The sequence below is a fragment of the Phycodurus eques genome, chromosome 16 (assembly GCF_024500275.1).
Source record: "Phycodurus eques isolate BA_2022a chromosome 16, UOR_Pequ_1.1, whole genome shotgun sequence".
NCBI lineage: Eukaryota > Metazoa > Chordata > Actinopteri > Syngnathiformes > Syngnathidae > Phycodurus > Phycodurus eques.
In genome coordinates this window covers 22,965,384-23,251,560 of record NC_084540.1, presented here as the reverse complement: position 1 = coordinate 23,251,560, position 286,177 = coordinate 22,965,384, and the positions used below count along the sequence as shown (strand labels likewise).

Genomic DNA, 286,177 nt, shown 5'->3' with positions numbered 1-286,177 from the left:
GGCTCTTACGCGGTCAATAATCAACTACGAATATTTCTCCGTCATTCAACGAGACGTCGATCGCATTCGAACTACGATATCTGCCTGCGGGCTTTTTCTGTTTCGACCATTCTCAATTTTCTTTGCATTTCCACAATGCCGGGCGGAAGAACGTTATCGCATTAGATCGTGTTGGTGTACCTAATGAAGTGCCCTCCTTCCTGTATTCTGCGTTGAACGAGTAAAAATACTTTGTGTTTTAGTTGCCTGTGATATTTCCTGGAAAGCCTAAAAGGATGTCCCATTTCCATGCGCTGATAATATTGCGATTTCGTGCACCGATTTAGTCAACGAGATCATTTCAAGCCGTCGCGAAGATGCGCATTAGATTGATTGCGCCCGGCCTGTACGTGTCAGGATTGCGCGCATGAATACGCACGCTCCGCAAAACGTGCCCGGAGTGTGTCATCCCCCGCTGACTCGCAGAGTCCACTTGCATCGTGTGCGGAACGACTTCGAGCAGAGGTGGCAAAAGTACTTCAGTAAAAGTACAGATACTTGTGGGGGCAAAAGAAGGAAAGACGGGTAAATGTCGAAGTACTGAGTCAACGTTGAAGTCAAGGTACAGAGGTCGAGAGTGCAATGTACTGAAGTTCAAAAGTAAAAAGGATTTTTTGGACTGTGAAAAAAAAACAAACTTCTGCAAACAAAATAGTGGACCTCTTAATAACTTGCAAAGTGCTTGTACTGAGAAGAAGAAGAAGAAGAAGAAGAAGAAGAAAAAATCATTCAATCTTTGATCACACAAGCTGTTCCCGTAGCTTTGCTCATGTCAAATTGTTTTTTTTTCAACGACAGAATCCCATCCGCCACTCATCGTTTTTGAAACCGACATAGCAAACAATTGCTTCAAGTGAGCTCACGGATGGAGAAAATCTTGATTCTCCAAATCCGGTTCCCGTTCGTCCGTGTTGCCGCTGTCCGTTTTTTTCAGCCTCTCAACTCTGAACTCTCAACCAATGAAGATCTGAACCGCGGTTGACTTTGACCGTTGACTTTTCTCCAGTGACATATTTTTTACGTCAGGTCATTATCCGCCTAGCATGAAAAAAAGTAAAGAGCCTACTTCGATAACGTAAGGAGTAGAAAGTACAGGTACAGCGGCTGAAATAAGTATTTACCACGTCCCCGGTTTTCTCACTAAATATATTTCCAAAGGTGGTATTGACGTGAACATTTCACCAGATGTTGGGGACAACCCGAGTCGTCCATACATACAAAGAAAGTAGAACAGATAAGCTCAGCAATGAAGCTGCGTGCAATAATGTGAAATGACACGGGGGGGAAAGTATTGAACACGCCAACTGGTATTTATTGAATACTTTGTACAAAAGCCTTTGTTTGCGACGACAGCTTCAAGACGCCTCCTGTGTGGAGAAACTCGTCGCACGCATCGCTCGGGTGTGATTTTGGCCCCTTCCTCCACGCGAGCCGTCTTCAAATCTCGAAGGTTCCGTGGGCTTCTTTTATGGACCTTGAGTTTCGGTTCTTTCCATAGATTTTCGATTGGATTCAAGTCAGGTGATTGGCTTGGCCATTCTCGCAGCGTTATTGTTTTTCTTTGAAACCGATCGAGAGTTTCCTTGGCAGTATGTTTTGGATCATTATCCTGCTGAAATGTGCACCCTCGTTTCATTTTCATCCTCCTGGTAGATGCCAGCAGATTTTTGTCAAGAATGTCTCGGGACATTTGCCCATTCATCCTTCCTTCAATAATGTGACGTTGACCAGTACCATTTGCTGAAAAGCAGCCCCACACCATCACGTTCCCACCTCCCAACTCCGCTGTCGGTACGGTGTTTTTAGGGTGATGCGCAGCGCCATTTCTCCTCCGAACGTGGTGCGCATTATGGCATCCAAACAGTTCCATTTTGCTCTCGTCCGACCAGACTATAGTCTCCGAGTATTTAACCGGCTTGTCCAAATGTTGTTCAGCAAACTTTAAACGAGCATTGACATGTTTTTTGGTGTGTTTTTTTTTCAGCAGTGGGGTCTCGCGTGTTGAGTGCGCACACAGGCCGTGGCGGCCGAGGAAATGACTTACTGTTTTGCAACAGTACTGGCTAAGTCCAGGTCTTTTTGAATCTCTCCACTTCTGGTCCTTGGCTATTGGACAACTCTTCTGATTATTTTTTGCACTCCTCTGTCAGAAATCTTGCGCGGAGCACCCGATCGAGGCAAATTTACGGTGGTATGATCGGCTTTCCACTTACGTATGTGAATGTGCGTTGGCTTGATTCAGGCGACTTGATTGTTTTACGCCATCGTTTTATTGCATTGAAACTCCTCATTTGAGTAACAGGGCTGAAAAGTAACCGTTTTTAGCGGAGATTCAGCCACATGGCACTTGACGCTAAGCACACAATCCAGTGATTCAACCCAAAAATGTATTTAAAAAAATGATCCAATAAAATCCCCCAAATCATTTACCAGGTAACGGGACTGAGCCAAGATTTGAAACCCCCCCCCCCCAGTCGTAGTTGAAATACCATCAAAAATATAGAAAACAATGGACTGACTTTTGGCCTGCACGGGGTCTGAATGATGCAACTTCCTATGGCGTGTTTGACTCGTGGAATATTTGACATATTTTCAGAGCTTGTAACAAGATTAAGCGAAAACCCAGGGACATCATGAATTGAAACTAGGGCTGGGGAAAACAAATCTAATAACTCGGCTAAGTTGACTCCAAAAATAGGTCGACGCAGGATTTCTGCCTCGACCACAAAAAATAAAACAAACAAAGAAATAAAATAAATAAATAACCCAGAAGCTGTGAGGCAGCCGTGCTAACCACTAGCTCGCCGTCCTGCCCAAGTTTTCCAACACACACGCATATATATATATATATATATATAATATATTATATTGATAACAAGCAGTTGAAAAAAACAATAACCTTATTTTCTTAAATATCCACTCCGTCTGACTGCCCATCGCAACGCTAACGCGGCTACTGTCACGTTTCGTGATTGGATGAGAGAATGTGCGTCGGCGGAACTTTTGGCCTACGCACAAAACGCTCTGTGGAGGTTCGGTCGAGCGGACAACTGCTTTTGGCCCACGGTGACCATTCGTTGTCCCGATTGAAAAAGATGCTACAATATCATAAATATCATGCGTCGTGGGCACGGCGTTTTGCCACACAAATGGAATAACTGTCAGACATTTTGTGCCACGTCAGTTGCTAATCTACTGCTGCTGATTTGTGATTGGATGAGCGAGTGTGTACGCGCGACGACCTTCTGCCGCGCAAGTTTGGTTGAGTGCAAATTAGGCTGCGAGAACAACTTTTGGGATGTTTGTTGCCGTGGTGACGGCCGACAGACTCCATTAAGACAATAAATATCATACAAAGTGTAGGCAGCATATTGCCATGACTAACTAAAAAACTGGGGACTTTGTTGTTGTCGTGACATTGCGCGTGTCTAATACTTTGCAGCCTCCAAAGCGACTCGGCAAAGGATGTTGATGATTTACTGGTTTCTTGAAAGAAAAGCAAGAGCTCGACTGCGGCCGAGAGTCAGTGTCACGTGCGAATAACGGATCCCGATGAAAACGACTCCTCGCGGGCGTAAACCGGATGAACGGGGAAAACTAACCGTGGCAGAAGTGTGGTGAAAAGCTGGCACTTTTTGGCGGGGCCTGCTCATGCATCCGTATATATGCACGCGGGTAAGCGCGTGGGACGTTTGCGTCCTCGCACATACGGTTGACGTACCGCCCACAGGTTTTGCGCGGCTGCGGGGGGGAGTTTGTCCGATGAATGCAGACAACACCTGCGGCTTTTATGATCACTGACGTTCGGGCAGATGGGCCAAACTTTACATCCAGCAGGCGCGTAATGGTGCGGCAGCCTCCAAAACGTCTGGAGTCCGGAAGCGCTGTACTCTCTGAGAAGAGTTCACACAAAATACGCTTTTCACAAAGAGCACCTTTTTCCAAACGTACCATTCCGTTGTTGAGCAGAAGAAATCGCAAATCCAACTTTGAGTTTCTGTCGAATGTGCCAACGGAGACCCGTTTCGTGCCCGTTCATGAAAAGGCTTCCGTCGGAAACTTTAGCACTCGCTGTGATAGAACGCGTTTTAGATTCGGAATGAAGGCTCAAAAAGGGCTGTTAAAGCCACACTAATAAGTGCAAGTTAGCGGAACAAAGTCGTCATGTTATCAATTGGACAAGCATGGATCGTAAATGCTTTTGCTCTGAATTGTATGACATTTGCCCCCCTGGAATATTACAGCTTTATTCTCAGTAAATTATAACCAATGTTCAACGACGCAAATCTTTATTCTCGTCAAATGTGGACTTTCTTCTCGTATTGTGACCGCAGTCTAGTAAAATGAAGAGCTTTTCTTCTCATTTTCTGATCAAACCGGTCAAACCTTTTATGTGCAGAACTAGGACTGAATGTTAAGACCTTTCCTGAGAATAATGGTTTATTCCACTTACAGATATCACAGCAAAGTATATTTTTATGCTGGTAAATTCAGGAATTAGGTTTTGTGAAACTAAAGGAGACTTTTCTCCACAAAAACAATGATACTAGATGGATGTCTTCTGTGAGAAAAGCAATGCCATGACTTTCCCCCTGATATTAGGACTTTATTCTACTAAAATGACAACTTTTTCCTCATAATGTTTCAACTTTCAACTATCAGTTGGTGGCGCTAATGTGCCATTAAGCTGGTCTGCCAACTGCCCAAAGTCCCCGCAGAAGAGCGAGGAAGGACAATCCCTTATTTTTTGTGCCCCCATTTGTTTTACACGGTACAATACCGTGGAGTGCAATTTGTCTTATGAAAAAAAAAATGCATTGAAATGAATTTTGGGGTTTTTTTGGGGGGAGGCTGGAACGGATTATTTGTATTCCCATTCGCTCCAATGGGGCGAAAACGATTTAAGACATGAGATTTCTGAGATACGAGCGTGGCCGCAGAAGCAATTCAACTCATATCTCAAGACCCCACACTGTAGCGCTCGACTTGAATATCTGCTCGACTTTGAATTTCAAGTTATCCACCCGTTCGTCGGTAACGGTTGACAGTCGTGTAATGACGAACGTGTCCCTTTTTGCGCTTCCCGGTTACGAGCCGACGTGGCTCGTGCTGAAGATGACCTTGGCAGCCCAAAATGTTCGGTCGATGTCACTTTGGCCGCTCCTCGAGTTGTTGGCGTCGATGCGTCTTCCTCTTTATTTCCTATCAATCTGTCATACTTCTCTACTGTTTATACAAATCCAAAAAAAACGGACTTTCTGTGACATACTTCTTAAAATGTATCTCTGAATGATGTTTTAATACTGTTTTGGAAATGAAATCAGGAAACAATCTTGTGTTTTGTCGTTGTGATAATATCTTTGCAAAGCGAGGTTAGAGTTGCTCGGGTCTCTGCGACGCATACGGAAAAGAAGGCAAAATGGGAGGGTGGTGAGGAAAGAAGAAAGAAAGACGCATTCACACAGTTATCTTGTCCTGGAGAGAAAAGGGAGGTTGAAGACCGCATGACGGAAGGGAAGTGCGCTCATCAGTGAAAATGAGAAATACTTTTCGAACACGACTCGCCATTGTTGTCGCGCGCTGTACGTCATTGCCGCCCTAGTGGCCGCGTGTTGCATCAAGCCAAGTACATTTGAAAAAGGCCACACAAGAGCAAAGGACAATCGAAGTCATCAAACGCACACGACGACGGCGTTGACCTTCCGTGCCACGGTCAGGTGACCGAGGTCGTCCTCCTCGGGGTCAGCTCCCTTCTCAACGACAATAAAGGTTTGCCGCTCGAATGGCATCACTAGCTCCTCTGCGCGTTGGACGTCGACGCTCCTCTTCCCCGCTCGCCGCCCGCCGTACACGCTCGCACCTGCGCGCGCTTCACAGTCACGCCGGGCGACGCCCGCGCAGTCCCGTCTCACTCACACATCGACGCACACGCCCACACACGCTGAGCTTGCCGTCACAAGCGCGTGGGACAATACCCGCGACACTGGAATGATATAAGAAAATGATATTTTGTCATTTGGCCACGATCACACTGACAAGAACAATTCCCCAAGTCTCCTGTTGGAAAGTCAAAAGACGGCGAATGGAGGAGACGTCACGACGGGGTGCAAAACGTGCGTTCAGCTGGCGTGTGCGTCATTCTGAGCGCTCGCTCGCGCCGCCTTCGTCCTCCGGCTCGGTTATTGTCCATCACTTTGACGAAGCGACGGACAAAAAAACAAACCTACGTGGCGAATAGATTTGTCGGTGGCGGCGAACGGTTGCATTCCGGTTGACGAACGTTACCGTCCACAGCAGTCAATGAGTTGATGGTGAACCACATGCTGCTTCACCATTGACAAAGACGTGACCACCTGCTCGCAGGTAGCAGCGGCCTGCTGTGCCAAATGTCCCCGAGCATCAGCGCTCCCCGCGATGGAAATGTGCATGTGAAATGTTTGCCTTTTCCAAAAAGGATTTTGCGCCGTTCGCTTCTTCCTGGACCAGCTGCGAGCGTGGTGCTGATATCACATTCTTTTTGTCCTCTCAGCCTCACACATCCTCATCACGTATTCTTTATTATTGCTTCCCCCCCTGAGGGGACGCATGAGCGAGAGAGACGGGGGAGAGCTGCGTACCGCACGCTGACCCGCAATCCCCTTTCCGTTTTGAAATATCATTTGATCCAGAAGTCGCTTCAAGCCGTTCGAACCCGATGTTTATTTTGATTGACATCAGCGCACGAGATTGCTGCTTCCTCACGCGATCCCTTTTCGGACCTCGTCAAACGACGTTCTTGTTTCCCATACGTCCCTCCGAGGACTCTCCGCCCTCCGAAATGAAACACACTCACGACGCTGTTGCGTTACAATTCTAGCTGTGTGTGAAATGAGGAAAGATCCACTCCGAGCGATTATTATTTTGTTTCTGCTCTCACGTGCTTGACTGGATCGCAACTTGCCCGTGGAAAAGCCTCAACACATTCATTAAATTACTGTATGGTTGTTCCTAAAAATGCCTTGCTGTGTTGCTCTGATCATCTATTATTATTTAAATGATTTGATCGTTGAATTTTTCATTTCATGCATTTTTCTAGGCACGGGAGAATGTTTTTCTGAATGTTCTGAGCTCTTGTTTCCACAACGGTGTCACCAAAGCTGCCCTGAGGAACATCGAAAGCTGCAATGTATGTGAACGTACGGTAGCTCAATTTCACTTCGCTGTTTCGCTTCGGCTCGCAAGTTGAGACCGAGACCTCTATTTCCGTAGACGCCGCATCTGCCGTGTGTCCCGTCGGAATGGAGACCGGACCCGAGAGCAGGCGGAGGCTGAGAGGTTGTGATGAACAGTTTCTTGAAAGGGGGAAATGTAGACGGTCGTTGAGGTGAGCTGGCGGGTCGCGGAGGCAGGGAACGCGTGGCAGGCGCGGACGAGGAAGGTGCTGGAAAGAGAGAGAGGCCAAGATGGCGCAAAGCGCCACCCAGGCTCCAACGGCGGTACTGCAGGGTGGCTCGTGACACCGTGGGGCACAAATGAAATTCTGATTTTGCGCGCGTTTGACAATTTGACACCGAGCCGGGCGTTCGGCGCTATGGCGGCGTGTTGCTGAAGACGCGCCGGCCAAGTGACAATTGGGTGGTTGAAAGTCGATCTAAACTTACGCCTGCTCAGACCACGTTTAAATACTGACCGACACGAGGCGGATGTGGTGAAACAGAAAAACAGGGGAAAAGTTGGAAAGGATTTTAATATTCCATTTAAGATAACCTGTGACAGGTCAATATAAAGCCACGATGCAGAGCAATTCACGTCACAGTCGAGAGGGTCAGGCTTTGAAGATAGAGGAGTGACACAATGTTCCGTAATCCACATCTAGCTGCTCGGGAAATGCTCTGATTTCACTGTTGTCTTTATTAGAGAATCACAGAGAGCAGAAATGGGGAAAAACTCACAACTTGTTATTGTGTAAAGCACATTGTGCTACATTTGAATGAAAACCGCTATAAAAATAATCTCGATTTATTTATTGATTGATTGTTGACCTACTTGAATACTGAGCTTTGTGGACATATTTAAGTTGCCTGCGGTTATCACCGGCTCATTTGGTATTTAACAAGGTTACCCGCTGACGTTGTCTGTGGCCACACCGGCCAAGAACAGCGACAATGATCGCTGTGATTACACATCGTCCTCTTTCGCACGCAGATGTCTCCGTCGAGACCGTCCTTTAAAGGTAATGAGATCAGCCGCTTTGATTGGCGGCGAATGAAGTCAGCTGTAAGCACTCCCACAGCAACGTAGCCCCCCCCCCCGGTCTACAAAATTACCAACACTGGTCTAACCCCCCCCTGGCGCACAGTAGCGCTGCGCCGCACCAGATTTACCCCGGTCACGAAAATACGGCCCTTAATCAACAAAACGGGCCGGCTGGTTGCAGCCAAGTAAAGTTTGCCTCAATTGGATCAAGACATGATTCATCAACGGTCAATTTCAGCTTCTCAAGGATTCAGTCACACATTATTCTGCCTGGTCGACGCTCTGGTGACCCTGCGGTAGACAAAGCGGATTTAGCACAGGCTGAATTCACTTTTGTCCAATTTGATTTTCATTGCATATTTATTATAGAGTGGTCATATAGCTACATAATTCAAGTGAATAAATACACTTAACAGAGGTCGGCATATGGTAATTCTTCCATTGGCCTACCGATCGGCAGTCAAGATTAAGACTTGAGAACATATAATATATCACATGTGACAGGAGCAGGAAAAATAATCTGTTCGATTATGTTCGTCTACATTGCCGCTTCTGCTACATAGCTCACGTTCACGCTCAGCTATAAAGTCAAATAAGATTCACATGAATTCAGTTTTTAAGCTAGTTTTTTTCACAGATAACAATGCAGCCGAATATGCACTAAATGTAAGAAAAAGACAAAGCATTTTGTTAGGACATATTCTGTAGATACGTGACCTCACGTTGACTGGGATTTATGCCAAGACTAAATTATCCGTCCATTTTCTACCGCTTATCCGAGGTCGGCTCGCGGGGGCGGTAGCTTTAGCAGGGACGCCCAGACTTCCCTCTCGTCTCGGGTTAGTGTCCGGGACGTGCGGCCGCGAGTCCGATGACGCGACGACACGTCGATCGTCGAACTGCGACCCAGGGTGTCCTGGTGCCGAGCGCACGCGTGGACACCCTTATGCTTGAACGTGGTGTTCGTTAGGGACAATCTGTGATGAGCGCAGAAGTCCAATAACAGAACGCCGCTCGGGTTCTGATCGGGGGGGCCGTTCCCTTCCGGGTCTCACTCTCATTGCCCACGTGAGCATTGAAGTCCCCCAGCAGAACGATGGCGTCTCCAGCGGGAGCGCTGTCCAACACCCACTCCGAGGACTCCAAAAAGGGTGGGTACTCTAGTGGGTACTAGTCAGGACCCGTCCCCCCCACCCGAAGGCGGAGGGAGGCTACCCTCCCGTCCACCGGGGGTCAACCCCAACGTACGGGCGTCGAGCCGGGGGGGGGGGCAATAAGTAGACCCGCACCTGCTCGGCGCCTCTCGCCGTGGGCGACTCCAGAGTGGAAGAGAGTCCGACCCCGCTCGAGAGGACCGGTACCGGAGCCCGAGCCGTGCGTGGAGGCGAGTCCGACTACATCTAGTCGGAACTTCTCGACCTCACACACCACCTTCCCTGCCAGAGAGGTGACATTCCACGTCCCTAGAGCCGGCTTCTGTAGCCGCGGATCGGATCGCCGAGGTCCCCGCCTTCGGCCGCCGCCCGGCTCGCGCCGCACCCGACCCCTACGGCCCCTCCCGCAGGGGGTGAGACTAAATTACGTGCTGTATTAATGACATTTTAAATGTAACATACCATAATGTTAAAAATAGGTTTTCTTTGGGAATAGGACAAACAGTAGAGTTGTTACTGTGTAGGTGATACAGTATCAAGTATTAACCATTAAATACGAGTACATTGCATTACAACGGAATCATTGTGATAGAGCAACAGAAATAAAGTAACGCTCGGTACTCATCGTCATGGAACAAAAGAATTGTCGTGTTGACTGCGCGTGGCCTCCATTCTGGTCCTTCGGATGTGTCATCACACTGCCTGCTGCCATATTTCATAATGAAACACTGAATAGCATTCCTAAAAAAAGCAAAGCAAAATACAGGCCATTTGCTGTCAGTATCGAAGAGTCATCGCGTGCCAAGATCAACGGGATCGTTTTTTCGTGATCGTTCCATCGACTGATTTCTTCATGAATGTCCCGAGAGCTGACGACAAGTGGCCTCCAGCTGCAACGATGACACCGAAATTGCGATCGTCTTACTTTCTGGGACGCGGTGTCACGCTCGAGGCGCGGGGGCCACATCTGGTCCGGCATATCATTTGATGCGGCCCGCGTAAGCAAAGCATGTGCGTCTACTTCACAAATGTCCAAGTTTGCTAACTTTGCGAGCGAGGCGCCGGCACACTTGCGACTCGAGTGAGGATGAGGGGTTTGGAAAATGGATGCGCGGATGGAGAAATTGCCGGCATTTTCGAATGGGAACGTGTGACGCGGGCGGGCGAATGCGGTTACTGATGCAAAATGCGCAAAACGGAATCCTAGGAAAACTAGGGCATACGCAAACGGAGCTTCCACTGTGTCTGTTATGAAATGATGAGGCGGTTCTCCATTTATGTGCGTCCACGGTCATGACGGCCCTCTGGGGGAGACCGCAACGACTTTGTGGCCCGCGACAAAACCGAGTTTGACAGCTCCGTAATCTAGGAGGGGATTTTGGGAATCCCTGACGTTGAGATAGTTTCGCTGTCCGTCGTGGAAAACGGCTTGATTTTTCATGTTTTGGGCTTTTCGAGCCTCATTTCACACACGTGGCGATTTATGTGTTCATTTTTTGCATCGGACAAATTTGGCAGGGTTGTGAACAAAACGGTTCAGACGTGCAAGGCATTTATTTTCGCTTACAGGGACTTCAAATCAATGTGCATTTTCGTGCTGTTCTGAATGTTTCTGGAGGAATATAAACTCAGATTGCTAATTGAACACAGTCACGCAGCGCTCGTAAGAATGACTCGGCGAGCGCATATTATGGTCTGCCTTCGCTGTCCCTGGAAACGCTCTTCCATTCATCTCACGTAACACTTTGATCTGACTCGTTCTGCAGTCGGAGGAAAGAAAATCTCCTCTGGTAAATCACCGAAGAAGATCTAAAGATCTCGGTTCATTTGGGAAAAAAAAGTCGCTTAATACGGTGGCGCCTTGAGATACGAGTTTTTCCAGATACGAGCCGGCATTCGGCCAATTTAGTTTTCGTTTGACTTGCGAGTGCAAACCCGCGATACGAGCGCTGTACGCTGGCCGTGAACTTCACTTAACTCCACTCGCTTCGCAATAAGCTTTCTTCAAACAAACAAACAAACAAACAAACAAACAAAAGCGTGAGTGAGCATCGAGAGGCCGTCTTTTGTGTGCGTTCCGTCTGCGAGTGCGGTCGCACGCGTCTTCGAGTTTCCGGCTCAGCGTGACGACCGTCGTGTCGGGAACGCTTCTGTGCCTTCCCCGAACACGGCGTACTCCTTCACGAGAGGTGTGTGCGTGCGTGCGTGCGTGCGTGCGCGCGTGTGTTTTGACAAGCCATTGATGTTGAGCATGAATTTGGCGAAGAAGAGCAGCAGATTGTTCAAGTGAGTTTACAGCGAGCCAGCAAATTAGAAATGAAATTGAAAATATGAAAGTTGCATGCGGGCAATTAAAATGTATTACGTTGAATATTTCTCAACTGTTATAAGTGCTGATAATTTTTTTTTTTTTTAAACTAGAAAATAACAGTTTAAAAATCATTTGGATGTCACACTTTGTGACATTTTTATACAAAGGAAAAATGGTCGACTGCACATTGTCAAATGGCTTTTTTTTCGAATGGTTTCTTTTTCAACAGTAATGTTGTAAATCACACCGACACAAAATCATTCGTGACTCATTAAAAAACATTTCACTTGAAATATGCTTTGAATTATCTAGCACAGTTTCCCACCCTCTATTGTGCCAAGGCACATATTTTGCATCAGAAAAATCTCACAAAAAGTGTAAGTTATAAACTGAAATAAGGGTAATCTTGTCTCAATTGACTGAGTCGGTGTGAAATGCGGGCCCGTCTGGTTGAACACCAAGCTGTTGTTGCGTTGCACGAATGGCAACAGGTGGATGGATACGCAGGTTAATTGGGCCTCCTGCCATCGAGCGGAAGGGCATTTCTTTGTTTTTCCAGTCACTGTACGTCGCTGACGTCCATACGTTATTCGCTGTAAATAATAATCATTTTCAGACCAAAGTACTTTGTACGTTAGCATGGCCAACTGTTGCTAGGCAGAGTTCATCGGGCTCAATTGTGACCGCCCCGTGGGCCAACGAAGGTCATCGCCGTTGGTCGCCAGGCAGATTTCATAGAGCTCGATCGTAACTGACCGATTGGCCGATGAAAGAAATGGCCACGGGTGGATCTTTCGAAGGCTTAATAACTGACCTGTGGTCCAATTATAAAAAATGGAATACTGCATATACAGCAGAGCCTCGGGTTAAGAACTTAATTGGTTCGGTGACACCGTTCGTAACCCGAAATGTTCTTAAGCCGAGGTCATTTTTCTTTTTGAAATGAATGGAAATGCAATTAATCCGTTCCAGCCCCCAAATGAAATTAGACTTGCCTGTTTTGATCAGTGTGTGGCTAAAAGTAAATATAGTGCAAGTTTTTAACCCGAGGAGGCGCCACTAGCGAGCGAAAGAAAATTATTCTTCTATAAGGAAAGTCTGAGTAGATGCGATAAGGTATGAACTGTGGATTTCTTTGGTGAATGGACTGATGTTTTGAATGATTCTCCATTGAAATTTGAATTATTTCGATAAAAGTTGCAATATTATGAGGAAAAAGTCATTGTATGAGTGTAAGGTCACAATACTCCATGAAAAAAAGCAGAATATTTTGAGGGGGAAAAAAAATTGTGAGAACAAATTGAATATCAAGAAGGAAAATACTTGGGAGGAAAAATACTCTATATGCAAAACTATAACTATAACTATGTATAAAAACGGAACATTATGTGGACAAAAGTTGAGTAAAGCTGCAATATGAATATTATTTTACAAGAAAAAACCTGATAATGCACTGGAATATTATGATATATATATATCTATATATATTTAAAAAAAAAAAAAAAAGAAAGTTGCAATATTATGAAAAAAAAGATTTGTGAAATTTCAAATGCGGAAAAAACTGGGGAGGAAAAAAAACGTATTATATTACGCTAAAAACATACATCGCCACAATATTATTATATTGAATAATACAATGACTACTATTAAGCTTCATCCCTGCGGCCCCGTTGTCTTTTGCAATAAACCGAGAACCAGCCGAGCAACCGCACGCGCTCGGGGCGCTCCTTCACAATTCTGAAGACGCCTGAAAAAGCCCATTTCCAATTTGCGGGCGTAAGTTGGCCTCGGAAAAAAGGCAAAACAAACTCGGGACGGAGTGTGCGCGTGAAAGGCACGAATGCACAATGCGGGCAATAATTCCGTTTCGGAGACGGCGCGTCGTGATGACTGCGGAATGAAGAAACCAGCAAAGCGAGGCGAAGCGCCCGCGCTCTTCATCAAATGGATTCCTCCCACTCCCGAGCTCAACAAGTGCTGCGCAAGTAAACAACAGAGGAAAAAAAACTTTTTGAATAATGAATGCAACATCTTGGATGATTTCATTGCCTGAATGAGAAAAGTTGGTTTATGGCGTAAGTAGTGATTTTGTGAGAATAAAATGATACTTGAATGAGAAGAGTCTTTTTGAAATTTTAGTTCGACAAAAACAAAGTCAGGACCAGGGCTACCACTGGCGTTTATTTTAAATACGGATTCATCCATCCATTTTGTGAGCCGCTTCTCCTCACGCGGGTCGCGGGCGCGCCGGAGCCCACCCCGGCCGTCATCGGGCAGGAGGCGGGGTACGCCCCGAACCGGTCGCCAGCCCATCGCAGGGCACGTACAAACAGACAACCATTCGCGCTCACATGCACGCCTGCGGGCAATTTAGAGTCTCCAATGAATGCATGTTTTTGGGATGCGGGAGGAAATCGGGGTGCCTGGAGAAAACCCACGCAGGCACGTGGAGAACACGCAAACTCCACACAGGCGGGGCCGGGGATGGAACCCGGGTCCTCAGAACTGGGAGGCTGACGCTCTAACCGTTCGCCCACCGTGCCGCCCTAAATACGGATTCATTTGTCAATCATTTTTGGACGAATGGGATAAAACAAGCATTTCCCCCCCCCCCCCCCCCCCCCATCCCTTTATTAAAAAACGGGACATTATTTCACATGATTTGAAAGAGTCCAGAAAATGCACAAAGATAAAGTGATTACGATTCAGTTCCAGGTTTGATCCGAAACATCCGTCAGAAAATCAGGAAAAAAAATTTCCAAAGTCAAAGCGGACGTTTGCAAGTGTCTTATTTTGAAAAAAACAAAACCCACAAATTTAATCAGTCTGCTTTCATGGCCCACGACAAAAAAGGGAAAATATTGACTTTTGAGAGGCTGAAATTCCGACAATTTGAAGTTGAACAATATCTCCCAACGATTATTCGATGATCAAATTAGTTTTCGTCGTTTAATCAATTCATTATCGCACCTCTAGTCCGAAACTTACAAGAGTTTCATTTTTCTTTGTGCTCCATTTATTTCGTCTGTCTCCAAAGAATTACATTTTTTTTTTTTTTAAAGGAAAAGCCCTTTTTTTCCTCCATAACATAAACATTTTGTTATTCCCTCCAGTTCAATATGAAAATGTACGATGAATAGTCGGAATGTTGTCGAATTGTTGTTGTTGTTGTTGTTCGTGCGACAGTACAGTTTGAGTTTTTGACCTCGGCATGAAAACATTTTTCTGAACTTGACCCATTTCAATGATAGGAAGCTGAACCCCATCAGGTGAGTTTTGTGATGTCAACAGTGGCACATGAATGCAATATTACTTCAACATCACATGCGCGTGCCAACAAAACACAGCCCGTAGAAATAATCAATTCAAGATGAGCAGCGAAAAGCTCGGTTGCGACGTTAACGCTCAAACTGAGACGTGAAAGAAGGGTTTTGAAAAGAATGATAGCTTGAGGGGAAACGCGAAGGAGGTGGGAAATTAGCACGAAGAACGAGGCTGCAATCCGAACGGGAAGGAAACGCAGGGAAGCAAAACCCGCAGCGACGATCGCTGCGGACGTTCAATTATTCACAAAGCCGCAGCGAGCGGCCCGCCCGACAAACTCTCGCACAGTTTGGACCCGAACTTTTCCCATCCGCTCTCGTAGAGCGAGACATTCCTTGTTTCTCTTCTCCTGGTCAGAAGTCGTCCGAGGGCCGAGCATGCGTCGCCGCCGGCGGCGTCGTCGTCGTCTTCATTCCGAGTCTGGATGAAAAAAACAAATCGATTGATTTTCTCCAGGGAATCGGAACACACAAGGAAGAAACTCCAGTGTATGTGCTTGCAACTTGATTATGTTCCTGCGTGTGCGCGATTATCATCTGCGCGCGTTTGTGACGAGGCCCACTCGCAAGCTAACACGTCCGCTTTTGTTCTCCGACCCGCTTTGCGTCCCACCTGCGCGCTTGCACGTCGTCTTCATCCAACGATAACGCTCGCAGCCAATTCCCCTTTATTTCCCACGGGGGCAGTATCGAGTTGCATTTTGGCTAATAATAAAAATCAATCGCTCCTAACGCCTCCTGGCTGGCGATGGACGGCGGCTTTATGGCCGCGTATCGCGCAACATTATACTCCACGCTGGAGTCTTCTCGAGCTGGAAATGGAGAAAGGCTCCAAGGAGGCACTGAAGTGCAGAAATTGCGCAGCGGCATTTTCCCCAAATGCGGCGATTTGGGAAAAGCTTAGTGAGGCTAAAAAAACTATTGTAGCCTCAAAACCTTTTTTTTGGGGGGGGGGGGGGGGGGGGGGTCCTGTTCGGCTGTTAGGTCAAGCAGAATGGAGGAGAGTGAGAAAAGAAGACAAAAGACAAAGCACGACCTGTCAAAAAGATGACAAAAGGAAATCCTGATATATGTAGAACAATGAAACATTACATATGATTGCTGCATGGGGCTGTAGTGCAACAAACAGCCTGTGAGGGAAGGACAGGACAAGATAGGACAGGAGAAGAAGCATGCAGGACCGCGGTCGTCCTGGTCGTTATGAAGTCGACGCACACGATTTACTTTCGCGGGCCACATTAAATGATACGGCGGGCCGCATCTGGCCCGGGGCCTTGAGTCGTGCGCATACGACGTCCGGCGGCCGCCTTTTTGCTTCCCTCTGGTGTAAGACCGCGTAAGACGAGCGCTTCGCATCGATCGTCGCGAGCTGCCCGCGGGACACGAAGAAATGGGCTTTTTCAAGTCGAACGATAACCTTGACGTCCGACCTTCCCGCAGATCTGAGCGCGTCGGGCGGGATGACTCGGTCCGCCGCCGTGAAATAAATGCTCTGTGGAATACGCAATCGAGCTTTGATGCGAGATGGGAGGAAGAAACGAAGAAGCTTCCTTTTCGCTTTGCCGTCTCGTGGCACTAAAACCGTATAACGCGGCGCTTCGAGATAGGAATTGATCTCAAGAGTCGGATGTCAAATCGTCTTTCGCCAATCAAACGGATGGAAGTCGCGTTCGTCCGTTCGATTGGACGTGATTTTGTGTGTAATGTGTTTTATAATGGAAACAAATAGCACTCTGTAATATTGTACTTTATAAAAACAAAGAGTAATTGAATAGAATGTATAAAAAAAAAAAAAAAAAAAAAAGTACTTTTTTGCCCTATTTTTCGCTTGCTATTTTGTGCAGCTCCTTCTGGCCACCTGGGGGCAGTATAATACAGGCGTACAGATATACACGAAGGCTCACAAGGCTGCAGTAATATTTGGCATTCTTCGCAGGGGATAAAGAATATATGCCTGTGAGCATTGTTATCTAAGCGTGTTCAAATATCCGTTGCGTCAAGGCTTACAACGCGGCGACATTGCTCTCTGGTGTTTTGCATTGTTCGCTAACATTAAGCTAAGCGGACTTATCTCAAGCAAAGCTACAGGCGTGGAAAAAAATGATCAGACAACCCTTGTTTCTTCAGTTTGAATGTCCGCTACAACTCGAGGTTTTTGGGGGGGACAACTGCAACGATGACAAGAAAAATAGCTCCGAAGAGTTGAATTGAAGGGCGGATATCAAGCAATATTTCCCGTCGTTTTCTTGATAGTCACCAAAATCCCTGGGAATACAATTAGCATGGCAAATAGGACATCAAGTAGGAATGAAGGAATCAGCTGCATTTTTGTCGCGTTCATTCTATTCTACTTTTCGTGGCAGCGGGCATTCAAAGCGACACCAAATTGAGGAAAACAAAGGCGCTCTCATATTTTTGTTGCCATGACCGGATGCGGTTGTCTCTTTGTTTTTGGTTTGGTTTCACAGGAAACTTCAACCGGGATTGGAAAGTCGTAGTTTGAAGCCGGTTATGATTTGAAAAATTGTTCGACTGCCGCTTGTTGTCAAGTCATCCGTGAGCAGAAATGACGTTGCACCGAAGAGCGGTCCTGAATGATTTGCAATCGGTGTTCCCCAAAGGTTCTCGATTGGGTTCCCATCCAAACCTTCCTTCACGGGAATGACTTCAAAGGACTTTTGGACGTGTAGAATTGTGTTTTTTATCCGTACTGTGGCCGATTCCACCTTACGCCGTTGAATCCACGAGGCCATATTGTGGCTTTCCACGGTGTCCTCCATCACGCTTCGCCTGCCGTGTGAGGTGTTCGAAGCAGACATCGAGCCCAAACTGGATCGCGAGCAATTTCAGCTCCGTTTTCTTCCAAGTCAAAAAGATCGAGCAGCATTAAAAATAACATCTTAGACGTCAATCCAATGGTCTTAATGAGGTTTGAACCGATTAGGACTCAAAAGACAAAAACAGCTGGGTTGTATAAACCACTTCAAGATAAAGATAATAACGGGCAAAAGAAGATTAGCAAATGTTCTGAATGTATTCATTTTATTCCCGGCCGGGTGAGCTCCTGACATCCAAAAAGCAGAACTCAAGCAGGTTATCGCTTTTTGTCTGCGGCCCTCGTTATCCATATCGTAACCACGACGACCGCTCTCACCCTTCGCGGCACTTGAACTTGCGTTTCTGGCACGGTGACCGCGGGCGATGTCGGGAGCACTCGGGCGTGTCGCCGTGGCAATGACGGCTTATCGATTTTGTCTGTTGCGTTTGGAAACGAGCGGCAAATAAACCCGACTCTGAAGTGAAAAGGCCTCGGCGGCACCGAACTCCTTCGACTGTATGAAATCCTTTCAATGACTTGAAAAGGTTTTTTTCTGAATTTGTCTTAATACGTTTAAGTGTGTTTTGATGGGGGGGGTACAAATTTGATTGAAAAAGCTTTTGCATGTCTCCCTATCTCGTGTTTTTGACGTTGTTGTTTTGTAACCATAAAATGTCCTTTTTGAAGCGAGTCTATAAACAACAGCAAGACTTCCAAACTGTTCGGAATCCAAGCCTCGAAATCTTCTCCGGGACTGATTCCCGTTTGACAAAACCGCTGCATCTGGCTCGATTTTGACTCGGCACGACGACGCCCCATCCGAGCTACCGAATGATGTTCATAACTCGCCTGCCTCGAAGATCTTTTTTTTTTTTTTTGTCGTGTTAGCTCAAACGCGTGTGTGCGCGCGGGTCCGCGTCGACGTCACCGTGCCACTTAAGTGTAAGCGGCGATGGCACACTGACCTGCTTGGCGAAGGCGGGACACGGCGCCCGCCGTGCGAAGTTGGTCCCGCGACGCAGATCGGGAAGAGATCCCGAGCGCTCGGGAGATGAAGAAAAAGAACACTCATAAGAATACAAATAAAAAAAGGGGTTACTGAAAGTTTCATAGTACCCTTGTTCAACAGGCGTTTCCATGGCAACACAATCGTCTGTGGCTCAAAGAACCGAAGGCCTCGTCGCAGCGCCTCAAGGACTCTTTGATTTCTGTGCACTCGGAGGAGCGCAATCTCACGCTCGAGCTGCTTCCTTTCCACACGTTTTTGTTTTTGTTTGTTTTTTCTTTTTTTGTTGGGGGGGGGATTACAACATGAAATTTCCACCTGCTCATGAAGCTCTTGTTAATTATCTTGGGATTTTGTAATAAAACACTCGATGAGCTTTGCAATAACTGGGAGGCGTGGTCTAATCATTTCAATGCAGGAATGAAATGTAACGAGTCCAATGCGGCCAATGCGGGCACGGCCGATCGCCAGCCAATCGCAGGGCACTGCAGATCAACGATCGTTCATCCTCCCGTTCGCACCAGGACCGTTTCGAGGAGTTTCATCGTCATACTGACACGTACATTTGATATTCAAGCCCACCGAGTCCCGAGAGAATACAAATAGAATAAGGAAATGCAATGAAATGTTTTTTATTTTTTATTTTTAATATTTAAAATGCTTATTTGCAGTTGTAAATGTGTACAAAGGTGCAAATGCAGCAACAATTTCTGAATACAGCAGAAATACAAATGGCAGAGGCTCGAATTGCATGTAATATTGACCTGATATTTCCATGGTTCTTGTACTTGAAGAAGAGAATAAAGTGTTCCTCGTGCAGGGATGACTAGGAGTAGGCATGGGGGCGTGGGGGGCTGCGGAGCACTGTTCGGGTTTAACAGTCGAACGGTTTCCGGAAAGAAGAAGCTGTTCCTCAGCCTTGTGGTCCTGCGCCGGATGCTCCGTAGGCTCCCGCCCGAGGGGAGCGGCGGGGCGGAGGGTTGCGTCTTTGACGACGCGGCGAGCCGTCTTTCGGCACCCGCCGCCGACGGTGTCTGCGGTGACGTTGATCTGCTCCAGCCCTTGTGCGTGCCGTGGCCGCTAGGGGGCAGTACAACACACACACGAATCTCAATTTTTCACTCGCGAGTCAAAGCCCGCCAACTCGAGCGACGGCTCGTATGTGGGAAAACTCGTAAGTCAGCTCACTCGGATGTGGATGTTTGCTGCTGCGCTGCTGCAGCGACGACACGCTGACGGGATTTGGTTTGTCGGACGTTTGATGAATGAGCGCGTTTGTTCACTCGTCAGAGCAGTTTGGGCCTGAGAATTAAACAAGCATGTGAAAAAAAAAAAAAAAAAGGTCTTGTGTTGCAAAGGACCTTGCAGACAAACATTCGCCAGACCTCACACACGAGCACGCGCGCGCGCGCGACCGCGCGGCCGCGCTGGAGATTAAGGGATTTAAAAATAAAATCACACTTCCCGTGTACGTGTGTGCGTGTTTACCGGCAGTTGGTGTGGGTGGAGCAACACGTGATGAGAATTTTCGGTTTCAGTCGCACACGTTCGCCGGTTTTCCTTTTTCTTTCTTTCTTTTTACAATATTCATAAAAAGATACAATATGACGTCAGTTTGCCATTCAGACAATTGGCACCGCCAAGTTTTGATGGGCGCAAAACAGAAGGTTCGAAGCCATTGGTTCGCCTCGAGGATGTTCAAGAAAATAGGCTTTTATTTCCTGTGGGAAGCACATTTGCATCGAAAAAGATTTGGAAGTCGTCAGGTCATGCAAACCCTTGTTTTCCCTTCATAATCCTAAATAAGGAATACATGGGAGGCAGTGACAGGTGGAGGAAGGGTGAGGTTACAGCGACTCCTTTTGGTGAATCGTTTGAATTGCAGCATTTGCAGGCCGGGCCTTGATTTTAGGCTTGAAATCACACGATCGACGAGATCCAATACTTGAGCTGCGTTCAAATGCACCAAAGTCTTCGAGAGCGTCGGTCTTCCCAACCGAAAACGCAAAAAGTTGACTAAATCAAGTTTGCAATTGGACGGGATTTGTTGAAAAAGTGCCATTGCGTGTCAACACGCGGCCCGCGGCGGATTTCAATCTCGCCTGCAGGACGAACGCGGCGGTGAAAAACAATACGAACGAAATATACTGCGATTGGCTGACGGCCGGTTCAGGGCGTAGCCCGCGTCTCGCCCGAAGATAGCTGGGATAGGGTCAAGCACGCCCGTGACCCGCGTGAGTGGGGAAGCGCTACAGAAAATGGAGATATATATATATATATATATATTACTTTTCATATGCTGCGGTGGCCGCATTTTAAATGCTCAGGCTCATTGAATCGTAGCAGCCAAAATCACAATCGCCATTAAAATTCGATGAATTGTGCAGCCTATATATATATATATATATATATACACGTGTGTGTGTGTGTGTGTGTAATCATGAGAACAGGTAGTAAGGAAGTCTTTCAAAAGTGCGTTTTGATGAGCGAGTGTGTTGGTATATCTTCTTACAAACGGTATATATTCGGCAAATACGCCGTCTTTATCCAGTGTGTCGGATATCGCAGCAATAAAAAAGCGTTTGAGCGGATGGGAGCCCCAGGCCTGCTTCCCTCGCATTGCGCAACATGCTAATTGGATCATGCGCTGCGAGTCACCTCTCATGACGCAACCCGCTCTCCTCGGCGACTTTGCAAGCGCACAAACGGGAAGTCACATCGGGGTCTGCTCGAAAGATGCTTGTTATTTGTTTGTACTTGTGTGTACACAAGAGCGCAATAGTTTCATGTATCTGCGTCCCTCGGGTCCTTACGACACCGTTTCTTCTTGCCTTTGTCTTTCTGTACTCAGCTGCGCTATATTCAAGCTGTAAAACAATTTGAACGAGTTTGAAAGGTGCAATTCAAATTCAGTTCTCAACCTCCCCAATGCAGGAACGATTTTGTTTTGTTTTGCCTTTCAACTCCTTTGCTCAACAGAGTACTGAAACATCGAACATGTCGTAAAGATTACAGCGCCTCGAGTTTCATCCCAAATCCCCAAAACCCTCGTTTATGTTCCAGAAATCTGCAAAGTACTGACCGGTCATCTACGATATTATCATAGCGATACGTACGTTCCATCGACGCCGATAGGCGATGCTCGATTGAGGTGCGGATAAGCAGACGATTATTTCCTGCCTCAAAGCATTGAAACCGTTGCTCACACCCACGGTCCTGGCAATGTCGTCGGCTAAAAGCGTTACGGATGCCGCGAATCCGTTGCGGCAATATGCTAATGTAGTCGCCGAAGTCGTCGAGCTAAGCGTCGCTCTTGTTCCCATCGATTTTGTTACGAGTGCGCGTTAGCCGTTCCTCGGGCCGAGGTCGGCATTTTGCGAACGGATTTGAAAAGACTCCGCCTGCGGCTTGTGTTGTGAAAAGAGCGACTCGCGTTCTTCGTGTCCTCAAACGTTTGGTCGCTTCTTTTTCTGTGACGAGACGGAGAGTCATTGCTGCCACGATAAAATCACAGAGCCAATAACGCTAACCTATCGAAGGTATGACCAATTTCCCCCCAAAAATCCAATCCAAAATTGCAGTGCAGTGCACTGAATCCGCAATAAGCGAACCGCGATATAGCGAGGGACGACTTCGTCCGTTTTCACTTTCATTTCCGCCGAACATCACCGAGACCCTCGAAATAATCGCGAGTGCTTTCGGCCGAACGGAGAAGTACGGCTTCGGACCGCGGAGGCGATGTGGCATCTCCCGGGCGCCCGAAAGGTCGAGCAATAGGTCAAGCGATCCGCATGACCTCCCGTCACAGATCACCCAGGGAGCGAATTGGCGGGCGGCCGAATCCCACGAGAACCTTCTTCTGCGGCGGCGGCCGAACCTCACAATGTGCGTCTTCGTCGTGTGGCGATGTTTTGCGCAATGTTTGCGTGTGAGCATTCAGAAACGCCGAACGCCCTAGTTGGGATTTCTGCTGTTTAAAATTGAACGTCGAACTCAATAAAGTTTGGTGTTTGTCATCTCAAAGGAGAGGGAGAGAAAACATCTTTGAATGGCGAATAGAGCAGCATGACTGATGCTTTCCATTTGATACTGATTCAACTTTTATTGACGTCTCGCTCGTGATATTTGAGGTTTTATGGTTTCGTTTTTGTTTGTTTGTAGTCACACGTTCTTTCGTCTCCCCACCGATTTGGCGCGACTGTGACATTTCTCAGCCCAATCAAATGATCCAACATTCCGAAGATTTCCGGTATTCGCGACAGGCACGCTATTTGTTTGCACATCGCCAAAATTTCCAGTTGTCCCAGAATTCCACAAATTTCAAATTGAAAAGGCGCAGTGCATTCCAATGAACTATTTTCACCCTTGTAAAAAGAACATTTATTGACTCATTGAAAACAATTCCAAATTCCAAATCTTCATCTCATTTACGACATCTCGTGTTTTACTACCATTTGAAACCCCCCCCCCAAAATTCTCCAATGCCAAATCCAAAGATTTCTAACCTGCACAATCCGCGTCTCCCATTGCACAGATTCTTCGCGCGGCGTTTCAGCGCAACTTCGCGCTTTCCTTTGAAATCGCGTTGCGGAGTTTGTGCTGTTGTTTTGGCTTTTTGCCACTTTTGGTATTACGTCAACCGGCGTCCGGTCTCGGTTGCCTCCGCGACGAAAAAGGTGACACGGCTGAAATGTTAGGCCTTCGGTGTCGCCTTTCAACGGGAGGGTAAAAGGTCGGGGACTATTATGAGTACTGTTATTATTATGATGTTTTTTTTGTTTTGTTTTTTTTTTACCACCGGAAAAAGTGCAAGCTTGTGAACCTCAAAAGAAAAGTGCCACCTGCAGGATGTTGAAAGGTGAGAAACTGTGGAGTCGGTTTCCCTTTCTAACGGAAACTTGCGACACGTTTCGTGGCTTGACAGGTTCCCCGATGTCGATTGTCCTCAAATGTCGCCGTAAAATGACGACGACCTCCGGTTGCGAGGGGGCTAACCTCTCATGAGTCAATGAACTGATAATGTAAAAGTGAGTTTTTTTTTGTGTGCTGAGGTTGAATTGCCAAAAGACAATTTCCTCGTCCACGAAATGAGAGCAATGAGTTTGTGCGAGCTGCTGCATGCAGGCGACGCGCGGCTTTTCCGTCGATGCTGATTTCTCGTGGTTGCTCTTTCAAACACTAGAGGGCACTGAGAGATCCTGACACGAACAGACGATGCAGGAGAAGCTCCGATGGACACACTGAGCTGGGATGATTTTGGATGCTTTCTCGGATGATACATGGTCGAGTGGATGTACAAAAAAAAGTCTCTCTTCAAAAGCCCCGTTTTGCCATGGCTAAAAAAAACAAAAACGGGCCCAGATCAATCATTTCCACCTTAAATGTGAAAAAGAAAGAGCCATCTATTGAAGAGGGAATGTAGACATAAACAACGGAGATCATCTTTGCAGAAGTGTGCACACCCGATTGGTCGACACCGCTCGTTAGCATGTCGCGCAGGTCGCGGAGCGTGACGGAACATTACGTGATATTCGGCGTCATTGAAATGCTGCCGCTTCTTGAGAGGAATCTCCGAAACACGAATGAATTTGAATCTTGCGCCGTGTATCGTGAAGTGCGCCGCATTTGGCGAAAGCATCTTGACGGACCAATGAGACGCTGCTGAAATGGCTCCCGCAGGCTCACGTCGATATGGTTTTCCGCGCCAAAGCTGTTGCTGTATTTATCAATTAGACCCAAAAAAGAAATACGATCACGATGGGATCCAATGTTGGCATGATGTCGATTTCGTGACGTGTCATTTCCAAAGTGGCGAAGCCAGCGAGCGGTACGCCGGCGGCATAAAGAAAGCAAAAGAAGTCATTGTGAAGGCTTTCGAGCTCGGCTTTCGTCGACGATCGAAACCGTGCCGACGCAAAGGCGTGGACGGAAACGAGGTCCCGTCGATCTGCGGGAATGACGGCTTCAAAAGCGGGCGCGGCCCCGAGTGGCGGGAGGAAGGTCCCGGGTGAGGCACCGACAAAGCACGGCTCAAAGACCCCTTATGGTGACGCCATGACGCTTTTCCTACGAGCGAGCGATCATCCTTTTGGACTTTGCCGCGGAGCAAAACATGTCATTGTATGTCATAAAAATGATATTACAGTTTATAGAGATATCGGTTATAGAGATAGATATATTACTTGGAGAAAGTCATTGAAATAGTTAGACAAGCTACATTTTCAACAGGCTAACCAAGAGCGCAAATGAGGGAAGTCAAGTTAGCGTTGCACTTGGTTGCAATTCCTTCAGGCTCTCGAAGTCATTTCCAAACTCGGCAGGAAAGTACCGCCGAGCCGACGCGGGTTAGCTTGCGCCGCCGCGCTGCGCGGGAACTTGACGGATGGGCTCCTTCCCGCCGAGTTTATGATTGAAAGAGACTCGACAGACTCAACATCTCCTCTTTACAAATTGGAACTTTTGGGGCTATTTTCATCATAAAAAAAGACAATCGTCCAAAATACAGCGTTTGGGTAACAAGTGCCGAAGTGTCAATGTGTAATTAAGTCACCTTCCCCCCCATAATTCCAATTGTATTTACATTTGGCAAACTAGCCACAAAAGCTCCTATTTCTTTTCATAGCACTTCCTCCTTCCTCCTGAAGTCCGACGCTTGCGATTGGCTCTCTTTGGTCACGTGCCCTTCTGCGTGACATCATTTTCCAAATAAGACTTGGGGTCCAAATCTGTTTGTTTGTTTGTCTGCGATTTTGAAAAGGTTTGACTCACGGTTACACTTTTGAACACGTTCATCCAAGAACTTTGGAACAATATCATCTTTACAATTGTGGACTCTTTCCGCGGAACATTCACTCATCTGCTCAACCAACGAGTCCCAATGCGTATTGTTGGGTGCGCGGTGAAATCACGCCAGTAGTACTGAGCAATGCAATTCTGACTTTCTTACGCCACTTGTACAAAAGACATAAAAGATAACAAAGAACAATTGAAATCATGAAAGGTAAACAACGACTAAGTATTGATTACTTGAGTATTCAAGATGTGGGCTCAAAAGAAGCAATCTTGTCGAAATTGTGCACATTTGTCACGAGGTCAACATGGCATCCTGTTTTCCCGCCGCATGCTGTGCACGTAGAACGCAACAAACAATCATCTATTTACATTTGCTTGGGTTTGTGTCAAGAACAAATCTGTGTGTGGCAAATTCCCAAACGGCGATCCGTCGCTCTCGCTCGAGCGCTGTCATCGTGCGTCATTTTGCGTTCCCTCCCGCAGCTCCGTGCTCAGAGGAGCGGAGAGCGAAAGCACGGGGAACGTGCGTGTGCATTCGCCAGTCTAATCGAGAGCGGGTCTCGAGAAAGTCCAACGAAGCCGATGAAATTTGACCGAGGTTCCGGGGTGGCAGCGTGGAACATCTGCACGCCTCCCAAAAGCTGTAATTGCTTTTCCCTTCGTCGTCCTCGGCTCTCCACGCCCTCTTACTTTTACCTGCGAGAAAATCTAATTGACGCAGCAAATTGGCAAACACGCTCGCCGACTCCCGGCAGCGGCGCGACGAGATAATCGGGGAACCGGAAAAGGGGAAGCGCGCTCTTCGCTGTGGCGATCAGCAAATCATTACAGATAGGGAGAACATCGGGACGTTCGAGACCAATGGATGAAAACAAAGTGACATTTCATTTCTCCCAAAGCTGCCCTGTAGACATGAGTTTACGTATTCGGTTACCATAAAAAAATCAACGTCAAAAAAGCGCATCACCTCGGTACTCGACTTCCTCTTTTTTACGAGCTGCGGAATATAATGTTCCAGGCCAGCCTATCGCTACGCTTCAAACGAGATCCCTGGAGTGTTGTTTACCGAATAGTAAGTCGAAAACAATTCATATAAGCACAAACCGTACATCGAGCCGTTCGCAATTTATTTGAAATGACCTGGCGGAAAGGATTATAAGCAGAAACGTGGAAATAATCAGCTCTAGAGTCAAACTGTCCCCATCCTGAAAACCTGATTAAGCAAAGACTTAAGAAACACGTTGACATGCAGTAATTCGATGCAGGCGTGTGCCGATCCGATCTTTGAGATCGGAAATCGGTCCGACGTCAGCAAAAGTATCGGATCGGGATGCTCTTAACGCGAGCGGTCCGTTCCACTTCGGTCCGGCGGCGCCCACGTCGTCGCGACGACGGCTTGCGAAGGCGCCGACGTAGTCGCAAGGAGTAAGAGTCAATGTTGCTCGCTCACCGATTGACACTCCCCCCCGACGTGTCGGCATTTCGCTCCCTCATAATCGACGCGACGAGCCGAGATTCACCCCCCTCGTCTTTATGTTCTACTGAGAAGCTTCGCTGATCTCAAATCCGAAGCGACGCAATCCCGCCATCTACAGGGATCCGTTCGTCATTCCAGTGGTTCACAAACCTGAATTTCACAGGCAACTCGGGCGAGACTGTCTTCCCGTGCCTTGACGACGGTGATGCCGAGCAAAGTTACTTGCAAACGCGTTACTTTCCCCCGAGAGAGTAATCGGACTACAGTTGCAGTTCCTTTTGTGTGGTCAACGTCTCTCACTAAGTACTGACTTGTGGTTGCCGGTGACTGGAAGAAAAAAATAAATCAAATCGCATTCCAGCCTTTCAATGGCATTTAACTCGATCACGCAGAAGAAAGCGATTGGGAGGTGATTGTTGATTCTCCAATGCGCAGCGACGATGCAGTACCATCAAAAAAGGCACCATTTCACTAGGTTTGTTATTTTCCTTCGTAAAAAGTATATTTCATTGTCGTGACTTTTTTTATTTACTCGTTAAGAATACAGTTTTGCTGTCGCGTTACGTGCGCAATGCACTGTGGGTTACTTATTCCGAGCGAAATGCGGGCTCATAAACGGTCATACGATAAGGAGTGACTCGCGGAAGGACTTGCAATATTTCTCTTCAATGAAATTTACAATGAGGAGGAAGAAGAATCACCTTTTATTGTCTTGAACATGCACGCACACCAAATGCGTTCTCTGCATCACAGTGAACACAATGAGAAGTGAGAACTGTCACGTTTGTCTGCACGGCGGACGTCACGCCGGGAAGTGCTTCTCCTTAGCAGCTTTGCGAGTTGAAACAGTCGCGCAATCTCGTCACCTTTTCTCGCGCTTCGCATCAAAATGACGATGGTGGGAGCAATGCTGTGCGTTTGTGTGGCGCCAATATCAAACCGCCACTCACTTTGGCGTTTACGTACACGCACGCACACACAGTTGCCTTCGTGGATCACAATCGGCTTCTATCTCGCTTATCAGTGAAGAGTCTTTGTGCCGAGAAGTGTACCGAGAACGGTGTGCTCGTTTACGTTTAGGTACTTGCTGTACTGTGTTGGCGTGTCAAGTCTGCACTAAGTTGCTGATTTAACTCCACTAATATTCAAGTTATTGGTTCATATTGATGACATCATGCTGTAACTTTACCAAGTAACGGGTACGGTTAAGCGCATGCTTTTTTGTACTGCGGATAAGTGACATTCCTGCCACTCGGCAGCTGCTGCAAATAACGGAAGAGTTACTTTTTTCCAACCTTAGTGACTTTTGCAATCAATGTAATCAGTAAAGTAACTAAGTTACTCTTGCAAGGTAACTCTGGCAACATTGTTGACGAATATATCCGTCAGTGGCAGTAAACTGTGGGATTCCAACTGACGAATAGAAATATCCACTCAGGAATCCGCATGTGTCAAATGTCATATTTCGATGATTTGCTCTTATCGGCTGTAGAACCGCAAGCAGGAAATCACAACCAGCTCTCGAGGCTCCGCGTTCTCACTGCCGTCGCAGAGAGTCATCGTTTACCGGAAACGCAAGCACGAAAAGTTCCGACGGAGAGAAACGGGGAAATCGAATTGCCGTCGACCCGCATCACGGTCGTCGGTCGGGTCGACGTCTTGGAGCGCTCGAAGACTGGCCGCTCCCTCCGTCCCACCGACTGCCCAGCAGCCCCGAAGGCAGACCAAAGGGTCACTTTGGCCACTGCGGAGGTTCTCCGCTCTCCCTCGCTTCCTTCCTTCGCTCCCTTTCAGCCTCAAATGGAAGAGCCGCTTACCCAGCGGGGAGGCAGCCGGCGGAAAGGAAAGAAAAGAAGATAAGGGACGGGATGCGCCGATGTGAGCGCAAGACGGATGACGTTTACTCAAGGGAAGATCGAGTCGGGCGACAGAGGCACAAAGCTCAAACGGAGCCGAAGAGACAGAGGTGACAAACACGATCTAAATCCGTGCGGACAAAGTCCGAAAAAAAGAGACGAGGAAAACCGTGACGGACTTGAGCTCAGATCGAAAAACCCTACAAGCCATCGTGGACCGGTCCTCCAAATGTCAGCACCACCCTGAGAGGGCAGCAAGACCAAAGCAGATAGCAACGGACACGCGAGAGCCCGCACATCCTCTCGCTCTCGAGTTCCACAACCTCACCAGTTGTCTCGCCAGGACTGAGTAATCACCCTTCTTCATGTTCGCAGTGCCGGCAAAGCGAGTCCTTGGATTTTTCAGCGCGACGTCACACCTACTTCCGGGTGGCGGAAGACCGTGGTTTCCACGATTAAACAAAGCGACTGAGATGAGAATGACTTAAGTCTTCCTTTCTTCTGCCCCAGTCTTTGCGTTCAGTCTAAAGTTTCAAGATTTGACCTTGTATATCTGATATATCTTGGATATCTATCATTTTTTTGTAACTTCAATAGTGAATCGCAACACTTTTAATTCCAATGAATTACAGTAGAGTAGAGTTTTCAAGTTTGTCAGATCTCGAAATGCTGCATGTCTCCAAGAGGAATCGGTCGACCTCCTTGCAAAGATAACGAACTGCGCAAGGAACTTTGTCTTCAAGTGTTTATATCAGGTGTTCTCTATCAGAACAAGTCACACCCCCCGCCCCAATTCTACTCTCCCATTAGCTAGTCTTGCGGTCGTCTTCGATTGACTCGATTTACCCTTTTCACCCGCTGTTTCTGCTGGATTCATTTGGATTTGTTTTTTGGAAGGAAATCAGAAGAAACTTAAAGCTTTTCGGGAATATCCGATGATGATTTTTGTTCTGGTCACCCCGAAGTACCCTGGTGCCTATTTATTTTTTCACATTTTTTTTTTTTTACAAACATGGGTCTTTAACTCTAATTCAAAACTGGAACAAAGAAGCAAATCAGTTCCCAGTTCAGTTGACGCTGCTGTCAGAGAGAGAGTAAGAAAGCTCAGGCGGCGAGAAGAAATGATACCGAAAATAAAATAGAAATCAAAGACATGGAGAAGAGAGTATCCTCTCCCTGCCCAGAGGAATTTAAAGCCAGAGGGAGAAGGACAAACAAAAGTAGGCGAGCGGGAAAGAGCAGGCTGATTAACCGAGACAGAGTCAACTGACCGCGAGTCATTAGGGCGAGCGCCAGTCGCCGGACGTTCTCGTCACCCGCGCTCTGAGCCTCGTCGGTATCGTCCCCGCGTCGCCTCGCTGCCGCCTTCACACACTCGCCGATAGCGGGGCGGAATTCCTCCTCGACGGGATGGCTTTACTCAGAGAGCGTTTGGCTTCGTTGGGCTCTCACGAGCGCGATGACAAACGGTCGTCTCACGTGATTCCATCTCGTTCGGCTTTGGAATGCACATTGGAAGTAGTCCGGTCTCTGTTGTAGATCTGTGCTGCAGATTCGAAGAAATCCCATATGTTTCAGCTCAAAATGGTCCAGTAAGAAACTCACTTCCCAATTCTTTCCTTTGTGCCCTCTGTTGGAAAGTCAGTGAGTGAAAGTCATTATTTCTGCATTTCTGAATACGGAAAAACATAATCTCACGAATACATACGATCGTGATATTTGTTCGCTTGTCCTGATGGAAATGCAATCGACGTGTTTTGCTGACCAGAACGATCACCTCAGCAGTCCGGTTTGCTCGTCGACTTTTGTGACCGTTAAGATCCGTCTGACAGGACGGTGTGCGCACAGTGTGCGGTACGAGTCGATTTACACCTAATTTAGACAATTTGTTTGCAGATCAGCGAGGTTTGCGAGACCGCGAGCGCGTCACGGGGCCGGCGCACGCAGTCGATGGCAAACGGAAAAATCGCGGTCCGTAAGGCCGTGTTGTCCAGTGCAGAGCGTACGGAATGTTCCTATCAATGCGACAACCGTCTCATCCCGACTTAAGAGGGATTTTTGCTTCGGAATCGGTCAGAGCTGACAGTCGGAAAAGTGAAACCTGTTCAATATGTGTCAGATGACTCGTTTTTCTTTGTATTTTCCAGCAGTCTGGATGCCTTCGGGCACCGTGCTGCCTCTCGCAGGACGGATTCGGTATTGCTACGGACATCTGGATTTGGGTCGGAAACTGGCGATTGTCGACAGAGACGCGGTTTTGAGAGCGGTGTTCCGTGTTGGTCATCTGCGGTCCACCACACACGATCAGAACACTGAGCACACATTTTTTTTCCTCGTCACTTGTGGGGTTCGTCGTGTTTTAAGAATCGGCGGCTTAGTGCGCACCCCGCTCAATTCTCACCGCAACGGCCGACGTTAGTCAGACGACTCCAGAAGCTCAAAAGCTTAGCGACCCTTTTGTCGTATTCTGTTGTGACGAGCTCTCGCCTTTTGCCACGCTCGCAAATGTAACCACAGAAGCCGTTGACGCAACACCGCGGGCTCGTAAAGCCCGAGCGCCTTCGCACACCTCCTAGTTGCACGTCGACGCTACAACAAGTCACGACTCTCTCCGCAATCACGTTGTCATCTTCATCAGAGTCCTTCAAACAGCTGATGACTTTGAAGCACCCTGAACTGGTTGCCAGCCGATTGCAAACAAACAACCATTCGCACTCACATTCACGCCTACGGGCAATTTAGAGTGTCCAATTCATGCATGTTTTGGGGATGCGGGAGGAAACCGGCGCGCCCGGAGAAAACCCACGCGGGCGCGGGGAGAACGTGCAAACTCCACACAGGCGGCGGCCGGGGATTGAACCCGGGTCCTCAGTCGGCCACCGTGCCGCGGTTTTAACTCCACAAAGTGTAATTCTCTCATGTTTATGTTTATTTTCATGTTCTTTCTTAATTAGCTGACCAAACCTGTGATTCTGATCTTTTCATTACGATATATATATGTAAAAGAAAAGCGACATGTCAGCAGACTTCCTTTTCTTTCAATACTTGGATGAAGCACTTCGGTTGTTGTGTTTAAATCTCCGGCGAGTAGTCAGTACCCGTGTGTAGTCCTCCTCTAGACGGCCAGTGCACCCGCTGCAAAGCTCTTTCAAAAGAATGCAAAGCTTAAACAAGCTTGGTAAACAGTGAAGCGAGAATAGAAGTCGGGTCCAAAGTAAGTCAGCAGCAGAGTGAGAGCAACAGATTTGAAAAAGACAAGACATGGGCTGTCTTTTTTCTTGCCTCTCTGTCTCGGTCCTTGTTTCTTCGATTCTTCCTTCCTCCTTTCCGATACAACTGATGGAAGACACGATGCCCAGGAAGACATTCAAACGCGGACGAGAACGAGGAACGAGGAACTCCTGTGTTAATTAATAACAACGCTTAGTCTTGTCCATCTGATGTCTATTCTGCCCGTTCGGGTCTTTGACTGAGTTCGAATCCGGCGACAAATGGCACGGTCAAAAGGAAGGAACAGAACGACCGCGTGTCGCCGTGTCACTCGGCTCCGACGCTGACAATCGAGTGTCAACTGAGGCCCGACGTCCCGCGACCGCTCGCCTCATTCAATCGCCGAAGCGATGCTTAAGAGCGAATGGGAAGAAGACCGTGTTTATACAGCTCCGCTTCAAGGGGGGAATGAACGAACGAGTGACTCTTGCATTGAATCCAGCAAGCTCTGTCAAGCTCTTTGTGTCAAATCCTTTGCATTTGCAAATATTGCTCTCATCTTGCAATGGAGACGCGAGACGCGAGACCTTTCGGCAGCCGGAATGTATATAGTGCGCCTTTAAAATCCCAGTTCGCATGACATCGAATGAACGGCCTCGTTGGTATTCAAACGTCAAAGTGCGTTCCCCCTCAGAAGGCTGCACGCGGGAGTCACCTCTTCTTCATTTAGTTAATAGAAAAAGATAAGCAGCACAAGGGAAGAAATATGTGATTAAAAAAGGAACCTGCGGGGATCAGCACTTTCATGAAGTATGGATGCGGAATTTTAACCACTTCACTTTCCCTGCTAATAAGACATGGATGTCCACTGAAGTTGAAGTTGCATTTGTTGACACTGACACAAATAACCTCAGGCGGCGCTTTTCCAACTTTGTACCGCCATCGAAAGCCTAACTGTTCATCCAAAACGACCTTTTATTCATACCTTAAAAGGAGACAGTATTTCCTTTTTTTGTCAGCCACTTCAACGTCGTGCAGTTTGAGCATCAACCCTGAAAGTCAAATATCGGAAAAACTATTTCATGAAAGAATGATTCCATTCAAATGCGTTGGACGCAAAGAAGAAGAGTTAGAGCGAGCGTGCCGCACTTCGAGACTCGCTCACCCGGTTTGCGTACATGCTTGCACAGTCAGCGTTGTACACGAGTACTGTGAGAAATAATACGACAATGGCGACAGCAATTGTTCGCACCCTGGAAATATCACAATACTTTGTATATCATCGACTCGTCAGCCCACCTGACCCCGTCTACCATCCGAGAACCTACAATTCCATTGCAACATGCCGTCGTTGCAATGGAACGACGACGGTCGAGCCGATGTTCCGCCTCTCCCGATCCCCGCGGCAAATCGACGCCAGAATGATTACCCGGAAGGAAATTTAACAACAGAAATATCTCGCTGGAGGTACCGGATGTCATATCCTGTTGCGCAACACCCCCAAATCTTGTTCACTCACTAATTTAATGCAGTCATTTACTACGCCGCCATGCATCCAAATGTTACAAACATCGTCTGCCCTCGCGCCAACCCCGCGCCCTGAGGAGCAAACCACTTCGTCTTCTCCGACTCTTTCGTCATGAGGGAGGAATGCAATGAGAAACCAAGAAAAAAAAGATGCGCTGACTAACATGAAGCAGCAATCCGGTTTGAACAAAACAGGCTAGGATGAATGGAACCGACGTGACTATTTTCACTCGTGATTGTCTCCAATAATCTCAGACTTTCAATCTTGAGGAGATACGACGAGCGAGGGAAGAGGCGGTGCTTTGCGGCAGTCCTCAGACGGTTCGAGAGCGTTAACGTCCCGTCCTTGTCCTCCGCCTCTCCGGTTTCCCGGCCGACTGCCGGCGGGCGGAGTCTCCCGTTGCGCGCCCGACGGCGGCGACGATCGGCGGCCCAAGCGGAGGGAAGGCGCCGTCCTATTGTATTGCGTCGCTCTCTTCCGCTGCTGCTTGTAAATGGCTCCGATCACTTGCCGTCCCTCGGTATTCCGTGTTTGAGCCAGCCCCGTGTCTCTTCTAATCTTGCGTGGCTTAGCTCGCTACACTTGAGTCTTCCGCGTTATTCATTTCGAGCAGGATTTCTGGTACTTGTTCCGCGCTGACCTTTTCGTCAGCGTCTCCTTTGGTTTGTACTTTTACTACTTCTGCTCGCATGTTACGTACGCTTTGAGTTTCCTTTTCTCCTCGTATGTAATGTGCGACTTTGGTTCTGAAATCAACTGTACGCTACCTCCCACGTTTCTGCTTTCGGGGTCGCCGCGTAACAGTTAATAGATTTGTTCTCGAGCTGTTTTCAACAGTTCAAAAATGCGTCCAAATACCAGAAAAGATTTGATTCGCGAGTATGAAATTGAGCACGTTGCTGTTCGTGTTCTTCCTTCCGTATTGTTGCGTGGAAATAACGATGGTACGACAGACTGAATGATCCCATTTGTCGAAGGTATGTACTGTACCAATTGAATTCACATTCAAACGCCGATGGCACAGATAACACTTCCGTCCTGGTGGGAAGTTCATTCAGCAGTTTGAAGGGTGTACATATATATATATATATATATATATATATGTATATATATATATATAAAAAGCTATTTGCCGTTCACGCTCTGGTTAAGAAAATAATGAATCTGAATTTCGTCCCCAGTTCTCAGTACTTGAGCGGTTTTCCGCTTACTCGGGTAATTATTTGGAGGACTCCGCTTCCATTTACAGGAGTCCTATTATTCCAAAGTAATACTCCTCTTCCTCCAGTCCGATTTGTGGCTACTTTAGCGACCTCAGTTGACCTTCAGGCTCCCGTCTCTCCCGCGCATACTTTTGCGTTCTGCAGATGCATATTGTAGGTTGACCCTTAACCTTTGGAACTGCGAGAAAACATTTTTACATGAGCCAGGCGGTGTGATAATAATTGGAGTCGAGCGAGCTCACGACGCATGCATTGTTCGATATACAGTATGTAATCCACTGGGGAATCCGTTTGGCTTTTGTTTTTTTCCTCTCCTTCTGTCGCCGTCTGATCCGCCACATCCAGACTCGCCAGCGCCGCCGCCGCCGCCGCCGCACACGTCGCTCAGCGTGCGAATCCCCCGCCTCCGAGCCGATTAGAATATGCCCTGCTGGAGTGGAGAACAACTCATCCGCTATATCACAGTACTGACACACAACTCACATGCTGGCGTCAACTACGACAGCATCTCCGCTCATTAATATTCATTAATATCACACGTGGCCTCTCCTTGCCGGTTGCCTTTGCATGATCCATACGACCGAAATAACACTGCAAAATCCCAAAACGTCAGCAAATCTAATAGAATAATAACATTTCCCCCCGCCCGTAATTTCATCACATTTACCTCATTATTGATATGCATACTTTACTTATTCAGCAGCATTTAATAACCCGACGCGTCACCGCGGAAAAGGTCTGAACTCCACTGAGTACATTTCTTGTTTATGAATTATGTTTGACAACAATGGTTATCAATACCATCACTCACTCATAATAGATTGAAAACAAATAATAATAATTTTAATAATAATATGAATAATACAGTTAAACCTCTCAGTGTAAAAAGTTAACCACGCAATGTTATTTGTCAAAACACCAGGAAAGCTCGGATGACGGTTACACAGGGTCGGGCACGTTACTTTATCGATTGATCGTCTTTATTTCTAACATGTAGGCAATAATCAAATTTAAAAAAATACATTTACCTTCAAAATTCATGTCAGTCACAAATATGCCGATTTCATGTGATTGTCGCACAATTTGCACAATGGCTTGTAAATAGATTTGTGTTGCTTTTCTCAACGTATTAAATCTCCCAAAAGCAATTTTACACTCGCTATCTCTGTTGAACTGGTGGAAATATTGATTGACGTTAGGTTTTGAGAAGGTTGAGCTCCGAGGTTTTCAGGTCCGCTAATTGGCACGCTTCGGGATGTGGCTAATTGCCGATTCCCTGCAAATCCACAATACTTTGATCTGACGTGAAGTGTCGGTGCCGGGGATTAGACGGGAAGGCGGAATCTCGAAGTGCATCGATCAACACTTCGTGCTGGACGTGCCGAAAGTAAGATGGCGAGAAAAAGCTTTTGTGGGAATAGAACGGATTGGATGTCTCCTCTTTTCTCCGATCAGGGGCGTCGTTTTGATTACAGGGGGTGACAACATAGCGCCATAAAAGTCACTGTTCCCATAAACGGCAGCGGTACTTGAAAATGTCCAAATCCAAGCCTGCGGTGGCCCACTTCAACCGACTCCATTTTGTGCCCTTGAGACGACGATGCGATGCGACGGCTGCAGGCGTGCGATCCTCTGAAACGATGGAATACTTTGAAAGCGCTTCTTCTTTTCATTTTCCGCTGTGCTACTAATACAGCCGTCCCTCGCCTGATCACGAATCACTTTTCACCGTCTCGCTGTGTAAATTGGACACATCGTATGTTGCGTCACAGATTTTGCGCTGATCATTTTCCCACCTGGACTAATCGTCGCAATAAGCGTGCGCAACGGACCATTTTACACTTTAAAAAAAGTAAAGTGCAATGTGTCCACCGCAAAGCAGAAATTGGCTGACACAGCGACTCGACAGCGACGTAAACATCATTAGCTAGTTTATTATGGCCTACCGCCGCGAGTTGGAATATGCGTCGGAAGGATAATCACAGCCACCGGTGCACTTTCAGTCGCTGTATTGAACAAATTGTAACACAATAAACACATTTAAAGCACATTCATTCGTCCACTAGCTGGACTAGCGTTAGCCAATGAACAGCCGGCCAACTCTTCACTCTCATCGGCTGACTCCCACGTCACTCACCGAGCCGGGCCCCGCGCGTCCAAAGTCACACGATACTACAGTGTGGAACGTGAGGATGGGGAGTCCAAGTGGACAAAAAGGATACCTGCTCCTCATATGAATATTTGGTGTTGGTAATAAGCAACAATCCAGGGGACGATCGGTACGATAATCGATTTGAAAAGTATTCGATAGCCTCATCCCTCGTAGGAAGTGAGAATGGCAAAGATTTATAGGCTCATCAAGCTTTAAAATATAGAAAATGACGGAAATATATGATCGCTACTTTGCTGACATTTACAAATTACAGCTGCATCTGATGAGATTGACCAAAATAAACACTTCAGATGGATGATTCTTATTCTTTTTTTTTTAAATTGACAAATGCACATTCTCAGTCAGATGGTGTTATAGATGATGACCATAAAAGAATACCTAATCACCATGAAATGTGAAATTGATTGGTCAAAGAGTCTAGCCAGAAAATGGAGCCTGCTCCCATCCGAATAAAGTCTGGCGTATCGATCCAGGCGGGCGTGGCAAATCTGTTGCAGTCCCACCTCTTGGCCTGGCCAGCCATCGTGTCCCTCCATCGCTCTTTATGACCGATCATTTGTGCTCTTGAAACAAGGCTAGGAGCCGAAAATGAGCCCTCACGGCCGCCGCCTCATTTTCACAACTTTTGCGCCGACGGGCGACGCTACATTAGCGGCCTAATTTCAGCGTCCTCGCTTTGCTGCCTAACGCAAATATTTCCATCCGTTCTCCACAAGTCCGACCGTTGTCTTCCGATGAGTGACGGAAAGCTGCGCAAGCGGAAGAAGATGATGATGAAGGGTCTACGCACGGGTTAGCTCGAGGTAAAAGATGGCGCCTCTTGTCGGGCCACCCACCTTGTTAACCTAGCGCGGCGGAAGGACGCCATGAATCATGTGGAAAGGTCTCATCAGAGCCAGTTGAAGGTTTATGGCGGCATATTGATTCGGCACGTCCTCGCTGGAGCGCTCAGGATATTACAGTAGCCCTGGTTGTTTGCGGATTCCATCATTTTGCCCTCTTTTACTGTAATCCCTGCATACGAACGGAATACGGCTTTGGACTTGGCTTTGCCGGGTTGGACGGGTACCGCAATAAAAAGGCTACTCGAAGAGCAAATAGGAGCCGTTCCCATTGAGATTGCAAATAAAAGGCACCTTGCTATCAGTAACTTCAAAAGGTAATTTGTTCCGCGGTTTCTTGTTGGAAAGTAATTACTGAAAACCTGTGAAGACTGAAAACTACGCAGCACTCAATTGTGCAAGTATAGCATTCGACTGTTTTTCACCACTTGTAGATTTCCGGATATTTGGGGCGTGGCCAAAACGGTGCCTAGTGACGCACGTTCGCTCGCTCTCCACAATATAAGAACCCGAATATGAGAAGCCTTCGTTTGCACAATTTACAGAACGGTCGTTCTGTATGTTGTGCTACAGTCACACCGCCGTAATATGTTGGAATGCAAAACATTGTGGGTATAAAACTAGTTTAAGATTTAGTTTATGAGCATCAAGTATGCCCTTGGAAGTCTGTCATAAAGCGTATGAATGGTCCGAGTCACGATCACAATTGCCTTTATTGTTATTGCACTGGCGTCGCAACGACATCTGAGGGTGCTCCCTTGCAATAAAAAAGACGGCCGAGTCAGCATCGAAGGGAAGAACTTCAAAACACACTTTTACACATTACGCAAGTCTTTCAAGACGCTGCAATATGGAATAAGAGAAAGGCGGTGTTTGATAAACCATCGACTTTCCCCGGAGTGTCCGTTACGTGGCGCCCCGGCTCGCTTGCGGACTAGCGCTGGGATTTTAAGCGGCTACAAGCTATATTGTCGCGGCTCAAACATAGTCGAGATGAGTCGGCATTTGCCGGACGTACGAAAAGGTATTCGATCGACAGCTGAGCGGGGCAAGGTTTCAGTTCGTTCAACGTTTGAAAGTGAGCAGATTTTTCCCGGTTTTGAAGCCTCTTTTTACAAACACTTGCCGATTCAATCGTTGCGAATCGGGCGGAGGTGATCCCCTGTACGACCAGCGCTTCCTAAAATGATAAAAGAAGAATGGTGTTCCATTTGTTTGGGATGACATCCTGATAGAGTATTTCCAACTGAACGTTCAATCATAACGGAGGGCTAAGTCTGTGTCCAAACGTTTCTTGAAGTCTTTTATGATGATGCAATGTGGTCGAAATAACTTCCGAAGCAAAGTGGCGATCCGCACGCGGCCAAGCACAAAAAGGTTTCTGGCTCTCGACTTGCTTTCCCACTCGAGCGCTTCAATCGATTCTTTGTTAGCAATTAGTCGACCTTACAACGATCGATGATTCCAATCAGCTCTCCTGTGGCTTTTGCCTACGGAACCACCGACTTTGTCGTAGCAATTGTTTCCACAGTTTTTTTTTTTTTTATGCTCCACTTTTTCGTTGACTGGAGTTGAAACGATTCCCAAGAGGCTTCACTTGTATTACGATCATTTCGGAAGGTTAAGGATATCAGAGCCTTTCTTTGTGCCATATACTCTTCTTGCGATTGTATTTAGGCTTAGTGGTTCTTGCCATTCTTGTAGTTGTTTTTGTTAGCCCGTGTACAATTCGTTGGGGGTCGCCAAAGACTGCTTCAAATGATTCCCCTTTAGCTTTTCAAATTTTACATTTTGTATGAAAGACACCACACTTCAGCTTTTGTCATTTGGAAAAATGTATTTTGAGCAATTTCTCCAACCTGCAAACGTGCACGATTTGTCCACAGCATGCTGTTTTAATATCGAAAGAAATATACGATTGTTAAAATGTATTTGATATCTTGAGTAAATGCACAGAAATGTCTGATCTCCATCACCGGTTTGATGGTTTCGTTTCGAAGTCAACGAGTAAGCGAGTAAACTTCCGACTGCCTGCGGGCGCGCTACGAAGGCCCACGCTTAAAAGGTGATAAACACTCGCGATGCACCGCTGTGAAAGAATCGCGGCTGCCTGCCGCTCTGCTTTTTTTTGGAGGGCAAGCAAAGTTAGGCTGCAGCGTTCCCGCTTCGCCCCGGCGTACTTTGAAGCCGCCGTCGTTTCCCCCAAACGTCAACGCTGCTCCGATGCTTTCATGCGGTGACGCGATCCTTTATCGCGCTGGCTAAATGCGCGGCGAGGTCTTTCTTCTTTGCCGATGCCCTCGGGCAGGTAGACGAACTCGGACTCAATCAGACGGTCGGGTCTTTTTCCAGGAAGGCCAAAGAAAAAGCGCTGACAGGAGCCAAGCTCGCTGGCAGATCTTCAGGGAGGAGAAAGGGCTCGTTTGGAATTGCCTCGGCACAATGCTCCTTTCCCCTTTGAAATATAGACTCCGACAATCGACTTTGTTTGCCAAGCGGAGTCGAGCCGTGCAGTTTGCTACTTTGGTGAGAACGGAGGCCCCGAAGAGGACAGGAAACTGGAATTCAATTCATTCAGAAACAAAAAGCTTTGCTTCATTGATGGTTTGCAACATTTCTTCGTAAATTTGTGCACTCTAAAGTTAGTTTTTTTTTTCTTCACACTACTGTTATTTGAGGCCACCACTTTAGGCCTGCACAATTTATTTCCATACGTTGGATGAGCCGAAACATTCAAGTGGGGAAAATCCGAAGAAAAAAAAAAACCTATTTGAGACGGGGCAAATACATTTCATGGCACTGTACCCTATTGAAAATGACATCTTTACAATGATACAGATGCACAGTTTGGAATTTGCTAAAGGTGTTCCTTTTTAGTTACGTTTTTCTTTCAAAGGCAGAATTTCCGATGGAGTTCTTACATAGGATCTCATTCGTTTGTGTAGGTGTACCTAAAACATTGGCTCAAGAGTAAATCTTATATAAATATCAGAAAGTTGGATCAATTCTGCCCCAAACAGAATTTATATAGGTAGGCGCACCAAATTCAACGACAATGCTTGTCTACTTTTTCATAACATTTATTAAATTCGTAGCATTAATTCAATACATCCTTTATTTATCCAGGAATTGTTGCAGCGAGATACGAGATCTCTTGTGGCACACAGAAGGTTTTTTTTTCACATAAATAACTGGCATAAATGATATACATGAAACACACACACACACACACACAAAACAATGGCATTAAAACAAGCAAGTCACTGAAAAATGAAGACAAATATTGCAAACAATGTCCCGCTTAGGGGTTGAAGCGATTAGTCAACTTGACGACTTCAGCAGCGCACGATGGCAGTTAGAGCTTGAAGTCGATTCATCGGAAATCAGGTTTTGCTATGAACAAAAGTGACACAAAAATTCTCCAGAAATCTTTTAGGACAGGACAAATGAGAGCCATACCAGTGTATCTTCAAATGTGCCCATCTGAAAACGCTGGCTGACGTGCAACCCAAATGGAATTGTCCAAACCTGCGCCTGTTACAGAGAGAAGACGGACGACATACCGTCGCGTCTGCGAGGACGCTGAAACGAAAAGGGGCAACGCTCGATCACAAATCTCCTTCGTGTGAAAATCAACAGTCGGCCATAACTCCGTGTGACCCTGAAGTCGTGTTGCATCTTTCAAAAGTCGTAGACGCCTTAGTGTCCGATTGTGATTGGATGAGCGGGTCGGAGGGTGGGGCAACTGCACGCAAAAATATGAGAAGCGGCAAAGTCGTCGGTTCGTCGACACGGACTCAACGATCGTGGCCTTCGCGCGGACTGCAGAAATCCGTCGTCTTTCAACCGCTCGTCCTGGCAATGATAGCGACAGGCAAACCTGAAAATGAACACGCGTTTACGTTCCTGAATGCACAGCGAAACTTCAGTCATCGCTGCGGGACATCCATTTGGCACTTTCACAACTTCGGGGAGGTCCCAGCCTCTGTGGTTACTCTCAGTGTGAGAATAAATGTTAAATAGCCTATGGATTAGCATTAAGCAGGAGTTTACATCATTATCGTAAAGCTGCTCCGAACTCCCCCGGGCTCCCCTCGGTGCAGCCGCAGAAGAGACGGAGAAACCCATCAGATTCATCGCAGGGCAACTTTACAACTATTTAGTAGCCATTAGTGGGCCACGCAAAGTGCACCGACTCGCGAAATTAGAAACTTTATCTGGATGCTCCAGAGCATTCGGCGCATTCTCGAAGAACGCGCCGAATGTAGCGGAATGCCGTCCGACGAGGAAGAGCGGCGTGGGTAGAGCGGGACACCGAGGACGTTCTTTGCGTGCCGAAGAAGATCGGCAACAACAAAATGGGCAAGGTTAATAACTAGCGTCTTCAGACAGATGCACAGAAAATCGTATAATTGTAAAAAAAAAAAAAAAGTGCAGCACCCGTGTGTGTTGAATATTGCAAATTGATCTGCCAGATGCATGAAAATGAAGGTGTGCACACACATTTGTGAAGCTTGACAAGCACTGCAGATATCAACGAGTGTAGTTTGGGCGGGAAAATGTCGAGATTTCAACCGCTATAAACGCATCGCACTCCGGCCGTGACGTCCCCTTGACGTCGAAGCCTCGCGGAGATTTGGACCTTCCCGCTTTGCCGACAGGATAATTGCGCGAGATTGACGGAGCGCGCTGTGCAATTTTGACCGATCGTATTGTCTGCAGACACGAACGCACCTAAAGACTGGAGCGTGGTAAGCTGCAACATACTGTAGTACGTATGTAGTACTCGGATAGCAGCAAACGCCAACAGTGTGGCATTAGGCTTCTACCGTGCCCTTCATTCTTGCGTTTTTACACATACAGTTAATGATGAAGATGTTTGAAGGCCGCAATAGAGCAAATAAGCTCACAAAAAGCCCTTTTGTGGCTAACGCATCAAGAAAAAAGGAGCAAGGCGCCCTTTGACTTTCAGGGTGAGCGGAAAAAGAGCAGACTGTGCGACCTGCTTGATACGCGACTTTGGAAAAAGGTTTTCGAGCGTTGAAAGCGAGCCACTAAAAAGCATTTTTGTCGAAGCTGTCGTTGAGATCAATGTTCTGCGTGGCTGACTGGAGAGGCAACATTCGAAAGTGGTGACAAGCCTTCCTTTAGAGCTTTGCTGCTCTCGACTGGAAAAAGAAATACAGCAGCTTTAAATGTCGAGGGAACCCTATTGACGATGCTCAAGGTAAGGGACGGCACCGCACACACCGAAGAATCTCTGCGACGCTCGCTTGCTCGTCTTCTCGTCCGTCAGCATCTGCTCGCTCAAATTCATTCATGTAATTCATATCAGTACTGTAAGCGCAATCCTTTCCTGTGCTTTGAACTCCGGGTTTTGTTGAACTCGTGAGGCACACTTTCCAGAACATTCGGGGATGTTCGACTTTGGAGGAAAGTCATACTTTCTGACTGAACAATTGAGTCATCGATAAAATGTGCATTTGATTTGACAAGAGAGACCGATTCCGCCTCAGGGAAATAACGTTAAATATATGTCGGAGTCAGTGAATCAGGGAGAAGGGATACGAGGCGGCGGGAGCCGATGCCCGGAAGCGTTGCCGGGTGGCGCTCGTTCGCGACATCGGCCTGTCCTTTCCCCAAAGTCCGAGCGTTGTCATATTCAGAGGCTGTCAGAACAACTGGCTGCGCGCGCGACGAACTCTCGCGTACGCCACTTTGGGACCTACGTGCGCATTCGTCACCGGTCCGACGCAAAAGGACGCCGCGGGCTTTTATCATCTGCCGCAACTGATGAGTTCTGCAAAGGCATCTGACTTTTATCTCATTCCGAGCCAAAACAAAATCAGGACATTATAGCACATCAAAACCTTTGGGGTTACTGTTAATTAGTGGCTTCTACAATATAAACTAGCCGTCTACGTGGACTGCCGATACATAGAAAATGGACGGTAAGAAAGAGAAAGCTTGCCAGATGCTCAGTTTCTGAAGTTCAAGTTCAGGTCGTTAGCGTATTTTCTCGGAATGAACCCTAAATATGAGGAAGAAAAACTGTAATAGTGACAAGTGACTCTTTTCTGCTCCGTACATATTGGTGAGTCGGGATCATTCCGAAAGCCAGGTTTTAAGGGAAAAATACCTCAAAGGTTCAATCAAACCTTGTGGAGCACACAAGGCTCTGCAGCTCAGTTTTGCTTTGCTTCGTTTTCGGTGGGTGTGTTTACCACAAAAGTGGAGCAGCGATGCGAAAAAGAAAACCGTGACGATGACAATCATGCAAGCAGTTGCGACGTAGGAAAAGAGAACGCGTGCATTTCTGTCTTGGCTGCCGTTAAGCGGGAGTATTTGATGCATTTTTGAAGTTTGACTTCCAAATCATCTTTTCCCATTTAAATGAATGGCAATGCCATTAATCCGTTCCAGTGCCCCATAAAACGACAAAAACATTTTTTAGTAATGTGATTTTAATATGAAAAATAGCATGACAGTATTTTACTTTATAAGACCATACAGTAATAACATAAATAGAATTGTGCATCATCATAATTTAATGGGCATTGTGCCGCTCATTCTGCGGTGTGTGCCTTGGCCACCTCGGGGCAGTATTATACATATAGACATACTAATTACTACTACTACTTAGCCCGTCTATGGCGTTCTGCATCGTATGATAGCACGAAGTTAGCGGACTTCCCTAAGACAAAGTTCCTGGTTATGTTTACTATGCAGCGTGTTTTATTTTTCGTTGTAAACTCGATTTCAATGTTGCACGTTTCCATTTCTGTGGAAATTCAAACGGAACGGATTGCGTTTCATTTGAGAGGTTCCTCTGTATTTGTGTTTGTGTTTTCCATTTTTACTGTATTGAGCATGTTCAAGTGTTTGTCTGAAACCGCCATGTTGTTATTTCTGCCTTTGAGCTTTGAAAAGCGCAAAAACGTGCACTTAGCTTTTCAACTTTATGTTCTGTAAAATGTGGCAAAGGAAAAGAAGACAATTCACAAGTCAGACGTATTGGACAACGATTGACGTGACAGAATCATTTATGGCATATAATGAATCGCATGCAATGTTTACGCATTTACGTGCCGTCTCTGAAAGTGGAGGAAAATGAAGAAAACATGAGGTGAGTTGGGTTAAGCTCTGCAGGATGGATGACATTTACAAATATCGGTTTAAGTGCTCATCCACAATAGTTTGAGACAGAACAACATGAGAAAGTTGCCGCGGGGGCAGCCGAGGGTTTAATCCGCATCCCTGGCCCCGGAGAGGCGAGTCGGAGGACTCCTTTGCTGCGGAGAGGCTCGGAAAGCGCGGGGTCGTCGGTGTTAATGTCGCCGCCCGCGCTGCCGTGATCTGCCGCGTGTCGCTTCCGTTGCGCAATTGCGTTTGTTTGTTCCCCGGTTTACTCGTACATCGAGACTCTTATGTCAAAGCGGCACCCTCGCGTCTACTTATCTGTCACCTCAATTGAAATGCAAATGTTTACATGCAAATAGAGTGTATGGACTGCGGGTATCGAAAGTGATCACACCGCTGTCGCAAGTCAATGTCGATGCACCTTTTGCTTCGATGACAGCATTTGCTCTGTCAACATAGCCAGTGGCGGTTTCTGATCGGTCCAATAGCTTCATGTCCAAAATGCTACGGGAAACGCTCCTCTATTGGCCTCCTGACACGTAATGTAATTGATCCAGTACAATACGCACTGAGCGGCACGATGCGTGACTGCTTAGCACATCTGGATCCGGGTTCAAGTCCACGGAAAGCCGTCCACGTGTTACGACGTGACTGCGTTACGGACAAAGAGAGCGTTAGGCCCGATTACTTGTATGTTTGTTCTCGACTTAACACATCAAATATATTTTGGTATTCCTGCATTTTTAAGATCAACAAAGCTAAAAGGTCCAGAAATCCCCCAGTGAGCCATAAGAGGAAGACAATTGGTTGAATGGGATTATAGAGGGCATCAGCGGAGTATAAAGCTCACAACACAGTGATATGCCGACGCTGCATTCCGTGTGACGGGGGACCCGCAGACGCGCTTCAAGGGTCGAGGGGCGAGGGGGCGTTTGCTGTCTCTGTCTGAGCCCTGAACTGAAAACCTAATTATCCCAAACAATTCAGTCAGGCTTAATTAGGCTTGTCAGATGTGCAGTAGATCCATTCTGTTTCTAATGAAGTCCCTATCACCCAGATAGAATGAGCGGCTTTCTGGCGCATCAAAGCCATAAAGCGGCCCCGCGACGACAGGCTCGGCAAAACACCCACCGGGCGGTCCGGCGCAGAAAATCGACGACTTTTCAAAATAAAGACGTGAGAGCCAATGTCTGACCTGGAACCAACCGTCGCGATGCACTTTGAACCCGTTGAGTTGTAGCTGTGTTTGAATGTCGTGCCCATGAACGCACACAGAAACAAAACAACACGGCCGGAGTGGCTTTCGGCCCTCGAGTCAAGCGCCTCCCGCGAGAAAAGAAGGGACCGTGACACTGCTTTTGCTCTTTCCCCAAGAGGCAACAAACACTTCTTTTGGAGTAGCTGAGGTTGTAGTTGACAATGTTTGGCCTCGAGGACAGCGTTTGCTATGCGTTCTGTTTGAAAGCGCAGCGCGATTTCCCAAAACTCTTGCAGGCGCGACACTTTTGTACCTGTTGGCCACATTCAGTTGAGATCCAAACGCCAATTCTGCTTGCACGAAGGTAACAATGATCTCCTTGGACTGACACTGTCATTTATGTCTTTCCATTTTTCATTGGAAATGATTATTTATTCATTTTGGAACTGACAATTTTCCCATGAAGTAGGACATTTTTTTTATCCAATTCTTTTTATTCACTTGAGTCTTGGCGTGACGGAAACTAAGTGTAACGTTCTCCATCCGCTTGTAATTTATTTTTGAAATCATAATTTGTGGTGTAGAACCAGATGGCTTTATACTAACAAATGTTTCTAATATTCTGCCCACGGTCTAGTGCGATAAGATATTACAAATATTAGGTTCAGTTCTTCTGAACCAGAAACAAAACAAAACGAAACGAAACACTCAATCAAGCATTTTGGCGACAGGCGAATAAAACTCGACACTACTCTAATAAACGTTCGATAAAAGGTTATCCATGTTCTCGAGTTGGAACTCCCCTTAAAATAACAACATACTAAAGTCGTTAACAAGAAAGATGTGTTCATGCAAAGCCGCATTCTCTTCCTCGTTCCAAATTGCGCATCTGATGCTTTTGACCTTTTTCTCTCCATGTGTGTGATAAATGGCCCACATCGTCCACCGTACCGCATCACGAATGACCCCCAACATTTCGCGTCTTCTTTCCAGAAGGCGTCTCCACGAGGGGGCACGAATTTCCTAACGTCAAGATGCCAACAGAAACTTTGTGATTTCATTTAGCAGAGATGCCGCGCATATTGCGCATTGCAGAAACTGCCAGCGAGAGAGCGTCTTCTCGTTCACACGCGGTCATATTTTGAAGCTAGGGCAGTAGTTATGGCCGTGGAACTTCAAAACAACACTGACTGTAGCAAAAAGAAAACTGAACAGGCGCTCTGCCGAAATGTGTGCGATTATGCAAAGTGCAACTTTTCTCCGGTCTAGCCTGTCAGTAAATTCTGTTTTTACACGTATTTGGACTAATCAAGCAAACGCAGCAGCTTTTCACTCAAATAAAATGGAATATCTAGAAAACAAGCCAAGTGTAATTTCATTTTTCACCTCATTTAGCCAGCTAAGCTAATAAGGCCCAATTGCACGGCTGCTAGAGAACTAAGGGGCTTCTGCCTGCACGCGACACTACTTGGATGATGATACAATTAGCCGAGTGTTTCGCACTCCAAAGGTCAGAAGCTCCAGTTGATCGAAAAGGAGCTTGCGTTGCACGAATAAAACAATTAGCTTCGTATCTGATGAGGGTGACGAGCAAACGCGATGGCGAAGGACTCCGCCGCCGCCGACGTTCGCAGGTGCCGCAATCCACAAGAATATTCACACGCTGCGCTTGCGACTCATTATTTCCAAGAACGCGCACTTTTTCCAGAGGATCTTGAAAAGGTTGTGTCACGCACATACAGCTGCAACCAGATGTTTGCATACAATACATAAAAAAGCTTTTTTTCCCTCCTCACTGTCTGGCGTGAAAAGGGACAAACAAACCTGTTTTAGATTCATTAGGATTACCAACATGTTTTTCTTTTCGCTGAATGCCAGAATAACGAGAGGATTATTTTAGTATCCAAAAATGTCACTCATCGTAAAACGGAAATGCTTTTTTGTGTGTTCTTCACGCTTTTTAATGGTCTCAATCCCTTTCCCTCCACTGACGTCCCAGTCGTGGGCAAAACGTGCCCGCTGCCAGCGCAGCCGGCCGCACGAGGACACAGGCGGTGCCCACGTGGTTCCGACATTTAAGGGCCACTTGAAACGTAAGCAAGTGGCAATTTGGCCACCTTCTTGTTGTTTTGACGATCTTACTCTCGCCCAGTACCGCCCATATTTCGAGCACGTTCCCCACAGAGCAAGCCAACACCTTAACACTGAGAGGACGCGTGTTGCTTTTCATGCAAGTCGGTCCTTCTTGTGTCCTCTATGGACACTTCTTTTCCTTCATCTGTTGCCTCTTTTTTTTAGGTTTTATAATCAGCTGCCTTTCTTACAATATATATATTCTTCCTTCACCTGACCTATACATTTTTAGCTTGACAAATGACTTCACTTAAAAAATTCTAGTTTGCTCATAGGTCCGTAAAGAGTGCCTTCTCGGTCGGTCAACGGAGGACAGAAGTGACGCTTTTGGACTCACTTGAGCGTGAAGCGCTCTTTTGGGTGGATGCTGCAGTGACTTAACGAGCTTACTCCGTGAAGTGTGTCTTAAATAACGCACAACAATCGGTCTCGCTGCGCGTCGAGCGGGCCGACGACGCTCCGCACAAGCGGATCTCGGCCCGAAACGTAGAATGACGTCGGGCGTTTGGTGGAAAATTGTTGAGCGGGCTGCGAAATTGGCGACAAATGAGTCACAGTCAACCTATGACTCATTCCAAAAATAAAGTGCCCATGGCATGTGGGAGAATTGTTGGTACCTTTCTTTTGGATGGGCACAAAAAAGACGACGACGTAAAATTAAAACGACTTCATTTTGAATCGTTTCAACTGGTTTGTCCGTCGATTGGAGGTAACGGCGCTGTTCTTGTTCATTGAGGACCAAAAGGCATCCTCAGTTCTCAAATTTGAGGTGTGCTGTTCCAACAGGGTGTTGCCGCTGCCCCTTGTGGTCGGCGCGAGGGCCGTCCTGCGTACCAATCCTGTTGCAAAACAGCTCGTTAGGGCCACTCGACCTTCCCGTTGAACGAGCCGACCTTTGGAGCGAGCGATGACAGGACGTCGTTTTCTGCAGACGCGAGGTGATGTCTCAGAGCTCCTCCTCTCTTTGGAGTTCGCTTTTCTACTTTGACATCTCTCCTCTCTTCTCTTACAGCGCTTTCAAACCAGCGGTCCTCCCTATCCGGTATTTGGACGTCGTCGTCCCAGAAGCGATGTCCGTTCTTCTCGAGATGCAAATGAAGCCCCGATTCTAGACCCGAAGAAGGCGCCCGCCGATGTCGCGCCATGCGCCTGTAAAGCGCTTGGGCTGTCTCTCCGGTGTAGTCTACATCTTGTATCTCGAGGCACAAGTAAATATTCCACTGGGCGTTTGTTCTTCCGCAGTGGTGGTTTTCCTCTTTCTCCTGTTTGATCGTTCCGCAAGCACTTTCAACCTCAGCCAAGCAAGAAAATAGCACACGATGCGGATTCATTGACACACGATGTGTTTCGGGTCGCGTGGGAGGCCGGCGTGTTTGGGTTTGCCCGCCTGCGTTGACGCCAGTTGTGGAGTAAAAACGGAAGAATTCAGACGTGCGGGTGCGTGCGACAAGCTGCGGTTGCTGGCGGCTTCCCCCTCTGTCGTTACGCTGGCCAGTGGCCACTTGGAAGGAGGGAAAGAAGTCGCTCTTGCACTGCTCGCTTGACTTCCTGTACGGGTTGCCGGGTAAACGTCCTCACTTGATGTGCTCCCTTTTGACCTTAACGGCATAACGGCGTCCCGATCAGTGTGATGACTCACAGGCTCCTAAGAGGAATCATTGCTTTCCCTCATAGCTTCTTGGCTTTTTCAGTTTGTAAATACATATTCACCACTGGTCATATTTGGAAGAAGCATTGAACGACACGAAAGAAAAATTGAAGTACAAGAAAATAATCTTACAAGAATGACATTTTATTCTTGGGGAGGGAAAATGGCAAATGTTGCTAGAATAAAGGTCATTAAGGTTCTCACCAATCTTCATTTTTAGGATTATGCTCGTAATATTGCAAAAGAAACTCATGTTTGTTCTCATCTTTCAAATGTATTGCCATACAACTTTTTCCCTTCATTATTTATTTTGTTGCTACTGCTTACTGCTCTTTAACGATATAAAGGAGAGTGTAAATAGAATTTAAAAGGCAATACAATACTATATTATTGTAGTAGTTCATCATGGACTGCATTTGTTTCTTCAGGCTACCACTAGCAGTCCTTCAAACGATAGGAGCTGCTAATAATATGATTCATATTCCATACATCAATACATATTTACCTCAGCCAAGGAGTTTATGGATGTGAGATTGCCCATGTGTCTGTTTGGGTACAACTTCATATTTGATTTTTCCAAGATTTTGATTCTTATTTGTAGAAAAAAGTTATTTGATCATAAAATAACGAAAATGTTGTTTTCAACCCCATTTAATATCATCATCATCAACAACAATAATGTATTCAGGGTCAGAAGCGGGAATAATAAAGTTTACATTTAACCTTCCCGCCGTGAGTTTCGGAGTGTATACCAAGTATGAATTTGTGGCGCTTGTACGAAATGTTATTTCCCTCGATCCATAAAAACGTGGATGCCGAAGCTTCAGTTCCAATTTGTTCATGGTTTTGATTTCACCGACGGCAAAACGTTCGAGCTCATTTGCGTGCTGTTGTTCTTCGCCTTCTGCCGCTCGTGCGCGGCTGAAGTGAAAATGGGTTTTCAAGGCCGGAGGTCACGGGGTCACCTCGTAACCGATGCAGACGCGCCTCTCCCGTCCGATCGCGTCGACCAATCGGCTCCCTCCAGCCGCTCGTGTCTCGTCAATCTGTTTGCATTTCGTTCCCTGGTTTCGTTCGCTTTGTGTCAGTTCATTGTCATTGCCTCTGTCTTCGTGTTTTGTTTCCCGTTTTAGGTTTATTCAAGCGTTTCTTTGTTACTTTGTTCATCTGATGTGGGACGTTGTTTAGTTTGCTTTATCCATGTTCCTTGTTTGCCCTTTTTCGGAGATGAAATGTTCTTCTTTGAGACTCGCGCACCCCTGCCTTGCCTCCTTGCTGCCCTGCGTTTGGCTCCTCCACGTTTTTGCCTTGCCTTTCTCTCCTTCACTTACCGCTAGAAGTAAACGTTTGTTAATATTACGGCAAAGAATGAAGTATTCCATTGAATCGAATGTATGTGGGTTGCGACCGAAAGAAGCAGATGACTGATACGAACGGCCCGAGATGAGTTTCCTCCGCGGGGTGTCCGGACTCTTCGAACGGCTGAGAAGCTCGGTCATCCGGGAGGGGCTCCGAGTCGGGCCGCTGCTCCTCCGCGTCGAGAGGAGCCAGATGAGGCGGCTCGGGCATCTGTTCGGGGCGCCTCCCGGACGGCGAGGCGTTCCGGGCACGTCCCACGGGGAGGGGACCCCGGGGACGACCCAGGACACGCCGGAGAGGCTGCGTCGATCCCCTCGGAAGAGCTGGATGAGGTGGCCGGGGAGAGGGAAGTCTGGGCTTCCCTGTGGAAGCTACCGCCGCCGCGAGCCCACCTCGGAGAAGCGGAAGAAAATTGATGGATGGTGTACAGTACATCCCGTCGGTCTATTTACGTGTTAGCAGTTAGCATAATTGCTGAAAGAAGCTAGAACGCGGGAGTAGTAATGTGGTTTAGAGTTAGCCTGAGTTCAATTTAGTAGTTTGAAATGTTTGACATTATTATTATTATGACATCCAGACTTTCAACCTTGAGGCCACACCACCGTGTCAAGAAGACGTGGAGTTATACGACACTTCTCGGACAGTTGAAGAGAGTTCCTAGATTTGCTCTCAAGCTCTTTTCAACACTTTAGACTGTTTAACAGTTTGTAAAAAATAACACACCAGGTGGGGACTGACCATTCGTGTGGATTTGTGGAAAAAAATGAAATCGGCCATATTCGGGCAAGGTTCCTGCCCGGCAGCGGAGATATATGTTGCCAATTATGGTCTTCGAAGCATCCAATGAAGGCGGACCGGACCGCTTCATCATCCATCGTTTGAAAATGCACTCCATGACACCGGTGTAGAATTGCGTTTGGATCGGCATTGGCGGGTTCTTTCATCAGCAGGTCGCTGCGGCCTGAACGCCGCGGGACTAATTGGAATAATTGAACTGCTTACTTTGAAGTGTAAAACAGGTGAGCGTGAGCGGAGCTTGGAGAAAGGTCAGCGCCACACGCGAGTGCAGCTAAACACTGCTGCTTTGTTCTGTTGCAGAATGGCTCGCAGAGATAGCCGCCGCCTTTTGATTTCGCTTCGATTCCTCCCCCCGAGTTACTGTTTTCAATAATGTGATTTGTTTTATTTTGAAACGGGCTGAATTGGACTTTTGTTGACTTGTGTTGCGGCCTGCTCGCGGCACATCACGCCGCCCTATCGAACAAAGCCGAGACTTGATAAACCAGAACTTTATCTGACCTTAAACACGAAACGAGTGTTGTGGATGCAAAGACGAACAAAAAACAGAAATGTAAATGTTATTACCCGAGGCGCCGAAGCGGTTTGATGTCCGCTATGGACCGTGATTGTTGTCGTGATGAGACGAGACCAATTTATGGCTCCTCTGGAAGAACAAGAATCTGCAGGCGGCAAAACGTACCTGCAGCAAGATCCAATTGAGATATATGAAGACTGCGAAGGTCTGTCCTCTGCGAATTGGCCGATTGGAAAGCCGAGCCGATTTTGGGCCGGAGGCGGCGTCCGACCCCGACTGGTGGCCAGCCAATATATTTTGGAAAAGGAATTTTCTTTTCGGCCACATCAACGTCGTGTCTGGTCAACATTGTCCCCGTTCTTCGGTGTAGAATCCACACGATCGTCAGACATCGTTGCGTTGTTTTGTATTCTTTTGTATAAGACTGGCGGGACAGCTCACTGAACCAAAGCGAATGCTCGGGAATACAAACGAAACGCCGTCTTAGCTGTCTCGTAAAGTATTTCAAGGGAATGCAACACAGTCACCAGACAATTAAGCAGGGTTTTGATTTGTCACGCGCGTACGTGTTGTCGAAAGTAACGGGACAGCGGGACTCTTGTGCGTCTTGTGACTTTCAATTTGTGTCCAAGCAAACGTTTGCGGGGTGCTAGCCCCAAAATAAGGACCGCCCCCAAACATTTCCCAGCAAATTGGAACAATCGATTTGTCCAAAAGGTCTCAGTAGGAGGACGAATGATGACAAAGGTGCCTCTTCCAGGCCCTGCTAGTTGGCGACTCCGTATTATATTCTTCTATTATGTACGGTCTGTCCACATTCTGAAAGGGATACTTGGGAAGTTCGGACACGCGGGGAGAAAATCCTCCTCGTTCCGCCTCTCATCGTTTCAGCCGATGGCCTGTCGGAGATTTCCGCCGGCGAAATCTCTTTTCTGTCTGACATTTGCAAACATGTTCACCGACGCTCGACAGCCGACGGAGTTTGGACGGAATCGGCTCCGTTCGGGCTACGCGATGTTCTCCGAGCGCACTTGTCGGGGACACGCTTTGTCAGGCTGCACGGAAGCAATAACAAGCAAATCAATATGGTGAGGCACATTGAAGGTCACGAGGAAGGGAATTTGATTTGGGCTCACCCCAAGGAGCTTTTGCGGCCCTGAGAGGGGACAAAAGACAACACACGGGAGCAATTTTAGCAATTCAGTCCAGTGCCGCAACCTTCGCGGACGCTGTAGTGTGTGTCAGTGTTTTTCAGCGTCAGCCCCTCGCCTAAAGTTGCCATCGGCATCAGTCAACGTCACCGTAGCAATTTTTCTTCTTTATTCCTCTCCCATTTCCATCTCTTTCACTTTCATCAGCCCGCCCGTCACTCATGTATCCGCTCAATAATTCACAGCTGTATTTTTCCTTTTACCTCCGACAGAGAGAAACGGCCCGAGTGAGACACGACTGTGGAATCGGAGTGCCGGGCGGGCATTAGCCTGACTGGGTATGTACATATTTATATACTCGTCACGGATGCTGGCGCACCAGTGACATTCCGGAGGACGCAAACTGGGAAGAACGTATAAGCGAGCGACCGCACACGCCGATTGTGCTCAAAGCACGCGACCTGCGCCCCCCGCACCCTCCCTCGCTCACGCTCATTTTCACCTCTTTTTCTGCTCGTTGCCTCAGCAGCAGGTGCAGGACGGCGTCGTGACTTATAAGCAGCTTCCAGCTGAAAAGCCGGAGTCGAGCTACCCGGAAGGTCGCCGCAACGTGTCGATGCAGACGCAGCGATTCTGCGTCAAGCACGGGATACGAATTGATTCAAACACGGTCACGGCTGACGTATCCGTTGATCCGGTGTTTGACTCTGTCGGGCACCTCCGGGTCAAATGGACACGAGTCGTCTGTCTGCATTTGCCCCTGTTCCCAGCTAAGTCAACTTACCAAAACATCACAATCGGCTCTCGGTGTCGTGCAGCGCCGTTCTACGCTACTGCTACAAGAGCGCGAGATGAAAACTCAGCATTCTGTTATGCATTGGATCTTGTTCGATCGTTCAGCTGTACTCAATGCTGTGGCCGCTTTTCCAAAGTTGAACGTTGCGGTGTCGGGTAGGCAGCTCTTTATCCGCTACGTAACAGCTGCTAATTAACGAGCGACTTATGGCTCGAAAACGTATCTAAACATCCAAAATAGCTCTTGTCTGAGTCAATTCGGTGGTTAAAGAGAGGCCACATGACTTGAGTCATCCGCTGTGAAAATGCAAGTGTACCATGAAGATTATGGAGGAGTTCAATTCAAGTATGTGAGAGCTCTTTAACTGTCAATTGTCCAAAAATGGACGGCCGCAGAGAGGGGGAGGGGCACAATTGGATCCCCGGACGTATACCGGATTCGTAAAATGCACTGCAAATTGGATTGGTATCATTTGTATCGCTTTGAGACCTCGACAAGGGCCACAAAGGATATTTCTTCCTCTAGTTCAAACATGGAATACAAAAGAAAAAGTCGCATCAAATCGAGAGCATAACTATCCTCTACTGCAACAGCATCTACTGCTAGTCTGACGCGGAGTCGGAAGAAGTGAAACTTATTTCGATGCTACCCCTTCACCGTTATCCATCTTGAAGTGCCTTTAGTTTTCATCAAGTTACACGATTTCCTAACAGACCGTGTCTATGTACAGCCTTTTCGCTCGGTACCACAGGATCACTGTTACTTTTCACTTACACGAACAACGGACTCGAAACTTCTATTGAATAGGATTTGGATTGTGGCTTTTACTTAATGAGAACGTTCCATTCCTGCTTCTTGTACGGCAACATGACCAGGTTACGTCGATAAATACTTTATTCATCCACAAGGGAAAATGTCCAGAGAACAACAACATTCAACAAAGCAGGCTTGACGAATTACGAATAATATTAAAAAGAACGAAACATATTGACCATAGTATCTAGTCTTTTTAAAATATAATAATAATAATTTCCTTTGCATGGCATTCTGTTGCTACATAGTATGTATACAATTGTTTTTAAAATGTATAAATAACAATAATAATTTGTATGAAATTCTGTTGCTGCCATCAAACAGTGCAAGGATATACAAGGTCTCCACACCCTTGCTCAAATGGCAACTTTTTCTCATAATGAGATGAATAATTTCCAAACTTGTTCCGCAATCATTGTGACCTAAAACCCGTACCACTCCATTTGGGGAAAAAAAAAAAAAAAAAAAAAGAAATCTTTTCGAGAGGGGAAGTAAAAATACAACTGACGTAAAACACCCTCTCATAACTGGGATGTGGCTGTGCTCGCAAATAGCCAACGACATTCAAGTTCACGTGAAGAGGGAGTCGGCACACGCCCGCCGCTATTTCAAGTCGCTCTGATTAACACCACATTAAGTTGCGCTGTTCCGCAAGAAGGCTTCTACAGCTTTGCCGGTTCAAAGGTATCGGTCAGGAGAAGAGTGCAGAAAGAATTTCCAAGGCGTTGAAAATACCACGGAACACAGTGAAGTGGAGAAAATAGCGCACTAAGAAACAATTGATGACAAGACGGGAAGAAAACTGGTCAGCGAGGCCGCCAAGAGACACACCTTAACATTGAAGGAGCTGCAGGAATTTGTGGTTGTCAATCTCCCGTATCGCCCATATGTCAGGACAACACAGAAGCCTTATCTGAAAGAAAAAACGTCCGAGCATTTTGCAAAAACGCACTTGAAATCTCTCAAACACATTTGGGAAAATGTGTTATGGGCCAATGAAAACAAACCATCCGGTTTTTGGTCACAATCCCAAAACCACAACAGCGCCCATCACCGAACGAATAGCACCTAGTACAGTGAAGCACGGTGTGGCCACTGTTAAGAAGACGACTTGGGAAATGCAGTTGCTGGCGATTACAGGTTACCCCATTGAAAATGTAGAAATTCGAAACAGGGGCGTGTAGACTTTGTATATGCGCTCTACATAACGTCGTTTTCATCATTCATCATCAAGTGTGTTAAAGTGCATTGAAGTTGTATACATGACTACAATAGTATTGTAAAAAAAAAAAAAAAAAAAAAAACACGCCGAACCGTTGCTTCGTCCCAATCGGACCTTATTTCGGGTCATCGGATCATGATGTTTATGTGTCAGCTTTTTATCTGAAAGTCGCTGCTCGTGTCAGCCGAGACACTGATTGGTGACTCTCCTTCCCCCTCATTTGATAATGATCTCTTCCTCGATGAACATCATTTCTTATCGTCTGACTCATTGTTATCACGCTTCCTCCCGCTGGGCCGGAAGTCGAAGCGTGAGCGCAGTTCGCGCAGTTCGCGCAGTTCGCGCAGTTCGCTCCGTTGCTAGTGGGAAGGAGGCGGGCGGGGACGCGAGGCATAAACATCCACCTTCAGGGGTTGCGTTCATGTAGGACACCCAAGTGCAATTATTCGGCCATGCTGCGCATGAAATATGTATGCTGTGCGCTCACGGTAAGACATGAAATATGCATATTGTGACTAGCCTACATATCATCTCAAAATAATCTGGGAAATAACTTACTTAGGATTTACATCGAGATGAAATTTGATATAAATGCACAGATGGGAAAAAAAACTACAAAGAAACGCACTTTTAAATGCATTGAAACAAAAGACAACACCCATATGCATACAATTTTGCATCAAACCAAACAAGTAGTTTAAGGCAAATTAAGGTGCAAGTGAAAAATAAAATATGTAAATAAGGCACCGTGCAGTGTTTCCTGAAGTCCGTGATCACAGCGAAACTCTGACTCCTGCCAATACATGTTCATTTACTGGCAGTCTTAGTGTTTAATATAGAATTTGTGTTATCAGAGGAAGCCCTGTCAACATTAAGAAAAGAAATATATATATATATATATATATATATATATATATATATACACACACAGAGAGAGAGAGAGAGAGAGAGCGCAATAGCTGTGTACCCTTGTCAATCTATTTTACTAAGCTTCAACAGCTGGAGTTATCGAAAGCTGATAGCCGTGATAACCAAACTTGTTAAGTGTGACCAAAGACTTAAGTGTGGAGGCCTTCATCGCTGCAGTTTTATCAAACGGTAACGATGTGACGGGCGGCTTATTTACTTATTTGTTTAATCAAATCAACTTTGAGTGGGTTTCCCCTGAAATGTCCTGTCTTTTACCAATGTTCACCCTCCCGCCCCCAAGTCTTTGGCGGATGCATTTATTAGACCATACCGACCGTTATTCCCAGTGCCGTGAGGATGTGGGAAAGGGTGGGAAGTGTTGCGTCGTATCAGACGAGCCACGGGTGCTGCTGCATCTGCTCCAGGGTGGCCCGCTTCTCTGGATCCAAATTCAAGCATTTCCACAAGAAATCTTCGCATTCTTATACAAGTGACAATTGTAAAAGCAAAGCAAAAGACATTTGGTGTGATGCTTTACCGGAGCATGTAAGGAACAAGAATTGTCAAGAATTAGAGACGGCAGCGATGGCATATCTTACCTTCAGATAGAACCCGATTCAATCTTAGCATCTGGGACAGGAACATGACTGTGTCAAAGCGCTTCGTTCCAGCCATCAACTCAAAGAGAAGCGCGCCCAGATGCCACACAGTGGTCGGACCGGCGCTGTACGTCCGTCTGAGAACGTACTCTGGAGGAGCGTAACATAAGGTGCCTACGAAGACCGGACACGTGGATGTAGACAAAGGCAAAATACAAATATCGCTGGATGACGAAAGAACAGGACTCAAGTGTCCTACCGTCATAGTCCCGGTAAGGCTCGTTGCTTGCAAAGCAGCTACAGCCAAAATCAATGATTCGCACACGAGGGACACCGGAGGTGGCCTCCAAAAGAATATTTTCTTGCTTTAAATCTCGATGGAAAACATCCACAGCGTGCATGTTGATAGCGGCAACCACCAGCTGCTTCATGATATTCTGAGAAGAGGATACAGTCGTTAGTGTGTTGGGGCATTTTCCCAACGGTCTGACAGTCTGTTTCAGAACTGGAAACTCAGGCGGGAAGGCTCGGTAGGCGGATTCTACAACCGACGAAAGGATGGTCCAAAGCGCAGCTGACAATCCAGTCTCGTGTTCTCATATTGGCACCGTTTTGTTTGGTTTGGGGGGGAGTGACCCCCACAAGGGGCGATTACCTTGGATAAAGAACTCATTCTTGGCTTTGGCTCAGTTAGTTCACCCTCGTACGCGGGATACGGCGTCACACTATAAACTGCGTGTTAAGTAAACAATATGATTCCTCGGTTCTGTGTATTTCCACGACGTACCCCAATGAAAGGTTGCTCAAAACCAGAAGTGAATAGAAATGTAGCTGTTTTACTGTAAGTATGCCCCGTATTTTGAGTACCTTCGCCTCACGCTCCGGCAGGGCACCGAGCCGACATCTCGTAATGTAAGTGAACAGGTCCACAGATGGGACCGGCCTCTCCATGACCAGTACAATCTCGTGCTCCAGATCGTATTTGTTCAACAATGACACGACTGCAGACTTCCCATCCGAGTTCTTTTTGATCGACGCTTGAAGCATGAGCAACGCCTCGATGGGAATGTCCTTCTTCAATCCATTGATGTTCTATCGGATTAAAAAAAAAGTTGGGGGACAGTGTTCAGTGTGAATTCGGTTGTATTCATTTCGGTTTTGATCATGGAGGCGATGACTTGTCAACCAAATGTGATTTTTTTTCAGGACTTTTACCAAACTATTTTATAAACATTTGACGTTACCAGTCCCTCCCATACACGGTCGTTAAGCAGTGAGACCGGAACTTTAAGTGTTTACCTGGGAAGCAACTTTCCTCGCTTTAACCTTTTTACGTCCGCTACCTGATTCCACTCACATCTCTCTACTGCTACCAGTAAACCCTGGCACCCTTGCGAGAGACTCTGCCAGTCGCTGGACCTTTGACGGGGGTCTAATCCCAAAACAATTCTTCATCGTGGACTGTCCTTTTCTCTTCTTTCATGTTAAAATTGTAATTTCTAGTCTAGATTACATTCCTATTGTCCTAGTACAAAAGGTTGTGCTACGTCTAAGTGGATCCAGATAACGTACTCACCAATGGGACACTTTTGACCTCTTTGGGTATGTATTTAATCGCCACCTGAGGGATAGAATCATCGACATTTGAGTATGACAGCAAAAGATGCTTTTTGTGACAAGCACGTCACGAAGACTTACCGGAAAACAATCGCTTTTCCTGTAACCGGCATAAACGGATCCGAAGCCTCCTTCACCGAGCTTATTAACCTGCTGATATTTCTGCGCAAACAAGACTACAGAGACACAAGCACGGATATATAATACTTTGTTGACCTAGACCTCGCTTCAGGTAAATGAGACTTGACCCAAGAATAAAAAAAAGAGCTCTTTTCCAAAACAGAGTGACTCAATTTGGAGTGCCTTGTGAAAAATGGCCCGCGACATGCATTTTTCTCGTTTTGGAAAAGAGTTGTCTTCTATGCTAATGTACTGTTTTGTACGTCCGAGTACAAACTGCAGTTTACCTCGATGAGTTGCAGCCTGGTGGGAGGTTGATGAGCCTTTGAAGCCGGCTGCAATATCACCGCTCGTCTTCCTCAATGCCAGCTGCTCAGTACTGGCCTCTTTCTCGGTCTCCCCAAAAAAGAACACAAACGGCTCAGTGGGTATTTCACTCTGCTTCTTTGAGAGGGTCTCTAGTATTGAGTTACACCTTCTTTTGGTTTTCTTGGGTGGCTTTGTTTTCACAAAGCCCTCAGTTGTTTGAGCCCTCTGATTTTTTGTGGGGGTGCCTCTTGTTTTGCCCAACCTTTTTTTTGTCCCTTGAACCAGTAAATCCTCTTTTGACAGCGGAGTGGATTCAGTTTTCTTCGTGAATATCTCTGGTTTTGTGCTACGCTTTCTCTTGGTGGCTTTCGGCGAGCTGGTACTCACGAGTCCTTCACTCGTTTTCACCTGCTGCTTTTTTCCAAAGTGTCCTTGTTCTGTAACGGACTTTGTCCTTGTTCTTTTCAGTGGCACGGCCTTCTTCGGGCCTTCGGGATGTCGATCATTTTGCTTCTGTGCTAGTGTCTCTGGTTTTGTGCTAGACTTTCTCTTGTTCCCTTGAGAAGTCACAGATTTTACGGGCTCCCCATTTCGTTTAGGCCTGACTTTGTTTGTGGGGGTTTCTGGTTTTGTGCTGGACTTTCTCCTGGTCCCTTTAGTCAGCACGGTCCTCAGTGTCCCCTGAGTTGGTTTTCCTCTCTGCTTGCTTGCGACTATTCCTGTGTCCGTGGTGGACTTTCCTCTGGTCCTTTTAACTGTCTTCAAGCGCCCTTCAAATGGTTTACCACTCTGCTTCTTTGTACTGGACTCGAGTTCAACATTACACATTCTCTCTGTCTCTTTGGCCTTCTTGGAGCCCTCAGACTTGTTCGCAAGAGTCGCTGATTTTGCGTTGGACTTCCTCGTGGTCACCTTGGATGGAAGACCCTTCCCAGACCCTTCGGTTGATTCGCCTCTCCGCTTGCTCGTGAGGATCTCTGTTTTTGTGTTCAACTTCCTCCTCGTCCCTCCGACTGGTACGGCATTGACGGACTTGAGAGGATTTTGCCCGCTCTGCTTCTTTGTGAGGGACTCTGATTTTGTGTGGCCCTTCCATGCGGTCCCCCTTACCGGTACAGAATCACCTGCAACCTCTTGGGATTCCCTGGGATTTGGGATCATGTCACAGCGCCTCTTTGTGGGTTGCGTGCCATTACTGCTAGCCTTCCTTTTTAGTGTCCCCACAACACAATCTTCCAAAAAGGTGGTCGTGTCTCTGATTTCTACAATTGATATAGATGAGTAAGCAACAAATTGTACGTAAAATACTACACTGACAACAGCCGCGGACGGATCTTTTAGCACAACTTTCAGCAATGCAGATAAGTATTTAGATTTCCAAAGTAATTATGCAATTGCACAAAATATGTTTAGTAAATATAAAACTCAAAGTTAGCAACTATGGAATGTGTAAGGTGTTTTTAATTTAATGTTAGAGTTATGGAGAGATAATTGGCATGAATAATTCATGTAACACACTATATTATTTTGTTCTCTTGCATTCTATTTCATTTGCTGCATTTATTGTATGTAATTGTTACTTATTGGATATGTGTGTAGTTTTCCAAATTGGCTCACTTCCACTGCACAAGATGAACACGTCAGGACTTGTGCTTTTAATTCCGCTTAAGGAAAGTATGCATTCAGTTTTTGCCTCGAGTCCTTATGCATTCATCATGTCAGAGAAATGCAGAAGTAGAAAAAAAATGATGTATGACACATTGAACTTTGCATGGAAGAACACTTTTAAATCCATTACATGTCAAAGAATTGATGATTTAGTGTGATTTCCTGTGGAAAGTGTTTGAATTAGCATTAGCAATCTTAACTAACTTTTAATGACCCCAAAAGCGGTTTCCATGATGTAACAACGCACCTGAGTCGCTGTCAGAGGACGGAACCACTAAAAGTTGAAGCCTGTCATCAGCCATGTTGTTTCATGCTGCGTGCATCCCGAGGATATTTGTTCAGTGGCAATAATCTCATAAGTTTCCAAAACTTTGTATAAAATAATACGATTGTGCCGTGATTGTAGAAGTTCAGGGGTTCCATTGTTTAGCGGCAACACAATAACATCAATGTCGCCACAAGTAGAGGGTGATGTCATCAAAGGCAAATAAAGTCGTGTGTTAATTGCCCTGGCTTAAAACCACTGATGACAACATAAAGAATGATGAACTGTTGACAATTTACACATTCAGTCAGAAAATCACACAAAAGATGTGATTACTGATACTCAAAATGCAGTTTCGACAAATCAAGATATCATTAAGGAGATGCATTTTTGTTCGAAATAGTATGTGTGGATTATGTTGATCTGATTTAAAAAAAACCCTCGCCCCACCCCTTAATCATTTACTGCCACCCCTCCCAGTTAACACGGATATTTGACTTCTAAATCCGTCAATGGCAGCGAATGAGCTAAAAAGGAATTCTCGTCCCCACATTAGGGCACGAACCAACATGATTCGGACTCTTACGCAAGATTCCCCTTTGAAATGAATGGAAATGCCATGCAGCCTTCGCACAAAATATAAAATCGTAATATTTGTCATTTTTCCCCAAGGATACAGAATATATGCACCTTAGTATTGTTATATGTGTTGCTGTACTGCGTGTGTTCAATTATCCATTGCCGAAAGCTTTATGACCACCCCCACGTCGATGCCATTCTCTTTGTTTTGTGTGGGATTGGCATGAAACGTCTGGAAGCCTCTTTTTTGAAGATTTGCCAAACTTCTTATCGTGAAGTGAGTTGAGTTGCGTTCACTCACTGCCACCATACAGTGCTTGTGTCTCCATTTTTTTTAATTTTTTTTTTTTAAGACTCCCTGGGTTAACCGTTTGCTCTGTTCCTCACATTTACGGTCGTGGCAAGGTCGTCAGCTGAAAGCATTATAGGTACCCAGAATTCATTGCTGTGATGTTTTAAACTACAGTTCTGTAGTTGTAGAAAATCAAGCTAAACGTTGCTCTTTACATGCATTTGTTCCTGTCGATATTGTTATGAGGGTGTGCATTAGCTATCCGTCAGGCTATTTGTGACTTTATTACATAAAACTGTGACTGTGTGTTTTTTTACGGGTAAGGTCTCTTTACTGCTAAGAACAAAGAGCCCAATTAACCTTCTGTGAGTGATTGCTGCCACATTTCAATTAATTAGCCTACAAAGCTGATTGTATGAGAGATGTGCAGGTGAGTAATGGCACTACACTGACCTTTAAAAAAAACAAAAAAGTACAGCAACTCGCATGGTGACATGGTGTTGATTCACTCAGAGGTTCCACAGACACGCTATAGGCTTCAATTGCTTGTGCTGGGACAACGAACAATAACACAAGTTATATTAAAATATCAACTCACGGGTTCTTCCAGGTGTTTAGACACCATAAAAGAATCCCACCGCACCACTCATCAGTAGCACTGCCTTGCTCATTTCCCACGTCCTGTCCTGTCCTGTCCTGTCCTGTGCTGTCCTTTTCTGTCCTCTCTCATCTTGTCCTCAAGGTTAGTTGTTGCACATCCTCACCGGTTGTCCTCCCATCCACAAATAAGAACACGATTTGATTACTTGTGCTCGAATATCTAGACTGTCGAACTATTGTTCACAACCCTAGTCCCCGTCCGTGTCTGTTCAGAATCATGACCAAAAATAATACATCAATTCAGCAGTGGTAGCAAAACTGCTGCAGCACAAAAATCATAGTGCTGCAAGGCCATGCAGATGAACAGAACAGGCTCCAAAAAATAAATGAATAAATATCTGCCATGTACTGAGTCCGCAATAAATGAACCACGATATAGCGAGGGATGGCCGTCTTCCTCTCTGCTCTTCACTGAGTTCCGTGAACTTTCCCATTCTTCAAAAAGCGCTGTCAAACAAATTCGTTTTTTTTAGGTTGGCAAACAGAAACTACTAGCTACTGCGTCCATTTAAACATAAGCACTACCGAGAAGGGCTGCATATCAGAGCAAGAACACGATAGATTTTTGAAATGCACTCAATCCAAAATACCTGGAGGAGTTTTGCTCAAATGCGTGACCACCTGCGAAGACAACACAACATTGTTCTAAAAAGCCGCAGACGTCACGTAGCGGCCTCACACAAACATTTAAGTCTGCCTGGCACAAAAACATCCTAAACATAGCCTTCCAAACAAATTCCTTCGTGTTTGCTGTCCTGAGTCGCCCTCTGACCAAAAAAAAGGTTGTTTACTCAATGATTACCAGTGACGTGAGGGCAGGATAACTTCCTGGAGGCTGGACTGCCCCGCAACCGCTGGACATTGCGTAACTTGAAGGCTGTTCGGGTTCACTCAAAAGCACACGCAGTGGACAACGCAACGGGGAAGATGACGAAAACGCAACCTTGACTGCGACCTCGCCTTAAAGCTCTTCCGATAAATTAGATTCCCATTTTCTTGAGTTCTGCGCAGCTCGCCAGCATTTTCTGTTAATGTCTATTGTGTACATTTTTCATCCTGGTATTATGATCAAGGCGCTCAGTTGAGAAGTGTTGAATATGAAATATGAAAGTCACTGCAAAGTCAGCAGAGTGTACATATTGCCGGAGTGAGCAGTTTTGTTGTGATTTCTCCCGGGTGGAGTGGAAGATCAATGGAGCGACGGTGCGAAGGGAGTCGACTTCAAATATGGGTTGACGGTTACCCGGGTTGAGCAGGTGATGCGGTCGGTGTATCGATCGCTTTCAGTTCACTTTGTTAGTGATGGCAAACCTGGAGGGAGTGCTGCCGCCGCATTGGAGAAAAACAAACTGAAACGAAATACTAAATGTCTTCTAAATCAGACGCACCGACGCGAGCCGTGAAGGAGTTGCTAGAGCGGATCGTCCAGTGACTGAAGGCTTGGCGGTTGGAATCCGGGCTCTGTGCGTGCTGCCCACGTGCCCTCGGGCAGGACATTGAACACTAAATTGCCTCCAGGTCGGCATTGTAAATGAGAAAGTGTCCTTACTCGGTGAAACAAGGGCAATCATTTTTATGTCTGTTAACAACCCTGCCAAATTTAAAGAAGGAAAAAAAAATGGCCAAGTACTATAAATATATGAATACGCTGAATTCACACCCCACTCAACTGTCACCTGTCCATCAAATGCCACTTCTACCACCCGGAAAAATGGATGCCACTTTGTTTCCACCTTTTTTTCTTACGTTTACGCATCACTCCATGTTTGAGCCACCCAAATATACCCGCTTAAAATCTGCGCTGCCTGCCGGGTCACTGCGGGGCTTTTTTACCTGCAGGGGACAACGAGGCTCTCTAGAACTGCTACGCCGCTGCAAAGCCTGTTCCGCTCCCACTGGCTTTAAAGGCAGACTTTTTTTTTTTTACCTCCTCGCTCTTTCTCTCCACTATGTGCGCACACTCACGGTCCACAACAAGGCTCTCTAAAGTGATCACGCCAGCCCCAAGCCTTGATGCGCACGCTGACTGTCAACTACAACTTCAAAATAAAGCTTCCTCCCTCCCCACTATTCCACCGCCTCTGAATTCATTCCATACGAACTTTCATTAAAACTAAGAAAAAAGAGACCGTTCAAGTACAACCGGACGTCTGCTTTCTAGGAAGTGTCAGAGGTCAAAAGAAAGCCCTTTTTCCTGAAGGGGGGAAAATACAGAAATGTACTCCAAATATCATAAGCTGGACAGATGCTTTATGGTTTACAATGGACAGCAACAACAAGTTATTCTGCTTCTGCAGCAGTGAGTTGATTATTTTGACACCTGCTGGACACATAATAACAGCACACTCATTCCGAGAGTTAGAGGTTCAAAACAAAAGTGCGTGAGAAATTTGAATTGTGCATTTGCGTCTCTTAGCCCAAACGCCGATGATGCAACAATGATGTAAGGGCATCATCTTTTATCTTCTTAAAGTCGGATCGCCCTGATTACATCGCCAAACGCCGATGTCATCCCCTGGCCAATCAGATTGCGCTGATGTCATTGCGTATTTAGGATCAAATACCAACTTAGCTGCGTCATTGTCAAACTTGAACGGAGGACCCATTATCGTCGAGGAAAAAAATAAGAATTAAAAACGCATGCACAACAAACACGGAATTAATATATTCTTTAAAATAGTTTTTGCTGTCATATGAGTAGGAGCTATAGTACATTTGTAGGACATTGTTCAAAAAACACAGAGTGACATGTTGTTTTTGTCCGGTCATAGCATTAATCAATTGCATGCAAGCTTTTGATAGAAACGAGCCATCATTTCAACCGCAAAGCACACACGCAGATTTGATTGCAAACCAAATAATATTTTTCAAAAAAGCATGCCGTTTCCCACGGCATTGTAGATGGCAGCAATCGGCATCGGCATATCAACGGGTGCCACCGTAGTTTCAATAGCAGTCGCATTCGCAGATATCTGCTAGAAAAGGAGGATCTGATCTGTCATTGGTGCGCGCGATCCGATTGTTCCGAGGTCTCTCTGATCTAATACTCCTCCAAGGCCCGGCCGGGGGTGGGGGCATATTTGCAATGTTTCCATTCATGATTCATGTTTGAAGGCAGTTGCCGAAAATGTGCGAAGACTGAGAACTATGTAGCAGTGGCGATATAGCGTTAAACTGTTTTTCATCTTATCAGTTTTCCTGATTCTTTTTTTTTTTTGGGATGAGAACAAAGTGTGCCTTCCTTCCATTGGCAGTTATCCGGCGCAATCGCGACATGCAGTTCGCTAGCTAGCTCTTCGACCAGGCCACTTTAGAGCGCCTCGTTGTCAGCCGTGAGTGCGCACATCACAGAGAAAAGGCAGGAGAGCGAGGGGGGAAGAAAAAGTCCGACTCGACGGCCAGCGCTCGGGCCGTCTTGGACGCTTTAGAGCGCCTCGTTGTGTGCCGTGAGTGCACGCATGTCACGCAGGGAAGGGTAGAATAATGACAAATCAAACTCGATTTGCGTAGATGAAATGGCATCCGTTTTCCAGGTTGGAGAAGTGCTATTTGATTGACAGGTGACAGTCGAGCGGGTGTGGTTGCAGCGCATGAAGCGGACACGCCCACAGCGTTTCAAGCCTCATTTGGGAGACTTGGCCTTTTTTTGTCATCTTTCCAATTTGTGTTCAGCACTCTTCTGCGGGGCGTGTCAAATCAACAAGACATTTCTTTTCATGCTACGGGGACTTGAACACGTTGAATTCTTTGGCATTTCATTTCGGTGACGCGATTGTCGCATTTTATTTTCCTTATCGTTCACGATTTTCACAAAATCCGTCGTTACGTCAGTGTCATTTTTTTCTGCTGCAGCCTTTCTCGTAAGAAGCAGCGAGCGCCTCAGCCATCAATAAGCAATTATTCGCATTCAATTAAACATGACTCTTTTGTCGCTCCGATCAATAATGACCATTTGGTCTAATGGAAGGAAATGTTTCATCAGGGACGAGCTATATTTAAACCTCCGCTCTCCTCGTGGTCGAGGGGTGAAAAGGAAAACAACAGAAAACAGGGCCGTGCGCGCGCTTCCGCTCCGCTGCGCTCGCCCTTCCTGGGCAGCGGCTGCCTCGTTACGGCCTTCCAGGACAGGAACGTGCCGGCGTAATGAGGAGAGAAATGGCGGCCTCCTCCCTCGTGCGGCTTGACGAGCTGCCGCAAACTTCGCGTGCGAGTTGTCTTCTGTCGGCGCGCCTGCCGTCTCTCCTTGCGAGCCGCGTGTCAACAAGTGGGGCGCGGCGGCCGGCTGCGCCGAAGTCTTGCGTGACCGAAGCCGAGCGGTCGCGTCGCGTCCGCCGCCAATGTTGCGCCGTTTGCCTTCCTGATGACCCCCGGTGACCCCCAACGTGTCACGCTAACCCGCCGCAGAAGACCTCAGGGTTGTCGCAACCGAACAACGGCCACGATGTTCCGCTCGTAGTTTGTCTCTTTCGTGACACCGTGGCAGTGGAGCGTCGTTTTTTTTACCGATACACGGTGAGGCTTGTCAAACTCGTTTCTTTCGCGCGGCACATTGGAGGTACGCTTTTCCTCAGTGCCGTTAGGACTGCGAAACCAGAAAGGAATTGGTTCATCGCCTCATAATATCGCATATCATACACTGATCAAGATGGCGCCTACCAGTGTGGCCGCCTCGGTAACGCGCTCAATATTAGTCGTTCGAACTGCTCTAAGTGCTCGAGGACTCTGCATCTTTTTGCACAATTGTTTTTTGTCAACGTCTTTATGTCCCCAAAGTGTTCTGTAAATTGACTGTTTGTTGTACTAGAGCGGCTCCAACTACCGGAGACAAATTCCTTGTGTGTTTTGGACATACTTGGCAAATAAAGATGATTCTGATTCTGATTCTGATTCTGATTCTGTACACAAGAAATTGATGGATAAGTAGTTTGGAAATCGCAAGTCAAGAATAATCGTTGACAAAGTCAACGATTATTCAAGTTACCGTAAACAAATGCTTTGATAACCAGACAATGCTTGCAATACAGTCAACTTTTATGAATGTATTATTTATTACATGTGACCATTGAAATTCTGGCACAGATTTGAGTAAGAATCACGGAAGTTGGCGCAAAGGATTTGCTTTCGGATTTGAGAGCAGCACAGCTTTCAGGAGAAGATAAAGACGAGAGGGTGAATCTCCGATTATCACGACCATTTTACAGGGAGAGAACTGCCGGCAGAAGTTGGACAAGCTTATGCATGTGTATATATATATATATATATATATATATATATATATATATATATATATGTTCATGTATTTGTACGGTATAAACCGCATGTGCCGCGGGAGGTAGTAGAGAGCGTGCGCCACGATTGTGGGAAAAAATGACGCAGCAGATGGAATTATTGACCATCGCCACCGACGTTCAACTTGAGCCGTGTGGTGAGTCGCTCACGATGTGTTTCTTAGTTGTATATTCCTAAAAAAATGACTACTTGAACCATCGAAAGCATTGTTGTATTGTTTTATAGCGTGTGGCGTCGCAAAAGCAACACACATTGACGTCAGTCATCGATCTGCTTGACATTTCTGTTTTTGTTCCAAGCTCATTTTGTCTGCTATTCGGTCAGAAACCGGTGTTTTCGATGGAACCAAGCCATGTTCTACTGCTGATTACGAAACGACAGAATGACGTAGAAACAAACATTTTCTCTTTAAAGAAGAGCCCGCTCTTTTTTTTCGTGGGTTCGGTGCTTATACTGTCACAGAACGTAATATTGTGCGTGTCTTGAAAGATACAGTAAGCCCAGATGCTCCAAAACGGGAACTCTGCATTGAAAACGGACGGCGGTCAATAAATTCCCCTTGTCAATATTTGCTCGCTTTTTACACGCTGGTTGTGAATGTTGGACTTTAGCCACGAGGTCAAAGGTGAGCTCGTCGACAGAGAAGCAATGATGTCAGCGGAAAAGCTTCACGTCCCTCCTATGCCGACTCCTCAATTGATCTCTTTGGAAACCTTTTGAGGGGACCTTCGCGTGTTCGACGTTCTCATTTGATTCGGAAGCGGGAAAGCAGGACCGATGCTCCGACCTTTGTTCTGGAGGAGAAGCGGCGACGTCCGGATGACGCGACATCGGAAGCGACACGTCGCCGACTCGATCGTTATTCCCTCTCGCGCGTTACGTCCGGGGGCAGGAGCCGCGATCCACCTCGGGCCCGACCGCAGGGAATATGCTCGGCGTCCCCGCTGCGCGTCTGGCGAGCGAATGTGACAGCGTATTACCGATAACCTCGGCGCGGCGTGAGCTCGTTGTCTGCTGCCGTGTGTGCGCTCGCAGCTCGTGTGGCCCACAAACCGCTCCCCCCGCCCCCCACCCTCACTGTTCGGAGCTTGTTGTCTTATATTCCGTCAAAGTGGTAATTCAACCTCGCAGGGCGTTGGATTTGATCTTCCGCAATCGGTATTGTCGTGTAGATCTCGTAGCAAGCTCCAATTGATGTTCTATTAAATCGCGGTCTTCATTGGAATCACGTGTTAAGGGTACAACGTATTTGTCAATTCAAATCCTATTTTTGACTTTCAGCAAGTTCCATTATTGAATTGGCCCTCAACTGATATCACTAATGCTTTGGGGCAAATAAAATGTTTCAAATAACTCCAGAAGCTTGCAGAAGTTCTAAAAAAAAAAGTGCAATCTCCAATATGTTCCTAAGCATCATTAAAAATGAGTGGCCGATTGGAGGATAATAACAGTAAAGTGGTCGGAGTTGCCCGTGCGGGGGCGGAACACATCTCAGCTGGAGTTTATAAAGGTTATTCGTTTGGTATTCATGATTTGTATTTTTGCCCCTTGTTGCAAAAATCCCCATGCCGGTCGGGTACACCCTTTTTTTTGTTTGACGAGTTCGTTCGCGAGGTTCGTGTGTCGTATGGAGAACGTTCACGCTTGGGAGTGTATTCGCCGCAACAAATAGTTTCATCGGGTACCGGGCGTGTTTATTCGAGGAAACGTCTACACCCTCGTGCAACGTTCACGCGGATTAAGATGAGGTCAATTTGTCTCTCTGATCGAGTCAAACGAAATGAAGCATTGTCATTGTTTGCGAAGTCAGAATGATTTGATACAGCTCGAGTTTGTGCAGGTGTACTTCAGTAAGTGCCAACTTAATACATATGTATGTATTGGACTAAATTAATCATGAAAGGGACTAAGAGTACTAAAATATTCTTCTCATGTCAAATGTACTATAACTTTGAAAAACATGTTTGAGTGCAGTAAGAAGCGATTGCAAAAAAGCAGGTGCAAAACCGGTCTTTAATGAAGCAACACATTTTCAGCATATTTATATTTCTTACAAAGGTAGATGAATACTTTTGACAAACTTACCTAAGCCCATGTCCAGACAGAAATGAAGCAGAAGTATCTCTTTTTCGTTTTTAAAACGTTCCCTTCGGCGGAATCGCTTCAAGAACTGCGGGATGCTGAAAGGCTGTAATACGCACGCCGGGCCCGAAGTGGCGCTGCGGTACTGCCAAAGGACGTCGCCAAAACCAGAATGAAAAGCCAGCGCGATGGAAACATGCTCACGACAAAGGCATGGAACGTAAAACCAGCGAGAGCGGAGACGTTCGCGTGGCCTGAAGGGCGGCTTCGTTTCCGTGTGGACGTGGCCTCGGAAAAGAAAAACACAAATACACATTTGAAAAGAAAGTCGATCAGTAACACAACTAATTCGATTCATTCGGTCCATCTCTGTAAATCGTACAATTAAATCAATGGCTCGTGGTTATTTCCAAAAATGCTTTTCTACAGTGAGCGAGTGCATTGAGCAGATCGTCTCCACTTGGCAAATTTCCACAATATCAATGCCATCATTTTCATTGTGTTGTGGTTTCACGAAACCTTCGAGGCTCAGTGCAACCAAAGTCGTCAGATTCTCAATTGTTATTCTTCAAAAATTGGCCCAACGTTCGTATGCCAAGTCAATTTTCAACCAGCATGTTTTGGAAAACACGATTTCGCTCTCGTTGCGTCATTTCTGTTGATCTTTTTCCCGCAGGAGGAGCAAATTGTCTCCCGGCTCCCACAGGCGGATTCCCATTTGCAGGTAATTAAAACCTCGTCGGGGTCGGTCCGACAGGGGCACTCGCGATGCGTACGGCTCCGAGGTCGCCTCTTTGAAAATCCCACAGCTCAATTTACCGCGTGAGCGTTTGAGATCGACGCGGCAGGGCCGCTCGTCTCGTTAATGCCAGGCTGCGTCTCGCCGTGATTGGCGAAATGAAAGACGAATGCAGGTCATGTGATGTTTCCTGTTGAAAATTCATATTACGGGTTAAAAAGACGATACGGGCCGCAACGGGAACGTCGCCCGATGATTGAAAGTGAAAAGTCCATTTTACATTTGAATTTAGGTCGCAGCATGCACCCAGGCCCATCAGGTTGCCACATGGGCACCCAACAGGACGTCTCAGAGAGCAAAAAAAAAAAAAAAAAAAAAGTTTTCATTTGAATTGCATTTTTTCAGGTCCAACACAATGCCTTCCCGAATGCTGGCCGATCTCTGATTTATTCATATTTAAATCAATAAAGTAAAGATAAAATACAGGGAATATACAGGGAACACGTTTACATTCTTAACTGTCATACAAATATTAACCACTGTTAATAACTCATTCACTTCTGTGGCTGTTTGAATTCGTCAAGTGGAATCCAAGCGTTAAGTGCCACCGACGAATATATCCGTCAAGTGTGTTTTTCAGCGTGGAAGAGCGTCTCACTCGGCTTGTCTGTGTAATGACTAACGTATGCCCGTAGATGGCGACGTCGCATCGCTTTGGATTCGAGATCAGCGCAGGTTTTGAATAGAAGACGGAGATTAGGCAGTGAATCTCGGACCGCCGCGGCGATTGTGAGGGAGAGCAATGACGACATGTTGGAAGTCGGACAAGTTTAGGCGCCTCACACTTAGGCAGAGAACGGGTATGAACGGTAGAAACAGAGTACGTGTTGCGGTAGATGGTAGAAAATGTGTGAAAATACGATGCAATTGGCGGAGTGACTGGCGAACGCCATGCAAAACAGTCACTGACGTTAAGCTCGAGTCGTGCAGTGAGTCAGCGTCGTTCACGGCGCGTTTCGTGGTTGTATATGTTTGAATAAATGCTACGATGACATCGAAAGCCCTTTGTCTTATTTTTGGTATTTTGCAGTTTGAGGTGTCACAAAAGCAAAGCAAATATTTGAAAACTGCACTGACAGGACCTACCGCAGATGAGTCCAGATCAGTCGGAAGGAAAATGCCGCACAATCTTTCATTTCCTTGAATGGCAAAAGACGAAGGGTAACATTTCGTCACGATCGATAATGATGTATCCAGACGTGTAAAATACGCCCGCTAAACCGTCTGCCGAGTCGGGAGCGAGTTAGGCCTCGCGACCGGAACGTCAATGCCGCCGAAGCGCGTCGTCCTTGCGGCGCGGACGCAGCCGATGTCGGATTGTCTTCCTTCGTCTTCATACTGGCGCCGATTATATCCCGTGATATTGTTGTACGTCATGGAATGCCTGGTTTAAAAAGATGAATGACACCTTCCGGGGGAGTGATTTGATGGCTGGGTAGTTTGAAGATATACTTTTGTTTTGATGCACAAGTCGAGCGGTACAATACAACGAGTTTGCGCACGTGAGCTGCAAACATTCGCCCGCCCGCGGCGGCATCGTTCGCCGGTGTGTCACGAGATCAAGTCATGACGCAGATTTTCTTTTTCGATCCTTTGAAATCTCCAAGTAATCCACTTGTACTCATTTGTTTGCTCTCTTTAGTTTTATGGAAGATTATGTTTTGTTTCACGAGCAATTAATAGCCCGAGAGAAAGCTTGCAAGGTGCAAAGATGATTGATTGTTTACAGATGACAAATAACCCAATTGGTGAGACTTGGACTGCCAGAATTCTTCAAATGTTGCTTTTGAAAAGAAACTGAGGAATCTGTTTGCGTTTCCCCAAAGCAACTCTTTGTTGAAGCACTATTGCAGATTAGCGTACACTATTATGATACATTTTCATTTGAACATTTAGTTTCGAATATCTCTCTCTCTCTCTCTCTCTCTCTCTCTCTCTCTCTCTATATATATATATATATATATATATATCTATATCTATATCTATATATATATATATATATATATATATATATTGATCCTTTTCTGTTATGAGAGCGTGTAACAGATTACAAATGAATGTGAGTTGGCTGTCGGATGTCAGCACAGACATTTTTCTACTCATCTCGCGCGGGCCTCTCCCATTTCCGAGAAATGTGTGTCACCGTGTTGAATCCCGCTTTCAAACTTTTACGTACAGTCGCCTGGCGAAGTCTCAGCGCGTGCATCGAATTACAGGACGCCCGATACGCAATATCGATCTCATCGTGAGCTCGGACATCTGTGGTTCAGTGTCATTATTTGAAGTCATTCCAAGGAATCCAAATGGTCGCCACGTGCCGTTGGATAATTGAAAAGTCAAATCGGTAGCAGTGGTTCTGTACGAGCACAAGACGACAGACAGACAGACAGACGGTGACGCTCGCGGCTGGAAGCGTTTCCTGTGGCCGTCGCGCGATCGACGTGCGCGCCCTCTGGTGGCGGCCGGCAGCGTTGCGGCGTCACAGGCGCCGCTCGCGCGTGCGGCCGATCGCTCCCTCAGACGATCGGACGCACGACGCCCAGTCGGACGGCGGACGAGGCGGCGGGAAGAGCGGCCGGGAGGCTCGCACCCGATTCGGGCGGCACAGCACGGAGCGGATCAGCCGGCATTCAACTTCCTTTTCTTGCTTGCCGTTTCTATTTGCGCAGCATGCAGCCTTCGCGGTGCCTCGGAGCAGCAGTCGCCTGTTTGCTCCCGATCCGAGACCCGAATCCAGCGTAAGGCGCGCGCGCGTGCAGTCGACTGACGGGAGCGCGGACGAAAAGAAGCCACGATGATGCTGTTTCGAAAATTCAGAGCGCTGCTCCTCACGGTGTTCCTGGTGGCGTGCACGGTGCACGTTATGATCGACTTGCTGCCCCGACCGGACCGGAGGACGTCGGCGGCGGACGGCGGGGACGGCGGGGACGTCGGCGGCTGCCGGTGCGCCGACTCGCCGGGCCGGGCCGAAGCCGACAAGCGCGCGCTGCGAATCCTGCACGATTTCGGCAGCGAGCCCGACTCCAACCGCACGAGCGCGGCGGCGCGGTCCCAGCGGAGGAGGACGCCCGGCGAGGCGGACGAGCGCGAGCGCGAGCGCGAGCCGCTCGTCGGCGAGGAGAGCGGGGGTCGCGCGGTGGCCGCAGCCGCAGCCGCAGCCGGCGCGTCCCGACTCGCGGCTCTCTTCCAGCATCCATTGTATCAGCTCGCGCTTCCGGCTCTGACCGAACGGGACGCTTTGTTCGACGTCAACACCGATATCGCATTTTACCCCAAAGCGACTGAGCAACAAGGATGGTAAATAACTCCAAAAGCTCTGGCAGCCGTCTATCCAGCTCTCTGTGCGCAGGCAGGAAGCACCTCGTTTGGAACACGCACAAATGGCAGATGGCAAAGGCCACGTGATATTTACAATTCAACCCCCGCCACCAGAAAATGGGGGGGGGAAACGATTCAGAGCTCTCAATATCATAATACAAATACAAAATGGCGGCACGCCGCTCAGCACATCGGCCTCGCCGTTGTGAGGTTGCCGGTTCAAATCCGGCCTGTCCCGTGCGGAGTCGGCATGTATGTTGTCCCCGCGCCTGCGTGGCTTTTGTCCGGGCACTCTAAATTGCCCGTAGGTTGCGCCGGTGCTCGTTCGCTTCTATGTGCCCTGCGATCGGCCGGCCGGCGACCGGTTCAGGGTGGCTCCAGCGCTACGGAAAACGGATGGGGGAATCCTGACCTTTCTCAAGTTTCTTTTTGGGATCCACCTATCGGTCTAGCAAAGTACACGGCAAAGGGTCCGACCCGCTTTCAAGGTAGTTGCGACGCTCGATGCAACTTTGGCACTTTTTTCTTTTCTTTGGAGTCACGACAGCTCTGATTCGTCACCCAAATTATTATCCGATTATCCTCGTTTTGGATCAAAAACGAGAAGTGGATGCCTCGCGAGGGCAAAACAAAAGTCTGCGTGTGCAACGGGAGGGGTCTCGTTTCATCGTCGTCCTTTTCCGCAGGGACGGCGAGGGGCGGGACGAGGAGAACGCCCGAGCGGCGCCCGAGTCGTACCCCAACTGGCTGCGCTTCCACGTCGGCATCAACCGCTACGAGCTGTACGCCGGGCGCGACCCGGCGCTGGACGGCCTGCTCCGGGACCTGCTGACGCAGAAGATCACCAGCGTGGGTGAGTCTCGTTTCCGCGCGGCGCGATCTGCGGCAACCGGACGCCGTTGAGCAACGACGGTGGAGCAATTCGAGCAGATTTTGACACTTCGCCCTCGTGTGACATCCGTTGCGGTGCGCTTCGAAGATCGGGAGAATGACGCAAAACTGTTTCGTCAGCGTTCCGATTCCGAAAACTCGATTGGTCCCGTTTGGGCAATTCGGTCGACAGCTCCCGGTTCAACGCGAGTACGTTGTTATGAGTCTTATTATTATAAAACGGACGCGCGACTCTCCTTGTCGGTGAATCGGTCAAATTCATCAATTCTCAGCAGTCGTACAAAGAAGCGTTCCAACGAAGAAAGCAATGAACAAATAGGATCGCAAAGAGCCAAAAGACAAGAAGAAAGCTCCTCAAATTGGCATTCATTAGCCTGATAACGATGAGCGATTCGTCTCCATTCAAATAAACGCGCCGGACGTGCCGCGATCTCCGAAAACGCATTTTGCTTTGCGGACCGCTGTTTACTGCCACCGACAAATATATTTGTCAAATCCGTTTTGCAAGGAGTTGGCACGGAAGGAAGGGGGTCTCCCACTGCAATGACTTGCGGATGACTTGCGGATCCCCGCCGATGGCGCCGTTGCGTCCATCGCTTTAGCGATCGAGAGATCGGCGCAGCTTTTGAGTAGAAGGTGAAAATGTCGATCGCGAGGGCCGTGACGTGCCAACGCGCTGGAAGTCGGGCACGTTTGGGCACCTCACACTCCGCTCGTGACGCCTTTCGCAGTTTTTCACTCCTTTTCTTTCCGGTGAGAGAAGAAAGTCTACTCTTTCTTTTGTGAGGTTCAGCGCGTGTATTGTCACAGAACAAAATGTTTCGTGAAAGATTGGCAACCAAAAAAAAAGCTCTAAGACGCCCGCCGGCAATATGCGGAACTCCGCTTTGAAAATGAGTGAATTCATTTTTAATGTTCCACACGAGTGATCCGCGGTCCATTGCAAAAATTCTTCTTCTGTGCCACCCGATCCAACTTGTGTGTTCATTCACATGTACACAAAATGCGTTCTGCGATTTTAGTATTTGGTGTCGCTGCTGATTTCATTTGCACGCACGCACGGGCGGCGTACGATGTGTCAGGTGACGCCGCAAAGCAAAGAGAGCGCCACGCTCTCCGATCCTAAGACAGATGGCCTTTGTCCCGTGGAAGTTGACGGATGATGTCCCGTCACGACATTGCGTGTCAAACGATACCGCGAGCTGAGCTCTGCTGGGATTTTTCCACCGCAGGAGGGATTAGCGCGCTCTCTTTTTTTGTAGTCGTAGTTTTAGATTAAACAACAAAAGCGAGCAGCGCAGAGCATCGAATCGAGGTCGCTCCCTCGAGGTCGCAGCGCTCCGAGCGCTCTCTCAAGGGTTTATAGATGTGTTGAGTTTAATCTTCAAAGTTGATGAAGCGACGCAAGGGCGACATCTACTTGACCTGCTCTCAACTCATGGAGCTCGTGCTTGACATGAACGCTTGGATGAGCTAAAAAAAAAACATCCGGCTGTACTTATTTCGACAAGGTTTCGACTTTTGTGAGCTCACAGCTGCAAAGGGCGCAAGAGAGCAAAATAAACGGCACCGGGGGCCGGCGGGGGCGCCGCCGCAGGGGGGCCCGAACCGTCGCCGAGCGGGGCTTACTTGAACCCGAGCCGGCGAGATGCTGGAATCAATGGACGAATCCCCGCCCGGGCGCTTTTGTTTGACACTCGGTCGCAATTGTAATTTCCCGATTGTAGTTGATAACGATAACGACGACTTAAAGCAAACTTTGCTGAGTTAAACCACCTGTTTGAATTTTCGTGTTATCACAATAGATCAGCGTGTCAGAAAAGAAAACGTACGTGCTTTACTTTGTCCCGTTTGTAGAACAGCAGTCAGGCTTCTCGTGATGTTTCCCTTTCCTTTTTTTCTTCATTTCTGGAGGTTCTGCTCTCGAGACGTTTGCGTGTCAGGTGTCGACTTTAGCGCAGTTGTTGTCGCGCGGCCATTATCGGAGATGCGCACGCGCCGGTCGCCGCATTCGGCCATCCTGCACAATGTCATAAAACACAAAAAAAGAACAAGAACTGCGCGGGGGGGGCGGGGATCATTTTTAGCTTCAATTCAATGGCCATTGTGCTACTCGTTCCGATATTCATGCCTTGGTTACTTGCGGGCAGCGTAATATGACATAGACGTATGGATTTACATTACATTGGACGTCTCAGCTCCTTAGTAAGTCACTGTAATATTATATAAGTAACTCATGTCAGTAATATTACCGTAGTCGTTCTTCTCTTCGCAGAGGATAAAGAATATATACCCGTGAGTATTGTTGGTGTTGAGTCGCGTTCCCTTTGGGAAATGCTTTTGCGCGTTTTGCCGAATGCGGAGGTATGTTGTGGTTAGGCCGGATTAAAAACACCTCTCGGTGTAATACACCGCACCGTAATACCGAACGTCATTCAAAAACAAAATGCGTCTTCGACGACCTGAGATTTTGCAGGTTGAGCGACTGAAGACGTGTGTGCCGACGATTTCGTTGACTTCAATAGATTTTGTGAATGTTGTTTTGCGTGACGTGCGTGTCGTTGTTATCTTGAAGAGCATTCAGGCGCCACTGAGGAGCTTTTGTGCTTTTGGAACTCGTTGTGTAAAACAAAACGCGCTAGTGTGAAAAGTTGTAAGCAGCAGAACGAGTCAGCGGCATTTATTTGAAGTGGATGTTGTAAAGAGAGAGAAGCTCTTCCCCCTCACTCACTGTGAGTTGTTGTTGTTTTTCCGAACTGCTTGGGTCCACTTGTACCCGCTGATTATTTTCAGGCCACTTCTCCACAGCGCACTTTGATTGTCAGCGGACGAGCTCGCGATTGCTCCGCATCGGTGCCAAATGACTTTTCCAATTCGGCGGCTAACAAACCCCAAAAGAGCCGCGCATGTGCGTGGCTTTTGACGCAGAATGTTTCTCTTGCAGCCATGAAATCGGGAGGCACCCAGCTCAAGTTGATCGTGACCTTCCAGAACTACGGACAAGCTCTGTTCAAACCCATGAAGTAAGTGAATCCGAAAAGCGGCAGAGAAGTCTTACGTCTTTGCCTTACGAGCCCACTCGAACGAAATCTCCTTCGAATTGCTTCCAAGCGATGCGTCAGCATCTTTTGCTGCGGTGCGATACTCAGCGCTTGTGATCTTTTTCTCGAGTCTGTCTGCTGTTTAACGAACATCGTGAGGCTTACGTGTTAATTAAGACGAGCGCCGGGCCGTCTTTGGGGAGACGCGTACGCTAGGGCCGCACGTCCTCTCTCTCGGCCGTCCCGAATAAACAGCGGCCGGGCCGGGCCGGGCCGGGCCGACTGGGCTGTGATCAAAAGTAAGTCATTGCTCGGAAGCGCGCTTCGATGGCTGCGGAACGCACAACGCGGAATTTCCACAAACAAGCCAGTGTCGCTGGAGAGTTTGGGATTCGATGAGCCAGTGGAAATAGACCAAAAAGAATCATCCCAGAAAAGAACGAATCGGGATTGAAAACGGTCAAGAACTGAGACATTCTTTCAGCTTGCAGGCGCTGTGGGCGTGTCACTAAATGCTCTCAAAATCACGTTCGGCTGTCAATCAAAGACGTGCCTTCCCGAGCGATTCGTTGTTGTTCAACAAATAAAAACAGAATAGAATGATTTGCAAATCATGTTCGGCCTCTATTTAATGGAATACACTCCAAAGACAAGATATTTCCTGTTCAAACTGATAAACCTTATTGTTTTGAGCAACTAATCATGAACTTGGAATTCGACGGCTGCGACACGTGGCCAAAAAGAGTGAGAAAGTTGAGGAACGCTCATCAAACACGTGTTTGGAACGAACATCCCACAGGTGAGCAGGCGAACCGGGAACGGGCGGGTGCCGCGATTGGCTAGAAAAGTAGTGCTCCGTCGTTCACAAGCGAAGACGGGGCGAGGTTCGCCTCTTTGTGAACGAGTGCGTGAGAAAATAGCGGCCAATGTCCCTCAACGTACAATTGCGAGGAATTGAGGGATTTCATCACCTCGAAATGAATATATCTCGCAAACGTACAAAGCTGCCCGTCTTGTGTTTCTCACTGCAGTCGGAAATCGACTTGTGTCTGTTGGACCGCAGCAATCAACCATCTCTCGTGTTCCCAGGAGGATACAAATGAGAGGCGGCCACAAAAATAGAACAGCCGGACGATGGCGAAAAAAAACTCAGTTTGACTGTTTTCCACCAAGACACCGACCGGCGCGCCCCAGTTATCTTTTCGAAGTGGGGGTGCATCGAGGGTGCTGACGGTTTCACATCGCTTGGACCAGACTGGACAAGTTTTGCCAGGCAAATGGCATTCTGCCGACACGCAAGACGTTTAGCGACTGCGCTAAAACTGTGTTTTGGGATTTACAGCAATTTTCAAGTCACTGGTGGAAGTCGCTACGGGGATTTTCCCTTCTTGAAAAACACCGGTCTTTCCAAAATGTTGTCATCTGGCGCAATTTCTATTTACTACCGAGATGACACAAATCATATAATAACTCAAGTAGCACATGAAAACAATGCAAAACTTTCTTTTTCTTTTTCCTTTTTTGTCTTTTCTTTGGTTCATTAAGAATATTTGCTCATGGGCTCCCCACCACAATGACAAAAAAACGATTGCGTCAACTTTCTTTATCAAACGATAAGTCGATATAGTCAATATCGTGCCAGGCCTAAATGATCGGAACAAATACGTCGATGTCCCACAGCGCCGAACCCAATGACTTGATTGTTTAAAAAGCAATTGAGATTTTCTTCCGCAACATCGTGACATGCCGCCTCCTGAAGCATCATTTTTCTTTCCAGTGCGGCGCTTCCAAATTGTAAGAGGAATCGGAAGGGACGTGCTTTGCAATTGCAGAGGAGCAAGGCAGCGTAGCTAAGATGCAGATATAGTCCGAGTTCCGAGCGGAAAGGTTTCGGCGAGACTCGGTGCCAGATCGACGTGTCTGCCTGGCTCTCGTCCTCCCGACTCCCTGCCGGCATCCTGACGGTGGCGTGGACACACAAATATCGTGTCTTACCAATTGCGTCATACCGTGGGCTCCGGCCTTCTCGTCCGTGCTGCTTCCATGCTCACAAATTCATTTTTTCCCCTCAGTCTTGCCCGTTTGTCACCGGCGTGTTCGGTGATGTCATCACACGGGGTTCGGGTTTTCCTGTCGCTTGCCAGAAAAGACGCGGAAGGGCACCGGCGGCCGTCCCGCGGCGTTTATGCAAAAGTACGGCTCGTGTCTCGCGCGTACGTGCGTGATGGGCTTTGACCCGCTTGGCTCTGGGCACTCGCTGCAAAACCCAAACAAACCGCTGCCTTTTTTTCCCGCCGCGCTGGGACGGATTCCGTTGGATTTGCACTTGTGTGTCTGTTTTTTTTGTGTTTCTAAAGAGCGCGGGTCACCGCTTTATTTTGAACATGTCGACATTGTTTGTTTTTCAGAGTCTTTGAGATCGCAACACGGCTTTCATTTCTAGGAATTTGAACGACAATAATAACATAAGCCAAAGATTGTACAGATTCTCCTTCATTTAGAGGCATTTGGGCTATAAAGCTGACAGTAGCGATGATGCGCAACGATGTGCAATTGATCAAGTAGGCGGAAAATGGAAAAGAACCGCTTCAGTCATTCACTAGCGGCGGGTTTTAATGCAGTTCCCTGGCAATATCCATTTTAGAGCATTTTGACGACTCCTTCGAGACCCAAAGAATATTGCGCTGTGTGACCATATAAGCACCCACCAAAGAACGAGTAGACGCTCTTCCTTCACCGTGAAGAAAGTTTGCTTTTGTTGTGTTTGATACTCGTTATTTATTTTTGTCACAGCCCACCCTATAAAACAAGACTGACAATGCTTTTGATAGCAAAATGATCATTCCTTCGCGCCTACGCAACTAAGAAAGGCGCCGTTGACTCACCGCTTGTCTCGAGTCAGTGACTTTTTTTTACATGCTGTTTGTCATTCACTGCGCCCTCTTTACTCACAATGGCGGCACATGGTATACTACCTACCGCAGCGTATAGTCTGTTTATACCCTATACGTACTCTGAGTGCGAGGTGGCTAAACTTGTCCGACTTCCAACGAGTTGGCATTTGTCTCCCTCATGGTCGACGTGACAAGTTTAGCCACCTCCTCATCTTTATTTTCTCCTCCAAAAGTGTGCTGATCTCAAATCCAAAGGGATGCAACGCCGCCATCTGCAGTCAATCTGTCAGTCGTTACATTGGTTTACAAACCCGAATTTCACAGACAAGCCGCACGAGACTCTCTTTTCCACGCCTACCTGTTGAAAACACTTAATTGACGAATATATTCGTCGGCGGCAGTGAACGCTTGGATCCCAGTTGGACGAATAGGTGTAATAGTAATAACGGTCAATAACACAATCTTTTACATGCTATTTCAGTTACTTTACTAAGCTCCACAATGTTGGAATGTGCTGTTCGAGTGGGAAAACATAAGTAACAAACTGGTGTTTATTAAAAGTGAGGATCATAAGTTTGCTATAGGTGCACCTAATAAATGGAGCAGTGAGAGATTAAAATGACACTGACAAGATTTTTAACCATTATGTAACTGGCTAGAGGCACAAGCGAGCGCCTCGTTACGTCATTGACGGGTTGTTGCGTTGATGTGCCCGCAAACGCAGAAACAGAAAAGCCGCCGCAGCCTCTCGACGACGGCCTCGGAAAATGAACGACGGCACCGATAACGGGCAAAAAGGCACACGTTGAGTTGGCGCTGTTCTGCCACACGTCCGTCGTTGTCGGAAAGGAATTGAAACGTTACAAGCTTCGCGGATAAATGCAAACAAACAAACGAACAAACGCATAGAGATGCGCGCTACACGAATGACCTGTAAAGACGTACATGCATCGTGTACATGCCGCACGCAAACACACGCACAAATCCCCTCGGAAATTCTTCACCGTGGAGCGGCTCGTAACATTTTCTCCAGGGAGTCACAAATCATTTTCTTGTACTCCTCCGTCTTCTATGTAGACGTTTGCGAAATCCTTTTTCCTCAAAGAGATCTCACGGGAGCCTCGGGAAAACGGTGGAGCTTCAAAGGATTCGAAATCAATTTCCACAATGAAAAGATACTTGAAATGTAAATATTTCCTTCCCGCTGCTTCTCCGTGCCTTTTTAAAGTCCCTGTAAAGTGAGAAGGAATGTCTTGAAAATGTGAAACGCCACTGAAAACATTATTGTGACTGTTTTCAATGACAATGTTAACAACAGTGCCAAATTCGAATGATTCCAAAAATCGCCGGCGGCACGGTGGACGACCGGTTAGTACATCTGCCTCACAGTTCTGAGGTTGCGAGTTCTAATCCGGCCCCGCCTGTGTGGAGTTTGCATGTTCTCCCCGTGCCTGCGTGGCTTTTCAACGGGCACTCCGCTTTCCTCCCGCATCCCAAAAACATGCGGGTTCAATAGGTTGATCGAAGACTCTAAATTGCCCGTAGGTGTGAATGTGAGTGTGAACGGTTGGTTGTTTTTTTTTTTCCATGTGCGCTGCGATTGGCTGGCGACCGGTTTCAGGTTGTACCCCGCCTCTCGCCCGAAGATAGCTGGGATGGGCGCCATCACGGCCGCGACCGGAGCGAAGATAGGTGGTACGGAAAAGGGATGGATGGAAAAAATGACCAACCACGGGTGGAAAATGAGGTTTCAAAATCGTGAGAAAAAGAAGCCGTTGCCTCCGCTCTCGAATGGCGAGTGCGTGAAACCACGCCCCGCTGACTACAATTTTATGCCTACGCTGGAAAATGTCGCCGCCTCAGGTGTCTGGAATATATATCCTAGCGGGGCGTCGCGGGGCTTTCCGCTTCCATGATTGGAACGAAAGCTCAATTGACACCAGTATTCGTCCGAAAGATCTTCCTTTTCTCTCTTCGTTTTTGCACTTAACTTGAAAATGACAAAAAATGGAGTTAGCCCACGCTCATTCTCCTAAAACACACTTCAGGTGCGGTCACCTCCAGCGTCCCAGAGCTCAACCGTCGCTCGTGTCGCCGCGCGCTGTGTACTCAACGCAGCTGCGTTGGACCGCGGGTGTGTGACACGTTCACCCGAGGGTGGAAGTCGTGCGGGGCGACAGCCGCTGTCGGCCGGGAGATTTGGAGGAATTGCGCGCGAGGTGTCGGCGGCGCGTCCAACTCCCGAGGAGTCGGCCTTCTGCGTGGTCGGCGATTACAAAAAAAAAAGTGCTTCCTCTTGACTGATTGCTCTTATTATATTCATTTTGGATGCAAGGGTTTTTAGGAAAGTATTGAATTTGGAAGATTTCAAGTGTTTGTCCTGTCACCGCCGACAACAAACAAAAAAAGGCCGGACTTACCCCGAAGACCGTCGCCCCCATCTTTTCGGCGGCCGAAATGTTTCCCCGACGATACGTGAAGGGGAGGAGAAGTGGCAGTAAAACAGGCCAAAAGTTGCGCACTCGACGTGGGTGAAGCACATACGAGAGTGTCGAAATCACGTCTTGAGTTGAAATGTAAACATTTCTACGGAGGTCGCCGCTCCTATTTCCTGCTCGCTTCTTTTCAGCTCTCCGAGTTGTGAGCGTGAAATACAAAGTGAAAGCTTTGAGCTGACGTCATTCTTTCGTTCGCACAAGATTGTAAATGTCTGGGGGAAAAGTTCCCCTTGAACTTAGTCGAACTAAGAAAACCTTCTAAATATACAATGCGTTCCCAAAACCATTATTTCTGAATTCATGAAATAAACTACCTTTTTTTTTTTTTTCATTAATTGAACAGAGCTTTGATTTACTCGAGCTTTTTTCAAAAATGTGTCAAAAGAAATAATCAACCCAATCCAAAATATGAACTTTAGCCCAATTTCGGTTGCTGCCTGAAAGTGGTGCTATATTATTATATGATATTATATTATATATTCTATCTATTGCATGACCTAAAACGTCAATACGAGTTAGAAGGCAAGCTTTTTGCTAGGCAAAAAATGAAAGAAATCCGAGACTGTCGAGCGAATTCAAGCTCGGCATTTGTCCCTCGACGTGAGATGATCGGCAAAATTCATCGTCAAATCCTGCCGCGCATCCTCGACATCATATCGATATTCATATCGAATTGATATTAGTCTGGTTGTCCCCTTGTGTGCAGAGCGGATACCTCGCTTGCGGCAAATTGGGAAAGACACGTTGCATCCTCGTCACGCGTTTGTTCAATATTGGATGATTCTTTTCTTTTCTTTTCTTTTCTTTTCTTTTCTTTTCTTTTCTTTTCTTTTCTTTTCTTTTCTTTTCTTTTCTGAGTCTCAGGCGAGGTGGCTTCCGCTTGAGTCAAGCGTCGCAGTCGCGCGCGGCGGAACGATCGCACGTCCTCCCCGAAGTCCTCGGGACGCAAGCCGGCAATTTCTTTCAGATGGCTGACCAAATCAGCGACGATCAGGTGCACTTTGCGCAGGCAAAGAAAGAAATCAAGATAGAGCTGAAAAAAAACCAACAAAGAATCAAGTTGTGGGCTTCCCCCCCCCCCCCCCCAACTCATTTCCCAGTGTGCTTATTGACTTCTCGCGATGTAGCTCGAAGGAACCAAAACAAAACAAAACCCAACCAAAAATGGCATCACTATTCAGTGATTAGATTTCATTTATTGTTCTGATTGAAAGATTCATTCATCCCTCTTCCGTCCCGCTTTTGCCCATCCCGGCTGACTGCCGGCGAGAGGCGGTACACCCTGAACCGGTCGCCAGCCAATCGCAGGGCGCATAGAAACAACCAACCGCCCGCGCTCGCATTGACACCTACGGGCAATTGAGAGAGTTCAATGAAGCTCCCACGCATGTTTTTGGGACGCGGGAGGAAAGCGGAGCGCCCGGAGAAAAGCCGCGCAGGCAGGCACGGGGAGAACACGCAAACTCCACACAGGATTTGAACCCGCAGCCTCTGAACTGGGAGGCGGATGTGCTCACCGGTCGGTCGCTCACCGTGCCGCCTATTCTAGAATGCGATTCGGAATATTTGCCGTTCTTCTGTTCTGTCAAAAGCGTTGCCGTCTTTCGTCGTCTTCCCGGCTCAAAGTCTGTTCTCGATTCGGGGGGTCGGCGGCGTAACGTGCGCGGCGAACGCGTCACTCTGTCATCTCGAATCTCCGACGAGTTGCGTTCTGACAGGCGAACTGCCGACACAGACACTCGGGGAAGAAAAAAACAAAACACGCACGCAGCACTTTTCTGATTTTAGAATCCCGAGCTTTCAACTCCCTTTACACACTTCACACGGAGACATCGCTGGTGAATGTTTTACTAGGTCAACTCCTTTTTTTCCTCCCTCTCTCCTTCTTCGTCTGTTTGTCCATCACTCTTGCAGTTCAGATACAGTATGCGTCCCGCGTGAACGCAAAAATGACAGTTGAAAACGTCGCTACATGTGCAAACGTGAAATTGAACTGAGAAACGCTCAACGGGCTTTCACCTGTTTTGCGCTTTTTCGGAGGCTCTGAAGCGCTTCACCTGCTGTGGCAAATTGCTCGTGTGTCATCGAGCCGATTCCGATTCTGTCTCGAGTCCTCAAAGGCAAAATAAGTGCAGCAGATGTGAGGGGCCCTTTAGTGGCACACGAAGTCACCTGCTGCCAAATGTCTGCCGTGTCCGAAGCCACGTCAACCTGCGTCCAAAGAAATAATCCATTGTCACGACCTACTGCCCACCTCGAGTGGCTCTTAATTGCTGTCGCCACTCTCGATGCTGCCGTTTTTGTAGTTGGGGCAAAGCAAAAATGTTTATGTCAACATTTTAAAGAGGACTCTTTGAAAATGAGAGCCAAATGGGCATTGGTGATGTTGTCCCTTCTTTGGAAGGATCGCAATCGCTCCGAATTGCAAACGTTTTAGGGCGGAATTTGGAAAAATACTCGCGAGTGCCGATCGCAAGAATAGAACAGCAAACGGGAAACCCAAACATCAAAGTTCCGTTGAGTCGGTGTCAAAACTTGACTCGGGGTGTCGAAAAGGCACATACAGTGTTTGTATTTCTATTTGGAGTGAGTTTGTCCTGGTCAAAGTCAACCAGGGAGATTTTGTGTCCGTCTGATTGATCGCTGTGTAATTGCGCTCGTGCGTCGGTGACGACTCGCGCAGATGTCCCGACGTGTCATTATATCCCCCGAAATGCGCATTCCCAGGCTTCCCACAAGGAATGTCGCTGGAATGCTGCGAACGTACCTCCAGGAGATGAATTTTAGACTTCCGAACTGAGCGCACAGCACAATCTTTTTGTAGCCGTAAGGAAAAGCACAGCAGGCCTGATTTGATGAGACGGAAGGGACGCAGTTAAAAACCACCCGTAAAATATCCCCAGCGTGCGCTCTTAAATGAGCCCTCGACATAATCGTAGGATCGCCACGAATCCCGACGCAGTCCTCCGTTCTGCGGCACGCCATTCCCTCAAATGGTTGCCGCCGATGCATCAAAGCGAGCGTCGACGTAAAGTGGTGCCTTGTGATGCGACTGACCGCACTTGACCCCACTAGCTTAATGCTGACGCATCATGGGAAATGGCACAGACCGGCTAACGATTAGCATCTACGCGGCGGATGTCCGAACGCAAACAGTGAAGCGGCACAAGAGACGATACGGCGCTCCCGGGTGTGCAAATACGCGTTATCCGCCACCCTAAGAACGACGACGATTCGTCTTGCTCACTGAGGAACGAAAAGTCTCGACGAACAGCGGTGCCTTGATTTACGACGCTCGCTCCAAAGTTTTTGCCTTCACGCACGAGCAAAACATTTGAGATAGAGTGAAGCGCCGGATGGCGGCAGTCGACGTCCACCGTCGGGTCACGTTGGTTTCCCCGCAGTGGCAGGACAACATCCGTCGGCGGCGCTGCCGCGCCATTGAGCCGCTTTGCCGACCGACCGCTAATAAACACCACGGAAGAAGAACAAGGAAGGGCAACACATTAGGAGCAGTCCTGTTTCCGAATTGCTTTTTAATCACACTGATAATAATCATCATGGTAATAACGCTAATACATTTCTAAGCGTCTTTCGACACTGAACAGCAATCACACATGAAGAGCGGAAACGTTTTCCATGGTTGCAGGTTGCAAAGAGAGCAAATGTAAAAACAACAGTTGTTGTTGTTTTTTGCAATTTTGATGAAAAAGCACATGAACAAAGGAATTTGGGAATCCTTGGGAAAGATGATTTGAGATACGAGCGAGCTCACGGAATGAATCCCGTTCATATTTCGAGGCGAAGGAGGAGTTGAATCGACTTTCTATTCAACGGCGGAAATCGCTCGTTAGCTTCCCGACCGCCCCCGCAATAGGTGGAATCTGTGAAGTAGTACTCGTGCTACACATTTGAAAGTTGTATGAACCTCCCCAAACTCGTATTCATCGTGCCAACACGCCGATTAACCGCTACCTTACGCCTATAAACGCTTTCTATACGCTTAAACGCCTTTTAAACTCTGAAACATACACTGTACTCAATGTACATTTTATGACGTGTAATTTGTGTTTTAGTGATATTTTTTGACAGTTTTAATGTCTAAAACATAAATCCATCCAAAATCTCCAACCTGAAAGAAGGAAACGGCGGCGGGCTCGCGACGCGCGTCAGGTGACGGCAGAAGAAAACAATCCTCGCGCGTCCACCAAGTCCCAGTCGGGCTCTCGGCGGCTGTGCTCTTTGTCAGGGCGGGAAGCGGGAGGGGCCACCCGGCTCAGGTCCGCCCGCCGTGGCCACGCCGGACCCTTTTGGCGCTCCTGTGCCCACGGAAGAGCTTCTGTGGCGGTCGCGCTTCGACTGCTGCCGCCGGAAAGATTTTTCCCGAAATAGCGCAATTAGCGGCTCGATTATAGGCTACGAGCCCGAGAGAGCTTCGAAGACTACGACGCCGATGACACTGAAGTCGTCGTTCGTCATCCGACGCCGTCCAAACCGCCGCGTCGCCTTCGTGGCTCACCGATTGCGATGCAGCCTTACTATTGTTATCTTCACAAAGGAACATTGTTTCCCCTTTTTCTCGCCGATTACAATTTCATAATATACAAAGGAACCAGGCATTACAAGTCAAATCAAACAAATTCAAGCATTTTTACGGAAGCATTTTTTTAAACTGACGAGCATTTCTCGTCGTCTTATTTCTTCGTTTTTATTTTCCAGATGGCCGTTCACTTGCTTGTTTGTTGTTGTCGACGCTACTGGTGCTTACGTACGTTGAAATATGACGATTTATTGAGGTTTTTTATTTTTTTCAATACCTTTCTTATAGGAATATGGATCTGATTACCATTTTCAAAGCTGGTTCTTTTTGTTTTGTCGGAGGATGTCAAAAAAATCCACGGAAGACAACTAATCATTGGAATTGTCTAACCGGGCTCACTTTGTTGTTGCTGCATTCTCATTGGTTATTCAGTATTCCGTTAAGAAAACGGAAGGCGTACTTGTGTTCCAAATTTCACTGGCCCTTTCGCCGCGTGTGTATTTATTGCGTTTCGCTTTGATGGATTTCTGCCGTCGGCTCGGTCCAACTCAAAATAGACTGCACATTCCGCGTTGCGGCCTTCCACCGCGCCATAAATGCCAGCCTTGCGACCGCTTTTTTTTTTTTTTTCTTTTCTTCCCACTTCCTTATTGACGACCGTCACCCGCTCGCGACCACGGTGACATCGCTCAGCCACCGCTTAGCCTCTGATAGACGGTTTCTATTTAGAAAAGGCCACCGAGCACGACGAGCGAAGGCTCGAGCGCTCGCTCGGCGTCAAGTACAAAACACCTTTGCCCGGGCTGGGCAGGCGCGCTGGCGAAACGCGGCCCCCGGAAGGACTCTTTGACATTGTCGGCCGCCTTTCGGGAGTTGAACGTTGTGCATTTTCAGTCGCTGCTGAGCACTGAAGGGCCAAATAGCCAAGAGGCAGCTCAAATGTGTTTTTGGGCCAGTCCAAGTCAGAAGCTTCAAAGTTTGGGGATTACACAACGCAGTTTGCCTCTGTGTCGTGACTGAACATTCCCGAGGGAGCTGATGAAAATGTCTGCACAAATAAATCTAGTGTGACATTTTAAAGAGCCTCATAAATAAGCAACCCTGCCTGACGTGCTTCTCCAACTTTTTTGGAGACCAAGTACCACCTAAAAAAAAAACACACCACAAAATATCAAATGTATATATATCTCTGTGATGATATTTGGCAGTAGTAACGTCTTCCGGATCCTCCTTGTTGCGGTTTTCCTCCGAGTTTGACAATTTGGCAAATCTAGTTTCCCTGAAAGAAAAGAAACCATCTTTCTGCACAGAAATGGACTTCGTGCGCTCCGGTTCTCTGTTTTCTTCACGATGAATAATATTGAGCTATTTCATTTTGTTGTCAACAAACCCCTTTTTAAAATAAGTTGTACAATCGGTAAACTCATTTCATTGACTTCAGAATTTAAAATGAGAAGAGGCAGGATAGGAGGCGTTTGATGAGGAAATCGATTGATTGATTGATTGATTGATTGATTGATTGATTGAGTGATAATGCCTCATTGTGAGGCCCATGCACAACGTTTTTCAAACGATGCAAGTTCAAATGACATTTCTCACTTGTGGGGGAAGAGTTCCGGAAAAGCGTACGTGTAACACAAGTCTTCATTATGGACTCAAATCCAAGCGCTTGTTGTGTCTCGGTTCAATTGATGGAGGAAATTGTGGCTGTGATGAGGCAAATGTTTTTCTAAAGGGGAACTGCCCCAAGTTAAAAAAGGGTTTTGGGGAAGCACAGGATGAATCATGCAACATTTTTACAATGGGAAGTTCCACTTACGTGTTTATTCTTCTACGGTGAAACCGCACCTTCCAGTTCCGGTTGTTGCTTACGATCGACTGCCGCTGGTGTCCCGTGGCGGCCCCCCCCCCCCCCCCCCCCCCCCAAAAAAAACAACAAAAAACAACAACAGAAAACACACGTTGTGGAGCTAATCCTTTTTACAGCAAAGGACAACCTATAAAAAAAAACAAAGCGCCACCAACATTAAACTACAATAGCATCGAAGGTCATCCAAAACCAGACCGAGGTTTTATTCCGAAAAAGTGGATTTTTAGATCTCAAGATATTTACAGTAGTAGCTTGAAACAAGTGAAAATGGTCTCAAAACAAGTTAATTTGTACTTATTTTAATTCATTCAAATGAACGTTATACAAATGAATTATTATATTAACAATCTTAAATGGTATAATGTTTTACTTCGATCAATCATTTTGGTAAGCTTTTGCATTTTGTTCGATTTTGGCTGAGCTGACGTCTGGCGTGATATGTCGAGATCTCGCAAAAGTCACGCACGTTCAAAAGTCGTAACTTTGCGCGGCTTTGGAGGCGTACGCTGGTTAACTTCCAAATTTAGAGTTGCGCTTTCTTTATATGCAAGGAGAAAATTTCGAAATGATGATGATCCTACCGAAACATAAGCGCGATGAGGTTTATTGTTGTAACTATTCCCGATCTGGTGCTTTTTGACATCCGATCGCAGCTGACCCCGGAATCCCCTCCGTGTTGCGGCGAATCGTGACCAATCGGCAGTCGGCATTCTTCGCGAAGCCGGCGGAGAACATGCCGAGGATTTCCCGGCCGCTATTGAAAACGCGTAATCCTCCGTGGATGGATATGCAAATATGACCGAGAGCGGATGTGCGTTGCCGGAACACAATAAAGCAATTTTCCTTTTGAGGGTCGAGAAGCTCCGAACCTGTCGTGTCGCCTCCTAAACCGCGTAGTCAAGACGTACACACGACATACATGGCGGTCGGCGAAGAAACACGCAGTCTGCTCTATTTAGCAAAGTATCCCAGAAGGATAAATAAAGAAACTCCCATTCGACTACCTTTCCGAGCGCCGATATTTGCCCGAACTGTGAATGTCAATTGTACAAACCGGAAGGTTTTGTTCTCCTGCCGATTACTCGAGAACGGCAAAACATTGATTTTTTTTTCTGGTTTGATGAGAGCGTCTACTCTTTGTTTTGGTTCACGGAGCACAATAATCTGCAGGTCTCGAAAGATCCGTCCCAAATGCTGGAAAACGGCTGGCCGGCAGTGGGCGCGCGGGGAGCGTCAGCTAGGGAGCGGCGAGGCTCGGCCTGGTCGCGAGCGCCACGGCGACGACGACCGCTGCGAGCCGGATGAGATCGAGACTCGGCCTCGCGCGCGCGATTGACCAAGGGCTGCCAGGGAGGCGCCGCCGCTCGCAGATAGCGACCTCGCCCGCGGGCGCTCCGAGCCGCCGTGGCCGCCGTCCCGATTCCGGACCTCGCTTTCTCTTCTCCCCGCAGCTTTTATTGTGACGGGTCAGACAAAAACATCCGAAGGGAGAACGCGGTGACTCGACACGGGGAACATATACATTAGTCCGTGCTCGACCCCGAGGTCAGCGCAAGCTTGATGAAATTTGAAAGGATCAGCAAAGATGTCCCCAGTCGCAATGTAGGCCACGGAATGGAGACCAACGCTTGACTGAAAGCATTTTTGGGGTTGTTCACAGTATTAGTCGGGGCCCGTGCGCAGAAAACGTTCAAGTCGCGAGTCGGGACCATGGTAGCTTTGCCGCTCATTTCAATGCGCGCTCGCTGAGGGATATTACAAGATTAGTTTTTTTCCCGGTCACGCTCTCATATCGATTGTTCAGACACGAACGCTCTCCTAATAGGCACAATTCAGTTGAACGGTAGGAATTGTACGCATCGGATCGAGGTTGAGCCGACGAGCCGATGAGTCAGCCTGGCGATTCCACGTCGACGTTTAAATCTTGAAGTCGACCGATCGCTAATCACGTTTTTGGCATGTCGTCTTCCGATCGGACGCTCGACCCGCCCGTCCGCTGCCGTCGCCAGACTAGAACGCTTTGCGGCCAACGAGGAGGTGGGGAAAAAAAGCCCCGCTAGTTTGGGCCGTTCCGATCGGCGCTAGTCTCGGAAGGTTGATATCAGCGGCGCCAAGTGAAGCTCCGTCTTCGTCGACGAAATGTTCGGTCCCAAAATGCTTCGGAAACGACCTCGTTCCCATCGCAACGCTCGTGTACTAATATTTGACCAGAAATGAGGACTTTGTCTTTTTTCTGAACGTCTTTTAGGAAATCTTTTCAATGAATTTCGAGAAACTTCGGGTTGCTGCAGACGCCCGCGAGGTGCCTTGCTCAAAGGCAAACCTCGCCGTCGCCAGTTTCAACTTCCCTGTCAATGCAATATTTTGATAGCGTTCCCACAGTAATTTATCCAATAAAGCAACATCACCCCAGATGTTTCCTTTTGTTTTTTGCGTGTGCCTTTTCTGTCAATTCTTCTTGCTTGCGTTGACATCATCTTAATTTTTGTATCCTTCAGGCAGACCCGCGAGCAGCAAACACCTCCAGACTTCTTCTACTTCTCCGACTTTGAGAGGCACAACGCCGAGATTGCGGCCTTCCACTTGGACAGGTGAGGCTGAACGTTGCTCTTTTCCCACGATGTGCGATATTTCCTTTTTGAAATCACCCCGCTGCGTTTGCGCCGGGAACGACGGGGCCGCACGTCTTCGTCTGCGCTGTCGGCGGCGCATTCCGACCGACGGCGCAACACTCATTGACTTCAAGTGCGAATGTTCGAATGGGATTTTGCCGCACGGGGGATGAGAGGAGTGCTGGGATCATCCCTTTGTAATCGCTGTTGAATTTGTGGATTTGCACTTGATCCCTTTACGCAACAGGTAAAATGACAAAGTAGGAATCATTCAGCGCAGGTTATTTCAAGTTCAGGTGCAAAGCGGCAGCAGTTGGCCTCCCTCCGTATCTGCTTTTTCGTTGGGCGGGCCTGTACAAAAACACGCATCGAATCATTTCAAAAGAAAAGTTACGAGGTGCTTCACAACATAATGAAGAAGAAGAAGAAGAAGAAGAAGAAGAATCATCATTTGGACTATTTCTCACAGTTAAAAAAACCCAAATTAAATTAACATCTCAATACATTTGTATGTATTTTTCCTGCGCTGGACTGAACTACTAAAATAAATGAGATTTTCTGTGACGTTCTCATTTATTGAGACGCACCTGTTATGTACTTACAAGAATACACAAAGCCAAATATTCTGTGACTTATTTCTTTTTTATCGATTGCGACGAACGCTTCGAGCTGACGAAAACCCTCAACTCACCATCTCAAGAAATCGTAATTTCATTGGAGGTTTAATGAAACTGTCAATATACAAATTTGACTTTTTGAACTGAACTACAGAAATAAACGAAATGTTAAACCAAAAACAAACAAATGCAAAATGTGGATTTATGTTCTTGTTGTTGGGTTAGGACTGTCTTAATTGTATTAGGTTGAATGGATCATTCATATCATTGACTTTGTTCCTGTTGCAGTGTTTGGTGCTGAATTGTAAATACGTCAACAAATATTAACACGCTTTTCTTCTTATGTGGTGTCATATGGTTCATGGCCGTTTAGTTATCTTATGGAGTCAACTTAAGGATGACTCATGAATTTCGAGTAGGTGACGTCACGCAAGCTGCGAGAAGATGCAAACTCTTCAAAATGAACGTGAAATCGAGCTCAAGTTACTTCTTTGCAATTCTTCAATTCAATTCTTACCTGTAAATGCGGGTCATCCAATATCATCTCATCGCACGCACGCGAGATCAGCACCTCGCTCTGTTCGTGCAGGTGTGCGTGTGCCCGTCTGTGTGTCTGCTCCCACGAGGCTTAGTCTGAAACGGGTCGCTGGGAAAATGAACACGGAAGAGTGTTCTTACGGAAAAAAACAAAAACAAAAAAAAACACAAAAGAGACAGACGCGGCGGTGATGCATCGCTCTCGTGGGATGTTATATACATGCTAGTGTATTTCTTTGTGTGTGTGTGTGTGTGTGTATAATCAAAAACAAAGTGAGAATTACATCCCTAATTCAAAAAAAAAAAAAAACGCATTTTGAGCAATGCGTAACCTTCAATTTCAACACTGCTTTAAAATCAATAAGGTGCCCGACCTTATTGGTCTGAATTGCATCAATAAAATGTCAAAGCGCAACTGCGGACAACCGGACGTCAAGGAAGAACTCGGCCTTTCTCCCGATCCTGTTGTTCCGTCGTCTACTTGACACCGTCCCGTCTCGACCTTTCCTTTCAGGGTCCTGGACTTCCGGAGAGTTCCCCCAGTGGCCGGACGGCTAGTCAACATGACGCGAGAGATCCGAGACGTCACGCGGGATAAAAAGCTATGGAGGACTTTCTTCATCTCGCCGGGTAGAAACGACACCAGCGGCCGCATCACACGACACGAGGCGAAACAACACGACACAAACGGCGCGACACGAACGACGCGACACAAACGACGCGACGCGACACGAGGCCACACGACGTGAAACAACACGACGCGACATCGGCACCAGCATCACACGACGCGACGCGACGCGACGCGACGCGACATGACACAAATTGACACGAGGTGACACAGTCTGACCACGGGGTGGCGGTGTAGGATAAAGCCGGAGAGCACACAGGGCAAAAGTAGGATCATTCCACTTGGAAAAAAACTCCGCAAAGTAGCAAGCAATTATTGATTATGTTTCTATAACAATGTATCGGTTTCATACATTTCAATGCCAGTTTGGTACTTGAGTTTGCCCTCCACACATACAACCCAAGCTCACGCGCAGTGAGCACGCCCCGCTCGAACGACGTGAGCAACGCGCTGTGAACCGGCCGTTTGCACCGTTGCGCGCACGCTGTGTCCTCAGCAGAAAGCGTTGCGGATACCCGAATATCATGGCGGTGATGTTTCAAACTTCAGCACTGTAGCTGTGGAAAATGAAGCTGAACATTGCGCTTTACTGGCATTTGTTCTGGTCGATATCGTTGCGAGTGTGTGCGTTAGCCATTCGTCGGGCGAAAGTTGATATTTGTGAATTGATTCCATCCAACTCTTGCCGGTGGCTCGTGTTTTAAACGGGTCCTCGGTAAGATTTCTTTGACTGCTCAGAATAGTTCAACGGGTGAGTGTACAACGCTAACTGTAGCCGAGACGTGCGGGCGAGTGTTTGCGCCGCACTCACCTGCGCATCTCTGAATCCGGACAGAGCGACGGATTTCTCTACTGCAAAAAACCCATGGCTTAGAAAAAACGACGAAAGGCGATACGGCGCCGGAGTGCTGCAGAGAAAATGGACGTTTTCCTTCCACCTCAATGTTTGTGTTTCTTGTACGTGTACGCATTCGCTTGTGTCTCCTGCGGCCCAGCCAACAACGTGTGCTTCTACGGCGAATGTTCCTACTACTGCTCCACCGAGCACGCGCTGTGCGGCAAACCGGACCAGATCGAAGGCTCGCTCGCCGCCTTCCTGCCCGACCTCAACCTGGCCAAACGCAAGACGTGGAGAAACCCCTGGAGGCGATCTTACCACAAACGCAAGAAGGCCGAGTAAGCAGCGCGCCTCGCCGTCGCCAGCGCTTTTTTCTTTGGAGTTCTTATTGCCGCCGAATGTGAGCAGGTGGGAGGTGGATCCAGATTACTGCGACGAGGTGAAGCGGACGCCCCCGTACGACCGCGGCACTCGACTGCTGGACGTCATGGACATGACCGTCTTCGACTTCCTGATGGGTGCGAGGGGCCGCTGACGGGGAAAAGCAAAAATGTGTCCTTGACCGGATATCATTTCAAAGCACCAGCCTCTCGGTGCCAGATTTTGTGTCACGACCTCATGGGGACCGCTGACATAAAAGCACATTTGTTGCTAACGACTGTAAACATTGCCCGTTACCGTTGATTTCCTTGTCCAGGTAACATGGATCGCCATCATTACGAAACCTTTGAGAAGTTTGGAAATGACACCTTCATTATTCACCTTGACAACGGAAGAGGGTAACGTTCACGCTTGTAAAAGTGTATTTGGAGCATTTCAACAGCCGCGAAAGAAATGTCACTATTTTGGCCCACGTGTATTTTGCATATTCTCCTTTTTTCTTTTTCAAGTCCTGTGTTGATGGACCTTACGTTTGGTCTCATTTTCGGAAGGAACTGCGACGGCATTCTGATCCGGTGCATTTGTTCCAAGTTGGCTGAGTTCAAATATTCTCACGTCGCCTCTTTTTTTCTTGGGGAACTTTTCCAGGTTTGGGAAACACTCGCACGATGAGATGTCCATCCTGGTCCCTCTCACTCAGTGCTGCAGGTCAGAAGACGAGAACATTTTGATGGTTTAGCTCACGATCTTAGTCGTCGTGCAGTAGATGAAGAAAATGAAAATGTAAGAGGGGTCGCTCCCCCTTTTTCCTCAAAGGTTACGAAAAGGTCTACAGTCTTGAATCGCGATGATAGCTCGGACGTCTTCTCTGCGCGTGCCGCGAAGAATCCAAACGACGGTTCTTCTGTTCCCAGGGTGAAGAAGTCCACCTTCCTCCGTCTCCAGCTGCTGGCGAAGGAAGACTACCGGCTGAGCGCTCTGATGGAGGAGTCGCTGCTCGCAGACCGGCTGTCGCCCGTCCTCATCCGGCCTCACCTGCGGGCCCTGGACCGCCGGCTGGGCCTGGTGCTGCGGGTGCTGGCCGACTGCGTGGACAAGGAAGGCTACGGCGACGTGGTGGCGGAAGATCGCAGGTAGCGAGGCCGACTGGAGCGCCGGGATCCGTCCCGCTTTTCGTGCGGCGCCGAACTCGGCGAATTCCGAGACTTTCCGTCGACGCCCCTGCGGGGGAGTTTCCAGAAGCGACGGCCCCGGCGGACACGGCGGCGGACTTCGCGAACATTTGCTCGGATGGCCCGCGAGACCCTTTGGCCGCCGTCTGTTTGCTTTCGGTGTTTTACGACGTCTTGCCGTGAGCGGCGGCGAATCCCGCTATCCGTGGCGGCGCTTGGCGAAAATCTTCGAGACATTGACACCCCTGAAAAAGGTTTAGAATTGATTGGCCTATCGATGCCACGGGATGGCGGCGAAGCACTTTTTGGGGGGCGGGGGGATTCGACGCGTTTAAAGCCTGATTCCCTCTCTTCCTTGTCAAGACGGAAGATTCCCAGCGGCCGGTTGTCGTGTACCACCGATACTTCCACATTGGATCTTTTCCCTCGCTCACGTTCACTGGGCTTTGGGAAACCCTTTTTTCTTTGTATTTCTCTTTGTGCTCTGTGATAAATCCTCACTTTGTAAACGAATAGAACGCAACACTCGAGCGCCCCGTGACGATCGAGGAGAGCGTTGTCGTTTCAGAGAACGTATTGCAGCGTTTTCACCTTGTTGCAGGTCGCATCTTTGTGAAAGAAACAAAGACATTTGCAACTGGTGAGAGGCACAAGCGCACGCACGTCCGCGGGCATTTTGGCCGCTTGCTTTGCTTTTTTTATCCACGGGTACATTATAAACACGGCTGTGTTGTTGGAAAACACAATAATATGTTTCCTTTCTCGTGTACATTATTTGAATGATTTCTGTGCGTGTCTCTACATGAACTAACACCGCCGTGGTTAGAGAATGTATTTGAAGTGTACGCTGGATATTGAACTATCCACAGTTTCTCTCGCTCCGCCCCTTTTATCGACCTGGCGGGTTTCTCCACTACGTTGTTGTATATTCACCCGCGAGGGGTCGCGAGGGGACGACGGGGACTGTCGGACTGGGACGGGTAATGCCGACTTCCAGCAGCAGGGGGCGCCGAAATCGCGGATTATAGCTTTAAGTCACCACTGTTACTCATCAAAGTTCCTTGTTTTTATTTCGAGGTGTTTTGATTCTTTGCTTTGAATCCTATTTTGGCGGCTGTAAGTAAGAGTTGGTGTTCAGGTACAGTTTCAACAGTTCAATGTCATTTCATATCTCACGCGATATACCAGTTACGGCCAATATATGGGCCGACAAAATCTTTTTTTAGCCCCAAAAATCCAATATCAGTCGGGCTTCAGATGGCACCAAAGCAATATTTTACGATTAGATATCGCTTGGACCTGAGCACAAAAACGGTACAGTACGGTACGGTACGGTACGGTCCTCCCCCACAAAAGCTGCGAATGTTCACTCTTTGCCATCAGAAAAGAAGCTTTTATCCTTTTTAGTGCAACATGGAAAGATTGAGATGTTCGAAATTGTTCAGACATTTTCATGTCGGAAAAGAATATTTGAATTTCCATCCCCAGCAACTGAACACATCCACGTGAAGAGTGATACTGTCTTCTATCATACGACACCAAATATGCGCACTTGTACACATTGTACAACAACATTATATGATGCTGTCATTTGACTTGACTCATTCCAGTGATGTACATTCATAATCCCTGCAGGGTTAATTTACAATCATGCAGTCTGAGATTATGTTAAAATGTGAATTCACATTCAATCAACACAAAATACTACAAACATGCACACAGGAAACCAGTACACAGATAGATAGATAGATAGATAGATAGATAGATAGATAGATAGATAGATAGATAGATAGATAGATAGATAGATAGATAGATAGATAGATAGATAGATAGATAGATAGATAGATAGAATTTGCACTTCAAATCAGATTCTTACATGCCCACCTGAGACTTTTTGTGTTCAATTATTTAATGAAATTGTTCCATCGAAAAAAAAGTTGCGCTTTGTGTGTCCGTTTTCTTGACATGAAGAGTCCAAGAGAGTCGAGCATTTGTTAGCTTTTGAGTTAGCATTTGTTCCATTTTGAATTCCAAATTTCAAGCGTTGGCTTACTATCGCCTGTGCAATATCGAAATCAGTACTTGAATGTTGATGAGGGATAAAGCTAATTTCAAAAAGGGATGTCAACCGGTTGACATGGTTGATGTTACCCATAAAGACGATAGTAACAGGGGAACTGCGCTTTTGAGTTTCTTTTTGTTGTTGTTCTTCGCCCATTGTAAATGGAAAGATGTACTTTGTTGACCTAACGGGCGTCGGCGCGCAGTGATTCGTTTGATTGCATTGTTGCTGTGAAGATCTGTTTACTGAAGTGCGCAATCCAAATAAAAGAAGAAAAACCACCGTGTGGCTGAGGGGGTGTTTGGAATTGTGGAGGGACAGACGGTAAGTTGATGGGCTCGTGGACATTCAACCAACAAATAAGATATTAATATCCTATTGTTTCTATCAGTATGAAGCTTTTGCTGTGGTTTTTGTTCACCCAGCAGTCTTTAATGTCTTCATTCTCAAGACGAGTTCAATGTTGACCTGGAACAAAAATGAACAGGAATGACATTTTTGGCAGGTCTTTTTTTAATTTGTTTAATTCCATGTCCACTTTGGAGCTTAGCGTGTGTGTGTGTGTGTGTGTATAATTGACCGTAGGTGTGAATGCGAGTGCGAATGGTTGTTTGTTTGTATGTGCCCTGCGATGGGCTGGCAACCGGTGCAGGGCGTACGCCGCCTCCTGCCCGATGACAGCTGGGATGGGCTCCAGCACGCCCGCGACCCCAGTGAGGAGAAGCGGCTCAGAAAATGGAGGGATTTATATATATAGAGAGAGAGAGAGAGAGAATTTGTCATGGATTTTTAAATCGTCCTATCATTAAAAATGAACTCCCAGTTATCACGAAATTTTAAATGCAATTGAAAATATTGCGGCGGCACGGTGGCCGACTGGTTAGAGCGTCAGCCTCACAGTTCTGAGGACCCGGGTTCAATCCCCGTCCCCGCCTGTGTGGAGTTTGCATGTTCTCCCCGTGTCTGCGTGGGTTTTCTCCAGGCACTCCGGTTTCCTCCCACATCCCAAAAACATGCATAAATTGGATACTCTAAATTGCCCGTAGGTGTGCATGCGAGTGCGAATGGTTGTCTGTTCGTATGTTGCCCTGCGATGGGCTGGCAACCGGTTCAGGGTGTACCCCGCCTCCTGCCCGATGACAGCTGGGATAGGCTCCAGCACGCCCGCGACCCTCGTGAGGAGAAGCGGCTCACAAAATGGATGCATGGATGAAAATATTGCGGTCGTAGACGAGTGAAAGAGAAAAATGAAGGTTGCTGTCCGTGGTGCTGAAAGAGCACACAGTGTGAAGTGTGTACTGCCAATATTCTCCAGCAGAGAGCGCAAGTGCGCCGCACTTGTATTGTGGAAACTGCGCTTCACTACACACGCCCTTACAGCAAACACCCGCTAGGTGGCAATGTTGTCCGTGTTTAAGGTTTTCCAGGTGCAGAACAACTTGTGATGTTTCTGCTGGTGACGCAGTTGAATTGTTTGCATGTTATGTTGATTCCTTCAAGTTTCTCAGCATGTTGCACTTCCTTTTCCTGTCACGTCATACACATACCTCTCTCTCATACCGAATTGTTATGTAGAGTTAAATGTATTGTTGTCCATAATATTACAGTGATCATATCGAGAAGGCGGTTGTGTCCTTTTAGAGGCCAAAACTCATTCAGCCTGATGTTGTTTGCCATCCACGTCATTCAAAGACATCCTTTCCTGCCTGCCAACATCACAGTCCGCCTCGTCTCTATGGCAACAGAGCACTTATCTCTCACAAACACACGCACACACCATCCCTTGCCTCCCATTGATCTGAGGTATGTGTGTGTGTGTGTGTGTGTGTGTGTGTGTGTGCGCGTGTGTGTGTGAGTGTTATTTCTCCACGACCCTGACCCCCGGCCTGCACGTCCCCGGCCACCCCCATTGGCTACGTAGCCCTTCGGTGAACTTGAAGGGCGCCACCGCATATCAGTCAGCACACCTGCACCGAATACAAAACAGACCAATTAGCAGCCGCTATGCAAGCTCCATCCTGATTGGTGATGGGGCGAAAAGGGAAAAGTAGCACAAGATGATGTCATACGGCTGAAACGCGACACAACGTCATTTTCTCGTACTTATTAAATTATAATAATGAAGCACTTTGAAATATCTTTAAATGAGACATACTGGTATTGACATCTTTTTTTCACCATTTGAAAAGGTGAATTCCCAACAGTCCGTTGTAGCGTTTCTCATGGTTGCACGTGCGGATGGATGTTTTGTTTGTTTTGTTTTTGTTTTTTTGGTGCAATCAGATTTCAGCCTGTGTGTTCCAGTGCCAATCGAATTTGCCTTTCTGGGACCTTCACGATCACGTAAATGTTATCTATGCAGCGGTGCCTTGAGATACGAATAAGAAAAAATCTGTGACCACGCTTGTAACTCAAAACACTCGAATCTCAAATCATCATTGAAATGAATAGAAATGCCGTTAATCCGTTCCACCTTCCCCAGGGAAAAGAAATATTTTATTAGGAAAAATAGCACTCTGTAGTATTGTGTTTTAGAAATAACAGAATTTAATAGAAGGTAAAGAATTAAACAGTTTGTGCGTCATGATTTATTCCAGTGAATTAATTAATTAAAGAGACAACACCTCGTTAAATTGGGTGATGTTTCCGCATCCTATTTGGATATTGTTTGTGGTGTACCCCAAGGATCAATGTTGGGCCCTAAACTATTTCTACTGTGCCTCAATGACATTTGTAAGGTGTCAGATAGAGTGACGCTTTGGGTTGTTTGCTGATGACGCCAATATTTTCTGTTCCGGGGACGGTTTAAATGATCTGTTGGCTGAAACTGCTGAAGAAATAGAACAACCCGAAAATCTGGTTGGACAGAAACAAGTTATCATGAAACTTAAATCAATCCAAAATAATGTCGTTTGACAATTGCAGAACAAATGTACAAATACAAATAAAGATAAATGGGGTGCAGATTGAAAGGGTTCCCAAAAATCAATTCCGACGTCGGTGATCAAAACAAAAGGCGTCCCGCTGCGAGTTGCTCAAGCAAAATCGTTTTGGCGTCACGCAGCTCATCGCCAAGCTGTCCAATATCATCTCCGGTTTCGTTTACGAGCATTATTATTGGGGATGTTCGACCGATACCAGGAGGAGTATTCCCTCTCGAGTCCTCAGCCGTACCGATACCACTCGCACTTTTGACGCATCAAACTTCAATTGACAACAATGCCAGACAATTAAGACTTTTCTTTCCTTCTGACGACCCGCACGATGATTCGCCGATGTGTCAAAGTGCCGCAGTGTAGCGCCACCTAGTGGCCAGGAGGACTTGATCTATGTCAGCTTTTTTTTTTTTTTTTTTTACTTGTGTATTGGCGGCCGGTATCGGCAGCTTTCACGAGTACCCGATACCTTGAAATGAGTTACTCGCCCATCTCACCTTTGGCTCATTTTAAGATTTATTGCTTTTTTCCTCCTTCGCCGTGCAACACGGTGGCAATAAGCGCGGCGCCAGCAGCAGGCTCCGTCTCTCAACTCATGAATTATTCACAGCGCGCTATTTCGCAGCCGCAGCTAAAATTAGGAAGTGTCGCATTTTGTCTATAATTAGAAGGCAGATGGAAAGCGCTCGTTTATTATGAGGAGGGGGAGTGCAGGTGATGCGCGCGCGCGGGACGTGACCTCTGGCGTCTGTCGTCAAGGTCAGACGAGGGCGCCTCCGTCAAGTGCGCCCGGGAGGCAAACGAAACGCCAAATCAATCGGCCGCGTGTGCGCATGCGCATCGACTTGACTGCCGAACGCGTGTGCGCGTTTGCGTGTGTCATGAGCGTGAAAGCCGGTGTGCGCATGCGCAACTCTGATTCTTTTCATGATTCTGAAAGCCCGCGCTCGTCAACTGTCGCTCAGCGGCTTGAACCTCCTCTTCCTCCTCTTGCTCCTTTATTTTCATTCACAGCACGATCGGTGACGCGCCCGTGCGCGCTCACGCAGAGGCCGCCTCCGTCGCGCGCCATCGGATCGAACGGGGTTGTCCAAATTACGGCCCCGGGAGCACTTGAGACCCACTGTCCGTTTTTCAGCGGCCCACATCGTATTCGCGGAATTTCTTTTTCAAATCTATCCTCCGTTATTCGCTGAAATGTTTGGCTATTTGCCGTTCTTGTGCTCAGGTCAGAGCAACGAAAGTATTACTATGGCGCCATCTTGCGGAATCTGGGTGTAGTTGTTGTTGTTCAGTTGAATTCATTCATGTGGGTGTGTGATATCCTGTTTTGTTGAGGGTCATTGAATGTAACTTGTGCACAGTCAAAAGTGAAAGTATGTTTCTGCTTCCTTCTCCATGCAGCGACTCATCATCGCCGCTGTGGTCTACTTTGCCGTAACAATTTGCCCATTCCCCAACATTTATTATTGTGCGGAAATGCCAAAATGGGACTTCATACGTTTGCGTCAAATGCTAGCGCGCAGTTTTCTTTTGTTTTTGTCCTGTTCGGCCGTTAGGTCAAGCAGAAAGGAAGACGTGTTTCCCCTTTGATGCCGGAACACTTTTCCTGCGTCACGGTGGACTTTTTAAGCTGCCACTGCGCTTTCTTTGTATTCTGATGGATATTTATTGAGAATTACGGTCGTTCAGTTGAACAGAACAAAGTTTTTAAATGGAAGTGACGGGGAGGGGGGGGGGGGGGGGGGGACACAAAGGAGTGAAAAGGCAACTAAATCATACAGGAAAAGAAGACAAAAGACAAGATACGAGCTGTAAACAAGATGAGGAAAGTAAAGCATTTTATAACGAGTACGATGTGTTGTAGGGTCAGGACAGGACTGGACAGGAGGGGAAGCGCGCAGGACAGAGGTCGTGAACCCGCCTGTGCAACTGAAGCGTGGCGGGAGTGGCTATGTCAATTATGAACGTCTACAGGATGAGCGTATACCCAAGCAATTCGCATCGTTGCAAGTCAGTTGTCGCAAAGAGCGAGTGGCCGCACACCCCGCGGAGAAGATTGCATAAGATAAGAGCAGTTTTGTTTCCCCGTGTTTCATGTCACGTCAGTTTTCAGGCTCGTATAGTGCTAGCTACAACTACTGACGAGCTTCATGGGAAAGCCTGTGTTTGTGTTTTAGAATTGCACTTGTTTATGTCACATGGCTTTATGATTGTGTACTTTTTTCCAGATGCATGATGTTGATGCTTTAGGATCCTCTGCGTTTTTGGTGCTTTGCTGCCATTTTGTGGCATCTCTACACAATTCCAAACCCTTAATTATTTGTGGAGTTTCATGTATTTTTAAAACGGGATTTAACTTGCACAGGTCTTTATTCTCAAAAACAAAACAAATAAGAGCCGTGTTGCAACACGCATGACATCGCCGACTGCTACTAATAAAAATAATAAACCGCTTCCATACAGAGCTTTCCTTGAGATGCAAAAAATAATGCTAATTTACAACTAAAATAGAAAGAGCACTTCTCTTCGTAACGACTCGAGCAATCAAGATTATTCCCCCAAATCCAGAAAAATCCTAAACAATGTTGCTAACACCTTTCACTGTATATATAATGCATATAAAAACCATCTACTTAACGACACTGACGGATGGGTTTTCGCGTATTAAATCAATTAAAGGTGAAGAATGTCATCTTTTTTTATGTCTGCGTTCCTCGGAGAAGTTTGCTGCCCGCTGATTGGACACACGCAATTGTGCCTAAACTGCGCACGCGCTGCAGCCCTCTCATGGCGACCCGACGTCTGCTTTTTGGAGTCGACATGCAGCGTAAACACGCATTGCAGCGCGAGAGCCACGCGGTGTCCACAAGTAAACAAGAAGCTGCACACGTCCCACGTCAACGCAACACCTTTCGAAGAAACGCAAGGCGTGCAGTGGCCTTGCGTTTCAAGTACTTGGCAAACTTTTCCGGGTCTGCCAGCCCAAATACGCAATTGAGTGTTTTGACCCTTCGGGGCCACCGGAGTAACTCCTTCTTGCGCTCACCGGGCGCCACGTTGACGTTTACTGCGTTTGTTACGTTAACTGAAGGATCCGAATTGCTCACGCGCGCTGCTGGAGGCGTGCAGAGGTCAACGATCCGAGCACGCGATGCTTTTGTCACCGGCGGAATTCATCGCCAGCCTTCAAAACACACCTGCGGTGGGATACGAGAGGTGAGGGACTCAAGCCACGTGACTTGGGCTCGAGTCGCTGACTTGACACGTCGACTTGAACTCAATGTTACTTGACAAGTAACATTTTTAACTTTGGTTTTTGAAAATATATATCGCTAGCTCCAAGAATGATTCCATTCGGATTCACTGCTTCTCTTCTGGATGCCGCCGGGGGAGAAAAGACACAACTCGATCTGTCTGACGCAGGTAAGCTAGCTAGCTTAGCTTCACACGTTAGCTGATCAAGATGAACTCGACTGCGCGTCAGTTTTGCATTTACGCGACAAGAGAAGACAATACAGTGATAGACATATTTAGGCAGCATGTCCGCCATATTGGATGTGGCGTGTGCGCCGTAAACTGACGGAACTTCGTAAAGCGACAACCTAAACGTTCATGCTTGTCATTTACACGCACGCTTCCATATTTGGGAAAGAGATTGGCGCCAAAGACCACCGATGTAGGTTTGAAATCTGACGATTACACGCGATATAGTATATTTCAATTGTCTCACGTGACAGTAACAGTGTTAGATATATTGTGAGCTGTAAACATTCATTTCAACGTTAGAAAAAAATAACGCATTCTTTTAAATAATAATAATAATAATAGTATGTATACATTTCCCACTCTTAAGTCGTTGCTCATTGAATTTGTAAATGTGCTTCTTTTGTGTTCGGATCAGTGAAAACCGTTTTATTCGGACTCGGTATTTGTCGCGGCCGAGCAAGATCGCGTGACTTCCGACTCGCTCGAGCCAAGTAACGACTTGACTCGACTTGCTTGAAGTCCCCCTGGGAGTAAACGGAGACCTCCTTGACATTTGAAGGTTCCGACGAGAGACTTGCACATATCTGACTGACTCCACGACGGTATCCAAATGTAAACAAAGGCCTTTATGAACAGACACGCAACGTTCACGCCAAACGTGGCAACTTTCCCACACAGGCTTCAACGCGCACTCCAACATGGGTGAGGCTGAGGAAGGCGAGCGCTATGGCGTGTCGGTGTTTGAGCGCAGGTGGTCTCGCAGCGCCGCCCTCCTGTCCCAAAAACTCCAGAGTACTCCAACGCAAATGACAAATGACAACACCGGCTGCCGTCAGCTGTGGTGACATCTCGCGTTTCAAAAAACCAAAAAGCATCCAAAACGTCGGAAGTTGCTCCGGGCGCTTTGAAACGGACGCGCCCTTCCGCGTTGGCCCGAGCGCCTGGAGCCGTTTTGCCGAACGTGGAAGTCGGTTGCGCTTTCGCTCGTTGGAGAGCAGCAGGTGACCTGGACTCTTTCACAAGTCTCCGGTCTTCCCAGAATGTTGTGCCGCAGCAGGAAGGCTGACTTATGCGCATTGCCTTTTGTGAGGCCTTCGTTGATTCATTGACATGTTTGAAGACGGGTTATTAGGCCTACATTGAGTACGGTTAAAACAAATGCACAATAAAGTCGATCTCAAAATCGAATGATTGATCATTTCTCCTCCTCTCCCTTTCTCTGGTGCTCCTGCGCTTTCTCTCTCTTACTCGCTCACTCTGTCCTCTGCTCTCCTTCTCTCTCTCTCTCCTTCTTTCGCTCCCTCCCTTTGTCCTTCCCTCCATTTTCCTCTCTGTCATGCTGTCTGTCTTGCTCACGCTCTCTCAATTCTCAGCCCCTTTTCCACACAGGCACTCACACACGAGTAGTTTTGCAAATTGGCGAGTGTCCAAAAGGCTCCCCCACTGCCCCCTCCTCCTCCCTCCCTGAACACCTACACTGCCCCCCCCCCACCCCCACTCCCCCCCAACCTCCACTCTCGCCCCCATACCGCCTCCAAGCTAATTCCATTATACATTCCCAACTGGAAGGAAGAGGAGCTGTCTTCTAATTGCTTTCTTATCCCCTTGAGTCCCCATCACTCTCTGCTACCGCCACCCTTCACCCCCCCCCCCCTCCTCCCCGCTCCCTTTGGCCCGCCCCCTCGCCCTGCGTGCACTTTCAACATGGCAGCAAGCGTGCAGAGGTGGGGCGAGGGAGGGTGAGAGAGAGAGAGGGAGAAAACAAGTGTGCGAGAGAGAGAGAGAGAGAGAGAGAGAGCACGCAGGCTGCTGCCATCAGGGATCCTCGTTGCCATTTGCAGCCTTGGCAGCGCGCGGCGAACGGAGCGTCCGCCGCTTGACGTTCGGCTCAGCTCATCGCGACCTCGGCAGAGGACGAGCGGACGGGGGAGGACGCCCACCGCGCCGGCAGCGGAGAGAACGGCTCGCCGCTAACAGGTACCGCCGTCTTTTCTCCTCCTCGTCCTCCTCTTCGCTCCCGTGTGGACCGCACAGGTGGAAGCCGGAGTGCGTTTTAGAGGCACCTGCCTGGAGCCCGACTCCTCTCTGTCGCCAATGTCACATAAAGACAAACGACGTACACGACGTGCAACTTTTGCGTTACCGCTCGGTGCCAAAAGAGGACAATAATCGGAGCTGCGATGTGTCATTGCACGCCGTTTACTCTGTGTATTGCATAAGGACGCGGGCACGTACAGGCGCGCAGACGCTAATCTGAATGCAGTGAAGACGGCTTTGTTATTGTGAATCTCTTCCGACTTTTCCAGAGTCAGCGTCACTGGAAAAGCCTCTTTTTTGTCAATTTGTAGCGCAAATTCTTTTCAGCGGTTTCACAAACATGCTGCATACCGTGCATTCCTATCGGTCCTCTAGTGCGCGTGTGCGCATGGCTTCAGTTGTGCCATTTAAAGCGAAGACTGCAGCGTCACCGCGGACTTAAACGGATGCTACCGACAGCCTCGCTCGCCCTGAGGACATCGACAGAGGGAAGAGTGCGTGTGCGCGCGCCTTGAAAGATGGTGACAATATGCGTGAGCACGAGAGGCTGAGGGATGAGAGGTGAAGGCGAGGAGAATATATGAATGGGAAATGAGAGGTGACGCACACACACGCGCGCGCGCACTGCAATGACAAGCAGCAAGCAGCGTGCGTTTGCATGTGTGGGCCTCGTAAACGATCTTTACAACGTACGTCCTTCTGCTGGAGATGTTTTCGAATGATAGCGGCGTTCGTGCTGACTCAACTCTCTCTCGCGCGTGTGTGTGTGTGAGTGAAGCTTCTCTCCGAAGTTTTGCTCTTTATGTCTTCATCCCCTTGTGTCTAAAAGTGGGTTTCCCGCATGATGCAACGCAATGAAAGGAAGCTGATTATTATGAAGAGAGCGGGTTTAAGTGAGCTCTGGTTTCCACCACTTGTAGCGGTCCACTCGCCTGACTTTGGCGCGGGCAGCGTGGGTTCGGTTCCCACTCAGTGACGGTGCGAATGTGAGCGACCGCCTGGCGACCGGTTCGGGGCGTCGTCCGCCTTTCGCCCGAAGTCGCCTGGGATAGGCTCCGGCGCCTCGCGACACTAACCAGGATAAGCGGTGTTGAAAATGGATGGAGGGATGTTTTCAGTCACATCGTCACGACTTGCTGTGAAGTTTTGAGCAAAGGCCTCATTCGGCAGGTTTTTCCATCAGTGTGTGTGTGTGTGTGTGTGTGTAATGATCAGTAAAGGGCACCTGAAATTGGGATTTGCTGGCCACGCTTCCCTTGTTTAACTTTCCTGACCTTTTTGTCGTGCGAAGGAGACGAGCTAAATAATTGCCGAACAGCCTCCATCATCATTCTTCTTTTTTTCTGTCGCCCTCTTGATTGCTCTCAATCAAACATTTTTGTTAAATAATTTTTTTAACTACATTGCCGTCTTCCCCGCAGTTTGTGCATTTACGAGGACTGCGCCATACGCCTCAGAGTGCCCTCCTAATTGCCCCGGAGGCTCGTGGTTATTTACGGTGGGGGTTTTCAGAGATGGGATGCGGGGAGAATGTTGGTCCCTCATTAAAGAGAAAAAGTGCGGAGCTGAAGGGAGCCACCGGAACGGAGCATTGAGGCATAGCATTGTTATGAAAACGCCACTGTCACACATCACATGGCATACATAGTGGATGTAAGGATGCTGGCATTTTGTAAAGGAAAGGAAATGAAAATTGAAGAAAATAGGGAACCGTTTCTGCTTTGGAGTCAGCCAGCCCTCCCTCAAACGTCTCCAGTTGGTTCAAAATGCTGCCGCTTACGTCTTAACTGGAACACGTAAGAGGGAGCGTGTAACTCCTTTTCTGGCCTCCTTCCACCACCTGCCTGTGCACTTTAGAGTTCATTTTAGAGATTCTGCTGTCTGATTTGAAATGCTTTCACCCTGCCTTCGAAACATGCATACTATAATATATGCAAAATTTCCACATATATATACCCAAAAATAACAATTTGCATACATCCACCCCTCCACATTTATTTTCCCCCGGTATGCAAATGTACATACTGTAAAGTATACTGTACACACTGCACATCTAACCCCATTGCCCCATCCCCCAGTCGCATGTATTCGCATAAAGTTGACTCACTGGAAAGTCAGTCAAAACACCAATTGGATTCACCGATGGAATCCAAGAGGTCAACTGGGGGCGCTAGTGAGTTCAATTTGCTGGGCGTCACCCCAAGAGTTCGGTTTAAAGCTTGATTGTCGACTCACCGTATCAATTTTGGAGAACCGCACAGTGTAGCTATACTGGACTTACAACATTTAGAGGTTCAATAGAGAAAATAAAATCACAAAGTGCTAATATAGAATTGATGGGGTTGAGGTCAGGGCTCTCCAATTCTTCCACGGCAAACTCTTCCGAGCATGCCTTCATGGCACAAAATGGCTGTTCCCGCAAAGTTGGAATTATATGTATATAATTGAAAAAGTTAAAGACGGACAATTGAACGGGAACCATGAGGCGTCGTCCAACTCAGATTTGTTGTTTGTTCTGTCTTGAGTGGTGAGCAAACATTTGAGTTACAACCACCAGATGGCGGCCACAACATGCAGCAGTTTGGCAGATGGTGAACAATTCTTCGAAACGGAGGCGTCAAGCTGTTTATTGCCACGCCCCAGCTGAGGTTTACTCTAAAATTCAACATACAACAAAGAGGATTTTCGGTTCAAAGACCGCATAACTTTATTAGCTTATCGCTAACACACAATGAAAAACAGCACAGAAAGCGGCATCAACGTTGATACGCGACAGATAACTGAGCACAAACAGTGCAGAAGCACATGTAGACAGGCAATACAACAATGCTCACAGGCATATATTATTTGTCCTCTGTGTAAAATGACTAATATTACTCCGGATTACCCAGCAGTTGTGACCATCTTGTTCATGTAATAAGTAAGCATGTTTTATGCTGCCCCCCGGTGGCCAAGTCATGCACACCAGCACAACATTTAACATACCGTACTTTTTGTAACCTTTTTCACTGGTGGATTGCTGTGAGATTTTTGCAATGTAAAGTATTGAGTTTTGGCTCATTAAAGGTCGTTAAACTCTCGACTAATTGACCAAGAGGTGTGTCTCAACCCAGCATGAAGCAGAAGCTTTCGGTGCAGGTGTTTAATTGGCCGAGCAAGGCAGCCGTCGCTCTGGTGTGTTTGTCTGAGGACGGAGGGAAGCATGGCCACGGAAGGAAGGAAGGAAGGGAGGGAGGGAAGGAGGGATGGAGGGAGGTTAGGAAGGAAGGAGGGAGGGAGGGAGGGAAGGAAGAGGAGAAGCTCCTCTGTATGCCGCTTCCAGCGTGCTGCTCGTTCGATTGGGGCGCTTCGTGCCGGACGGGAGGGAGGGAGGACGCCGCAAAGTGGCCGAGGCAGAATGAAGCGAGCCTCTGTAATTCTGCCGCCTTCCAGGTAGTCCTCGTTTTGTGCAGACAAAGTCAAGTCCCCGTGATAGTTTGGTGTTTTTTTTTCTCTCTTTTGCTTATCCGTCCTTGCGAAGCACGCTGGGAATTACGCCGACGCCGCTTTGGAACGGTCCCGCTAATAGACGGGGGAAAACGGGCATCCGGCGGTGTTTGGGGCCATCTCGGCTTAATGAAGAGTTTCTGATCAAATGTGTCTCATTAGGGCTTAATGAACAAGAGGATGCTGAGAAACGTTGCTCCGTGAGAGAGAACGAGCTTCGTTCCGACGGAGTGAGGCAACCGTTCAGCTGGGAGTCGAATTGAAGTCTGACTTCTTTTTGAAGACTCGGCTGGAGGCCTTGGCGAGCACGGTGCCGTATACGATGCGTTTACGAACAACGAAACATTGGCAGTACTGTCGTTGGCGGTCCTTGCTTTGACGGCGCCCTGTGCGGCCGCACACATCGCACGCGCCGGAAACCCACGCTCGGTACAGTACTTGGATTTTGAATAGCAGAGTAGATGGAAAAGTTGTTGTTGATAAAATACTTTTAAAGGTCATTTGCTTTACATTTCACCTAATACCTTCTCGTTCCCCACTGTTGTATTTTGATCGTCCAAAACAAAAATGGGCAATTGTCCTTCTCTAAGTCTTCAACTTACCTAATATTCAAGAACGTATTCATTAAAGTCATATTTTTTTCTGGAGTGTACAGTACTGGACAATAATGCATTTTGATATGAAAAGTTGTTCCATCCTGCATCACAGGCAGTCGTTGGACTGGAGTTGACATACTTAATTTATTGACGTGATTTATACTATTGGTTTGTTTCCAGCTCAGTATAGCATTCATTTTTTGTGGATGTGTGGTTTTTATTTTTTAGATTAGAACAAAGAAAAGCAGACGTACGTTTACATGAGAAAAACTATAGTTACTTTTTTTTTTTTTTTTAATATATCTATTGGTACGATCTTTTTATTAGTCTTGTACATTGTTTGTCATATTTGAAAAACCAATTCAATCACGGATTCTCAGTCACTTATATTTTCCAACTCATGGCCCAGAGGGATCTCTTTGGCAACTGTTACAAATGATTTTTACAGCTCTTTTCTTTTGGGGGAGTTCTTTGATGTTGCCAGGGGGTTTTTTGGACACTTTTTACACATTTAAAATGTATTGTTACACATTTTATGTTTAGCTGTTTTTTTTTTTTTGGTTTTGTTTTACACTTCACGATAATATTGATTAGATTTGACGGTTGTTTTGATGGTTTGAAAAAATAACGTTGTCCGTCAAACCCAAAAAGAATTGACATGAACGTGTTGACCGTGCGATTTCATAAAATCCAGCCCGATGATCGCGCGGCGTCTATGGCGAGCTAGTCTGTGCTTGAGCGGAAGCAGGTGGGGAGCGTCTCCCCCTGTCTTCAAATCGGAGCACAATAGCCGCACCTCCCAAAAAACGAAAGATTTGTGCCCGCCTCGCTACTCGCCGCCTGCGTCTTCAGACACCTGCTAAAGTTATGTAACACAAGAGGTAACATGAGCAGATCACAAGACGGAGGAGACAGAAAATCAAGCAGGGAGAGAAACAAGGAACACAACAAACAGTCGAAGACAATCCATGTCGAGAATAGGCCCTTCCTGTGCTTACATCATACAAAAACATGCCCCGCTGCAATCTCCCCCAAAAAAAAAAAGCACCTTTAGAAAAACACGACTGGGTCGATTTCTCGTTGTACCCTTGACACGAGACATTTCCATCCTTTTTGTCCCGGGAAAAGGTCCAAATGGTGTACTTTGGAGACCAAAAAGTACGTCCTCTGGGCTACAGTAATGTTAAGGGACCTTGAGGGACAGTAATGAACTCCTACTGTGAGCACTACGCCGCCGCAGGCCCCCCCCCCCCCCGAATTGTTCGGGGATGTGCCCAACATTGCGCTTCCTTTTGAAGCAGATTAGCGCCATCCCATATTCAGCGGTGCTGTTGCTAGGCTGCATGCATCCAGTACACGCGTGTGCGCGTCTTTCGCTCGACTGCCTCCGTGCGACGGACGCAAAGTAAGCTCGCCGCCTGCGAATTAGCTTCCATGGCAACCGGCAGCCAGTGAAGGGAAGCGAATGAAGGGCCGCTCTCCTGTGTGATCTGAAAGTGGGCGCGGGCCAGATGCCAGCTTCTGGTATGACGGGCTTCAACAGTGGGGCACGTGCTCGTCGGGGTCGCAAACAGTTGTCCCCTGGTCTGTGGATGTCAGATGAGGTCAGAGGGCATAATTGCGCTTGGTCGACTGAGACATTTCATACGAAAAACAAGACTTTAGGAGGTAACAGCAGAAAAACTACAGTACTCATGTCGACTGCGGTAGTTCTCAAACTTTTTACACCATGTTCAACCTAAAAAAAAAAAATACTTAGCTCCTCAGGTACCAGCATCATAATCTCCATGTATGTTATTTCTGTAGCTCTGTATTATACTGCCCCCAGGTGGCCAAGGTGAGCACACCAGGAGGAGCAGCACAACGCCCATTGAATTGAAGCAAAAAATGTGGCAAGATGTTTTGTTTCTTAACATTCTATTCAATCACGTGATTACTGTGTTGTTTGTTGTTTTTTTTTCAAAGTTCAATATTATAGAGCGCTACAATGGTTATTAAAAAAGCATTACAAATTTGTTTGGGTTTTTGGGAGGTGGAAGGATGGAATGGATTAATGGCTTTTCCACTTCTTTCAATGGCCAAAGATGAGTTGCGATAAGAGTGTTTTGAGTTTCGAATTAAAACCGATTTATTGGCAGAAAATAAAACCCACAAAGTTGAATTTGAAATCCGAAGTCAAGGAAAATTGCGGTAGCCAAATGTACACACAATTGTTCAAATTATGTTGAGAAGAGAAAGATATGTCTGTCCGTAATAAGTGAAGAAAACCTTCTGCCAAATGGAAAAAAACTAATCCGTATAGCAAGAAAGATGACATGTCAAGCTCATTGTGCGTTTGCTGTTCAGGGGCCGCCACGCACCGCCTAACTGGATGTCAAAGGGGCCAGACCACTAAAATCAGACCATACTTAATTTCATCATAAATAACTGTTTTTTTCCCTTTTTGTTTTGAAAAAAAATTCGATGATTTTATAAAACCACCTTCGATTTCTTGAAGACGTTTTGCTGCGGTTTGCAGAATAAATGGTCACAGTTACAAAACTTGAATTTGCAACTGAACAATATCGGATTGCACTGTAAAATTAAATCAACTCATGAAGAGGATTTTCTACATGAGCATAATAATTGTCAAAAGTATCCTGGGGTCCCCAACACCACAACGTCTCATGTATTTTTCCATTTCCAAATTCACCGGCCTGACACCCCTGATGTAGCCACACTTGATTCGCGTGAGGTGGCCACAAAAAAAAGGGATGTGCGTTATACTCTTTCTCCCTTTCGGTTTATTTTTGTTTTGTTGGTTGACCTATATTTGCGCACATACACACTTGAACGTGTGCGCGCGCACTGCAAAGCGAGCCGCACTTCACACGCTGAGCTCTGCTGAATTAACCAAAAGCCTCCACAGCGCAGGGAGGCGAAAACACAAACGAGACGTCAGAGGCGGGCGGCGTCCACGTCGGCCAGCGATCTGGAGCGCCAAGTTGCGCCCGCTGAAGTCTGCTCTCGTGCCCGGAACGCAAGGCAAACGTTTTGCCACAGTTTTTGCTTCAATTCAATGGACATCGTGCTGCTCCATATGATATGTGCGCCTTAGCCACCCGAGGGCAGTATAATACAGACACAAAGAAGTGTTTTCACAACTAACCGGAGTAATATTTGTCATTCTTCAGAAAGGATAATGCACAAGTGTCAAAGGACCAGATCTTGCCTGCCACATCATTTGATGCGGCCCACGAACGCATATGTAATGAAACTAGCATCGATGTTGTGGTAGTTATAACCCTTTTTAATTAATGGCTATTTGAACACAAATGGTCGCAACACATGTAGTCAGACAGTATAACAACACTCAAATGCATATCTTCTTTATCCTCAGTGAAGAACGACTAATATTACTGCAGCTTACCGAGTCGCTTCGTTTTGAAACTCTTCTTCGTTTGTGTCTGTGTGACTGTATTATACCGCCCCCAGGTGGCTAAGGCCTTCACACCAGAATAAGCTCAAAGCCCCGCTGTAGTCCGCGTAATATGATAAAAGACTCCATCACGACACGCGTGTTCACAGTTTTCAATCGCTCCGTTGTTTGATCCTGCATGCGTATTTCAGGTCAAGTTCCGCCAATCCTCGCTAAATGCACAATCTTGAATTTCCAAGCGGACACACACTTCGCCCACGTATGTTCGCTATTCCGTCATGACTGAAGTGCGCACACGCACACACACACACACACACACATACACATACACACACACACTCGAAGGGAACTCATGCATAATCATCAGGTCTCACCTCCAGCCAGGAGCTACGCAGCAACGCATACCAAAAAGATGCACAGACGGGTTACGATGGGAGAGGTGGATGAGACGAGAGCGAAATGGAGGACAAGATGGATGGACGGATAGAGGAGGAGGTGGAGGAGGGCCACTGACGAGGCTTTGTAAGGCCGGCGAGATCTGTAATGAGATCTCTGTGAGGCAAACATCATGTTGCGCACCTGGGTAATTGCTGGCTTACAAAGTAAAAAGCTCAGCTGCATTCCGTAAAAGTGTGATTTTTTTTTTTTATTTTTTCTTTTTTTTCTTTTCTTCTCAATGTTAAAAAATGTTGTCTGTTTGTTGTCAGCACTGCCAAATTATCCCAACAAAACAAATACATGCTTGCTTTGGTCCTTAATCAGAACCACTGCCCTACATTTACAAACTAATTTCTAAGATTTGTTCCATGAAATTGTATTCATTTATTCCCAACAGTCTATTTATTGTCTTTACTTTGTATTGTTTTTCTTGGCTGCACTGCTACCAGTACGTGTATGTGGACTTGAGCTATTTTTGTCCAATCAGCTTTCAGCTCGTATGTGTTGTCAGCGTGATCTGCCCGGGGCCATGCGACCGACGTCAACTATGTTCGCGATGGTACTGTTTCTTTAACCGATGGCATTACAAATGCGTCCTCACAGGGCCGGTGAGCTGGCCCTCCATGACATCAGCATTTGTCTGTCCTCTGATTGGTTGGTTAGAACAAGCCAAGTTTGACTAGCAAAACACGCCTGCACACATGGAGCCGATCCATCCATCCATCCATTTTCTATCTTCGGGCGAGAGGCGGGGTACACCCTGAACTGCTCGCCAGCCGATCGCAGGGCAGATAGAAACAAACAACCATTCGCCACATGAAGACATTTCATTTGAATTTATTATTCATTTATTTAGTACCATTCTGGTGACTATGATGTATTTTACAGACATTCTTATGTTTTTCTCTTGTTAATGGACAAACATTATTGATTGTAGTCAGGTAGCATTTATATATATATATATATATATATATATATACACACACACACACACACACACACACACAGTGGGTACGGAAAGTATTCAGACCCCCTTAAATTTTTCACTCTTTGTTATATTGCAGCCATTTGCTAAAATCATATAAGTTTATTTTGTTTTGTCATCAATGTACACACAACAGCCCATATTGACAGAAAAAAACGGAATGGATTGAAATTTTTGCAGATTTATTCAAAAAGAAAAACTGAAATATCACACGGCCATAAGTATTCAGAGCCTTTGCTCAGTATTTAGCAGAAGCACCCTTTTGCGCTAATACAGCCATGAGTCTTTTGGGGATGATGCAAGTTTTTCACACCTGGATTTTATATATATATATCGATATATCTATATCTATATATATATATATATATATCTATGTATATATATATATATATATATATATATATATATATATATATATATATATATATAGACACACACACACACACACACACACTTTTGAGCCACTCAGTCGGAAAGTGCTAACACATCGCTGTTGACCCAGCGAGGCCGCTGTTAGCATGTTAGCTTGTGTAAGAGCATGAGTCAGCAGCTTTGTCGAGCGGAGCCGCGGCACAATTTGAAACTTCGGAGCAGTCAACAAACCCTGGGCTATCTCTGTGGCCGTGTTTATTTATGCGCTTTGACACTCACCGTCCCGCACACGCGTGTGAGCATACACATGTAGCCCAATGGCGCAAGTACATGATATGTACGGATATTTAGGAGGAAGATATTCTTCTGTATGCTGCAATATTAGGTACACCTGCACAATATAATAACATCCAACAAAACAGCAAATAGATTCAAATCCCGGCCTCCCCTGTGCGGAGTTTGTATGTTCTCCCCGTGCCCGCGTGGCTTTTCTCCGGTTTCCTCCCACATCCCAGAAACATGCGTGGTAAGTTGATTGGATAGTCTAAATTGCCCATAGGTATGAATGTGTGTTGTTTCTATGTGCCCTGCGATGGGGTGGCGACCGGTTCGGGGTGTGCCCCGCCTCCCGCCCGGAGGTAGCTGGGATGGGCTCGGTGAAGAAAAAGGACGGACGGATGGACCTGCTTACGCTAACTTTCTCACTGTCCCGGCTGTATGGACGGGTGTTGTCCAGAGTTTGCGTCCGTTTGGCTTGTTTCGAAGCGAATTGAGTTCACTGCCACCCTACTGTGGTTCTTTCTTACATTTTTGCTCTCAAGTCCATCCATCCATGTATTTTCTTTCACCGCTTATCCTCACTAGGGTTGCGGGTCGCCGGAGCCTTTCCCCGCTACCTTCGGGCAGGAGGCGGCGTACACCCCGAACCGGTCGACAGCCAATCGCAGGGCACATGGAAACAAACAACCATTCGCGCTCACATTCACACCTACGGTCGATTCAGAGTCTTCAGTCAACCGACCACGCATGTTTTTAAGATGTGGGACGAAAGCGGAGTGCCCGGAGAAAAACCACGCTGGCGTGGGGAGAACATGCAAACTTCACACAGGCGGGAACGGGAATCGAACCCCGGTCCTCAGAACTGTGAGGCAGACATGCTAACCAGTCGTCCCAACGTGCCGGCTGCTCTCGAGTCAGAGCAAAAAAAAAAATCCTTCAAACAACAACTCATATCTCGAAAATCATGTAAACTGGGTTACTCTTATCTCAAGGCACGGCTGTATTTTTCGATCTATATTTTTGTATGTATGATGCTGATGATTATTTCCTGTTATCATCTTTGTAAAATCCGATTTTTGGGTGCAGCTCTTGTGTGGGATCTCGTTAGATTTTTTTCCAATGGCAGATTATTTCTTTTTTTGCACAGTTCTTGATGTAGATACATCTACATCAAGGGGGGGGGATTCCACTTTGCGCTTATTAATTACTAATGTAAAAGTGTGTTTGCATTATAAATATGTAGAACCCGTGTTACTGATTTTTGTTTGTTTGTTTGTTTTGCAATTCGACTGCGGCACGCTGCCTGATCTTACATCATGACGACATGAAATTCGAGACCTTCTTTTATCTGGGGTCTTTTTTACGTTAATCTCTCCACCGTGCAAATAGAATAAACAAGCGCGTTCGTTTAGAATACTGCGACTCTGTATTTTCCTCCGTTTGCTAATTATGGAAAGACGTTCGTCTCGTCACACGGCCGAAATAAGACTTCTTTCTTTCGCTTCCCTCTTCATGTGGACATCTTGCTCCTCCTTTTTATCCCTCACTTCCTGCTCTCTCCCCCGCGTCATCATCCCTCCATCCTCCACCACTCCGTCGACATCCAGCCCGTGCCGCCTCCCGCCTGGCTCCTCTCCTCCGTTTTGCTCTTCGCCCATCCCCGTCCTCATCCCACATCTGTTCGTCTCCCCCTTTTCCGCATCCGACCCCCACCGCCCGCTCCTGCCCCCCCACCCTCTTTTTTGCACTTCATTAGCGACTCTGTTCTTTTTTTTTCTCGCTTTTCCTCTCTCTCCGCCCCGCTGGCTCGCATGGAGGATGACACATGATGGCAAATTCGCATCTCATTCAAATGCTCACATCCTCGTCACCCGGGCGCTCGCGCGCGCACACGCACACGCACACACGCTTTCTTCCGCTGTTCATATATTCAACATGCATGATGTCATCGTTAGGGTTAACAGCTGAGGCGCTAATGGTGCGAGGGGCTTGTGGGTAATGTAGGAAATATTTTGGGTGCAGGATGGGGAGTTTACTGTTCGGGTATTATAATCCATCCATTTTTCGTAGCGCTTATAATGAAACTCACAAGCGTCTATTCTTTATCCTTTGTGAAAAATGACTAACACTCACGTAGCTTACTGAGTCAATTGTGAAACTCTTCTTCGTGTGTCTCGACATCTTTACTATACTGCCCCCAGGTGGCCAAGGCACTTACACCAGCGGGAGCAGCACAATGTTCATTGTAATAGGTTAATTGATGACTCTAAATTGCCCGTAGGTGTGAATGTGAGTGCCAATGGTTGTTTGTTTCTATGTGCCCTGCGATTGGCTGGCGACCAGTTTCGGGGTGTACCCCGCCTCTCGCCCGAAGATAGCCGGGATAGGCCCCGTCGCGCCTGCAACCCGCGTGAGGATAAGCAGTACAGGAAGCACAAAGTATAACATAGAATACAGTTGTTGTTGTTGTTGACGTCACAGCTGCACAACGAATGATGGATTGCTGCTCGAAATAATTCTTTAGGTTTACCTTTCGCACATTTGACACGAACAATTGGCGTGTAGACAACAAGAAAACGCGAAGGTAATCACGTGAGGAGAAATTCGCTCGCCTCCGGCTTCTCCTTGGTCCCTCGTTTGGGTTCATTAACGTGAGGAGGCGTCGTTGCGGCGTGGATAATTCGGTGACATGCCGGGCGGCCGCATCTCCGCGTGCTTGCGTCTGTCTGTCTGCGTGCGTGCGTGCGTGCTTGTGTGTGGCGTGAAAAGGCATGACAGGAAAATAGTCGTCCTTGGTCAGCCGCGATGGCGAGATGCGTCTCTTGCACCCTTTCTCCCTCTCTTTTCATCATCTTCACACACGCACGCACGCACATTCTGTCTGTCTGTCCTCGGGTGTCTGCAGCCAGCTGTGTCTTCGGGCCATTAGCGGCCCCCCCCTTTCTCCTTCCATCCATTTTCCCCATCACCGATTTTCCGGCAGACTACCCTCCCCCCTCCCATCCTTCCATCCCTCCTGCGACCACCGGGCCGTCATTGTCCCAGCAAAACAGTGTCGGGTTCGCCGTCGTGTCACGCCACTGCGCCAAACGCCGACGAGCCAACGTTTTGGACGGCAACACGCCGTTAATCCCAAAACGGCAGGAAGGCCGCAGTCAGCGACCTCGGCCTCTCCTCTGTCTTCGCGCAGCCGTCGTCCTCCTGCACCGTAAGCCTTTTGCGGCTTCCTCGCATTATGCAAAAGCAATTTGCGCTGGCAAGACGCTCACCTTGCGTACGGTCGCTCCTCATAATTTAAGCCTGATTGGTTCCTCTTGCCGGCGGCGAAAGCGGGATGCGTTTTGCCCTCACAAGCATTGAAACGGGACGTATCAGAAAGTGGACCGTGTGTTTAGAGGTGGCAAAGGTACTGGCACTCTTTACTTAAGTGGAAGTGCAGATGCTTGTGTAAAAAAAAAAAATAATAAAATAAAATACACAAGTACTGATTCGACTCGTTTTCCTTAAGTCAAAGAAGTACAGATTCTGAGAAATTTGTAAAAGTGCAAATACATTTGTGCCTTCCCTCTTATTCACTTGTATTGCAGTGAGAATGAGCAGAAGAAAATAAGGAAGAGAAGCAGCAGTAAAACAGGCCAAAATCCAGGCGTCGAGGGTGAGGAGCGCGATCGACGAGTCGCGGACGAGGCGTCATCGGACCAAATGCGAAATAAATCTCAAGTGGAGATTAAAACCTTTCGAGCAAGCCGCTCTCATTTCTGCGAAAGCGGCGGTGTCACGATTACGGTTTTCGAAGGCGAGGAAGGAAAGGCAAAAAACGTAGACGACCCAAGTGCAGGGAAGCAGGGAGGCAAGGCGGGAGTGCAGGAGTCTCAAAACATTATATTTAATCTCCGAAAAAGGGCAAACAACGAACACGGATAAAGCAAACAAAGTCCCACAACAGATAACCAAAGTAACAAAGAAACACTTGAATAAACCTAAAACGGGAAACAAAACATGACTGGTAACCTCGACGTGGCACGGTGACAACGAACTGACAAGAAACAAACGAAACCAGGGAACTAAATACAAGCAGATTGACGAGACATCGAGGAACACCCGGACAAGACGCGAACGGCTGGAGGGAGCCGATTGGTCGACACGAGGCAGAAGGTTGACGACGACGGGTGGACACAATGACTAAATGAGCACACGGGACGTGAACAACATGGAAAAGATGAAAACATGGAACAAAACTAAACCAAAACACAGAGCAGGACATGCGCGCTTCGCTTAAGCGCTCAAAGTCTGCAAAAGACCAGGATGCCAGCCGCCAAGTGGGCAGCAACTTGAATATTCACTACCTGAAATCTGATTGGGCGGTTTTGCGAGCCTGGTGCCATTTATTGTCTTTTGCTTTCAATTGATGAAAGATGTCAAACCTAAAGCAGGTTACAGACTTCTTTTGACCTGTTATGCATCAAACGGTAGAAAAAAAAAAGTATTTTGACGGCATGGGATGTGACGAAGTATTTGTACTTCCCACCACGGTTGTTGTCATTATCTCACCTTTCTGAATGTTTAACGTGTCAATCGTGAGCGTCCCTGAAAGAAGCGGGCGGGCCTACCTTTTGATTGACAGGCCGGGAGCAGGAGAATGAGGGCGGAGGCTGACAAAATATGCATGAAAAAAAAAAAGAGCCCATTACATCATTCCCATTGCATCACCTTATTCCTCTTTGCCACACCCCCTCCTTAAAGCCCCCACCCCCATCCACCCTTTCAGCCACTCTATTGATTAAGCATTCAATGTAAGCCTGTAATTCTGCTGTACACTGTTGCACTTGAATATGCAAATGAGGAGTCCATGAAAGGGGGGGGGGCAGTTCTGGTGTTGCTGTTGCCATGGAAACCTTTTGTCAAACATACACATGTAGTGAGGACGTGTTCACACTCTGCCGCTCTTTCTCTCACACACACACACACACACGAGCATCTCCTGGGTGCGTGCGTACATGCGTGTGTGTAAAACTGAGGCACAAAGCTGAAATGACCTCACAGTGCCCTTGGGTGTGTTCGTGTGTGTGTGTGTGCGTGGAGGGGGAGAAAATACTCGACGTGTCCACTGCCTTTAAAGACTCGCGCATCACACACGCGCACACACACTTTCGCCTCTCCCTCATTCCTCCCCTCCGTCCATGTTTATGCGGCCGTCTAATCACACTGACAGGAGAACGGCTCTCTGCCACCATGCGCGCACGCAAACGCACACGAGAATACAAGCACATGCACAATTCATACGCTCGGCGTGTTTTCTTCCCTCTTTGGCGCTCACGCACGCACGCACACACGCATCCTGTGGGTCGTCAACACTAACATCGGCACTCTCTCGCCGGATGTTACTTAGGGGACATTTTTAGGTCAAGGGGATGTCACACCGTGTGTGTGCGTGTGTGCGTGCGCGTGTGTGTAGTGGGTTCTTCGTCACTCCAACTTGCAAGATTTAGTTTGTTTCAAAAGCATTCTGACCTTCAGGATGTTTAGGAGCAAGACAGCAAGGCCAGTTCACACCAAAGATTTGATTTGAAATACATGAATCGAATCATGTTTGAAGATAATTGCTGTAAAAGTGTGCAAAGACTGAGAAGTATGCAGCATTCAGTTGTGGAGACATAGCGTTAAACACTTTGTCACCATGTCTGTTTTCCTTCTGTTTTGGGTTTTGTGGCTCAAATGAGGCCCAGTGACGCCTGAGTCGCCCCTCAGCCACTACAAATAAATAAAAGAACTTGAGCGCCTTCATTCGCGTTATTGTCAGGCGCAATTTCAACTTGCAATTCGCTAGCTAGGTATGCCTGCACCTCAAAAGTCTTCCTTTTGCTTCCAGAGAAAGATGTGTGTGTGTGTGTGCGTGGTGGGGGGGCGGGGGGATTCTGAAGCGACAGCTCGCGTGTGGAATGGGGCTGCGTGCTGGCGTGGCCGTTTTAAAGCGCCTCGTCTCGTAGAAAAGCACCGTGGAGACAGAAGAAGATATATTCCGGCTTCCAGAGGCTTTAAACAAATATATTTTCACGGCTCAAGTGTAGTTATGGACAAGCATAAAGGCTTCTTTATACTCGCTGACGTCACTGCGGCTATCCCGCGTGCGGTTTGCCTTTATGCTCGAGCGCGCAGTTTTGAAAATGGGCTGCAGTTCTCCTCCAAGTCGGGGTGTCGCTACGGCTGCTATCGGCCAGGGCGCCACAGGGTGGCGTTTCCTCTGCATTTTGGGGCCATTTCCGGTAGCCGTTTTTCCTTTCCTTTCCGGAACGAGGAACAAAGCAACGACAACGGCGACCGTGGAACAGAGTCTGCGAGAACAAGTGGACCGAGATGACCAGACGACACGTTTAACGATGCTGCAAAATGGATCGGGAAGACGGCGGCGTAGGTGCTGTGTGGAACCGAGAGAAACGCCGAGTACGCCATCGCAGCTTGTGACTGAAACGGACCAATCACGAGAGATGATCTCCACGGCATTCGACGCGCAGCAACAATTTCTGCCGAGCGCGCGTCGAGCGACGCAGAGGGGCCGCGCGGTACGTGACGCAACGCAGGCGCTGTCTGATGAAGTAGCATCTATTTTGCCAGGTCCTAGTACTCGTATTTGATTGACCGGTGACAGTTGAGCGGGGCGTGGTTTTGGCGCATTCAGCTGTAACGCCCGCAGCGTTCGAGAGCCCAAACGATGGCTTAATTTGTCACCGTTTTTAAAGCCTCGTTTCGTGTATTTTTGCAATCATTCGAATTTGTCAGGGTTGTTGACAACACGCTTCTCTGTGGTGAGTCTAATTTACCAGACATTTATTTTCCCTTGTGCCAGAAGATTTTCAAGGGAACTGTTTCAAGCCAAAGAAACAGTTCAAGGTCAAGTTGTACAAGCACAGGGTTATAGTGCATAAGCCAGGGGGTGCCAACCCCACCATTAACGACGGCACTTGTTTGCCTCACCGGGTATTGATGTGCGATTCTCCCTCTCTTTTTTGGGTCGGCCTTGGTGTGTGAACTCGCCCACCCGTGTTGGTGCGTAACAGCGATAGTCAAATGAGCTTGTCGTCAGTATGCGTGGCAGGCGGACGGCGGCGCAGTGATTGGACTGATTTCACCCGGGACGTGAGGGGAAATCAGAAGGCCGCCTCCGGGCCCAGGAGCTTATCGCCTCCGCACGCACGCACGCACGCACGCACCACACACAAACTTCGGCGACTCTGTCAACACGCGGTCGTACGCGACACAGTTTGCCGGAGCGCAGACGCGTTAAATCACATTGAGTCGCATGCGCTCCGTTGCTCACTACTTGTTGCAAATACAATCTCAAAACAATCAGTCAATGAAGGTAAAGTTATGCCAAGGAATTACACGTCCCAACTTTCCGTTAACGGTGATGCGGCGAGTAGTTCAGGATTTTGAGGTGGCCTGCGGCCCCGCGTCCCGCTAGGATAGATCCGCCCCTGCGCTGAGCTGCGCCAGAATTCCATTGAGAGCAAAACATTGCGCAATCCGGAGTCAGCTGACCGTCTCGAAGGCGGCATTGACGTGACGTGCACTTGTGTGATATGTTTCACAAATATGACATCGACACAAAACATCTCTTTCTTTCTTTTTTTTTTTTTTTGAATAGAAATGTTGTTCCTCCACAATGTACATACATGCAAATCAGTCGCCTCTTGGCGAAATTCGCCGTTTTGAACTCAAAATAGGTCATCTCCGTGAATCGTATAGGTCCGATCCCGGGCATCGGTATTAACACTAGATAAGCCAACCCGTCTGATTGTGGCGGCCATGTTGGGAAGGTCGTCGTGACCATGAAGGCAACGCCGAGCTACTGTTGTTTTTTTATTGAAATCAGAAGCTACTATTTTTTTGTAAAAAAAAAAAAAACCAAAAAACTTTTATTGAAATCAGAAGTTACTGTTTACTCAGTACTTGAGTAATGAGTTCACTGTGTACTTTTTACTCTTACTCAAGTAATTTTTTGGAGGACTCCTTTTTACTTGAGTCCCATTATTGTCAAGCAACAGTACTCTTACTTGAGTATAATGTTTGGCGACTCTCCCCACCTCTGGAACGGACATCCTTCTATTGCTCCTCTTACGTTGAAGCAACATTTTTGCTCATTGAGATCGGCCATCGTATTCGTCGCAGCGGTCTTTTGTATTTTCGCGCCGAGGTGCTGCGGGTCGCGGCCCCGGTTGCGCTTTCGGCGGAAACGCGAAGCGCACGTAACATTGCCGACGAGTCGATCCGCTAGTAAATCTTGTATTCATTAAGAAACGCGGCTACATTGATCTAATTAGTTTACGGATGTTAAAGTTAAACGTATTAAGCGACGGAGCGATGTTAGGGATTATGTCACAACACAGAATGAACTAACTTCCGATTGAGAAATGGCCAATCAAAATATTTTCCTGGAGGATGCATTTGGGATTAGCCTTTGAAGTTGGTCACAGTGAAAAATGAAGTCCATCAGAATGAGTGCTTCAAGAAGAGGATGCTATTCATGTGGCACAGCTTGAAGGTGGCATCAGCTGCACGTGGAGATGGGCCTGGCTCAGGTTGGAGGCCACAACAAAAAGGCAAAGAAATGAGGCACATTTTATTTGAATCTTACATTTGTACATCGACATGTACTTTTTTTTTTTTTTTTTTTGCCTTATTGTACTCTTCAGTCTTCCAGATTGCTTAATTTATGTTCAAATAAAAAGAAATCTCTCTCCCTACAATGTTTTTTGTTGTTGTCACCTTTTTCTTGCCTTTGGTGTTTCCGTGTCTGAATGTAGTAGTTGTTGTTTCAGTGGTAGCCGTGTGGGCTGTCGCACCCACGGCGGCAAAAAAAGTGTCGCAAGCCTCACTTTTCCTGATCAAAGGTTTCCACAGCCCAATTTTTCCACTGCTGCACGAAGTGAGAAAAACACTGCAGTTAAACGGCGTTATCATTGGTAGGGATGTTCGATACCACTTTTATTTCATAGCGATACTCGTACAGCGAGCACTCAGCAGTACTTTCGATGGAGCAAACTTCAGTCAACGCAATGACAGATAGCGGGTTGGACGTCAGCCATCCTCGAGACAGACAAGAGAGGTGACAATTCTTTTAGGAATCACGATAATATTGAAATCCACAGCAGCTCTCGGATTGGCTCGTGCGAGGTTTTGCCGCTATCTCCCGGCTGCGGGCGCGAGGACGCCAAGGTGACCTCGACCCGTTTCTGTTCCAGTAGTTGAGCCGCTCTGGAAAGACCCCAGAAATTCCCCGTCGGTTCTCGACTCTCGTCGGCGTATTCCGCCTCCCTCGGAGCTCCTCTGCGGCCACGTTTCTTTCCGAGGGGAGGCGTGTCGGGAGCAGGACGGACGGACAGATGCGTCGATCTGCTCTGCCGACTCCGCAGTATTCTTGCTGCGTATCCAATCTCTCGCTCTCTCATTTCCACTTCAGCACGGCGAGCTGTAGACGGTTAGTCCGAGCAGCTGACAGCTCCCCACGCCCCCTTCCTTCCCTCTCGCAGTCCAGACAGAACGATCGGCTGAGGCTTCCGGACGCGTTCGGAACAGGTTAAAATAAAAAGACTCGCTTTCAGACGGACACTGACGAAGCAAAGGACTCTCTCACCACTGAAGAGTTTCGTGCGTCTCACATTTATCGCAACAAACGTTACCCTAAATCCTCAAAATGAAGACAAATAGTCACGCTATTGTTCACTTGAAGAAATAAACGCCTCTACCTCAGGAAATCCAAATAGAGTCTGTCTCAGCTAACCTTGAGCAAGAGGTGGGGTCCACACCTATGGACAATTTGCAGTCCTCAACAAGCCACAAGGCTGAAACCAACTGCACGCTGTGTGTGTGTGTGTGTGTGTGATTAAAAAAACAAAACAAAACAATCATAGTGTTGCCAAGTAGAGCGACGCTTTATTCTTATTTTTTTTAAATGATTCATTCTTTATCATTTCATTGATGAACCGTACAGCGGTCAAAAGTGCAGACTTTACCAGTTCAATGTCTTTTATACGTTTGAAAGAGGCCTTAGACAAACATGGCGGACTTGCTTACTACTTTCTAAAGTCGCTCGACGCGCAAACGGCAGAAATTGTTGCTGCGCGTCGAATGCCGTGGAGATCATCGCACGTGATTGGTCCGTTTTAGTCACAAGCTGTGAGCTAAAGATAGAAAGCACTGAATTTCTTGGGAAGAAAGAAACACGATTAGCAAGCGCTACTGTGAGGCAGTTGCACATTCCGTTCCTGTTGTGAGGCGGCGTTAACGATTCTCTGTCAGCCAATCAGCTGTCTGCTCAATACTCGCGCCAATATGAATACAAATCAAGGGGCTTTCTCCTTTGGGGTCAATAAAAGATGAAAAAGGAATAACGTGCTCATCTTTGCACTTTTTACTTCCTTTGACCTTTATGTCGCTTCTCGATCGCTCATTGTGATTATCCGGCACCGCAGACACACGAAACGTGGGCGACGGCGAGATGCAGAGCTACATCCGCAAACGGAAAGCGAGCGAGAGCGGCACGAAACAGCGGATTAGAGGCTCGCTTAGCCTGCATGAAATCCCCTTTTCCTCTCGCGCCCTACAAAGCGAAGACGGCAATCGGCCACATGATACAAAGCCGAGAAGGGAGGGGAAATGTGTGTGTGTGAGTGAGCAAAGTCTCCCGTCGTCGCTCACGCATTGGCTTCAAACTCCCCCACGCCGATCCGCGCGGTTGCCGCCCGAGATGTGACATCACCGTTTGTCAAAACAGGAAGCTTTTCTCTGGCTCGCTTCTCTTTTTCCTTGTTTACCAACGGCAGGAGAGGCGGGGGCGGGGTGATGGAGCGAGGGGAGGGGCTGCGGGGGGCGGAAAGAAGCGACATTGGCCTTGAAGCCTGCTATTGTCTTGCCCGCAGCACTGCCAGGCTGCAGCTCCGTCAGAGAGAGAGGGCGAGATGGTTGCCGTGGTTACCTCCCGGGAGACGCGAGCGCTCTTGTTTATCTTGCTGAGCGGCGTGCGTGCGTGCGCGCGCACGCTGATGACTTCTCATAACGTGATGCCCCCAACTGCTTTCTTTGTAAACAAAGCGAAATAAACGGCAGCTCGCTTCCACTTGAGCCCGCAGGTACGGCAAACCCTTTTAACATTTAACAGTCAGAATGGAAACGGGTTGCAGGGATCTGTCATTCAATTTGGTCCAAAAGAACATTGCAGATATCCGCAACTACCTTCTTTCTAGCCACAATTTCCATTTTAGACGCATGCAAGGTCATTTTGCCAAGAACAAACGATGTCACTTCTGCCATTCACGTGTATGTGGCTTCTCATGACAGATACCTGCAATTCAGTTGCGGACATTGGCAATGTAAATCACAGCTCTCGCTCACTAAATTCTTGCTGTCTCTAACGCGACTTTGCGATAGCTACAATTTGATACTGACTAGTCATAATCCCAGTTGAAGATATCCATCCATTTTCCGTGCCGCTTATCCTCAGGCGGGTCGCGGACGTGCTGGAGCCTATCCCTGAACTGGTCGCCAGCCAATCGCCGGCCCTTTTCAGATATCTTCAACTAACTAAATGAACTAGAACAAAAGAAGCTGTAGATACCTGTAACTGAAATTACCAAATTGATGTTGACAATATCTCAAGCCGGACTTACGAATATCTATCATGCCGTTGTTTCCCGAGCGGATATCTGCAACTGGATTGAACGCAGATATGTGTAATGACGCACCCCAGCCACACCAATGCCAAAAGTCAAGTTCCATTTCCCCAGGCAAAATGGTCTCGCCGATATCTGGCATTCAGTTTTCACGAGGCAAAATGTTTCAGAAAGACTTTTTTCATATCTCGTATGTTAATTCCGGATTGTCGAATGTCGCTTTTAAATGCTGAATCCGCGCCACGGCGATGAGGCGATCGGCTCGCTGTGACCTGGGCAACCGAGACGAGAGGCAGCGGAACGCGTCGGGAGGAAATTAGAAGCGAACGAGGGAGCGACGTGACAGAGGAGCCGGCGCTTGAGAGGCAGAAAGGAAATGAGGAAGTCGCGTCAAAAAGCGCCGATAAGGAAAAATGCCGACGAAGAGTAGGAGGAGAAACGGCAGCGTTAGCGACCGCACGAATAGGGCCGAAACACAAAGGAACAATGAGACGGTGCCGGTGCGGGGGGATATCGGCGCAGGAGCCGGAAACGCAACGTGATAAGATGACTCGTGATGTGACGAGATGTGATGCGACGAGCATGCCGCCGCGCTTACCGCGCGGCCACTGCGGCCGCTCGACTATGTCGAACGTCACAAGCCGCGCGCACGCTCGTCCGTGTCGCCCCACGCAGCCGTTGAGTCCTCTCACGTGTCGGCCAAAGTGGCCGAACGCTCGCGCTCTGTCGGACACGCGCCAATAGCGGCGTATTAACGAGTAGGCCATAGGCGGTGAGCTTCATTTGTGTGTGTGTGTGTATTTAGTGCGTCGAACGGTTAGCTCCAGTCGCCCTCCGTGAAATAACGAGCAAACGCTCTCCCGCGGGACACGCGCGTATGAGTTTGCTCTCATGTCAAAGCGAAGAATCCATCAAATGGCAGCTCGTATCTCAAATCTGTAAACAGTGATAATAATACATCAAATGCATATGACGCTTAACACAAAAGGGACAATGAGAGAAAGAGCAAGTAACATTCAGTATGTGGTGACCCTCCACATCATCGCAAACTCTCATCCAGTACGTGCAGATATCTAGTCACTAAAAACACCGATTTGTTGTTTTTGTACTCGGGCCAAAGAAATAACAGTATCGCTTCGGTGGCATCTTGGTGTTGAAGTGAGTTTAGGAGCTTCATTTAGACAACGGTATTCGTTTGTCACCATCTTGTGGCACCTGTTGGCAATTACAGTGCCAAACGCAGGGGAGCCCCGCATATTCGTGGGTCGGCATTCCCAATTTGACCTATTTGCAGATTTTTAGGCGGCAACCTATACCCCGCCTGTTAGCGTTTTAGCATTGTAAGTGTGAAAAGATGTTTTTTATGGCAAAATATCGTCGACGCTGTGCAAGCTTTTTAAACGCGAGTGTTTTGGGAACATAGTTTGTGGTATGTTTACGCTTTGAACTCTTCAGATCACTTTTTGGGCGGCCCACACTATTTGCGGTCGGGCTCGGTGCTAAAAGGGTTGAGTGTCAACAAAGTTTGGACAAAAGTCTCGGAACGCACCTCTTGGGCTTATTTCCCTTCAATGTAAAGATACTTTGGAGGAACAATTTGGGCTCTTTGGGACTGTTCACACGCTAGGATGATTTTGGTGTGTGACCTCTGAACATCTTGAACAACGTCTCTCCGGAAGAGTGGAAGCTTTACAAACTCTGTATTCTGTATTCTTCCATTTTCACTTCCCAATACTTTTGTCCGCATAGCGTAACTAATTATGTAGGCCCCGAAATGCGGAAACTGGAGGAGGATCACGAGGGCCTAAATTGTCTCGGGGAGGAAGACGGCGCCGTGGAGCTTCTCTGGGTTAGGAATGGACAGGAAAGAAGGAAACAGCGCCCACTAGCGGCGGCCTGCGGTGGTGATTAATGACGACGACGAAAGGATGACGATGAAACGGACAAATAACAAATGCGCTTTCAAGAGAAAAGCGAACACAGGAGACGGCGGGGATGTGACAAATTAGCAGCGGGGGAGTGGGCCGGGTGTCTGCAGTAATAGAGAAAGGATGAGCGGGCTGGACGCGAGAAGAAAGAAAAGATGGAACAATTCGGGCAAAATAACCAAAATAGACAGAGCAGGGATGAAGGAGGGAGGAGGAGGGTGGAGCTGGGACACGGTGCGGGTGTTTGCTAGACTGTGGCATGCATCTCAAGCTGGCATGGACTCTATCAGTCACTTTCAGGCCTGGGCACGAGGCCCTGGGTGGCTGCGTCTCGCTCGCACGCACGCGGATCAAACACAAGGACATCGCTTTCGCTAGAACGCGCACACGCGAAGCAGACAGCGAGCTTGGATGCATGCGCTCAATTAGTCTTAGCCCCGCCCCCCCACACACACGCATACCGAGTTGCCTTCACATACGACCTGACTTCCGAGTTCAGCATGATCCCGCGTTACATCAATAACTGTATTCAGTCGTCAAATTCAACACACGTCGACGTGTTTAATTGTTTACCACTGTTCTGGAGTGCTATTTTTCCTCAGTAAAATTCCCGTTTACAACAATTTTTGTTCTTTTTGGGGGGAAGGCCGGAACAGATGAATGACATTTCCATTCATTTCAATGGGGACATACGATTTGACAGGGTGAGCATGCAACGAATGAAATCGTACCTCGAGGCAGCATTGTAAGTAGCGCGCTTTTCTTTCTTTCCGATCGAAGATCTCCTGATCTACGCCGATCGGGTTATTAAAGTAACGGCTTGACAAAAGCAAGTTACAAGTAGTTAAAAACAAGATCTCCGTCACATACGAGCTCGAATTCGAAGCTGAGCTATTTATTTGCGTAAACAATGACGTCGCCGGGCACATATACACGCGCGCACGCGCGCACACTCTGGATCAGTTTGGAACATTCCACCGCCGCGAATCCGAACAAAATTCTATTCAGATTCGGCCTGTTGATTCCAATCGAGGTGTTAGTATGGAGCATTTTTGTTCAGTTTGGGCTTCTACCCCGTTTCTAATCGCAATACAGCGAAGGCGCCACATAAAACGGATTTATGGAGGGGAAAGACGACGGATGAGCATGTGCGTGTGTGTAATTGATGAGCATGTGCGTGTGTGTAATTGTGCCAGGCCAGAGTCTCAGCGCCGCCGCTCCCGCTAAGGGCCTCTGACTGGAGGTGACAGTTTCTCTCTCACTGCCTCTCTTTCGCCCCCCCCCGCGCCCCTCCGTTCTCCAGCCAATCAGCAGTCAAGCGCATCTGTCCTTGCTTCTTTTGCCCCCCCCCCCCCCTTTGTTTCTCACTTCCCTCCTTTGCCCTTTTACAATCGCACCCCCACCTCTCCCCCTCGCCGTCTTCCTTCTCCCGCTTTCATCTCGGCTCCTTACCACCCGCCGCCTCCACACGCACCCTCACGCTGTCCTCTGCGCCCGATCGTGACGACGCACAGGAGACGACGCTCGCCTCATCGCGTCTGCGTATGCCGCACACACAATAAGACATTAGTGTGCGGCGGGGAAATTGTGTGTTGATGGATGCTTTTTATGCTAAACACATGCAGCTGCGCTGTGTGTGCGCGCGTGTGGAGGACGGAGGGGGGTGCGCAGTCGAAGCCGAAAATGAGGACACCCACATGCGCTATATACAGTGGAACCTCGCTTTTCAAGATCAAACCGATTCGTACGAAAGCCAAAGCAATGCTTCCCATAGGGAATACAGTAATCCGTCACTATATCGTCTTTCATTAATTACAGATCGTTTTTTCTCAAGGTTAGTGTAGTGCAATTACCTGCACATCTGATAGAATCGGTTTTATGGGCTAATTGATTGAAATGTGGCAGCAACATCACTTTTACCTTTATTGATGACTCTTGACGGCGTATGTAACCAGAAGGGGAGAGAGTGGGAGTCATTTTCCGAGTTGTTTCTTCAATTCTATCGTGTTTCTCGGCGTCTTTATCAAGCTCTGAACTTTCTGTCGTATCGTGTGAAAAGGGTTCAACGGATGGCAAGGCGTATTCCACAATTCAAACTTTTATTAACAGCTCAAGGCAATAACAAGCCTCCCGGTCTGCTCGGCAGCACACGGGCCAGTTGGGGCGGCATCGGCGTCACATCCTGTCAAAAGTCAGACCCTCAAAAAAAGACCACGCCAGTATAGTCAACTTATTTTGCAGTTGCACTCAAACTATTTTGTGCTTGTTTATTGAGTGTCCCCGTGAAGCCCAAGAAAGCGTTATCACGCTGCTTGTGTTTTGAAGGTCTGACTTTTAACAGGATGCGTTACACGTTACATACGTTGCCCAAGTGTTGCCGAGCAGACCGGGGGGCTTGTTTTTGCTTTGATAAAGCAATTAATAAACGCTTGCATCGTGAAATACGCGTCACCGTCTGTTTTTACACAACTTACAAAATGCTACGAATGAAAGCGCCTCAATTGCAGGGAAACGAATAATAGAGTTATGCGGGGGCGGGTGTAAGAAAACCGAGCAGACGTACAGACAGAATTTAGACAAAAAAATCGTCACAAATGAATCATCTGAAAACGAGGTCGTAGGAAAAGTGAGGTTCCATGTACAACCCCAATTGCAATGAAGTTGGGACGTTGTGTTAAACATAAATAAAAACAGAATGCAATGATTTGCAAATCACGTTCGACCTATATTTCATTGAATACACGACAAAGACAAGATATTTCATGTTTAAACTGATCAAGTTTGACCTTGATTGTATTTAGCAAATAATCATAAACTTAGAATTTGATGGCTGCAACATGTCACAAAAAAGCTGGGACAGGTGGCAGAAAAGAGTGAGAAAGTTGAGGAACGCTCATCTAACACGTGTGTGGAGCATCGCGCAGGTGAACAGGCGAATCGGGAACAGGTGGGGGCCGTGATCGGGTAGAAAAGGAGCTTCCCTGAATCGCTCAGTCATTCACAAGCAAAGATGGGGCGAGGTTCACCTCTTTGTGAACAAGTGCGTGAGAAAACAGTCCAACAGTTTAAGGACAATGTTCCTCAACGCACAATTGCAAGGAATTGAGGGATTTCATCATCTATGGTCCGTAATATCATCAAAACGTTCAGAGAATCCGGAGAAATCACCGCATGTAAGCGGCGAGGCCGAAAACCGACATCGAATGCCCGTGACCTTCCATCCCTTGGGCGGCACTGCGTCAAAAACCGACATCAATGTGTATAGGATATCACCGCGATGGGCTCAGGAACACTTCAGAAAACCAATGTCAGTAAATACAGGTCGGCTGTGCATCCGTAAGTGCAACTTAAAACTCTACTATGCAAAGCAAAAACACCCAGAAACGCCGCCGGCTTGATGGACCGACGCAAAGTGGAAAAGTGTTCCGGGGTCCGACGAGTCCCCATTTCAAATTGTTTTTGGAAATTGTGGACGTCGTGTCCTCCGGGCCAAAGAGGAAAAGAACCATCCGGACTGTTATGGACGCAACGTTCCAAAGCCAGCATCTGTGATGGTAAGGGGTTGTGTTAGTGCCAATGGCATGGGTGACTTACGCATCTGTGAAGGCACCATTCATGCTGAAAGGTACATACAGGTTTTGGAGAAACATACGCTGCCATCCGAGCGACGTCTTTTTCACGGACGCCCCTGCTTATTTCAGCAAGACAATGCCAAACCCCATTCTGCACGTGTTACAAGAGTGTGGCTTCGTCGTAAAAGAGTGCGGGTGCTAGACTGGCCTGCCTCCAGTCCAGACCTGTCTCCCATTGAAAATGCGTGGAGCATTATGAAGCGTCAAATACGACAACGGAGACTACAAAGCTTCAACAATTAGTGTCCGCAGTTCCCAAATGTTGAATGTTGTTGAAAGAAAAGGTGCTGTAACACAGTGGTAAACATGACCCTGTCCCAGCTTTTGCAGCCATCAAATTAGCTAAAAACAATCACGTTTACCAGTTTGAACATGAAATATCTTGTCTTTGTCGTGTATTCAATGAAATATAGGTCGAACATGATTTGCAAATCATTGCATTCTGTTTTTATTGATGTTTAACACAACGTCCCGACTTCCTTGGAATTGGGGTTGTACGTGCATTAGCCGACTTCTTCGGTCACGTCTGCATCGCACACGCAGAGAACGCAGGAGGATCTGCGGCAGGTTATTAGATGTGCGTAATTAGCGAGCTGGAGGAGCAGCATAAACGTGTGCGGGCGAGCAGGCAATGAAGGACAGATTGCAAGGCACGCATCTTGGTCGGAGTGATGTGGAGATGAGGAAGGGGGTTGGAGGTTGAGTCGCTTCATATTCCAGAGGCTGCCTGCCTGCATCTTCGCGCGTGTGCACGCGTGTGTTTGTGTGCGCGGGCGCATGCGAGGTCGGACTTACCGTTAGGCAAACGCAGGCGATTGCCCGGGGCCCCAAGATTTCCAAGTCTCATAAAAAAATCATTGATAAGATTTTCTTCAATTCAAAGCTTCTTCATTTTCATGTGTGTTTTAACACACATTAAAATGCTTAATTGAACATGATCGTGCTCCTCCACTTCTTCCTCGTGCAATGGACGATTCCATCGTCTTACCGTGCATGTGCACCCGATTTCGGAAAAGCAAATTTGTAAACTGCAAGAATGAAAATATGTATGCGTGTGTGTGTGTGTGTGTGTATGTACCTGTCTTTCTAACCTTGTGCGGCACATCACTTGACTTTGAGCGGACATGTTATTTGGTCAACATAATAAAAAGCAAGAATGAAAATGTGTGTGTGCGCGTAAGTGTGTGTTCTTGTCTTTTTATCATTGTGTGTGCCGCACAATGAACCTTGGTTCACGCGCCACCGTGCCAACCGTTGGCATTCCCCCCCCCCCTTTAGTGTGTGTATATGTACAGTATCTTTGTGTGTATATTTTGTCTGGTCAACATAAGAAAAATGCAAGACTGAAACTATAGTATGTGTGTGTGTGTGTGTGCGCGCGCGCTCATTTAAACAGGCCTGTAGCAGCTGTGTGCAGTATTCATGTGAGCCGAGCAGCGCCAACGCAGTGTTTGATGTACGTTCTTGTCCCGAGACCAAGATGGAGGCGTGCTTGCATGCGGATGTGTTGTTGTACATATTTAATGTATGCGTGTGTATTCTCGGGTGAAGTTTGCAGGTGTGTGTGTGTGTGTGTGTGCATTGGCCTACCTAGCAGGAAGGAAAAGGCCCCTGTGGGTGTGTGGGAAAGGGTGGTAGAAGGGAGGGGACTGGGAGTTGGTGTTGGTGTTGGGGGGGGGGCGGCTTTGCGTCACAACCAATCACTTCTGCTCCAGCGAGGCAATCATCATCCGTCGCCGCCGCGGCAACAACAACGCCAAGCGGCATGAATGGCCCACGCGTGCTCCTTTTCTTTCCCGGCTTCCTTTCAAGCCTCATTTGGCCAAAGTTGCGTGGTTACGTTTGCCGTGGAAGGCGCTCTCGGACGCGGCGTTACGTCCGCGACGAACAGGTTGCGAGCACTCTTTCCCTTCTGTAAGATTTCCTTTCTTTTCAGCAGCTTGTTTTTTTTTGCACACAAATCCCCTCTCTCCGTATAGCTCATATGTATGCAAATACGCGATCGTATGCAAATGAGACGGGTAGTGGCAATGGAGAGAGAGGAAGCGCTGGAGGGGAGGAGAGAGAGAGAGAGAGAGGGGAGAGGGGGAGAGACGTAAAAGCGTAATGAGGTAAACAGGAGGTAAGAGAGGAAATGATGTCGGCACTTTGCCTCATGCAGGGTTTCAATGCAGCGGAGGTTTTCGCCATATCAGCGGAATGCAGTCGTACCTTGATTTACGAATATCATTTGTTCCTTGCCGAAGCTGCCGACGCGAAACGCTTGCATCTCAAATCGTCTTTCGCCAATGAAAGGAACAGAAATGCCAATCATCCCTTCCAGCCTCCACAAACAAATCAACAAAAATGTTTCTCGTGTGTTGTTAGCAAGAGAAATAGCACTCTACAATGTATTTGATAATAAACATATCGAAATGGCATTTTCAAATCGAATGAAAATAATTAAAAAGGAATTCAATGCACATCGTGCTGCTCCTTAAACATACAGCGATGCACAGTAGGTCTTTCTTTTTCTTTTCTTTTTTTTTACAGTTTAAATGTTTGAAGCTAGGAAGTGTTTATTTTACCACGAAAAATAACAGCACACACTCAGAATTCTGCAATATGGCAAATGATGCGCAATATGAATCTGAAAAAAAGTCTGCGATGGGTGAACGGCAATATTGCGCGGGGACGCTGTGTTTCCGTCGAGTCTTGAATTGTATTTCCTGATTGGCTGGGAGGAAGCATCTCAAGCAAATATTGCGGAATTCTTTTGTGCTGCATTTGAGACTCCCGAGCGGCGCCAACACTTTCGGTGGATGTCCGTGTTTTCCGCACAAATCCCGCCCTCGCATCACAAAGACGCGTCCGCTGAGCCCGCCCCCTCCATATGCGTTTGTTTTCGCGAACGTTTCACAGAACACGCGAACCATCTCGGATGAGATTTCTCCGGCGGCCTTCTCCTCTTCCGCCATCTGCCTTTGCAAGAAACTCCAACCGCGTTTTTCTTCTTCTTTCTTTCTGGACGAGCAGCAATGTGGCGCATTTTTGGAAGCCCTCCGCCCGTGTTTGCGCCCCGCCATAAAACATCGCCGCCACTCCTGCCAGCGTTGACGTGCGGCTTTTGTTTGTCGACGGCGCGCTAATGAATCCGAACGACGGCGCTTTATTGACGAGACCGCGTCGGGCTCTCAGACTCGCTGCTGCCGAATGGTTTTGCCGCGAGTGGATGGCGGGCGACTAAATGGCCGGGCCTACAGAGGACGGCGGCGCGTTGCCGTGGAAACGGGCGGCGGCATGACCCTCGTCGGCCGGACGTTAGTTGCCGTGTGCTCACTTCTCCGCTTAAGCTAACGAGGAAGGACGGACGGATGGTTGGTGAATGGATGCAAGTCAACTGACTTCACAAGCAGCAGTCTGGCAGGTCGTGAACAATTCTTTAAAACGAGCGCTTCGAGCGCTTTCCTCGCACTCCCGTTTTGAAGTTTCCTGGCAAACTGAACAACTCAGCGAAACATCAACCAAAGAGAATTACACGTTTTCATATTTTTCAGCAATATATTTTCATTGTTGTTCTTATTAGCTTTCTGTAAAGGTGGGTCGCGACTTGGCGACAGTGGGAAAATCTTGTTCCCAGAGGCCCTCGACAACAGTTGAGAAGCACTGCTTTAAGTAGTCACAACTATTTAAACAGCAGCACGTGTAGACAGAAGTCTAGTATAACAATACTCGTGAGCATATATTCTTTATCCTCTGCGAAGAACAGCTAATTTACTGCTGCAGCTTACTGTGAAACTCGTCTTCCTATTTTGCTTTTTTGGGGAGGCTGGAAAGGTAAAATGGGTTAGGGTATTATCATAGAAATAATACTCCATTTCAATGGGGAAAGTGGATTTGAGATGCGAGTGCTTTGACCTATGAGTGTGGTCACGGAACGAATGAAACTCGCATCTCAAGGCACCGCTTCACAAAGTCTAATACAGTCGTAGAGGAAAAAAAATATAAGTAATGAATGAGTCAATAAAAATAAAATAATGGGAAGACTGACTGAACAAATGTGTTGTTAACTGTTTTTTTTGTTTTTGTTTCATTTCCACTGAAGACGCAGCTCCTCTCTTTTTGAATTGTTTTGGGGTGTCGTCGCCTGTTGCTTTGTCGCTTGGCAGGTGGTCACTGGCGGACATTGGCGGGCTGTGGTTGCCAAGGTAACGCTCTGCAACGTGACCCGTTTGACGGCATTAATCAATGTCGTTCGCCGTCGCCGCAATCTCCGCCGGTCCGAATTGAGCTCGATCTGCCTCGGGCCGGCGACGCCGCTTATTTCCGCCATCATCGCTCCTTGTCCGTGCGCGTTGTTGACGTTGTTTTGTCTGCCGTGTGTGCGCAGCGTCCTTCGCCGTCGGAATGAATTGAAATGCCATTAATTCATACCCCAAAAACACCACCATTTTTGTGTTACTTGTTTTCAGTAAGCCCAAGTAAAATAACACCGTGTTGTACGAGGTTCAAGGTAGATTTGATTGTCAATTCTACAATGTGCGTGAAACACAGAAGATTGAAATTTGGTTCCTCAAGGAGCGCCACATATCGTCAAACGTGCATCAAAACATCACGAAAGGGAATGGAAAGAAACAAACCGCTTTGATCAAGTGCAATTAGTGCACGTACTAAACGTCGCATGGTAATCCGGAACACCCCCGCAATAGGTGAAATCCGCCAAGAAGCCACCACATATTTTGGGGGATTATTTATATAAAATATATATATATATTCCCCCCCAAATGGGGTTTAGAGTTTTGCCTTTTCCAATTGGGGGTTTTCGATGAGGGGACGTCGTCAATCTTTGCCAAGTGTGAAATGAACTTGACTTAAGCACCTTTTCGACTCTTAAAAGAGGAGGTGGGTGAAGATTAAAAGAGAGAGGAAATATTTTCAGGTTGCGCTCGTCATCCGCTCCCGTTGATGGGAATTGAACCTGCCGCCACGATCGTCGCTGGCCACGACGAATGCGAGCTTCGCCGCTTCGTCCACCACAGCGAGCGACATCGTCAAAAAAGGAATATTGTATGAAGTAAGTATTGTTGTAAAACACAACTCGACTATTTGTATGGCTGAGACTCGCCGGCTTAAAAGCCGCAAATGCCGAGTTGCCGTTGAGCTCGGCCGAGCGGCCGCCGAGTGGGCGGCTACTTGCATGCTCACCGGCGTCACAAAGTCACGATGACACAACGGCGCGTCGTTCGCAAGCGGTTTTGGTGTTCGTTCGATCCAAAACCGCATCGATGGTCCCGGACTCCTTCTGACCTACCGTATATTAGGCATAAAAGAGTCGAACAAAAATGACATTTTGATGACACGGGCCCGTTGCTGTTGTTGCATGTTTGAGGCAGGAAGCAATGAGACCTGGCCCACGTGCCCTCCGTCAGGCGCCATCGCGACAATCCGTCTGTCCACGTCCTCTGTGGCCTTTCCCGCACGCAGCAGGAGGAAGTCGGGCGCTTCCGCCACGGGCCGGCCCGGCCCCCCTCGCCTCGCCTCCCCGCTCGCCGTGCCCTCGCTTTGCCCTCACTTAGTTGCTTTAGAGCACAACGGGGCATCATTGCCTCCTGCACAGCAGATTATTTCGAGGCAGGCGTGGTGGGCGGCCAGTGTGCTTCCACGCACACCCATCAGCAGCCTGGCGTGACGGGCACATCCTCGATCGTCCCCTGATGTTCCCCGCAGTGCACCTGACCGCCAACTGTGGGCAACATTCACAGCGAAGCCGCTTCCACGTTCACTCGAACGGTCATGACGGTGACCTTGGCTTTCGTTGGCTGTTGGAGCCTTGTTCGTTTGCTCGTTTGCTCGTTTGCTTGTTTGTTTGCTTGTTTGTTTGTTTATTCGGCACTCGCGCATCGAAGTGGTCGTTAACGTCCAGTCAGGAGTTTCACAGCGGATATGCGGACGTAGCGCTTGGTCTCCCAAATGGGCCCGATGACGACGCCGAATTCCGCCGACGTCCTCCCCCGCTCGCCGTGTGTGTGCACATTAAAGTCGACCTCAAAAGAGACGAGGGAAAGTGCAGCCTGCCTGCTGGAAAAATGTCATCCCTGTTGACTGCATTTCCGAGGGTTTTGCCAGGAAAGATCCTCGGCCGGCCTGTGTACAATTGACACATACGCCAGTGCTTGCCGAACCTTTTGCGCCGAAAAAAATACCAAATGATTAAAAAAAGTTCCACCGTCGCGATAACCTTCAAAATACGGTAGCGTCGTAGGCCCAAGTGTTCAGCAACAACGAGCGGAGGCTTTAATCCTTAAAAGTGTATTTCATATGATTACGGAATGCAGAGTTTGAGAATCAACACTGTGCTTAAATACAGGGGGGGGGGGGGGGGGGGGGGGGGGGGGGGGGGGGGGGACTATTTCAAATACTGAAATAATAATTCAATTGAAATGTATTGAACACGCCTTAAACAAAATGTTAATGTACCTGAACAAATGTTAGCAAAAACAAAACAAAAAAAAACAGTTTAAATGCAAGTGTATTGTCCTTAAAATACAACTGAACTACACTTAACTATACTATACAGGATTCAAAATAAGACACTATAAGATTATGCACATCTTGAACATCAGCACTGCACTTAAATATAGGAACATTTTCAAAAGTGCACTTAAATAATGATTATAATCAAATGTATTGCACAGTTAAACATTTGCACCTAAACAACTGTTCGAAAAGGTTGAATGCAACGTTGTTGAACTTAAAAGTTAATTAAAAAAAATGGAAGCTACTGTGCCGGCACGGTGGACGACCGGTTAGAGCGTCTGCCTCACAGTTCTGGGGACCGGGGTTCAATGCCCGGCCCCGCCTGCGCGGAGTTTGCATGTTCTCCCCGTGCCCGCGTGGCTTTCCTCCCACATTCCAAAAACATGCATGAAGTGGAGACTCTAAATTGCCCGTAGGTGTGAATGGTTGTTTCGTTTGTATGTGCCCTGCGATTGGCTGGCGACCGGTTCAGGGCGTACCCCGCCTCCTGCCCGATGATAGCCGGGATCGGCTCCGGCACGCCCGCGACCCGCGCGAGGAGAAGCGGCTCAGGAAATGGATGGATGGATGGATGGATGGCATTTAAGCGACTGTGATGTAGTAAGAGTTTGAACATTTCATTTGGTCGCCGAGCACCAGAGGGAGAAAACAAATCAGACTTGGAAACAATTTTTCACGTTCTCATGAAGGTACTGCTCATTTTTATGACGTCTTGCGTTATGAAAGGCAGGAGCGTGCATATGGTTCATCTTCTGGAATTTTTTTGGGAAGTGCAAAGTTGAGCCTTTGATGCTGGCTTGTCGTAAAACATTTATGAACTGTAAGGGCAATGTTTTAAGCAACATTCTTAACTGGCAAACGTGTTTACTAAGAAGATAACTGCAGTTAATCAAATCAAAAAAAGAGTTCCCCATTGTGCTAGGAGGCTTTTTTGAGCTTTTCCACTGAACACACAAAATATTGTATTTTCCTTCCCCAGAATAAAACAACAACTTTGTTTTGAACTTGTTCGGTTGTTTCGTAAGCAGCAGTCGAACGTTGATGGGTTTCAGCGAAAAGCACGGGTTCTGACCAAAAAGCGGAGAAAACGCCGAACGGTGACTTTGACGCCAATATTTTTTGCCTTTGTGACACCTTTCCCACGTGACCCCGTTGCGCAATGGCTCTTAACTTGAAAAACTCTCGTAAGTCGAGGCACCGCTGTGATATTATTTCAATTAGCAAAACAAACAAACGAACAAACAAATCATCGTACGGCAGACATCGAGTCGCCGATCGTCGCTCGGGGATGGGGCACGTTGACGGCGTCGTTCAAAACAAAGACGCGCTGACATTTGGAGTCGAAGGGGCCGCTCGCTTCGCCGGACCGCGGCGGGCCGACGGGGATGCTTACGCGTGAACGTCGGGCTTGTAAATCGGGGTCATTATTGTTCGTTCTCGCTGGCTAACCGTGCGACGCACACGCGGTGTGGCGATGCCCTCCGTCCGATGCGTGGCACAAAATGGCGGCGCCCGAGCAGAGGCTGCGTCTGTTTTGAGGAAGACTGGAACGAGGCCAGGCAGATGGAGGAAGACGAGAATGCAAGGACTGCGTGCGTGCGTGCGTGCGCTTGAGCAGCACTCTTGTCGGCGTGAAGGCAAACGCCACGAATGAAGGGAGGAAGTTTTTCCTCCAGCAGGTGGAGTGTGACCTTCCTCTCGCGCTCTTTCTCTTTCATGCATCTGTCCGTCCGTCGCTCCCTCCCTCCCCGCATCCCCGTCGTTTGGCGCTCAGCTGCGTGGCAGGTAATTTGCGCGCTATTGGAGATTAAAGTTTAATTAGTGAGCGAGGAGTCATTTGGGTGTCAGTTGAGTGGAATAAGGCGCGCGTGTGCGTGTGTGTGTGCGTCCCTTCTGTATGAGGTGTGTTTGTGCGCGCGCGCGCGCGTTGTAAAAAAAAAAGCCTATCGAATTTACGCAATACATTTACGGTAACAATTTGGAGCCACTTTAATTGTGTAATTAATTTTAGGTGATGAATACCTTCATCCAATAGCTATAAAATAAAAAAGTTCAAAAGTTGTCCCAACATTTGCGATCACTTTCCAACCACAGCGTCCGAGTTGCGGGTAACGTGCGGGCGCAATTAGTGTTCCTCAACATCCGCGTTCGCTTGTAGTATATTTAGTTCACTGATGTTAGTGTCAAAAGACTCGCAGGAGAACCGCCGACGCAGAAAACGAGAAATCCTCGTTTTCACATGCACACGCACGTTTTGTGAAATGTAGCCTGCTAAGCTAACCCGACACACAAGCAGGAACAATCGAAGTAACGATCCACCTTCAGCTGAGCTCGTTTTACGATGTCGTCTTTTTCTTTGTCGTTCGTTTGCTTTTGTGCTGGTTCGCTAGCTAACAACCGATCCGAGTGATCGTCACCGACGGGCGACGCCGTTTTGCGTGTCGAATCTGGCGAAAGGGCAGCTAGCCGGGCGTGAAAACTGCCCACCGACGACGGCGAATTCATTCTCCCCGAGTACGCCGCGAGCCGTTTCATCTATCCATCTCGCCGTGAATTTTCCGAAGACTCGTCCAGCCGTCCCGGACTCGGGAGACGACCGCGCGACTACGACGTTCGCCGACGAGCCGACGGCGCGGCGCTGCGTATTGTCGCAACAACGGCTTTGAGGTAGCGTTTACTCCCTTTTTCTTGGTACCAGTGTAGGTAAACTTGACCTTACCCGTCTGAAATAATAATGTCAATTCTCGATGATTTTGATGGATTATGTTTATCACTCTCCCAAATCGTTTTTACAGCCAGAGTACAAAAACCTTTGCTTTGCAGCCATTTATTCAATGCCAGCCAAAAGCTGAAAGCCAAACATGGGAAATATTACGCATAACATGAAACATTTCTCCAAATGGACGACTGATTAAAAGCGGATCGAACTGGATATTAAAGATCTGCTATCAACAAAAGCTCCGAAAATAGTAGTTTATCCGTTCTTAATGTCAGGCAGCTAATCAGCTGCATGCAGAACGTCACGTGACCAAACTTGGAAAACACATTAGCGGACTTCCTGCTTATGCTACGCTAACGAGCAGGACACAGTTTGATGTCATGATTGTTTGAAGCCGAACTTTTTCTTTGCTTTATTGCTCTTATCGTCGCACAAAAGTTAATCATCGTCTTATCATTTATTCATACAAATATGATCAGATACACGTAAACGTGAAGGAAGCCTCGACTTGGAATATTCTCGTTTTAGTGGCTCTGCGGCGACATCTTGTGTTTAAAAAAAAAAGACTTTGTCGATGTCAAAAGTTCCCACGGGTGCTTTGTCACGGTCTGAATGCGGAAGTAGGTGGCGCATATCCCGGATTTAACGGCAAATACGCCACTGTTTGTAAATCCGACGGTAACGCCGTCGCCGCCGTCGAGGTTCTATTTTCCCGCTCCTCGCTTCTCAGCCAATGGACTCGTCCGTCTGACCGCGCATGTGCGGACTCGATTCAGAACGAGGCACGGTAGCAACTCGGGTCGATTACGTGTAGATTTTGGCTCATCGCGGCAAGGCTTTGAACTCCCAAATAACGGGGATTTGCTGTGATATCGAAAAGTGCGAAGTGCCTCAACAATGCCGCTCCGATTTCGGATCGTTTAGCCTCGGCGGAGATCGGAACTCCACCGAGTGTCATTGGAGCTTTTTTCCCCGATATTGCTGCAGGCTCTCAAGCCCGCAGGGATGCTAACATCCACGCACATCCCGCGATGTCGACGGAGGGTGATCTTCCTCCGCTCGGATCGATAGTCAGCGCGGCCACACGATAACGATCTGGCGTCTCGCTGCCGCGCGTCTTCCTCGCCCTCCATCTTGCCCCCCGCCCCTGTCACCTTAAGCGTCTCCACTTGGCGCGACAAGCATCCTTCCCCTTTCATCGCTGCGCACATAATGAGTCACTCCCTGTCAGACTTTTCGGGGCCTCTCGTCTCTCTGAGCCCGTTTTCCTCTCCTGCGCCGCCGTCGTCGCGTCGCTCTTCGCGCGTGCGCCGCCTTCCTTCGTGTCATTTATATGTCGCCCGTCTGTGCGGTTTGACTTCCTTTTTTGTTGGCGATCTGCAAAAGGAAGCGTGCTGTGATGCTCAGGAATAGGGTCACATTCTTGTTTTTGCAAAGAGGCATTTGTGCAGAGAAAACAGTGTTGCACCGCGATTGGCTACTTGCTAAATTACCTACTTGTGGATTTTTGAGGGGAGGAGCCTATCCATTTTTTGCATGACTGTATAGGTTATGTATTCCTCTGACCTGAGCACAAAAACAGTTTCTGTACTCAGGCCAAGCCACTATCTGATATAAAGGTTGTGCTTTGGCGCCCTCTTCAGGCATGTTGGTGCCACGGAACTATGTTGAAGTGAGGAGAGGAGCAAGTGGTGATTTTGTGGCATGTACTGTGATATTTGTGGCTCAGCATTTGTGATTTGGGGGGGGGGGGGACCCTGTCCTCCACGATTTGCTGAATGACTTGCCTTTCTCTCCGTTATTGAGCTCAGGCCAAAGCCCAATCGAATGTAAAAGTAGAGCTTTGCCGCCGTGGTGAAGTGAAGGGAACGAGCTTCATTTCAGACAAAAGTAGTCAGTGCTGCCACCTTGTGGCATCTGTAGTCAATATCGACCTTGTTGGTGGGTACCAATTAATAATAATCATAATAATTAATGTGGAAGGACGCAAACACGACGTCGCTATGAACGCTCGGCCGCCGTGATATCACCAAGGAGCAATACGAGCATATTTCAATTGGAATGATCAGGGATCCGGTCAGAGCAGAGCTTATTTACATATCAAATATTAATGGCCAATCCGGCCGTCTCAATTGCCAGGCGTAAAAGACCAACGAGAATACAAGTAGCTTGAAAAAGGACATCCTGGGCATTTCCAACCCAAAGTCTCTTGCGAACCCGGTCGGAGATTATGCGAAAGACGACATAAGTATCCTTTTTTAAAATGTTCCTACGACGAACAGGAAATCTACTTTCTAGGCCGAAGATCTGTCCACGTGTGTGTGCGTCCCATGCGCGTGAAGTGCGTTTCCATGTGTGCGTGCGCGCAGCAGGCGGGCCGGAAGAGACGAACGAGCCGCGGCCGGGATGTCACGGCAAAACGCTCGCCGCGATTTCCCGGAAAGGCCAGGTGTCGACGCGCGAGTGTGTGCGTGTGCGCGTGCGCACGTGTCTATTTGTGTGTGTGGTGCAACGGGTCACTGTCGATCCGAAGCATTCTTGGTTTCATTTTAAAACGAAACGTGTTAACCGTATGCAAATAATACTATGACGGGGAAAATTTGTATGTGACTAAAGTTTTCTCTTTTTTTCTCTTAATAATAATTATGAATTCAATGTCAATATTTTTCTCGTCATGTAACAACTTATATTGCAATTTGGTTTTCTTGAAAATAAGAACTTTTTTTTTTCATATTATAACGTGTTTATTCCCGTAGAATCACAAGATTTTTCTCGCGATATTCCAGTTTCCTTGTGATCTTATTCTTGTCAAATGTAAACTATGTTCTCTGGATAGTATTTTGTCCCATAAAAATCACAATATTTTTCTTGTAATATTCTGACTTTATTTTTGTCACATGACAACTTTTTTCTCGTGATGTTTTATGTCTCCGTTACTGAAGAAGTTCCATATTTTTCTCGTAATGCTACGGCCTTCTACATACGACACCTTATATTCCGATTTCATTGTCAGAAAATTACAATGTTTTCTTGTAATATTACACCATTCTTAACGTAATGACTTTGTACTTGTACAAGTTTACATTTTTCTCAAAATCTTTATTCCTGTTAAAAAAAATACAATATTTCGCTTGCAAAATTTCCAACTTCCATTGTTGCAATCTTCCAAATGTTTTCTAGTAGAACTACAACATCTTTGTTCCAGTCCAATGACAATACCTGTACAATACATATTCTTAGTTTTCAGACTTTATTCTTGACCTATTGCAAATGTGTTCTTGTAAAACCATTTTTGCGATATTACAGATATTAAGATTCTCGTCAATTTCCGACTACATTTTTGTCGTGGTCTGACTTTGTTCTTGTAGAAATTAGCTTTTTTTCTTGTGAGTAGCATCTTTATTTCCAAAGATGTGTAATATTTTTCCCGTAATATTCCAACGTTGATATATTTTGAATTTGTCTTGTAAGTTTTCCTAAAAACATGAGGACTTTCTTCTCCTCATAAACACATTTTTTTGGGTGTACTAGTGAAGTGACGATACAGCATAGTGTAACTTTATTCTCGTCATATTCGGTATTGTTGTCCAATCTCGGATCTCCTACAGTATGTTGCATAACATTTATGACCTTGTGACCCGATTGAGGCAATATTGTCTTTTTTGTTTGTTTGTTTGTTTGTTTGTTTGTTTCCGGTGGCCCCGAAAGCCCTCGGCGGTCTCTTCCGGTGGCTTCTTTGCCCAAAAGTTTCCACTCTCAGCTGTCCGTCATGTTCCAATCCAAAACTTAGCGAGTCTCCTCCCCTCCGCCAGCTTCTGTCTTCTCGCTCGTCTAATCTTCCTCGCGCATTGTCGCTATCGGCTGCTCCACAATCTCCCTCGCTGATGGAATACCAAGTAGCTGTGCAGACCACTTTGCAGGACCCAAACTCCCTGGTGCGTGCGGGCGTGCGTTGGTGTGCATTCATGCACCGTCGCTTGTGCGCGTGGGTGAGAAAGCGACCCGAGGGATGACAGAAATTGGACGGCGAACGTCTGCGATGTCGAGCACGTCGTCGGTCTCGCTGGCGTCGTCGTTGCTCAGCTGTCGGGATGCGTCGCTCTCGCCGTGTTGTCGGAGGTCAGCGGGAGTCCCGCTTCAAACGCGCGCGCACAATGCAGACGTGGCCGTCGAGCTCGAGCCAGAAAGCTCGCATCCATTTCCTCACATCCACCAAAACTGATCCATATTTGTCATCGCCACCGTACACACACACACACGCACGCAGCAAATAATGAGCAATTCTCATTCTGGTCGCATGCCCAGGTAACCACGACAACGTCCTCGCACAGAGGGAGGCCAACGCAACCTATGTGATGTGTAGTCCGTGTGTGCGCAGGTGCGCGTGCGCGTGTCTCCCCTCCGTCCTTCTCGTCCCCGCCCGTTCCCCCTCGCCGTTACCATGTCAACAAAGCCAGGTCGAGTCCTTCAAAGGGCAACGCTCGGCAGCTGCCCGACAGAGGAGACCGCGCCTCGAAAACGACGAGGGGGATGGAGAGATGAGGAAGGAGGGATGGATGGATGGAGAAAGAGATCACGGAGCGATGTGGAGGAGGAGGACGATGGTTGACAGGTTTTTGGGCGCAGGCTTCCACCTGACAAATTGGGAGCAGCGAGTCACGGTCGTGTCAAAACGTCCATATGAGTCGCCGTTCGGCCCATTGTTTGCTTTGACTTGCGAGCGCAAATTGGAGATCAGACCTCTGCGCGGGCAGCGAAGTCGACTCGACTCACTTGCCGACGAGCAGCAGTTTGGCGAAGAGCGAACAAAAAGAAGATTTCCAGTTACAAAGCAAACATCGAACAAAGAGAATTACACCTTTGCCTCGGGAAAGTCCGTTTAGCTTAATGCTAACAACACCATTGACGGGCTAACGAATAGCGTCGTCGTCGCAGAGTTAGAACGATTTGAACTTTGAATATTTGAACGCAGGTGTGGAGAAACACAAGCTGACAGAAAGCACAAAACAATACTCACAGGCATATATTATTTATCCTCTGCAAAGAATGAGCACTATTACTGCAGTTTGTGACCGTCTCCTTCGTGCATAGTCATACTTCTGTATTATACCGCCCCCATGTGGTTTAATTCTTTACGTTCTATTGAATGATGTCCTCAGCATATGTTTTTGTAAAGTATATTATAGGATGCAACTTTTTTTAGATGTAAGAAGTACGTAAACACAACAAAATAAAATGTGAAAGTGTTTTTATTGTTATTCATTTCAACGGGGAAAGAGGATTTGAGATACGAGTGTCTTGAGTTCTAAGCGTGGTCATGGAAAGAAGGACGCTCGTATGTCAAGGCACACTGCATTACTTTTACTTTTTCCACACACGCGTGCATTTCAATTGCACTGACCGCATTCACTGACTGGCCACTTCATTAGGTACAATGGCACTCTTTCTTGAACCAATCAGATTTCAAATTCATCACCGGCCCTCGGCGATGATGTCAGCATTTTCCCGCCCTCCGATCGGTCCGTCGGAGCAACACCTCGAGTAGCAAAACGCAACTCGATCTGAATCAATTGATACTTTTGATTATCGCCCTCTCTCGTGACGATGCTGCATTTTATTTCATTTTGTAAAGTTTTTGTCACGATCGATTGATGGCGCGCGCGTTCCGAGCAGCTTTCCGTCGACGTCACGCAGCCGGCCGCTTTCCGCAGGTTGCGCACGTGCATGCTTTCTCCGGGCCGCTAGCGTACTGAGTGGCTCCCCCGTTGCCATGGTGACAGCAGACCCCGCTCCCCGCGTTGTCGTCGTCGTGGCTTTTGCCCGTCGCCGCGTGTTTGTTCCCCTCGTAAAGGTCAGCGGGCATTTTCGGCCTGTCGGCCGAAGAGACGGCGGAAGGGAAGGAAATGTCGCGTTAAGCCCGCATTCACGTGTTTGCTGTCCCGTGGCCGATTTATTCAGCCCTTCCTAGTTTCATACAACTAGAAATAGCATGGCCTCTGAAAAGAAAAGCCCCCAAAAATGGAATGAAGCTGTTTGTTAGTTTTTGTTTTTAAACAGAAAAGTAGCACTCTATTGTATAAAAACAATAAAACACAATGATATGCAATGAAATATCATATACAAAGATAACGGGCGTGAATTATCTGCGGATTATCAGTATCGGCGGGCCGGCCCGGTCCCCCCCCGCCCCGCAAACGCGGCGCTCCACCCTACACTTTGTCTTGTAGTAAGACGACTTTTGCGATGACTTTTGTGTGGGCATTTTGACAGTCGCTAAAGTTTCAACTGAATTCTCGTAATATCACGATGACGATATAAGATGCGATGAGGGAATCGTTTGATTCATGTTGCTTTTGCAGTGGAGTGTATCTGTGTGTTTGTGTTTCTGGCGTGTGCGTCGAAGGAAATGTTTTTTGTTGGGTTTTTTTCGGTCCGGAGTGTCATCCTCATCATGGTGAGAGCGCAGTCATGTCTGTGAATGTCGATGAGTCATCCTCCACCCCGGAGACGAGGCAATTGCACTTCTCTCTCTCTCTCTCTCTCGCACGCACGCTCGGAGACCCGCATGCTCACCGCCGGGCCTCTCAGAACTAAAATGGTCTCCCGAAAATCGAGCGGCGCAAAGCTGAGTTTCCTGACTATTAGCTGCTATTGAGCCGTTTCAGCCGCCCACGTCCGTCAGATACGCTCCGACGCGTACCGACCGCATTGCTGGATTTCATCAGGTCGTCGTGGGGAAGAGGAGGGTCGTGCTGGACTTTAATATCCCTTCAATAAGGCTTTCGGCCCTATTGGCAATAATACGCTGACTTACCGGGTGGAGTCGAGATCAGCCATTTTTCTCCAGGACGGTGTAATTGTGTTTTTCGTTCAGATTCATCCATTAGATTTTTACCGTTCATCGGAAGAGCAGTGAGGCTAAACCTTAGAAGTAAAAATAAATCAATAATAATGTTTTCAATGTTTCAAGAGGCCGGCGTTGCATTTGGTACCTGGGCCTTCAGTAGGGACTCCCCGCCTGAATCCACCTCGTAACTATCGCGTCGCAATTTTACAAATCATCAACACTTTTTCTAATAAGGTGGCAAAAACACAAAAGATTTCAATCAAGTACATTCTACTGAGATGAATTCACGACGGACGTGTTTTTTGCTGGTCGAAGTTGGCTGTAACAAGCTTTGCTCTGACCGACCAGTCACAGGACAGAAAAATGCTGATGTCATCAAGCGCCAGTGCTCTGGCCCTCAAAGGCCAATTTGAAATCCGATCGGTTCTTATGATCTATGAATCAATCGAATTGGATTGGTTCATGAAATTGTCCCTTGTTTTATTTATGGCGAAATCTGGATTTGATCCAAATCAAGCCCTTTTGGGACCTTGTGAAAGACGCTTTTCCCCTACGTTACACACGTTATCACAAAGTCTGCATCACTTCCAGATTAAAAAAGGGGTTTTGAAACCTGCTGAAACGGCCGTTGTCCCTACATTAAACGGGTAACAGGAGTCTGGATCATATCAGGATCAAACTGGATTGAAACCTGATGAAAAAGTCCTTGTCTCTACATGGTATTACGAAATCTGGATCAGATCGGGATCCAACTATTTAGGAACCTTGTGAAAGACTGTGGCCTCTTTGTTCCGGAGGTTTTCACAGGATCTGCTTCAAAGCTTATGAAAGCCTAAGGAAACAACCTTTGTCTTCACATTGAACAAGTTACTACAGAATCAGGATCAGATCTGGATCCGGGACAATGGCTGTCAGCCTTTATCAATGATTTCTTCAATTCAGTTTTGTTCATCTTTTAAAACGCCATCAACAAATTCGACCCAAAATTCATGGGTGACATCTTTCGAAGACGAGCTAGCCCAAACCAGGTGGACAAACTCAAAGCGTGCACGGATGAAAACATGTCGGTTGGTGGAGGCACCACGGTGTGCCAGCCTGCTTCCGGCATGCCAACGCATCGCTTCCTGACCGTCAGCCAGCCTCGGCGCCTCATCTGCCGCCCGTCCGCCGGCGTCACCGCGCCATCCGTCTGTCTGCGACCTTTCGATAGGCTCGCCTCGGTCCGATTATTCCGCGCGACCCCGCGCGACCTCCAGCTGGGCGCCGCGACAACGGGAGGCTTACAAATGTCGGAGCAGATATTGGCTGGACGCATCTCCCGAGAATCTCCCTTGGGGTTGAAACCGACCCAGACCGCCTGGTCAGAATGCCGGCAGGAGGACGTCCGTCCGTCCGTCCGTGCGGTCAGGCTTCATGAAGCCAAGCGGTTCAATTCGAGGTCAACATTTTGTAATCCTGCTTTCTTGAAATGTTTGGTTACATTTAGTGTTATTGAATTTTTGGCGTGCCGAGGGTCCGTTGTATCTTTAAAGGCCCGATTGTTTTGTTCTGCTTTCGTTCAGGTTCGGCACCAAAGTTTTCCTGAACTCTCTGAATAATTCATATTCTGAGGGTCCACATGAAGATTCTTGTTAGACATACTTTGAGAATCAGCACCTCCAAATCTGAGACCGTGGTCCTCAGTCGGAAAAGGACGGCGTGCCCTCTCCGGGTCGGGGATGAGATCCTGCCCCAAGCGGAGGAGTTCAAGTATCTCGGGGTCTTGTTCACGAGTGAGGGAAGAACGGAACGGGGGCTCGACAGGCGGATCGCTGCGGCGTCTGCAGTGATGCGGACTTTGTATCGGTCCGTTGTGGTAAAGAACGATCTACGTTCCTACCCTCACCTGTGGTCACGAGCTGCGGGTCGAGACCGAAAGAACAAGATCCCGGATACGAGCGGCCGAAATGGGTTTTCTCCGCAGGGTGTCCGGGCTCTCCCTTAGAGAGAGGGTGAGAAGCTCAAACATCCGGGAGGGGCTCAGAGTAGAGCCGCTGCTCCACCGCATTGAGAGGAGCCAGCTGAGGTGGCTGGGGCATCTGATTCGGATGCCTCCACGTGCCAACGGGAGGAGACCCCGGGGACGACCCAGGACACGCCGGAGAGACTCCGTCTTTCGGCTGGTCCGGAAACGCCTCGGGATTCCCCCGGAAGAGCCGGAGGAAGCGGCCGGGGAGAGGGAAGTCCGGGCGTCCCTGCTGAGGCTGCTGCCCCCGTGACCCGACCTCGGTTAAGCGGAGGAAAATGGATGGACGCTGTAGTATTGATGCTACAGTAGGTTTACAATTCGTAATATCATTAGTAATCCAAGCCTGCTTTGCTTTGCGTTGTTATCGTTGCGGAGACTACTGGAACGGTGGGCGACTGGTTAGCACATCTGCCTCACAGTTCTGTGATGTGTTTCAGAATCAGAATCCAATTTTTTTGCCAACTATGTCCAAAAAACACACAAGGAATTTGTCTCCGGTTGTCTCGGAGCCGCTCGAGTACGACAACAGACGGTCAATTGACACAGAACGCTTTGAGACATAAAGACATTGAGAAAAACAGTCACTGAGCAATAAAGGGTTAATAGTTATCTGGTAATGGCGGTACATTTTTTATCTATTTTTTGACAATTGTGCAAAAGAGGCCGAGTCCTCTGGCGAGTGGATGCGGTTTAAAGTGACGAATAGCGCGATCATCTGGGACAATGTCGATTGTGCAAATGTTGCAGATCCTCCTCAGACGGTGTGCAAATGGAGCAGATGCTACTCTGGCATGAGTGGCCAGTATTGGTCAACCACAGATATGCAAATAGTGCAGCGTGGCCAGACGACTGCAGTGAGTGCACGAGTCGTGTAGACAAAAAATTGCCAGCATGTTGCAATGGAATTGTAGGTTAGCTGTTTAAGAAGTCGATGGCAAGAGGGAAGAAGCTGTCGGAATGTCTGCTCGTTCTAGTTTGCGTCGATCGGTAGCGCCGACCTGAGGGAAGGAGCCGGAAGAGCCGGCGACCGGCGTGCGGAGGGTCCGAGAGCATTTTGCACGCTCTTGTCTTAGTTCTGGCGGCGTGCGAGTCCTCGAGGGTGGGTAGGCGGGTACCGACAATTTGCCACTCAGCATTTTATTCATCACTGGTGCTGTGGGGGTTTCTGACAGAACAAAATACATTTGTCAACGTTATTTTCGATCTTCTTGTTTCTTTTTCTCCTCTTCCTTTGTCTCATTAGGTTTTTTCTTGTTTGTTTCTTTTTTCTCACTAAGCAATGTCTGACCCTCTGTGATCAGCAAAAGCCAATGAGTCAACACTATGTGAAGGCAGTGCTCATGGGAGTTGTAGTGGTTCGTTTTACAGATGCAATTTGAGAAAACTACAAACACTTAAATATACAGTGGACACCGATAGGGACTGGGCTGGACTGCCAATTCCAAAATCCACGGATAATTGATGCCGATTATAATTGCGCTGGGGGAGGGAAAAAACACAACACTTTTTTTTTGTTGAAAAAACAAGAAATTCTTTAATAAGTGGGGATATACCACCAATGAGTGTTTTTGTGGTCTGCCTGAAAAACAAATAAATACCTGCAAATAGGTAAATCCGCAGGTGCGGAATCAGGCACATGCGGGGGGTCCACTGTATATATGCAAAATTGGACCGGCCAAAGTGGCTAGTGGCAGTTAACCGCCACTTCTGAAATTTTCACCCACATTTGGCGGCTACGTGGGTGTTCATGTCAAACCCCGGATGTACCGACGTCACTGTATTTAATGCACAGACACGGTTTAAGGTCACCTTTTGTGTGTGTGCGTGCCACAAGAAGATGAATCCCATCTCAAAGCACCTCTGAAGATGATGCGATGAAAGCGAGGGAGAAAATGCGAAAAAAGCACCAAGACAGAGGAGTGTAAGCATGTGGCAGCTCGGCACATTATGAAGCATCCAGCTGAACGATTTGATTTTCTCCTCTCTTGCTTCCCACTTTGCGCCCTTCGCTTCCTCGACTTGCTCGCTTATTGACGTGCGCTTATAGACTGAAATGTGACTTGCGGAAAGGTCATCGCTGGTACTTTCCCCCCCAAAAAGGTGCCCGTAAATGCTCGGGTTTTACGTACAATAAATGTTGCCTGTGAGGCTTGCGCAGCCCACAGCAATCAATTACACACACATCAGCCACTTTGTGTTTCCCAGCAGGAGGTAAAGCTAATTACGGACATTACCTCATTGTAAGTGTGTGTGCAATGTACCGCGTTGCGTTGCGTTGCGTTGCATTGCATTGCATTACACCACACGTGCGTGTGCGTGTGTGTGTGTGTGTGTGTGTGTGTGTGAGTGTGGACATGACTGCAGCTCATATTTCCCAAGAGTCCAGATTGCAAAGCCCACTCAGTAAATCATCCTCTGCACCTCCTTCCAAAGATAACATCTGACGGTGTTTGGCGTTGCTTTTTTTTTTTCTTTTAAGTATAAAAAAAAATTTCGTCGTTTTTTTTCACGCTTTTCTTTCTTTCCCTTTTTTTCTGATGTTGCATTTTCAACAGATATTGCAAATCTTACCATTAGGTAAAATGTGCATAATTCTTTCAGTTTATTATTCTTTTAGTTTATTATTCTTTTTTTATTTAGTTTTTATTCTTTTAGTATTATTATTCTTTTAGTATTATTATTTTGTTACGAATATTCTTTCCATTTTCTCATTTTATTTTAATTGTATTTTAATATTTTTACTCTTATGTACCATGTCCATTTTCTTTATTTAATTTGATTTAATTGTATTAGTTTTATTTCATTTATTTGTATTTTCATTTACATGTCCATTTTTTAGTTTTTATTTTTGCTTTATTTTATTTATTTATTTTTATTTTAATGTTCTTTTTTTTCTCACCAAAATTTGTAGGATTTTGTCAGCCAAAAAACTACTGCGCATAATGAAGCGAAAACCTGACTGATGAATAAAATGTGATGATGCATCCACATTGGAGCTGCGCGTAAGCTGCTGCAGCCTAACCCCGCTGACTTTGGCTGTGAGGCAGAATCAGAATCAGAATCATCTTTATTTGCCAAGCACGTCCAAAGAATTTGTCTCCGGTAGTCGGAGCCGCTCTAGTATGACAACATCATGTTTATGTGCATGTTTTTGCACAATTGTCAAAAAAAAAAAAACATTAATTAATGTACCGGCATTACCAGATAACTAGCAACCCTTTTTACTGCTCAGCGACTGTTTTTTTATTTTGTCAACGTCTTCACGTCTCCAAAGCGTTCTCTGTCAATTGACCGTCTGTTGTCGTACTAGAGCGGCTCCGACTCACGGAGACAAATTCCTTGTGTGTTTTTTGGACATACTTGGCAAATAAAGATGATTCCGATTCTGATTCAAAGTATTTTGAAAAATATTGCAGAATCTAACATTTGTGGGCCAAATGTGTAGCATGTAGCATAGAATCAGTTGCTCCTAATGGTGGATGAACATTCAGTAAACAGCTTTTTATTTTTTTGCTGTAAAATAAACTGTTTCGCCTTGTGCAGAATTGCAGATGCATATTTAGCGATCTGTGTCTTTCATATTTTGACCCCTTGGTGAGGCAGCGAGCTGAGATATACAACGTGGAGCATCATTATCAAATGCAGCCTCAGGAAGATCGCCGTGGAAACGGGAGGTGCAACATGGAGGTGCAGAGGAGACATAATTAGAATATATATAGTATATCTTTTTTTTAAAAGAGAAAAACAGCAAGTGTGTGTACACACACACGAGCATGAGGAGGAGGGAAAAGGCAGCAGGCAGAGTGAGGAAAATTGATTAGGGGAGGATGAGGATTTGGCTTTTTGCTTTGTTACATTTTTGGACTGAGGAACTAATTCAGTTAATTAGTCTTCAGTAAATGCCACGCTGTATTAAGAAAAAGAAAGCGGAGATGATAGACACATGAGGTTTTCCTTCTGAAGGACCAAACGTCGCTGCGCGTTTGTGCCGTCGATACGGAACAGCCACACAAAGAGAAGGCCAGAAAATTGGGCACACTCCCTCGAGTGGTACGCAAAATAATCACAGTTCAGTTATATTTAACTTGAAAGTTCAATGCATTCAATATTTAAGAATGGTTGGTTTTCAAACATTTATTCTTAAACTTTTGTAATGGGAGCCAATGTGACAAAAAATGGACTAGTGGTATAGGATTGTAGTCAATATCTAAAATTGGGCGATGGTGCCGTTTTAAAGTTGAACTTGTTGAAAATTCTGTGGCCAAATTTCAGCCCTCTAGCTTTTGTTCTTAACTGATTTGTTTTTGATGGATACAAAACTCCCAAAAATGTCTCTAAGGGGTGGAATCAATATTTAATCCGATGTTTTTTATTTACATTTTGTTAACGTTCAAATTGGCGGCACGGTGGCCGACCGGTTAGAGCGTCGGCCTCATAGGTCTGAGGGCCCGGGTTCAATCCCCGGCCACGCCTGCGTGGAGTTTGCACGTTCTCCCCGCGCCCGCGTGGCTTTTCTCCGGGCGCTCCGCTTTCCTCCCGCATCCCAAAAACATGCATGAATTGGAGACTCTAAATTGCCCGTAGGCGTGACTGTGAGTGCAAATGGTTGTTTGTTTACGTGTGCCCTGCGATGGGCCGGCAACCGGTTCGGGGCGTGCCCCGCCTCCCGCCCGACGATAGCTGGGATAGGCTCCGGCACGCCCGCGACCCGCGTGAGGAGAAGCGGCTCAGAAAATGGATGCATGGATGGATGGATAGATACTGTTCAAATTGTGCATGCCTACTAATGCTACTATATTTCAGTGTTGGTCATGATGGTGTACTTGGAGAGCTAAGTATTCTTTTGAGGTGGTGGTAGTTGGTGTAAAACGTTTGAGAAGGACCGTTCTCGGTAAAGGGGACATACACAGTAAAGCCGAAACAAAAGCTCAAAAATATGGACTGAAACCATTTTTTGTATTGGTCTTGGTTTCGTACCATGTTTTCCATTGCATTATTATTTTAGTCATGTGTTTTTCAAAATGGAAAATAGCACTCTCAATTACGGTACTTCATAAAAACAAAGTAATAATACAATTAAATAGAATGTAAAGAATTAAACCGTTTTTTTGCCACATTTTTTGCTTCAATTCAATGGACAATGTGCTTCTCCCTGAGGTGCACACGTCTTGGCCACCTGGGAAATGTCCGGCAGGGAAGTGCCCCCCCTTGACGTTCGGCCAAGGGGGGGGGGCAATTGATGTCCCTCGCACAGGGCGCCGTTTGGCCCAGGACGGCCTCTGCGAACACACACACGCAAATTGTGCGTTTTAGACATGAATAATGCCGACGTGCGTGTGCTGGGGGGCACGGCGCTCCCCGAGGCGGGTTGAGCGCTGGGATATTGCGCGGGAGGCGGCAGGCACGCACATGAAAACACGCTGGCAGACTGAGCGGAGAGCTCCGTCTCCTTGTGTTCCTCTTATAGAGCTCCACCCCTTCTGTTTGTGAAGGCACACACAAACACACAACTGCAGACAAACATGGCCATGTGCACTCCACTGGGAGAAAAAAAATAAACTACGCGAAATGCAACAAGTGCAGGCACTCACCACCGAACGGGTGAAAGGAGAAAAGACGCTTTATGATGTAGACATCCAACACTGGCAAACCACGAAACAGATTCATTGTATGAGTATAAAAGGAACATAAAAAGCACCAAGTCCCAAAATGTACATTCCAATTAACAAACAAACACAAGGAAATAAAACAACAGGAAACCTGACAAAACTCGAAACGTGACTTGCAGAGACCGTGAGCCCAACGCAAAGCGGAGAACTGAATACAAGCAAATTGACAACGAGGCACACCTGGGTTGGACACAAGTGGCTGAAGGGAGCTGATCGGTTGACATCAGCAACGGGGCTGACAAGAACAGAGTCGAAAGAAGTTGGCGAGACATAACATGAAACGAAACGAAATCGGTTCAAAACGATGCGAAAGGCCTCAAACGGATCGTGACGGAATGCGTCTGATAATAGATTGAACATTTGCGATATGCTTAAAACAGGCCGAATTTCTGGATTAGCGCGTTGATTATGAAGTGAGCAATTAGGTTTCACAGAAAGAAGACGAATCATTTCCTAATAATTACTATCAGCACATGATACGTGTTTTTTCTTTTTATTTAGTATCCGTCACACAATCATGAACCACTTTATTAGGGATGGCCGCAATCCAATTCCAAAGACGAAGTGCATTTTTAAAAAAAAAAATACCTTGAAATAGATAAGTATGCTTTGTCTTATGTATTAATCCCAATGCACCTGTAAAATGGATCCGATTTGTGGGTTTTTCAAAAATCCGAGCGAATTTTCTGCTTTGAATTGCAGGAAAAAATTGAAGATACAAGCGCCGTACGGTTGCAGCGAACTCAACTTGCCAACGAGCAGCAATCAATCTTCCGGAAAGAGCCTGCGAGCTGTTTATTGCCACTCCCAGTTTACTCTCAAACGAAACACAAAGAATTGGACTTTGTGTCTTTTTAACTAACCACATTACTTCGCCTTTAAGTCCGCTAGCGTAATGCTAACACGTCATGGGAAATGCCACAGACGGGCTAATAGCTATTGATGCGGCAGTGTTAGAATGCTTTAAGGAATGGATATTACAACACAAACAGTGAAGCAACACATGCAGACATACAATGTAACAGTATTCACAAGCATGTATTATTTATCTTCTGCGAAGAACGACAAAAATGACTGCAGGTGACTGAGTCACTTGCAGGAGTAGTGAAACGCTTCTTTGTTTGTCTGCATGACTTAATTATAGTGCCGCCCAGTGGCCAAGTCACGCACACCAGGAGTAGTCACAATGGCTTAGTCATTCTTGACGCACAAACCTTTTACTTTGAATTGTATTACTATATGCTTTTATCAAGTAAAATATTATAGAATGCTATTTTCCTTCTTAATAAGCCTATCAAAAATATCTTGTATTTTTTCTTTGAGGCTGTAACAGATTATTGGCATTTTATTCATTTCAATGAGGAAAGATGATTTGAGAGTTGTTTTGAGTTACAAGCGTGGTCACGGAACGAATGACTGTGTTTGTTTATTTTTGTGGTTTTACTTTGTAGTAATGCAGAACTGCATCATACTCAGCGGTGTTTGTAGTATTATATATCGTAAATAATGAAAATTGTCATGTCCTGTAATCTTTTATGACGTCGTATTATTGAGCGTTTGGTGAGGCTGAGCGAGTATTCGGACTCGGAAGCTGCAATTGACTTGCCCGGATGCCAACGATAACGTTGTCGGAATCTGAATCTGAATCTGAATATGAATATGAATTTGAATCTAACCATGTCAATGAAGTCAACCATCTATCCATTTTTATTTTCGATACCGTACAAGTCAAAATGCAAAGTGTGTAACGAACATCACTGTGTTCCCCCCGCCCCCATGCCTCCCTGTCTTCAGAAGCCCTTATCCCCCTCCCCTCTTTCCCATCTCACTCCCCCCTCCCTGTTCTGCTTTCAGGCGGTGGAAGCTATGCAGTCCTTCCGTGAGCGCACTGGCGGTTACCACAGCAACCAACCCTGCTACCAGCAGGAGCCCCACGAATTATCACGCCTGGAGACGTACCGACACCCACATCACGCTCACCCTCAGCTTCCCCATCCAGGCCCGGGCCCAGGGCTTTCGAGGTCAGCGTATGAGGCCCGCTCACTGGTAAACGCCACAAGTATGTCTACAGCCACGGCGGCAGGAATCGGAGGGGCGCCTAAGGACATCTACAGCCAGCCAGCCTACCCCGGTTTCCCGGTCAATGGTGGCGGGAATGGAAACGGAGGCTTGGCATCCTCGCAGGCGAAGAAGAAAATCCTCAAATTCCCTACGCCGAGTTCTGGTCAACATCTACAGGGCCATGGAGGTTACAGTAACCCCCTGGGTCCTGGGACCTACTCAGCCCAGTACATGGGCGGGGGCCACCTCCAGCAGAAATGGGAAGACCCAGCTCAGTTGACGTCGTACGAGCATGAGATGGTTGGGCGTATGGAGGCTGGGGGTGCCCCTGCCCCTAACTCCTCACAGTACATGGAGCAGAACATGCTAGGCCACTCCCAGGCCCAGTGCCACCAGCCCCCCACCCCCTCTTACCCCAGCCCCCATCACCAGTCACACCCAACCAACCCTTCCCCTTCTCCTTTAGTGTATCCACAAAGTCACCTGCACTATCCCCAACCTTCGCCCTCTCCTTCACCTTACATAGAAAAGTGCAGCCCCATGCCGCCGTGCTATAAAGGTTACAGCATGACCCCGACTTCCCAGTATGGCAGACAAATGAGCAACCACAGTAATCTGAAGCAAGGAGGCTACAGGCCATCCCAGAATAGCTACACCTACCAACACTCGAGAGCTTATGAGCCACAGCCTTCACTGCAAGCCATGAGCAACCCCCAGGAAGCCCACCCAAAATACCAGCACTTCAGCCAACCACAAGCCAACTACTGTCTCTCTGAACTGTCTGTGCGGTCGCCGGAACAGTACTATCAAACTTGCAGCCCCTCCTCAAGCCACTCCCCCGCACGCTCAGTAGGACGATCCCCTTCATACAGCTCCACCCCTTCGCCGTTAATGACCAATCCGGAGTCATTCCAGTACGGACAACCGCCCATCACCCCAGGGGCGGCCTCGTCGTCGTCCTCCTCCTCAGCAGGCCACCAAGAGCAAGGCGGTTCCAATGCGATGTTGTTGCCCCCACGCTCGCACCCATCACCCAGTGTGCCCCACGCAGCGTCTCACAGCTTCACAAACACACTGCAAGGACCCACCGTGAAGGAGCGGTTCTCGGAAAAGCTGCTGTCAAACCCCAGCTTGTGGAGCCTGAATGTCCTCACCTCTCAGGTAGAGAACATATCCAACAATGTCCAACAGCTGCTACTTTCAGAGACTCTGGTGGCCAACAAGAAATCCACTAAACGAAACAGTGGCGGAAGCAACAGCAGTTCTGGAAGTGCAGCATCCTCCAGAAAAGGTGAGGAGTACAAAAGTCCGTATCCAGAAAGTGCTGGCAGTGTAGGTGGAGGCCCAATGCAGGAGCTTTACTCTAATGTGCAGCATCAACGGATGCCTATGGAACTACATGAGGGAGGCTACTCCAGCAGCAGTGATGAGCAACTGGAGAGAGGCTACTTCTACAGAAGCCAGGGCAGGAGTCCAGCTCAACCTCCCAGCAACACCCACATTAACGTGGACACGGTCTCGTCCTGTTCCATGACATCTCCAGATGACGTGTCCACCAGGTCTGGAGACTCAGGATTGCACAACTTTGCTCCTGACCCAATTAGATGTCAGTCAGTGCAAGGAGGAGATACCACTCCGGTGAAGAGCATCAGTGAGGGGAGGTCTCCTATCAGCCTTACAATTCCCAGTCCGATTAAACCTGACACAGACTCATCTTCTGACATACAACAGATCATTGAGCCTGTTAAAGAACACTTTGAGGAATCCCCATGGATGGAGAAGTCAGCTGACAAAGAAGCGGAGACTAGGCCAAAAACACCTGGATATGAAGGAGATGTGATTCAACCGAAAGAGAGAGAGGAGAAATGGTCAGATGAGGACAAATGTTCATTTCTATACAGCCAAGTAGACAAAGGGCAAGCAGAGAAAGACTTTTGCTATGCAGAGACTGTGTTTGAAGGGGTCCAGAGAAAATATGACCCAGATTCACTTGAACAGTCCCCAGCTGCGTGCTCTGACTCAAGCCACAATTTTGTCCAAGAGATAAAAGAAGCATACAAATCGGAGTCGTCAATTGCTTCCGAGAGCTCACTGAAAACTTTCAATCCTGTGAGTGACTTTGAACAGGATCAATATTCCACAGAGAAGGAGGACAGCACCGACAACACCTCTCCAACCTCTCAAATTGAGAAACATTCAAAGAAGACAGAGAGCAAAGAATTGATTGAGGAGGACAACGACGAACAAGAAACAGACTTAGCTGAACGAAAGCAGTATGCTCTTTCCCTTTCCCTGTCTGATGAGTTGAGGAAGGAACGAGGGGAGGAGGAGAACATTTGCCAGTCATTGACTTCTGAGTTCATGAATAATAGACACGGATCTGAGAAGCCTTCTACAGACCTTTGCAACAGGACAGAGAATCAAAGGCCCGAGCGCCATAGTGACAATGAGCTTGCAGGAGTGCCTGCACATCCAAATGTGGCAGCGGCCCCGGATTCTTCTTCCAGAGAATCGGCCATCGGTGATACTGCTCCGCAGCCCCAATCTGCTATGCCGGTCTTCTCCGCTCTCAATGATAATCACATTGATCACAGCGACGCTAAAGTGCTGGAGCCAGACTCTCCCCAGCTGCCTGGGAAGTCAATACTTCCCTCAGCCCCCTCCTGGGCAGACACACCACCCTCCCCGAAGAAAGGCGATGAGGACATGGAGCCGGGCCTCAGCTGCTCCAGTGCCGTGACCCCCTTGGCCAAGCCAGAGCCTGTGGCCCCATCTGCTCAACCCAGGGCATTTGGACGTAAGCATGCAAGGGGCAGAAGGAAAATGATGCTCTCAAGTGTGGCAATCAGGCGACAGCTAAGCTTGGAAAGGGACGAAGAGAAGGACGAAGAAGGAGACCCCCTGGCCTCAGAGAAAACCTGCAGGCCTCACAGCAAAACTATGCTGTTCTCAAATCAAACTGACTTAGCCCATCAGGAATCAGTAGTGAGCCAGGCAACCAAAATGTTCACTGAAGGCCTGAGTTCAAGAATGTGCACACGCTCATTCCATGCGGCAGACTTACCATCCAAAGGCGAGGCTCATTTGAAAAGAAAACCGGGCCCAAAACCTGGACCCAAACCAGGAATAAAAAATGGATCAAAAACAGGGCCAAAACCTAGAAGCAAACCAGCCCCTAAACTTGCCCCGAAGCCTGGGCCAAAACCTGGACTTAAATCAGGACTAAAGGCTGTGTCAAATACACCAGATCCAGCAGAAAACATCGAGGCTCTGGGGAAACAAAAACCAGGGCCAAAACCAGGCTTAAAACCTCCATCAAAACCTGGGCCTAAACCTGTTTCAAAGTCGAGTCCAAAACCAGGACCTAAGCCTGGACTCAAATCTGCAGATGCTTTGTCACCCACTGAAAACATGACCGTCAAGGCCTCTGTTGGTCGTCCCAAAGGCTCAGTTTCTAAGGTGAAGCAGACCCAACAAGAAGAAATGATTCCGCATTTGACAGGGCCACAAGGCAGGGGCAGAAAAAATATAAAGACTACACTATCACAAATAAACCAGGTGATTAAAGTAATAAACCATGACGAAAAGCCCCCAAATGACATAAAATCACAACAGAATGACAGTAAAAATATGACCTTAAGGTCAAGAAAGCCCTCAGAGACAAAAGTATCAAAAGAAAAGGAAAAAAACATACACAAAGATCTTTTAACACCAGCCCTGACAGAAATTGGCACAACAGATTGTTGTCAAAAAGAGGAACGTTCAACTAAGGAACAATCTCTTACTCCTTATATTGTGAAAGACATAGATACTCCAACAGAACGTCCTGCAATGCTTCCAGCTGAAACTATTGAAGAAAAGTCGATGCTTCCACTAAAATGTCAGTCATCTACGGAACCCTCTCCAGTGCCTGTGAAGAAAAAGAGGGGCCCAAAGCCTAAACCGAAACCACTGCAACCTCAAGCCGCACCACTGGAGCAAGTTGTCTCCACACCTAAAGAGGCAGACGTTCCGGGGCCCAGAAGAAAGAGAGGGCCACCCAAGAAAGAGTCTGAGGTCCCCTATCAACCCAAACATACTCCCTCTAATGTCACTGAAAGTGATCAAGGCGATGTGCCAGTCGTGCCTCCTCACTGCCCCACTAGAACAAAAGTTCTCCCTCCACGGAAGGGCAGAGGACAGAAATATGAGGCCATGGTGCAGAAAATCACATCGCCTAGCTCGAAGAAATACCTCCCAACTCCTCAGACAGACATCAATCTCAACGATGACGCAACAACTAAGGACTTTTCTCCGCACGCTCTCAAAGACGGGGAGACGGCTATTCCTGTAAATGGCGCCGAAATGATGGAAAGCGAAGTGAAAAGCAGACTAGAAGGTGTGAATCACCCTGAAGGTGCCACAAGAAAAGAGGTCAAACGAGAGAGTGAAAAGCAGGAGATAAGTCAAGGAGCACCAGTGTCAGAGGACTTGAAACAAAGGCTGTTAGAAGAGGATCTAAATGATGATGCGCCAATACAAGAACATAAACCTGGGACAATGCGCAATGTCCAAAGAGCGATGGAGGCTCAGGTAGACCTCGGTCCTCGAGAAGAATGGACCCAACAGGCAAAAGCGCTTGTAGCTGCAGATGTATCTCCATCCAAGTCCTCAAAAAGGAAGCGATGGGCCATGGTGGAGAGTACAGATGCCTGTGTCGTAGCATTGGAAGCGGGGAGCCTAATAGTGACAACCCCGAGAGCGGCCAAGCAGAGGGCCATTAAAAACAACCATGAGATGCACTTAAAGCAAAAGAGGAAACGAAAAGGTCAGGCTGCACCAGAAGAAACAGAAGCAGCAAAGGAGATCAAAGTTGAAGCCACAGAGCAACAAGACGGGATAGTAGAAGAGACGATAACCCCTTCAGAGGTGCCCACGGTGCCAATCAGTACAGATGATATCAAAGAAGGCCCCGTGGTTGGCAACATAGAACTCGTCCAGAAATCGAGAAGAGGAAGAAAACCATCTGCAAATCCAGTTAAGCGGAAACGGGGGAAATCCTCATCCGAGGAGATTTCTGACAAGCAAGTGAAAGTCTACAAAAAGCCGGGGCCAAAACCTGGAATGAAGGATGCCTTGGAGGTCATAGAGGCGGTTGTGAGGGCTGCTGGCTGTGAAGCAGAAAAAGTGGAGCGGGAAAAACAGGAGGCAGAAATCGACACGTGTGAAAAGGAGGACCCCTTTGTGGGTCCTGTGGTGACAATATCAGAAAAACAGACTGAGACCATTTCTGTAAAGAGATTCAGAAACAACCCTCTGTCTTTCTGTCCGTATGTGCGTGTCAACAACTCCAGAGACTTTTCCTCTTGGTGCGCCATCGTCAACAAGCCCGAGGATGTGCAAGTGTTTCAAAGACGGAGAAAAAAGGGAATTCTCCGAATGAAGAATCCTTTCACGGTGGCAAAGATAGTGCCGCACACCGCCGCTATGCTACAAGGACCCACGGTAAATACGGCTCTAACTGGTAGGCGACTTATGTGTTGCCTGTGCGGAAAACCACCAAACTACAGAGATTTGGGCGATCTGTGTGGACCGTACTACACAGAAGATGGAGTTCCTCGGAAACTGTTGACCATTGAGCCCACACTTTCCCCTGGCGCTGTCCCAGAGAAGAACAACAAGGATAAAGGTAATGAGGAACCATGTACATCAAAGTCAAAGGCTGAAGATGAGGCTGGCGGAGAGAAAGCAGACAACACACAAGAATCACCTCAAGCGGGCAGTAGTAGCAGGCATCACCATTGGCCGTACAGGCGAGCAGAAAGAAAAGAAAGGACGCCACGGAAGGGCGTTCCTCGAAGGATACCACTCCGAGAGAGGTTAAAGAGCATGAAGCAGCTCCAGGCCGGGCTTTCCAATAACCAAGACGGCTTGTTCCAGAGGCGGCAAGAAGAAGCAGAGGCCAACGAGCACTGGGCCCACGAAAACTGCGCTATCTGGACCAAGGGGGTGATTATGGTGGCCGGGCGGTTATACGGACTGAAGGAAGCTGCCGACAACTCAGTCCAAACGGTATGAGAGCAAATTATCATCAAATCACTGAGCAGCTGCTTCGAGAGATTTCTGCTAACTTTCAAACTTTTGTCCTCTGCTTTCTTTAATGCATCCTCTCCATCCCTATACGTGCTCGGTCACTTTTTCTGTTTCCTGGTCCCGGCCCATATGTCCATCTGTTTGACTAACCCCAGAGCTGCCACGAGTGCCAGATTGCGGGGGCGTCCCTCAGTTGCTGTTGGAGAAGCTGCTCTCGTAAATACCACTTCGTCTGCGCCAAAGAGATAGGTAAGAGAACACAGCGGGAGACGAAAAGTCGTAACAAAAAAAAACTGTGACTAAAAAAAGACCTGATCCGGGGGTGGGACAAATACTGGCAGAGAGGAGCGAGACGTTAGTGAGGGGAGCGGTACGAACAGAGATGAGGAAGCGAAGGAAATAGGAAGCTTTCAAAGATGAGGGGAGAAGTAGGATGCTGAAGTGCTCGAGAGGGAGACGAGCTGGAGGAAAGGCGGGTCGACATGCTTGAGTCATTCATTCATTCAGCGACAAGATGGCTGAATGTGCAGGTTTTATGTCGGCGTGCATCACAAAATCTGTACACACTTATTCTGCATGATTGCTTGACGGTTGTCTGTATGTGTGACATGCAGCGAGTGCGCAAAACACCGAACCGCCTGAAAAGTTGAGAAGGATTTTAAAAATCAATTTAAGATCAACTGTGACGGGTCAATCCAAAGCCGGGATACGGCGCAGTTCACGTCACAGTCGAGAGGGTCAGGCTTTGAAGATGGGCAAGTTCTCTTGGGCCAAAGTGATGCAATGTTCTGTAATCCACAGATAGTGGAAATGCTTCGATTTCACTGTTGTCTTTATCCACGATTCACAGGGAACAGAAACGGGGAAACTCACACCTTGTTGCCACGGGGACAGGAATAGGCAAACGTGATAAGGCAGAATTTTCACTGGGTCGCGTTGTAGCATCTTGCATGTATGATTGTCAGACACTCCGACACCGATTGCATCATCCACAAGGCCTGAATAGGGAAGCGCAGCTGACTGTGGCTGACAGACTGTGACTGGCTGGCTTTCATGGCAGACTGTGATTGGCTGACAGATCATGCCTGACAGATTGGCAGACTGTGAAAATGGGCTTGCTTTAACTTCAGTTCTACCTTGACTTACAAGTGGCCTAATTTTGGATTTTTTTTTTGAAGCACGACTTGTCGTTTGGTTATTGTTTTGTTTTTTTGCTGTGACTTGCGAGCCCGGACTCAAACTCATTGAACAACATGCAGGAGTTTGGCAGCTCGTCCACAGTTCTTCAAAAAAGACGCTTTCAAGCACCCAGCTGAAGTTTGGTGTCAAACGAAACATAAAACAAAGGCAATTACATGATTTGGATTGAAAACAACCACATAGTTTTGCCTTAAGAAAGTCTTTTTGGCTTAATGCTAACAATACAAACTGCCATAGGTGAGCTAATGGATAGCATCTACGTGGCGGTGTTATAATGCTTTTAGCAACGGATATAAAAACTTCCTTGTTTGTATCCTTTACTCTTTACATTCTATTTAATTATATTATTACTTTGTTTTAATAAAGTACAATATAGAGGGCTACTTTCCTTATTAAAAAAAACTTTTTGTGGTTCTTTAGGGGCGCAGGCTGGAACGGATTTTGGGGAATTTCCATTCATTTCAACGGGGAAAGATGACTTGAGCAAAATACATATGTTCCAATTTAAGGCACATGATTTGCGTTCCATTTTTTGGACACCTCATGTACTGTATTTCAGGGTCAAAGGCAATCTTTTTTTTTTATATATATCACCCTTGTATGAATATATTGTGCAAGTGTACCTAATGTTGAGGCGCTACCCCGCACTTAAGTATGTGAGGATTTAAAAGCCTGCCACGTCTGCCGGGGGGTCGGGGGGAGGGGGGGGGGGGGGGGGCATGAGGCCCATTTCCCTCCTGCTGATGCATCGGCCAAACGTGACGGACGCATCCTCTCCTCATTCTTTGCCTCTCCGTTTCTCTTTGCTCATTTTGCCTTTGTGCTCAATTTAAGATGCTGATTGTGCTGACTTGTAACGTGTTGCTGTTGGACTTCTTATTCTCCCTTTTTCTTTTTCTTCCTCTTTAACTGTCCAGGTTGCACATTCCACGAAGATGACTTCTCCATCAAATGTCCCAAACATGAGGTATGAACATCACAAAAAAAAAAAAAAAGCACAAATAATCGCTGCAAACACAACATGAGTCGTGCGTGAGACAAGGATGTGGGGGGGGTCAGCGGGGTTCGGTGCCCTCACACACAAACAGTGTGTGTAAAAACATGAAGAAGACGCCGTTCCCACAAGCACACTTGAGTGGACAGCTTCGATTTTCCTCGGCGTTTCTCGTCGTCTTGCTTTCTTCTTAGTGTTCCTCGTGGAACAAAAGGCAATTCACACGACCGCCAGGCACCAGGGGCTTCTTTTCACTTTTCAGGTGGTCGTCGTACTTTGCGCACTTGCAGTTGTGGCACCAGAATCAAGTCTCATTCAATTCAGTCCATTCGGCGTTATTGCGAGAGCACCAAATAACAACAAGGCATCAATCATAAATGTCAAAGCACTTTTCCTTTGGAGCAGACTATTCCAACAAAAGCTGTGCTGCTACATGGATCTCTTGGTCATTACAGTGCTACACAAAGCTGAATTTCACTGACAAGCTGGGCGAGACCATGAAAATGAAAATAATATGTCAGTTTTGGATTCCAGTTGACAAATTTAAAATGCTAGTAAACACTCGTAAATGTTTGTTTGTAAGATGGCGTTTGCGAAGAAGACCGCCATGTACCGCACACTGAGTACCACAAGAGGGAGCCCGCGTAGCACCCACGGGATGGATGGCTTTGCTGTCAGACAGACGCCATCTGGTGGTGTTGCGTCCTCACTGCAGCCTCAAAGAGGAAGGTCAACGGCAGCGGGCGGGCGGGCGGGCGGGCGGGCGAGAAGGGGCGTGAGGCTGACATTCAGCGGGGAGCATCGCTGCATTGCATCCTTCCCTCCTCCCTCTTGTTTCTCTTCTCGCCCGCGCAGACTGACAGTGATGAAACGCCGGCTGCTGATCAAAACACCCCACCCACCATCACTGCCTGCGACGTGTCTCGCATGCTACACACACACACAATTCTCTCATCTCGTTTCTCCTTCCTTCCTTCGCTCCCCCGTGCTGCTTTTTGCTCCCTCGTTCCGTTCACCTCTCATCCCCGACCAGCTCCTGCCTATTTTTTCTCCATTTTCCATCATGCCGCCGCCTTCATCCGTCCCCTCCCCGCCTTATCTCCTCACTTCTCCCCCCACGTCGTCCCCCTTCACCTCCACTCCCACGTCTGAGCCGCAGAAGGCAGCGGAGTGCGGGGAGAGAAAAAGGAGGGCAAAAAAGAGAGCGCCAAAGAGAGTGGTTTGTTGTTAGCAGGAGGAGGCAGAGCTGTCATCAGTGGAGGGATGCAAGGGTGTGCGTGCGTGCGTGCGTGCGTGCGTGTCTAGGTCGGAGCCGTGCCAATTTAAGCTGCAAAGCCTAATCGTAGGGCCCCGTGCACACGCACACACAGAAACACACACACAGCCCCCCTCGCCCCGGAAACGCCACACCCGAGGGTCCCCACCTCGACGCATAAAAGGTGAAACAGCAAAACACGGCGTCTTCCCGTGCAAGGTGACTCATCGCGCGTGCGTGTAAACACAAGGCTCATTACCAGATCGCCGATACGCTGGCGCAGGGCGCAAACGGCGTGTTTGCGCCCTGCGCCAGAGACAAACGGGGACGGCCGCATCACAGGAGGCGACGGAACCGAAGCGGGAACGAGAGGCGACGCCGCGGGGGTTGCAGAGGAGGAGGACGGGGAAAAGGAAGCGCTTCTCTGCCGACGCGATCGGTGGCCGCTCCTGCCGGGTCTGCGCCACTCACGGCGCTTTCGAGTCGGCGCATCTGCGATTCATCGATGAGTCGACTTTACAACATCGCGTCAGCGTTAAAAGACCCTTTGAAGTGAATAGTAATTCTAAATACATTCCACGTTAGAAGATCATTGTGGAAGAGACTGAAAACTACAGTGGGTACGGAAAGTATTAAGACCCACATCGGTTTTCCACTCTTTGTTATATCGCAGCCCTTTGCTGAAATCGTTGAAGTTCTTTTTTTCCCCTCGTCAATGTACACACAACAGCCCATATTGACAGAAAAATTGAATGGTTGAAATTTTTGCAGATTTGTTCAAAAAGAAAAACTGAAATATCACACAGCCATAAGTATTCGGAGCCTTTGCTCAGCTCAGTATTTAGCAGAAGCCCCCTTTTGAGCTAATCCAGCCATGAGTCTTTTTGGGGAATGATGTTCTTCCCCAAACCCAGGTGTTTTTCCCAGCTGGGTTTGGGGATCCTCTGCCATTCCTCCTGGCGGATCCTCTCCAGTTCTGTCAGGTCGGATGGTGAGCGTTGGTGGACCGCCATTTTCAGGTCTCTCCGGAGATGCTCGATTGGGTTTAAGTCAGGGCTCTGGCTGGGCCATTCAAGAACAGTCACGGAGTTGTTCTGAAGCCAGAACAACTGGCTTCATTCGTTTGTTGGAAGATGAACCTTCGGCCCAGTCTGAGGTCCCGAGCACTCCGGAGAAGGTTTTCGTCCGGGATATCCCCGTACTTGGCCGCATTCGTCTTTCCTTCGACTGCAACCGGTCCCCCTGTCCCTGCAGCTGAAAAACACGCCCACAGCATGATGCCGCCGCCACCGTGCGTCACTGTTGGGACCGTATTGGACAGGCGATGAGCCGTGCCTGGTGTTCTCCACACATACCGCTTAGAATTAAGGCCGAAAAGTTCCATCTTGGTCTCATCAGACCAGAGAATCTTATTTCTCACCGTCTTGGAGTCCTTCAGGTGTATTTTAGCAAACTCCACGCGGGCTTTCGTGCGTCTTGCACTGAGGAGAGGCTTCCGTCGGGCCGCTCTGCCACGAAGCACCGACTGGTGGAGGGCTGCGGCGATGGTTGACTTTCTAGAACGTTCGCCCATCTCCTGACTGGGATATTTGAGTTTTTCTTTTTTAATAACATTTCAACAATTCTGTTTTTTTTCTGTCAATATGGGGTGATGTGTGTACATTCATGAGGGGGAAAATGAACTTCAATGATTTTAGCAAATGGCTGCAATATAACAAAGAGTGAAAGATTTAAGGGGGTCTGAATACTTTCCGTATGTGGTATTGAGTTGCGGTGATTCTGTTTCACGTTAAGCTGTTTTTCACCATTCGAGTTTTCCAGATTTCTTTGGGTGTGGCTAAAACGGACCCAGTGACGCACTTGGCCGTCCGGCGTGAGTCACCCGATTTAGAGCGCCTCGTTGTCGACCGGGAGTGCACGTGAGGACATGAGAGCCAGCGTGTGGAGCGCCGCTTTTGAGCGTCTCGTTGTCAGCTATGACTACATGCGTGTCACGGGCAGAAGGCGGAAGAACGACGGGAAACCAAAAAGTCGCACGTGACAGGAGCGTCACGCTGTCGTGACCGCTTTAGCCTTTCATTATTTGTATTTTTTTCGATTAACTGATGAATTGGACTCAAAAAACAAATAATTTTCCATCCCTTTTGTAAAAAAAAAAAAAAAAAAAGAAAGAAAAAAAAAACGTTTCAAATTGACAGTGCAGAAATTGCACAAACATCAATTGATGATGATTCACTTCCCGGTTTGGTCCGTAGCAGCCGTCAGAAAATCGACAGAAATGCTGACGATTGTTTTCCAAAAGTAAAATCAGATGTTTGCAAATGTTTTATTTCGAAAAACATCAAGATAATCAGCCTGACAACATGGACGACGACAGTAATCAGAGAATATTTACTTCTGACCATTTGGACAATTTTAAGTTAAACAAGGTCTCGAAACAATTCATTGATTATCAAAATAGTTGTTTCTTAATTTGATAATCGATTAGTTGTCAATTAACAATTGTTCACTTTATGTTAAGATGGGGTCTATGGCAAAAGAAAGCTCGGACTATCATTTGGGACATATTTCTCCCAAAATGAAGGGAACAACCCATTTAGCAAGAAACATGAAGTCGACATTTGATTCAGTAAATATAATGCATGTGTGTGTGTGTGTGTGTGTGTGTGCGCGTGCGCGTCTTTATTCACAACTCTCGTCCGTCCCTCTACAGGATTTGTAAGATATCCGAGCGGACCATCTCGCACGAGCGAGGCCAAGATAAACGCTGTCCTAACAGACACCTAACCCTCTCAAAACGGACGGGACGACGGACTCGAGAGAACTCTGAGCGACAAGATGGCTCCCGGAGAGAGAAAGTTGTTCCAGACGATGCGTTCGGGCGCCGAGGCGCCGAGGGAGACGCGGCCGTGCAGAGCGAGGGGGCCGTGGCCTTCCGACGGGACGCTATCGTATTCCCGCACCTGGCCGACAGACATCGGACAGGTGCGTCCATCTGTCCAGCTTGTCCGCAGGCCAAAAAGCGTGCGTGCGTGCGCATACGTGGACAATCCCAAGCAACAAAGAGCCACTGGATGTGACACAAAACTGGACGCAGGTTCTAACTATCACTGCAGTATTTTCAATACAGCGGACCCCCCCCGCGAATCCAATAGGGACCAGGGAGGACTGCAAATATATATATTTATTTTTATTTTTTGGGGGGGGTTTTAAACCCAAAAATTCTCCAATGAGCAGGGTTAATAAAAAAGGGAAAGAAAAGGAACAAAATGTGGAAAAAAGAAAAAGAATTGAAAGACGTTTGAAAATAAAATGGGGCAAATAGTCGAATCCGCAGGCGGCAAACGGCAGGTATGCGGCGGTCCAACGTACAGCGGTGCCTTGAGATACGAGAGACCCGACTTGAGAGTTTTTCCAGATAGGAGCTGTCGTTCAAAAGATTGTTTTGCTTTGACAATCGGGCAAACATTTTGGATACGAACGCAGTGAAAACGTTTGGCAGAACGTGAACTATCCATCCATCCATCCATCCGTTTCTGAGGCGGGTCGCGGGCGTGCCGGAGCCTATGCCGGCTATCTTCGGGCAGGAGGCGGGGCACGCCCTGAACCTGTTGCCAGCCAATCGCGGGGCACATAGAAACGAACAACCCTTCGCGCACACATTCACACCTACGGGCGATTTAGAGTCTCCAATTCATGCATGTTTTGGGGATGCGGGAGGAAAGCGGAGTGCCCGGAGAAAAGCCACGCAGGCGCGGGGAGAACATGCAAACTCCACACAGGCGGGGGCGGGATTTGAACCCCGGTCCTCAGAACTGTGAGGCAGACGCTCTAACCAGTCGGCCGCCGAACGTGAACTAGTCTTTAAAAGAAAAAAAAAAAAAAAAAGTCGCTTCAAGCCCTACTAACCCTAATTTAAAACCCTATCCCTGTTTAAAGCCTGTTCTGAAACCTTAATTTGAAACCCTAACCCTGTTTTGAAACTCTAACCCTGTTTTAAAACACTAACTCAGTTTTGAACCCCTGTATTAAAACCTTAACTCATTTGCAACCCTAATTTGAAACCCTAACCCTGTTTTGAAACCCTAAAACTTTTTTAACTCTAACTTGAAACCCCAACACTGTTTTACAACCCTACTTTGAAAGCCTAACCGCATTTTGAAACCCGAATCCTGTTTTGAAATCCTAACCCTGTTTTTAAACCCTACTTTGAAACCCTAACCCTGTTTTGAAGCCCTGAAACTTTTTTAAAACTCTAACTTGAAACCCCAACACTGTTTTACAACCCTACTTTGAAACCCTAACCGTATTTTGAAACCCTAATTTGAAACCCGAATCCTGTTTGAAACCATAACCCGGTTTTTAAACCCTACTTTGAAACCCTAACCCTGTTCTGAAGCCCTGAAACTTTTTTAAAACTCTAACTTGAAACCCCAACACTGTTTTACAACCCTACTTTGAAACCCTAACCGCTTTTTGAAACCCTAACCCTGTTTTTAAACCCTAATTTGAAACCCGAACCACGTTTTGAAACCCTAACTTGAAACCCCAACTGTTTTAAAACCCTACTTTGAAACCCCAACGCTGTTTTACAACCCCACTTTGAAACCCTTAACGCATTTTGAAACCCAAATTTGAAACCGTAGCCCTGTTTTGAAACCCAAATTTCAAACCCTAACACTCTTTTGAAACCCTAAACCCGTTTTGAAACCCTAATTTGAACCAAAACTCCAGTTTGAAACCCTAACCCCGTTTAAAAACCACACTTTGAAACCCTAACCGTGTTTTTGAAACCCTAATTTGAAACCTTAACCGTTTTGAAATCCTAACCCTGTTTTAAAACCCTACTTTCAAACCCTAACCTTGTTTTGAAACCCTACTTTGAAACCCTAACCGTTTTGAAATCCTATTTTAAAACCCTAACCCTGTTTTAAAACCCTACTTTCAAACCCTAACCGTGTTTTGAAACCCTAATCCTGTTTTCAAACCCGAATTTGAACCCCCAACCCTGTTTTGTTACATTATCAGCTGATCATGTACGCCGGTGGAATTTTCTGAGCCAATCAGAGTCAAGTACTAATCAAGACCATGGTATAATATTGTGTGCTCTCACACAAACATTGTTGCTGCGAAAAAAAAAAAAAAAAAAACGGATCGATCTATCCATCCATCCATTTTCTGTACCGCTTCTCCTCACTAGGGTCGCGGGCGTGCCGGAGCCTATCCCAGTTATCTTCGGGCGAGAGGCGGGATAGACCCTGAACTGGTCGCCAGCCAATCGATCTATATATATATATATATTTTTTTTTTTTTAGATAGTTCTAATTTTTCATTTTAGAAAATAGACACTTCGTAACAGTCTTGGATACATGAATATTGTTTTATTTTCCATACTTTTCCAGACCTGGAAATTGTTGAATTCAAACTCCATATTTTGCACAGGAACCCTGCTTTCCATGTGGTTTATTTGAAACTACCACATAGCTTAGCCCGTCAATGCGCCAGCTTAATGTGAACACTTAACAGCATCTACGTTGCGGCGCTACGGTTTTGCAGCATGTATTTATAACAATACTTAAGTCATATATTCTTTATCTTCTGCAAAGAGCGACTGAGTGCCATTGACGAGCGTGCTCACGAAGCGGATTCAACTCGCATCTCAAGGCGTCACTGTACTTGCGAGGGGTATATTTATCGGCGCTTTGACTACATGGTCGCAACACCCTTGCTCAACGTCAAACTCTGGGGAAATCATCAAAAAATAAGTAAAAAGAGGTGACAAAATAAAGTGTCCGAACATTCAGTAGCTGCCGTTGTCTTTCCATTGCGAGGCGCCGAGCCTCCAACCGGGGGTCAGGTTGTCTCACCGCATATTTTCTGTACAGTTCCAAAATAGTTTTCCCGTGGCCGCGACGTGTCAATCCAGTTTTTCTGAGAACCACGCCACACAGTGTAGCCTGCCTGCGTGACCGCGCCGTGTTTCCGCTCATGTCAGGCCAGCTAACATATTAAACGTTTAAAAAATTGTCAAAAATAAACACCACACCAAACATTCAACACTTTCTGACGCTCATTATTTCATGGTGTATATAAGTATTTGATGCTGTTTAAATGTAAGATGTGCTGTACTAATAATAACTGTGTATAGTATTTCCTAGAGATGTTTATTTTCTATAAAACGGAATATGTTATTGCTCATAAACTGTTAAAAGAATCCATTGATGAAGATATTACAGCCTCTTTTTTGGAATGTCAACTGTTAAGTTGGATCATGTCATTTTTTTTATTTATTTTCATGTTTGAACTCGACGCATTGCTTGGTTTGACATGTTTTTGTACCGCCAATGTTCAAATATACCAGCACCTTTCAATGCGACCCTTTTGTTGTCCTTTGTCAACTCGCAGATGAAAATGTTTGGAGTGTTTTGTCGTCATTCCGATTCCAGGCCACGATAAGAAACGCAATCGCGTTCTTCTATCTGAAATCGGTCGAAATGAGTTCACAGCGTTCAGTGACTCAAAGGATATCAAATATTAGTTGCAAATTGTTCTCATTTCAGATTTTCCCATTGTAGACGATGTTCAGGAACATTAATTTTTAACATTTTGATTTTAAACAGACACATGGGTCAGGTCATACATACATACATACAAGGTTAAATAAGTTGTGTAAAATATTTTATTCGAATCATAATAATTATATATATACATATATGATTTTTTTTCATAATTTTCATTTTTGTTTAAAATTTAACAAATACATTTTAAACTTTGTATCGAGATATTCTCATTTTTAAACATTCAGTAATTTGTCATTAGTTTAATTACCAACAAAAATCAAATTTGTATATGTACATATTTAATTGAAGAATAAAATTACTCATTTTTATGTATCATTAATTGAATTAAAATCATTTGTATGGGTCAATAGATTTTAAAAATGTATACTTTATAAAAAACTAAGTTTAAGTTCATAAATGTATCCATGTAATTTTGTATTTATACACTAAATCATAACACAAACAAACCAATGAATGAGATCAATGAATAAAAAAATTCATGTAAATTCTCCAGCCCTACCTAGATGCTCACAACTCCAAAGTTTTAGGGTGTTCCACTTCAATGCAATAAAAAAAAAAAAAAAAATGGGAGAAGAGGTTTTCTAAAAAGTCTTTTAATATTGACATGATCACAAGATGAAAATATGTGAGGGCCCACAAAGTGTTTTTCTGCTGAATAATGTTTGCGCCGCCCGCAAACATATGAGAAGTTGTCACAACAAAAACAATAATACCAAATTGTATTTTTTTCCGGTTCTAAGATGCTCCCATGGTCCTGAAAACACTGAAAGACTAAGTACTTGCCAACCAGGTGAAAGTCCTCTTTGGAAGAAAACCGAGTTACTTTTTAGTTGCGTGGAGAAAGTGACAAACGATCTACGTTTTCCAAGCAACGCGAGCGTCTCGGCGATACTGTCGTCGCGCGTGTAAAAGCAACACCGCCAAAGGTCAGCGGAGCAAAAGGTCACCTCGATAACTTGATGACGCACCGTCACCATGGCAACACGCCGCTCGAAGGAAGCATTCACCATTCCACGCATGTCAAATACTGCTGAACCAATATCCATACAGAATATAAATACATCATTAACATTATTCTATGTACACGTCAAAAACAAACAATGAAAAGAAGAGTCGTTGAAATCTACCCGGCAGGCTTAGTGCAGATTGACCGAATATGGTCGTTTTCCTCAAATCAAAAGAAGCAACTCAGTCACACTCACGCACTGGCCATTCACACCGCAGCCCGCAATGAGGATGTGATGGCGCCTCTCTGAGGTCAAACGCAGCACTGCACTGGACTCACACTTGGAGAAAGAGAGAAAGAAACACTTCGTAGATTCTGCTCATCATCGGCGACGACGACGTGCTCGAGTGCCCGGGAGGGAAAACACGAGTCCGTTTTCACTCGGGACCTCGGCGTCTCTAGCTGTTGGTGACGGTGGCCCCGCCGCCCAGCTTGATGATCATCTGCTGGCAGTCGTGGAGCGTGCGCTTGTCGCCCAGCTTCTCCAGGGTGCGGGCGGCGTCGGCCAGCATGCCCGCCCGCTGGCCGGGCGCCGACAGGAAAGACGGGGGCAGGTAGCGGCACGCCAGCATCACCGCCTCCGCCTGCTCGCGCCGGCCCGGCCGCGTCTCGCACTCCTCTGTGGTTCGCACAAAAAGACACCGCATTCGCCGTCACGTCACCGGCCAAACCATTAGGTACACCGCTACGACCTAAAAAGCTCCAACATCGCCGCCGGCATAAATAGGACTGAGCAGTTCCATTTGGAACTGTGTCGCTTTGCGTATAATGTTCACCCGTTTGGAGAATTGTGCTCAGGCCAAAGCCATGTCTAATGCTAGGGGCCAAGGAACATCTGCGTCGATGTTCCATCACATTTGAAAATAAAGAAACAAATCACAATCTTTGATGTCCTTTTTCAAGCTATACTGTAAATCTGACATCCCTGCATGAATAAAATCTGGGGATTTACAACAAAACATTTATTTTACAATATAGTGGATCTGCAACCAATCACTATTTCAATCATGGATTCATCTGTTAATTATTTGTTTGATTACTCAATGAATCAGGTAAAAGGGAAAAAAAATATATATTTTTTCAATTTCCAACCCTTCCTTTAAAAGCTGGACATTATTTCAAATTGACAGTGACGAAAACACACCAACATAAATTGATTAGGATTCAGTTACTGGTTTGACATCTGTCAGAAAATCGGCAATTCCAAAGTAAAAGCAGATGTTTGCAAATGCCTTTGATGCAACACAAAGAGAAATCTGTCTGCTTTCATGGAGGACAGCAGAAATCTCAAAATATTTTATGTTGAGATTCTGAAATTCGGAGCATTTGGACAATTTTCTCTGAACGATCGATCAACTGATCATCCAAATAGTTGTGGATTAATTTGAAAATCAATTCGCGGTCAATTAATCTGTTAATTTTTGTACCTCTAGAATATAGTTTTTTGTTTTGTTTTGTTTGCACACACACCTGTCTTTGCTCCAGGTGTGGCTCTGCGCCGCAGCGAGCGGTCCAGCAGTTGATGCGTGCGCGTGGGACTGGCGCCCGCCATCAGCCGGGCGGTGGCTTCGTGAAGAAACAACTGGAGACGGCGAGAGAAGAGCGACAATGTGACAAAGTGGGCGACGATGACTCATAGCAAGCGCTCAGCTTTGCCAGCAGCACGGCCAAACACTTGCACAAAAAGCAAGTGTGCGCGCGCCAGGCAAGATTTCAGCTAATTCCGACACTTCTACACAACCAGTCCGCAAACATTAAGCGAGCTCGTCTTTGAAAGAACAAAACTCTTTTATGTCTTGTTGTACGAGGCCGTCGGGACACTGAACAATGTGTTGCCCCAAACGGTTCCCGTTCGATACCGCCGGCAGAATATGTTTCGATACGGCAAGGGTGCGCGCTATATGTGGTAAACGGTATACATTTGGCCCACGGTATTGATTCGGACTCCATAGGCCAATCACGAAACCGCTTGTTGATGACAACATCTGTCGGCGCTATTTTGTTAACTGGCTTGAGCTGGTTAAACCACCAACAACAACAGCAGCAGCATCCACATGGAACGGTCGTCCATCCTCCCTGCTTTCTTCGGTGCTCGGGAACTAGCGGAGGAATGCTAAGCACTAAGCTAACTCGGTCCTCACGAGCCGCGGTTGGCTAAGGCGTCTTTTTGCGGCTCGTCTCAAGGCTTCTTTATACTCGCGCGGCTGTCCCGCGCGTAGTTTGCCTTTATACTCGAAGCGCAACCCACGCGCGCAGTTTTGAAAATGTACTGCAGTCCACCTCCAAGTCGGGGGTGTCGCTACGGCTGCGATTGGCTAGGTCGCCACAGGGGGGAGTTTCCTCTGCATTTTTTGGAGCCGTTTTCCTTTCCTTTCCGTAACAAGAAACGAAGCAACGACAATGGCGACCGTGGAACAGTGTCTGCTAGAACAAATGGACCCAGATGACCAGATACATTTAATTATTTGATACGGCGGCGTAGATGGTATGCTGAACCGACGGGCACACCATCACAGCTTGTGACTAAAACGGACCAATCACGAGAGATGATCGCCACGGCGTTCGACGCGCAGCAACAATTTTTGAGAAAACGCACACTCCAAACAGCAAGACCGAAGCACGGGTTCGAACCCTGAACCTGAGACCTCGAAGGCAGAGGTGCTAATCACTTATGCACTATGCTGACCAGTTAACATCGAACAATTCGAATTTGGATCAGCACCAAAGTGTGCAACTTCACTGATCCCCACTTCCCGCATTATATTGGTCCATTAATTTGTTTTGGTTTTTTTGCATTATCCCGCATCCTCCCAAAAGAGGTCACGAAAACAGAAGAACGCATTTGTACGTACTCTCCGCATGGCCGGCCGGAAGCTCTGCGCCAGCTTGCGCAAGGAGCTGAGGTCTTGCTGAAATCCTTGGAGCTCGGGCGGCGAGGCCTGCTGGACCCCCGCGGGGCCGTCGACGGGACCCGCGGGGCACGGCCCGGCCCCGCCCGCTCCCTGCTGCTGCTGCTGCTGAAGATGCCACACGTTGGTCCTCATCACTAGCAGCAGGTCACAAAGCAGCAACTGGACAACCTAAAAAAATATATTTTTTAAAACAAGATTTACACAGATTAAACATTAGAAAAGGGAAAAATCCATCCATCCATTTTCCATACAAAGAACCCTCACATATTTGTCGCTGAATGTTTGGGAAGCTGTCCTATCGTTGCTGTCGGGTAGAATCTCCAAAATGACTACTTGGAAGGAATTTTTAGAAAATGCTCTCTTGCTCGAGTTACCAAACACTGCGTCGTTCAAGTTGCCATTCGTGCCGTTGGGCACTAACATCGACGCAGCATTCAATTGCGCTTAAAATGTCGTTATTTCTTTCTCTCTTTTTTAGTCACTAAGCCGAGCCGTGGCCTCAGATCTTCGGGTGAGGGCCTTCTGGTGGTTCCAAAGTGGAGTCTGAAAACAAAAGCTGATCGAGCGTTCTCCAGCACGGCGCCTCGACTTTTCGTATGATTGGGATCGTGACGTTTGGGATGCGTTCTACTCTGTCCGTCAACGCACTTAGTGAGTGTTTTTCAAATGCTGGCGCACACAACGTATCGGGCTTTGGTCCCCCTTGCTGTCGGAGGCTCGGCTCTGTGTTGCACTGCAGGCACATTGCACTTCGCGGTCACACATGCAATGCAACTACAATGCACCACAGCTCAGGCCATAAAAAGGCGCATTAACACACGTTCTGTGTGAGACGATGTGTTCGTGCAGGCAATTTCCCCGTGTTTACAACTTAACGCACGGCCATGTGCGAGCGCATCTGCCACCGAGTATTTGCGGGCGTGGTAGAAGGTGTTTTTTTATTTTGAAGACAGACGCCGTCGCACACACGCAGAGTGCCCTCTCGGGGGTGATAAGCAACAACTTTTATGGGAAACAAGTTTGCACGCTTGGAAGTGTGCGTGCGCGGAAGTGCACCTTGTCTAAAGCGGAGCTGTGGGAGTGCGGACCCAGGTTGAGGCCGTCTCGGAGCAGGGCGCCGGCCTTGTCGCTGTGGCTCAGACTCAGCTGGCAGTTTTCCGGCTTGGACAGCAGAGCCCGTACGGCTCGGAAGGTGTTGAGGCAAGCCTTGGGCAGGAGACTCCTGCCGGTGCGAGACGAGGTACAGACAGAGAAGGCGGGTCAGCGCCACGGGGGCCGCGCGGTGCCCGGGGATACGTGAGGCGAGCGCCCACTCACTCCGCGCTCTGCAGAGTGCGCGGCAGGCGCTCGACGGTCGGATACAGCCTCTCCGCGGCCGCGTCGTCCCCTTGGAGCCAGTTGATGATCACCACGGCGACAGAGGACCACCACTTGGAGTGGGGGTCGCAGCCTAGACGACGAGACAAAAGCAGCCCAAGGTCAAGAGAGTTAAAGTGGCGATAGCGCAGGAACGAATATTGAAAGAGGTTTGCGATTCCTCATCGATGCCACAAGATGGCATTAAAGCACTTAAAACAGAGAGGATCATAAAGCACCAACGCCAGCCATATACAGCTAGCGTGTACACAATCATGAATCAGTGTTACATAAACAACTGTTAAAGCAGTTTAATTATGCAAAACCAACAAAGCACCTTCACATGAGGCTCATCAGTCGTATTAGCTAGCATACTAGCCTAAATAACACACCAGCACAAAGTGACATAAATGTCAGACATGGGCAAACTAATATGCCCACGGCAAAGTAGATGACACCAGCTGCATCGGGACACAAACATCTTTCACTTTTGATACCGCACGAGGTGCATTCAAGGACAGCCAATAAAACAGGGCATTTCAAATGTGGATAAAAAAAACACAAGCAATAACTAAAACAACACCACCACCAATGTTCCACCAGATGGCGCCAACGTTACAACTTTAACTTTGCTTTTGGCCTGAGCACAAAAACAGCGGCTAGATGAACTTTTCTGTAAATAACAGCGAACGGATTCCCCCAAAAATCTGCATTATATGCAAATATTGAACTGAGAATATGCGGGCTTTCACTTAAATTAGCTGTTTTTCCCCAAAAATAAGTCATTAAAAAGGTATTCATTTCAAATTAAATTATTGGTAAATTTATTAATTGCAAATAATGAATGAAACAAGATAAAATAAAAGATTTTACAATTTTTAATAATTGGTTAATTATAATTAAATTTATAAATAAAATTAAAACATGATCATGACTTACGTCCCAAATAAACAATTGTACAAATTTAACGTACACATTTTTTTCTGTTTGTTGTTTGTTAGATTACCACATTTTTCATATGCATAAAAAATGAGATAACTTTTTGTAAAAACGCACCCGAAGTGGAAAATCCAAAATAAACTTTTGGGAAGAAGTCACAGGCTCTTGCAAAAGTGCTTCAAACGTGTCAGACTGCGAGGACAGTTTTTTTTTTTTAGGTCTAGGCTCTGGCTGAGGCAGTCCAAAATTTGAACTTTTATCATTTGAAAGTATGCCACACTCATTGTCCTGCTGAAAGATGAAATTCCTCAAAATTAAGAACTACTTGGAACTGTTGCTCAGCGACAGCTTGACTAACAACAATAACAATTCTGACGCATAACGCCGTCTCCCGGCACGCTGGACCGTGGCGACGGCGTTGGAGTCCCTCGGCGCCCAGGGTGGACTTGCACACGGCCGACAGGGGAGACGGACATCTGCTGTCAGTGTTTGAGCTCTGTCTGACAGCTCGATCTGTCAGAGCTGTCCGCTTAACTTACGACATGATGAGGCCGGAGAGCATTCTAACGACTCGGTTATGAGAGGAAAAGTATTTTGTTTACACGCGGGACCAACACGCGCCCAATACCGACGCTAACTCAGTGCCAAGAACGTCTGCCGTTAAGATCCCCGCCGCCCTCCGTGCCTCCCCCTCTCAACGTGATCACTGATTTGACAGGCCTGAAGATGGATGAAGCAATCCAGCGGATGACTCCCGTTTGGCGAGCCAGCCTCCGCCCCCACCCCCTTTTCTTTTTTCACCAGATGAGCAATCAGTAAGTAGAATGTGAAGCGGTAGTAGGGTGGAAATCAGTCCACTCAATCTCTGTAATGTGAAAATCAACATTATCTCGCAGCTTCTATTAGGAATATTAAGGAAAAACCAATCCGGCAGAGCAGGTCAAGACAGATAGCAGGAAGAGAAGAAGAAGAAAACGGTGTTATTTTGCACCATTTTCTATATCGCTCATCCTCATTCAGCTCGCAGGTGAGCTGCAGGCTATCCCAGATGGTTTTGGACACGAGGCGATTCACACCTGTGGATAATTTATAGTAGTGATTCTCTGGTGGTACGTGAGGAAATTACAGCCTAAGTACTGTTCAGTTGTATTTAACTTTTAAGTTCAAAACATTTGCATTGGCTCTTAAATAACTGTTTGTCATCATTTATTTGGGTACATTTTTTGCTTACATTAGATTTGCAATACATTTTAATCCAATCATTAAGTGCAGTTTTTTATTTTCTTGCATTTATTGAGGTGGTACTGATTTCGAGTATTCACACTATTGACGGCAAGGCTCGGTCCCTAAGCCCCGCACATAGTGAGGGTTCACTGTATCATTAGTAGTAGTACTGTATTAGGATTAGAAGTGATTTACCCGTCACAGTGGCCATGTTGGAGCCGATAGCAAAGGAGTGGGACGTGGCACCAGCTGCATCGGAGGCGCTAATCAGCAGCTGCAGATACTCCAGGGCGTCGGCGTACTCCCTGAGGACGCATGAACCACGAAGTCAAACAGAACATTTGCCACAACAGCACCACATATCATCTGGTGTACATGTGTCGATGTTTTCTGCGTGGAAAAGAATAGTAATTATCTACTTTAGCTTTAAAAGTGCTTCATTTGTTTAAGCATGTTCACACGACAAATCACAAATGCTAGACATGGATGCATTTCAATGTAAATCATAAGCAGCATCTTTTTGGGAGCCTAGCCGTCTTTAAATTTTTTTAACTGAGAGAAAAAAGAATTAAAAAACGGATGGACGGATGTCATCTTTAAGACGACTCATCGAAGTCCATCGAAAAAGCCTGTCAATATAAATGCAAATATTGATACCGACCCGTTATTACCTTGGTAAAGGCAGATGTTTTAATCTGGCTCCTGTATTGGGTTATGATTTTTTTGGAATCATCATTTTGTGGCTCAACGGTGCACTGTATACTTTTTTTTGGTCAAGCATATATATTTGTATTTTTCTCACCCGTCGCCCTGACTGGGGCTTTTCTCTCCTTTGGGCTGGGCCACGCAGTAAAGAGCCTTTTCCAGCAGGTGTTCTCTGAAGGCTTGAGTCACCTGAGCCAGAGGGTCCACTGTAAAGAGCAGCGACAAACCCTTAACATCACATCACAACAGTCAACAACTTTGCAATAAACACCAGAAGTTTCATCTCGGTAGGGCTCGGCGATTTAACCTTAAAATAGAATCCCTGAATTTTTTCCCCCACCAAAAAATAAATAAATAATAAGTAAAAATACAAATCAATAAGCACATCACATGCATATTTTGTACAAGTACTGTTGTTTAATAATGAACAATTTTTATAATGTAAACAGATTACTCGATTAATCGATGGGACAATCGGTAGGATAATTGACTTAACATAAAACGAGCCATCAAACTGCATGGCTCGGCCGGTTAATATGATAAAAATGGATTAATGGGGCCTAGCCCTCTATGATGATGATGATGATGCTGATGATGATGATGATGATGATGTGTCTCCTCACCAGTGTTGCCAGCCTGACTGTAGATGCTCTCTTTGGGGATGCTGCGGATGGCCCAGTCTCCGTCCACGAAGAAGCGGTGGCCGAGAGGGTGACAGAGCCACTGCATGGCGGGAGGCACGTTGCCGCTGGACGACAGGCACGCCTGACGCGCGCTGCTCAGGAAAACACGCTAGATCAAAAGACAAAACACCAAAATATTTCCCAGCACAAAATCTTGCAGTTGTGCTTTGATTGATTGTATTATTAACTCCCTCAGAAATACTTACTACACCGCTTTAAAAACTGTGCAAAAAGCAAGTTGGCAAAAAAACATTTGCTGACATTAGCACGAGCTAAACGGACAATTGCTGACTAAAGGGCACTCACAGAGGTGAAGTGCAGAATCTTCGGCAGGCTGGCTTTGACTCGGAGCGCCGCGGAGACGTAGACCTCGGCCAGCGAAGCGACGGTCAGACAGGAGCCGGCGCACTCTGCCAGGTTGACTGCGCTGAGGGCCATGTGCACGGCCGACAGGTGGCTGCCGTTCAGCTTACCTGCACGCAAGTTACAAGACAGGAGAATCAATATTGCCATACGTTACTTCAAGCTAACAAGCGCGTCCTTAAATCATCCTGGAGTGCGGCGCGTCGCGTCACGTCACCACAAACACACTTCCAACACGGGCTCACGTTTATGACGTTAATGTGTCAATATTACGTTGTCTTGAAAGGAAGGTTTGCAACCAGAGTTCGAGAACGAGAGTTCATGTGTCTACAATTGGTGAAATAAATCCCATTGACTGGCGACCGAGGCAGAGCACAGCTAACGTTAGCTCATTTCCACTCTGATGTTACGTCACAAAGAGGAGAAGAGCACAGATATAGTTACCGTACTCATTTTCTGAGAAATAACTACTTCTACTGTTGTACTACATTGGGATTTTATTTGGAAAATTTGTATTGTTTAGTAACTAACTTACCAAATAACATTGTGTCATGTATAAAAATAAATTACATTTGGTTAAATGGAAAAAAAAGTGATTGATGGAAACATTTTAAAAAAAATTAAAATACATTTCAGAGCTGTAATTGCAATACCGTGATATTTTTGCTCAAGCTTATAATCCTATCAGAATCAGATGTTCGTAGAAGTACAAATACATATGTAAAAACAGCCTCTGGTAAATGTACAAGTACAGACTAAACTTAAACTGTAAAACAGACAGACCAGGAGTAGAAAGTAAAGATATCCGTTTTCAAATGTAGGGGGTAAAATAAATACTCAAGCAATAATACCTGAAAAAAAAATCTACTTGAGTACCGTAAGAAAGTATTTGCAGTCTGTTACTTGCCAGCCCTGCCCTACACATGGGCAAGCGCGGCGAAGCCGACCTGTCATGTGCAGCTGGTGCAGGCGGTGGTACACCAGGGCGGCGTCTCGGCTGCTCTTGCAAGCGTCTTCCTGCAGGGGGCGGTCCGAACGCAGCCCTCCCGCCCGGGCGGCCAGCCAGCGGCCCACCCACAGGCGCTGAAGGCAGAATCTGAGGAGCGACCACAGCGAGGCGCAGGCCAAGTCCAGCTGGGAGGTGGGTAAGGGACGACCCAGAGCTTTCAGACAAGTCCAAAGGTTCTGACTGGCCTGGGCAAAATCCCCCTGTCAAACAAAAACCATTATCGGGTCTGGAGGGGAATGCTACCCGCAGGCCCCACTTCCCGATGGGATTCTATTATTTCATCTTTTTCGACTAGACATACTCTTGCCAGGTCCAGGTCCGCCTGCTTGCGGTGCCTCCAGAACAAGACGGAAGATCCAGAATGAGGTCTGGTTACGGGCTCTCCGTACACCAGAAGTCGGATCAGAACTCCCGACACCAAGATGCCGTTCAGAAGCCACACCAGAATTGTCGGGAGCATCCAGTCCATCCAGCCCCAAGAGTCAGCTGCAAGGAAGGTTTTGCTAAATAGCACGGCAGCAACCCAAGTGGGTTTCCTCAATTACATGCCCCCCTCTAATGAACTCTATTCCTCAATTTGTCGTCAGACGGGTGGCCCGTGGTGACCATAATAAGATTTCCCCACGTAACTGAGATCCACTATTCACAAATGTGTGACTTTTTCTGACGCTCTTTCTGGAATGCCCGAAGATGCCGCCAAAGCCATCTGAACAGGGCGTGGTACCATATTTGGTGTCAAGACGGAACGACAAGCTTCGTATGTTGGGGTGGAGCTAACCTTAGCCTGGGTTGTTAGTGGAAGTGACAGAGACTCTTTTCTGCATGTGCAGGCACACAACTTCCGTTGCATTTTTGTTTTTCATCAAATCATCTGGAAATCATTTTATTTGTAAGCGTAACTTTGTATGATGGGCGGCACGGTGGGCGACTGGTCAGCACATCGGCCTCACAGTTCTGCGGTTGCGGGTTCAAATCCGGCCTGGCCCGTGTGGAGTTTGCGTGTTCCCTCCGTGCCTGCGTGGGTTTTCTCCGGGTACTCCGGTTTCCTCCCACATCCCAAAAACATGCATGCTAGGTTCACTGAAGACTAAATTGTCCGCAAGTAATGCGAATGGTTGTTTGTTATTATGTGCCCTGCGATCGGCTGGCGACCGGTTCAGGGTGAACCCCGCCTCTCGCCCGAAGATAGCTGGGATAGGCTCCAGCACGCCCGCGACCCTCCTGAGGATAAGCGGGACGGAAAATGGGTGGATGTTGTAAGATGAATTTGAAAACTACATTCAAGTGTTTTGGGATCACAGGTTGTACCATATTTACAGTTGAAACTATTAAAATAGACCCAAAAAATTGGGGGGGGCTTATCCTCAGTGGGGATCGTTATTCGCGGGGGATAACTGTACACTATAGAATATAAATTATTAATATTATTGCTAGTTCACAGAAAATGTATCCAAAAATATCTAACATTATCATAAAACTGCATTTCTACATTTGGCTGCAGTTGACTAGCCCTTGGAAATACTTTCTGGTCACGGTGTCTTGTCTTACCTGCGATGTCCAAGCCCAGAACGCTCCTGCCCGCGTGGTGGGCGGCGCCGGACGCGCTGCCCGCCGTGCCGCCGCCGGGTGAGCACAGCAGGTTGGCCAAGGGGTTGAGGGAGAGGAAGAGGAAGGTGAAGGTGCAGAGCGCCATGCGGGAGCGGTCCAGCATGCCGCCGGCGCTGCTGTCGTCTGTCATCGACGGGTCCGGCGTGCCCATGTTTGGCTGGTGAACAGGAGAAGACAAGTTAGCCAAAAAAGGAAAAGAAGGAGGTTGAGACGCATTTTTCACGTAGGCTGCTTCGATGGAGAGCTGACTCATTTATTGAAACTAAGGTGAATTTTACATTCAAACTTTTATGACTTTCAGAAGTCTATGACAAGGCTACTTTAAATGCATTATGTTTGTATTCAAAGCACAAGATTCCAAGATGCTCTTCAATATTTAAAGCCAAGTCTTTTTTTTCTTTGATGTTGTTCATCAACTTCAAATGGGCATATCGTGCAAAACGGCCCGCACCCGCACATGGCAAAAAAAATTGAAATGCCATAACTCGAAAGCGCCATACCTTGGCGTCCTCTCCCATGGGGCTGTCGGGTTCCGAATCACTGGCACAATGCGAGAACGAAGAGGGCGAGCCCACGTCCGACGCGGGCGGGGTGGGCAGCTCGGTCTTCACGTCGGCCGGCGCGTCCACCTCCATGGCGACCAGGTCCTTGAGCGACTCTGCGGAAAAGTTCAAGGGTCAATCGCACGCACGGGGGTAAAGGGGTCCCCATATGGCGAGCCTCTCCTCTTGGAGTTGCTCATGAAAAGGTCGAGCTCTACAAATTGCAGGGAAACTTGGAAAGAATTTCGCCACGGGGAAAGGGCAGGAAGATCGCCTACTGTTCTTCTGGGCTGCCATTTTCAGCACCATGTTCTCCTGCTTCAGCTTCTGATTGGACTGCTGCAGGAAACGGATGACGTCGATGGCTTTCCTCAACACGGCTGACTTATTCAGCTAGTAGGGCACAGAAGAAAAGAATCACATGAAAATTATACTGACAATTAAAAGCAGTGACTCGTTTGCTCGCCACCTTTTCAGTCACACAGATAACGACGGCATATCAGGGTCACCTATTACGAAGGATGGGGGTGGGGGGGGGGGAAAGCCGAGACTTTATTTAAAGCAGTCATGACGACATGTCAAGTTGACAGGACGTGATTTTAAAGTCCTCGTGAAGAGATATAGTCGCTCCCAGTTAACATAGCATCAATATATATATATATATATATATATATATATATATAAAAACTGACGTTAGCGTATCCTGGCGTAGCAATCGAGTCCCACGTGACCACCCGTCGTTAATTGTGGATGTTATACGTTAACTCGATATTAAACGGGATCCTCAGGTCAAATGTTGACTTTCTATCTCATCCTGACCACTTTATATCGCGTCATGAAGACGTTGAATCCCGTCGTGACGACTTAAAATGACGTCTCGGCATTTATTGTTCTCTCACTAGGTGACCCTAACACGCCGTCGTACATAGGACGACAACCAGACATCCCTTTTAAAAAGTATACTACATTAAACAAGGGATAACACCATTGTTGTGAATATACTGCAACGCTAACAAAAACAACTCAATGCTGTTGAGTCATAGCACTGCATTATCCAGCTCTTTGACTTCTTGTTGGTAGTATTTTTTGTTGTCCAAGGAATTTTTGCTTCAACGTTTAAGACAACTCATGCATAATTTTAGGATATCTTCATAACAAATGAAGCCAATAGTTGGGACGCACTGATACTACTTTCTTTTTCAGGCAGCGTAAGAGTAGAAGGACCCGCAGCTACGGAGTACTAATCCTTGGCAATGCAATTTCATCTTGCAATTGTGACAAAAATGTGTTTCATTTTGATCCAATATTGTTCAAACACACGAGGCATAGGTCTTACTCAAACATAACACTCTTCAAACTAACAACTTGTCATTTCTGACATTTTAACATCCGACTGCATGTTTTTCTAACGGTCTTGCCCCGTTTCGCTTCAAAGTAGCCTGTAACACAAGGTAATTCAGTTATGTAGTGTCTCACTCTGAAGACTAGGGGGCACTTTGTAAAAAGAGTACATACAGTTGATAAGAACATAGAGTCTGTTACATATACACATCAGATACCGTGTTAACTTTGTGTGTTAACAACAAAATAAAGTTAGTAAAAAGAAATACAAGACTGCTTCATGAGAATAGAAAATCAAACTGTGACAGGACAACTGAAGTGACACTTTATCACACCGTCGCTTATTTCGTCATCCATTTTGCAGCGCATAATTTGCAGTCGTCGGTATCGATGTGTAGTATCGGAACATTTTTTTCGAGTCCCAGTACACAGACGTAGCGTATGGCCTCATCCCAGGCTAATAAGCGCACATACGGAGTCCAAAGACATAAATGGCAAATCCTTATCGATTATAGATTAGATTTATATTATTAATTTTTTTTTTTTTATTATTATATTTTACCATGGAAATCTGCCCACTGATGTTTGTTGTTGGCCAAGTAACTGATATGCAGGTTAAAATTAACTCTTATCAAATGTCTTCTATCTTACGGCTTCACATGTAATCACAGTCGCCAAGATGGGCAAGGTGACCCACCTTGGCCTCGGTGCCCGCCACCAAGTCTTTGAGCTCGATGATTTTGTCGTTGATGGACGAGCGGTAGCGCTTCTCGATGGCGTTGTGAGCCGTGCGCTTCTCGCCCTTGGGCGGGAAGCCGCCCGTCTTGCCGTTGTTGATGATGCGGTTGATCGGCAGCTTCTCGGCATCCACCATGACGGGCACGGTAGTCAGGAAGGTGCCCCCGCCCACAAAAGCCTGGGAATATATGCAACGCATTTGATATTCACCAACCTATGTCATAAGATTTCTATGTTGAGAAAGCACGTGCTGTGTAATTTTGGACTGTGAGGTACTTTTCTAATACCGGAATACGGTGCAACCCTGGTATTATCAAGGTGACAAGTGGCTGCCATCTTTGTGGAATTTTCGCAAAAAAAGTGAGCACTTCACACACCTTTAAAATCCTCCATAACAAATAAATTTACAAAATCAAACTATCACTAGTTGAAGTACAGGACCTATTCTACTGCTCGTCTCACCAATAATATCGCATTTACGCTAATTAAATTGAGTTTTTAGGGCAAATGACGCCACTTGAAACATCAGAGGAATTTTGACGCGATGACGTCTCTGAATTTTGGGCCATACGAGCGACCGCTGGATATTTTTCACTCAGAGTCGTCAGCCAACGTGAGAACGGGTTCCCCCGGTAGCAGATGAAATGAGACGGTCGAGGAGATATGTTGAGAAATTATTACGTTTTATTGTTTTACTCTAGGCAGCACGGTGGACAACTTGTTAGCACATCTGCCTCACAGTTCTGAGGTTGCAGGTTCAAATCCAGCCTCCCCTGTGTGGAGTTTCCATGCTGTCCCCGTGCCTGCATGGGTTTTCTCCAGGTACTCCGGTTTCCTCCCACATCCCAAAAACATGCATGCAAGGTTAATTGAGGACTCTAAATTGTCCGTCGGTGTGAATGTGAGCGCGAATGGTTGTTTGTTTCTATGTGCCCTGCGATTGGCTGGCGACCGGTTCAGGGTGGACCCCGCCTCTCCCCCAGAGTCAGCTGGGATAGGCGCCAGCACGCCCGCGACCCCTGTGAGGATAAAGCGGTACAGAAAATGGATGGATGGAGGCAGGCATTTTTTGACCACATTTATCATCCAAAATGGACAAAACTCAATTTCTTCAGCAAATCTTGCCACGTTGCTACTAGCGTGTGCCTTGGCTCAATCAAGCTTGCGAATGCGCTTACCTGCAGCGACGTGCTCTGAACCGGCGTGGTGGTGACCAGGGATGTGGGCGACGCCACGGTGGCCACCATGCAGGGGTCGTGTTTCAGCGTGGTCAACAGCACAGACTCCGCTTTGATAAAGTGCGGTTGCAATATCAGCTGAGAAACACGGTTAGAGCAAAAAACAAAGCAAAATAAGTTGAAATTTTTTAATTAAAATAAACAAAGATAATCACCGTTAATTATGTTTTCCAATCCGTCTCCTCAAACAAGTGTGAATGGACTGGAGTGCACTGGCCTCTTGTCCACTTACAGGTACTGGTTGCACGTGAGATGCGAGCGTCTGAGCGGGCGGGCTTCCTGCCGCGGCCGGCGGAGGCGAGGCGGCGCTCACCCCTTGCAGCGGAGTCTGAACGGCCACAGGCTGAACCTTCGGAGGAGAGGACGACAAGGTGGCGGCCGGTTGGCTCACGCTGCCGGCTGAAAATGTGTCAAGCGCAGACGGTGGCAAGTTAATGGTTCCAGGTTTGCACAGCATGACGTCAACTGTTATCGAAGTTTGAGGAAGTGATAGCAGCGCTCAGTGTGTCACCTTTGTCATGTTATCAGCTTTTTGTTTTTTCCTCAAGCAGTAAAATAAACTGTACTTAAGCAAACCATGTTTACGTTTAAATGTGAGCCCAGAACCTTCTGGTGGATGATTTAACAAATTCAACAAAGGAGATTTCTTTTTTTCTCTCATACAACTGCTACATTTTTTGACCTCGTCATCTAAATCTTTATTTCCTTTTCAGTTCAGCCCAAATATGCGTTCATAACAGTCAACATGAGCTTTGACAGTCACATTCTTATATATCAAATGTATACTACGTATTTTATCGATTCAGTAGAAATGTGTGAGAGTGTGAAACAGGACGAGGCCGCATACGACGTAAACAATTGTACAATTATGTGTAGAGGATAAAACACATATACAGTGGTGCTTTGAGATACGGGCGACCCGACTTGTGAGTTTTGAGATACGAGCCGTCGTTAGTCCGATTTTGACCATTTACTTGCTGGCAAAAATGTTCACAGCATCCGTAAACGTACCTATGTAGCTATTCTGGCCTCTGCTCGGAGTCTGAGTCTGAAGTTGCGCCTGCAGCTGGTTCGGAGGTCGGGGCGCTTTTGGCGGGGCGCTGCCGAATGCGGGGGTCGGTAGCGGCGAGCCATGAGGTGACGCTCCGAGGGCGGGAGCGGTCTGAGCCACGACGGCTCGGGTCGGTTCCGCTTTGGAGGGTCTGAGGCTGCGAGCTTGCTGCTGTGACGGCGGGGAGGGGATGGACACCTGAGCCAGCGGGCACTGCTGAAAGGTGGGAGGCTGGAAGGCCTTGTCTGGGCTGGATGAGCTGCGGGTGATGGGGGGGCCCAGGAGTGCATCCAGGTGGGGGCTGTTGCTGAGGATGGAGGAGGAAGAAGTGGAGGGAGGTGTGGCGGTCGGGAGGGGGGCGGACGACGGCGGGCACGAAAGGTCCGGATTGGTGGCGGCTCCTGCGTATGGGGGGGTGTCAAAGAGGCCTCCGAGTTCCTCTTCCTGGTGGATGAGGAGCTTCAGCATGTCTGAAAATCACATTAAGCATTATAAAAACTGAAAGGAGGACTGAACATGCTAACAAAGTACATTTGAAATGATATTCATTAGAATCGGGGAAATTGGGAAATTCCACTTACTCTCTGCTATACTGCGCAAGTGTTTCGTTGCACATTACACAGAAAGTTCAATCCCACACATGCAGGCATGCAAGCAGATAGCGTGGAAGACGTTTTGAGCTGGGGTTGTGGGGTCAGTGCCTGGCTCAATGGCACCTCGACAGTAGTCAGGAAGCAGACTAGCATCAGTCAAACAAGGAGTTATTTTTGTCCACAACATGACTCGAGTTAGAACCCTGTAGTTCCGAAGTCTCGCAGAACTACTGCAACCCCAACAAGTACGTAGATGTAGTAAACAGATATGGTGGATACTGGACAAAAGCATGCACAGCAGGGGTCCTAAAAAGAAACCAATCGCTCTTAAGCAACATGGTAGTTACCATAAAGAATTTGGGAATCTTCTGTTTTCCAATGTGAACGTTACGAGGGGAAAACAATCCAGAATTTGCATCGTGAGGCACCGCACCGTGAGAATGTGGCAAATATTCTGTGGGGGAAAAGCGCCTCAAAATGATCATTCGTGACGATAAGACCATTGCTGCGGATTATTATTTTTGCGTATGAGAGCAGGCTCGGTTAACCTTAAAAAAAAAAAACGAGTGTTTTGGATGAGGTGATCGCTCTTGACCAATCAGAGCGCGTCTCGTCCAAGACGGGAAAGGGCATTAGTGAGAGGTTACTAGCGGTCACATGTGGTGAGTGGGAAACACCAGCCGACGTCTACGCACGCTATACACTCTTCGTGTAGCCATCGCCAAATAACAAAGACTCCAACTGTGAAAATAATAGTGGGACTACAAACGACATATTGGTGGGTCGTTTAATGACGGTTAGCCGTTTTACAAATGAGCGCCGACACAACAACACGCTCATAAACGAAACATAAAATGCTGTATGTTTTTCCAAGCATGTTTTGTTCTTGTTTAATGGACTTGCGTGCAATTTCTGTCCAATGAGGCCCCGCGAACCCCAGCGAGGAGGAAACGAACGGAAGTAACCCCCGCCTGGGCAGGCGGCTGGGTTCGCCTGGCCCGTTTGAGACATTTCCGCCTTTTGCAAAGCAGCCCATACACAAGCATTCTAATGCACAACATACTCATGCTTTTCAGACTATGGCCAGAAGGACACAGTCACGGCAAAATGTTCCGAGACGTACATTTATCGCCCATGTCAATAGCTAGCTGGGACAAAGACGCACTGAAGACTTTGTTGAGGTGTTTTGGTGGAAAATCTGAAGCCTTTCAAAGATTTGGCCCAGAAGAAGAAGTTAATTTAAAGCGGCTCGCCATTATGATGGCGAAGTTGTTAGTAAACGGGATTCTGTTCGCCTGGATGAAAAAAAACAAGCTCTTCTTACCATCAATGTCGCTTAAGAGGGCCGTGTCAATATCGTTGGGGTCATTCAGCGACAATGTCGGATCCAGATTATCCAGCGAGGGATCGTCAAACGACAAGCCGTTCATCTCTGCTCTTCTTGGGTTTTGAGGCTATCCCAGTGTAAAATGCTGAAAAAAATCGAATCTTCGGAAGCTTCTCGTGCGGCTACATTTGCTAAAGTACACCCAAAACAGGCGGTCGAGAGTTTTTGTTTTTGCCGATCAGTCAACTAACTGGTCAGCGTTTGCCCCATGCTGGCTCAGGCAAACACTGAAGCCCATTCACCACTTCGTGACCAGCCAAAGGACCCTCCTCGCTTGATGATGACGGGCAGGTCATCCAGCCAATCATAGCCGAGGATATTCCAATCACTTCCGTATTCACCCAGTGCCAGTGCCCCACCGGGTTGTTTTGATTGTTTCCTGACATTTTGTGAACAAAAATAGACTCCCGCTTCACAGGACATGATGTAAACTACATACCATAATGTAACTGGCACTGTTTACTGCAACCATGTCAATTCATCAATTTAGCCACAAGTTATTTCAACAAAATCCCACAGCATGGGCGTCTATCACGTAGGTTTGTCTCCTGAGAGCCAATAGGGAGCGAGCGTGCAAATGGCAATAAGCGTCAGCTTGCTTGACTCGCATTCGCGGCCCCGCCTGTAGAACCAGCAGAATTGTCCAATGGGAAGCGGAGGAGCGGTGTGGGGTGACATGACGTCACAACTGCGAGTCTGCGATGACATCATGCGTTTTGAGGTTTCAAGAGCGCCGCGCCAAGGAAATAACCTGATGTCAAAACGTAATCGCACTGAAATGCTCCTCCCTCCCTCCAGATGCATCACAATTGTTGCATCATGTATTGGAAACAAGTGAGGAAGCAAACCTTTTCAGCACAAAAAGCCTCAACGAAATGAAACGCTACTCAGTGTCACGTGGACACAAAGTTGCGCTCTACTCAGGCGTGGTGGGGAAATAGGTCACTGACCTGGAGTAGTACGGCTTCAAAGTGGGGAAATAAGACAAACACGCCTTTTTGGAACCATGCCAGACAAATAAATACACACATGATTAAAATGTTTCGTTACACTTGAAAAAGAGCCACAGCTCCAATTTTTTCCCCCCCATATCACTTTCTCCTTCTATAGCCAACACTTGTGATTGGTTCTCTTTGGTCATGTGCCATTCTTCAGTCTCAAACATGACCTATTTTCCCAAAATGACCTCAAATCTATTAGCTTGTCTGAGAAAAGGTTCGACTCATAGTTTCACTTTTGAACACATAAAAGAACTTGTAATTTGGGACTTTATTCATGGGACATTGGCTTATCTGGTTTATCATATGAAGCGATATTGTCTCAATTTGTCAAAAGGTCAACGGGGTATGTGGTTTTCCACATGATGTACACAAATCACACAACAAACATTTAATTATGTATTTACATTTCATCATGTTTATTGTGTGAAGAACAAATATGTGGGTAATTCCAAATGACGCCCAAATCCTTTCCTGGTTTTTAACCAATTCTCAATCCAACAAAAAAATGGTACAAAAACACTTAATGGTCATGAAAATTCATTGTGAGTATTCACACCTGCCAGATTTGATCAAACGATAAACAAAGCAGAGTTCGTTTCCCCCTTTTGTGCATTGGTGAATGCACACGAGCCAATCGTGGTGCGAACCAAACAACTGCTCTGAGAGCTTTTTGAGGTGGTCTTGCTTTTCCAAACAGACTCGATGCGGTTCGTTTGTTGTTTGAATAAAAAAGCGGCCATGATCCGAGCCAACGAGCGGCTATCCATATCTTCTAATGTTGCACGTTGCACCTGATCCGCCGTCTTCTGCTGAGCAACCCTAAGCTTGCATGTTGTGGCTCAGGGCGATACATGCTTCGGTTTGCAGGGCGCAGTTGCCCAAAGTGAGAAATAGAACGTCGCGAAGCTTGCGTTGAATGAGCTGCTCATTGTTATGTTAGTGCGGCTGCCTGTATTATTTTAACAGGAACGGCAGTCGCCGCATGTCAGCGAACTCCGTCCTTTATTATTGGTCCCCCCAGTTCCTTATACAAGGTTCCCACTCTTGGATAGGACCTAATACGACAGTCGAGGCTCCAAATGGTTTTGCAGCTTTAATAAGAGCGCAAACTTGCAGAAGCGATGCAATGCAGCGCTCATTTGCGGGTGTGTGCTTTGTCCCGCCCTCGTCAATTTTGTCCAATGGGAGCCATCGTATAATTAAAAAATATAATTTGTTTACAAATTATGGATCGCTTGCAAAATATAAAATGTGGAACGTGAAGTTCACCAAACGAAAAAAATCAAGTCCACTTTCGCTCCGAACCAAAGCACTTTCCTGGTTGTCATTCTGTATCAATCACAATTACCAAAACATAGCGGTATGGAAATCGGCAATACTGACCTGGTATTTACTTGGTATTGGATCGGAGTATGGCACACCGCTAGCTTGCAGCCAACGCGAATGATGTCACACACAAATAAGCACAAACCGTTTGAGGTAGCGGTCTCACGTGTGTTTTATTGGGCAGGTAGGTACATAACGTGCATCAAGTCACACACAGACCCGACAGTCAGCGGGGGCAGCAGATGGCACCGCCCCAACGGACACGGAACGTCCCAAAACGTTCCGGAATTTTGAAGAGTCCATGCAGCAATCAACACGTAAGCTCCATGAAAACACTCTGTTACAAGGTCCAGAAAGCCAGAAAGACAACATGAAAATAACCTCGGGCCACAATTTCTTGTTATCGGTTTCACCACGACTGACCGTTAAATCTCTTGTTACACCTCAACTTATTGGAACCTCGTCCTAGATATGTATAAAACAAAGTTAAGAGCAACAAAAATATATAATATCTTAGCGTTTTGCGGATTATGTAGGCACATTTTTTTTTCAATGCGTCTACAGAGTGTTGAACAAATGCAGTGGCGTATCCAGACAATAATGCGTCTGAGTTTTGGTCTTTAGCTAAAAAAAGCATAAATTAGAAGTGCAGAGCTAAATTAGACCAAAAAAAAAAAAACAATGTTCAAAGTGCTGGAATTTAAGACAGAATTGACTTTTGGGATCTTGGAAATAACCATAGACAGACTTAGTTGAAGGAGAGCAGAAGAATGAGTTAAAAAAAAAAAATAATCATAATAATAACAAAATAAAGTAGAAATTGTGCCGACCTTAATGAATGGTAAATATTTTGTTTCTCAAAAATGTAAAAACCTACAAATATATACACTACCAGGGGAAGAAATAATACACACAGTGCCCTTCTTTCTGCATAGCACAATTAAAAACATTTTCCTAATATGTTTGTCGTTGAAGCTATATATTTGTTACACAACATAATGACTAGCCAATGATGTATCCTTCATAATACCATTAGTTTACATTTCTTGTCCTGTAAGTAGTTGATTACAATAGTTTGGCGCAGTCCTGGTAGTTTAAATCTCTCTTTTATAGTCCACAATTCTTGTCATTTCTATTCTAGTCTATAGCTAAGTTTTTAAAAAAAGTTATGTGCAAAATGAAGTCACTCAGAAGAATATTTCCCTTTCCCTAGAAAAATAGGAGCCATCTTGTAAACACACAGAACAACAAAGAGATGAGTTTTTCCCCCTTCAAAGTGTCCAATTAAATCCCGATGAGGCCTCGTTACTGATGAGAAGAACAAATGAAAACATTCCACATATTCAATCGGGCTCTTCCGAACAAACAGTACTCAATGGCCATATTAGGTACTCTTTGCATTTAGATATGAACAAAAAAAAAGATTTTCCAATCCAGTGGTGCCTTGTTATAAGAGTTCAATTTGTTCTGTGATCACACATATACTGTACATAATACTGAGGTACCACAGTATTTGCGCGGTTTCGATGCCCTTTGGTTAGAAGGTCGCTGACATACACAGCTTATTAAGATGACTTAACATGTTTATTCTTCTATTTCAAACAGCCCATGTTGTCTTTTCTTCGCAGTCTGGTCAAATTCCGATGAAAGCGTTACAAGACTGACGTAAACACTTCGTAAGCATCTTAATGTTAGCAGGATCGTACGCTCCACTTAACTGTTACTGGAACTACTTATGAAAATATAAGACCAGAAGCACAGCACTTGTGCACACTACAGCCCAAACCATTGAAACAATAAATGCATACATTAGCAATTAGCCTGTGTTATGACCACTTTACCATGAATAATGTTTGTCAACCCTCTTTTATTTCTAAAGCCCGTCTGGTAAGTTAGGCTGTCATCCTTGGGTGGAGAATTATGAATGTGAAGTAAGGCCCGGTACACACAAAGACAATCGGGCTGTTTTGGTGCCAATTTTGCCCCTTCCTTACCTAGCATGTCAAACGGCAGAAAATCTTACGTCTTACAAGATTATCCCATATGATGACGAATCTGAGGTGTGTTAAGAGTGGATTTGTCCCGGTTTTAGGGTCCAAAGCAGATCGGGGGCGACCATCTTAACGAACACGTTCAATATTTACGACCAACAATCTTCACGTCCCGAGTCACGACGCTGACAATTGTGACATGCAACGGACAAAACGTTTAAATCCTGATTTTTTATTTTTTTTTTATCTTCATGTGCGGTGTCTGTCACAGATTTAAAAAAATAAATAAATCAAAACTTGGAATATTTGAAAAATCCTTGTGTGTGTACCAGGCCTAAGGCGTCGCTACCTCCCACACACGAACGCATCAAATACATTCACAAATGGAATTATACAACTCGCGGCTGTCCGTATGTTCGAGCGACACGGCGGCAGGAGGCAAGAGGATGAACTGGGACCGACGGAGCATTTTCACGGGGGAATCATTCAGAGTGCTGACCTTCAGACGACCCCGAGAGAGCGACGGAGACGCTCGGCCGCGACTCTACAAGGCAAAGAGGGCGTCTTCCGTCCGCTGGGCTTTCTTGTGAGCGCGGGCAGGATGGGCCGCGTCATCGCCGGGGGGAGACGTGTCTGACGCTTTCGCTCGCTCCTCCAGAAACTTGTCAAACTCTGAGAGAAACAAAACGAGTCTTCAAAAAAAATGGAAAAATGCTAAATTGATTGGCTGTGCATTCTTTTTTAGAAAATGAAAAAAATGCTTTAGTGTACCTTCGCTGGTTACGCCTTCATCTGGAGAATCACCTTTCTACAAAAGTAAACAATGGCGGTTATTGATGCTTTTGTGAAACTATCTTTCCGTATTTTCTCAAATAAAAATGCCTCCAGTCAAATAAACACCTTGCCACAAGTAACTGCTGAGTGTCTTCCACGTGGACAAATAAAGGCCTCACTAGGGCCGCAGCCTTCGAATATTTGTAGAACTGAGGATTCTACCGATTTTCCCGTGATTCATCGGATAAGAATTGATATTGCATTATTTAATGTGAGGCGCAGGTATTATTTATGTCCACTTGGGGTCACCATCGTGTTCTCCTGTAGTATCTGTGACCTTGAGTGTGTTGGCTTTAAAAGGCGGGGCCTGGCCTGGGGAGTGACGCGGGTGTCAGCGAATGAGCGATCGTGGATAAACGTGTTTATCAAGTTTGTTTTTTTAAATTGTTTGTTCAATAAAAGGTCATCGGCAGCTGTGTGTATCCTTGACTACTTGCGGGGGCATTACAATATGTGCAAACTAGCCGTTGTAGCCACAGTAAACCCTCGTATGTCGCGGGGGTTACGTTCCAGTAAATGAGGCAGAGATTTTGTACTTAAATAATTTGAGTTATTCTATTAATTGTTGCAGCCCTCTCGCTACGCCGTACCTCAAATAAACACCGTAAAAGCACGTCTTCATTACTAAAGTGACATTTGTAGCAATATTCTTGAGCTATCATACAGATAAAGTGTAAATTTTGCAGAAAAGCTATTTCAGAAAATTATTTTAATATTCACTATTTGAGGTATCGAGGTACTCGACTGCCATAAAATGACCACAGTAATAATTAACTAAGCCACTGCATAAGACAACAAGACCTCCAAAGACATATTTTGAATAAAATACAGACTGTTTTTAGTCCATAGACACAAACCCAACATGCATAAAGCCATATTAAATATTACTACTACTACTACTACTACATTAGCATAAAGTATATACACATTACCGGACACTTTATTAGGTCCACATGCATCTTGCCAAATGTATCTTATTCAGCTCTTTTTTACACTTTACAGTTATCTGCAGTGCAGTTTGACACCACTGCAAACTACAACCACGATAATAAATATTGTTAAACTTATACCTCTCTGGCCGTTTCAACAGTGAACATTACGTTGTGTTTGTGTTCCTAATGAAGTGTCCTGGTGAGTAAAGCCTCACGCTCATCTGTGATGTCAGTCATCGGTGGAAATAAAGTAAGATTCGTGAGAAGAAAAAGGAATGTGAAGTTAGAGGAAAAATGGATGGGTCGGAAAAATAAAAAGTGAGGCAGAGAAGAAAAGATGAGATTTTTTTAATCAAGGTAAATCAAGTCTCACCACATCAGCACAGAGCCACTCCTCTATGTCATCCATGACAGACGACTGCGATACAGGGATCTACGGAGCAAAGCCACGCACAAGCCAGGAAGCAGCCCCGACCGACAAAGCAACACAATGGAAACAAATATCACAACACACAAATCAAAAGAAGAGGAATCACTCACAGCGCAGAAATGAAGACAATAAATTAAATGGCACCAAAAAAGCAAACGCCAACCAACTCTCAAGTCTGCGCTGTCATTTTTCCAGCGAGCTGCTGACCTCGAGAACGCAAGTTCCCAGCTTGCGCGTTTTCCCGTTAGCTGCGTGGCGCTGACACGGCCCAACAGCTGCCGCCGAATGTCACGCAGCGGCGTTCGTTATTCCACATCATCAGGGAATTAGCAAATGATTTCGCCCTGATGAAGAGGCGGATTGGAGGAGAAAAGCGGGAAGACTGTCGAGAGGCGTCCGCACGCATGGGCTGTGATGGTGAGTGACATTGAGAGGCAGCAAATATTTTGCGTGACCTTCATCCGAAGACAGCTCACGATGACCCACAAGTTGTTCGAAGACTCTGGCCATTACTTGTTTTCAAATACAAGGCAGAGTTGTTCATTTATTATTATTTTTTTTTTTTTTTATTATTCTTCTTTTACACTTGTGTGTGTGACAAATTAAGCATGAAAAAACGTGTGAGAGCCTCGACGTGTTGCATATCGTCTTCATCATCTGTTATGAAAGAGTGCGTTATTGTTTTTGGGCCTCAATATAACCAGTAGTTATCTTATGTTTATCTCTGTAGGAGCGCTAAGAATGTAAAAATCATCTATAGCAGTGATTCTCAAAGTGCGGTAGTATGTGCAATCAGGATTTGGCAGAGTCTCAACTGCAATCATGAAGAGTAACAAATAACCAAATAATGATTAAATGCAATTCTTTTCAATATTAGTTCTCTCGTCTGTGCTTTACTGATTCTTTTGAAATCCAAGAACGTCCATGATGACATCGTCAAAACTGCTGAATTTGCATATTTCCTGTCCATGTGAGCGAGATGCGAAGTGAGGCAGCAAATAGTCTCACCTCACCTCAGATTGCGCAATCCGTCACTCAGTGGGTTGAGGAGGCTTGTGACTGGCATTGCCCGTTTTTGTCTCTCTTCATGTCTCCAATATAATGTTTTCAGACGCATTCCGAATGAAAGCCAAACATGGAAGATGATATGACTAAAGTTACAAAATTCTAATTAATAACGGACGACCAACAACGGATGAAAGATCCACATCAAAGATCAGGTCAGAGAATACCAGCTTAACTGTTTGTAATGTCAGGCTGCTAATGTATAACTTTTTTTGTAAATCTGACTTTGTCAGTGCCTCACCAGCCATGAACCTCACCATACGGAAGTGACGAGAAGCCCTCAAAAGGTTCTTATTCCAACATTTCCAGAGATAACCCCAACTTCCTCGTTACTCCATTCAAAACATTACAACTACAGAGTTCAAGTGTTAGTTGACGGGTCAACGTCACCTTGGACTGGGACGTGTCTGTCTTAGGTCTTGTTTATCTACACCTCAATACGCGACTGCCAGACGGACATTCCGCGGTAACCGATACGCAGCGCGGCTAACAAGGGAATGATAACCATTACTTTATTTGGACAAAGGTGATGGGACACCTGCAGGAAGTAAACATTGTCCCTAATCTGCAAATATATGTTGTGACTGAGCAAGATCCTATTTTTTGGGACTTGTTGGAAACTTGACAGTCAAGACTTGAGACGTACAGTGTATATAGAAAGTCTACACGGCCTTTTTCAAATGTCAGTTTTTTGTGATCTAAACAAAAATGGGACCAAGATAAATTATTGCAACTTCTCGAGCATCAAAGTGACATATAACTTGTCCAACTCAATTGAGGAAAAGTTCAGTCTTTTCGAGAGGGGAAGTAAATCTAAACAACAGCTAATGTGGTTGGACAAGTGTGCACACCCTCTTGTAACTGGGGATGTGGCTTTTGTCACACACCTGCCACCATTTTTAAATGCCCCTGATTAACCCCAAATAAAGTTCAGCAGTTCTCGTAGGCTTTTCCTGATTTTTGTTTTCGTTTGAATAGAATTGGTTCATATAGAACACAGCCACATCTCCGCATTATGTCAGCTGTTTATTTTCACAAAGAATTACAAAGAAAAGAAAGAATTTAAATTCAGGGCTCCAGCCAGGATGAATTAAGATGTGCGTCAAGACTTTTTGTCCAGTAAAAAACAATACTGAAATGACAACATGGAACTCACATGCTTTGACAGTAAACGGGTGTTAAAGACCTTTTCTATGTTGCGGTGGTATTTTTAGTCTACCGTCATTTTAGTCTGCTTATGAAACACGATGAATTGAGCTTGTGAAAGAATGTTAAGGTTCGAGTAAGGCCCACTTGTCCAAAGGTCAGTGCGGGGATCAAGGTGAAAGGTGTCAGTAACTGTTCAGGGTTGAGCAGCTAGTATGTCAATAGAATACAACAGCGGTGGGCAATATGACGAAAACTCTTTCAGTATGTATATATAGTTTTGGAAATGGAATTGGCATGTAGCATAAATAATCATCCAGGCTTTAACTTAATGCAGCAAAATAAATACCTGACCAAACACGATGCTCTGCCAAGTAAAATATTCAACACCAACGCTGGCGCAAAGCCATCCTGTTTATCGATCTGCAACATTTCGAAAACGGCTCAGTCAGCTAAAAACAGCAGAGCCAAATTTGCAGCCGTAGACAAACGTTGTCCTTAATGTGTGCATCTTCATATTAGCCATCACTGAAGTATCACACCCGTCCGTATTAGACACGGCGTCGGGATGGGGAAAGTTTGCCGCTATGAGCTTTTATTGTCGCAGCCGAGGAGAGAGTGGCGTGAGACTAAAAACGAAGAGCAGTGGATAATGGATGAGGCCGGCTGAAGCGGGCGGTGACGGTGGACGGTGGGGTCAAACGAGGACACACTGAGGATGCAGTCCTCACCATTCCTTGGGTAATAAGCCAGCTGTCTATGGGCAGCTCCTGATCTGCTGGGTTTTCATCCCCTTCTACCCTCAGCTGAATCGACAACAGAAATACACCTTACTCCAGAGAAGACAGCTCACAGGACGCGGCACAGACAGCCAAGTCAAATACAGTATGGAAGAAGCGTCTCTTTGAGGAGGGCAAAGACAGAATGAAAGAACGGAGAGGAAAATACGGGGGGAAATATGGGAAAAGGAAAAAACATGTGGGAACTCTCCATAAAAACAACTTGAATCGGCACCGTCTATGTCTGCCAGTGTGTACGGATGCTCAGATTGTAGAACGATCTGCGTGCAAAGCGATGCGGCACATGGACAAAGGTATTGGGACACCTGCAGGACGTGAAACGGGAATGGTACGGAACTAACGGACCGTCCATTTGAAGCTTACAGCAGCAATCGCCGTATTTGTTCATCATCATCATGTATTTCAGCGGGTAGCGGGAGAAATGCAAGTTTAGGCACCTCACACTCGATCACAGTATGTGTACGTGGATAGTATAAACGGGGTATGCGTCGCGGTCGGGAGTAGAAAGGGTTGTTGCGATCGGAACAAACGACGACGCGGTTCATGCAGTGAATGAGGAACAAGTAAAAAAGCCGCTGACAACCCAGTCAAGTTTTCTGGTGAAATGAACAGAGTCAATGTTTTCTCTCGGCAGGGTTTGGTGCGATTGTCACGGAACACAGTACTCCGTGGGCCTTGAAAGATGGAAAGAAGGGGAAAACGGCTGGCAGCGAATGAGTTAATTGATTAACACCTTTGTCCATATGGTGTCTTTTTCGATGTGTTCACACAGAGAACATAATCAATCCAAAATGTGTTAATTGCGCAAATAAGTGTTGGCTCACTTTTGAGTGCTGAATTGAATGATGCATCTTTGAGTTTGTATCAACGCACGCAGATGGCCCGGTGAATGCGCGCGTTGCGGACCGTCATCACAAGACAGACAGACGCTTGCCGCGTCCGAGCAAAAGTCGCCTCCTCCGACGCGGTCGAGCGCACTCACCCCTCCCGCGTTGTGCTGTCGGACATCCAAAGCTGAGGCCAGACCACCCAGAGCCTGAGGAGCTTCGTACTTGACGCTGTGCACGACAAACGCGTCAACAAGACACAAAGGAACCAACTGCCAATGTTGCGTCGCTTCTGCATTCACCCAAATATTATTTAGAAATTTACAAACATGGAATTGAAACAATTTAACCAGTTTTTAGTTGATCAAAGTCTCAGTACAAACCAGTGTATTTTTGTGGCTTAGTAGGGAGAATGAATCGTTTTTGGCCACACTGACGTTTGGATAACAGGACGCACGCGAATGGTGAAGACTCACGATGGTGTGGCGAGTTTTAGTTTTAGATACGAGCCATCGTTTGGACAATTCTTTGCTTTGACTTGCGAGCAAAAACGTGAGATACGAGTTCTGTACGGTGGTAGTGATTAGCAGCAGTTTGGCAGATAGTGAACAATTCTTGAAAAAAGAGGAACATATTCTTTATCCTCTGCCAAGAACGATGACTATGAATGCAGCTTACCGAGGAGCCGAGACCGTCCCCGTATAGACGTATGGCTGCATTCTCCTTGCCCCAAGGTGGCCGAGGCGCACACGCCAGAAGGAGCAGCACAGTGTCCATTGAGTTGAAGCAAAACGTTACAAAAACTGTGACATTTCTTTGTATTCTATTTAATGATATGATTCCCTCATGTTTTTGTAAAGTGCAATATTATAGATGGAGCGCTATTTTCTTCTTAAAAACAATTTTTTTTTTTAAAGTTTTGGGTGGGAGGATGGAACAGGTGAATAGCAGTTGAAATAGTTGAAATGTATGTGATGATACTCCCAGCGCCAACACCATCATTAAATGCCAATTCTGTCAATCTTGACTATTTCTTACCAACGGATAGACATTACGTCATTCCAAATTTGGATTCATTAGTTATTGGCTGACCATCTAAACAACGAATCTGCTCGGATATCTGCCTTTTTCTTTGTTCTAAATTTGTATACATAAATAACTCTCACATGTATAAGCTTTATAAAGTTGAAAAGATATATATATTTTTCTAAAAACTACGTCGACATACTTTTTGCGCTGCTCAGCCAGAGAGCTGCTCCGAGTCTGGGCAAACATGTCAAAGTCGTCCTGGTCGCGGTTTGGTCGACTTGCAGGACTCACATCTGGCACGAGGTGGGATCCCGGTGGGAAGGAGAACAAGACAGAGCAGACATGGAGCTTGTTACGGAAACATGGACATCATCGGAACAAAACAGCATGATTGCCATCCTGTCGCGAAGGACGACTGTAAATATCACAGTGATAGTAAATAAATAAATATCATCTTTCCTGATGCTTAGTACTAATACTTGGTGATGTTGAGCTGACATTAGGTGTGATAACGACACGTTCCTTTAGGACAAGGTAGCAATTATTTGCGTAATCCTGCTTGGATTCTAATTGCTGCAACATTTGAGTTGAAAAGCTTCAACTAGTCCCTAATTGACAGTTCCTAGTAGCCACTCTGAACCGAGTCCCAGGGCGGAGGCAGACACCTCCGGCGCGTCGATTGTGCCACGCGGATTCTGCTCGCTTCTTCTTACCAAGGCCGGCCAGCGCTGAGGACAGCGAGGCCGCGGCGGGGTTTGGGGCCGGCGAGGCCGCGGCCGCTGCGGTGCCGTGACGTGGCGGGCTGGACGGGACTCTGGGCGTGACCGCGGATGGGGAGCCGGGACCCAAGTCTATCAGGTTGTCGTCGGTGGCCTCGCCCAAAATCTGGGAGAAGGCAAATGCAGTTTTTCAATTCGACTAGAAAATGTTACACGTACTCACATTACAGAAAACCCCCACAATAAATGAAAGTGACCAATTATTTATCATGTTACTCCATAAATTCATCAGTTTCATGTATGCGTTTCAATTCCATTTGGTGAATCTGCACTTTAACGAGAGTTGCAGGTATTTTATTTGTCCACTTGAGGTCGCCATCCACACATACAACCCAAGCGCATGCTTATTAGGCACGCCCTGCTTGCATGTTGACATGGTGTTAAAATGCCATTTCCTGGGTTAACCCTTTGCTCAGTTCCTAACACTCACGTCCTGGCAATGTAGTCAATAGAATAGCATTATGGGTACTCAGAATTCATTGTGGTGATATTTTGAACTAAAGAAAAAAAATAAATCAAGCTAAACTTAGCTCTTTATTTACGACAGGAACAAATTCCTGCCGATATTGTTGAGTGTGTGCATTAGCTATTCGTCGGGCAAAGGTTGCTATTTGTGAATTTAGTTCATAGAAATCTGACTGTGGCTTTTGTTTTAAACCGGTAACGTACTCAGTAAGGTTTCTTGTTCTGCGTTGCACTACACTGACCTTTAAAAGTAATGTTGCGAGGCACTGATATCCAAAATAAATTAACGGTGATATAACGAGGGATCACTGTCGGTGATTTTGTGACTAGCAAATCGCGAGGGTTCGCCGTAGCACTGAGGGGAACGTGGACAGAAAACAAGGAAAGGTTGAGAGGATGAAATATGGTTTGTTATGTTTACTAATGGCAACGTTCATCCCTAGAACTTTGTCTGGGACTGAACATGGCAGCAAAGTCATACTTGCCTCCATCAGCTCGCCGCAATACAAACAGACCGAGCACGCAGACGCATCAACAGAACGCAAACACAAACAGCTGCGCGGGATGTGGCGAGAGACGCCCCACTCCTCTCACGGAGTGGGGCGCAAGCGCAAACTCTAAAAAAACGATTCCCAACTTGGCCTGCAGTACAATGACAGCACATCCAAACGACATAAGAGTGTTGCTGTGGCTTGGGGTCTCCGACGCTGAATTATCTCTCAAGGCATCTGGATTTCCACACGGTCAATTTGCAAATAGTTTCGCATTCAAACAGCTGACTTTCTCTCACCACAAATATCAACGACAATAAATGCATTCAGAGTAGTTACTGGCAATACTCACTCACCCCTTTGTTCTGAGCGCCTCTCCCCGACCTGTACCTCTCGTACCTGTAAGCAACACAACACAGTCGGAATTTTGCATGGAATTCATTTAACGGCGTGTTTTTCATCAAAAATAGCCAGAATTATGGACCGTGTTGACCGCAGATTAGCAGAAGACGCGTTCTTTCCGGCTGAACGCACCTCTCGTATCGGAGGAATACGTTGTTGAGGTCGTCGTTGACGTGCAGCAGCTCCTCGGTCACTTCCTCGTTGGACACGCGCGAGATCAGTTCCACCGCTCTCTGCTGCATTGCTCTGCATGTCCTGTGCAGCTCCTAAACGGCAGCCAGACAAGGAGTTGAAAACATTTTTAATAAAATATATGGATCTGATTGAGGATTCTTCCAAGGGTGAACATAGTTTAATATAAAAAAAAAAAAGCAGCTACATAAATATAATTACACTAACGTGACTGGCAATGTTTTGTTAGCGAGACCCGAGTGCACTACTCGCCCTGGTGGCTATAACACGTTGACACACAGGCCTGAGGTTTTTGCTCTTGAACATTACACACTCGGGAACCGGTAGTCGGGTCACTCGAATCTCAAGGCACCGCTGCAGTCATGAAATCGGAGCAAAAATGCCAACAAGTGTCATGTGGAGTATTATGCATATCGTAATCTCCATCCTCCGTCAAACCTGGAGCAGTTCTAGATCGGATCCATCTTCCTGGCCGGGGACCATCTCGGTGAGCATCTCCGACAAGACTTTAACGTTGCCTCTCACGATGTCCAACTCGCTGCGTAACCGTGCCACCTGCGAGCAAAGATGCTCCAAAATCATTTGCAAGCATCAATGTGTGAAAAGAAGCAACGGACAAAGGTGGGACTCACCTGTTGGGGAGTGGCTGTGATGGGACCGCGTGGCGAGACCTGCGTGGCAGGTGAGTTGCTGGCAGGTTTTGGCGATGCAGCAGCAGGGCTGCTTGCCGGGGCGAGGTACTTGATCATGGCTGGGTCCACCTCCGGTGTGCCCTGGGAGGAGAAATATGCCTCAATTATATGTCCTTTATGAATGCTTCTTTCCAAACGTAGGTGTGATTCTTTACACGCTGCGGTGTGTGGATGGGGGACAGTGCATCCAAATCTGCCATGGGGAACTCCATGCCCTTCCTCTTCAGTTCCTCGTAGATGTGCGCCACCCCAGTAAGATCAGGACTACTTCGGAAAGCGTCGGCCCAGGCCTAGCACACGCAGACGTGCAATTATTGGCTCGTTAGAATTTTTGGAAAGCATCTGCTGAAGCTAGTGCTGGCACGGCTCGTCTTAAGCCAATTTCTACAACAGTGAGGCAGTCGTATCGTATGCCAGCAGAACAAGATCAAGATCTTACAATTTGAAGGATCCTCTAATTGCTTTCTATGAACTCATTCGCCGCCGTAGACATTTATTAGCTCATTTTCTCTGCTTCTTGGTCAGAACCCAACCCGTGTTCTACTGATGACTACGAAAGAAAGGAACAAGCTAGAAGAGAAGAGAGTCTACTCTTTCTTTTGCCAGGTTCGGTGCTTCTATTGTCACAGAACACAATGCTCCAATATTCGAGTCAAAATGCTCTAAAACTCAACCATCCATTCCCTGATGATTCCACAAAACGTATTTGCCATTTTATAGTGTAATTGGATCCTTGCCAGAAATCAACACAAGACAAGGCAGGTTTTTTTTTTTTTTTTTTAATATTACATTTGTACGATTTAGTCTAAACGAATGAAATCATTATCTTTCGATAATTTTGGCCAACTTGTCTTTTCATAATGCAATGTTTTGTACATTGATAAGTGTGTGTGCTTTTTGACCCCAATACAAATGCACGAGGTACCTGTATGAGCGACAGCACTTTGTCTTGCACGACGGTTGGCGGATTCGCTTTGGGGGAGATGATTTTGACCAAAACGCCATCGATGAAATCTCTGTTGGCTACCTGAACGTGAAACCTGTGGCCGCAGTTCTTCACACACGTCTCCACTACCTGCAGAGTCAGAAGATGAATGAAATGGGTGGAGGAAAAAGAGAGAGAAAAAAAAATAAAGAATAATTTGGATGCAAAAAAAAAAAAAAATATTTAAAAAGTCAGCTGGTGTGTTTCACCGTAAGCGCCAGCATGACTTCTCGGTAATTTTTGTTGCCACCGAGTCGTTTCTTCAGCGCCCGCGTGGCGTCTTTTGGCCTAATGGGAAAGAAGAAACGCATGAAACCGAAACCGAAAGGAGGACTCCTGCTGCAAAGAGACATTGACGTCTTACGCTGGGAGAAGATTTCTTTTAAAAATGAAACCACTTCCATTCATCTGAGATGCATTAGTTGAACTGAAAATTGTGGTTTTCATTTCAAATCTCTCTGACTGAAAGCACACACGACTCCACACAAAGCAAATCAAACGTTCTGTTGTATTTAAATAGCATTTTCACTTCAAAATAAAGATTTTTGTGTCACGAGACCATGTGACATCACACGTGGATGCCTACTTTGTTTGAAGTGGCTAAATGGTGGCTTACGGGTAAGTGGCTTTTTGTGTGCGTTTTCATAGTCACTGATTGACAATTACTTTCCAGACTGCTTTTGTAATTTGGAAGGAAAAAGGAGAGTAAGGTATATCAGAAGGAAAGAAAGAGATGGAAAAGGGAATCAATGATGGAAAGCACGTCTGCCTCACCGTTTCCAGGTTCTGGGTTCAACTCCCGAATTGGGAAATATACCATAAAACATTCAAGGTTATTACACAATAGCAAGTCATATCCCTATCATTTCATGAATGTCTCACTCTTATACTTGTTCAAAATAATATCTTTGCATTTCCTTTCCATATAATCTGAGACAGACGAATGAATGCATTTAGCCGTAAGAAATGAGCGTATTTATTGAAGTCGTTCCAAAGTATCATTTTTGTCAGTGTCGACTGTGCGGGTAATGAATTCTTTTTCGTGGCACGAAAACAGATGAGCGTCTGCCTGCGGGTGGAGGTGTGCGACTGCGATGGAGTCAAGCCGGCTGCGATTTCGTCGCCCGCGTGAAGAGTTCAGCTCGGCTCTCGCCTGCCTGCGCACGAGAAGCTATTGCGGCTTGACTGCGTCGCTTTACGATTCGCCGCTGCTGCTGCATGTTGCACTGTCGCACATGAACACTTGCAGCTTAAAATCACCCGAATTGCCTTGCCAAACTGGCCGAATGTTTGTGTCGCATGTACGAGAGCCTCGACAATGATTTTGTGTGTGCGCATGTGTGAAGGGATGAAGAATGCAAAAAGAAGGCAAACACAAGAGCAGCGGGGGGAAGAAACAAGGAAACAAGGAAGCATTTTGAACATTCCTCATCCCGATGATTTATCGAAGTGAGGAAGTGATGAGCTCGGTACAAATTCCTGCATATGGGCGTTCCTGCCAGAAGTAAATGGAGAAGCACTTTCGGTGACAGCTCGAAAAGCGAACAAAAGGCTTTTTGTGGTGGCCGACCGCAGATTATTGCTCGAGTCGGCCAGGAAAACAAAGAGAGCTCCGTGACAAACCGGCGTGGGCGCAACCAACACGGGAAGCAGAATTCTTTCCACCGACCCTCCACGCTGGGAAGCGTCAAGTGTGCGCTGGCTCATTTTCGCTACGATAACTCACCCCTCGTCGGTCTCGTTGATGATGTCGCAGATCTCCATGTTGAGGGCCCAGTCTTCATTCTGGAGGCCTCCGTCAGTGGCCCTCTCTGGAAGAAGAAATGCAAACGTTTACCAACGTATTCGCTGGCAAAAGTGTTCCCCATTTTGCCAAACGTTTTCGAGCATTTTCAGAACCGTAGAACATTCTGTTCTGTAAGCCCCGAACCTACCAAAAGAAAGAATACGCACTGTTCTGTCACAGTGGTTTACAAAAAGCTGGACGAGATCCACCTCCGCACCTAACGTATAAATATGTCGATGACAACGAGTTAAAGACAACAACAAAAAACACACACACGCACAAACGTTCATTTCATCTGTAAATGTAAAACTAGGCATATATTTGTCCGAAAAGTCGCGAGAAGGCAAATCCAATACCGGATCCATTTTTAAGGAACTAACAATGGCAATGGGTGTCCTTCACTCACCATCTTGTGCTCTTTTGAAGAATGAAAAGGCGGTATTCAACAATGTACATTTTCTTAAGAACACTCACAACAGCAACTTGCCTTTTCTTTGATTCTGCAATAATATCATATTAAACGATCTAAAAGGCCATTAAAGGGTATATTCCTCACGATGACTTTATTATTTGTTTCCAGGAACACATGGAGGCTCATTGTGATCGTGTTAACGGCCGCGTGCGTGAAATGACGCCGCATTTGATCCAACGGCACTTTAAAGTCGACTTCAGACAGACAAGACTTAAAGCATCACACGCTTCACTCAAAGTAAAACTGTTGCGCAAGCTTGGAGAGGAGGAAGCGTCTTCTTGGAAACCCGCAGCCCTCGAGCAAGATGTCACGCCCAGGCCAAGAGCCTCTCACTGGGCTGCATTTTTGAAACACCGCCTTGCGTCGAGAGCTGACTTTGAAAGAATCAACCGTCTACGTCGACCGCCGTCTCTTGTAATCTCGTATAATTTCGAGGGAACGTAAAACAAGATGCTCTCTGCAAAACTAAAGAACAATCAGCGGGTTCACTACCCACAGAGCTGCATAATTCACTCATGGTGTCAAAACCGTCAATGCCTCCCCGCTCCCAGCCCAGCCCCGGGAAACGAGACCCCGCCGGCAGGGTCTGACGATTACGAGGCAGGCAGCGCCATGCTGTGCCAACGAGGAAGCCGGCCCTCTCTAAATCCCGCCATCCGCACAGGGTTCCGCTTTTCAGTCCCATCACCAGTCCTCTCTTTGCTTAGTGTCACACTTCCAACTTGTCCTTTATGACAGAGGGGCGGGTTGGGGGAATTCAATCCACTTTTGTACAATAGCTTGCTGAACTATGATCAGTTTAAAAAACAATCCCCCCCAAAACAGGCTTCAATTTAATTTTCTGTAATATTCAACTGACTTTGAGAGGTACATTAGATTTAGTTGATGTCTTTAACGGCTGAGTGTAACGTTTGTGATTTCACAGCAAAAAAGGAAATGCCAGTAAGTAAGGAAGACCGCCCCCTTCAGATTTCATTATTACCTCCACCAAGGCAGGTGTCTCCTTTTCGCCCCCCCCCCCGCAGTGAATAAATGAAATAACAGCAAGTCAGGGTTTTCAAGCTTTGTTTCCTTAAAAGGGCGAAACCTGCTGTGGTTCTGAAAGGGTTTCGTCTTGGAGCATCTTGCAAACACCCAAAAAGCGAGCGGGACGCAAGCGCACCGTGCGCGAAGGGTCAAAGGCCACTACATTAGGTACACTTGCACAACACCGCCTTTGCATACAGAACAATGCTCCGTTTGTTTTGACCCAATGAATGAGGTATTCATTTCTCATCGTTATCGTCGCGGTGGTTGGTTGCAGTGGCCGTCGAACTACACCGCATCGGTTTCTAATATTAGTTGTAGTATATGAATATATTAACTGTTTACATCTTGTGATTCTGTATTTGATTTTAGGCATCTGTGAGTCTTCCCTGTAAGAAGAGCTGTGCGAGATTTGTCCAAAAGGCTCCATGACTGGTGTCACATAAGATGTATTTCAAACCCAGACTAGGAACTAGAAGTTTTCCCCTCGGAAGTGATCCCCCTGGAGCCTCACGCGCTTTTTCAGCTTTCGACGCCACCCCTTCTTGCAGGGTCCTCCGCAGCTTTGTCGTCACGGTCGCCTTGACGTCGGGCCTCGGGCTTGGGTAAGAGCGACAAAAAGGGTGGAGCGAGGAGGGACGTCGCTCCAGCACGGCCGTCTTCTTCTGGTTCGCTCAGGGCATGTTGAGTTGTCGCGTCACAACTCTCACCTCTTCTCGCGCACTGAAGCGGGACGTTTTCCAAGAGCTGCTGGGACGGGGAAAACTCACAGTCTGTAGTGTGGCTTTGAAATGGAAGTGACGTGACACCGGTTCACACACACCCTGAATGAATCAAATGTACTGACTTCATGTTTTGTCCTCTCATACTGCATTGCTACAAAAGGCAACCGAGATGTTCCCGTGAATTACAAGTTCTGCACACAGCTTTTAGTGGTGCAAGCGTATACACTTACATTATTAGGAATGTATACGGACATCAACTCGAAAAACGTACGTTTTTGCTTCATACTTTCAGCAACTTTCCATATCGAAAGTTGTAATTCGCCGCTCTTTCCTTGCACTTGAAGGCATACTCGTGCACACGTGGGTAGGCTGCTGTCGAAATGGCAGTAGTTTTCGCAAATGAATGTACTTGTAAGGGAATATATGTCGCTCGTTCCAATTGGAAGACGTTGGCCCGCAGCAAGGATGCTAGCTGGCGCCTCTCGCCAAAACGTTCGCCCGCGGATTATGTCGTCAAGCCCACCGCACAGCATACTTGTCATTTTAAAAGAGGACGTACCGATACATTGGCCCACGGGAGTGCTGTAGGGATTTCCGAGTAAGAACTCCATTTTGACAGCAAACAATAATAACAATCAAGGAGGAAGAGGCGGAGGCCGACGGGCTGTACTCAGAAGCCCCGCCTCCAAAGCGATCCGATTGGACACAGCACTTGCACAACTTCAACGCGGATGCTTGATCATGCTGTCAGTCACGGTAAGCTTCCCTTGGTCTCGACATGCATTTTCATCGGCCGAAATGAATTGCAGTGACGTATTAAACCGTGTCCCCAGTGTCGTGACTTCCATTCCAAAAAAAGATACTAGTCAGAGATCGCACTTGGGAGCTCCGAAAGTGCAATATAGGCTTCGTCGACGTGTACCTTTTTATTGTCGAGCGTACCTGAACGCAGCACGCAGTTGCTATGTGACAGCCTGTAAACATTGACAAGCGGAAGTGCAATGTGATTTATTGTGACGTACATCTAGGCGGCTGTGCTACCACAGGTAACCCGTATCATTCAATTGCATTCAGACGAACCGTAACGAATGTTGATAATGCCAAATGTGATCACTTTCACTCATGACCACGCCTTTTGTAAATTAGAAGTACAAAATGCAACGTTACCTGCAGTACACGACACATTAATGAGATGCAGTACGGTGTATAGGTTTTGTGTGTGTGTGTGTTTTTAAACAATTTTAATGAAGTACAGTATTACATTGAAGCTAATGATAGTTAGCAGTTATCCAAATGTCTATCCCTGTATTATCATTTGACCTTTAAAAATTGGGATGTAGATGATCTTTTTCTCTCTTTTGAGCAGGCTGTAACGTCAAGTGATGTCTACCACCCAGGAAACATCCAACATCAGCGGTTATCATGATAAAACCCCCATTTACATAGACGAGGAGATTCTGCAGGAGGCAGTACTAGAGCAAGGTCTTCAAGATCAAGCTGAACGCATTGCCAAGAAAGAGGGAATCCGCTTCAACGAGGCCCTCAGACTGAGTCTGGAATACAGAAGTGAGTGGGAAAATGCAGGCTTCGTTCGTGCTATTGAACGTGTTTGTGTGTACAATGATGTTTTTCCTTCCAAGACATCCAGAAGATTGACCACCTATGGGAGTTCTCTTCGTTAACCAAGTTGAATCTGAACAACAACTTCATCAAGAAGATCGAAGGATTGGACCACCTCGTTAATCTGACATGGCTCAGTGAGAAAACTGTTTATATACATATATATATATATATATATATATATATACACACACACACACACATCCCTTAAAGGCAATCCAGACCGACCGTCATGGGTTGATATCAAAATGTCGGTTGTCAATTCGGCCGAGGCGGGTGAGCTCGTCGCCACGGCGATCACTCTTTCGGTGCACCGACAGGGAGACCAGACAAACAGCAAACTTGAACTAATAATGCCAATTGTTTTTTTTTTTTAGATCTGTCATTTAACAACATCAAGAAAATGGAGGGTCTGAATGGTCTTCGTAAGCTGGAAGTGCTGAATTTGTCCAACAACAGAATTGCTCTCATTGAAAACATGGACAGCCTTATGGAGCTAACCATTCTATGCATTGCAAACAACAAACTCCATCAACTCAACAATGTAACTAAATGTAGAAATGAAAATCGAGCCCTTTTTGGGCAACGGTTTTCTAACCCAAAGTCACTGCGCTGCAATTTGAAGGTGGTCTACCTCCGCAAGTTCAAGAAACTCTTCACCCTCAATATAGATGGCAATCCTATCCCTGAGGAGAACAACGAGGAAAAGTACACCCTTTTCCTCGCTGCCTATTTCCAACAATTGAAGTTCCTGAACAACTTATTTCTTAACGAGGATATAGTAAGTGACTCCGACGGCAACTCGTTGACATTCATTTACCTGCCGTAAGATTGGAACGTCGTGAGGTTTGCATGTATGACTTGTACGCGCGCGCAGAGAAATAGGGCCTCGGCCAAGTACAACCTCGACATCGAGGAGATGAACCAAGGAGAGTTGCAGGCGCAACAAGCGGCTGAGGAAAAGCGAAGGCAGGAAGCGATACTGCAAATGCACGAGGTGAGTTCAATAAATTGATTTGGTCGGTCATCGGAATATCTCCTGATGTCGTCATTCTTATTTTTAATTCAGGATGCGTTTGTGGAGCAGTTGAATGGAGATTATTTGTACAACAACATAATCCAAAATGACACCGAGTTAAGCAAACTCCACTGCCTGCCGGGGGTGGACGAGTTACTCGAGGCATATCCTTTGTCGTACTGGAGTCAAATCTGTTGTAACTACGGATGGCAAGTATTCGTACCAATACCTTGACCCTCGGCATTTACATTCGAGCGCCAGCTAGCCGACCTGTGCAACCAGCTGTTTGAAGTCGGCTTGACCGAGTACAAGCGGAGAGACGCCGAGGTGAACTTATTCTTCAGTCGGCTCAACGCGGACGTGACGGACAGCCAGCGAAGAGCATCCGAAGTACTGGCTGATTTTCAGATGCGACATAAGCGGGTGGGCTACGCAGATGTCTGAACCTCGACATCAACTCGGACAGCCGAATCGTGACAATGTTCATTCAGTTCCCAATTGAAGAATGCGTTTATTATCGGGTGGAGTGTATTGGCGATGTCAAATTGTTTCAACTCTCAGTACGATGCCGGGAAAACTCAATGAAAAAAGAAAAAAAAAAAAGCCTCCGTCAAACTCGAGCATTGCTGTCCGAAGGTTTTGAAACAGCTCTCGTATTGGATCGACTGCAGCCTATGTATTTGGGTGCTGCGCTCTTCTGCAAAGTAAATGTATGTGGCTGCATCTACTGCTTTTCTAGAGAACGGTGGATTTGCAGGAGGCACCAGAGAATGAAAAGAAGAGCAAGACGGACGTCTGCCTCCAAGAAATCAAGGTTTTGTGTTACAACCTGATGGCAGTGGAATTTCAACTATACAGCTACCTGGAGGTACGTGCCTTGTGAGATATTATCAATCCGTCATTTTTTTATTTGAAGTGCAGTATAGGCAGATGATGAGGTGTCAAAACTGTTTCTGTGCAAAAGTGAACTTGTAAGTGAAGTGATGCTCCTTCCAGGAAACAATCCGAAAGTTTGACAACAACATCTCCGAGATGACCGCCAGCTTCAGCGAAAGCGCTCAAGGCATATATCCTTTACACGTCCACGCCGTTACTCATCAGGTTGATGGGATTTTGATTCCAAACACTCACTGCTGTTGCGCTGAACTCGAACAGCGGAAGCTCCAGAAAAAAAAACGATCGTGATCCTGGCTGACTTCCTTGTCGTTTCCAAATAACGTTTCCCGTAGGAAATCGTGTGAAGTCCATTTCTTTGAGTGATTCTTTGACGACACCGCGAGAGTGAGCCTCTGTACCGCTCTTTGACTTCAGATAGCCGGTGGGCTGAAATCACACTGGTCTAGATATTCTGTGACATCCCACCTGACAGCGGCTTCGACTCCACTTGGTGTTTGGCTTTTGAGGCCTCCCTTGACTCGATCAAACATTCGTCCACTGTCGAGAGCTGGAGGACAGCCACCATCAGAAGATAACGCAAATCGCTGTCACCACGCTGGAGGTGGTGGCCAAGGGCGAGGCTGAAGATGATTTGCCAGATGATGTTAGAATGGTCGGTCGTCTACTGTGTTTTACAACATAATCATATCAAACAATAACAAAAACAATTTCTCTTTATCCGGTCGTCTCCCTAATTAGAAATGTGTCTCGGAGGTTTGGACAGCCGCGGCGTCCTGTCGCCGGTCACCTTAATAACGTTTGACGCCTTTGTTGCTCAATGTAGTTGTTCTTGGACAAAAACACAGTGATGGACACCCTGGCCGCCAGCCACGATAACCATCTGCAGACCATCAACGACAGGGAAACTCAGTTGGTTACGCGCGCCGAAGCCTGGAAAGTGGCCCTCATTAAAGGGGTAAGAAGCTGAAATGACAGAAGATTGTGTTTTACTCGTGCGCAGGCGGCTCATGTTGCTCCTCTGCGATGCCGCAGATCGAAGACACCGAACTGAAGAGGAACCGAATGCGCATCGCAGATCTCCACAGATACGCCGACTATTTGAGGGCGCAGCTGAAAGAGTGATGTAGTGCAAACCCAACGGCCAGAAAGGAAATGATTGCAGCCATTTTGAATGGAGACGGGAGAACAATTACAACCGATGTTATTTTGTCCAAAGATCTGGTTTCAAATACATATACAAATACATAGATGTACATTTGACTGGTTGATGTATGCTTGTAGTTTTTCCTCTTGCAACGTTGTCAAATCATAGTACTGGTGCTCTCTCTTGTAAAGAAACCTCGTCGACAGCAGTTTCCCAACCCGTATTTAGCCAAGGCGCTCACTTTACGGTGGAGAAATCTCACAGCACACTTGACCAAAAACAAAATGTCACAAAAAGTATGAATACTGAACTCACGATGAGCTCATCTGAATTGACTCACAAACTGCTTAGTTGAACACAAAGTTGTTATTCTGTTGTCTGAATGGCAACAGGTTTATAAACGGATGAATTGTACATTCTGCCATCTAGTGGAAGAGCATTCAGCATCACATCTATTGATTCTGCTAATAACTAACTATACGTCACGGGCAGAGGTAGACCAACAATTTCATCCTCTGATTTAATTACTAATTACGAATCATAAATGACTACAAGTTCTACAGCCATACCGTTACTGCAGGATTATTACTGGTGCTTTTCCGCACACATTTCTTCAATAGAAGACTTTGGATCTCCTTGTTTATTTTATTTTTTTTTTGCAAATAAAGTTGTCGCATCCGTATTTCTCCAGCGTTTGTGAAGAAAAGAGTTGAAAACTATGGCGTCAACAAAGAAATGTTGTCCAAGGTACGAGAAGGAGAAACGTAGGAGAAACGTATTTCATCGTCATGTGTTTCTGTGTCATCTGTCGTCCTATTACTACATGTCCCAGAATGCCTTGCGGCGCCCGCGCGCCCAATAAATTGCTCTTCGACCAATGAGATTTCGGCAACCTGACCTCTCCGGTCAGTTTCCTGCCGAGGTCGCCAGCCGAAAGAAATTGTTCCAACTTTTCCATCTCGGGGCCTTCGTTTTGTCCAGTGCCGGCGAGCCCTCCTCTCCCTCGGCGAAGTTCATGACGGTAGCCGACGGTGACACGTTAGCGCCGCTCGTCATGCCCGTCCCAGCCGAGCGCCGCCAGAGCTCCGCCGCGGCCTGCGCGTCCCCGGGCTCGCTTACTCCGCCCGCCCCGATCAACGGGCAGCAGCCCGGCGTGGCCACGTCGCTGCTGTACAGCGGCTCCCAGTTTCGGGGCCACCAGAAGAGCAAAGGCAACGCCTACGACGTGGATGTTGTTCTGCAGGTACGTGCAAAGTTCGCTTCGAGTTTGACTTTTACTTTGCGCTTCAGTTGCTACGTAGCTTGCTCGGCGCGTCGACACACTTAACACGCTGGCCTCATTTATGAGTCGGACCGGTTGAATGCAAGCGTGACATTTGAACTGTCCGCCGCGCCAGTAAGTGTGCGATACAGCTTCTTGTCATTTACCTCCAACTGAGCGATGTCCTTGATTTACAACGTGTCACTTTTTGATTTGTTGTTATTATTGTCCCAAGCAAGGCGAGTTCGTTTGCATTGCGACATTCGTGCAGAAGACGAATAAGCAAGACAACATCACAACTGTCAAGCAGTGACAAATTAAAAGAGGAAGAACGAGTTAGGATTTTTCAAAAAGCATAAAGTTTTCATCCCAGAGTTAAATGTACAGACTAGACAATTCATTGATTAACGGACTGCTCATCGATTAGCAACTCTCTGCTCGATTCATCGTTCACCGACAACGTCAGTCAACTTCGTATTGTTATACTTCAGCCTCTCAACAGCAAATATGTTCAGATTTCGGCGGAATATCTTTCTGATTTGCAAACATCTGCTTTTACCTTGGAAAACAGTGATCAACATTTGTGCTGATTTGCTGGCAAATGTTGCGGACTGAATAACAATCAATCTTTGTTTGTGCCTTTTCTGCACTGCCAAATTGAAATAAGGGATGAAAATTTAAAAAAAAAAAAATTATGTGATTCATCAATAAATCAACCCATTAATTGATTATTAGACTAATAGTTAGTTGCGGATCTCGGGTGTTCCACAGTTGAGGAGCGTAGAAATAAAACCGCTGCCTCACTTACTTGATTTGCGAGCACTGAAATGACGAACGTTTCGTGCACAAATCAGTTGGCACGATGGTGTCGAGCAGGGAGAAAAGCCACCCTAAAAGACCGATTTCCATCGCTTTATTGACCGAATGGTCACGGAACAAGCGCATCCACAAACCGGCTGCTACACTCTCATTGGCTGACGACAGGCCACGCTCCGCTCCCCGTTTTGCCTCGTTCCACCTCCATAGTGTGACTGTATGTCACCTTCTAAAGCCACCACACTCGAAAGTCCAAGATATGATGGCGGACATCGCATAGTCGGTAGATTAAGCGATTCTAAAAGTATTTCATAGCTGCAGCCCTAATTTGTTGATTCTTCATGTTTTTTTTACACAGCACGTGACTCCGGAGGACTCGTATTTGTGCGGATATCTGAAGATCAGCGGCCTGACTGAGGTGAGCGAGTGGGAACAATCGTGTTTTTCACGGCAGGCTAGTTGAGAGACGCCGGCCGAGACGAATCCCTCTCTCGAGCGCTGCACGCTCCACCCAAACGTGCGTATCCACATTTTGGGGCAAGGGCGAAGCAGAGTGTCGCGCAAACACGACGTCAGCGGGACCTGTCGCGGATCCGCTTTGACACGGTGTCTTTAGTGGCACGAAGAGAATACTTTTTTTTGCTTTAATTTCCCGAGCGTCCTCCTTCCTGTTGTTGGACTGAATACGCCGAACGGGCGCATTCGGGTACCCGCACGCCTTCACCGTCTCTTTTTTTCCCTTTTGTGCTAACAGGAGTATCCGACGCTCACCACATTTTTTGCGGGTGAAATCATAAGTCGAAAGAGGCCTTTTTTAACGAGGAAGTGGGACGCTGACGAGGACGTGGACAGGAAGCACTGGGTATGTCTTCGTTCTCCCGTTACCTCCAGCGAGGAGCTCACGCTTTCGTCAACTTTCGTCGAATGAACTTTCCTCAGAGCAAATTTCAGCCGTTTTATAAAGTTGCCAAAAGCTTCAACTCGGACGACTTTGACTATGAGGCGCTGGAAAACAGCGATTACGTTTTCATGAGATGGAAGGTCAGTCCCGAGCTTTTTTTCGCTGACGCCTAATTGTGAACTTTGAACCCTGAGCTTGTATGCGTTTGTGTTCCACGCCCGAAGGAGCAGTTCCTTGTTCCCGATCACACCATCAAGGACATCAGCGGGGCGTCGTTTGCAGGCTTTTACTACATCTGCTTCCAGAAGTCCACGGCCACTATTGAGGGTTACTACTACCACAGGAGCTCGGAATGGTCAGTCGCGACACTCTTTTTATTTATTTATTTTTGCGTTATTTTATTTCAAACGTATGAAAATAATCAACAATTAGGATGGATGGATGGATGGATACTCTACTTGGGAAAGTAATGCACGCACGGGTCGCCGTGCCAACTCCAGACAGGAATTTGCACCCCGAACAGAACTGTGAAGCGGACATGCTAACCGCTACTCCGCCGTGCTCCTCCCATAAACAAACCGAAATGAAGAGTACTACAATATTTCGTGATTTCCCAAAATGGTCCCGCTACAAACCCCTTCCTATTTATGTTTTGTTTTACAAACCTAATTAGGCAACAAACTAGTCGGGCCTGAATTAACAATATACAACTATACGCAAACTGTGTTCATAGAACTGTTTGTTTGTTTGAAATCAACCTGAGTGATTCCATTTAAAAAAATCATCATGCCCATCACTGTTCGTAACCCAGCTGCCGTTTTCTTTTCACTTATCGTTGCTGTCGGGCAGAAACCCCGTATGTCCAAATATGGTCAGTTTCATATTTGTTCAAAAATGGATCCTATCGATCTGTTATTTTTAGGCGATTTGAACCAATGTAAAGTGTTGAAAATAGCGCAAGAACAAATCTATCAACTGTCGGAGAAGTGTTGCAAAACGCCGCCTCTTCCTTCATTCTGCGGGAGCCGTGTGGCATTTTGTTGGCTCAAGATTGAAAGTCTGGATGCTTCTTAGACAATAAGTGAAAATATTTAGGTTAGATACATTTGAGGAAGTCTGTTTTGTTAAAACCGGACTGCAGTAATGCTTCTGCCGGCCACCGAAGTCAATGAACGTGCCGATTAATTTCCGTCTATCGAAGTGCTTCGCTAGCTCGTCGTTTTATTTATTGCATCACTCGTGGCTCTAAGACGTTTGTCGGTGTAATACATAAATTCTTGTTCCCTTGCAGGTATCAGTCACTCAACCTGAGCCATGTCCGAGAGCACAGTATGTCCATTTATGAATTCCGCTGAACAAGATGCCGCGCAGGTGTTTGTCAAGTAGGGGTCGGCTCATGCGGTTCTGCTCTTAAACGGGATGCAAAAAAAGACTCCAATCAGGCCGAAGGGGGAGCCGCTCTCTGCGCAGAACGGCGCCCGGAGCCCACTCGGCATCCCCACGCTCGCTCCTGTGGAAGACTGAAACGAAGACCATCGGGCACGAAGAACTGGTCTCGCAGTGACGGAAAGACGCCATGTTCGCCTTTAATTTGTCGTCGTGGCTTGAGTTCGTTTTATTTTTTACACGATCGACTTTTACTCGCACAAACACAACTTTGCCTTGGAGTTGAAGGTAGCGAGCCATCAGAAGATGTTTTCAGTCAAATCACTTTTTTTTTTTTTTTTTTTTTCTTCCTTCTTTCTCCTTTCTTCGCCCCTCTCTGATAGGCAATATACAAGAACACGATTTGTGTGGAAATGTCAATCAACAACCATCATGTGCCATTGATGATCAATAACTTAGTCTGTCCAAATTGTCTACAATTGATACAGCAAATAGTCTTACAATTGCTTCAACTGTTTTTGTTGTACCCTATGCAAGCTTAAGTTCCTTTTGTCACTCACAAGAAATCATTTTGTACAAAAGTGAACTGAGGAAAAACGTGTTAAAAGATGCCTTTTAAAAAAAAAATAATAATAATAATAATTGATAGCACCATTTTGAAATTCTATAATGCAATGTCACATTCCAGTTGCATCATTGTTTTTGAGCCGCGGAGCTTGTTGGCACATCGATAATGTGAGTGGAAAGCAATTTTACTCCAGTTCGTGCATCCGCATGGCAAGCAATTGCAAGCAGCAAAGAACGGTAGTAGTCCGGCTGGGAAGAAGAAATAGAGATATAGATATAGATATCTTCAGTGCTCTGCAAGCTCCACTTAAACAAGATTTTGGCTTGGATTGTATTTGGAAAAATGAAAGCATCTGTGAGGAGCTGATGGTTTCATACTTTTTAGAAAAGTGTAATGAATTGAAAAAATATTTCAAACTTCCTGGTGTCTTGCAACAAAAGGCATTTTTTTTCTGAATTTGAAAATATTGCTGCAATTCTACCGGATAGCAGAATGCACATTACGTTGCCGTGACACCACATTGCAAAATGTCGTCTTAACCTGTAGCAAGTTTGAGAATAAACTAAAACACAAACCTTTTCTTTTAACGTTCCGTCGCCTCCTTGAACTGACTTTCACCGCAGTGTCCACGAGATGTCAGCAACTCTACGGTGTGGGTGGTTAGTTGGAATCGCGGCTCCGCCCATCCGCATGTTGAGGTGTCCCTAATTTGCCGCCCATTTGTGTGTGAATGTGTGCGCGCGTAAAACTGGTAGTGTAGATGAAGTGCACGCCATTTACACACACACTTCGCATTTTGAAAGTGCAGCGAGAGATAGGAAGGCGGAAAAAACAAACAAACACTTTCATGTTGTCATTCCAACGTATTTGCACACGCCCAAAATTGGCCCTTAATAAATGTTTGTAAACAAGCGCTGTAGTTGTAAAACAAAGGCAAATCTATTGTGCTTAAAAGTTCAATACAAATGATTTACTCTTGTGTGTAAAATGATGCGGTTGTAACATTTCATTCAGCGATTTTGCCAGGGACTCCGAGAGGGAAGCCATCGTACCAGACGTTGCAAGTCACCGCTAAAGGCTACATACTGTACTTGACCTCAAAATGGGAAAAGGTCAAATACGGCTGCATCGTAATACGTTTGACTATGGCGAAAAATAAGTTGAATTCGTATCATCACTGAACAGAAATATTTCATGTTTCTATTTTTATTATTGTGATGATTATAGCTTACTGTGGAAAACAAATCCCAACTTTACCATCTCATAAATTCGAACATTTCATCAAAAGTCATTAAAAAAAAAACGATTGTAGATATTCGGTACCGTAGGAATTGGCCTTCTGAAACGAGTTTGGCTTTTTGAACTGAACTTCTGAAATTTAGAATACCGTCTATGTCGATGACGTGCAGACCCGGTGCCTTGAGATACGAGCGACGGCCGTACGGGTTTGAGATAGGAGCTGCCATTCTGCTCCTTTTTAAATTTGACTTAAGAGCGCAAACCAGATACGAGCGCTGTATGGTGGCAGTGGACTCAACTCGCAACAAGCATAGCTTTGGCAAATTCGTTATGAAAAAAGCTTTCGAGCTGTTTATTGTCAACCTACACATCAAACTTGGAGAACTACACGTCGTGTATTTAAAATAAATACATCACTTACCCTTTAGTTCGCTAGCTTAATGCTAACACAGAAGGGGGAAACGCATATGAAACCATTTAAGCAACTGAAATTTCGAACTCGGGCCGCACAGTTAGCGCATCTGCCTCACAGTTCTGGTGACCTGGGTTCAATTCCAGCCCGGCTGACCTGTGCGGATTCTGCATGTTCTCCTCGTGCCCGTGTGGCTCGTCTCCGGGTATTCGGGTTTCTTCCTGCAACCCAAAAACATGCGTGCTAGGCTCATTGAAGACTCTAAATGGCCCGTAGGTGTGAATGTGAGTGTGAGGGGTTGTTTGTTTGTATGTGCCCTGCGATTGGCTGGCGACCCGTTCAGGGCGTACCCCGCCTCTCGCCCAGAGTTAGCTGAATTTTAGAATTTAGAATTTGAACTGGAGGCCTACCGCCCCCTCCCAATCCTGGGCCAAAATTGTATTTTTTGGAATTTTTTTTTTTTAGTCACCATTTTTCTCACTAAATATGTTTCCAAAAGTGCTATTGCCATGAAACTGTCACCAGATGTTGGGAACAACCCAAGTAACCCATACATACAAAGAGAGTAGAACAAACAAGATCGGAAATTAAGTTGTGTGTGAAAATGTGAAATGACACAGGGAAAAAGTATTGAATACATGAAGAAAGGGAGGTGCGAAAAGTCAGCGAAAGCCGAGACAACACCTAAAATCGATCAATAATCAAACAGCAATCCAGCCCCTTGTCGGTGCAAATGAATATCAGCTGGTTGAGTCCTAATCGATGGCCTACGAAAAGGTCTCTTCTTTGAATTGGTTTCAAAGAAAAAACATAAAGCTGCGAGAATGGCCCGGCCCATCACCTGACTTGAATCCAATCGAAAATCTATGGAAAGAACTGAAACTCAAGGTCCATAAAAGAAGCCCACGGAACCTTCAAGATTTGAAGACGCTATGACACACATGCCGCCTATTCGGTGTAAACCGTACTCCCAAAAATGTTTTCGGTGTAATTAGTCAGGTCATTTCCGTGGAAAAGAAAAGCAAACGGGCCGCTTCGATAAAAGATCTCAAATGGTTTCCGATTAGCCAACACGCCCCAAGAGGTGTGGGGGAAAACACCAAAGATGCTCTCAACAGTAAGAAGACGCCTACGGGGAGCTAAGATATTGGCAAGAAGGGAGAAGGGAATTGTAAGGGGAAAACAACGGTTGAGGTTGCTGAAGAACAAACTCGACAAACAAACTGGCTGCCCGAAAGACAAAATGAAACATTCGGTGGACTTTTGGGGTCTTGCGGCTTTTTAGCTTGACTTGCTTTTTTTTTTTTGTTTTTTTTTTTAAAAACACAGTTAAATACAGCTAAACTTTACTTGAAAAATGCAGTGTACATGAAAAGTGACAAATGTATTGTACTGGATTAAACAAAAGTTTCATACAGGCGACGAGCTTGTTTGATTGTCTTTTGTGGTCCGGTCCATTTGATCTGTACTTCATTCGCCAATTCTTTTGCATACCACTAGAGGCACTCCTATTACACGTTGAGAATCATTGCACTTATTGAGTAATAATCTCCCAACATCCTGATGGACTATTTAAATTTTCAGTATGCAATTTTTACTCCACTTTTATCATCAATGTGCCGTATGCTCTGAATAAAGACAACTTTACGTCATCTGTATTCTCCTATTCTGAACATGCAATACATTTCTTCAGTCAAATTCTACCGGTTCAAAGTTACGTTTATTGATTTTCTTTTGTAATGATACAGTTCACCCAACAATTAAGTTAACTAAACCTCCGGTGATGAAATTAGAGTGTCGCCTTTCTGTTTGCCTCCTTTCAGTGGCCCAGAAAAAATGCAGCCGCATATTTTCTCTGTCTTTCGGCTTAATTGGCTTGTTAGTGACGTTCTGCGAGGTTGGACTTTCCCGTCAGTGTGACAAATGCTGCTGTTGTATGGAGGAGCCACGCCTGCGCCAGCTGCGCAGGCGTGGCTATAAATGCAGCTGCAGAGTATCTGTGTGTTGCACTGCCAAACAGTCAGCGGACGCCTTCTCACTTCGCTGCTCGCGGACGAGTTGTTGGACTTTGGCCTTGTCATGTCGCAGAGGTACCCCATCAGTATCCGTGTAACCGGAGTCATGGAGAAGGACAAGAAAAAAGTAAGACATCTGTTTTTCTCAGAGGAGCTGCTCATTTGAAGACAAACGTAACGCTTGTGTGACGTTTTCCTCGTCCAGATGTACATCGCCTCGGTGCTTTGGTCAGACGAGGAAGACGTCGTCATCTACAGGACTCTTGAGGACTTTAAGAAAATGCATGTAAGTGTAAAAAAAAACACCACCTCTTTATCATCGCAAAGCACTTCAGAGCTAAATGGATCACTTTGACTTGTTTTGCAGAAGCTCCTAAAGAAAGCATTCCCTGGCGTGAAAAAATCTGAGAGAATCGTGCCTAAATTTCACGGTATGCACTCATCGCCGCATTCACTCGGCCTTGCTGCAGATGATTAAGATGAATAACCTGAGCGTCACGTACGCTTCTAGTCGCAAAGAAGGCCAAAGCTGGGCAGAAGAACGGCAGCGCCAAGTCCCTCAATTACCTGAAGCCCTTGCAGAAGTACTGCAACCAACTGCTGAGCTGCGATCCGCAGGTCAACCAGTCGGTGCACCTCATCCAGTTTCTCCACCCCAAAAATGAGGAACTGCAGCCCAGAGTACTCCAGGCAACGGGTATGTTTGTTCTTCATTGACACACACACACACACAAGGCTGTCTGATAAAGTGTGTGCCCCAGCTGAACTGAAAGTCACGATTAATTAGTAACTTTTGACATTTGGAGCCATCCAAACAAAAAGACTGATTATGAGAGCGTTGGCTGCCAATTTCAATGCCAATTAAAAGTCACATCTTTTCCCAAAGTTCCATTTTGAACATATTTCACAATCATCATTATTGGCCAAGTATGTTAAAACACACTCGAGTATTTTACGGCAAAATGTCCATTCAAAGAAATTGACTGTGACGGAATATACATATTTACAAAAAAAAGATCACCTATTATGAAAGAATCACTGCCCAAGTACAGTTCAGTTGTATTTACCTTACGTTTTATGCATTGAATCTCTCAGAAGTGTTTGGTTTTTAACATTTATCTCGGTACAAATTTTATTTCAGTTTGATGTTTGATTTATTGATGGGGACGATGCAAATCACATGTTGGATGGAGCTTCGGCCTGTTTCAAACACGCTTCAAGTAACTGATGTTCCCTTTTGCTAGTTTCCATCTCCTGCCCTCCGTTGGGCTTTTAGGAAATGAAAAGAGGGCTCAAAGCAGATGCGGCAATTTTGCATGGAAACAGAATTAAAATCTTACATCATAGTTATATGAAATTACAGAGGAGTCAAAAGTGCTCAAATCTCTTTTTAACATCGTTTCATTGAATCATTAGTTTGGTAGTTGTTTTTTTCCTAAACGTCAGCACAGTTACTTCAATTCAAAATTCCAGAACGTAAATTCCCAATTCCAGCACATTTTAAACATTGAGCATTTCAAGCACGTTACAGAATTCCAAGGACTCGCTGGAGCACGAAGCGCGTTAAGTGTGACATTGGTGCGCAACTGCAGGCACGCTTCCAAGCCTGAGTTGACAAGTGAACCAGCAGGATGCTAGCGCAGCTTCGCCCGAGGTCTGTTTCCATCTATCCTCTCTTTATGCCACTGGAGATTAGGCCGTCTGACTTTGAGCTCAAGGCGAGGCACACACGGAACCGGACGACAGCCGATTGCGGGGCGCATTATAATCTATACAAATAAGGCTGAACGCCTCCAGACAATTTAGAGTCTTTACTGACGCTACCATGCAGGTTTTTGGGCCCGGTTCTGCACTGTATTGACATCAAGTTTTCATTTTCCTCTTAGCATCATAATTACGCCCCCCGAAACGCAAGCCCAGCAGGAGCAAATTCTCAGCCAGGGTGGCAACGTGACCCAGCCCTTTAGCACAGAGACTTACAGGTGCGTGGCCCCCTACGAGACCAAGGACACCAAGAACAAGCCGTTCAAAGTAGCGCTGGATGAAAAAGTCGACGTGCTCATCAAGGACAAAGCGGGTGAGCCGAGCAGCTTTGTCAACTTCGGGCCGAAACACTCACAAATGGGCGTCCGGTTCTAATGTTTTGGCTTCGTGGCTGGCTTCAGGCTGGTGGCTTGTGGAGAATGAAGACAAGTGCTTGGCCTGGTTTCCGGCACCGTACCTGGAGAGAACGGACGATGAACCGGAAGAGGACAATATTGATGGACTTCCCGAAAGAGGTACGGACCATAAGCACCGCCAACCTCTGCTCCTTTCTCAAGATGTTGAACACATCACCAAAGTGATCTCTATCTCCGTCAGGATTGTTTTACACCGTGACCAGGAGCTACAAAGCCACCAACGGTGACGAAATAACAGTGACCATCGGCGCCTCAGTGGAGGTGCTGCAGAAGTCGGAAAACGGCTGGTGGCTCATCAGGTATTCTAAACCTTCAACCTTTATGGCGAGAATATCAACGGGGTTAGGGTTTCGTACCTTTAGGGGGTAAAATGGCTTGTCACAGGGTCGGTAGTGTTATAATGGAACCATTGACATTTTGGAGTCGGAAGGGTAGAGATGGACTCCGATCAGTGTACCCGTAGAGGTACAGATCGGCACACCTTCAAAAGGTACCGCTACTTGACTTTTACAGTTTATAGTTTGGGGACATACGTATCTGTCTCTTTTTGGTTCTGGTGAAGATAAAAGGTTCCTCCGTTAGACTAAAATCTTAGACATATTACAGAATGCATCAGTGTAGGGTTAGCGTTCAGGGTTATCACTGTATCTGCAACCTATACCCAATACCTTTTGACCATGTCCGGACAGTCATCTCAGAGTCCAACAATTACTTTGAATACCAGGTACATTGGTGTAGATTGATTGTATTGTCATTGAGACAAAGGGTGCAACGGCTTGTCATTGGGGTAGCACCCTTAAAGGTTCTCTCGTACCAGCGACACTTGCCTTTTCTGACTGTTCCCGTTTAGCTCTGGACAATGTACAAACAGTTACCTTAGCGTCCAATAATTAGTTGGAATACCAAGTACATTGTGTAGATACACCCTTTAGGGACAGAGATTGGCACAAGGGGTGCAATGGTTTGTCATTGAGTAGCACCCTTAAAAGGTACTGCTCTTGTACCGTTGACCTTTAGGGCAAGGGCGCATACCTGTACCCTAATTGCCTTGGGCTAGGTACATGTGCTCTTGACTTATCTGCATTTCTGACAGTATAGGGGCTGTGTCCAATCTTTTCAGATATTAACCCACTCTTTGGTTTCCGCAGACACAAAGGCAAGGCCGGCTACATCCCCAGCATGTACCTGAAGCCCCCGAGCCACGGCCGCATGGCAGGTGGCCACCACGAGCGCAGCAGCCCCATCCTCCTCTCCCCTTCCAACCCGCCAGTGCAGTCACAGTTGATGAGCCACTCTCAAGAAAACCTGCAAAAACCGAACCCCGCCAGGCCCGTCTCACCCAATCTCCTTCGGCCCCAAAGCAAGCAATTGTCTAAATCCGTTGAGGTCCTGAGCCCACCTGCGTCGGCCACCGCCTCGCTTCCCAAGCAGAGACCTGTCCCACCTCCCAATCCAGGACGCGCCCCGTCTCCCAATCCAGGACGCGCCCCGTCTCCCAATCCAGGACGCGCCCCGTCTCCCAATACAGGAGGCATCCCATCTTCTAATACAAGACACGCCTCACCTCCCAACGCAAGCTACGTCCCTACGCCCATCATCATGGTGGAGAACGACGCGGATAACGATCTTCCGATTAGCCTGACCGGGGACAGCGAGGGAGAGTTCACAAGTGACAGCGAATTCAGCAGTGACGAATTCAGCTCGCCCTCGACCAGCACGACCACGACCCTGAGCATGAGCTACGACGACTACCGCCTGCGCCACAGCCGCACTCCTCCGCCGCCGGCTAGGCAGAACCTGAATCCGGAAAGCGCCACGGGGGGCAAAATGACGCCCGCCGTATCCGACCCGAACATCTTCAAGAGCGTCTCAGCGCCCAAGATGCCGCCCAGGCCGGAGCCCAAAGAGATCCTCAGCCGATGCACCACCATCACTCGCAAGAACGCAAACAGATCTCAGAGCCCGACGCCCATACAGAGTCATTAGAAGTCGCCGAAGTCGGACAATTCAGATCAGTCGATTACAATGCAGCAGAATGAGTTCAGCTGGACCTAGACTTCTCAAACAAACTTGTTTGAATGTATTTACGGTTCTATACTAGAAAGATTGCTAGCACCTTTGCAGCTAGAAACGCGTCACTCAACTCTTTCCAGTCTCTTCAGAGTATATTTTCCATACTGGAAAACCTTTGTTGTTTTTACATGTACCCAAAGATATTTGTTTGTGTGTCAAGAATGCTAGAATTGGAAATAGCCTCTGGGTGTGTTGTGGATTGTTTGCTTTGGACCGAATAAAAGCATGCCGATCAATTGTGCAGTGGTGCAACGTGGCTTAAACAAAGACAGCAATGACAAAGCACAGGGAGTAACGCTCCTTCCAACAATTTCTTCATTTCAGTTCTCCACGGTGAAAGTTTTAAGTCATTTCAGTGCGAACCGGCCTCACGCAGAAGTACAGCTGCAGTGCATTCAGAACGCTGCAGCTCGGTTTCTGACCAGAACGAAGAGGTCCGAACAAGTCTTTACACTGTCCCTGGTCAGCCTTAGAATAGATTTTAAAGTTCTGCTACCGATCTATAAATCACTAAATGGTTTAGGTTCTGAATTCATGAAGGAAATGCTAATGGGATATAAACCGAGTAGGGCTCTGAGATCGACAGACCCAGGTCAAATAGTGGAGCACAGAGTCCAAAGCGAACGTGGTGAAGCAGCATTTGGCTATTATGCTGCACAAAAATGGAATAAGTTGCCAACAGACGTGACGTCGGCCCCGAGTGTGAATGTTTTTAAGTCCAGCTTAAAAACTCTTATTCTCATGCTTTTTAGAGCATTTCCACTTTAAATAGGTCTTGCAACTGTACGCTGTTTTACTTGTACTTTTATTTTCCTCTTTGTTTTAAATGTTCATAAGCTGTTTTCTTTCCCTTTATTTTTAAATGCTTTTAATCATGTAAAGCACATTGAGTTACCTTGTGTATGAAATGCGCTGTATAAATAAAGTTGCTGTGCTTTGCTTAGTCATGACATTCTTTTCTTTGACATCGCATTGTGAACTTTCTCAGCCAATTCCGTGCCAGCTACGCAGTTAGCCCATGTGAACCATTCCACTAGAAATGGCCCATTATTTTTCTGGCATTGCCTTGTGACCCTTAACACCCAATCCTATGGCAGCTGCACAAGGGTCAGATGTGTGAATGACGACACGATCATTGGTCCCTTTATCAATTATTTCCCCCTCATACTATGTTGTGAAGCTGTTCACTCAATCCCAGGCAAGTTGCAGCAAGGTCAGCTATGTGAACCATTACACTACTAATGATCCCATTAATATCTGACATTTTGTTGTGAAACATTTTGCCCGATCCCACACGTCAGCTTTAGCAACCGCTACACCACCAACAGTCCCATTACTATAGTATTTCAGCTGGCATTGTGTTGGAAACCTTTTTGCCCAATCCCACACCACCTGCACAAACATAAGCTATGCAAACCACTACACTACCAACGGTCCTATTATTGTACATTACTTTTCCGAACGCTCTGTTGTGAACCTTTTCACTCAATCAATCGCACACTAGCAGCACCATGACCAGCTACTGTATGTGAACCACTGCATTAACAATAGCCCCATTATCATCATATAACTATTCCTGGCAGTGTGTTGTCAACCTTTGCGGCCCATCCCACACCACCTGCGCGAAGGTCAGCTGTGAACCACCATACAACCGCTGGTCCTATCATCAGATTCATTTTCCTGGCATTGTGTTGTATACATCTTCTCCTCATCCCAGACCAGTTAACCAAAGTTCAAATATGTGAACCACTGCATAAAATACCTCATAATATTAATTTTCCTGGCATTGTGTTGTGAACGCCGGCACGGTGACAGACTGGTTAGCACATCTGCCTCATCGTTCTGGAGACCGGTGTTCAAATCCCGGCCCCGCCTGTCAGGAGTTTGCATGTTCTCCCCGTGGCTGGGTGGGTTTTCTCCGGGCCCTCCGGTTTCCTCCCACTTCCCAAAAACATGCATGAAGACTCTAAATTGCTCGTAGGTTGGTGGTTGTTTCCATGTGCCCTGCAATTGGCTGGGGACTGCTCGAAGATAGCTGTGATAGGCTCCTGCAGCCCGCGACCCTGGTGAGGATAAGCGGTAACGAAAATGGATGGATGGAAGTGTTGTGAACTTTTTTGCCTGATCCCACATCAGCTGCAGCAGTGCAACAGACAAGAGCGATGCTCATTCATGTAAAAATGTCACATTCCCGTCCTCGTTATGGATGAAGAACATTTAAAGACAGTGATCCACTTTTGTATTAAAATACAACCCGTTTGATTTTAATTAGAAAGTACAAGATGGTTATTTCCGAATCATGACAAAGAAAAAAACAAAACATGCTTATCTCGCATGACTGCAGAGGAACCCGTCGATTGGGAGGAACAAAACCGCCACGGTTGATATCTGCCGCAGGAGGCAGCGTACAGTCGAGATGTTGGAGTCGGTTCTTCTTCCTGCTTTCTTACTCGCGGCACGCTTAATGCGTAAACGGACAACCATCCCCCTTGCTTCCTCAATGGATCGCTGGAGCGAATGAGCAACGCTGACCGCGGGTGTGCGTGCGAGCTTCGTGAAGTCGGTCAGCTGGGGAGAGGCGAGCGTTTTGGCAGCGTTCACTGTCATTTGATCCGGCTCCTCGTCTTCCTCAGAACTCTCCTCAGTCTCTTTCTCTGGTTGGTGGTTGCCATTTGTGGCGGTTTTCTTGGTGGCGCTCACCTCGTCGTCGTCGGCGTGCTCTTCCTCCTCAGCGGGACAATTTGGATCTTCATCGTTTCCGCTACCTTCCGCACCGCGGTTGTCTTTGCCGCTCCCCGTCGCCGCCTCCTTGTCGATCATACAGACGGGCTCAGAGCCAAGAGGTGAAGTGTCCATTTCTTCATCTTGGCCAATGCTAATAGAGAGGATGCGTCGTTAGGATTAGACTGATATGCATCGCGGGCATTTGGCATATGTTAAAAGCTACAGCACCGTAAGGTTTGCGCTATAAGCCCCAACCTTTTCCTGTTCTAACAAAGATGCGGCTTATTTGTGGATTTTCCCAATGCGCCACATTCATGTCTATTCGTAGCTACTATTGAACTCACCAAAATCGTTTTTACGGGTTATGAATTTTTCCACGAGCTTTGTTGAAGTCTTACCCGTTCATGTTTTCAAATCAAATCCGCACACTTTGGAGCATTCCGACTGGTATTCGGATCTACTTTGGTCAAGCGCACACCCTCGTCATCTTAAAAATGAGACCCTTTGTTTTTGCTGTGCATATTTTGTTGTGGCACTGGCAGTATGTTTGCTTCTGTGTCGCTTTTAGCGGTTTCCACTTATTTCCTACAAAAAGATTGGCAGTTTTTGTTTTCTCTCATATTTGTCTGTATTTTGCTCTCCTTGTATTTGGAAGATAACTAACACTTCTCCAAATGAGAGGCAGTCTTCTTGCGTTAACTGTTTGTCATAAATGTTCATTTAAAGTACATTCAACACAGCATTACTGCCATTATCCTTAGGCCAACATGAGGTTAGCTAGCTTAATGCTAACATGCAATGAGGAACAGCATAGACAAGCTAGCAAAGATTTGCATACTTTAGCATAGACGCTGCAGTGACACATATAAATAGAAAATCCCGCAACACTCACCAACATTGTATCTCTGGTCTTTGGAAACAACTAGAATTGCCAGAATTCAGCTTGAGTTTAAGTTGACTTAGCAGACCGTCTACTTCTTCTTGACATCAACCAAGTCTACCGGCGCCTCACTACTGCCACCGTCAGGATAAGGCGTGTACACCAGAGAGGCTAGCACTGTACATACAGTACGTGTATAATGTGTAAACTTTTTTTTTTTTTTTTTTTAATTCATTTAGGGTGCGGCTTCTATACAGGTGTGCGCAATAGACTGAATTTTATTTTAATTTGATCAGCTAGAATTAAGACAGTATAGCTCCTATATTTTCTGCTCGTGCGGCCGTAGCCTCAACTTGATGATTTCACGGACACGGCGGGCGAGCGTCCCTCACCAGGATGGCGCTCCGGCTACTCTCATCTTCTGCCACATGTAGTTCAGGAACATGGACGCCTGCAGCAGACGGCCGATCCTCTGCATGTGTCTCTCTGAGGGCGGCAACATAAGTGAAATTGTATTCTTGTGGCGTCCATTTGTTCTGCCAGTCTTCCATCAAACACGTGAGTGTTACTTACACAGGTACGAAACCATTATTGCCAGTATCTTCACTGCTTTTGTTGGTGGCTTTTTTTTTTTTTTTTTTTCAATTAAAGATACATTTTCTTGCCAGGGCCATAAACTCCCCTTTCCCCATGACATGTCACATGGTCCACCAGGTCGCCACATTTACGTTTTAAATGTAAATGCTACGGATGAGGTTTTGACTACATTTCCTTGCTCAACTATGTAGAAAATCAACAAGAGAATGCAGTCTCTATTTGTGCTCCAGTACTCTGGAATGCCCTCACTGCAGAAAGTAGAGCGGCTACCTCTATAGAAATGTTTCATTCTCGACTTTAGACTTATTTTGACACTCTTGCAGTTGGTTAAACCACACCTAGTATGAAACGAGTCTCTTGCCCTCGGCCCTTGACAGCCGGATTTTGGCCTGTTTGACTGCCGCTTCTCCCACACTCCCCAACTTCGTCATGTTATTAGATAAACACTGATTGTGAAGTGCGCCACATGGTGTCAGTGGCACAGTTGTATATTGTGTTTGTTGTATCGTATCGATGGTTTCTAGAATTGCGATGTGACAGTGGCGGAATCAAGAGGTGGATAAAGTCCCCACTGAAGGCCAAGGTACCAATGCACTGCCCACCCCTGGAAATCTGCTGACCTGTGTACGGTATGAGGCCCTCCAGGACGGCGCGGGCTCCCTGGTACTGGAGCAGCTCGTCAGGCGGGAGATGCGTGAGCAGAACCTTGAGGACAGCCTGGGCATCCAGACAATTCCTGGCGTTCGTGTTCCACACCCCACAGTAGCGCAGCAGCGACTCTGAGCAAGAGCACAGCAGCAAAAGTGGGATTCGATTTTATCTCCATACCTTGGAAATGTTGCATTCGTGTAACGTGTTCAAGTGTTCATTTGTGCTCGTCTTTGAAAAACTATAATAGTAGGGACTACACACTGTTGTCCGTCAAGGTTTTCTACCGAAATTCACTTTGCATTTGCATTTTTCAGGTCGTACCGAGGACTACTGGAAGTGATGGAACATAATTAAGAGTAAGAAGAATAGGCAGAGAAGGTCCCCTACTAGCAACAGTAGTGGTTCCAACAGAGCAGAGAACGTATATGCCTGAGAGTATTTTTCTATGCTCTGTTTGTAAACGTTACCGCTCTGTGTGTGTGTTTAAAAAAGCAGTTGCTCAAAGGTTTATAATTGCCGTAACATCTATGCTAATTTCCATTAGCCCATCTATGGTGTTTTTCATTATGTTAGCATTAAGCTGGTGGACTTTTGTTAGATGAAATTATACGGTTTGGTTGAGCATTTTGGTGTTTACGTGTAAAATGTTAAATTCTATTTTGTTTTATGTGTCGGTTTAACAGTAAACTTAAACTGGGAGTGACAAATAAACACCTTGAAGCAAGTACGCTGTGCCTCTTATTTGGAGAACTGTGCGAAGAGGCACAAAGGAATACTTTAAAATGTGCGTTTTAATAAGTTTAAAGTGTGTTTGGATAAATTGAAATGAGTTTCCATAACTCTCTACATGAGTAAAATAAATCATACGGTCTCTCTATATCACAGATTTTCATCTCTCTCAGTGGGTGTGGAACATTCGCTCCTGATAAACGGGTTCAGTGTACATGGAAGATTTTGCACAAATTGCCGGCTACCTTTCTGATCCACTCGAAGTTTCAAAACGGTCTTCTCCAGAAGCTCACTACTGTCTTCTGTTTGACGGATTGCTACAAGGAACAGAGGTTGGAACATGTCAATTACGACAACGACAAAGGAGGACCTTTTTTTTTTTTTAAATTTCCAATGCCGTCATCTGGCGCATTAGCGTGGCCATTTGCATTTGTGCTGCAGTGTTATGCGATGCCACGCACTGAACATAACGCAGCGGCAGGACATTAAAGTAATGACACAGTACTTTGCAACCAGATTGTTACTGATGTGGATGTGACATCCAGCACGTAGACAAAGCAATACCAATCAAATATAGCCAGAACATCACAGCAGACATGAAAGTACACATTTGGTAGCCAATGATGTCAAAGGCCACACAAACAACTCGGCTTGTTTCAGTATCATCTCGTTACCGGCGCAGCCATCAACAATGAGCGGTGACAGTGAATGATTCATTCCATACATTTCTTGGTCATTTTCCAAGTGTTGTAAGTGAATTATGTAACATGCAGGATTTCAGTTTTACCTGAGTGCAAGACAAACAGGGCAAAGAGCTTTTAATAGGTTGAGTACCTTTAATGACAGACAGCACAGTGTGCGGCTGGTCCAACGAGATGGCGAGGCCCAGAGCTTTCAGGTATTTCTTCTCATGGAGCAGGTTGGACAACTTCTGCTGCCTTCACGCAAACAGGGAAGGACACAAAACAAACAGCATTTCAACAAGGGAGCAAGCCAGGCTTTCCCCGATACAAGATTTGTCAACCACTATCAGTTGAGCTTGACGGATTATTTCCCCTTTCATTTAACGGGGGGGGTTTCTGCCCCTCGTGGGAGGGAAAAAAATGCTTCTTCTGAATTCCTGAATTCCTGAAATAAACGCTTGAAGTAACTTGTGCAGTGTATTATCTTTGCAAAGAGCTCAGACAATTCGACGGTCTGGCCAAGACGAGGGTCGCGGAGCTGGATTTCTATACGCTCTTGTATGTATATGATCTGATCGATACAGCATACTACAGACAGACACAGTCAGCTAGTCAAAAAAAGGAAGAAAGAAAGAGCGTGTGGCCGATCAGGGAGGCCTGGAAGGGGGAATCGTTCTCCTCCTGGGGTGCATGTCGGCCTCACGTCGCCTTTCGCTGTTGTCCTTTAGCAGACAAAATGGACTTCTTCTTGTGGATTTGAATTAAACCAACTGTTGTGAATCGCTACTGAAGCTTTCAAAACAAACTAAATCCTGTCATACAATACCAAATGTAACTTTGTCATCATTATTCAACGTCAGATCAAGTGTCAAGACACGGATGTGAAAGCATGTTAAGGCGAAGACCAGGAAGTAATTCTACCTCTGAGGGCTGATATAGATCACATGTCCCACTGGTATTATTTGCACGCTTTGTTATAAGAAAAGGCTTCCTCTTACGAAACCGTCTTTTTTTTTAAGCTTACGTAACCTGGACACTGAGCGCATGCAAGCGTGTTAACGGAAGGCATGCAGGCAGGCGACCGGTTTCGTTCACAGCGCAAGGTATTGTCCCGTTCAACAGACGAGCAGCACCCGTGACTCGGTAATTGGTGTCTTTGGCGAACGGGTTACGCAACGTCTGTCCTTTGCAAACAAGAGGGAACCGGACTGTTTGCAATTTTGCGCGACGAATCTGGTGACTTACTTGATGATCTGATCCTCCCGCTTGGCCTGCTCCTCGGCAAGCTCGACCTCCGTCACATCCTGGTAACGGACACAAGGCCACGTTAATTCTGATTCTTAAAAAAAGTCTCAGGACAACAGAAGTTAAGTGGAAAGGTAAAAGAAAATAACATCAAAATGGTGGACTTCTTTAGTTTGTTAAGTTTTTTTTGGCATAAGAATACTGCACTCTAAGTTATCTTACTGATAGTCATTTGATTTTTGTTTTTAGATTTAGTGGTGAGGTAAATTTACCGATCTATGAATTGATTAATTTTAGATGGCAGAAAATACTAAGTGTGACTTTTTAAAAACTCGCAATCTTACAACACTAAACACTTCTTAATCCAATCAAATGTTCTTCTGCCTCACAGTTCTAATGTTCACGGTTGGAATCTGTGGCGTTTGCATGTTCTCCCCGTGCTTGTGGGTTTTTTTTTCCAGGTACATCTGCTTCCTCCTACTTTCCAAAAACTCTAAATTGTCCTTAAGTGTAGAACGTGGATAGATGGATCTGAACTGTAGTTATGACTTTACTACTCTTTGAGCTTAGAGAAGTCAAACGGAACTCTATACATGACTGACTTCATTTTTTTTTCTTCCATGTGACCCAGTTCACTGATGCAACTTTCTTGAGTAAGCAGTGAAATACGTTGAAACGATCCGAGCTCACATGAGAATCGCGTTTCTACGCATCTGCCAAAGTGACGGCAGTGTAAGACAGCGGATGTAGTGTGACCGCGCAGACGGATGATTTATACACACATTGACGGCGAGCCAAACACACCCGCGGTGAGACCATCAAGTAGGGAAAAATGACGGTTCATGCCTTTGGCCTGATGATGTGACTTTTGTTTGTGCACCAGCGTGTAGCCGTTTCCCTGCGTTTTAGGCAAGTGCACATGGGTTGTTTCAGGTGTTCAGTTGGTCATGAGCGCAATGATCTTTAATTTGGGTCATTTGAAGTAAATTGATACGATGAGGACCTCCATCTATCCATCCCTCCCTCCCTCACCATCCATACGGTGATGATGGAGTCGGCTGACCCGGTCACCATCTTGTCGTCTTTCCTGCTGCTGTGGAGCCCCCACACTTTGTCCTGGTGGGCGTCCAGCGTCTTCACACACTCGTTGGTCTTGATGGTCCACAGCTTCACCAAACCGTCCGAGCCGCTACGGAGGGAGCACGGTTGGAATTGTTACAACTGTGAGCTGAACACAGGCTTTCCTCAACGATTTGGCAACTTCATGTAACTTCGATACGTAGAGTCAGTTGAAACTGTGTGAATCTGCCCGGCCAAAATTGAAAAATTGAAAATAAATACTGTACAATATTATTATGCTGGCATATTTGTTCACGCGGGTCAAGGGCGTGCTGGCGCTCATCCCAGCTGACTTTGGGCGACAAGGGAGGGTACACCCTGAACTGGTCGCCAGCCAATCGCAGGGCACATAGAAACAAACAACCATTCGCACTCACATTCACACCGACGGGCAATTTAGAGTCTTCAATCAAGCTACCACGCATGTTTTTGGGATGTGGGAGGAAAACAGAGTGCCCGGAGGAAAGCCACGCGGGCACGGACGGGGAGGACATGCAAACTCCGCACAGGCCAGGCCGGATTTGAACCCGCAATCGCACAACTGTATTCAAATAATTAAAAGATTTGAGGAAAACTTGGCAAAGCCACAATCATTTTCTCGGTTTACCATTTTATATTTCCAATTATTTCCTGTAAGATACCTCAATTTGAAAAATATTTGCATTAAAAGCATCATTTTTGTTGAACTGCAAGAGCAAAAACATACTTTTTGGTGTTCAAAATGTAGTAATGGCTTGCAGCCATGTGAAAAGGTGTCAGATTTACCTGCTGAGCAGCTGAGTGCCTCGGCTCACAAAGATGACCTTTAACACGGATGCGTCGTGCCCTTCGAATGTCTAATTAAAACAGTCAAACACGTATTTTTACTTTAGGACCCAAAATAATCTGCAACAAAGTGCTCATGTACACTACTCAGAAAAAAATCAGGGCAATTGGACTTTGGTGTGGATTTTCATCTTGAACCTCAAATGCCCGAGAACCTTTCCAACTTAATTGGACCTTTGACCTGTCCTCATCCCTAACTTTTGGCGAGTGGTGCGAGTGACCCGTGGCCTACCTTGAGACAGCTGAAGTCCTGCAGGCTCCACAGCTTGGCGGCGCCGTCCGCGGAGGAGGTGGCCAGCACCTGGTCGACGGGCGAGAAGCAGACGGCCCAGACGCTGCGCCGGTGGCCCCGAAACACGCCCAGCAGGTCCACCGTCCCCTCCCCCGCCAGGGACCACAGCTTGGCCGTGCGGTCCTGCGAGCCGGACGCCAGCAGCTTGTCGTTGGGCGAAACGGCCACGCTGTTGACATCCTGGAGAGACAGAATTTGGGATTTGGTGATCATCTTTCAATTCAAATTTGTCTAATGGCCATTAGAAAAGGAAGTCACGTCTGGAATGCATCAATGTGTAGCAGACTAGCAGTGGTGGGAAGTAACTAAGTGCAAATACTTTGTGACTGCAATTAAGTAGATCTTTCTGGCAGTTTTACTTTGCAGCAATATGGAGGAATGTGAACCGGGGAGCATGAACGACAAATAAAGTTCATGTGTTCTAGGAGGCTTTTTCAGACATTTTTCTAGTCAAATCTTAAAGCACAAGTCATGGATTCGCAGAGAGCTTCCACAGAGTCCGTGGGATGACATTGTCCGAAGGTAGCGGGCAGGGGAAGAGTACAAAAGAATTTCCAAGGAATTAAACACAACGCAGTGATGAAGACGGCAATCATCAAGGGGAGGAAAATATGAAAATATGACACAACAGCGGCATGACCAAGAATTAGACGTCTCGCCAAAATCGATGAAAAGATTCATTTTCCAATGGAGTTGTAAAGGTTACGGGCCACATAAATGGTGTAAAAAGTTTTGAAAGGATTTATCTTGGTCTCATTTCCTTTTATATCACAAAAACCTGACATTTGAACAGGGGTGTGTAGAATGTTTGTATCCACTGTATAATTGACCGTAGAAATTACTTTTTACTTTTCTCCTCAAGTACATTTCACAATCTGCACTATTTGTTATTATTATCTAACTAAAGGTCTTGAATTAGTACTTTTAGCTAACTTCGTACCTTAAGTACAGAGTGACAGTACTTTTGCCACCTCTGACCACTCACACTCGCATCCACGTCATTGGACAATTTAGCGGAGGACGCCGGAGCACCCAGAAAACCTCGGGGAGAGAATGCAACCTCCACACGGGAAGGTCAGAGTCCATTTGAACCCAGAACCTCGTCAATGTGAGGCAGATGTGCTAACCACTAGGGTACTATGTTGCCATGAAGAACATTTGATTCTATTAGGAGATATTTCGAATGGAAATTAACTGTTGTAAAAAAAATAAACAAATTAAAATCTGACATCTAAAATGTATTGACTTTGACCAGTAATCAATTTCTACATGATTAATTTTCCCCTTTGTCAATCCAGGAAATGTTTTCAAATGCTCATCTCTAATTCTGTAGTGTGGGTGCAGGAATTTTCCGTTCGTCTTTTCTTAAACAATGGAACACCAAGCACAGGCCGTGCTTTTGGAATGTCTTCCATCACTCTGACTTTTCTCACCTCGCATGCCTGCTTGCGTGTGCGTGTCGTCTGCTCCTCCGTGTGGTGTGCAACGCAAACACGGGTGCATCTCAATAAATGCCAATGTCATGGAAAACGTTTGACATTTTTTTTTTTTAGGAGTTCATTCAAAAAGTTAATTTATATAAAATTACTTTGCACGGAGTGAGTTTCATTTTTCATAAATAGTCCTTTTGAGGATTACAGTTTAAAGGCCGACTGGTTAGAGCGTCTGCCTCACAGTTCTGAGGACCGGGGTTCAAATCCCGGCCCCGCCTGTGTGGCGTTTGCATGTTCTCCCCGTGCCTGCGTAGGTTTTCTCCGGGCACTCCGGTTTCCTCGCACATCCCTAAAACATGCATGCGAGGTTAATTGAAGACCCTAAATTGGCCGTAGGTGTGAATGTGAGTGCGAATGGTTGTTTGTTTCTACGTGTGCCCTGCGATTGGCTGGCGACCGGTTCGGGGTGTACCCCGCCTCCTGCCCGATGATAGCTGGGGTAGGCTCCGGCACGCCCGCGACCCGCGTGAGGAGAAGCGGCTCAGGAAATGGATGGATGGATGATTTATAATACAGAAATGAGGTTGTAGGTATAATATATTGGTTTTCTACGCTATGCGCATTAATTCAGAAGTACCTGCATAAACAGTATAGTGTACACTGAATTTCCCTGTGAGGGATCATAATGAGTACGTAAAATTACAATAATAGAAAATCCCCCATGAAGCAGAATGGAGCCGGCTAATTAATGAAAAAAACTCGAAAAAAAATAGGCTGCTCTATTCACTCTTTGACACTTTTCTCAAGGGACGCCTCGGGTGGGATCTGCTCAATATGATTGAATGATATTGTGATCACATTACAATCATTTGTTGCATATGTTGAAGTGAAATGCCAGCCACTGACGTTTCGGTGTCTGCCACAGCGAGCGTCCGTGGGGGAAAAAAAGGCCGTTGCATTTTCACTTGATTGATATTATTGAGTCCATTCTTAACGCTCAAAAATGTTGCGCATGCGACATCATTTGTCGCCTGCGGCTTAGCTTTTACACTTTTTTTCAGTCTCAGGAAGGAACCGAAAGGAATGGGGCGAAAAAATAGACAACACCTTCATCTCATGGAATCTTGTTTGATGACGTTGCCAAGTTCATTCATTCTAGGAAGTCTACAACATGCAGTACGGAAAATCGATGTTGTAATATGAACGTAACAGGTCAAACAAATAAACCAAACGTTCCTGTCTTACAACATAATGATTTAAAATATGTAAACATACACCACATTGTCTAAAGCACACGCTTAGCACATAGCAACCAGCAACCAGGGTGTAGTTCAGGGTGCACCCCGCCTCTTGCCCGATGATAGCTGGGATAGGCTCCGGCACGCCCACGACCCGCGTGAGGAGAAGCGGTTCAGAAAATGGATGGAAGGATGGAAATTCTCACTGTCGTAGATACCAAAACATCAGTGGGTGGCGGTCGAATACAAGGGCTGGTGAAAGATTTTTGGGGTGGAGCAAATAGTCTTCATACTAGACAGAAAATATTTCTTTTCTACCTCCAAGTCATTCTACAGTTGACCTTTTGAGCTTTTCTGCTTGTAATTTATTACAGAATCCACTGTCACGAGCACGTTTGATGACTGCACTTAACTTGATTTCTAGCTTACCTTGAACTCAAACTCTGAAATTGAGCCAGTGGACAGAAAACGTCTACACACCCATATTCAATTGTCAGGTTTTTGTGATATATAACAAAAAATAAATAAAATACAACCAAGTTAAATCATTTCAAAACTTTTTCCACCATTTGTGACCTGTAACTTGGACAAATCAATCGGGGGGGGGGAGGGGGGCTTTATGTCCCAATGGCTCGTATTAGACTCATTTCCACGCTATCCGTTTAATTCTGCAGTTCGCCACCTAAAGAATTATGAATTACAACAATTTTAATTATAGTGAAATTTTATGGAGCTAAACCAAAATTTTCGGTTTCTGTTATAGTATTATCATCATTTATCCATCAATTCTCCAATGTACTGTTTTACAAAAATGAATGAAAATAAAAGAGTAAAGAATATTATTTCATTGATCCATATGGTCATCCATTTTCTATACCGCTCGTGAGCATGATTTGGATGTGGAAGGAAGCCGGGTGCGGACAAAATTGTCACACAAATTCCAAACACAAATGCCCGAGCTGAGCAGAACTGTGTGGCAGACGTTCCTTGATCCAAACAATAGTTGTTTACTTGAACTCTAAATGAGCTAAATAATTGGCAGGGCTGAAGAATGATGCTTGCAACATCAACACAAAATGACAAGTCAACGCCCGGGCAGGGATGCAAACGCACCCCAAGCAATTGAAGAAATAAACCCAATTGCAGTTGTGTTTGTTCTCACGTCCGCCTTCGATCTTCTTGTTCATTGTTCTCGGCGTACCTTATCGTGTGCCTTCTCTGTGGCCCGTGCAGCCAGCTGGTGCAAGTCCGTTTCTGCAGCGAGTAAGTCTGCAGGGAGATCCCACACCTTGACTGTACAGTCCTGACTGCCGGACACGACGAAGGACGCTTTCATCCTGCGCACACACAAAAACATACATTCATGTCAAACGAGTAAAAAAAAACACTGTGTTCCAAATGATTAGGCATATCCAGTATTTTCATTTTCCTAAATAGTCTTTGCCACAGGTGTCACATAATTTTATGTGACCAACTAAAATAAATTGTCTACTTCATGTTTCTTGCCAAATGGAAACCTGAAGCATTTTGCACAGAAATTGCAATTCTTCTTCACTTATAACAGATGTTAAAAGCAATTTTCCCTATCAAATTCTTAACATTACATTTTGGATTTGGGCACATTTGTTTATCAAATAATTAAACATACATTTATATGGTTTTGAAAGTCATAATGGTCCCCTGAGGGAAATCATAACTACAACCCCAATTCCAATGAAGTTGGGACATTGTGTTCAACATACATAAAAACAGAATACAATGATTTGCAAATCATGTTCAACCTATATTTCATTGAACACACTACAAAGAAAAGATATTTCATGTTCAAACTGATCAACTTAATTGTTTTTAGCAAATCATCATTAACCTCAAATTTTATGGCTGCAACACGTTCCAAAAAAGCTGGAACAGGTGGCAAAAAAGAGTGAGAAAGTTGAGGAATGCTCATCAAACACCTGTTTGGAGCGAACATCCCACAGGTGAACAGGCTCATTGGGAACGGGTGGGTGGAAAAGAATTGCTCAGTCATTCACCAGCAAAGATGGGGCGAGGTTCACCTCTTTGTGAACAAGTGCTTGAGAAAATAGTCCAACAGTTTAAGGACAACGTTCCTCAACGTACAATTGCAAGGAATTGAGGGATTTCATCATCTCCGGTCCATAATACCATCAAAAGGTTCAGAGAATCCGGAGAAATCGCCGCATGTAAGCGGCGAGGCCGAAAACCGACATTGAATGCCCGTGACCTTCCATCCCTCGGGCGGCACTGCATCAAAAACCGACATCGATGTGTAAAGGATATCACCGCGTGGGCTCAGGAACACTTCAGAAAACCAATGTCAGTAAATACAGTTCGGCGCTACATCCGGAAGTGCATCTTGAAACTTTTCAATGCAAAGCAAAAGCCATTTATCAACAACACCCAGAAACGCCGCCGGCTTCTCCTAAGGTGGCAGGAATTAGGAACAGTTCGGTGTTAGCGCTAAACTTTCAGGCTCCAGCAAGAAAGAAAGAAATGTCAGGAAAGCCTACTAGAACATCTTAACTTTATTTGTGGTTAATCCGAGGCATTTTAAATGGTGGCAGGTGTGTGCTTAACATGAGTCTGAACATGATTTGGTAAATTCTGAACATAAACAGTTATAAGAGCATGTATGCACAGATGCAAGCACGTTATTTCAGTTATTTTTACTTCCCACCTCTTGAAAAAGATTTTAAAAATAGTAAGAAGAATTGAGTTTTATAGGTTATATGTCACAATGGTGGAAAAAGATTTGAAATGATCTTTTTTTTTTTTTTTTTTTTCCCTACATCAAATAAATTTGCCATTTGAACCGGATTGTGTAGACTTTTTATATCCACTGGAGGAGCCCTCTTCGATACACTATCACCTTAATAATGCTCATTTGTTCATTTCAGAATTGTTAATTGTTGGAGGTATACTGCCGTCCACCCTCATACAGTCGTGCTATAAAATACTGGCACCGCTGGGCGTGTGTATATGTGTGTGTGTGTGTGTGCGTGTAAATCAATAAATACACACAGTGCATAGAATATGTATAGTACATATGTACATTATACATTTCGTGCTAAAAATATTGGCACCCCGGAGTGTGTGTGTATAAATAAATAAATACATAAATATACACACAAACACACCTATTTTTTAGCTCGACTGTACGCTTTTAAAGACTTGGCACGGGTTCTCAATAGGGTTGGGGTCAGGGTGATGATGGTGACTTTTTCTCCTTTCACACCCATTGAAGCTACAACTCAAATGTGTACATAACTCACCCGTGATGCGTAATAATTTTGAACAGTGTATAAAGGGGATGCGTGTTACCTGGAACAGGAAATGGAGCCCACAGCGTTTGTGTGGCTGGTGCCGTATGCCACGCAGCGAACGTGGCCGCTGTCAGCGTCCATGTGCCACACACGCACTGACCTGTCCTGTGGAATGGACACAGTACGTGACAAGCACAAGCACGTTACTGTCGTGTGCGTGACTTGCTGGAAAAGTGGCATTGCGTCACACACAGGTCCTCACCTTTGCGCAGCTCGCAAAGACACAGTCTTTTTTAAAGACGTCCAATGACAGGACAGTATCTGTGAGGGAGGAAATGTGCCAGAAAAAGATAAACATTCCATCAACCAGCTCATTCAGCAGTCAATCATCACGGCATGATCTTCATTGTTATGACCGACATTGTGTAAAATAGTAGATGTGTCCTATTCAGGGGAAATACCCTGGATCCAGCCCGCGCAGGTACCGTCCATCTTCCTGTGGGACATATCTACAACCCTCGTCAAGACTTTTTACATACCGGTAATTACACCTTCAGATTTCTTGGTCGGGTAATGTTTCCACTCTTACGGCACCAGCCTTATTGCTAAATAACTTTTAACGGGAACAGGAAATGTACAATAAATGTTCTCGTTAGTAAAACCGTAAAACAGTGGTGCTTTGAGATTCCAGTTGAATCTTCCACAAACACGCACGTCCTATAAAATTACTCCATTCCAAAAACACAACACATTTTGTGTGTGTGCGTTTTAATAAGACAAATACCACTCTTTAACAGTTTACTTTACAGAACATACATATAGAATGTAAAGAAGTGAACAACTTTCTCCACAATTTTTGCTTCAATTCCGTGGTCATTGAGCTACTCCTTCTGGGATGCCAGTCTTGACCACCACGACAGTTTCAGGCAATTTAGTGGGGTGGACACGAAATAAATTGCGGACCAGGGTGGGAGGGTGCGGGTGGGGGGCTGATCGAATTTGTTGCCCCTAAATTGGGCTCAAACTAGGCTAGGTGGGAGCTAGATTATGCGGAAGATTGGATCAGTGGAAACTTTGGTTGGTAGAAAACAGATTAGGCTAGGATGAGCTAAAATAGATGGAAGCAGGGACAGCTAGAAGCTAGGCTAAGGGAACGCTAGGATAGGTGGTAGCTTGGCTACGTAATCAGAAGCTTAGCTAGGAGGAAGCAAGGATGGATGGTAGCTAGTATTGGGCTCATCTCACGTTGACTCCATCGCAATGTGGAAGCACACACTGCCATCTGCTGGCGCCTCACCCGAGTGCCCGTAGAGGATCTGGCAGCTGTTGGCGAGCAGCTCAAACACTTTGAGCTGGCAGCTGTTGGTCGCCACCACAATGTGGCTGTCGTTTTGACCCAGGAACTTTACGTCCAGCACCTCGTCACTGTAACCCACAAACTGCAAGAAGGAACTCATATTAGATGAGTGGTTTTTTTTGTAGGTTACCATTAGAAATGAATAGGGTTCTTACTTTAAGAAAAACCTAAATAAATTAGGTTGGGCAATGAGACTGCTCAACCACAATTAAGTGACTATTTGAAAGCAAACAGTTACTGGACATAATATTACACGTTACACAGATCCAATAGCCCCGTCAGATTTAGATCCTGAGCATTAGAGACTGAAAGGCAGACTTTGTGCACACTTTGTGGACTATATTTCTCTACAGCTAATGAGATTAATTACATATCTTGCTCAGAAACATCCAAAGAAGTATCCGGATACACGTCATTCATGGCTCACCTGCTGCTGTGTGCTGAGATCAGGCAGCTGGTAGAGCACGATGTTGTGCTCCGCAGTGACGGTGGCAAGCCTGGCGGAGGCGGGCAGGTGAAGCAAGTACGTCAGACTGCGGGGGTCGTCGTCGTCCTTCTCCTCCTCGTCCTCGGAGGACGGGCCGAGTGTGGACGGGAGGGGCTGGTTGTAGACACAGAGGCCCGTGCTGGCCTCCCACACTCTCAACAGCCCTGCATGCGCCAGTTGGGAAGAGTTTTGATGGAACACAAAGTGAGAATATATTGCTCGGACAAAGTTGAACCTTTGCTGCCAGCTGTGATGAAATGCAAGTCTCTGTTCTTGACTCCAATTTGAGAGAGGTTTGTTTTGGCAGGCAGGATCACAACACCCTCCACAGCCTGCACACAAAGGTAAAAACACACTTAAATTAATCCACGATGCTTATTTTTATTATTTTTCCATATAATAACTGTCGTCGTCTTACCTCATAGATGGGTACTGTTCTCTTAGCTGTCTGGCTCTTCAGATCCCACACTGTGCAGATCTTATCTCTCCCTGAACTACAATCAAACAAGGGGACAACATAAAAACGTGAGACATTTAACACACGGCAGAAAAATGTCTTCAAGCTGAGGTCCGGAACATCCTAATGTATGGAATGCATTCTAATTCAGACACAATGCTGAAATAATCCAACAATATTACTTGTTGAAATTCACACTCAACTGGAACGACAACTTTATGTGCCTGAAAATGGACAAATAAGTCAATATTAAAAGTCCCACGCTACCCCCAAAAACTCATTGGATCTATACGATTCCCATTAATGGCCTATTTTGAGTTCAAAACGGCGAATTTCGCCAACTGATTTTCATGTATGGCTATTGGAAGTGTAAATTAGCTTTGCTCTGATTGCATCGCTCTTATTCTCAACTTAAATACGGAAAACAGCTTTGCTCTGATCGGTCCAGAGTTCCATTTGTACCTGATCATGGTGTCACCGTCAGGGCTGAAGCTGAGGGAAGTGACGGCGCTGTAGTGGCTCTGAAGCACAAACACACACTGGCTGGTGCGCAGGTCCCACAGCCGGATGCCGCAGTCCAGAGAGGACGAGAAGAGCTGCAGACGCTCGGTGTCTGGGTGGAACTCAACCAGGCTGCACACAAATGATTGATTGACATGAAGGCAATGCCAAGTGTATCTGGGAACCTAAAAGAAAATAAACATTTGTAACATTCTCACTTACTGTACAACACCTGAAGAGCCTTTCAGGTTGTGGGTGCAGTACTGCTTCACCACATCCCAGAGTTTGATAGTGCCGTCACATCCGCCTACAAGCAAACAATAGTACACGTTATGCAAATCGTTTTGAACGGGAAAAGTAGTCCAACAGGAAAAATAACAGCTGCTTATTATTCATGCTGACCTGTGGCCAAGAGCGTGGAGGTGGAGTCAAAAGTCAGGCTGGCTATAGGAATAGTGTGTATGGCCTTCCAGGAGCGAGTACACTGCGCTTGCCTCCAGTCCCACTGCTTGAGAAGGAGCGCTCTGCTGGCTGTTACCAGCATCTGTGGGAGGATGCGAAACAATAACACTGACTGAACACTTCCACACAGGCAGAAAATAATGTTGTTGTCCATGATCGATGCCCAAAAAGTATATGCAAGCTTACCTCGTCATCACAGCTTAGCGCAAACGATGTGATGTCCTCTTGATCATCCTGCAGACACGAGATGGAATGGACTTAACAAAAAGCAAATGACCGATCACTGCGGTGTCGGTGTCGGTTTGCGATTTGGCCTTACGTGCTCAATCCTGTGGACGATCTTCCCTGTGCTGATTTCCAAAACATTGACACGAGAGCCACAGGTGCAAAAGATGTATTGCTCATCCTTGCTGATCTGTCGAAGAAAATCAAGCATAATTATTTTTACACGTAAACATGGAAAACATGTTTATCCTTCTCACAGGTGAATGAATTTGGGGGGGGAAAGAACCTGACAGTATACCTGCACTTTTCCTCCTTTATAGAATGGCTCGATCTTACTCGAAACAACATAACTGTAAAAGGATGACACAATTATGAGTTGTTGCTACAATTAGCTTAGCTAGACTCATCGAGTTAAGTCACCAGCTCGTGCCACTGGACTCAAACTTACTTTGTTTTGAAGTGAACGTTAATATTCGCCATGATGCTCGCGACACCAGCTAAACTTTTTAGTATTTGTCGATTTCGTTCAGTGAATGTGATGTTTTGTTAGTCAGCACGTTGGCTCCAGTCAACACATCTTGCCCGCATGTTGATAGGTGAGTCGCATATATTGGACGTCATCACAGCCTACGCTGCTGATTGGCCAAATCGGGTTCACTAGTTTGCACTCTATATGACGTCATATTCAGTGCGTGTCAATTGCAGTTTTTAAAATATCATCACGTATAATGCATAGCAATCGCAGCACAATTAATAAGATGGTAATTATATTTTTAGCAATGGTTTGAACAAATTTTGTCCATACCAAATGGCGTATGTTAGATTTAAATACTGTAGTTTTCATTGCGTCTTTGCGGTCAAGTCGAAAAGAACAAAAAAAAATATAGATATATATCTATTTTTTATTTTTTTCTGAAGGTCATGATTGTGTGGTGACATGCGTAACGGGTTAGTTAAGGTTGTTTTCTGATGTATTTGTCCAACTCGGTGTTTGCGTTCTGCAATATTCTAGAATCTTTTTCCATTGTGACATCCAGAAGTCTGAGATCCGAGTTGGAACGTTAACGCACCATTGTTCAATAATCAACGTTACCTGAGTATTTATTTCGCGTTATTTGGAGTATCTTACCGTATTAGAACACTTAAAATGTCATTGTGTGTTGATGTGAATTTATAATCAAATGTCAGGCGGGGAATTTTGGTCATTCCACAACGGAGTTCATTCCCGTCATTCGCGTTCAGTTTGCTTGCTGCTAGAACGGCAGGGAAAGGAAAGAACGCGCCGCAAAAAAATAGAAAGAAAGATGAGGGCCAGGTTGCCGCTATTGACTGTTCAGTTGTTCACTGTTGTCATTTGTATGCACGTTTTGTCAGGAATGTTCACGTATGCGTGTTTTGTCACGATAACACGGGCGTGAACGCAACGCCGTGACGTGAGTCGAGCGGGAGTGAAGCTGCTGTCCGGGAATGGAAACATAACGGCGTGGAGAGCAACAACATGGTGAGGAAAGCCCCTTTTAATCACTTTAATCGATGATGTTTGAACCATGTCCTTACAATTCAATTTAGCTTAAATTGACTTCTTAAATACAACAATTTGCCATGTGTGTGTGATTTTTTTTGTTTATTAATTTTTTGGATGAAATCCATGACCATCAGTCTTCTAACAAATTTTGTGACACGTCTATTCAACATGTGGACGTGTCTTATCATGAAATGAAGAACATTGACTTTTGACAGTCACGTGACTTTCCAGAACAATTCCATTTGGTCACCAGCTTTTATATTGAAAATTCTACGAAGCCCAGGGATGGGAAAGCGTTGGCCTGTGGGCCGTTTGGGCTGGAGGAGACCTGTGCGTCTGCTCTCAACTCCTCGAATGTCCGTCACGGTCAATGGAATTGAATTTCCACGGAGGATGAAATGTCCTTTCTGAGAAACTGAATACAATTTCATAATCTTACAGTCAGTTTCAAGTTGGCCTCCCATTCCTAACAAATACTGTAAATTCAATTTCAACTGCAGTTCAGTTTTTGCACTACTGGTTACAATCATTGCAAACAAACAATATACATTCAAATTATGTGATTCAAATTCTGTTTTTTAATGCATTTGTCCAAGATTAGCAGTTGAAATTGAATTATATGTGGTTCAAATTCAACTTTGTTTTGTTGCCTACCCTCTTCCTGAAGCAAGTCTACACATGCACAGTGAGATGGACTAGTCCATTGCATGAGAAGAGAAGGGCGGGCAGTCGAAACGATCATGACATATTAAGCATTTCGATGTGTTTTCAAGCACATGATTTAAGACTACGACAATAAGTGTTTTAAAATCAAAGAAATCTTTGTCAGTTTTTATGAGACGTTTGGAGGCCACCTGGAAGTCTCGGGGCCCCAGGCAGTTGCATGTGTTTGCCAAACGGTAAGTCCGCCACTGTTTTCGACACGTGCGAGAACGCACCGATCAGGCAAATATCTCCTTAAAATCTGTCCGAACCTTCTAACGTTGATCTTCGTCGCTCTCCAGACGGACGCAGATGCGCCATCTCAGAGCGGCGGCTACGACGTGGAGCAGTTTGTGGACACCCCGGACTACGACCTCATCTGCACCATATGCCAGGGGGTCCTGCGGTGTCCGGTTCGAGCGGCTTGCCACCACGTCTTCTGCAAGAAATGTATTCTGCAGTGGCTCAAGAGGTGCAACTAACTAAACACGGAATGCTGAAAATGTTTCCAAGCACCCGCTAAGTCACTGCTGTTTGTCCTCGCCAGACAGGAGACTTGCCCCTGCTGCCGGAAGCCCATTCACGCGAGCATGATCTTTGTCATGTTCAAACTGAGCAAGTCCATTGGACGCATGAAGATAAAGGTAAGCGTTTTAAAATGACTCTTTGCTACGTATCACTCATTTACTGTTCTTCACTCACAAAGTAGGGGGAGAAAGTTGTTCAAATGAGGTTTCAAATAAAGTTCATTCAAGGATTTATTTTTTGGGGCATTGTGATTATGATGGATGCTGCAAAATAAGCTTGATAAATTACTTAATAGACCATACTACGCCATAAAAACAAGTATAATATGAAAATAAATATATACAGTCAGGGGCGATGTACTGGCGGGAGGGGGGAACTGTCCCAGGTCCCTGAGCATTTGGGGGACCCAATGCTAACACACAATGCAAAACGCCCTAGATGGTCTTAAGTATAGCATCGCGTTAAAACCCTTTAAACAATGGAAATTTGAACCCAAATGGTGCGTCAACACATGTAGAAAGTTGAACAACACTGACAAGCATATATTCTTTATCCTCTGCGAAAAACAAGTAACACTACTGCAGTTTCCTGAATCACTTAACAGGAGTTGTGAAAGTCTTCTTCGTTTGTGTTTTCATGACTGTATTATACTGCCTCCCATTGGCCAAGTCGCACACACCGGAAGGAGCTGCAATGAATTCATCCATGAAATACAAACTTTTTAATTCTTTACATTCTATTTATGTTGTATAAACTACAATATTATTGAGTGCTGTTTTACTTATTAAAAACATTTCAAAATTAGTTTTTTGGAGGGGGGGCCGGAACAGATTAATGCCTTTTCCATTCATTTCAATGGTGTAGAAGATTTGAGATACAAGTGTTCTTGTATCTCAAACACTGTATTACGCACACAATTGCCTCGGCACGTCATGAAAAATAGTGACAACCGACTACAAATATCATTTATGTTCAGAAAGAAAATTACAGTAGCTATAAATAATGACCCACAAAATGTAATCTTTGTAAAGATTTTTTTCCCCCCAAATGAAGCGAACAAATCCCTTTAGCAAACAACACGAAGCACACTTTTTTTTTTTTTTTTTTTTTTTCTTTTTTTTTGGTGGATCAGACTTGTGGCCTTCCCACTGTATGTGAGAAATCCCAATTTTTTGTGGCGGTGTGGCGCAGAGGGTAAGCGTGCGCCCTGCGGCCGGAGGCTGGCCGGTTCGTATCCCCGCCCGAGCGCATGTCGTCATTGTCGTCGTGTTCCCGGGCAAGACACTTAACCCACGTTGCCTGCGAAAGGATGCGGTTGGATGTTTGATGGTGGTCAGAGGGCCGTAGGTGCAGAATGGCAGACATGCTACACAAGTAGCTTACTACCACTAGGTGGCACTGTGGAGTGAACCAATAGTAAATTGGAGTTACGAAATGAAATGTATGAAATGTGCTATATAAATACATTTGTTTTGCTTTGCAATCGTAAAGCGTCGTTGAGTGCCCTGAAAAGTGCTTATTAAAATGCATTAGTCCTATTATTTCGTTACGTAAAGTCGAGCGTGCCTCATCTTTTCCAGTGTAAGAACGAGATCCGTGGCTGCGCGGCGACAGTTCCCCTCTCGGAGCAATACTGCCACAGCCTGAACTGCTTGTACGAGCTGGTACCTTGCCCGTACGCCGGGTGCCGGGCGCAGCTGCTCCGCCGCGACCTGGAGACTCACGCGCGCCACTGCGAGCACTGGCGCCAGCAGTGCCACATGGGCTGCGGCACCGTGCTGTGCCACCGCACGCGGGCGCAGCACAACTGCTACATGGAGCTCAAGCTGCAGTACCAGGCTAAGAGCAGGAACCACGGGGCCATCGCCGCCGCCCTGCAGCGCAAGATGAGGAGGATGCAGAACACCATGGCGCACATGAAGAGGCAAATGGGGCTAATATGCGAGAGTCTGCAGGTCACGGACGAGGTGCACAAGGTGAACGAGGACTCGGGGGAGGGCACCTCCAGATCCGCACGGACCAGATTCAGCAGCGACGGCTGACGGTCGAGGGAAGAACAATTCATGCTGCCGCGTTTCTAAATGTGTTCATTTCAATTGATGTCGTGTGTTGGAATATGCAGCTCGGTCGATCATCACATTAAACTGAGTGAATTTGTAACATTTGCGTGCTCATATTGTAAATAAAACAAGGATTACTAAACATGCAACTATATGGACTAATGGAAGTTGGATCACGGGGGGAGAAAAACACAGTACATTTTTCACACAAAGTGTCATTTTTCAAAAACTGAAATTGAAATATTTATTTTCATTGTTAAGAAAGCAAAATATGTTTACCTTCAAAGTTTGGGATGTCAATATTAACTGAAATGTCTTTTCGCCCCTTTTTTATTCAAAAAAGTGTAAAAAAAAAAAGAAAAACTGTACTGCAAACAAATGTACCTTTTCCATCATTTATTTTTATGAAATAAGAAGTAACATTTTGATATATTAAATATATACACTGTATCATTTTTCAAGAACTTCTTGCGACTGCTGATGTGTTGTGCAGTGTGATCAAACTGCTCGAGTGGCCTTTTATTGTGGGCAGCCAAAGGCACGCCTGTGCGATGATCATAGCGTCTCATCAGAATCTCGATATGTGAGGTGGATGGATTATCTTGGCAAAGAAGTGCTCACTTACACAGATCTGGACAGATTTGTGAGCCGTATTTGCGAAAAGTAGGACTTTGGGAATAAGAAAACATAGAAACAAAGACAGACAACTCTCAATGGCCCTTAGGTATGAATGTGAGTGCGACTGGTTGTTTGTTCGTATGTGCCCTGCGATTGGCTGGCAACCAGTTCCGGGTGAAACCCGCCTCCTGCCCGATGATGGCTGGGATTGGCTCCAGCACGCCCGCGTGAGGAGAAGCGGCTCAGAAAATGGATGGATGGACAAATCAGGGACGTTGTAGTGAAAAGTTGCCGCTCCGGGGCAGTATGTGTAGGGAGCTTGTATCCAAATCTCGCGATGTTTCGTGTGAGTAAAAGCCGGCGGGCCCGTAACTCGTCCTTCTTCTCGTGTTAGCGATCACGTAAGTACGACGTGGTGCACACATTTGAACGCAGAATCCTTCCAAATCTTACACATCCTCCTCCATATCCTATCACCAGCTGCCACAATACGTCGTTACAGATTATTATTTAGCGTAGCCGATGATATTGACGTGTGTTTTAATACATTTTGGACACAATTGTGTCGTCGCACTCCCGAATATGGCGGCGACGCTCGTGTTTTATTAGTCTGTGAAATTCCCGAATACTTGAAAGCGGGCCCGACCTTGATCGTGTTTAGGCTTCGTGTAATGCCTGGCGTTTTATTCCACAGCAAATGGCGGACGACGCCGGTGGTAGAGGAGGTTTTCGCGGAGGCTTTGGTGACCGTGGCCGCGGTCGGGGCCGTGGACGCGGCAGAGGCCGTGGGAGAGGCCGCGGTGCCCGGGGAGGCAAGGCCGAGGACAAGGAAGTGAGTGGAGCTTTTTGGACGCTCTTAAATGCGCCCAATCGCGTCGCTATATACGAAGAAGGACTCCTTTTCATTGTTTTTTGCGTTTTTAGTGGGTGCCCGTCACCAAGCTGGGCCGCCTGGTTAAGGACGTGAAGATCAAGTCACTGGAGGAGATCTATCTCTACTCGCTGCCCATCAAGGTGAGTTCCAGTTGAGGAAATAAACGCCTCCTCATTAGGGTTTGCTAAAAAGCCTTAGGCTTGAGTGACTATTGTAATGGCCATTTAAGATCATTGAGTTGGCCATTCGAACAGTTATGGGACAAACGTCATTCACGTCGCTGAAATCTGGCTCTTGGTTGTGCACGTTAAACTGACAAAGCTGTACAAGTGTTTTTTTTTTTGTTTAATAACACAATTGAAAATGCTGAGTATTGAGTTACTGCGTTGGAATCATGAAGAGGCGTTTCCAACTTCGCTTCTAACGAAACAAAGCCACTAAACTGTGATGCAGTGCAGTGGAGTTCCACACCTCTGCAAGCAGGGAACCCCTAGACTGCCAGGTGTTTTGGAGCAATTTCACTCATTTTTCAAGCCCCACAGAATATTGTGTACAATGACGATGTAAACCCCAAAACCACCAATAGAACGATTAGACTCTGTCTTTCTTCAGGACAAAAAATAAGTTTCTCGAGCTTATACCGTTCTTTAGTAATCAGCAGTCAAATATAGGCTGCTTTCAGCCAAATCTGTTTCTGGAAGAAAAAAAACAGAAAACAACCTTTTTGTGAAAGCTCCTCAGGCATGACTTTGCCACCAATATTTTCTTTAGTGAAAATCTCAAAACAAGAACATAAAAAAAATATTTACTTACTTACAAGTACAGAGAGTGTGTTTTTTTTTTTCTTGAATATATTTTTTTATTTTCTCTTTCTGCCATTATGTCTCCTCATTGTCTGTGGTCTCATTCAACCAAAATGACTACTTGTATGTCTCTTTCGGCTGCATGGCTCGCATTTTAACTGTTTGCCGGCAAAAAGAATGTCTAGAAAATATTTAATACAAAAGAAAAAACAATGCTATACAGTTCAAGCCTGAAAATACCCATCACACGCTGTAACCACTGAAACTTTTCAACACTATACACTGCGTTTCAATGCATTGTTTAACAGAGAAATCGGACAATCAAATTAAGTGTACTGATCTTCTATGGGAAGAAATTGACATCTTGAATTGAAATGATCAGGTGTACTTAATTTCGTGACTGGTTATATGCATTTATTTATTTTAATTGGTTATATGCATTTATTTATTTTCATGCTTTATGCTCCTATGTAGAAACTTTAATCACAACCAACATCTTTTGTCACCTTCCAGGAGTCTGAAATCATCGATTTCTTCTTAGGTTCTGGTCTGAAAGATGAGGTGCTGAAGATCATGCCTGTCCAGAAGCAGACCAGGGCCGGTCAGCGCACCAGGTTCAAGGTGAGGTCAGATGTGACTCTCCCCGCAATGGAGCTCCCGAAGTGAGCGTCGCTCGTCTTTCCAGGCATTCGTTGCCATCGGTGACTACAACGGGCACGTGGGCCTCGGAGTCAAGTGCTCCAAGGAGGTGGCCACCGCCATCCGAGGCGCCATCATCCTGGCCAAGCTGTCCATCGTGCCTGTCAGACGGGGCTACTGGGGAAACAAGATCGGCAAGCCCCACACGGTGCCCTGCAAGGTAACGGGCCGCTGCGGTTCGGTGCTGGTGCGTCTCATCCCCGCGCCCCGTGGTACCGGCATCGTGTCGGCTCCTGTGCCCAAGAAGCTGCTCATGATGGCCGGAATTGACGACTGCTACACCTCCGCCAGGGGCTGCACCGCCACCCTCGGCAACTTTGGTAATTATGACCACAGTGAAGGACCGTTTATGGGGGGTTGCGATATCCAGTGGTGCCTCGACTGCAGAGTTGAATCGTTTTTATGACCCAATCCTCTTTCCTTGTTCAAGTCAATGGAAATGCCATTCAACAAAAGTTTTTTTTTTTAATGGTACTCTTAGCGATGTACTTAAAAATGTACAATAACATTTGATTAACTGAAAAATGTTCCAAATGCTTAGAATTTTGGCCTCTCAACAGTAAATATTCTCCGCTTGCTGTAGTCCTCCATGAAAGCAGGCTGCTTTGTTTTATTTGCAAACATTTGCGCTTACTTTGTAACCAAAAAAAAAGGTTTTAAAAACAAAACCGTAGCTAAATCCAAATCAATTAGTTAGCATTTTCTGTAGTCAATTTGAAAGTCTCTTTTAAAATAAATGAAAAATTCAAAAATATTTCAAAATCCAATTCATTAGTGAATCAAATAATTGGAAGATTATCAAAATCGTTAGCTGCAGACCTAAACCTAATTAAATGTAAAGTATTAAAAGGCGCGTCGTGATAATTCAATGGGCATTGTGCCGCTCATTCTGGTGTGCTTGGCCAACAGGGGGCAGTATAATACATGAAAAACAAGTTGTAGCACCAGAACTGCGACATTAGTTTTTAGCACAGAATATATGCCTGTGAGCAAGTGCAACTGCTTGTGTTCAAATACATTTTTAATCTTGATTTTGCGAAACGTTGATGCTGGTTTCGCTGGCATGTCTATGGCTTTTTGCTTTGTTAGCATGAAGCTAGGAGACTTTTGTAAGTTTCTGGGTTCATACAATTATTTTTGTTCAGTTTAACACTCAACTCCTAAGTTTGGTTACTTGCAAGTCGAGGTACCACTGCAGCTGGGGAAGGCTTTTTAAATTTGGGTTGTGTGTGCGGGAGCTGCTGTTTCTCCTCACTCTGCTCAGCTTCACCTGCCTGTGGTGGTGTTGTCGTTAACCGGAGATACATTTAACGAGTGCCGTTTGTAATTTCCGGCCGAGAGACTCGCTGGGGTCTCTTCCGGTCCTCGGACCGGCACGCGACACTTCTCTCTAAATAAGCTGCTGCGGCTAAACTGTTCGAACTGGGTTTAAGAATTCTTCTCGCTCCTCCAGCCAAGGCCACCTTTGATGCAATCTCCAAGACTTACAGCTACCTGACCCCTGACCTCTGGAAGGAGACTGTCTTCACCAAGTCTCCTTACCAGGTCTGAAGGCTCAGCGCTCGTTTCATTGCCGACTTGTCGAGCAACAAGTCTTAATTAAAGCTGACATTTTTTTGTTTCAGGAGTTCACTGACCATCTGGCCAAGACTCACACACGAGTGTCCGTGCAGAGAGGCCAGCCCATCCAGCCGCCAACCTCCTAAACTTTTTGTACAGACCAACTGTTAAAATAAAAGTTGTGGAGAAAATGTCGTTCTTGTTCCTTGTCTGTCACCAAAACACAAGCTGGGATTCATTTAAGATGTATCAAAAATACTGAGCCAAGTCACAAAATAATGCTAGCGTGCAAGTAGCACCACAGCAGAGGGCACCAACTTTTTTCTAACTGTTGCTTCTTGGGTACTAATGTGAAGGACTTCCAGTGTAGCAACACAATAGCCACAATTTGTACTAAGGTCTGCCCCCACATCCTTTTATCTAGATGAAGGCACTGATCATCGTATTGATTTTTCACAATTGAAAAAGTGATTAAACAAGGTAGGCATATGCAACACTTTCTATATCTTGTTTACAACTTCCTATGATCACTAATATTCCTAGGAAATTAGAATGCCCCATTTACTGGTGAGCTATTTTTAGAACAGCCCTGCAGACTACTTGTGATCCTTGGATTATACTTTGAACATACCAAGATTTTATATTTACTTGTTCAAGTACAACTATATTAAACCAACTGAAATTGTTTAAAATAATGCCTTTTTTATACACCGGATGGTAAAACAAGAGACTTAAAAAAGTATTTAGCTACTTTATTTTACAACTATTACACAGACAAGAGGATTTAAGCATTTTGCATCTGCGCTGCCATCATCCTCTCTTTTTGCTTCATGAGGCATTTTCTGCCGCTGGCATACGCACCCAGGTCGCCATCTGGGCCAAGAAGAAAACAATGACAGCCAAGGTCAAAGGTCTAATTGTAGGTGAGTGAAGCAATGAAGTGCAGAACTTACAGCGTAACTGGTAATTCTTGGTAACCTCATTGAACTGCTCTCTCTCTTTAGAACAGTTCTGCTGGAAGCTGAAGCCTTCTCTCTGCTGGCAGGCCCGCATACGCTCCTGGACCACTTTCACGATCTCCTGGTCCACTTTGCTGAGGTAGAAAAACAATGATACAACTTTTGCATTGCATCTCATTAGCTTGTGCAAGTGTACCAGATGAAGTTTACAGTTGGTGTCCATTTTAGTGAATGCATGTAATCCTCTCACTAGTCTCTCCTCCACTGCATCTCAGCCTCGTAGTAGCACAGGTAGTCCCCGTGTTGGCACTGGGTCAGGTCGGGAACGCGGCGGAACTTCTGGTGGTAGTAGACTGACTTGTTTTTAGCCTGAATGCTGTCGACAACCTCTAGAAAGTGAAGAAAGCACATTTATAAAATGCATAATATTAATATATATATATATATATATATATACACTGGTATACACTGGTATACACTGGTACTATACACTGGTACTATACACTGGTAGGCGCCTTCAAGATGGCGCCTACCAGTGTGGCCGCCTCGGTAACGCGCTCTCTAGTATTGTCTTCGTTTTTGTGTTTTTCGTCCGTCTTTGGAGACCTTACACGACTCACTTACACAAGGGGAGACCTGCTAACCATCAAGGAGGCTACTCCGGACTTTCTGTCACCAACTTTCGAAAATCCGCTCAGTTTTTTCCCAGAGTTACTCACCGGAGCGGCGTCCGCGGTTTTCGGCGCATGGATGCGGAAGCGGCGCCACAGAGGAAAACGAGCCGGAATTCAGGTGAAACTCCGCAAGAGAGGACACAGATTGGCCTTCCCGTCGATCCACCTCGCGAATGTACGCTCCCTACCCAACAAAATGGACGAGCTTCATCTTCTGTTAAAGACCAGTAAAGACTTCGGACGTTCCGCGGCCATGTGCTTCACGGAGACCTGGCTTTGCGACGCCGTACCCGATGGCGCCGTCACGCTTCCCGGCTTCAACATTCATCGAGCGGACCGCGACATGGAATCATCGGGAAGAACGAAGGGCGGCGGGATATGCCTCCATATAAACGAAAAATGGTGTACGGACGTCACGGTGCTCAGCACACACTGCAGCCCGCATTTGGAGTCGCTGTTTCTGAACTGTAAACCATTTTACGCGCCACGTGAGTTTGCATCGTTTATACTGGCTGGAGTCTATATCACACCGCAAGCTAACACGAGCGCCGCATTGCTAACGCTCGCCGAAAAAGTCAACGAAATTGAAAAAAAACACCCTGACTCACCCCTCATTATTCTCGGGGACTTTAACAAAGCTAAACTCAACCACGAACTCCCTAAATACAAGCAGCACATCGACTGTCCTACCAGGGAAAATAATACTTTAGACCACTGCTACACTACGGTAAAAAACGCATACCGTGCTATACCTCGTGCCGCCCTGGGCTCGTCTGATCACTGCTTAATTCACTTAATACCGACGTACAAGCAAGAACTTAAATGTGCGAAGCCTACAGTGAAAACAGTCAAAAAGTGGACCAATGAAGCAAAGATGGAACTTCAAAGCTGTTTAGACTGCACAGACTGGAGTGTCTTTGAAAATTCAGCTGGCAGCCTGGATGAATATACGGACACTGTCACATCCTATATCAGTTTCTGTGAAGAGGTTTGTGTACCAACAAAATCATTTCGGACATTCAACAACAACAAGCCGTGGTTCACTGCTAAACTTAAGCAGCTTCGCCAAGCTAAGGAAGATGCATATCAGAGCGGGGACAGGGCCCTGTATAATCGAGCTAGAAACCAGCTTACTAAAGAAATTAACATTGCAAAGAGGATCTATGCAGCAAAGTTGGAAAAACAGTTTAGCGCGAACGACTCGAAATCAGTCTGGCATGCATTCCAATCGCTGACTAATTACAAGCGACGATCCCCCCGAGCTGAGAACAATAGCACACTAGCCAACGACTTGAATACCTTCTATTGCAGATTTGAAAAGGACAGTTTCACTCCACACACCAACCCGGCCGCACCCGCGACCACAACCACACCTCTGACTTCTGCGTTAACCATCCATGAACAGGATGTGAGACGCATCTTCAAACAACAGAAGATTAACAAAGCAACAGGACCGGACCATGTGTCCCCATCCTGCCTCAAAGTCTGCGCGGACCAGCTCGCTCCAGTCTTCACTCAGATCTTTAACAGATCTTTGGAAATGTGCGAAGTTCCATCCTGCTTCAAACGCTCCACCATCATTCCAGTCCCCAAGAAACCTGCAATCTCTAGTCTGAATGACTACAGGCCTGTCGCTTTGACATCTGTGGTCATGAAGTCCTTTGAACGTCTCGTGCTGGACCACCTCAAGAGTGTCACAGGTCCCCTGCTGGACCCCCTGCAGTTTGCCTACCAAGCGAACAGGTCTGCGGATGATGCAGTCAACATGGGACTGCACTTCATCCTAGAACACCTCGACAGTGCAGGGACCTACAGCGAGGATCCTGTTCGTGGACTTCAGCTCAGCGTTCAACACCATCATCCCTGAACTCCTTTCAACCAAGCTTCTCCAGCTCAGCGTCTCACCTGCCATCTGCCAGTGGATTTACAGCTTTCTGACGGGCAGGACACAGCAGGTCAGGCTGGGGGAGGCAACCTCATCCACACGCAGCATCAGCACTGGGGCGCCCCAAGGTTGTGTCCTCTCTCCGCTGCTCTTCTCTCTCTACACGAACGACTGCACCTCAGCGAACCCGACTGTCAAGCTCCTGAAGTTTGTAGATGACACCACTGTCATCGGCCTCATCAAGGACGGTGACGAGTCTGCATATCGACAGGAAGCGGAGCGGCTGGAGCTGCGGTGCGGGCGACACAACCTGGAGCTGAACACGCTCAAGACGGTAGAGATGATCGTGGACTTCAGGAGGCATCCTTCGCCACAGCTGCCCCTCACGTTGTCCAGCTGCCTTGTGTCAACCGTCGAGACCTTCAAGTTCCTGGGAATTACAATCTCTCAGGACCTGAAGTGGGCGAACAACATCAACTCCGTCCTCAAAAAGGCCCAGCAGAGGATGTACTTCCTGCGGCTTCTGAGAAAGCACGGCCTGCCACCGGAGCTGCTGAGACAGTTCTACACAGCGGTCATCGAATCGGTCCTGTGTTCTTCCATCACAGTCTGGTTTGGTGCTGCTACAAAAAAGGACAAGCTCCGACTGCAACGGACAATCAAAACTGCTGAAAGGATTGTCGGTAACCCCCTACCCACCATTGAGGACTTGCACGCTGCCAGAACTAAGACAAGGGCGTGCAAAATCCTCTCGGACCGTCTGCACCCCGGTCACCAGCTCTTCCAGCTCCTTCCCTCAGGTAGGCGCTACCGATCAACGCTAACTAGAACTAGTAGACATTCCAACAGCTTCTTCCCTCTTGCGATCAACTTCTTAAACACCTAACCTATAATTCCATTACAACAAGCTGGCAATTTTTTGACTTGAGTTCATTGTCACATTTCTGTGGGGCCAATTATTTATTACTTGTGCACTCACTGTAGTTGTCTCGCCATGCTGCACTATTTGCATATACTGGCCACTCATGCCAGAGTAGCATCTGCTCCATTTGCACACTGATTGAGGAGTATCTGTAACATTTGCACAACCGACATTGTCCCAGATGATCGCACTACTTGTCACTTTAAACCGCATACACTCCTTGAAGTCTCAGCGCCCTTTGCACAATGGTCATTGCACCGGACTATTGCAATATTAGTCGTTCGAACTGCTCTAAGTGCTAGAGGACTCTGCATCTTTTTGCACAATTGTTTTTTGTCAATGTCTTTATGTCCCCAAAGTGTTCTGTAAATTGACTGTTTGTTGTACTAGAGCGGCTCCAACTACCGGAGACAAATTCCTTGTGTGTTTTGGACATACTTGGCAAATAAAGATGATTCTGATTCTGATTCTGATATATATATGTTTGAAACAAGGGAGGCTGTGTAGATGCTGATAGTTTGATGCTAGCTTAGCGTTCAGTGCAAGATTTTATACAGTGTTCAAGGCGGTGTTTAAAGCTTGAGCAGGGTGGATCCAAGGTCACAGCAATATCTCTTCTTGGCACAAAACATCCTGTTCTGCGGCTGACGTAGTTTTCACAGTTACGTTATTATCAGAACATTTTAATATTGAGGTTAGGTTACACAACATAACAGTGCAAAAATAAGTCTATGTATGATCATGACATCAGTATATCACGTGCGAGTGCCTTCACCTCCTGTAATAAATATTGAATTTGAACTTTAGGCCTATATTGTTTTAAGCTGTGTGAAATTTACCAAATGAATACAAAGCTCTTGATGTCCATCCGTGGTGTTGTGTTGTGTTGTGTTGGTACACCGTGGGATTGATTGCTTTTCTAGTAACCATCGGTTGCTCGCTTCTTTTCAAGGTGCATTGTGAGATATATAAATAAATCCATACTCACTACAAAATGGCGAATTCAGGACACTATGTAGTTAATACGAAGTCATAACGAATACAGCCCAAGCATTTAAAACACTCACTCCAGTTCATTTAAAATGCTCAGTCCAGTTAAACTGCAACGAAAAATTTTAATTTGTGTCATAGTTAACAATGTGCGTTTAATCGATAGTTGGCCGATAGGCGTGTTGTTGTGCTAGCTGTGTTAGCTTGGGTTACCTCGAAATGTGGTGACAGGCAAGTCCACGGAGTAATAGAAGAGCTTAGACACAATCACGGCTGGGTTTGGCAAAGCAGTCTGTTTGTTCACAGCCGGAGTCTGCCGCGGAGGCTCCGGATAGGCGTCCTTGTCAAAGTCGGACGGCATTTTGCCTTATTTGAATCAATGCAGGAGAAATCCTACAATTCGACCTCGACACTTCGCCTCTCGATGTGGCGCATGCGCACAGGCGACGGTTTAATGGCGAACTGGAGGTCAGCGAAAACTAGGATTTTATTTTTATGGAAACGTTTCACCTGAAGATACGATAGTTTTAGCCTTTTAAAAACATTGTCTTTACCATTTTATTATGTAGAATTCAGAAGACTATTTTCGACTAAACAAAAAGGTCGAAGAGTAAAGGTCGGAGTTGAAAGTGCTATATTTTGAGCAACCAGCAGATGTCTACAAAGAACCTCAAAAATATATATATTCATTCATTCATTCATCTTGCGTTCCGTGTATCCTCACTAGGGTCGTATATCGATCTTAAAAGGTGTATGAGGAGACCTCGGTTGCGCCAATCTCGACATACGGCGTTCCGAGGTTACGAAGGACGAGGCACTAATACCCGTAGTGGGTTAAACGTTACTAAAGAGACACGGTCCTTCTATTAGTGCATCCGGGTCGTTCTACTAGTACTCTATATGAATTTAAGCTATTATTATAACTACATTTCTGCAAAATAAAATGTTACATTTGTGTGGTCTCAACCAAAAATAGACATAATTTCGTAGTCTAATAACATAGCCAATTCTCGCTCAAATTAAGTCCAATTGTAATGCTTTGCGAAAAGTAACTCATCTTAATGTTAAAATTAAGTTTAAATTCAATGTTAAGCGAATGTTGTTTTTTGGAGTTAAAGGAAGGGAAAAAGGAACATTTGTCGTGGCACGGGCAATATGCACATTGAAAATTTTTTTCAATTTTGGGAAATTCTTGATCAAATCTCTACACATTTCAAGGTGTTGTTGGAATTTTGATCAAAAAATTTTTTCATTTTCAAATTCAACTTTGTTTGCCTTGGACATGTAGTTGCTCTGATATTCATATTTCAAATGATGAATGATTTTTGGAACTATTTTGGTGACATCCACTTATCTGGAATTGGTCATTTGTTGTCATCTTAACTTGAAAAATGAAATCAATTTGAAGATGTTGCAATTCCTGTGGACGTCGGCTCTCCTGGATATAATTATGAAGTTTGAAATGAAGTGATGAACTTGGCTCCCTGACAATGAAATCTTTCCCTCTCTCCACTCCATTCTGGGTTAAACAGTTCCTCGCCACTAGCTTTTGCATCATCTTAAACTTGTGAGCGCCCCCTCCTTCCGTCTTATTCACTTTGGCAAAGAGTGCTTTGTTTGAAAGCGAACACGACTCCTCGGTGGGGCCAAACACCAAATTAGAGCCTCCCACTGTGTGCCTTCCTACGTCAGGTTCGTCTTGCTCGCCCGCGCCTGATCAGCGTCTGCAGACATGGTCAGTGGTCTTTGTGTGGTGCTTTTATTCTACTTGAATGAAACCTCTACATGCTTGTTTTAGGATTTTTGTACAATGACTGAATTGTACATGAACGCGTGTTGTCTGTGGGTTACGACCTCTCTCCTCTAGTCACATCGCAAATTCCACGCACCACGCCACGGACACTTGGGCTTTCTCCCTCGCAAGCGTAGTAAGAAGCACAGGGGCAGAGTGCGCACGTGGCCTAAAGATGACCCCAGCAAACCCGTGCACCTCACGGCCTTCCTGGGGTACAAGGCTGGCATGACCCACACCCTCAGAGAGGTGCACCGCGTTGGTCTCAGTATGTACATTATGCACGGGGGAGCATGTGGAAATTCCTTTCGGAAAAGCAATTCAGTTCAGATATTGTGTTGATTATTATACAAGAATACTATCGTGTTTGTGCACCTCTTTGAAATATACTGTACTTACTTGCCTTGCTACCTAGCTGTGCACCACCAATCCACCTACCTACCTACAGTAAGTCCCACTAAATAACCACCTACAGTGGATATAAAAAGTGCAGACCTGGTGCAAATGTCAGGAAACCCTCCTAGAACAGCTGAACTACCTACCTACACACCTAACATCCCATCCACCCTGACCTGCCTATAGTTACCTACCTAACCACCTAGCTACCTATCCACGAACCACCGACCTAGCTAAGCAACACCCACTCAACTACCTACTTATTGACCTAATTATGTATCTACTCACCCATCCTACTTACAGTGGTAACCGTTTCTCTAAATCAGAAGGGTTGATGCGCAGCCGTAGTCCAACAATGGCTCACAGATTTCAGATTCACTGTCTTTGTTTTGTTACCTAACAGAACAATATAAAAAATATATAGTGTTCAAAAGAATGGAGACTGTGGCCGACTCGGCTCCAGGTCAAGACAGGGGGGCCCGCCTCATTGTGCCCCTCCTTATATGGTCTCCTTCCATCAGCGATCGTGTCCCCTGGCGATGTCATCACCTCCTCTGTGATTTGAGTTCTCAGCTGCTAAATAATTTTTTTTTTTTTTTTTTACCGAAATACAGTTTAAAAACGCACAGTTCTTCAAAAAAAAAATCCAAATGTACTAAAAAGTTCAATACAATTGATTTAGGCAGTGATTATTTCACGTGCCACGAGAGGGAGCCCATGTACCACGAGTGGGACTAGTACCACACCTTGAGAATCACCGTTCTACTTCCTCCACAGAGCAAACAAAGCGCGAAGCGGTGGAGGCGGTCACCATCATTGAGACCCCCCGTTCTGCCACCCGGATGTAGCCTAGCGCCCATTGTTTACAAACATTATGAAAAGTTCTACAGGTGCACTCATTGGTCACGTGCTGATAGGTGTGACAAGCCGCTGGCACACAAAGAAGCTCCCCAGGAAGACCCACAAGGGTCTGCGGAAGGTGGCGTGCATCGGCGCGTGGCATCCGGCTCAAGTGGGTTTCAGCGTCGCCCGGGCCGGACAGAAGGGTTTTCACCACCGGACCGAGATCAACAAGAAGGTGACCTGCGGTGTAGCAAATACGCCAATGTATTATTGCCTTGCGATTAACTGCTGCTCTTCTCAGATCTATCGAATCGGTCGGGGGCTTCACATCCAGGATGGAAAGGTCGTCCGGAATAACGCCTCCACCGATTATGACATCAGCCGGAAGACCATCACACCCATGGTATTTCCATTTGGAGGCTGTCGAGCACATTTGACTCGTTATCATCGAGAAAACCAGACGGCAGCCTCAAGAGTTTTAATTTGTTCCATGACCATTCTTTTAACTGAAAACACTCGTATCTCAAATCATCTTTCCTCATTGAAACAAATGAAAAGGCCATTAATCCGTTCCAGGCAACCCCAAAAACCCAACCCATCCATCCATTTTCTGTACCGCTTTTCCTCACTAGGGTCGCCTAACCCAGCTATCTTAGGGCAAGAGGCGGGGTACACCCTCAACCGGTCGCCAGCCAATCGCAGGGCACATATAAACAACCAACCATTGGCACTCACATTCACACCTACGGGCAATTTAGAGTCTTCAGTGAACCTACAACGCATGTTTTTGGGATGTGGGAGGTAACCGGAGTACCCGGAGAAAACCCACGCAGGAACGGGGAGAACAGGCAAACTCCACACAGCCGGGGCCGGCATTGGAACCCGGTCGTCAGAACTGTGAGGCAGATGTGCTAACCAGTTGTCCACCGTAATATACTTTGTAAAAACAATTAAACAAAACTGAATTCAAGTTTTGGCCATATTTCTTGCTTCAATTCAATGGATGTTGTGCTCCTCTTTCTGGTGTGCACGCCTTGGCAGTGTAATACATACAGATACACGGTACACGGAGATGGTCACAACTCCTCAGTAAGCTGCAGTAATATTCATTGTTATTTGCACATCATAAATAATATATCTTGCGTATCTTAACATGTCCGCTGTATTCACAACTGCTCTTGCGTTTGATTGTCATTATACATCCTAACATTTGTCAAGGCTTAAATTTTCCCCACCGTCAATGCTGTCGTGTCCTAATTGCCGCTGCAGGGAGGCTTCCCGCACTACGGCGACGTGAAGAATGATTTTGTCATGGTGAAAGGTTGCGTCGTCGGCGCCAAAAAAACGTGCCCTCACCCTCCGGAAGGTAAGTCCGACCGGACCTTTTTTTAAACGTAGCTTCATCACATGGAAAATTCACAGCCATCTTCCCGCTTTCCGCAAGTCTTTGCTGGTGCACACGTCTCGCAAATCGTTGGAAGCCATCGAGCTCAAGATCATTGACACCACGTCCAAGTTTGGTCACGGTCGCTTCCAGACCGCGCAGGAGAAAAGAGCTTTTATGGTCACTGACTTCCTTCTTCTCGATTACACAACCATGTTTGGATTTCTTCAATGGTTCTGCTGACCTCTGACCTGTGACTTACCTGCAGGGCCCACGAAAGATGGGTGCCTTCGAGACCGTGCCGGAGCCTCAACCAGAAGAGATCTAAAAATTTGGAGTATTTTCCAAAATGAAGCTTGCAGTTTTTCAGAAGGAAGGCGAAATGTATCATTACAAATAAAGGGTTTGAACACGTTTTGATTTCATCAACAGGAGACGCTTATGACATCGGCAACATTTTGATTTTGGGCATGGAAGACTAAATGCTTGCAAACTTTGTCATTTTTCCATTAAGCGGACTAGAATAAACAGTAAACATGTACTTGAATACAGAGTTGAAATTTCATTCTCCTTCCATACATTTTCTATTGCGCTAATCTTGTTTCAACATCGGTGCTTGGCACCAATATGCCACCAGGTAGCACCAAAGCTTGAGTGTATAGAAAGGCGCCTCGGATACATTACACCAACGCCATCACCAACATTGCAATACAGTGTTGATCGAAAATGTGTCTTATTTCTAAAAAAAAAAAAAAGAACATTTGATATTATTACCAGCCGCTGTAATATTTTGCAGTTTGAACATCAACACTGCATTTGAATATAGAGAAATGAAAACAAATTATTCCACATAAAAATGAAAACTAAATAAATGTTCAATAACAACAAGTTTGTCTTAAATAGGCAAATGTCTCTAACTCAAAAGTTAAATACAACTGAACGGAACGTATGGTGGTTCTTTTGACTATCACACTTTTGAGACTCATTGGTTTAAAAGGTTTATAATAAACCAATTCCCCCCCCCCCCCCCCCCCATGATCATTTTTCTTCATTTTCTCAAAACGCAAATCTTCCTGTCTGCAGAATGTTCTGATTGTCAGATTTCACTTTGATGATGAGAACAGGGAAGATGCTCATTTTCAGTCTGCCTGCAAATTTTGTGACCATCGTGAGCCCAAAGCCCCCTGACAAAACCTCCAATCGGCTTCGGTGGGAACATTTTGACACGTCACAGCGGCTGTCTGCATCAGATGCGTTTTCAGATTGGACGCCTGGCGAAGACGCGACTGCCTGGCGATCGTGAAAAATGGATAATACGAAGAGAATCGACCAGAAGTGGAGTCGAATGACGGCAAAACGCTCTCGAAATTTGTCATGAATGTGCTTTATCACTTGTGTGGAAGTTGAAAAATGAGCATGAATTCCTACATCTAGTTTGAAAGAGTTTAGAATATTCAACTGGTTCGCTTCTTTTTACATGTTTAAGAATGTTACTTCAAACATTGCTGGGTGTTTGAACATGTCATTTCCGGTTTTATTTTGAAAGTGGTTTGGTTTTAGGCCGGCCCGGAAGTTGTCTCGTACGGTTGGTGTCTCGCGTGTTGTACTTCTGAGCCAACACCGGTGGAAATGTCGTTCTGTTCCTTCTACGGTCGGGAGGTTTATAAAGACCATTTCACACCAGGTAACGTTACCGCTGACGACGCTTTACCTGGTGTTGTTTCTTAATCGGTTGTCGTTTAATGAGCTTAACGTTCGACGTTAAGCTCAACGGTAGCTTGCTAGCCGGCTAGCCAAGCAGCAGCTTTTGTTCAAGTGTCTTTTTGTAAATATGTCGAGTGCTGTCTTTCGGAGACATAACAAAAAAAGTTGTCATTCTCTATTGGTGTTATTCAGGTGCTCACCATGTTGACTTTTGATTTTTATAGCGAAACTAAAAACTTTCCACTTCATCCAATCCTAATGGGGGAATCTAAACGCTGTATTGTAATTTAGTGTCCGCGTCATCTCACTCTTCTCTCAACTTCTGTCATCCTTTAGGAATTTACGCATGCGCCAAGTGTGATCACCATCTGTTCTCCAGCCGCTCCAAGTACGAGCATTCGTCTCCCTGGCCGGCCTTCACGGAGACCGTCCGCCAAGACAGCGTGGCCAAACGCCAGGAGAGACCTGGAGCCTTCAAGGTACAATCGCAAGAAAACCGCCATTTGTCTGTTAGAAAACATTGATGGAATTTTGTGTTTGACTCTAGGTGTTGTGCGGCATGTGTGGAAATGGCCTCGGCCACGAGTTTGTCAACGACGGGCCTGCTAAAGGCTTGTCTCGTTTTTGAATATTCAGCAGCTCACTAAAGTTCATCCCGAAAGGTACAGTAGTAATAGAATCTGGAATTCCCTCTGAAAGTGTATCTGAATGTTGACAATTGCTGTCGCCCAGCGTAAATGTCAAAGAACTAAATGAACTGAGAACAATTGTGAACCCATCACAGCATTTTTCAAGAACTGTCGGATCTGAACAGCAAAGATGACACAGGCAAAAGTAAATACTTTGCTTTTCTTGGACACGATGACAACATTGCTGTATCATCAATGAACATTACTTTTTTTAAATTGAGTTTCATTTGTTGAGAACTGGTGACGCTTTTGCAATTGTTAAAAAATCAATAAATTGGGGGTACGGAATACTTGGCTCAGTATTCACACAATTTGCTCAACAAAATGATACTTGGGTGCCCTGACTTGCGAGTAAAATTCATTCCATGGCCGTGCTCGGAATTTCTATGTCAAATCGTCTTTCCCCATTGAAATGAATGGAAATGGCGTTATTCCGTTCCCGCCACACTTTGGGCCTGGGCCACCAAAGGGAAGTGTAATACAGACACGAACGAAGAATTGCACAAGTTACTCGGTAAGCTGCAGTCATTTTTTTCCCCCCGCAGAGGATAAATAATATATGCCTGTATTGTTATATGGTCTGTCTGCATGTGTTGCTGCAGTTTGTGTTCAAGTAATCGTTGCTTAAAGGGTTATAACACTACTCCATGGATGCTAGTTTCATTAACCTGTATGTGGTGTTTTGTATTGTGTGTTAGCAGTAAGCTAGCATACTTTATGAAGGCAAACGTATGTGAAAAGTCCACTTGATGCCACCTCATGTTTTTGCTTCTCTTCACAGAAAAGGTCGATGGACAGTAAAGTGAGCGTTGAGGAGGAAGTTCAGCTTGACTTGTAAACATTTGCAGATGTTGATGATGCTCAGTAAGTGTGGACAGCGAATGACGCGCTCTGGGGAAAAAGCCCGACCCGGCAGCACCAGAGTTCCGATGGACCTTGGCCTCACTGGACGGCAACAGTAGAACAAACGAACGAACAAACAAAGAAAAAAAATACTTTTTTTGGTCATGCAGTAATTGAGACTCAGGAAAGCCTTTGCTAACTTTTGCACTTGAGTTTTTATCTTCTGGAACATACTAGAAATTCATTGTTATGTTTTCATCCTCGGAATATTGACATGTAAACACAATGTTGGCTCTATTTTTGTCAATCAAGGAAATGTTTGATAAAACAGATGTAACATATTTTAATATTTATTCCAATACTATCCATTATCTCGTGATGAAAAGAACCAGTACTTAACTACAGCGGCATGTTTAAGGAAAAAATCGAATAAATATATTTGAACGTACCTTTTTGTTCCGACTGAATGTTTTGACATATTGTCAATGCATAGCATGAAGCAGCGTCACATTTTCCAGTGAAGATTAAGTAAAGCACATCAAGTCAACCTTTTACCTTTAACCGATCCATTTAACAGGTCACTCGAGTTCATCCCGGTGGTTAGCCTACGTAATGCATCAGCTCGGTTCTTTGGAGCCGTGGACGGAAGAAGCCGAGTTGCCAGAGTTGTGCTGGTAAAAGCTCGTAAAGGTGTGGATGCAAGATGAGGAGCTCGAGGACATATCCGAGCGGGACTCCGGAGCCCTGGTGCGAAATGTTTCCACACGACGGCGATGGCTTGTATGCGCGTATTCAGACGGATACACTTTTAGTCGAGCCTTTTTGTCTTTGTGGTTGTGTTGAGTTGCTTTTGCCCATATTTAAAGCTGCAGCTGAGTGCGTTGTACAGGTCCCGTATCATATAATAATACAAATGCAATTGCACCATTTCATCAGCAGGCGATGCCCTAAAACCTTATAATCGAGCCTCCATTTGAAGTCCCTTCTCAAGGTTTCTTCTTCTCTCCCCAAATGGGGTTTGGAATTGTGAGCAAGATATTTGGCGTGCCCCTGCGGGTATGTTTGTCCAGAAGAAGATTTGTGAAGTAAGAGGGTGAGACGCTGGCCCAGAATCTCGGTTTGATGATGTCTCTCAAGCTCTTCCACGGCAAACTCCTCCAAGCTGGATTTTATGGAGCTTGTTTAGTTCATGCTGGAACACGAAGGGATCTTCCAGAAACTGCTCTCATAAAGTCGGTTACACGTCAATAAAATTCAAGGGAAACTTAAGCGCCATGTTTATGTGTCATCGGCCAGGTTTGTTTGGTACCTTGATTGAGAGGAGCGTCCTTTTGACTTAACCTCATGTTGGACGGGTTACAAAAAACCAGCAATTGCACCGTTTCACCAGCAGGTGATTCTCTACGATCTTATCCTGTGTGCGCCTTTATTGATGTCGACGAGAACCATCGACTGATTCCATACGGACGGGCCAAACTGAGACTACAAATGCAAGTTCGAAGGCACCAGAATACCTTGTAGATTGTAATTCATGGGAGTATTTACCACTCGGTTGAGTGCGAAGGGTCTGCAAACGTGTTGCTCATTTTGAACGCATGCGCACAGATGTTGAAGTATACTCAAATCAATGAAATGAACAGTCTGTCCTGACTGGGAGAAGGCAGCAAAGTAACATTCCCTCCTGTCACGCAACATAGACTGTATTTACTAAAACCCATTCCATCCAATGGGTCTGCTGTGTTCCTTTTAACCCAGCAAACCTAGCCAAGTGAACCAGTAAGTCTTGACTTTTTGATTTTAGTTACATTTTTTTTTTTTTTCTTATAGAACACTGGCGCATGAGTGAATTCCAAACAAAGTGGGGATGTGGGCGCCATGTTCAAAAGCTTATTTCGGCAGGTGCAGGTGCGGAAACACCACAACACTTCACCGTATTGCGGCGCGGTGAATTTGTGCCATCGTTTATGAAATTTCACACATACGTTCTTTGACGAATATTAAATACATTTGGTCGAGATTCAGGCTGTAAAATATACCCACCTTAATGATGCGTCACCTTCATGTCTCCCACTTTGCGCACTCAAGTCAAGATGTTCTTTCTCCTGCGATCACAGCCAAGGTCAGATTTGCATTAGTTTTTCTCACACATTTGTCGCACCTCAATTGATAAATGTTGCTTCTTAGCGGACAGGTGCTATTTTACACATCGGGTTGGACTTTGGAAGTACTCTATTTGGACAAATGTAGTGGAACAAACTGCTTAAGAAATGACAGTGTAACCTCCAAAGTACAAGCAAACTTGGAGCCATCATCTTGTGCGATGAGAGATCTTGTGAAACTTTAGTTCTGCGAGCATCTTCCACAAGTTGCATTGAAAGCCGGCCTCCACACAAGCTCGATTCAACGGCTGCTCCGGTGGGTGATATGCTTTGACGCGAACCGACTTCGGGTGCTCCAGCATCACAATAGGACACCTAAAGCCTTGGGACAACCTGACGCCTTCGGGTAGACTTCCCCTGGCTTTGCGCGAAGGCTCGGATCTAGCAGTTCGGCGTTTTCGTCGACGGCGGCGGAAGCGAGCAGGAACTTCCGCTTCGTGGTTTGTCAAGAACAGATCCTGTTTCGAGAAACTTGCCACGAATAGTAGAAACTACAGTCGGCATTGGAGCAGTACGACGACTATAAAGCTTCTCAAACTGGCGCTGAACTGCAGTCTGAGAGAGAAAAACCTCTTGCCAGGTAGCAATTTTGCCAATTGGCGAGACTTGGGCAAGGAAATGAGATGCCAAGAAAAAGCGCAAAGCTTAAGCTGTCAAATGCTAATGGCTTCACGTCAGTCTGATTGCTCCCTGTAAGGAAATGGAAAAAAGAAGGGAACAGTATGAGGACTTTTGGAACACCCCGTCTATTTATAGCATTATACGTTTCGGTCTGGTCTGTTGAGCGTCGTCAGTTGATGGTCTACGCTCGTCCTCTCCGTCTTGCCCTAATTTTGCCCCGGAGCCCCTCGTTTATCCAGTAATACCTTCCTCGCCACTGAGTAGATGTCTCTGTTGTGGTTGCTCTTTAGTGTCGGCACACACAGCTGGCACGCAGACGCCGCGCCGTCCTCGGGGGTGAACAAACCCAGCAGACAAAAATACAAAATTCAACCAGATGTGAGAATGACAGATGGGGAGGAAAAAAGAAGGAGCGGGCGGGACGCAATTAACGCGCAGCCGAACACGCTTTCTGGCCGGCGTCGGCGCAGCAGCCGCGTGGCCGAGAGGAAGCGAACGGGAAACGGGAAGTGCTGATCCTCTGTTGGAAATCACCAGCCAGAGTTGGACGGCGGACACACTTGTACTTGTTTTCTTCCTCCACTGATCACGGGGGCTCATCCTGAATCTGGATCCGTAATTATGTCGAACCAGCGGCGGGTTGCAGAAGGCCGAGGGCCGAGCTCGGAGGTCGCCGCTGAGCGATACAGTACGCCGGGCGGCCCGTTTTCATTGGAACATTTTGAGCCGCTCGCGCCCACCCGGGCTGTTTATGAGCGGCTGCACCTGCTTCCATTTCCGGTGTACAGTATACAGTCCCGCGCCACTCCCATTGATTTCAACTCAAACTGTCTCGTGGGCTCCGCCAGAGGAAGCCCGACACCTCCTCCTATGTGAAGACCGTGCTGAAAATGTCCTCCGTATGGGTTTGGCGTAGTGAAGAAAAAGATAAATGGGGCCTTTTATACAGCGGGATTCTTGCTGTGGATCAAAGGAGATCACTGGATGAGATTGAAAGGCGCTCCAAGTTCTTCGCGTCTCTGGCAGGAGAACATGGGCTTGGAAAGAAAGGCCCTTCAAAATGAAATCATAGCAAAAGAAATGCCATTGCTGCTGTTTCAGTGCCAAGTCAACTGCTATCGTTAAGTGCTAGCTACAAGCTAGCTTCCAACAAGCTAGTTGCTATTTTGAATGAATTACCATGTTTTTTTGAACATAACGGTGGAAGTCAGAGGCAAGGCGCTCCATGGATGCGGTTGACTTCCGAGTTGTTCCGAGATCTTGGTGTCTTTGTCGGGACAACAATTCTATTCAGTACCAAGTCAACCTCTACTGCTAGCTAGCTGCCAAGTAGTTTGCCGCTGTGTTCATTTCATGTTTAACATTATAGCGGAAGTCAAACGCAATTTGTTCAGTGGCTCTTGTTGACTTCCAAGGACCAATTTCATAAAAAAAAAAAAATAAAAAAAAATTCCATTGTAAAATGAACCCCTCTCTCTCTCTCTCTCTCGCTCGCTCGCTCTCTACATATATCCATCCATCCATCCATCCATTCATTTTCTTGACTGCTTCTCCTCACGCGGGTCCCGGGCTGCTGAAGCCAATCCCAGCTATCTTCGGGCAGGAGGCGGGGTACACCCCGAACCGGTCGCCAGACAAATCGCAGGGCACATAGAAACAAACAACCATTCGCACACACATTCGCACCTACGGGCAATTTATAGTCGTCAATTAACCTAGCATGCGTGTTTTTGGGATGTGGGAGGAAAGCGGAGTGCCCGGAGAAAACGGTGAGAACATGCAAACTCCACACAGGCGGGGCCGGGGATTGAATCCCGGTCCTCGGAACTGTGAGGCAGACGCTCTAACCGGTCGCCCGCCGTGCCGCCTTCGGTATTTCCAATGAAAGAAATGTTGTTGGTCGACGATTTCGATCTTCCCCAAAAAGTCTTCGTGAAACATACTTCGGTGAGCATATAACCCGATGTCACGGTACAGTCTCATAGGTTGTGTTTGCAATACACACTGTAAATGTAAAAGTCTACCATATGGATTTCTACCTTGAGGAAACCGTGTCCATTTCCAGCAACAAAACAAAGGCAAAAGATCGCAGCTCTGAGGGCTGCCGCTTCGCAAATAAACAACTTGATTCATTTCAAAGCTAGCGCATAAGCTTTTTGTCACTTTTCTCACTTGATCACATTCCTTCTTCTGACCTCCAGCGTCTTGGGTAATCACGTATGTGTTTTGCAAATGTCTCTCGCTATCTCCTCGCTCATCTGCTTTGGGAGATGACACCCCGCTTATCCACAGGTCCACCTGAGAGCTTCAAAGTGGCACCGGTATTGTTTAGGCGGGCTCTTATTGTCAGGACGGGACAAAAGTGGCTGATTGTGGGCCCTTTTATCCTGGTCTCGTCATAGACGACACAAGGATTTTGGGGGGCCTCGGACGGGGCCAAGATAATCCTGAAAGAAACGTTCTTCTTTGTGCTTTTTGTCTATGTCTGTAGAAGAAGAACAATCCCTGGCCGGGGCTGTTCGGTTGTGCACTTTGAATTCTTTTTTTGATTTTTTTAAGACTACATAAACAATCAAACTCATTTAAAGGGACCTTTTTAGAGGTTTGGGGCAAGGGAAGAAATCATGAAATGTTGGTGTACATCCAGATCACAGTGTGAATCAAAGAATTGGACTTTTGTTCACTTGGCACATGTTGGCACAAAACTTTCAGGCTTCTGCTTGAAAGCAACAACAACAAAAAAGAAGTCATGAAAAGCCTACTCGAACAACGGAACTTTATTTGGGATTCATCAGAAGCTCTTTTAAAGATGACTCCCATTTAACCTGTTTGAATCTGCTGGGTTCATTCTGAACGGAACCACATCCCAGTTATAAGAGGGTGACCGTGTTCTTTCAGTTGTGTATTTATACTCCCCCTGTTGAAAAGATTATTTTCAAAATTCAGTGGAGTTGAACAGGTTATATGTCATATTAATGGTGGCATAAGTTTCAAAAAGATTTTTCATCACAAAAACCTGGCATTTGAACAGGGGTGTGTAGACTTTTTATATCCACTGTAGTTGTCTTCTACATCTCATTCAAAAAAAAAAAAAGCCCATTGCCTTTAATTCATATATCTGTGGCAAGTACTTCAACATAATTGCCTGCTGTTTTTATTCAAAAGAAACTGAACAAATGAATGATCCAATTTGGAAACACGATGAATGGAACCAGTTGACATTTCACAATGGAGTCAATCAAGTTTTGTACCCCACAAATGCAGTTGTGTGAAACTGGTCAACATAAAACGACTTCAATATTTTTGTTTAAAAATAACCAAACATAACGATTGCTATTATTATTCTAAATAAAAGGGTTCCCCACTGACGCACCCCAAAAAATGATGATGATTTTCACAGCTCCGCTTGGATTTGTTTCCCCGCGCACACGCACAGGCCAAACAAATGGGCGTAGGGACTCGTACCGTCGTCCCGCAACCCCGCCCGCGTCACACTTCAGCCACCCACTGAGCCAAACCTGCAATTTGCTCATCCTCTCTCATCTTCTTGGGTCGTTATGCCAGAGTATATGCCACGGGAGATGCCGCACATACCTCGCGCCCGGCTTGAAAAAAAAAAAAGAAAAAGGAAAGACACGTGTGTGTTTTGGCAAAATTAGACCTAATTATCTTGAGCGTGTGTTTGCAACAGATGTTCTGGCTTGGCCGGCCATGTCGGTTCTTGGTGGTTCTTTTATGGAACTGCACATTTGAAGTCTTGCAGAAACTGTGGGCGAATGCTGGAAATCGCTCGCTCGTGAGTTACGTCGCTCAAGAAAGTCAGGAATTAATTATTCGGAAGCTGGCCAAACCAAATTGTTTCAGTTTGAACATTACTACTGCGTATAAATACACCTATCCATCCATTTTCTTGACCGCTTCTCCTCACGCGGGCTGCCATGATGCCCATCCCAGCCATCTTGGGGCGAGAGGCGGGGCGCACCCCGAACCCGTCGCCAGCCGATCGCAGGGCACATAGAAACAAACAACCGTTCGCACCCACGGGCAATTTAGAGTCCTCGATCAAGCTAGCACGCGTGTTTTTGGGATGCGGGAGGAAACCGGAGCGCCCGGAGAAAAGCCACGCAGGCACGGGGTGAACGTGCGAACGGATTTGAACCCCGGACCCCAGAACCGTGAGGCAGATGTGCTAACCAGTCGGCCACCGTGCCGCATAAATAGGCGGAGCGGGGCCGAGGGGGCATTTCCACTCGTGATGTCTTTATTTTTGTTTTTACCATGTGGTCAGATAAATATTGATTCTGTTATATTGCGTTTTTGTATCGTATTGATGAGTTCCACGATTTCCAAGATTTGTACATAAAGATTATAAAAAAACATGATGTGTTGGAAAGCCCATGAAAATGAGCAAAGGCTGCTGCTGCAAAATCCTTCGGTTTGAAGAGCCTCAGTCGCGTAGCTCCTGCATTTCCCTGACGAGGATCTCGCCTGCACCGCGGCAACATTACCAAATGATGTTCAATATATCATAATTGGTCAGCCGGTCGCTCACTCAGCTTGCCTTCCGAAAGCGCTCCGGGGATCAATAACGGCAATAAAGTCCGGCGGCAGCGTTTCAAAATGGCCGGCAGTCATCGACAGCGTCGGCGTTGCGGCACTAGCGCTTTACGGTACCGTCGCGCGCTTGTCGGGCGGACGCTTACGTGGAAAACGGCAAGCTACCGAGCTTGCTGTTTTTTCGTCGCGAGCTAGCGAGCCGTGCCGTCCCACAAAAATCGGTTAGCGTGTATTCCTTTGTAAAACGCAGAAGCGGTAGTTCCTCACACTTGAGGACCGTTGAGGCCCATTGCGTTGACGAATCGTCACACGGCGGGCTGAATAATCCAAGCTGTCGCCGGCGCCGTCTTGTCCGCTGGCCGCTTGCGTTCACGAAAAGATGGATTCTGAATCAACGAGGATCGAGGTTTTCCGAGGTAGAGTCCCCCAAAACTCGGATGCTTTCGTTTCATTGAAAGTCCGCGTAAATATTGACCAAGAGTCGGTGAAGGCGCACGACGAGTCTGACTTCGAACCTCTGCCACGCATGATGTCACTCAAAAAGTAAACATAACATCAAATCTACATTACAGCGGCGACGTGAGATAGGAGTTGAATTGGTTCCGTAACCACGCTTGTAACTCAAAACACTCATCTGAAATCATCTTTCCCCACTGAAATGAATAACACACGTTTTTAACAAGAAAGTAGCACTATAATATCGCACATACACTCATGACATTATTAAATACAATCTGAAGAATGAACCATTTTTTGCTATTCTATTTGCATCAATTCAATGGCCATTGTGCTTGGCCACCAGGGGGCAGTATAATACAGACTGAGACACACACGAAGAAGAGTTTCACAAAAGACTCGCTAAGCTGCAGTAATATTCTTCTTTTTTCGCAGAGGATAATATGCCTGAGTGTTGCTTAAAGGGTTCTAAAGACTATTAGTTAGCCCATCTATGGCACTTCCCATTATGTGTTAGCATTAAACTCGCAGACTTCAAGCAAGCCTATATGGTTGTTTTAAAAGGCACGACGTGTAATTCTTTTTATTTTATGTTGCGTTTGAAAGTCAACTTCAAAGCGACGTGCCGAAGAAGAAGAAGAAGAAACTTCGCCCGAACAGCCGCTTGTAAAAACTGGTCCTATCATCTGAAGGCGGCAGTTTACTAACGTCAGTTTGGTCGGTTGTGTTTGCAGAACTCTCCTGTTCTGGCACGATTCACAGATTGCCGGTTGATAATCCATTTGAGAGAGAGAGAAAAAAAATAAAAAATAATAACCCTAAACAGATAAGCTCTTTTTGACGCGGACAATCGAACACGTCGGCCGAAGTCAAACGCGTGGTTCTGCGGCTGGGTTTATTTCCCAGCAGGCCTGTTTTCCTTCCCCGCTGGTGGCTCACCGATTTGCTACACCCGCGTTGCCTTTGGCCAAAACCGCTACTACCAGCACCCAAGCTGGTAGTTTGCTCGTTGGAGTCGAACAGAATTTGGCATTCCTTTTGGAATGCAGACTCTTCCCACGGGCGAGAAGCCCATCTCCTGCTTCTGCGGCGTCAAGCCGTTTGACACGCGCACACACGAACTCCAACGCCAAAGCTGCCTCTCGTCTCCAAGATATTACAGGACAGTCGATACCAGTCACGCTCGGGACTCTTCAAGGGAAGACTTTTCTTTTTCACCCCTCCTCCTTTTTTGTTTTTTTTTTTTGATCGTAGAGTGACGGCTCTCTCCCCTAACATTCTGCATTTGACAGGCTGGAATGACAAAAACCGGGGAAACCCCAGCGAGCGGTGACACAAAGCGCGGCCGTCCGATTGCCCGCTAATTAGAGGCCCGACAGAGTAGGGCGTAAAAGAGAAGCGCTTGTCCAAATGTGACGTCGGCCGCCGGTTTGCGGACTCGGCTTGAAACATCCTCAAGGCCGCCGTTGGAGCAGCGAGCGAGCGAGCGAGCGTCTTTGGAGGAAAAGTGTGGGAAGGCGGCCTTCAAACATGCACCAACCGTACGGGCGGTCTTTGACGGAAACTTGACGTCAGCCCCAGGCCTCGGTTGTCAGAAAAAACGTCCTCTCTCCCCCAAAAAATGCAGATTTCATATTGTGACGTTATGAACATTAACGCTGCGCGTGAAAGATAATTGCCTTGTACATTTCACACACTGCAGACAAAAGTTTGAACAACCCTTTCCAATTTGAATGATGAACAAAATCCTACGTAAAGCATAAAAGTCTTTAAAATGAGGCTTCGAAATCAGGAAAGATCAAGCCGTTCTCTCCACTCTCAAACACCGTGGGCGTGTCCCCCGAATGCACTGAAACCACGCCCCGCTCAACTCTCAACTGTCAATCAAATGCCTCTACAACCACCTGGAAAAATCCACGCGACTTCATCTAGCGTCTTTCTTATGTCTACGCATAACGACATGTTTGAAAATGTATATCCACTTAAAGCCTCAGGTGGCTGCCATATATCCCACCGTGTCGTCGTGGGGCTTTTCCACACCAAAACAACGTGGCGCACTAAAAAGCGTGGACGTCTTTCCCTTGCGGGGACGTGACTTGAGTTTAGTACATGGGAATCACGCACACGCGTTCCCGCCCCGCACGGCAGCCAAAGTCCGGATCCCCGCTTCTCACCGCCAAAAAAGCCACAGATGACGACGGGAGGCGTTTCCCGAACGTTCTTCGGCCCGTGCGACGACGCGATTGCCGTTCGGCTTCATTCCCTTCGAACGCTTTCAAAGATGGGGCCTGGGAAGTGGGAAGGTAAATAGCAGTTTGAAGTTTAAAAAAAAGGAAACGCAAAATGGTGCTCCCGCCCAGACTTGCTCTCTGGAAAGGCATTTTATTTGTTTTACCGCTGACATCAAACACGTCTGAAAATTGCTCCGGTGCAGCTGGTTTCGATGGCGGTCGACATATTTTTGTTTATGAGTCGCACGGCCGCTCGCGTCGATCTGCGCCTCCTTTCAGGCCGTCCCGACGGCGGCAAACTCTTCTTTCGACTGAAATTGCTTCCATGCCGAATGAGAGGTTCGCTCACTTATGTGGGTTTTTGCTGCGGTTTAATACTTTCAAGGCTGTTAATGGTTTGTTTTTTCTCTCCTCTTCTTCTCCAGTTAACAAATGTCTTTGGTGCGGTGACGTGTGCATAAAGCCGGAAGTGGGAGTGTCGTGGACGGACGCACCTGTGCGCGGGTGCGCAGGGAGGACCACGCCGGGTTGCTTCCGTTCCGCGCGGCCATCCGTCATTCTTATCGCTTTGCTCCCGTTTTGATCGGACACGAAAGGTCGGTGTTGCTTTTGTAGCTGCGGGCTCCAAACTTGAGCATCTCACGAGCTGCGTGTGTGACATCTTGCGTGGCTTCAAAACGAGTCGCACTTCAAACACTGCGCGGTGAGCATTTAAGCTTCACCTGTTTGTACTTTATTCGGAGAATCACATCAGTCCAGAGAAAGATAGGACAACCTATCCTTTCAACATAATCCCAATCCCAATCCCAATCTACACCAGGGATTCCCCATCCTTTTTAGCCGAAGACCCAAATTCTCCCCAGAACGCCCACATTTCAACAGTATATAATGTACCCATGTATAAAAAACGTTGACCGCCTATCAAATTTTGGACCGAACTAGAAATGCGAACATGCGATCTACCCAAATGTATCTCAATGAGACAAAGCATTGTAGTTTTTCCTTATGAGAGTAAAAAAAAACCTGATCATACTAAAAAAAAAAAAAAAAAAGGGAATATGTCCAATGAATGTCATTTTTTCAGGATCAAGCCCAAAAAATGTTACAACATGCTTTTGTTGGTTGTTTGGATACACATGTTGACAGTGCACGGGGGATAGATAATGTAGTCACAATACAGGAAAAAAAATAAAATAAAAAATAACGTATGTTTTCGCAACAAGGTTCAGAATGCACGTCGGAATCATCTTTATTTCCCCAAGCGTGTCAAAATCACACGAGGAATTTGTCTCCGGGAGTTGGAGGCGCTCGAGTGCGACAAAATATACTTTTAGGATATAAAAACACACCGAGCAACGAAAGGTTACCGCTAACGCCGATCCAATGACAATTGGATCGGCGTTAGCGGTAACATTACCAAATTGACAAACGACGGAGAGTTCGAAGTGAGTATAGAATAGTGCGCTAATCTGGTACAGCGACGATTGTGCAAATGGTGCAGATCAAGCACATGAGTGGCCAGTATTGGCCAACAACATCCACCCATTTTCCATACCGTGGGCGCGCTGGCGCCTATCCCAGCTGACTCTGGGCAAGAGGCGGGGTACGCCCTGAACTGGCCGCCAGCCAATCGCAGGGCACATAGAAACAAACAAGCGTTGGCGCTCACATTCGCACCTACGGGCAATTTAGAGTCTTCAATCAACCTACCACGCACGTTTTTCTTTTTGAGATGTGGGAGGAAAGCGGCGCGCCCGGACAAAAGCCACGCGGGCACGGGGAGAACATGCAAACGGCACACGGGCGAGGCCGGATTTGAACCCGCAACCTCAGAAATGCGAGGCGGGTGTGCTCACCGGA

The 286,177-nt window shown here is 46.4% G+C and overlaps 13 protein-coding genes across 27 annotated transcripts; 9 read left to right on the top strand and 4 right to left on the bottom strand.

Annotated features, from left to right (window-relative positions):
- The first annotated feature begins 74,399 nt into the window (after positions 1-74,399).
- Positions 74,400-100,126, top strand: fam20ca (FAM20C golgi associated secretory pathway kinase a). Its single transcript, XM_061700110.1, has 10 exons — positions 74,400-75,247; positions 75,955-76,121; positions 79,104-79,182; positions 93,501-93,593; positions 95,283-95,398; positions 96,392-96,572; positions 96,643-96,752; positions 96,932-97,013; positions 97,264-97,323; positions 97,530-100,126. Exons 1-10 carry the CDS (start codon positions 74,745-74,747, stop codon positions 97,750-97,752), a joined length of 1,614 nt encoding a protein of 537 aa, XP_061556094.1. The 5' UTR covers positions 74,400-74,744; the 3' UTR covers positions 97,753-100,126.
- A 7,970-nt stretch (positions 100,127-108,096) lies between these two features.
- Positions 108,097-176,828, top strand: LOC133415070 (retinoic acid-induced protein 1). Of its 2 annotated transcripts, none has more exons than XM_061700882.1 (5): positions 108,097-108,251; positions 160,665-166,982; positions 167,159-167,252; positions 169,121-169,170; positions 173,166-176,828. In XM_061700882.1, the coding sequence occupies exons 2-5, from the start codon at positions 160,737-160,739 to the stop codon at positions 173,172-173,174; spliced, it is 6,399 nt and encodes a 2,132-aa protein (XP_061556866.1). In that variant the 5' UTR covers positions 108,097-108,251; positions 160,665-160,736; the 3' UTR covers positions 173,175-176,828. The 2 variants fall into 2 exon arrangements, with proteins under 2 accessions (XP_061556866.1, XP_061556865.1); XM_061700881.1 differs by lacking the exon at positions 108,097-108,251 and adding an exon at positions 142,095-142,316.
- A 788-nt stretch (positions 176,829-177,616) lies between these two features.
- srebf1 (sterol regulatory element binding transcription factor 1) lies at positions 177,617-198,197 on the bottom strand. Of its 2 annotated transcripts, none has more exons than XM_061700159.1 (19): positions 198,113-198,197; positions 193,709-194,218; positions 192,930-193,096; positions 192,638-192,775; positions 191,419-191,637; positions 189,659-189,773; positions 189,339-189,496; positions 188,779-188,995; positions 187,532-187,716; positions 187,169-187,430; positions 186,165-186,331; positions 185,799-185,967; positions 185,273-185,381; positions 184,666-184,775; positions 182,269-182,401; positions 182,008-182,173; positions 180,892-181,119; positions 179,510-179,621; positions 177,617-178,658 (listed from the first exon to the last, which is right to left on the bottom strand). In XM_061700159.1, the coding sequence occupies exons 2-19, from the start codon at positions 194,214-194,216 to the stop codon at positions 178,438-178,440; spliced, it is 3,384 nt and encodes a 1,127-aa protein (XP_061556143.1). In that variant the 5' UTR covers positions 194,217-194,218; positions 198,113-198,197; the 3' UTR covers positions 177,617-178,437. The 2 variants fall into 2 exon arrangements, with proteins under 2 accessions (XP_061556143.1, XP_061556142.1); XM_061700158.1 differs by lacking the exon at positions 198,113-198,197 and adding an exon at positions 195,666-196,262.
- Positions 198,198-198,201: 4 nt separating this feature from the next.
- On the bottom strand, positions 198,202-215,855 carry LOC133414651 (TOM1-like protein 2). Of its 8 annotated transcripts, XM_061700160.1 has the most exons (16): positions 215,684-215,855; positions 212,842-212,926; positions 211,325-211,403; positions 211,056-211,205; positions 210,286-210,420; positions 210,071-210,211; positions 209,877-209,993; positions 209,379-209,512; positions 209,201-209,243; positions 207,823-207,994; positions 207,309-207,402; positions 206,236-206,311; positions 205,185-205,259; positions 202,186-202,245; positions 200,818-200,854; positions 198,202-200,718 (listed from the first exon to the last, which is right to left on the bottom strand). In XM_061700160.1, the coding sequence occupies exons 1-16, from the start codon at positions 215,733-215,735 to the stop codon at positions 200,591-200,593; spliced, it is 1,578 nt and encodes a 525-aa protein (XP_061556144.1). In that variant the 5' UTR covers positions 215,736-215,855; the 3' UTR covers positions 198,202-200,590. The 8 variants fall into 8 exon arrangements, 6 of the variants coding, with proteins under 6 accessions (XP_061556144.1, XP_061556145.1, XP_061556146.1 ...); XM_061700161.1 differs by lacking the exon at positions 202,186-202,245 and having other exon boundaries at positions 215,684-215,854; XM_061700162.1 differs by lacking the exon at positions 205,185-205,259 and having other exon boundaries at positions 215,684-215,853.
- Positions 215,856-215,922: 67 nt separating this feature from the next.
- On the top strand, positions 215,923-220,429 carry drc3 (dynein regulatory complex subunit 3). Its single transcript, XM_061700167.1, has 13 exons — positions 215,923-216,170; positions 216,491-216,690; positions 216,765-216,881; positions 217,122-217,288; positions 217,370-217,525; positions 217,622-217,741; positions 217,814-217,926; positions 218,011-218,185; positions 218,502-218,630; positions 218,759-218,829; positions 219,188-219,311; positions 219,483-219,614; positions 219,692-220,429. Exons 2-13 carry the CDS (start codon positions 216,507-216,509, stop codon positions 219,779-219,781), a joined length of 1,578 nt encoding a protein of 525 aa, XP_061556151.1. The 5' UTR covers positions 215,923-216,170; positions 216,491-216,506; the 3' UTR covers positions 219,782-220,429.
- A 236-nt stretch (positions 220,430-220,665) lies between these two features.
- On the top strand, positions 220,666-233,597 carry gid4 (GID complex subunit 4 homolog). The gene is given in 10 exon segments (XM_061700168.1): positions 220,666-221,046; positions 222,239-222,298; positions 222,635-222,742; positions 222,820-222,921; positions 223,006-223,136; positions 224,073-224,154; positions 230,343-230,478; positions 230,567-230,680; positions 230,763-230,880; positions 231,730-233,597. Coding segments are annotated over 10 exon segments (2,055 nt in total). The 5' UTR covers positions 220,666-220,680; the 3' UTR covers positions 232,568-233,597.
- On the top strand, positions 228,382-230,326 carry noxo1a (NADPH oxidase organizer 1a). Its single transcript, XM_061700166.1, has 4 exons — positions 228,382-228,528; positions 228,607-228,687; positions 228,769-228,832; positions 228,913-230,326. The coding sequence occupies exons 1-4, from the start codon at positions 228,466-228,468 to the stop codon at positions 229,116-229,118; spliced, it is 414 nt and encodes a 137-aa protein (XP_061556150.1). The 5' UTR covers positions 228,382-228,465; the 3' UTR covers positions 229,119-230,326.
- Positions 233,598-234,842: 1,245 nt separating the features above from the next.
- On the bottom strand, positions 234,843-252,444 carry tbl3 (transducin beta like 3). The gene is made up of 23 exons (XM_061700753.1): positions 252,292-252,444; positions 252,142-252,193; positions 251,938-252,033; positions 251,805-251,852; positions 251,559-251,700; positions 251,379-251,463; positions 251,118-251,288; positions 250,617-250,692; positions 250,434-250,530; positions 250,139-250,362; positions 249,652-249,793; positions 248,617-248,675; positions 248,413-248,519; positions 246,272-246,407; positions 242,340-242,579; positions 242,048-242,118; positions 241,196-241,352; positions 240,164-240,222; positions 239,070-239,173; positions 238,481-238,552; positions 237,476-237,634; positions 236,651-236,744; positions 234,843-235,529 (listed from the first exon to the last, which is right to left on the bottom strand). Exons 1-23 carry the CDS (start codon positions 252,321-252,323, stop codon positions 234,980-234,982), a joined length of 2,973 nt encoding a protein of 990 aa, XP_061556737.1. The 5' UTR covers positions 252,324-252,444; the 3' UTR covers positions 234,843-234,979.
- rnf151 (ring finger protein 151) lies at positions 248,668-257,024 on the top strand. 6 transcript variants are annotated; one of them, XM_061700755.1, is made up of 8 exons: positions 248,668-248,895; positions 250,162-250,402; positions 250,506-250,542; positions 250,624-250,723; positions 253,218-253,344; positions 254,373-254,542; positions 254,618-254,714; positions 256,179-257,024. In XM_061700755.1, the coding sequence occupies exons 5-8, from the start codon at positions 253,342-253,344 to the stop codon at positions 256,638-256,640; spliced, it is 732 nt and encodes a 243-aa protein (XP_061556739.1). In that variant the 5' UTR covers positions 248,668-248,895; positions 250,162-250,402; positions 250,506-250,542; positions 250,624-250,723; positions 253,218-253,341; the 3' UTR covers positions 256,641-257,024. The 6 variants fall into 6 exon arrangements, 5 of the variants coding, with proteins under 5 accessions (XP_061556739.1, XP_061556738.1, XP_061556740.1 ...); XM_061700754.1 differs by having other exon boundaries at positions 250,095-250,402; XM_061700756.1 differs by lacking the exons at positions 248,668-248,895; positions 250,162-250,402 and having other exon boundaries at positions 250,427-250,542.
- A 545-nt stretch (positions 257,025-257,569) lies between these two features.
- Positions 257,570-261,406, top strand: rps2 (ribosomal protein S2). Its single transcript, XM_061701123.1, has 7 exons — positions 257,570-257,677; positions 257,971-258,108; positions 258,201-258,290; positions 259,467-259,574; positions 259,639-259,972; positions 261,106-261,197; positions 261,278-261,406. Exons 2-7 carry the CDS (start codon positions 257,974-257,976, stop codon positions 261,356-261,358), a joined length of 840 nt encoding a protein of 279 aa, XP_061557107.1. The 5' UTR covers positions 257,570-257,677; positions 257,971-257,973; the 3' UTR covers positions 261,359-261,406.
- A 537-nt stretch (positions 261,407-261,943) lies between these two features.
- On the bottom strand, positions 261,944-267,067 carry ndufb10 (NADH:ubiquinone oxidoreductase subunit B10). The gene is made up of 4 exons (XM_061701125.1): positions 266,856-267,067; positions 262,422-262,560; positions 262,166-262,305; positions 261,944-262,085 (listed from the first exon to the last, which is right to left on the bottom strand). Exons 1-4 carry the CDS (start codon positions 267,001-267,003, stop codon positions 261,997-261,999), a joined length of 516 nt encoding a protein of 171 aa, XP_061557109.1. The 5' UTR covers positions 267,004-267,067; the 3' UTR covers positions 261,944-261,996.
- A 1,307-nt stretch (positions 267,068-268,374) lies between these two features.
- On the top strand, positions 268,375-271,385 carry LOC133415151 (large ribosomal subunit protein uL3-like). Its single transcript, XM_061700981.1, has 7 exons — positions 268,375-268,395; positions 268,510-268,702; positions 269,721-269,908; positions 269,975-270,076; positions 270,943-271,019; positions 271,096-271,237; positions 271,326-271,385. The coding sequence occupies exons 1-7, from the start codon at positions 268,375-268,377 to the stop codon at positions 271,383-271,385; spliced, it is 783 nt and encodes a 260-aa protein (XP_061556965.1).
- Positions 271,386-272,617: 1,232 nt separating this feature from the next.
- LOC133414902 (methionine-R-sulfoxide reductase B1-A-like) lies at positions 272,618-274,741 on the top strand. The gene is made up of 4 exons (XM_061700611.1): positions 272,618-272,741; positions 273,098-273,240; positions 273,309-273,423; positions 274,232-274,741. The coding sequence occupies exons 1-4, from the start codon at positions 272,687-272,689 to the stop codon at positions 274,249-274,251; spliced, it is 333 nt and encodes a 110-aa protein (XP_061556595.1). The 5' UTR covers positions 272,618-272,686; the 3' UTR covers positions 274,252-274,741.
- Positions 274,742-286,177: the final 11,436 nt, after the last annotated feature.

Coding starts and splice junctions, on each gene's coding strand:
- fam20ca (XM_061700110.1), top strand. CDS start 74,745: ATGATGCTGTTTCGAAAATTCAGAGCGCTGCTCCTCACGGTGTTCCTG. Junction 79,183..93,500: donor GCTCTGTTCAAACCCATGAA/GTAAGTGAATCC, acceptor TGTATCCTTCAG/GCAGACCCGCGAGCAGCAAA. Junction 96,573..96,642: donor CACAAACGCAAGAAGGCCGA/GTAAGCAGCGCG, acceptor GAATGTGAGCAG/GTGGGAGGTGGATCCAGATT.
- LOC133415070 (XM_061700881.1), top strand. Junction 166,983..167,158: donor CCGACAACTCAGTCCAAACG/GTATGAGAGCAA, acceptor GACTAACCCCAG/AGCTGCCACGAGTGCCAGAT. Junction 167,253..169,120: donor CGTCTGCGCCAAAGAGATAG/GTAAGAGAACAC, acceptor TTAACTGTCCAG/GTTGCACATTCCACGAAGAT.
- srebf1 (XM_061700158.1), bottom strand. CDS start 195,771: ATGAACGGCTTGTCGTTTGACGATCCCTCGCTGGATAATCTGGATCCG. Junction 189,497..189,658: donor AATGGCAGCCCAGAAGAACA/GTAGGCGATCTT, acceptor ACTTTTCCGCAG/AGTCGCTCAAGGACCTGGTC. Junction 188,996..189,338: donor CCATGGGAGAGGACGCCAAG/GTATGGCGCTTT, acceptor CCTGTTCACCAG/CCAAACATGGGCACGCCGGA.
- LOC133414651 (XM_061700160.1), bottom strand. CDS start 215,735: ATGGAGTTCTTACTCGGAAATCCCTACAGCACTCCCGTGGGCCAATGT. Junction 210,212..210,285: donor CCATCCACACACCGCAGCGT/GTAAAGAATCAC, acceptor TTCTCCTCCCAG/GGCACACCGGAGGTGGACCC. Junction 207,995..209,200: donor GAGGCGCTCAGAACAAAGGG/GTGAGTGAGTAT, acceptor GCCTTCTCCCAG/ATTTTGGGCGAGGCCACCGA.
- drc3 (XM_061700167.1), top strand. CDS start 216,507: ATGTCTACCACCCAGGAAACATCCAACATCAGCGGTTATCATGATAAA. Junction 217,742..217,813: donor CGATACTGCAAATGCACGAG/GTGAGTTCAATA, acceptor TTTTTAATTCAG/GATGCGTTTGTGGAGCAGTT. Junction 218,186..218,501: donor TTCAGATGCGACATAAGCGG/GTGGGCTACGCA, acceptor CTGCTTTTCTAG/AGAACGGTGGATTTGCAGGA.
- noxo1a (XM_061700166.1), top strand. CDS start 228,466: ATGTCGCAGAGGTACCCCATCAGTATCCGTGTAACCGGAGTCATGGAG. Junction 228,529..228,606: donor TGGAGAAGGACAAGAAAAAA/GTAAGACATCTG, acceptor TTCCTCGTCCAG/ATGTACATCGCCTCGGTGCT. Junction 228,688..228,768: donor AGGACTTTAAGAAAATGCAT/GTAAGTGTAAAA, acceptor CTTGTTTTGCAG/AAGCTCCTAAAGAAAGCATT.
- tbl3 (XM_061700753.1), bottom strand. CDS start 252,323: ATGGCGAATATTAACGTTCACTTCAAAACAAA. Junction 251,853..251,937: donor TCGTCCACAGGATTGAGCAC/GTAAGGCCAAAT, acceptor TCGTGTCTGCAG/GATGATCAAGAGGACATCAC. Junction 250,531..250,616: donor GAACAGTACCCATCTATGAG/GTAAGACGACGA, acceptor CTTTGTGTGCAG/GCTGTGGAGGGTGTTGTGAT.
- rnf151 (XM_061700755.1), top strand. Junction 254,543..254,617: donor ATTCTGCAGTGGCTCAAGAG/GTGCAACTAACT, acceptor TGTCCTCGCCAG/ACAGGAGACTTGCCCCTGCT. Junction 254,715..256,178: donor TTGGACGCATGAAGATAAAG/GTAAGCGTTTTA, acceptor CATCTTTTCCAG/TGTAAGAACGAGATCCGTGG.
- rps2 (XM_061701123.1), top strand. CDS start 257,974: ATGGCGGACGACGCCGGTGGTAGAGGAGGTTTTCGCGGAGGCTTTGGT. Junction 258,109..258,200: donor GCAAGGCCGAGGACAAGGAA/GTGAGTGGAGCT, acceptor TTGCGTTTTTAG/TGGGTGCCCGTCACCAAGCT. Junction 261,198..261,277: donor TCACCAAGTCTCCTTACCAG/GTCTGAAGGCTC, acceptor TTTTTGTTTCAG/GAGTTCACTGACCATCTGGC.
- ndufb10 (XM_061701125.1), bottom strand. CDS start 267,003: ATGCCGTCCGACTTTGACAAGGACGCCTATCCGGAGCCTCCGCGGCAG. Junction 262,561..266,855: donor GCCTGTCACCACATTTCGAG/GTAACCCAAGCT, acceptor TTCACTTTCTAG/AGGTTGTCGACAGCATTCAG. Junction 262,306..262,421: donor ATGCAGTGGAGGAGAGACTA/GTGAGAGGATTA, acceptor TTTCTACCTCAG/CAAAGTGGACCAGGAGATCG.
- LOC133415151 (XM_061700981.1), top strand. CDS start 268,375: ATGGTCAGTGGTCTTTGTGTG. Junction 269,909..269,974: donor GGACCGAGATCAACAAGAAG/GTGACCTGCGGT, acceptor TGCTCTTCTCAG/ATCTATCGAATCGGTCGGGG. Junction 271,238..271,325: donor AGGAGAAAAGAGCTTTTATG/GTCACTGACTTC, acceptor ACTTACCTGCAG/GGCCCACGAAAGATGGGTGC.